Genomic DNA, 288358 nt, shown 5'->3' with positions numbered 1-288358 from the left:
CCTCCTGGGCCTAGCCCATGATGTGCGCCTGGCGGGACACTTGGGCCAAGACAAAACCTATCATCGCTTAGTCACCCACTTCTATTGGCCCAAGATGCGAGCTAATGTCGAGGCCCACTGTAAGTCATGTCCCACGTGCCAGGCCAGCGGAAAAAGTGGCGGGAAGCGCAAGGCGCCACTACAACCCTTCCTCGTCGTTCGTACCCCCTTCGAGTGGGTGGGGATAGACATCCTGGGACCTCTAGATCCAAGGACCGCCCAGAGTCACCGGTTCATCCTCGTACTGGTGGACCATGCCACACGCTACCCCGAGGCCATCCCCCTCCGAACCGTGACGGCCCCCGTGGTGGGACGAGCCTTGATGGGGATATTCTCCCACGTGGGGTTCCCTCGCGAGGTCGTGAGTGATCGCAGCACTAACTTTATCTCGAAGTACATGAAGTCCTTATGGCAGCATTGTGGGGTATTGTACAAATTCACCACCCCGTACCATCCCCAGGGCAATGGTCTAGTAGAACGGTTTAACCGGACCCTGAAGGGGATGATCATGGGCCTCGAGGAACCCCTCCGTCGCAGGTGGGAAGTCCTCCTTCCCTGCCTCCTGTTCGCCTACCGGGAAGTCCCCCAGAAATCCCTGGGGTTCAGCCCATTCGAATTGCTCTACGGACACCCCGTCCGGGGACCCCTGAGCCTGGTCAAGGAGGGCTGGGAGACCGCCCCCCGAGGCCCCCCCCAAGATGTATTCCGATACATCCTGGCGCTCCGCAACCAGACTCGGAAATTCCGAGAGCTCGCCGAAGCAAATCTCGAGACTAGCCAGGAGGAGATGAAGCGCTGGTATGACCAGAATGCCACTCTGGTTGAGTTCCAGCCGGGCCAACAGGTCTGGGTGATGGCCCCGGTGAAACCCTGCGCCCTCCAAGACAAATGGACTGGACCCTTCAAGGTCATAGAGCGGAAGAGTCAAGTCACTTATTTAGTTGACGTCCAGTCCCCTCGGAACCCCCTCCGGGTCCTCCACGTGAACCGCCTCAAACCTCACTTCGTGAGGACGGAATTGAGTTTGCTCCTGGCCACCGACGATGGGGCCGAGGAGGACACCGAGCCCCTCCCGGACCTCCTGTCTGCTAAGGAAAAAGATGGCTCTATAGAAGGAGTGAGACTTTCCTCCTCCCTCACACCCCAACAATACGACGATTGCTGCCAGCTATTGGGGCAATTTGCAGACCTCTTCTCCCTCACCCCCATGGTCACCGACTGGTGTGTCCACGATGTGGATACCGGAGACAGCCCGCCAGTACGGCACAGAGCCTACCGTGTCCCTGACAGGGTCCGGACCTGCATCCAGGCCAAGGTAGCCAAAATGCTAGCCCTAGGGGTGGTCGAACCCTCTGACAGTCCATGGGCCAGCCCCGTGGTGCTGCTTCCGACAGCAGCGGCCCCTGGGGTCGCCCCCGAACTAAGGTTCTATGTGGACTACCGGGGACTCAACGCGGTCACCTGAGCCGACGCTCACCCCATTCCCCGCGCCGACAAGCTCATTGACCGCCTTGGGGCTGCTCACTACCTCAGCACCTTCGACTTGACCTGCAGGTACTGGCAAATAGCGCTTACAGAGGGAGCCAAGGAGCGGTCCGCCTTCTCCACCCCAGACGGGCACTATCGCTTCCGAGTCATGCCCTTTGGAATGAAAAATGCCCCGGCCACCTTCCAGCGGCTGGTCAACAGGGTCCTGGCCGGGCTGGAAGAGTTCAGCGCCGCGTACCTAGACGACATTGCGGTGTTCAGCTCCCAATGAACCGAACACCTCCAGCACCTCCGACAGGTGCTGGTGGCCCTGCGCCAAGTGGGCCTAACCGTCAAAGCCAGCAAATGCCAAATTGGACAAGGTTCAGTGGTTTACCTGGGACACCAGGTCGGGAGCGGGCTGGTCGCCCCCCTTCAGCCCAAGATCGACGCCATCCTGGCCTGGGAACCCCCTGCGACTCAGACAGAAGTTCGGGCCTTCTTAGGCCTCACCGGCTACTACCGAAGATTCATTAAAAACTATGGCAGCATAGTAGTCCCCCTCACAGAGCTAACCTCCAAGAAACAGCCGAATAGAGTACAATGGACCCCCCCCCTGCCAAGAGGCGTTTGACGCCCTAAAAACCGCCATGTGTACTGCCCCCGTGCTCCAAGCCCCCGACTACTCCAAGGAATTTGTCGTCCAGACGGACGCTTCGGAGTACGGCATCGGGGACGTCCTCTCACAATTCAACGAGAAGGGCCTAGACCAGCCCGTAGCCTTCATTAGCCGGAGGCTACTACCCCGTGAACGACGGTGGAGCACTATTGAAAGAGAGGCCTTCACAGTAGTTGTTCGGAACCCACTTCCGAGTCCAAACAGATCATCGATCCTTACGGTGGCTGATGCAAATGAGAGGAGAGAACCCCAAACTGCTGCGATGGTCGATCTCCCTCCAGGGGATGGACTTCACCGTAGAGCATCGCCCAGGTACTGACCACGCCAACGCTGACGGCCTGTCCCGATTCTTCCGCCTCAGCGAGGAGAACCCCCAAGAGGATGGGTAGTTCTCCCCGACTTTCAGCTGGGGGGGACACGTGTGGGGCCCGGCCTCATGGCGTGGGCCTCCATGACCATTGGCACCCCCAACCTAACTCATGCACCACCCCCAATCCCTGGTTATAGCCTCCCGGCCTCCCCACCCCGTAGCCACCGAAGACCCCCGGCCACCATGTCCCAATGTTCGGATGGCCGGCCCGGGGCCCCAGCGAAACCTAGACCTTAAACGCGCCATGCCCGGCCGAGGGAGAGGGAACCCCTCAAGCACGACAGGGAGGAGGAGTCTCTGTCACACCTCTGACCTCCTCTCAATAGATGGTTTTGATCGCCCTCCGGGCCCCCAGGGAGCTGGCTTCCCACATGCTGGGTGTCTGGAGTCCCTCCCGGCCCAACTTGAAAGGATCAAAGAGCCGAGAGGCAGGAAATCCCCACACACCGGCCCCAGACTCCAAGACCCCCCTCTGTGAGGACGCCGGACTTCAAAGAGAAGAAGGCGTATAACAGGGGGTGCTGAGGGGACTGGGGTAGGGAAGACCTGGAACTACGAGAGCCCTGCGGACCTGGTCGCGGCTCAACGAAACCAGAAAGCAGGACGCTACCTGATCCTTGGAAACCATCGGAGCCCTGCTGACGTCGTCACGGCTCCCGAGAACCCTAAGAACACCGGAGCCCTGCTGAGAGACTCACGGCTCCCCCCGACCCTAAGACCATCGGAGCCCTGCTGAGAGACTCGCGGCTCCCACCAACTCAAGACCGGCTGAGCCTGCCGAGTGAATCGCGGCTCCCTGAAGATCACCCGATCGACAGTTCCTTCCCACCAGAGCCCTGCAGACGTGGTCGCGGCTCGAGAATACACTGGTCCGGCTGGACCCGAGACTGTACCGTGTCTCCCAGCTCGAGGATTGAGAGCTGTGCGAAGGATACTCGGCGTTGACTCTGAACCTAGGACTGTCCCGCTACCCCAACCCCCCTGTGAAGGAATTACCAAGCTTGTTGTATCGACCAAAGACTACCTTGCGGATCATAAAGATCCAAAGAATCTTAGATAAAGATCTCCGTCTACTGAAACCTACTGTGTGGTGTCCCTTTGTCAAGTAGTGCAAGCTCAGCGCGTGCGATCCTAAAGTACGAGACCCCTTCCTGAAAGGGCCTCCCCGCTGGTGCTCGGCCTGGTTCTGGGAGAGGTGGGTCACGGGGTGGTCAGGAACGTGTTCTGTAACCCCCCTGGGATCGCCCCTTCCAACACACACAATGCTCACCCTGCACACTCACACACTGTTCACCTTGCACACTCACTGACTGCTCACCCTGCACAACCACACACTGCTCAACCTGCACACCCATGCATTGCTCACCCTGTACACCCACATACTGCTCAACCTGCACACTCACACTTTGCTCACCTTGCACACTCACACACTGCTCACCCTGCATTTTCACACTGCTTGCCCTGGACACCCACACACTGTTCACCCTGCATACTCACACACTACTCACCCTGCAACACCCACACACTGTTCACCCTGCATACTCACAGACTACTTGTGAGAAGTTGGCCTGATGAATGATGTCACTAGTTCTAGTGTACACCTTATATCAGTCCAAACAACCCTTATGGTGATTGGTTGTAAAGTCAACCTTATAGACCAGCTATCCTAGTGGTAGCATGGACAAGAGCAGTCTTAGGCTAAACTCTGAATGGCATGTGAAGCCAGCTGTGATACCATATATAATCCCTTGAATACCAAATGAAAGAACACCACAACATATACATATATAAAATAAAGTGTATTTATTCTAGTCAAACCCTCAACACTCTTTATGAGATTAGAGGTAAGTACAACACAGTCTTATTTAAGCATACATTAAGTCACACAGGTAAGTAATACAGTTAGGCCCTAGGGGCCACGCAAACCATATACTAAAGAAGTGGTATAAGGACCACTGTCACGGAAATAGGATAGGCCTAGGCCTAGGGAATCGCTGGGGCTGCACTACACTAGCAACAGTTAGGAAGTGGGAGGCCCACGGGATTCAGGTGCAGAGTGGAAACACTCACGCGTAATGCGTAAAAGTCGATAGAATTACTAGCAGTTAGAAATTAACAGTTTAAGGACACTTCTGAAGCAGCTAGAGAGTCGAGACTCGGAAACTAGACCCTAGGATAGTCACTACCCTTGTGAGCACCGAAGTACCCAAGTTACCTAGCCCACGGGCTGTGGGTGCATAGGTGTGAACTTGCGTCGGGTTTCGTCGTGGACTTCTATGGATGCCTGAAGGAAAGTTGCTGACAGGCAGTCAGTGAAGAGTGTCCGGTGGATCCCAAGGCTGGGATCAAGAAGAGAGGATACCTGCAAGCAGAAGGGACAGAGTAAAGGTCACTAGCCAGTGACCACGTGGAACCAGGAAGGAACCAGGCGATGTCGTGAAGATTGCAGGTGAAAGGTGAAGCTTGTCGCTGCAGCCACGGGTACCAGGAGGCGTCGAGGACGACCAGGACCAGGAGGCGAGCTGTCCCACGAAGGCTCTTGCTGTCGGCGGCGTCGAAGTCGAACTAGGACTCACCAGGCCTTGGCAAGCGGAACCCACGAAGAACGGAGGACTTGCTTCTAGTGCAGACCAGGAAGGTCTGGGGTGCTTCTCTTTTGCAAAGAAGTGGGAGCCAGTCTGGAAGAGCCAAACCAGCAGTGAAGATTTCAGGGTGCGTCGTCACAAAGGCCACTAGCCAATGGGCAAGCAACCGGACAGACGCGGCAAGCAGGAAAATGCAGAAGGGCCCCACGCAGGACTCGTGGAGTGTGGGGGGCTGATCTTCGGTGCAGATGGTGCTTGGGGTTGGGGCTTCTCAATCCCCGGTGCACAACTTCGAGGGTGCCTCAGAAGCTGCGCTGGAAGATACTCGCCACTTTTCCCAGGTAGCCGGTCCCACGTCTCTCGTCGCCTCCACGGATCTCAGCTCGGCTGTGGATGTGGATCAGGGTCGGAGAAGTCTGGAAGTCAAGGCTCTGGTCGGGCTCAGCAGTCAGTCCCTCGTAGAACTTCAGCAAAGCAAAGGGTAGTCTCTTGATGGTGCCTGTTTGCACAGGGTAGCCACTCCTTGGCCACAAGGGAGATTCTTCAGTCTTCTTCTTTCGTCGAATGTCGAAGGTCCAGAGTCTCTGTTCAAGTTGCAGGTTCAGGATAATCTAATCTCCTGGGGCCCAGCTACCACTCTTATACTAATCTGGGGGGCTGGGTTACCTGCTAGGTCACGCCTTATGGGTGGGACCTGGGAGGGGGGTGGTTACACCCCCTTCCCTTTGTCCAGTTTCGCGCCAGGACTGGGGCTGGAGTGCCCCAGCACCGGTTTGAACTGGACTATGCACGGGACACCTTGTGTGCCCCAGGCATGTCTCATTCTTTTCATCCCTCCCTGCCCCAATACACTCAGGCCTGTCTGGGGTGGTGCTCGCACCTCTCAAGGCAGGAAACCTATTGTCCAAGCCTCCCTTGCCGGGATCACTCCCAGCAGCAGGAGGTCAGACTTGTGTCTGTGGCAGCAGCATCCATCTTGTGATGCTGGGGCTCTGGTTAACTTTAACCGGGTAAGTAGGTTACAACATGTCTTCTCCCTCTAGAAGGGAGGGATAATATCCTCATCCCCAGAAATGGGATGGGGGTATTATTTCAAAGTGTTAGACACCTTACACGACATGTTTTGATAAAGCCAAACCATAGTTACCATAACCGTTTAAGATTATAAGGCACTTTAAGAGTATATGGTAGGCTATATCATAGAACAGCTATAAGGACATGGTTCCGAAAGCTGCAGACAGGCTCGGCTCATGCTAGAGCACCATCTCACATGTTACCAAGCACTCTGCCTCCAGGATTGTTAAGGCCTGCCATAGGAGTGGCTGATAGGTACACATGTGTCTATATGTAAGTTAGGTATAGGAATACTACACCTAAGCAAGGAGTGATTACACGACCTTGCCCCAGCTGAGTGATCAGCCAGTTGTGTCATAATGGAAGGCCAGGCCAGGGGTGGCATAATACATGCTGCAGCCCCTGGTAGGCCTAGGGTACACCTATGCCCTGGGTACCTAAGGTACACTGTACAGGGGCCAATAAGGTGATCCTATCCAAATGGGTTATGCACCTAAAGTACATAGTATCAATTTAGAGAGAGAACAGCAGGGCTGTGGGTCTGATTAGCAGGCCCACAGCCACATCTAAGTCGAAAACCAGTAAAGCAAAAGCAAAAAGTGGGGGTGAACATAGAAATCAGACCCTACTCTCCTACACAACCCCCCAGCCAAACTTAGGGACATTAAACTAACCTTGACCAGTTGAGTCTTCATGTTCTAAGTGGAAATATCTGGAGAGTCCATCTGCATTGGCATGGTCAGTCCCAGGTCTATGTTCCACTGTGAAGTCCATCCCCTGTAGGGAAATGGACCACCTAAGAAGTTTGGGATTTTCACCCTTCATCTGATTTAGCCACAAGAGGGGCTTATGGTCTGTCTGAATCTTGAAGTGAGTGCCAAACAAGTATGGCCTCAGCTTCTTCAGGGCCCAAACCACAGCAAAGGCCTCCCTCTCAATAGCTGACCAACGTTTCTCTCTAGGGGTCAGCCTTCTACTTATAAAAGCAATGGGCTGGTCTTGACCATCTATATTAAGTTGTGAAAGAACAGCTCCCACACCTAACTCAGAAGCATCTGTCTGGACAATGAACTCTTTGGAGTAGTCTGGACTTTTCAGAATAGGTGCACTGCACATGGCCTGCTTCAGGTCATCAAATGCTTTTTGACAGCTTACTGTCCACTAAACTTTCGTAGTACCCAGTCAGGCCCAAGAAAGCTCTGACCTGAATCTGGGTAGTTGGAGGAGTCCAGTCCTTTATGGTCTGGATCTTGCTCTCCAGTGGTTGAACCTGACCCCCACCAACTAGGTGGCCCAGGTATACAACCTTGCTCTGCCCTACCTGGCACTTAGTGGCCTTGATAGTGAGGCCTGCCTTTTGCAGGGCCTCTAAAACATTCCTCAGGTGGACCAGGTGATCCTCCCAGATGGAGCTAAAGACAGCAATATCATCAAGATAAGCTGCACAATAATCATCCAACCCAGTAAGGACTTGATTCACCAACCTTTGGAAAGTGGCAGGTGCATTCTTCAAACCAAAGGGCATTACCACAAATTGATAATGTCCTCCTGGGGTCGAGAAAGCAGTTTTGGCCTTTGCATTCTCAGCTAGTCTGATTTGCCAGTAGCCTGCTGTCAGGTCAAATGTGCTCAAAAACTTAGCAGCTGCCAGTCTGTCAATGAGCTCATCTGCCCTAGGTATTGGGTGGGCATCTGTCCTAGTGACAGAATTTAGACCTCTGTAATCCACGCAAAACCTTATCTCTCTCTTACCATCTTGGGTGTGAGGTTTTGGCACAAGGACTACAGGACTAGCCCAAGGGCTCTCTGAAGGTTCAATGACTCCCAGCTCCAACAACTTTTGTACCTCAACTTTTATGCAGTCCCTGACATGGTCAGGTTGCCTGTAGATTTTACTCTTCACAGGCAGACTGTCACCAGTTTCCACCTCATGGGTGCACCAGTTTGTCTGACTTGGGGTCAGAGAGAACATATGTCTGTAGGATTGCAGAACCTGCCTGCAGTCCTGTTGCTGATGGACAGTGAGGCTGTCAGAACAGACCACACCATCAACTGAGCCATCATCAGGGTTCTGAGTCAACAGGTCTGGGAGAGGGTCACTCTCTTCCTCCTGCCCCTCATCTGTAGCCATGAGTAAGCCCATGTCTGCCCTGTCAACATATGCCTTTAATCTGTTGACATGAAGCACCCTGTGGGGGCTTCTGGGAGTCCCAAGGTCCACCAAGTAGGTGACTTCTCCCTTTTTCTCAACAATAGTGTGGGGTCCAGACCATTTGTCTTGGAGTGCTGCTGGGGCCACTGGCTCCAACACCCACACTTTCTGCCCTGGCTGGTAAACAGTCAGCACAGCCTTTTGGTCATGCCAAGCTTTTTGGAGTTCTTGGCTTGCCTCAAGGTTTTTAGAAGCCTTCTTCATATACTCTGCCATCCTGGAGCGGAGACCAAGTACTTAATCCACTATATCAAGTTTGGGTTGTCTGAGAGGTCTCTCCCATCCTTCCCTTACCAAACATAGTGGTCCTCTTACAGGATGCCCAAACAAAAGCTCAAAAGGGCTGTAGCCAACCCCCTTTTGTGGAACCTCTCTGTAAGCAAACAGAAGGCAGGGTAAAAGGATGTCCCATCTTCGCCTAAGCTTGTCTGGTAAACCTTTTATCATTCCCTTTAGGGTCTTGTTGAATCTCTCAACAAGCCCATTGCACTGTGGGTGATAGGGTGTGGTGAACTTGTAGTTCACACCACACTCCTTCCACATTGCAGTCAAGTATCCTGACATGAAGTTGGCACCTCTGTCAGAAATGACCTCCTTTGGAAAGCCCACTCTGGAGAATACTCCAAGCAGGGCCCTTGCCACAACAGGAACTGTTGTGGTCCTCAGGGGAATAGCTTCTGGATACCTGGTGGCATGGTCCACTATCACCAGTATGAATCTGTGCCCAGATGCTGTTTGTGGGTCCATTGGTCCTACAATATCTATGCCCACTCTTTCAAAGGGAACCCCCACCACAGGTAGTGGTATGAGGGGGGCCTTTGTGGTGCCACCTGATTTGCCACTGGCTTGGCAGGTGACATAGGAGCGACAAAACTCCTTGGTATCTTCTGACATATGGGGCCAGTGAAAGTGAGGGACAAGCCTGTCCCAAGTCTTGTTCTGGCCTAAGTGTCCTGCAAGGGGAATATCATGGGCCAAGGTAAGAAGGAAGCCTCTGAACTTCAGTGGTATGACCAACCTCCTGGATGCACCAGGCTTGGGGTCTCTAGCCTCTGAATACAGTAGCCCTTCATCCCAATACACTCTATGGGTACCTTGAGCATTCCCTACAGCCTCAGCAGCAGCCTGCTGTCTGAGGGGTTCAAGAGAGGGGCAGTCTAATTGAGCCTGCCTCAGATCTGCCCTTGAAGGCCCCCCTGTCCCAAGAAACTCAACCTGATCAGGTTCAAGTTCTTCCAGGACAGTTCCTTCAGGGCTCTCAGAATCATCCTCCTGGGAGGGCTGATTCACCACCTGAGGCAGGGGGGAAGGCATAGCCTTAACCCTACTGCTCTTTCTCTTGGGTTGTGACTGGTCCATTGTTTCAGGATCCAGCACTTGTTCAGTGGTGCACTTTTTGGCCTGTGACCTGGTCCGAGCAAGGACATGTGCATCTATCCCCAGCATTTCTGCATGGGTCCTATACTCCACTTCAGACCAAACTGAAGTTTCAAGATCATTGCCCAGTAAACACTCTACAGGAAGGTCTGAACTAACAACAACTTTCTTGAGGCCAGTTACCCCTCCCCAGGAGAAGTTAACAATAGCCACACTATGGGAGGTAGTGGCATTGCTAGCGTTGGTCACTAGGTAATTCTCACCTAGTATGATCTGTCCAGGGTCCACAAAGGCAGGTGTCACCATTGTGACACTAGCCCCAGTGTCCCTCTAGGCCTGAGCCATTCTTTGGTTGATAAAAGGAGTCTGTCTGTACTTGCCCAGGTTACTAGGGCCTACAGTAGAGGACAAAGCTAAGTCCCCATCACAGATCAGAACAACCTGAGTAGGTATCCTGACTAGGCCAGAATCCTCCTCAGTTCCCAGGTTTAACCCTACTACACCCTTTGGTGGGAACCACCACTTATAGCTGGACTAGGGGGTACAGTTGCCTTAGGGGCAATGGTGGCTGGGGGCTTATCCTTTTTGGTGCACTCACTAAACCAATGTGAGTTGGACTTACAATAGTTGCACCATGGTTTCTTTTGGCCATCTTTCTTTTTATCCTTTTTGGGACCACCCTCCCCCTGAGCCTTTTGGGGGCCTGGTGAAGACTTCTGGTCTTTTTGTTTCTGATCATTACCCTTCTGGTCTGCCTTTTTCTGATCACCGCCCTGGTTCTGGTTTTTCTGCTTAACTCTAGTCCTGACCCATCTATCTGCCTTCTTTCCCAATTCTTGGGGAGAAGTCAGATCAGAATCAATCAGGTGTTGATGCAGTAGCTGGTTTTGACAGTTGTTAAGGATTTGTTCTCTCATGATCAAATTATACAATCCTGTATAGTCCTTAACCTTACTTCCCACTAGCCAGCCTTCCAGAGCCTTAGTGGCACAATCTACAAAGTCAGTCCAGTCCTGAGTCTGTGTCTTCTGGGTATCCCTGAACAACAACCTGTATTGTTCAGTGGTTAGGCCAAACCCATCAATTAGAGCACTCTTCAGGACAGTGTAATTGTCTGCATCCTCATCACTAACTGTGAGGAGCTTGTCTCTACCTTTCTCAGAGAAGGAGAGCCACAAGATAGCTGCCCACTGACTTTGGGGTACCTGCTGTACTTTGCAAGCTCTCTCCAAAGCAGTTATCCATTTGTGGATGTCATCCCCACACTTGTAGGGAGGGACAATCTTGCTCAGGTTTCTATTATCATAGTGCCTGTCTCTATCCTTAGGGATATTGCTGCCACCAGTGGGTTCTGACCCACTTAACTTTTGCTCTCTAGCCAGAGCAAGCTTCTCCTTGGCAAGGGCAAGTTCTTCCCTCTGAATCCTCAGATTCGCTTCCCTCATTCTGGCTTCATGCTCCTTTCTCTCAGGGGAAGTCATTCCCCTGTGAGAGGAAGCATTAGAGATGCTAGAGACATGGGAGTGGATGGATTCCCTTGAAGGGGATCTGTCTCTCCTGCTTCTCTGGGTAAGCCCACTTGGGGGTCTGTATGGGGGGACCCCATGCAAACTCCCATGTAAGCTTAGGTTAGCCTGGCTAAGTCTTCCTACTTGGCCCTGGCTGTCTACCTCTTCATCTGAAGTCCCATCTGTCTCATCTGTGGTGGGTAGACCCTCCTTTGTACCTAGGGTACTGGCCTGTGAGGCCCTAAAACTATCATACTCCTCTAGGAGTTGTACTAGCTGAAGGAGGGTAGGGTTTGCACCCTGTTTTAACTTTCTGGAGGTACACAATTGTCTCATCTCCTGAAAAGTTAGGGTATCATATCTAGAGGGGGTTTTCTTCAGACCTGCCCCTCCTGAGAGAGCATCTACTTGATCTCCTCCCAGAGACATGATCTAGTGAGGGTGTGGTGTGTGCACCTACCTACACTAGTTGTTTCTACTAAACCGCTCTGGTAGTTGTAGTCAGGGTGTGTTACTCCCTTCAACCTACAACCACTAAGTCCAGTAGGACTTAAGTATTATAATCTATGTTATATGTACCTAAACAATATCTGTGTGATCTTTCAATTTAGTATCTCAAGATTACAATGGTATTACAACAGCAAGCTCAGATCCCAACCGCTGCTCACCAATGTGAGAAGTTGGCCTGATGTATGATGTCACTAGTTCTAGTGTACACCTTATATCAGTCCAAACAACCCTTATGGTGATTGGTTGTAAAGTCAACCTTATAGACCAGCTATCCTAGTGGTAGCATGGACAAGAGCAGTCGTAGGCTAAACTCTGAATGGCATGTGAAGCCAGCTGTGATACCATATATAATCCCTTGAATACCAAATGAAAGGACACCACAACAAATATATATATAAAATAAAGTGTATTTATTCTAGTCAAACCCTCAGCACTCTTTATGAGATTAGAGGTAAGTACTACACAGTCTTATTTAAGCATACATTAAGTCACACAGGTAAGTAATACAGTTAGGCCCTAGGGGCCACGCAAACCATATACTAAAGAAGTGGTATAAGGACCACTGTCACGGAAATAGGATAGGCCTAGGCCTAGGGAATCGCTGGGGCTGCACTACACTAGCAACAGTTAGGAAGTGGGAGGCCCACGGGATTCAGGTGCAGAGTGGAAACACTCACGCGTAATGCGTAAAAGTCGATAGAATTACTAGCAGTTAGAAATTAACAGTTTAAGGACACTTCTGAAGCAGCTAGAGAGTCGAGACTCGGAAACTAGACCCTAGGATAGTCACTACCCTTGTGAGCACCGAAGTACCCAAGTTACCTAGCCCACGGGCTGTGGGTGCATAGGTGTGAACTTGCGTCGGGTTTCGTCGTGGACTTCTATGGATGCCTGAAGGAAAGTTGCTGACAGGCAGTCAGTGAAGAGTGTCCGGTGGATCCCAAGGCTGGGATCAAGAAGAGAGGATACCTGCAAGCAGAAGGGACAGAGTAAAGGTCACTAGCCAGTGACCACGTGGAACCAGGAAGGAACCAGGCAATGTCGTGAAGATTGCAGGTGAAAGGTGAAGCTTGTCGCTGCAGCCACGGGTACCAGGAGGCGTCGAGGATGACCAGGACCAGGAGGCGAGCTGTCCCACGAAGGCTCTTGCTGTCGGCGGCGTCGAAGTCGAACTTGGACTCACCAGGCCTTGGCAAGCGGAACCCACGAAGAACGGAGGACTTGCTTCTAGTGCAGACCAGGAAGGTCTGGGGTGCTTCTCTTTTGCAAAGAAGCGGGAGCCAGTCTGGAGGAGCCAAACCAGCAGTGAAGATTTCAGGGTGCGTCGTCACAAAGGCCACTAGCCAACGGGCAAGCAACCGGACAGACGCGGCAAGCAGGAAAATGCAGAAGGGCCCCACGCAGGACTCGTGGAGTGTGGGGGGCTGATCTTCGGTGCAGATGGTGCTTGGGGTTGGGGCTTCTCAATCCCCGGTGCACAACTTCGAGGGTGCCTCAGAAGCTGCGCTGGAAGATACTCGCCACTTTTCCCAGGTAGCCGGTCCCACGTCTCTCGTCGCCTCCACGGATCTCAGCTCGGCTGTGGATGTGGATCAGGGTCGGAGAAGTCTGGAAGTCAAGGCTCTGGTCGGGCTCTGCAGTCGGTCCCTCGTAGAACTTCAGCAAAGGAAAGGATAGTCTCTTGATGGTGCCTGTTTGCACAGGGTAGCCACTCCTTGGCCACAAGGGAGATTCTTCAGTCTTCTTCTTTCGTCGAATTTCGAAGGTCCAGAGTTTCTGTTCAAGTTGCAGGTTCAGGATAATCTAATCTCCTGGGGCCCAGCTACCACTCTTATACTAATCTGGGGGGCTGGGTTACCTGCTAGGTCACGCCTTATGGGTGGGACCTGGGAGGGGGGTGGTTACACCCCCTTCCCTTTGTCCAGTTTCGCGCCAGGACTGGGGCTGGAGTGCCCCAGCACCGGTTTGAACTGGACTATGCACGGGACACCTTGTGTGCCCCAGGCATGTCTCATTCTTTTCATCCCTCCCTGCCCCAATACACTAAGGCCTGTCTGGGGTGGTGCTCGCATCTCCCAAGGCAGGAAACCTATTGTCCAAGCCTCCCTTGCCGGGATCACTCCCAGCAGCAGGAGGTCAGACTCGTGTCTGTGGCAGCAGCATCCATCTTGTGATGCTGGGGCTCTGGTTAACTTTAACCGGGTAAGTAGGTTACAACATGTCTTCTCCCTCTAGAAGGGAGGGATAATATCCTCATCTCCAGAAATGGGATGGGGGTATTATTCCAAAGTGTTAGACACCTTACACGACATGTTTTGATAAAGTCAAACCATAGTTACCATAACCGTTTAAGATTATAAGGCACTTTAAGAGTATATGGTAGGCTATATCATAGAACAGCTATAAGGACATGGTTCCGAAAGCTGCAGACAAGCTCAGCTCATGCTAGAGCACCATCTCACATGTTACCAAGCACTCTGCCTCCAGGATTGTTAAGGCCTGCCATAGGAGTGGCTGATAGGTACACATGTGTGTATTTGTAAGTTAGGTAAGTTAGGTATAGGAATACTACACCTAAGCAACGACCTTGCCCCAGCTAAGTGATCAGCCAGTTGTGTCATAATGGAATGCCAGGCCAGGGGTGGCATAATACATGCTGCAGCCCCTGGTAGGCCTGGGGTACACCTATGCCCTGGGTACCTAAGGTACACTGTACAGGGGCCAATAAGGTGATCCTATCCAAATGGGTTATGCACCTAAAGTACATAGTATCGATTTAGAGAGAGAACAGCAGGGCTGTGGGTCTGATTAGCAGGCCCACAGCCACATCTAAATCGAAAACCAGTAAAGCAAAAGCAAAAAGTGGGGGTGAACATAGAAAGCAGACCCTACTCTCCTACACTACTCACCCTGCAACACCCACACACTGCCCACCCTGCATACTCACACACTGCTCACCCTGTATGATCACACACTGCTCACCCTGCATAATCACACACTGCTGGCCCTGGACACCCACAAACTGCTCATCCTGCACACTCACACACTTGTCACACTCACACACTGCATACCCTGCACACCCACACATTGCTCACCCTGCATACTCACAGATTGCTCATCCTCCACACTCACACACTGCTCACCATGAACACTCACAGATTGCTCATCCTCCACACTCACACACTGCTCACCCTGCATACTCACACACTGCTGGCCCTGCACACTCACACACTGCTCTCCCTGCACACTCACACACTGTTCACCCTGCATACTCACAAACTGCTCACCCTGCACACTTACACCCTGCTCACCCAACACACTCACACACTGCTCACCTTGCACACCCACACACTGCTCACCCTGCACACCCACACACTGCTCACACTCACACACTGCTCACCTGCACACCCACACACTGCTCACCCTACATATCAACACACTGCTCACCCTGTACACTCACACACTGCTGGCCCTGGACACACGCACAGTGCTCACCCTGCACACCCACACACTGCTCACCCTGCACTCTCAACCACTGCTCACTCTTTAACACACTGCTCGCCCTGGACACCCACACACTGCTCACCCTGCACACTCACACACTGCTCACCGTGCACACCCACACACTGCTCACCCTGCCCACCCACAAAATGCTCACCCTGCACACCCACACATTGCTCACCCTGCACACTCACACACTACACACCCTGCACACTCACACTGCTGGCCCTGGACACCCACACACTGCTCACCCTGCAAACTCACACACTGGTCAACCTGCACACCCACACACTGCTCACCCTGCTCACCCACACTCTACTCACCCTGCACACCCACAGACTGCTCACCCTGCACACCCACACACTGCTTACCCTGCACACTCACACTGCTGGCCCTGGACACCCACACACTGCTCACCCTGCATACTCACACACTACTCACCCTGCACACCCCCAATTTGCTCACCCTGTGTTAGAAATGAGGGGACTCTGGTTGGAGCAGGCAAGTACCAGCGACAAGCAGGGACCCTTTACTTCTAATCAGGGCGAAGGATGACTCCTTAGAATAACCCCTGCTCACCCTCTAGGTACGTGGCGCGAGCAGTCAAGGCTAAACCTCAGGGCGTACACGGTTAAGCATTTGCAATTATACCCAAGCAAACTCTTTGCATGCACTACAAACGGACACCAAGCAGGTTGTATACAAAAATAAGGCTTTTATATTTTTTCAGCAGATTTAGTACAAGACCCAGTAACGGTGAAACAGTGGGGCCACGATCTCTATGATACGGAAATTTCTCTTTATACGGAATGTTCTTATGCGGGCAACAAGGTGCACTGTGGGCCTCAGCGTACTTCGCGCTGAGGCGGCAACCGGGAGGCACGGGTCAGACGGCAGGGAAAACAGAACGTTGCGGACCCTGGATCCGATGCGAGCTCGCGGTCGAGTTTGTAAGTACAGTACCTTTGTTTCTTTTCGTGAAGGCGGTTGCGGGACACTCAGCGGCTCTTTCAGAAGGGCGAGGCGGCGTCCGGGGCTTCCACGCTTCACGAGGGGGGTCTGGTCCTTCAGGCTCACAGCAAGAGCGGGATGTTACATGTTGGCAAATGAGCAAAGCGGGGCAGCCGGGCACGCTTTCTACGTCCGGGCCGTCCGAGGCTTGAAGATGCTCACAACACTGATTCCGGCGGGAGGGGTGAAGGTGCGCAGCGGGCCTCCGGCGAGCGAGGTGACGGGGGCAGCCCAGCACTGCATAGGGAGAGCGGCTCAGATCGAGCAGGGCTCTTCCCAAGGCAGGGGCGGCTAAGCAGTCCGGTCACGGCTCAAGGAGGGGCTGGGGGGCACGAGAGTCACGGCTCAGGCCAGGGAAGGAACACCACAGTCCAGCGGTAGGCGAGTGAAGGTCAGGATGAGCCCAATGGTCCTGGGGCTCAGCTCAGGGGCAAGCTCACTTCCAAGCCCTTGGAGATCGTTTTGAAAAGCACAAGTTTCTTGAAAATAAAAATAAAGCAAAGTCTCTAGCAAAAGGTTCCTCTTCTCTCCTTTGGCAGCAAGGTCACCACTGCAGGCCAGTCCCCCAGGACAGGGACAGTCTTCCTCCTTACAGCTTTCCTGGCGCGTCCTCCTCAGGCAGAGATTCTTCTTGGTTCAAAGCGGATCTGATTTCTTAGGAGCAGGGCTCCTACATTTATACTACATTTCTTTTGTTCTCCCAGGCCAGGGGGGCCCTTGCCTAGTTCAGTCCAGTTCTGGAGCACTTTGTTGACGTGATGCAGGCTTCTTCTTTCAGAGTGCAGGGCAGAGTCATCAGACGCTCCACAGGGGGCGGAGCCGGCATTGTGGTGGCAGAGCACAGTCCTATTCAGAGTCCAGGTGTACTCCTCCCACCCATCTACCTGTCAATCTTTCTATTCACCACCAGGCTACCTAGCCCTGCCCATCTGGGTTTCCCCAGCCCTGTCACTCACACAAGCCAGACAGCAGATACACATCACACAGAGGCGGGCTGAAATAGTTAGGCAAGCAAAGGCCAACTTTCTAAAAGTGGCATTTGCAAACGCAGAGTATTAAAATAAACCTCACGAAAAGATGTACCTTATTATTCTGAGTTCAGGCATACTAAACTCGATCTTCTACCATGTTCCCTGGGCATGTTAGGATCATAGGATGAAACAATCTTAACAGCTCATTCTGGCCTATGAGAACAGGGTAGCCTTACAATAGTGAAAAACGAAAATGGCTGTAATTCACTATTAGGACATGCCACACACATCAGGGCTTGTCCTACCTTATGCTTACAACGCACCCTGCCCTTGGGCCTACCATAAGGGTGACTAACATGAAGTTAAGGGAAGGTTTAGGGACTGGCAAGTGTGTGCACTTGCCAGTCAGCATGTCAGTACCAGACTGCACGCAGGTTCTGCGATGGCAGACCTAGACATATGTTAGAATTGGGAATCTCGAGTTGGCACAGGTATGCACTTGCGACAAGTAGGGACTGTCAATTCTAAGTCAGGATAAGGGGATCACCCTTTCAAATAACCCCTGCTCACCCTTTAGGTAGTGTGGCGCAAGCAGTCAAGACTATTCTCAGGGTGTCATAGGTTAAGCATTTGTGAACACATACAGTAATACAATGACACACCACAAATGGACACCAGCCAAGGTTATATCAAAAATAGTTGTCTTTATATAAGGCTTAGCACAAGACCAGAATAACGATTAGAAATGACCACAGTATTATTTCAAAGTTCAATGTTCTTGTAAAAAGGCTTAAAATGCAAAAATAGGCTTCTTTTACTCAATTCTTTTCAGGCTTTGTACGGTTCGTACCTGGGTGTGCGGCTCGTCCGCATTAAAAACAAGGAAAGTACGAGTCAAACAATCGGTGCGGACTCCGGGGTCCGTGACGCGCACGCTGCGGTGCGAACAGAACAAAGTACCTTAAGTTCGTGGGGTCCGCGACGGACAGTGCGGGACAAGTCGATGGGTCCGGGTCGTAGTTCGGCAGCGTATTCAGGTGCAGGTCGGATCACGGCGTCGGGACGCGGCGTTGGTACGCAACCTTCAGGGATACGTGCGGATGGCCCGGATCAGCTTGCAGAGTCCGTGGCGTTCGGCGTTCGAGCCGTACCTTCGGTGCAGATGGGCGGCGAAACTTCTCGGCGCAGTACAGCGTACAGGGAGGATCAGCGTACTGCGGCTTCTCGGTTCTGAGTACGGCACGGTGCAGTACGTTAGCAGCGTACGGACCGTACCTGCGGGACGATGGAACTTGGGTCCGGCGTACAGGGTTCGCCAGCCAGTGATGTACGTCTCGAATCGGCGGGGAAGGTAGGTACAATGCGGCCGGGAGGGATACGGCGCGTACTAACGCTTTTGGATCAGCGTAGACGCACGGTGCCGGGCGGCAAAGACACGGCTTCGCGAAGGATGGTGTACGAGGTGTACTGGGGCCAAATCCAACGGGAAACAAGCACAGATCGTCCAGGCAACTCAATTTTTGAAGGCAGATGAGTCCAATGGTCCTGGGACTCAGTTCAGGGGGCAAGCTCTTCCTCCAAGCCCTTGGAGATAGTTGAAAAACAAAGTGCAAAGTTTCTTTCAGTCTTTTACTCTCCTTTCTCAGCAAGGCACCAACTGCAGGCCAATCCCCCAGGTCAGGGAAAGTTACTCCTCCTTCAGCTTCTTCCAGGTCCTTCTAGTCAGGCAGAGTTTCTTCGTGGTTCAATCAGGATCTGATTTCTTAGGAGCAGGGCTCCTACATTTATAGCACAATTCTTTTGTTCTTTGTCGCCAGGGGGCCTGGGACTGGCTCAGTCCAGTTTTGGATCACTTTGTTGTGGTGACTCTGCTCTTTCCTTTCAGCAGCAGGGCAGAGACATCAGTCGCTCCACAGGGGGCGGAGCCGGCATTGTGGTGGCAGAGCACAGATCTATTCAGAGTCAAAGGTGCACTCCTCCCACCCATCCTGGTGTAATCTCTCTACCCACCACCTGGCAGTCAGCCTGTCTCCTGGAATTCCCCAGCCCTTCTCCTTTACTGTTACTAGGCAGAACACACACACACAGCAGAGGCGGACTGAAATGGCCAGGTCAGTAAATACTAACTTTCTAAAAGTAGTATTTACAAACACAGGATATTAAAATAAACTTTACTAAAAGAAGTATTTTATTATTCTGAGCTCAGGCATACTAAACTTGACTTTCTACCATGCTCTCGGAGTCCACTGGGATTACAGCGTGTAGTAATTCCAGCAGCCCATTCTGACCTATGGAGAGCAGGTAGCCTTCAATAGTGAAAAACGAAAATGGCTGTAATTCACTATTAGGACATGCCACACACCTCAGGGCATGTCCTACCTTATCCTTACAATGCACCCTGCCCTAGGGCCTACCATAGGGGTGACTAATATGAAGGTAAGGGAAGGTTTAGGGACTGGCAAGTGGGGACACTTGCCCAGTCAGCATGACAGTACCAGACTGCATGCAGGTTCTGCAATGGCAGACCTTAGATACATTTTACCAGGCTGCTTCTGTGGGTGGCACAACCAGTGCTGGAAGCCCACTAGCAGCATTTGGATATAGAAGCCCTTGGCACCCCTGGTGCACTCTACTAGGGACTGATAGTAAACCAAATAGCCAAACATGGAAGTCAATTCACATAATACATTTTACCATAGGGAGAGCATATGCACCTTAGCACTGATCAGCAGTGGTAAGGAGCCCAGAGTCATAAAACAGCCAACACCAGGTCAGGAAAACTACAGGAGGAAGGCAAAAAGTTTAGGGATGACCCTGCAAAAAGGGCCAAGTCCAACAACATATTTTACCAGGCCGCTTCTGTGGGTGGCACAACCAGTGCTGCAAGCCCACCAGCGGTATTTGTATTTACATGCCCTGGCACTCCTGGTGCACTTTACTGGGGTCTGACAGTAAACCAAATAAGTTAATCATGGAATCCAACCAACATATACATTTTACAATGGGGAGAGCATATGCACTTTAGCACTGATCAGCAGTGGTAAAGTGCCCAGAGTCACAAAACAGCCAACAACAGGTCAGAAAAAATATAGGAGGAAGGCAAAAAGTTTAGGGGTGACCCTGCAAAAAGGTCCAAGTCCAACACCCTGCATACTCACACACTGCTCACCCTGCATGCTCACACACTGCTGGCCCTGGACACCCACACACTGCTCACCCTGCACACTCACACACTGCTCACCCTGCACACTCACACATTGCTCACCCTGCACTCTCAAGCACTGCTCACTCTTTAACATACTGAAGGCCCTGGACACCCAAACACTGCTCACCCTGCACACTCACACACCGCTCTCCCTCCACAACAACACACTGTTCACCCCGCACACCCAAACACTGCTCACCCTGCACACCTACACATTGCTCACCCTGCACAGCAACACATTGCTCACCATGCACACTCACATACTGCTCACCCTGCACACTCACACTGCTGGCCCCGGGCTCCACACACTGCTCATTCTGCATACTCACACAGTACTCACCCTGCACACCCACACACTGGTCATCCTGCATACTCACACACTGCTCACCCTGCATGCTCACACACTGCTCACCCTGCATATTCACACATTGGTGCCCTGGACACCCACACACTGCTCACCCTGCACACTCACCCACTTCTCACACTCACACAGTGCTCACCGTGCACACCCACACACTGTTCACCCTGCATACTCACACACTGCTCACCCTCCACAACCACACAGTGTTCACCCTGCACACCCACACACTGCTCACCCTGCACACCTAATCATTTCTCACCCTGCACATCCACACATTGCTCACCCTGCAAACTCACATACTGCTCACCCACACACTCACACTGCTGGCGCCAGGCTCCACACACAGCTCACCCTGCATACTCACACAGTACTCACCCTGCACACCCACACACTGGTCATCCTGCATACTCACACACTGCTCACCCTGCATGCTCACACACTGCTCACCCTGCACACTCACCCACTTCTCACACTCACACAGTGCTCACCCTGCACACCCACACACTGTTCACCCTGCATACTCACACACTGCTCACCCTGCACACTCACACCCTGCTCACCCTGCACACTCACACACTGCTAACACTGTACACTCACACACTGCTCACCTAGCATACCCTCACACTGCTGACTATGCACACCCACACACTGCTCACACTCACACACTGCTCACGCTGCACACCCACACACTGCTCACCCTGTACACTCACACACTGCTGGCCCTGGACACACGCACACTGCTCAGCCTGCGCACCGACACACTGGTCACCCTGCACTCTCAAGCACTGCTCACTCTTTAACACACTGCCGGCCCCGGACACTCACACACTGCTCACCCTACACACTCACACACTGCTCACCCTGCACACCCACACACTGCTCATCCTGCTCACCTACACTCTACTCACCCTGCACACCCATAGACTGCTCACCCTGCACACTCACACTGCTGGCCCTGGACACCCACACACTGCTCACCCTGCATACTCACACACTACTCACCCTGCACACCCCCAATTTGCTCACCCTGCATACTCACACACTGCTCACCCTGCATGCTCACACACTGCTCACCCTGCAAACAAACACACTGCTCGCCCGGCACACTCACACACTGCTCACCCTGCAAACACACACACTGCTCGCCCTGCACACTCACACACTGCTCACCCTGCAAACACACACACTGCTCGCCCTGCACACTCACACACTGCTCACCCTGCACACTCACACACTACTCTCCCTGTACACTCACACTGTTCACACTACATACTCACACACTGCTCACCCTGCACACTCACACATTCCTCACCCTGCACTCTCAAGCACTGCTCACTCTTAAACGTACTGCTGGCCCTGGATACCCATACACTGCTCACCCTGCACACCCACACAATGCTCACCCTGCACTCTCAAGCACTGCTCACTCTTTAACAGACTGTTGACCCTGCACACTCACATACTGCTCATCCTGCAAACTCACACTGCTGGCCATGGGCTCCACACACTGCTCACCCTGGATACTCACAAACTACTCACCCTGCACACCCACACACTGGTGATCCTGCATACTCACACACTGCTCACCCTGCATGCTCACACACTGCTCACCCTGCATATTCACACACTGTTGGCCCTGGACACCCACACACTGCTCACCCTGCACATTCACCCACTTCTTACACTCACACAGTGCTCATTCTGCACACCCACACACTGTTCACCCTGCATACTCACACTCTGCTCACCCTGCACACTCACAAACTGTTCACCCTGCATACTCACACACTGCTCACCCTGCACACTCACATTCTGCTCACCCTGCACACTCACACACTGCTCATGCTGCATACCCACACTCTGCTCACCCTGCACACCCACAGACTGCTCACCCTGCACACCCACACATATCTCACCCTGCACACTCACGCACTGCTCACACTGCACTCTCACACTGCTGGCCCTGGACACACACTCACTGCTCACCCTGTATATGCACACACTGCTCACACTCACACACCGCTCACCCTGCACACCCACACACTGCTCACCGTGCTCACCCACACTCTGCTCACCCTGCACACCCATTGCCCAGCCGGCACACTCACACACTGCTCACCCTGCACACTCACACTGCAGGCCCTGGACACCCACAATCTGCTCACCCTGCATACTCACACATTGTTCACCCTGCATGCTCACACACTGCTCACACTGCACACTCACACTGCTGGCCCTGGACACACACTCACTGCTCACCCTGTATGCTCACACACTGCTCACACTCACACACTGCTCACCCTGCACACTCACACACTGCTCACCCTGCATATCAACACACTGCTCACCCTGTACACTCACACACTGCTGGCACTGGACACATGCACACTGCTCAGCCTGCACATCCACACACTGGTCAACCTACACTCTCAATCACTGCTCACTCTTTAATACACTGCTGGCCCTGGACACTCACACGCTGCTCAGCCTGTACACTCACACACTGCTCACTCTGCACACCCACACACTGCTCATCCTGCTCACCCACACTCTGCTCACCCTGCACACCCACAGACTGCTCACCCTGCAAACCCACACATTGCTCACCCTGCACACACACACACTGCTCACACTGCATACTCACACTGCTGGCCCTGGACACACACTCACTGTTCACCCTGCATACTCACACACTACTCACCCTGCACACCCACGATCTGCTCACCCTGCATCCTCACACACTGCTCACCCTGCATGCTCACACACTGCTGGCCCTGGACTCCCACACAAAGCTCATCCTGCACAACCACACACTGCTCACCCTGCACACCCACACACTGCTCACCCTGCACATCCACACACTGCTCACCCTGCACACTCACACTGCTGGTCCTGGACACCCACACACTGCTCACCGTGCTCACCCACACTCTGCTCACCCTGCACACCCAAAGACTGCTCACCCTGCACACCCACACATTGCTCACCCTGCACACTCACACACTGCTCACCCTGCACACTCACATTGCTGGCCCTGTACACCCACACACTGCTCACCCTGCATGCTCACACACTACTCACCCTGCACACCCACACACTGGTGATCCTGCATACTCATACACTGCTCACCCTGCATGCTCACACACTGCTCACCCTGCATATTCACACACTGTTGGCCCTGGACAGCCACACACTGCTCACCCTGCACATTCACCCACTTCTCACACTCACACAGTGCTCATTCTGCACACCCACACACTGCTCACCCTGCATACTCACACTCTGCTCACCCTGCACACTCACAGAATGTTCACCCTGCATACGCACACACTGTTCACCCTGCACACTCACACCCTGCTCACACTGCACACTCACACACTGCTCATGCTGCACACCCATACTCTGCTCACCCTGCACACCCACAGACTGCTCACCCTGCACACCCACACATTTCTCACCCTGCACACTCACGCACTGCTCACACTGCACTCTCATACTGCTGGCCCTGGACACACACTCACTGCTCACCCTGTATATGCACACACTGCTCACACTCACACACTGCTCACCCTGCACACCCACAGACTGCTCACCCTGCACACCCACACATTGCCCACCCTACACACTCACACACTGCTCACCCTGCACACTCACACTGCAGGCCCTGGACAGCCACAATCTGCTCACCCTGCATACTCACACATTGTTCACCCTGCATGCTCACACACTGCTCACACTGCACACTCACACTGCTGGCCCTGGACACACACTCACTGCTCACCTTGTATACTCACACACTGCTCACACTCACACACTGCTCACCCTGCACACTCACACATGGCTCACCCTGCATATCAACACACTGCTCACCCTGTACACTCACACACTGCTGGCACTGGACACACGCACACTGCTCAGCCTGCACATCCACACACTGGTCAACCTACACTCTCAATCACTGCTCACTCTTTAATACACTGCTGGCCCGGAACACTCACATGCTGCTCAGCCTGCACACTCACACACGGCTCACTCTGCACACCCACACACTGCTCATCCTGCTCACCCACACTCTGCTCACCCTGCAAACCCACAGACTGCTCACCCTGCACACCCACACATTGCTCACCCTGCACACACACACACACTGCTCACACTGCATACTCACACTGCTGGCCCTGGACACACACTCACTGTTCACCCTGCATACTCACACACTACTCACCCTGCACACCCACGATCTGCTCACCCTGTATCCTCCCACGCTGCTCACCCTGCATGCTCACACACTGCTGGCCCTGGACTCCCACACACAGCTCATCCTGCACAACCACACACTGCTCACCCTGCACACCCACACACTGCTCACCCTGCACATCCCCACACACTGCTCACCCTGCACACTCACACTGCTGGTCCTGGACACGCACACACTGCTCACCCTGCATGCTCACACACTACTCACCCTGCACACCCACACACTGGTGATCCTGCATACTCATACACTGCTCACCCTGCATGCTCACACACTGCTCACCCTGCATATTCACACACTGTGGGCCCTGGACACCCACACACTGCTCACCCTGCACATTCACCCACTTCTCACACTCACACAGTGCTCATTCTGCACACCCACACACTGCTCACCCTGCATACTCACACTCTGCTCACCCTGCACACTCACAAACTGTTCACCCTGCATACTCACACACTGTTCACCCTGCACACTCACACCCTGCTCACACTGCACACTCACACACTGCTCATGCTGCACACTCACACTCTGCTCACCCGGCACACTCACACTGCTGGTCCTGGACACCCACACACTACTCACCCTGCTCACCCACACTCTGCTCACCCTGCACACCCACAGACTGCTCACCCTGCACACCCACACATTGCTCACACTGCATACTCACACACTGCTCACCCTGCTCACTCACACTGCTGGCCTTGGACACCCACACACTGCTCACCCTGCACACTCACACACTGCTCACCCTGCACACTCACACACTGCTCGCCCTGCACACTCACACACTGCTCAACCTGTACACTCACACACTGCTGACCTGCATATGAACACACTGATCACCCCGCACACTCACACATGGCTGGACCTGGACACCCACACACTGCTCACCCTGCACAGCCACACACTGCTCTCCCTGCACTCTCAAGTCCTTCTCACTCTATAACATATTGCTATCCCTGGACACCCACACACTGCTCACCCTGCTCACTCACACGCTGCTGGCCCTGGACACCCACACACTGCTCACCCTGCACACTCACACACTGCTCACCCTGCACAACTACACACTGCTCACCCTGCACATCCACACTCTGCTCACCCTGCACACCCACACTCTGCTCACCCTGCACACCCACACACTGCTCTCCCTGCACACCCACACACTGTTCACACTGCACACCCACACACTGCTCACCCTGCATACTCACACACTGCTCACCCTACACACTGCGCAACCTGCACATCCACACTCTGCTCACCCTGCACACCCACACTCTGCTCACCCTGCACACCCACACACTGCTCATCCTGCACACCCACACACTGGTCACAAGGCACACTCACTCACTGCTCACCCTGCAGACTCACACATTGCTCACCCTGCACACTCACACCCTGCACACCCACACTCTGCTCACGCAGCACACCCACACAATGCTCACCCTGCACACCCAAACACTGTGGGTATTCAGTGTGAGCAGTGTGTGGCTGTCCAGGGCCAGGACTGCTCACACTCAAATACTGCTTACCCTGCACATCCACACATTACTCACCCTGCATACTCACAGAATGCTCATCCTCCACACTCACACACTGCTCACCCTGCATACTCACACACTGCTGGCCCTGCACACTCACACACTGCTCACCCTGCACACTCACACACTGCTCACCATGCACACTCACAGATTGCTCATCCTCCACACTCACACACTGCTCACCCTGCATACTCACACACTGCTGGCCCTGCACACTCACACACTGCTCTCCCTGCACACTCACACACTGTTCACCCTGCATACTCACAAACTGCTCACCCTGCACACTTACACCCTGCTCACTCTGCACACTCACACACTGCTCACCTTGCACACCCACACACTGCTCACCCTGCAAACCCACACACTGCTCACACTCACACACTGCTCACCCTGCACACCCACACACTGCTCACCCTACATATCAACACACTGCTCACCCTGTACACTCACGCACTGCTGGCCCTGGACACATGCACAGTGCTCACCCTGCACACCCACACACTGCTCACCCTGCACTCTCAACCACTGCTCACTCTTTAACACACTGCTGGCCCTGGACACCCACACGCTGCTCGCCCTGCACACTCACACACTGCTCACCCTGCACACCCACACACTGCTCACACTGCTCACCCACACTCTGCTAACCCTGCCCACCCACAAAATGCTCACCCTGCACACCCACACATTGCTCACCCTACACACTCACACACTGCACACCCTGCACACTCACACTGCTGGCCCTGGACACCAACACACTGCTCACCCTGCAAACTCACACACTGCTCACCCTGCACACCCACACACTGCTCACCCTGCTCACCCACACTCTACTCACCCTGCACACCCACAGACTGCTCACCCTGCACACCCACACACTGCTCACCCTGCACACTCACACTGCTGGCCCTGGACACCCACACACGGCTCACCCTGCACACTCACACTGCTGGCCCTGGGCACACACACAATGCTCACCCTGCTCACCCACACTCTGCTCACCCTACACACCCACACATTGCTCACACTGCATACTCACACACTGCTCACCCTGCTCACTCACACTGCTGGCCCTGGACACCCACACACTGCTCACACTGCATACTCACACACTACTCACCCTGCACACCCACAATCTGCTCACCCTGCATACTCACACACTGCTCACCCTGCATGCTCACACTCAGCTGGCTCTGGACACCCACACACTGCTCACCCTGCACACTCACATACTGCTCACCCTGCACACTCACACACTGCTCACCCTGCACACTCACACACTGCTCAACCTGTACACTCACACACTGCTGACCTGCATATGAACACACTGATCACCCTGCACACTCACACATGGCTGGCCCTTGACACCCACACACTGCTCACCCTGCACAGCCACGCACTGCTCACCCTGCACTCTCAAGTACTGCTCACTCTATAACATACTGCTGTCCCTGGACACCCACACACTGCTCACCCTGCTCACTCACACACTGCTCACCCTGCACACTCACACACTGCTGGCCCAGGACACCCACACACTGCTCACACTGCACACTCACACACAGCTCACCCTGCACAACCACACACTGCTCACCCTGCACATCCACACTCTGCTCACCCTGCATACCCACACACTGCACACCCTGCACACCCACACACTGTTCACACTGCACACCCACACACTGCTCACCCTGCATACTCACACACTGCTCACCCTGCACACTGCGCACCCTGCATACTCACACACTACTAGCCCCGGACACCCACACACTGTTCACCCTACACCCCCACACACTGCTCACCCTGCACACTCACACATTGCTCACCCTCCACACCCACACACTGCTCACCCTGCACACCAACAATCTGCTCACCCTGCACACCCACACACTGCTCATCCTGCACACCCACACACTGGTCACGAGGCACACTCACTCACTGCTCACCCTGCAGACTCACACATTGCTCACCCTGCACACTCACACCCTGCACACCCACACTCTGCTCATGCAGCACACCCACACAATGCTCACCCTGCACACTCACACACTGTGGGTATGCAGTGTGAGCAGTGTGTGCGTGTCCAGGGCCAGGACTGCTCACACTCAAATACTGCTTACCCTGCACACCCACACATTGCTCACCCTGCATACTCACACACGGCTCAACCTGCACACTCACAAACTGCTCACCCTGTATACTCACACACTGTTGGCCCTGGACAACCACACACTGCTCACCCTGCACACTCACACACTGCTCACCATGCACACTCACAGATTGCTCATCCTCCACACTCTCACACTGCTTACCCTGCACACTCACACACTGCTCTCCCTGCACACTCACACACTGTTCACCCTGCATACTCACAAACTGCTCACCTTGCACACTTACACCCTGCTCACCCTGCAAACTCACACACTGCTCACCTTGCACATCCACACACTGCTCACCCTGCACACCCACACACTGCTCACACTCACACACTGCTCACCCTGCACACCCACTGTTGGACTTGGCCCTTTTTCCTGAATTTTTTTGTTTTTATTTCTCCCAAGATGGCTGCCACAGGCCCCTACTACTGCAGAGTGGTCTTCATTAGTAGCACCCTAGCTGCCAGGAGCTGGCTGGAACCCCACAACAATGTTGCGACACCAGCCTGTTTTTTTTTGTCCCATAGGTAGAATGGGGAAGCTCCTGGAATGTGCTGGAACCATCTAGAAGGGAGGTGTGGTTTTTACTTTTGCCGCCTTGGCTAGAGGTCACCTGACCTAGGGCTACTTAAGTGAGGGAGGGAACTTTTTCGAGTTAGTTGGCCAGTGGGGTAAAGCAGAGCTGGAGAATCCACGCAGGAGTTTTAGGCGGTAGGGCCTAGCCAGGGACTTATGCCTCTGAGAGTGACAGGATTTAGGTGCTGCCTCTTAAGTGAGTGAGGGATCCTGTAAAGTCCACTGATCTTGCCCAACAGTAGGAGGACCCAGGCAACCTCTGCCCCGCCTGACTAGGAAGGACCTAGTCGCCAACTCAATCCCTACCCCCCAGGAACAGAACCCCCCAAGGGCGCCAGAGACATCTGCGCCATCAAGACTTCATATAGCAACTGATTGCAGAAACTGAATGCTGAACGCTCATGACACGACCGCATGCTGAAACTGAATGCTGAGACTTCGTGTCAAAACCTTAACACGGAAACCATATGCCAAGCTGATTGTGGAATTGCTGGGAATCGACCAGGTATTAGCGCTGTGACCCCTGCGCTCCCTGACCTGGCCTGAGATCCCCTGCAGCAAGCCCCGTCGAGCGCGGAACTCTCCGCTTAATTTGACCCCCCCCGGGGGCGTGGCTGAGCCGAGCCACAAGATGGCCGCTGTGTAACGGGGCTCTGCCGGCCGAACCCACAATCCGTTCACCCATCCGACTGCTGCTTCCTTCCCTGTGTTGCAGAGGGGCGGCGGGAACTGCCTGAGTGCTGAGGACCCGGCGACAGTTTTCGCAGCCGCAATCGGTGGCGGCGTTCTGACCCTGTGGCCCTCGTCGCATCGGCGGCCTGCGCACATCGCGCTGGGCGGCCGCACAACCAACGCGAGTCCCCGGTCGCAGGGCCGAGGCTCTGGCGGGCGCGGCGGCGCCGCCGCAAGACACAACAGGGGCGGGACTGGGCCGCCGCGTGCTGCCGGAGTGGTACGGCGGGACCCCTGGCAGGCTGCCAACTGGCCAACTTGAATCGGAGGAGGAGAAAAGTGGCAGAGAGCATTGCAGGCAGTCGAGGCCTGGAACGTGGGAGGGCGCCCTGGCCTGCTGATCCGGCAGACTCTCCGACCAGCACGGGGAGCGGGGTATGCTGAGCCCCTGAGGTGGAAGCCAGATCCTTCCTGAATGTAGGTGGCGCATGGTGGCACAATCACACTCGTAGCCCTCCTGGGGAGTGTCGGACTGAGTGAGGAGGTGGAGGCGCGGCGCTCTACAGCGGGGGGCCGGAGAAACGTGACCGTGGATGGTGCCCTGATGCTGCAGGACCACCGTGTACATGCCTAGTGAGGCGGCGCCAACACACGCCAGTGGACAGGGCGCGCTGGTGACCTGGTGAGCCTGACCGTTGCGGGGCGGTCTATACCCACAGCAGGGACTGCGGTGGCGGCCCGAGGTGGACGTGGCTCGGGGATCTGCAGGACCTGCGGACCTGATACTCAGTCGACTCTTCGGAGTCCCCCCCCGGAGCCCCCACCGTGTCCCCCAAAGTATAATGGGGAAGCCGGATGCCAAGCAGCCGAAGCTGCATTTCGAGCGACGCGATGCCCGGAACATAGAGGTGGAGACGACATCCCAGACGGTGGTCCCCGAAACACAGATGGACCCCACACAAGAGGACAACATAAAGAGTATGTTTCGTGATCTCAAAGGCTGCCTCAAGGAAATAGACAACAAATTGGATTCCATGGCTCTGCGCATAGACGGCATCTCTCACAAAGTCGACCAACATGAGGACTGACGGCGGCGGAGGCGCGGATCGCTGAGTGTGAGGAGGGCCACAGTGATACCCGGGAAAAACTGTTGCGCATGGATAAGGTCCTGGAAGTAATACATGGACGTAACGAAGATTTGGAAGCCCGCTCCCGCAGGAATAACATACGAATTATTGGAATTGCGGAATCCACAAATATTGGAAATATGGAGCAGTTCGTAGAGGGCATGTTCCGTGACTTGTTTGGTGCGGACCTGTCGGCCATGTTTTTGGTCGAGCGTGCACACCGTACGCTGGGCCCGCGCCCGGTGCCGCGTGCGCCGCCGCGCCCGATACTTGCCCGAGTCCTCAATTACAGGGACAGGGACACCATACTGAGGCTCTCCCGGGAAAAAGGCGCACTAACCTTCCAAAACATGGCTATCTCCTTATACCCTGACTTTACACAAGCTGTGCAGTCTGCGAGGAGAGAATTCATGCCGGCCAAAAAGATCTTTCAAAAAATGGGGACCAAGTACGCCATGTTATACCCTGCCAAACTGAAGATCCAGGTTAAGGGGAAGCCGCTGATGTTCACGGAGGCGAAAGAGGCGCTGAAATTTGCACGACAAACAGAGCGGTCACACCGGGAGCCACGTGATGGCCGAGGGACCCCCCCGGCAAGCCAGCAGAGTGACAACGAGTAAAATATTATACTTATTTGAGGGCCGTGATTGTCTGCGACGCCATGCGAAGCCCTAAGGCCTTGTTGTTAAGTATGCACCATCTCTTTCTTGATACTGTCTTGGGGCTTGGGGTGGGTAAGGGGCACAATGCTGGGCCATCGGAGGAAGTTGGACACGGGGCAGAGACTGGTTTTGACTTTTGGCTGAGTACCGATAATGTGCTGGGCAAGGCGGGGGGCATGTCCTGCTGCAATTAGGTATATTGACATTACGGAAGGCAGGAAATGTTCGGCCACCCTGTCACTTCAAGACAGGGGAGGGTGCCGGCGACCCCATGCCCCCGAAGGGATGATTCCCGAGATATTGCTTGAGGAGGGTTGTTGTTTGTTTTGTTCGGGGGGGGGTGATGGATCTCAACCTGATTGGGGGGTTGGAGTGGGAGGAGGGAGGGTACGTTCTTTGTTGTTTTGTGTTAATGTACTGCAGTACTCTTGCACACAACTGATTGATAGGACATCACTGTTTCCGACCGTCTCTAAGTTGATGCTGGGGGTGGGCCATGGTGCACTGGGGCTCCCACCACATGCCCCACTTGCTGATCTAAAGGTAGACATACAGCCGCGTAGGATACGTGTATATATATCCCTCTGTCCGCGCTGTGCTGCCTGACATGGAACATTCGCGGTTTAAATGACCACCGCAAGATCCGGCTGACGCACGCACACCTGACCAGACACCACATCGACATATGTCTCTTACAGGAGACCGACCTGTTGGGGGGGGCTGGGGAGCGTCTCAGACATGCCAGATGGGGTGAAGTCCACGCCTCTGGATACTCCAACTATTCCCGTGGGGTGGCCATATTGATTCGTAAGGGCCTACCGTGGCAAACATTGAAGGTACACATCGACCCCGAGGGGAGATATATATTACTGTTGGGGCGCTTATGTCACACACAGGTAATAGTTATCAACACTTATGGCCCTAACACGGACGACCCAGGTTTTTTCCGGCATGTTTGGCCAAAGCACAGACACTGGGCGAGGGGACATACATATGGGGCGGAGACTTCAATGCCGTGCTTTCACTGGAATTGGACAGGGAGGGGGCTGCTCGCACACACCACCCACAAACGGCCGGTCTCCTTCGGGGCCTGATGGAGGAATATAATTTACTGGATTCTTGGCGAATATTGCACCCTGCGGTGAGGGAGGGCACCTGTTTCACACCGCACAGAGGAGCCTGGTCCAGACTAGACTTTTGGCTATTGTCCCCGAATGTGCACGCCTGGGTGTCTGGGGTTCATCATAGGGCGCGCACCCTCTCAGACCAATCCCCGGTAGAGCTAGTGCTACAGGTCCCCAAACCATACATTCCACCCTTCACATGGAGACTGCCGGCGCACGCCTTGTTAGATCAGGTGTTCCGCGAAGATATACACCAGCACATCCTCGACTATTTCATAATTAACACTAACTCGGTGCCCTCGCTGGGCACCGTGTGGGACGCATTTAAGGTGGTTATAAGGGGCCACTGTATTGCGGGGCAAGCCCGAGTACTGAAGGATATTAGGAACACGCTCCAAGGGCTGGAGGAACATCTACACACCCTGGAGGTGCAATATTGCTCTAACCCTTCGGCGGCCACGCTAGCGGAGACACGCACCAAGCTTACGGAATATCAAACTGAGGCGGTGTTAGACGGACCGGGAGGGTCGGCCGAGGACAAGAGGAGAGGTCTCCGGGGAGAGCCGTCTCCAGCGATCGTACAGACAAATAACTTCCCCCCCACAGACAGATACCACACTAGGATAAGATTTAGCGTTCTTTATATGCACTTCTTAAGGTACGATGAAATGGTACAAGGAGGTCTGGACTCAGGGGTCCCCTCGATTAAGTCTCTCAAGATAGGAAAAGGGGGTAGCGGGACAGTCTGTTTACCAGTCTGGTAGTTCGGATGATATGGTGATTAGCTCACAATCCTCGAGCTTGGTGGTTTAGCTGGTACGGGCCGCGGCAGCGTCAGCAGGTCCCGGTGGAGATGGTCGATACACGGTCCGCGGCAGCGCCAGCAGGTCCCGGTGGAGATGGTCGAGGTACGGTCCGCGGCAGCGCCAGCAGGTCCCGGTGAAGGTGGTCGTTACAACGGTCCGCGGCAGCGCCAGCAGGTCCCGACGAGGATGGATGTTGCAGAAGGCCGCGGCAGCGCCAGCAGGCAGGACGATAGTTCGCAAGGTAGGGCTACGGCAGCGCCAGTAGTCCGTCAAGGCTGAGTTCTCTCGGTGTCTCTCGACTCCAGGATACAACTGCCTCCCTGCTCCGGAGCTGCCCCAGTTATAGGGCAGGCGCCCTTTGATGTCCGGACCCTCGCACTTGGAGGTCGGAGGGTCCGGGATGAAGGTGTCCAGACACCCAGCAGGGGGTGGAGCCAGCGCCTGGGGGAGCTGGAGGCGATCGGCACCTGGCGGGGGAGAGTCCTTGGCGCTTCGTTCTCTCATTGACCTGCCAAGTGGTCCGCTCACCTCCTGGGTGGAGGGTGGTGCCGGGATGTCAGGGCCGGCCAGGCCCAGGGTTAGGGTCGGATGAAGGCCACGCGGCCTCGTGGCGCAGGGCCCAAGATGGCGGCTTGACCCGGCCGGGGGAGCCGGTGGTGGCTTGGGTCCGTGATACATGGAGGTCCGAGGGCAGGAATTCCGTCGGGAGACGGGGTGCGGGTGATTCTCGTGGGTCACGCCTGGTGGGCCTGGGCTGGGGCCCTGTTATGCGGGGAGGGAGCCAGCCCTTCGGGTGGCCTGTCCAACATGCGTCCCCCCCAGCTGAAGGCGGGGAGAGTCACCCATCTCCTTGGGGACTTTCCTCGTCGAGGCGGAAAAAGCGTGACAGGCCATCCGCGTTGGCGTGGTCTTGGCCCGGTCGGTGCTCCACGGTGAAGTCCATTCCCTGCAGGGATATGGACCAGCGCAATAGTTTTGGGTTCTCCCCCCGCATCTGCATCAGCCACTGCAGGGGTCGATGGTCGGTTTGTACCCGGAAGTGGGTACCGAAGAGATAGGGCCGGAGTTTTTTGAGGGCCCACACCACTGCGAAGGCCTCCCTCTCGATTGTGCTCCAGCGCTGTTCTCGGGCCAGGAGACGTCGGCTGATGAAGGCCACCGGCTGGTCATGACCTTCGGGGTTCACTTGAGAAAGAACCGCCCCGATGCCGTGGTCGGAGGCGTCTGTCTGTACCACGAATTCCCGACTGTAATCGGGGGCCTGGAGTACAGGGGCGGTGCACAGGGCGGCCTTCAGCTTCTCGAAGGCCGCTTGACAATCGGGGGTCCAGTTAATCCGCTTCGGTAGGTTTTTGGACGTGAGACCCGTGAGGGGCCCCACAATGCTGCCGTAGTCCCTCACGAACCGCCGATAGTAGCCGGTGAGCCCCAAGAAGGCTCGGACCTCGGTCTGGGTGACGGGGGGCTGCCAGGACTGGATGGCAGCTATTTTAAGTTGCAGCGGGGCCACCAGCCCGCTTCCCACCTGGTGTCCAAGGTAGGTCACGGACCCTTGACCAATTTGGCATTTGCCGGCCTTAATCGTGAGGCCGGCCCGCTGGAGGGCCTGTAGGACCTCTTGGAGGTGGAGGAGGTGGTCGGACCAGTGGCGGCTGTATACAGCGATATCGTCCAGGTAGGCCGCGCTGAACTCTTCGAGCCCCGCCAAGACCTGGTTCACCAGACGTTGAAACGTGGCGGGGGCGTTCTTCATGCCGAAGGGCATGACCTTGAAGTGGTAGTGGCCATCGGGGGTAGAGAAGGCAGATCGTTCCTGAGCCCGGGGTGTGAGGCCGATCTGCCAGTAGCCCGCTGTTAGGTCGAAGATACTGAGGTAGCGGGCGGCCCCCAGCCGGTCGATCAGTTCGTCCGCCCGGGGGATAGGATGAGCGTCGGTCCGGGTGACAGCGTTTAAGCCCCGGTAGTCGACGCAGAATCTCAGTTCAGGTGTGGTGCCGGGGGCAGCGGCTTTGGGTACCAATACAACCGGGCTGGCCCAGGGACTGTCCGAGGGCTCGATGACCCCGATCGTGAGCATTCTGGCTACTTCCTCTTGTATGCAAGCCCGTACCCGATCAGGTACGCGATAGGCCCGGTGTCGGATAGGGGGACTGTCCCCGGTGTCCACGTCGTGCAAGCACCAAGGGGTGACCCCGGGGGTGAGGGAGAACAGTGTAGCGAACCGCAGCAGGAGGTCCCGGCAGCCCTGGCGTTGCTCTGGGGTGAGGGCATCGGAGAGCCGGACCCCGTCTACGGAACCGTCGTTCTCCTGAGCCTTCAGTAGATCCGGGAGGGGTTCGGAGTCTTCCTCTGCCCCACTGTCCGTAGCCATCAGGAGGCTAAGTTCTGAGCGCCCAAAGTGTGGTTTGAGTCTGTTGGTGTGGAGGACCCGAAGGGGGTTCCGGGGGGGTCCCCATGTCGATGAGGTAAGTGACGGGGCTTTTGCGCTCGACCACTTTGAAGGGCCCCGTCCACTTATCTTGCAAGGCACATGGTTCGGTGGGGGACATCACCCACACTTGTTGACCAGGTTCGAACTCGACGGAGGAGGCATTGCGATCATACCACCTCTTCATGTCTTCCTGGCTGGCCTCGAGGTTCGCCTTGGCCATCTCCCTGAAGCGCCGAGTCTGGTTGCGTAGGGCCAGGAGGTACCTGAAGACGTCTGGAGGGGTCTTTAGGGGGGCCATCTCCCAACCTTCTTTGACTAGGCTGAGGGGCCCCCGCACAGGGTGCCCGTACAGGAGTTCGAAAGGGCTAAAACCGAGGGATTTCTGGGGAACTTCCCGGTAGGCGAAGAGGAGGCACGGGAGTAGTACATCCCACTGGCGACGGAGGGGCTCTTCCAATCCCCCAATCATCCCCTTGAGAGTGCGGTTGAATCGCTCCACTAGTCCATTCCCTTGGGGGTGATAGGGGGTCGTGAATCTGTAGGTGACCCCGCACTGTTGCCAGAGGGACTTCATGTATTTGGAGATGAAGTTCGTCCCTCGGTCGCTGACGACTTCTCGTGGGAAGCCCACCCGGGAGAAGATCCCCATTAGGGCCCGGCCAACCACTGGAGCGGTCACAGTTCGTAGGGGCACCGCCTCGGGGTAGCGGGTGGCGTGGTCCACCAGTACTAGGATGAACCTGTGTCCTTGCGCCGTGCGGGGGTCCAGGGGCCCCACAATGTCTATCCCTACCCTCTCGAACGGGGTAGTGACCACTGGGAAGGGTTGTAGAGGGGCTTTCAGCTTACGACCACTCTTCCCGCTGGCTTGGCACGTGGGGCAGGACCGGCAGTGGTTCAGGACGTCGTTCCTCATCTTCGGCCAGAAAAAGTGGGTTACTAGGCGACTGTAAGTTTTGTCCTGGCCCAGGTGTCCAGCCAGGGGTACATCGTGGGCCAGGTTGAGCAGAAAGTCTCTGAAGCGGAGAGGTACCACTAGTACTCGACCGGCCCCTAGCTCCGCGATTCTTTGTTCGCTGTATAGCAGGTCGTTATCCCAGTAGACCCAGTGAGTTCCGGTGGAGTCCCCTGCGCTCTGGGCGCTGGCTTGTCGGCGGAGTCCCTCGAGGGAGGGGCAGGTCTTTTGCTCCTGGCGGAACTGTTCCTGGGTGGGCCCCCCTTCTTGACGCCATTGAGCCAGGCCGGGTAAGTCCTGGGGTTGCGTGTCCCCTTCGATCGTTGGTTCCGGGGGGTTGGCCTCGTCGTTGTCTTCTACTGGGGCGACCGGGGGCGGAGGTGCTGGCCATTCCGGTTCTTCGGATCGGGGGACGGCACGGGCGGCCATGGACCGGGTGGTTACGCAGGCCCAGTCCGGGAGGCCCAGCATCCCCAGGTGCTCTCTTCTCTCGACGGTGGCCCACGGGGAACTCTCAAGGTCATTCCCCAGGAGGCAGTCCACGGGGGCATCATCCCGGACCGTCACCTTCAACAGGCCGGAGACCCCTCCCCATTCGAAGGGGACGCAGGCCATTTGACACAGACTTTCGGAGTTGTCGGCTGAGCGGACGGGGCAGAGAATGTTCGGCAGGATCTGCTCGGGCTTCACCAGGTGACAGCGGACGGCCGTCACACTGGCGCCTGTGTCACGTAAGGCCTCGGCCCGATGCCCATTAATGGTCACCCACTGTCCGTATTTCCTGGTGTTGGCGGGTAGGGGAGCCCGCGGGACCATGTCTTTTCCCCCTAGACACGCTAGAACCATGGCGGCCGGTTCCCACTCTTGCTGGGCCGGCTCATACTCTTCCTGTTCCTCTGATAGTCGTTCTTCCCCCAGGGCGGCGGCAGCCACCTGGCGGGGCTTGGGTGTTTGGTTCTGCGGGCAGCTCGGGTCATTGGCGTAGTGGCCGACTCGCTGGCATCGGTGGCACGTGACGTTGGCTCGGAACCCAGGACGCATCGGGGGGTTGCCCCGGCCGGTCGGGGGCGGGTTGCTGGTCACGGTTGTTGCCGGGGGGCTGTCTCTCCCTCGCCCCTGGCCTCCTCCTCCTCGGGGACGGTGCTGGCCTTGGTTGCTTCGGTTTTGCTCGTGTGGTCCTCTCCGGCCCACTCGGGTGCTTTCCCATCGATCAGCCTCAGCGGCGAGCTGCCGGGGGTCAGTCAGTTTACTGTCGAGGAGGTGCTGCCTGAGCTCGACGAAACAGTTGTTCGACAGGTGTTCCCATACCATAAGGTTAAAGAGTTGTTCGTAGGTTGTTACCTGGCTCCCCTTGATCCAACCCTCGAAGGCTCGGCTGAAATAGTTGACATACTCCACCCAAGTTGTACCCGGGATCCGGGTGCAATCTCTGAACCTCTGGCGGTACATCTCGGGTGTGAGGCCGTAGCGGGTGAGGAGGGCAGCCTTCATGTGGTCGTAGGACGACATTTGGTGATCTGGGAGCTGCAGCAGGGCATCGCGGCCTTCGTTGACGAACCTCCCCCATAGTCCGGCTCCCCAATCACTCCGGTCGATCCGGTGGGAGGTCATGGCGATCTCGTAGGCTTTGAACCACTGTTGTATGTCGTCTTCTCGAACATACTCTCGGACAACATCCTTGGGGATGTGGACTTTTTTCTCGGTTGCTCCCGGGGTGTGCGGTCGCTCAGGCATCCCCGGTTCTTTATTCTGTTTCCGAAGTTCTATTTCCGCCAGTTTGCGCTCGTGTTCGAGTGTTATTTTTTTTTCCTCAAGCTCTCTCTGTCTTTGCTTTTCTTCTCGCTCTTCTCGGAGCCGCAGATGCTCTAGATTCATTTTCTGCTCGGCTAACTTGAGTTCACCGTCCATCTTGAGTCGTGCCATTTCCAATTCGTGTAGTCTGGTTCTTTCTCTTTCCTGGATCTCCTCCTGCGAGAGGCCCGTTCCCCGCTCCTCGGGAGCCGTGGCGTTCCCCTCTGGTGCGACACTGTTTTGGTCGGAGGGTCCGGCGATCCCAGTTTCTGTCCACGACTCAAGGGCGTGCTTCAAATCATCTTTGGTACTCAGGCCGGTGGTAGCAATGCCTAGTTCCATGCAGAATTGTTTAAGTTCGCGGTGGCTATATTCTTCCAACTTATCCATTTGGAACTTTTCAGTGGAACCGCTATCTTTGGCTGACATCGTGGTTTTGTCGTGGGGTGAGCTACTCTCTGTACGATTACGCGTTGATTCGGATCGCGCCGCTGGCCACCAATGTTAGACGGACCGGGAGGGTCGGCCGAGGACAAGAGGAGAGGTCTCCGGGGAGAGCCGTCTCCAGCGATCGTACAGACAAATAACTTCCCCCCCACAGACAGATACCACACTAGGATAAGATTTAGCGTTCTTTATATGCACTTCTTAAGGTACGATGAAATGGTACAAGGAGGTCTGGACTCAGGGGTCCCCTCGATTAAGTCTCTCAAGATAGGAAAAGGGGGTAGCGGGACAGTCTGTTTACCAGTCTGGTAGTTCGGATGATATGGTGATTAGCTCACAATCCTCGAGCTTGGTGGTTTAGCTGGTACGGGCCGCGGCAGCGTCAGCAGGTCCCGGTGGAGATGGTCGATACACGGTCCGCGGCAGCGCCAGCAGGTCCCGGTGGAGATGGTCGAGGTACGGTCCGCGGCAGCGCCAGCAGGTCCCGGTGAAGGTGGTCGTTACAACGGTCCGCGGCAGCGCCAGCAGGTCCCGACGAGGATGGATGTTGCAGAAGGCCGCGGCAGCGCCAGCAGGCAGGACGATAGTTCGCAAGGTAGGGCTACGGCAGCGCCAGTAGTCCGTCAAGGCTGAGTTCTCTCGGTGTCTCTCGACTCCAGGATACAACTGCCTCCCTGCTCCGGAGCTGCCCCAGTTATAGGGCAGGCGCCCTTTGATGTCCGGACCCTCGCACTTGGAGGTCGGAGGGTCCGGGATGAAGGTGTCCAGACACCCAGCAGGGGGTGGAGCCAGCGCCTGGGGGAGCTGGAGGCGATCGGCACCTGGCGGGGGAGAGTCCTTGGCGCTTCGTTCTCTCATTGACCTGCCAAGTGGTCCGCTCACCTCCTGGGTGGAGGGTGGTGCCGGGATGTCGGGGCCGGCCAGGCCCAGGGTTAGGGTCGGATGAAGGCCACGCGGCCTCGTGGCGCAGGGCCCAAGATGGCGGCTTGACCCGGCCGGGGGAGCCGGTGGTGGCTTGGGTCCGTGATACATGGAGGTCCGAGGGCAGGAATTCCGTCGGGAGACGGGGTGCGGGTGATTCTCGTGGGTCACGCCTGGTGGGCCTGGGCTGGGGCCCTGTTATGCGGGGAGGGAGCCAGCCCTTCGGGTGGCCTGTCCAACAGGCGGATAGGGAGCTTAAATTTTTGCATAAGCACGCGGTGGCCCGCCGGTATGGTGAAGGGGACCGCCCGGGCAGAACACTTGCCAATTTGTTATGGTCACAAATAAATTCCTCTTATATCTCCTCAGTCGAAACTGCACAGGGTAGCCTTGCACACACGCCCCCGGAAATTTTGGGTACGTTTCGGACATTCTATAAAGACTTATACAGATCTCAGGGAGTTCCTACATCGGAAGAATTGTCCGATTACCTTGACACGATACAATTGATCTGGTTTGATGCGCACCAAAAAGGCTATTTCGATCTCCCCTTTACGGTAGAAGATGTCAAGCAAGCAATAGGGTCCCTAACGGCCGGAAAAGCGCCAGGACCAGATGGCCTACCAGCGCAATTCTATAAGGAATATGCTGACCTCCTAGCCCCCAGACTGTTGGCCGTCTATGCGGAGGCGGTGGAGGCGGGATTACTCCCGGCGTCCATGAGGGAGGCAATCGTCATTACTCTTTTAAAGCCAGACAAGAATGCCCAGAAATGCGACTCCTATAGGCCACTGTCCCTAATCAACACAGATGCGAAAATATTCGCCAAAATGCTTGCCACGCGGCTGCAGCCAGCACTGCCCCTTATGATACGCCCAGATCAGTCGGGATTCGTTCCGGGCCGCTCCACGTCTCACAACCTCCGAACCCTATTTGGGGTACTGCACTATTTGGCCCCGCATGTAAAAGCCGCTGCGGTGCTGCTGGACGCCACGAAAGCGTTCCATTCCCTGGAATGGGGATTCCTGTTTCCGCTACTGCAGCGAATGGGGATAAGTGAGTCCTTTATTCGCTATATCAGGTTGCTCTACACTACCATCTCGGCCCGAGTACGGGTAAACGGGCTTATCTCTGAGCCCTTTGCCATTGGCAGAGGCACGCGGCAGGGTTGCCCTCTGTCGCCCCTACTCTTTGCGATCGCCACTGAGCCACTGGCAGCACGGATCAGACAGCACCACACGGCCAGGGGCATCGGGTTCTCGTCCTGGGCACTAACCATCTCTATGTACGCTGATGACATCACTCTGTACATGGTTGATCCACATGAAAATCTCTCCCCCATGACGAGAGAGTTGATACACTATGGCACGCTATCGGGGGTAACTATTAATTGGGAGAAATCGGTCATTTTGCCCCTGACGACTGGGACGCGCCGCTTTACTCCGGACTGCCCGTTGGGGTGGGCGAGCGGACCAGTGCGCTACCTGGGGATATGGATTAGCACTGATATGCAGGAATTGTGGACTGAAAATTATGGGCGAGCGCTGGGATGGGTCGAGGAAAAGGTGAGCCGTTGGAAGAACTTGCCCCTTTCTCTAGCTGGGCGAATAGCTGTGGCCAAAATGGTCATATTGCCCAAACTGCTGTATCTATTTGCCAACATCCCACTGCCCCTGACCGCACATTTTCTGAAACAAATGCGCTCGCAGATGATAGAACTGGCGTGGGGCGGGGGGCAGCCGAGGGTGGCCTGGGAGACCCTTACTCTCCCACAACGACAAGGCGGAATGACGGCTCCAGACTTCACGTTATATGCCTACTGCGCACAAGCGGAGTTTTTGCGCTACTGGGTACACCCTTTCAGCTGCATGTGGCGATAGAGATAGATAGGGTGGCCCCGCTTCCGCTAAGCACGGCCCTGTACGCACCCCACAAGAGAAGATGCAAAGACGTTGACACTGTGCACGCCCTTAAGTGGGCCTGGGACGGGCTGCGTCGTCGAGCCAAGTTGGACCTTCTCTTTACCAAATCGATACCCCTGCGCGGAAATCCCATGTGGCCCCCACTGCAAAACATGAAAACCGGGGAACGAGCAATGACACACGGCCTTAATACTGGGGGGACCTCTTCCCGAATGATACCTTCCTCACGCCAGCACAGATGTGTGGTACGGAGGCCCCGACGATGCTCGACACACTGCTATATCATCAGCTTCGCCACACATGTCAAAAGCTGTTTCCTACTTTTCCGGCGCCGCCACCAGATCTGCTGGCCCTTGAGAACGTGATCCGGGTGGAATCGGGGCGTAAACTAGTGTCCCGCTTGTATGGCAGCATGCAGAGTAATCACCCAATAGTGGTCCCAGCGGCGCGACATCTGTGGAATACGGAACTAGGCATCGAACTAACTGACGATCATTGGGATATGTGCTGTAAACTACTTGAGACTCTTTCCCCTAACTATAGACTCCGGCTGATACATTGTAAATACATACATATGGTATATCGTACTCTGAGCCGGCTCCATCGTATGGGCGTGAGGGACGCGGACAATTGCTGGCGTTGTAGTGCGCCCGGCGCCGCATTCTTACATATGGCGTGGGAGTGTCCCGTGTTGGCCGCCTTCTGGACTAGGGTAATGGAGCTGGTGTGTGCGATCACTGGCCTACTGATCCCATGCACTCCGCAGACTACATTACTGGGGATCTTACATATGGTCAAGCCTAAACACCGTAAACTGCCGGCCATACTGATTCTGCTTGCAAAAAGACAGGTTGCGATGCACTGGGGAGCGCCTACATCACCTACTATTAGGGACTGGATCAAGAGCGTGGTCTACTGCCAGACACAACTTGCTTTATATTGGGAGCTCTTACCAGTGCGCTCGCGGCCGAAGGACATATGGGAACCATTCACGCACTGGTTGGCTCAAACTACGATTCAGGCATTGTAAAGAAGTATTGTACACTGATAATAGCCGGGGCAGGACGGGAGCTGGAGAGATCGTGGGGTGTCGAGGTCATCATGTGTGAGGGGCGTGGGTTACGGGGTGGGGGGGGCCGTGCAAGACTTACCGAGCACTAACGGGTTGGCACCTGGTCCTCCTATTTCTATTGTTGTATTGGTGGGGGACTGTGTTGTCACTACACTATTTGATTCATACTGCAGAGACTTGTATTTGTTCTGTTGTTGAAAATGCAAATAAAAAGAATTAAAAAAAAAAAATTGACCCCCCTGGCGCAGGGGCTAGAGCGCGCTCACCGCCGAGGCCCCGAAGCCTGAAGTGTGCCCCCTCATCGTGTCGAGGCTGGCGGAGAAGCCCGGGGCCCCGTCGCTGCCGTCGCAGCTGCTGGAGGAGGTGCGTGAGGCCGTGGCCTGCCCCCGTCGCTGAAGAATCGACTGCGGAGTCCGGAGCTGGGTTGGACGCCTCAAGACGTCGAGATCAAGGTAAGCCGGGAGGCTTGGGGACGGACCCCGGTGCGCCCCCTACAGACCGGGAGGAGCACCGCACCCTGAGACCCTGGTTCCCCTCCGTGGGAGTTCCCCCGTTCACCCCGGACTGTGACACCCCTCCGAGGGATTGCCCATTCCTACAAGACTGTCGAGTAGCGTTGTGCCCCGTGAACGGCACCGGAGTACGGGAGGCTTGCTCATTACATGTATCGTTGTGCTCCGTGAACTGCCCAGAAGTGCCGGATGCTGGTATATTACGAGCGGCGCTGTGGTTGTAGGCTCTGCTCATAAGTGCTTCAGTCTGATAAATTACGAGTCGCGCTATGTTCGCAGGCTCAGCTCTGAAGTGTTCAATGCTTAGATGTTACGAGTAGCGCTACGTTCGCAGGCTCTGCTCCGAAGTGTTCAATGCTTAGATGTTACGAGTAGCGCTATGTTCGCAGCCTCTTCTCCGAAGTGTTCAATGCTTAGATATTACGAGTAGCGTTATGATCGTAGGCTCTACTCAGAAGTGTCCAATGCTTAATTATTACGAGTAGCGTTATGATCGTAGGCTTTACTCAGAAGTGTCCACTGCTTAGTTATTACGAGTAGTGCTGTGTTCGTAGGCTTTGTCCAAAGGTGCACCAGGCCAGATTGACGTGTATAGCGTGGAAATCATCCACTGAGGCGCGAAGGGTACCAGGGGTAGCGGTAAGCCCGCGAAGTCTGACCTGAGTCCCTGCTTGCCCCCAGGTGTGGCGCTACAATCCCCAGTCCTTACAACCAAGGTTAGGATATACAAAGGTGGCCTAGGGCCTCTGGGGAAAGTGCTGGTGAATATTATGGTTGGTGGGTGCAACAAATGCTAATCGCTAATGAACTGCATTGACATCTAATGAATTGCATTTACCGTTAATGAACTGCATTGACATCTAATGAATTGCATTTACCATTAATGAATTGCACTTACATATAATGAACTGCATTTACATCTGATGAACTGCATTTACCGTTAATGAACTGCATTGACATCTAATGAATTGCATTTACCGTTAATGAATTGCACTTACATATAATGAACTGCATTTACATCTGATGAATTGCATTTACATATACTGAACTGTCTTTATGCCTATCTGCTTGGATAAACTTGAGTTATTGCATAAACCCTACAGTGTGGCGTCCCTTATTGTGTGCGTTCCCTGCTTCAGAGGTTGTGTGTGTTGTGTGGTCGCTTTACACAGAAGCCTTTGGGTGCCCAGCCGCTCGAGTCACGTTACCCCCTTAGGGCTTGGTGACCCCAGGTCTTACATTGGTGGCAGCGGTGGGATAAGGACCTGTGACCATACAGCACCCTTCCATGAAGCAGAGGGCGCAACAATTAAACGCCTATTGTATTGAAGCTCTGCAACTGTTATTACTGCACTGATTGCATTCCACTGTCCAGACTGAGGGTGTAAAATCCTGGTTAGCTGGTAACTGTCATCCATATCCTAGAGTTTTTCTTCCTTACTATCTAGGTCCTCACCTGTCACGATGGAGTTCCGGTTAGCCGACCTCGAGGGGTACACTGTAAGGCAACTGAGGGAATTTGGGCAGGGGATGGGGGTGCCTGGGGTGCGGAGGGCCAAAGGACCGGAACTCCGTACCGCCTTAAGGGCATGGGTAGAGGCCCACCCAGATGGGAGAGAGGATGAGGGACAGGAGGCGCCAGATGCACCTCAGGAGGAGAGCGCCCAGGAAGTACTAGACATACTCAATGTGGATATGTCCGAAAATGTGCCCCCAGGGAGATGTTCTGGGGCCAGTAGTAGGACAGGGTCTAGTGGGAGCGCGTCTCCAAAGGAGTATGAGGACAGGAGGGAGGAGAGGCAGTTAAAGTGGGAGATGGCCAAGTTGGAACAAGAGAGAGAAAGGGAATTGGCCAAGTTGGAACAAGAGAGAGAAAACAAGAGATGGGCAATGGAAGAAAAGAAGATGGCGCACGAGCTTCAGCTGAAGGAGTTGGAGCTGCGCGCTATCCAGTTAAAGGCGTCCAATAACGACAATGGTGGCAGCGTACCAAAAGATCCCCAGGAGTTAAAATTCTATTTATCCAAGGGTGTTATGGCCAGGGTGTCTGAGGAGGCATTGGGGAGTGACCCTGAAGGGGGTGGTGCAGGGATCTTCCAACCCAGCGAGGTGGGAGAGGTGGCGAATAGCCCAGCTAGGTCCCCGGGAAGAGAGAGGGTTGTAGGGCCTCACGACCTATCCATAGGAAGGAGTGAGACGGGGAGGTGTCCCGAGGTGCCCCAACCGCAGTCTCAGGGCCTGGAGAGTTCCGTAAGGGAGCCCCAGGTTGGGAGCCTAGGCTGTCCTGATGTGCCGCCCGGTGAGGGAGAGCCCCTAGTGTCAGGAGGACCCGGGGCGACTGTAATCAGAGCTCCTGAGGTTCTGGGGTCGGCCCAGTCGCAGGGTTTAGATCCTGGGCTGGGATGCCAGGTTCAGGGGTTGCCTGACCTGGCGGGTGGGGCATCTGTTACCAGTGTCCCCCCAGAAGTGTCTTCCAGGGGTACTTCTCCTGTTGGGAGGGTGCGGAACTCTGGGAGGGGGTGCAGGGAAGACTCACCCCTGGCACCGTGCAGCCTAAGGGTTTAGACCCTAGGCTGGGGAACCAGTTGAGGGGGCAAGGCCCTGGACTGGGGAGAGAATGGTGGTCTGAGGGTGCCTCGCATGGGAGTAGGGTGAGGAACCCCAGAAGGAGAGGTAGGGGGAGGAGAGCCTCGCCCCTGATGGCTGGTCAGCCTGAGGGTGCGGACCCCAGGTGGAAGGACCAGTGGCAGTTTGGGACTGCAAGGAGGAGGAGGGGAGTGGTCAACGGGCACTACAGGCCTGGGGCTACTGCCCCCCACTCTGCGAGACCACAAGGGCCAGAGACATCTGGATGGCCCAGGGGCCGGTCCTGGCCACAACCAGCTGGGGAGCCCCAGTGGGGTGGCTTCGTTGGTCCAGGGAGGTTTGAGAGGGAACCCTCGGGTTCCAGAGTAGAGGAGAACCTGTGGATACTCCTGCAGTTGCGGGCCTGCATCCACCTTTTCTCGCCCCAAGCAGGGAAGCCCATCAAGGCATTGATCGGTCTACCCTGGCTTTCGGCTGGGGGGACGTGTGTTGGACTTGGCCTTTTTTCCTGAATTTTTTTGGGTTTTTTTCTCCCAAGATGGCTGCCACAGGCCCCTGCTACTGCAGAGTGGTCTTCATTAGTAGCACCCTAGCTGCCAGGAGCTGGCTGGAACCCCACAACAATGTTGCGACACCAGCCCGCCTTTTTTTGTCCCATAGGTAGAATGGGGAAGCTCCTGGAATGTGCTGGAACCTTCTAGAAGGGAGGTGTGGTTTTTACTTTTGCCGCCTTGGCTAGAGGTCACCTGACCTAGGGCTACTTAAGTGAGGGAGGGAACTTTTTCAAGTTAGTTGGCCAGTGGGGTAAAGCAGAGCTGGAGAATCCACGCAGGAGTTTTAGGCGGTAGGGCCTAGCCAGGGACTTATGCCTCTGAGAGTGACAGGATTTAGGTGCTGCCTCTTAAGTGAGTGAGGGATCCTGTAAAGCCCACTGATCTTGCCCAGCAGTAGGAGGACCCAGGGAACCTCTGCCCAGCCTGACTAGGAAGGACCTAGTCGCCAACTCAATCCCTACCCCCCAGGAACAGAACCCCCCAAGGGCGCCAGAGACATCTGCGCCATCAAGACTTCATATAGCAACTGATTGCAGAAACTGAATGCTGAACCCTCATGACACGACTGCATGCTGAAACTGAATGCTGAGACTTCGTGTCAAAACCTGAACACGGAAACCATATGCCAAGCTGATTGTGGAATTGCTGGGGATCGACCAGGTATTAGCGCTGTGACCCCTGCGCTCCCTGACCTGGCCTGGGATCCCCTGCAGCAAGCCCCGTCGAGCGCGGAACTCTCCGCTTAATTTGACCTCCCCCGGCGCGGGGGCTAGAGCGCGCTCACCGCCGAGGCCCGGAAGCCTGAAGTGTGCCCCTTCATCGTGTCGAGGCCCGCGGAGAAGCCCGGGGCCCGTCGCTGCCGTCGCAGCTGCTGGAGGAGGTGCGTGAGGCCATGGCCTGCCCCCGTCGCGGAAGAATCGACTGCGGAGTCCGGAGCTGGGTTGGACGCCTCAAGACGTCGAGATCAAGGTAAGCCGGGAGGCTTGGGGACGGACCCCGGTGTGCCCCCTACAGACCGGGAGCAGCACTGCACCCTGAGACCCTGGTTCCCCTCCGTGGGAGTTCCCCCGTTCACCCCGGACTGTGACACCCCTCCGAGGGATTGCCCCTTCCTACAAGACTGTCTAGTAGCGTTGTGCCCCGCGAACGGCACTGGAGTACAGGAGGCTTGCTCATTACGAGTATCGTTGTGCTCCGTGAACTGCCCAGAAGTGCCGGATGCTGGTATATTACGAGCGGCGCTGTGGTTGTAGGCTCTGCTCATAAGTGCTTCAGTCTGATAAATTACGAGTCGCGCTATGTTCGCAGGCTCAGCTCTGAAGTGTTCAATGCTTAGATGTTACGAATAGCGCTATGTTCGCAGGCTCTACTCCGAAGTGTTCAATGCTTAGATGTTACGAGTAGCGCTATGTTCGCAGGCTCTGCTCCGAAGTGTTCAATGCTTAGATATTACGAGTAGCGTTATGATCGTAGGCTCTACTCAGAAGTGTCCAATGCTTAATTATTACGAGTAGCGTTATGATCGTAGGCTCTACTCAGAAGTGTCCACTGCTTAGTTATTACGAGTAGTGCTGTGTTCGTAGGCTTTGTCCAAAGGTGTACCCGGCCAGATTGACGCGTATAGCGCGGAAATCGTCCACTGAGGCACGAAGGGTACCAGGGGTAGTGGTAAGCCCGCGAAGTCTGACCTGAGTCCATGCTTGCCCCCAGGTGTGGCGCTACAATCCCCAGTCCTTACAACCAAGGTTAGGATATACAAAGGTGGCCTAGGGCCTCTAGGGAAAGTGCTGGTGAATATTATGGTTGGTGGGTGCAACAAATGCTAATCGCTAATGAACTGCATTGACATCTAATGAATTGCATTTACCGTTAATGAACTGCATTGACATCTAATGAATTGCATTTACGGTTAATGAATTGCACTGACATATAATGAACTGCATTTACATCTGATGAATTGCATTTACCGTTAATGAACTGCATTGACATCTAATGAATTGCATTTACCGTTAATGAATTGCACTTACATATAATTAACTGCATTTACATCTGATGAATTGCATTTACATATACTGAACTGTCTTTATGCCTATCTGCTTGGATAAACTTGAGTTATTGCATAAACCCTACAGTGTGGCGTCCCTTATTGTGTGCGTTCCCTGCTTCAGAGGTTGCGTGTGTTGTGTGGTCACTTTACACAGAAGCCTTTGGGTGCCCAGCCGCTCGAGTCACGTTACCCCCTTAGGGCTTGGTGACCCCAGGTCTTACACCCACACACTGCTCACCCTACATATCAACACACTGCTCACCCTGTACACTCACACACTACTGGCCCTGGATACACGCACAGTGCTCACCCTGCACACCCACACACTGCTCACCCTGCACTCTCAACCACTGCTCACTCTTTAACACACTGCTGGCCCTGGATACCCACACACTGCTCACTCTGCACACTCACACACTGCTCACCCTGCACACCCACACACTGCTCACCCTGCTCACCCACACTCTGCTAACCCTGCCCACCCACAAAATGCTCACCCTGCACACCCACACATTGCTCACCCTGCACACTCATACACTGCACACCCTGCACACTCACACTGCTGGCCCTGGACACCCACACACTGCTCTCCCTGCAAACTCACACACTGGTCAACCTGCACACCCACACACTGCTCACCCTGCTCACCCACACTCTACTCACCCTGCACACCCATGGACTGCTCACCCTGCACACCCACACACTGCTCACCCTGCACACTCACACTGCTGGCCCTGGAAACCCACACACTGCTCACCCTGCATACTCACACACTACTCACCCTGCACACCCCCAATTTGCTCACCCTGTGTTAGAAATGAGGGGACTCTGGTTGGCGCAGGCAAGTACCAGCGACAAGCAGGGACCCTTTACTTCTAGTCAGGGCGAAGGATGACTCCTTAGAATAACCCCTGCTCACCCTCTAGGTACGAGGCGCGAGCAGTCAAGGCTAAACCTCAGGGCGTACACGGTTAAGCATTTGCAATTATACCCAAGCAAACTCTTTGCATGCACCACAAACGGACACCAAGCAGGTTGTATACAAAAATAAGGCTTTTATATTTTTTCAGCAGATTTAGTACAAGACCCAGTAACGGTGAAACAGTGGGGCCACGATCTCCATGATACGGAATGTTCTTATGCAGGCAACAAGGTGCACTGTGGGCCTCAGAGTACTTCGCGCTGAGGCGGCAGCCGGGAGGCACGTGTCAGACGGCAGGGAAAACAGAACGTTGCGGACCCTGGATCCGATGCGAGCTCGCGGTCGAGTTCGTAAGTACAGTACCTTTGTTTCTTTTCATGAAGTCGGTTGCGGGACACCCAGCGGCTCTTTCAGAAGGGCGAGGCGGCGTCCGGGGCTTCCACGCTTCACGAGGGGGGTCTGGTCCTTCAGGCTCACAGCAAGAGCGGGGTGTTACAGGTTGGCAAGTGAGCAAAGCGGGGCAGCCGGGCACGCTTTCTATGTCTGGGCCGTCCGAGGCTTGAAGATGCTCACAACACCGATTCCGGCGGGAGGGGTGAAGGTGCGCAGCGGGCCTCTGGCGAGCAAGGTGACAGGGGCAGCCCAGCACGGCATAGGGAGAGCGGCTCAGATCGAGTGAGGCTCTTCCCAAGGCAGGGGCGGCTAAGCAGTCCGGTCACGGCTCAAGGAGGGGCTGGGGGGCACGAGAGTCACGGCTCAGGCGAGGCAAGGAACACCACAGTCCAGCGGTAGGCGAGTGAAGGTCAGGATGAGCCCAATGGTCCTGGGGCTCAGTTCAGGGGGCAAGCTCACTTCCAAGCCCTTGGAGATCGTTTTGAAAAGCACAAGTTTCTTGAAAATAAAAATAAAGCAAAGTCTCTAGCAAAAGGTTCCTCTTCTCTCCTTTGGCAGCAAAGTCACCACTGCAGGCCAGTCCCCCAGGACAGGGACAGTCTTCCTCCTTACAGCTTTCCTGGCGCCTCCTCCTCAGGCAGAGATTCTCTTGGTTCAAAGCGGATCTGATTTCTTAGGAGCAGGGCTCCTACATTTATACTACATTTCATTTGTTCTCCCAGGCCCTGGGGGCCCTTGCCTAGTTCAGTCCAGTTCTGGAGCACTTTGTTGACGTGATGCAGGCTTCTTCTTTCAGAGTGCAGGGCAGAGTCATCAGACGCTCCACAGGGGGCGGAGCTGGCAGTGTGGTGGCAGAGCACAGTCCTATTCAGAGTCCAGGTGTACTCCTCCCACCCATCTACCTGTCAATCTTTCTATTCACCACCAGGCTACCTAGCCCTGCCCATCTGGGTTTCCCCAGCCCTGTCACTCACACAAGCCAGACAGCAGATACACATCACACAGAGGCGGGCTGAAATAGTTAGGCAAGCAAAGGCCAACTTTCTAAAAGTGGCATTTGCAAATGCAGAATATTAAAATAAACCTCACAAAAAGATGTACCTTATTATTCGGAGTTCGGGCATACTAAACTCGATCTTCTACCATGTTCCCTGGGCATGTTAGGATCATAGGATGTAACAATCTTAACTGCCCATTCTGGCCTATGAGAACAGGGTAGCCTTACAATAGTGAAAAACGAAAATGGCTGTAATTCACTATTGGGAGATGCCACACACATCAGGGCTTGTCCTACCTTATGCTTACAATGCACCCTGCCCTTGGGCCTACCATAGGGGTGACTAACATGAAGTTAAGGGAAGGTTTAGGGACTGGCAAGTGTGTGCAATTGCCAGTCAGCATGTCAGTACCAGACTGCACGCAGGTTCTGCGATGGCAGACCTAGACATATTTTACCAGGCCGCTTCTGTGGGTGGCACAACCAGTGCTGCAAGCCTACCAGCGGTATTTGTATTTACATGCCCTGGCACTCCTGGTGCACTTTACTGTGGTCTGACAGTAAACCAAATAAGCCAATCATGGAATCCAACCAACATATACATTTTACAATGGGGAGAGCATATGCACTTTAGCACTGATCAGCAGTGGTAAAGTGCCCAGAGTCACAAAACAGCCAACAACAGGTCAGAAAAAATGTAGGAGGAAGACAAAAAGTTTAGGGATGACCCTGCTAAAAGGGCCAAGTCCAACACCCTGCATACTCACACACTGCTCACCCTGCATGCTCACACACTGCTGGCCCTGGACACCCACACACTGCTCACCCTGCACACTCACACACTGCTCACCCTGCACACTCACACATTGCTCACCCTGCACTCTCAAGCACTGCTCACTCTTTAACATGCTGAAGGCCCTGGACACCCAAACACTGCTCACCCTGCACACTCACACACCGCTCTCCCTCCACAACCACACACTGTTCACAGCGCACACCCAAACACTGCTCACCCTGCACACCTACACATTGCTCACCCTGCACAGCCACACATTGCTCACCATGCACACTCACATACTGCTCACCCTGCACACTCACACTGCTGGCCCCGGGCTCCACACACTGCTCACCCTGCATACTCACACAGTACTCACCCTGCACACCCACACACTGGTCATCCTGCATACTCACACACTGCTCACCCTGCATGCTCACACACTGCTCACCCTGCATATTCATACACTGGTGCCCTGGACACCCACACACTGCTCACCCTGCATACTCACCTACTTCTCACACTCACACAGTGCTCACCGTGCACACCCACACACTGTTCACCCTGCATACTCACACACTGCTCACCCTCCACAACCACACACTGTTCACCCTGCACACCCACAAACTGCTCACCCTGCACACCTAATCATTGCTCACCCTGCACATCCACACATTGCTCACCCTGCACACTCACATACTGCTCACCCGCACACTCACACTGCTGGCCCCGGGCTCCACACACAGCTCACCCTGCATACTCACACAGTACTCACCCTGCACACCCACACACTGGTCATCCTGCACACTCACACACTGTTCACCCTGCATACTCACACACTGCTCACCCTGCACACTCACACCCTGCTCACCCTGCACACTCACACACTGCTCACACTGTACACTCACACACTGCTCACCTAGCGTACCCTCACACTGCTCACCCTGCACACCCACACACGGCTCACACTCACATACTGCTCACCCTGCACACCCACACACTGCTCACCCTGTACACTCACACACTGCTGGCCCTGGACACACGCACACTGCTCAGCCTGCGCACCGACACACTGGTCACCCTGCACTCTCAAGCACTGCTCACCCTTTAACATACTGCAGGCCCGGACACTCACACGCTGCTCACCCTGCACACTCACACACTGCTCACCCTGCACACCCACACACTGCTCACCCTGCTCACCCACACTCTACTCACCCTGCACACCCACAGACTGCTCACCCTGCACACCCACACATTGCTCACTGTTGGACTTGGCCCTTTTTGCAGGGTCATCCCTAAACTTTTTGCCTTCCTCCTGCATTTTTTCTGACCTGTTGTTGGCTGTTTTATGACTCTGGGCACTTTACCACTGCTGTTCAGTGCTAAAGTGCATATGCTCTTCCCTATGTAAAATGTATATGTTGGTTGGATTCCATGATTGGCTTATTTGGTTTGCTATCAGACCCCAGTAAAGTGCACCAGGAGTGCCAGGGCGTGTAAATACAAATGCCGCTGGTGGGCTTGCAGCACTGGTTGTGCCACCCACAGAAGCGGCCTGGTAAAATGTGTCTAGGTCTGCCATTGCAGAACCTGCGTGCAGTCTGGTACTGACATGCTGACTGGGCAAGTGCACCACTTGCCAGTCCCTAAACCTTCCCTTAACTTCATGTTAGACACCCCTATGGTAGGCCCAAGGGCAGGGTGCATTGTAGCATAAGGTATGACAAGCCCTGATGTGTGTGGCATGTCCTAATAGTGAATTACAGCCATTTTTGTTTTTCAGTATTGTAAGGCTACCCTGTTCTCATAGGCCAGAATGGGCTGTTAAGATTGTTACATCCTATGATCCTAACAGACCCAGGGAACATGGTAGAAAATCGAGTTTAGTATGCCTGCACTCAGAATAATAAGGTACATCTTTTAGTAAGGTTTATTTTAATATTCTGCGTTTGCAAATGCCACTTTTAGAAAGTTGGCCTTTGCTTGCCTAACCATTTCAGCCCGCCTCTGCGTGATGTGTATCTGCTGTCTGGCTTGTGTGAGTGACAGGGCTGGGGAAACCCAGATGGGCAGGGCTAGGTAGCCTGGTGGTTAATAGGAAGATTGACATATAGATGGGTGGGAGGAGTAAACCTGGACTCTGAATAGGGCTGTGCTCTGCTACCACAATGCTGGATCCGCCCCCTGTGGAGCGTCTGATAGCTCTGCCCTGCACTGTTGGACAGGCCACATGAAGGGCTCGCTCCCTCCCCGCATGACAGGGCCCGAGCCCCGGCCCCCCAGGTGTTACCCACAGAAGCAACCCGCACCCCGTCCCAAGACGGGATTCCTGCCCCCGGACATCTCTGTATCATGGGGCCGAACCACTACCGGCTCCCTCGCCCGGCCCGGCCGCCATCTTGGACACTGCACCACGAGGCCGCATGGCCTCAGCTCGACCCTAACCCTGGGCCTGGCCAGGCCCCGACATCCCGGCACCACCATCCACCCAGGAGGTGAACGGACCACTTGGCAGGTCAATGGGAGAAAGAAGTGTCGATGGCTCTCCCCCGCCAGGTGCCGATCGCCCCCAGCTCCCCCGGGCACTGGCTCCACCCCCCTGCTGGGTGTCTGGACTCCCTCATCCCGGACCTCCCGACCTCCAAGTGCGAGGGTCCGGACATCAAAGGGCGCCAGACCTATAACTGGGGCAGCTCCAGAGCAGGAAGGGAGTTGTATCCTGGAGTCGAGAGACACCGTGAAGAACTCATCCTTGATGGACTACTGGCGCTGCCGTAGTCCTGCCTTGTGAACTATCATCCTGCCTGCTGGCGCTGCCGCAACCTTCTGCATCCTTCATCCTCGTCGGGACCTGCTGGCGCTGCCGCGGACCGTTGTAACTACCATCCTCGTCGGGACCTGCTGGCGCTGCCGCGGACCGTTGTAACTACCATCCTCGTCGGGACCTGCTGGCGCTGCCGCGGACCGTTGTAACTACCATCCTCGCCGGGACCTGCTGGCGCTGCCGCGGACCGTTGTAACTACCACCTTCACCGGGACCTGCTGGCGCTGCCGCGGTCCGTCCATCTCGAACGCCGAGCTCGAGGATTGTGAGCTATCCATCATACCATCGCATCTACCTGATTGGTAACAAGACTATCCCGCTACCCCCTTTCCCAACCAAGAGACTAGAATCGAGGGGACCCCTGAGTCCTGACCTCCTTGTACCATTCTATCGTACCTGAAGATTGCTTATAAAGAACGTTAACCCCTTCAGCGCTGCGGGAATTCCCCCGCGGTGCTGAAGGATTCGAGCGCGGGCGGGCCCATGACGGAACGGTTCCGTCATGAGCACAGCGCAACCGATGCTCATGACGGAACCGTTCCGTCATGGGCATGGAAGGGGTTAAACCTTATCATTGTGTGGTGTACCTCTGTGGGGGGGAAGTTATTCGTCTGTACGAGCGCTGGAGACGGCTCTCCCCGGAGACCTCTCCCTTTGTCCTCGGCCAACCCTCCCGGTCCGTCTAACATTGGTGGCCAGCGGCGCGATCCGAATCAACGCGTAATCGTACAGAGAGTAACTCACCCCACGACGAAACCACAATGACAACCAAAGAGAGCGGATCCACCGAGAAATTCCAAATGGAGAAATTGGAAGAGTACAGCCATCGTGAGTTGAAACAATTCTGCATTGAACTAGGCATTGCTACCACCGGTCTGAGTACTAAAGACGATTTCAAGCACGCCATTGAGTCGTGGGCAGAAACCGGGGCCGCCAGACCCCCGGACCAAAACATTGCAGCATCAGAGAGGAACACCACGGCTCCCGAGGAGCGAAGAACGGGCCTCTCGCAGGAAGAGATCCAAGAGAGAGAGAGAAAAACAGACTACATGAGTTAGAAATGGCACGGCTCAAAATGGACGGTGAACTAAAATTAGCCGAACAAAAACTGAACCTAGAACATCTGCGGCTCCGAGAAGAACGGGAAGAAAAACAGAGGCAGAGAGAGCTCGAAGAAAAGAGATTAGCGTACGAGCACGAGCGCAAACTGGCAGAAATAGACCTACGGAAGCAGAACAAAGAACTGGAGGTGCCCGAGCAACCGCGCACCCCAGGAGCGACAGAAAAGAAAGTCCACATCCCCAAGGATGTCGTTCGAGAGTATGTCCGAGAGGACGACATACAACAGTGGTTCAAGGCCTACGAGATCGCCATGACCTCCCACCGGATCGATCGAAGTGACTGGGGAGCCGGTCTATGGGGGAGGTTCGTCAATGAAGGACGCGATGCCCTGTTACAGCTCCCAGATCATCTGATGTCATCCTATGATCACATGAAGGCTGCCCTCCTCACCCGATATGGGCTCACACCCGAAATGTACCGCCAGAGGTTCCGAGACTGCACCCGGATCCCGGGTACAACTTGGGTGGAATATGTCAACTATTTCAGCCGAGCCTTCGAGGGTTGGATCAAGGGAAGCCACGTAACGACCTACGAGCAACTTTTTAATCTCATGGTGTGGGAGCACCTGTCTAACAACTGCTTCGTCGAGCTCAGGCAGCACCTCCTCGACAGTAAATTGACTGACCCACGGCAACTCGCCGCCGAAGCTGACCGGTGGGAAAGCACCCGAGTAGGCCGGAGAGGGCCGCACGAACAGAACCGGAACAATCAAGGTCAGCACCGTCCCCGAGGAGGAGGAGGAGGTCAGGGACGAGGAAGAGACACCGTCCCGGCCGCTCCCGCTGCCAGCACCCCGCCCCCGGCCAGCCGGGGCAACCCCCCGATGCGCCCGGGGTTCCGAGCCAATGTCACGTGTCACCGATGCCAGCGAGTCGGCCACTACGCCAATGACCCGAACTGTCCACAGAACCAAACTCCGAGACCCCGCCAGGTAGCTGCCGCCGCCCTGGAGGGAGAACAAATCTCCGAAGAACAGGAAGAATGCGAACAGGAACGACAAGAGTGGGAACCGGCCGCCATGGTTCTAGCGTGCCTAGGGGGAAGAGACATGGTCCCGCGGGCTCCCCTACCCGCCAACACCAGAAAATATAGTCAGTGGGTGAACATTAATGGACGCCGGGCCGAAGCACTACGTGACACGGGGGCCAGTGTGACGGCCGTCCGCTGTCACCTGGTAAAACCAGAGCAGATCCTGCCGAACATTCTCTGCCCCGTCCGTTCAGCCGACAACTCGGAGAGTCTATGTCGGATGGCCTGCGTCCCCTTTGAATGGGGAGGAGTCTCCGGCATGTTGAAGGTGACGGTCCGAGATGATGCCCCCGTGGACTGTCTCCTGGGGAATGATCTTGAGAGTTCCCCGTGGGCCGCCGTAGAAAGAAGAGAGCACCTGGGGATGTTGGGCCTCCCGGACTGGGCGTACGTAACCACCCGGTCCATGGCTGCCCGGGCCATCCCCCAATCAGAAGAACCAGAATGGCCAGCACCTCCTCCCCCGATCGCTCCAGTAGAGGACACCGACCATACCGACCCCCCAGAGCAAACCCCCGAAGGGCTCGCTCAGCCCCAGGACCTTCCCGACCTGGCTCAGTGGCATCAAGAAGGGGGGCCCACCCAGGAACAGTTCCGTCAAGAACAGAAGACCTGTCCCTCCCTCGAGGGACTCCGCCAGCAAGCCCTCGCCCAGAGCGCAGGGGACACCACCGGAGCCCATTGGATCTATTGGGACAACGACCTATTGTACAGTGAACAGAGAATCGCAGAGTTAGGGGCCAGTCGAGTGCTGGTGGTGCCCCTCGGTTTTAGAGACTTCCTGTTAAATTTGGCCCACGATGTCCCTCTGGCTGGACACCTGGGCCAGGACAAAACCTACAGTCGCCTGGTGACCCACTTTTTCTGGCCAAAGATGAGAAACGACATCCTCAACCACTGCCGGTCCTGCCCCACGTGCCAGGCCAGCGGGAAGAGCGGCCGCAAACTCAAAGCACCTCTGCAACCCTTCCCAGTTGTCACCACCCCGTTCGAGAGGGTGGGAATAGACATTGTGGGGCCCCTGGACCCCCGTACCGCACAAGGACATCGGTTCATCCTGGTACTGGTGGACCACGCCACCCGCTACCCCGAGGCTGTGCCCCTGCGAACTGTAACAGCCCCGGTGGTCGGCCGGGCCTTAATGGGGATCTTCTCCCGGGTGGGCTTCCCCCGAGAAGTCGTCAGTGACAGAGGCACAAACTTTATTTCGAAATATATGAAGTCCCTCTGGCAACAGTGCGGGGTCACCTACCGATTCACGACCCCCTATCACCCTCAAGGAAACGGACTAGTCGAGCGGTTCAACCGCACGCTCAAGGGAATGATTGGGGGGTTGGAAGAGCCCCTCCGTCGCCAGTGGGATGTGCTACTTCCGTGCCTCCTCTTCGCATATCGAGAAGTCCCCCAGAAGTCCCTCGGCTTTAGCCCTTTCGAACTCTTGTACGGGCACCCTGTGCGAGGGCCCCTCAGCCTAGTCAAAGAAGGTTGGGAGATGGCCCCCCTAAAGACCCCTCCAGACGTCTTCAAGTACCTCCTGACCCTACGCAATCAGACCAGGCGATTCAGAGAAAAGGCGAAAGCGAACCTTGAGGCCAGTCAGGAGGACATGAAAAAATGGTACGATCAAAATGCCTCCTCCATCGAATTCGAACCTGGCCAACAAGTGTGGGTGATGTCCCCCACCGAGCCATGTGCCTTGCAGGACAAGTGGACGGGGCCCTTCAAAGTGGTCGAGCGCAAGAGCCCCGTCACCTATCTCATCGATGTGGAATCTCCACGGAACCCCCTCCGGGTCCTCCACACCAACAGACTCAAACCCCACTTTGTGCGCTCGGAGCTCAGCCTCCTGATGGCTACAGACAGTGGAGCGGAAGAAGACTCCGAGCCTCTCCCTGATCTCCTGAAGACTCGTGAGAAAGATGGTTCCGTGGACGGGGTCCGACTCTCAGATGCCCTCACCCCGGAACAGCGCCAAGGCTGCCGGGACCTCCTGCGGCAGTTTGCGACCTTGTTTTCCCTCACCCCAGGGGTCACCCCCTGGTGCTTGCACGACGTGGACACTGGGGACAGTCCCCCTATCAGACACCGGGCGTACCGCGTACCAGATCGGGTACGGGCCTGCATCCAAGAGGAGGTATCAAAGATGCTCACGCTCGGGGTCATCGAGCCCTCGGACAGCCCCTGGGCCAGCCCGGTCGTGCTGGTCCCCAAAGCTGCTGCCCCCGGCACCACTCCTGAGCTCCGATTCTGCGTCGACTATCGGGGCTTGAATGCTGTCACCAGAACCGACGCTCATCCCATCCCCCGAGCGGATGAACTGATCGACCGCATGGGGGCTGCCCGCTACCTCAGCATCTTCGACCTGACAGCGGGCTACTGGCAGATCGGTCTCACACCCCGGGCCCAAGAACGATCCGCCTTTTCTACCCCCGATGGCCACTACCACTTCAAAGTCATGCCATTCGGCATGAAGAATGCCCCAGCTACTTTTCAGCGACTAGTGAACCAGGTCTTGGCGGGACTCGAGGAGTTCAGCGCCGCCTACCTGGACGATATCGCTGTGTACAGCCGCCACTGGTCCGACCACCTCCACCACCTCCGAGAGGTCCTGCAGGCCCTCCAACGAGCCGGCCTTACAATCAAGGCCGGCAAGTGCCAAATTGGTCAGGGGTCCGTGACCTATCTCGGACACCAGGTGGGAAGCGGTCTGGTGGCCCCTCTACAACTCAAGATCGCTGCCTTCCAGTCCTGGCAGCCTCCAGTCACGCAGACCGAGGTCCGAGCCTTCTTGGGGCTCACCGGCTACTACCGGCGGTTCGTGAGGGACTATGGCAGCATTGTGGGGCCCCTCACGGGACTCACATCCAAAAACCACCCGAAGAAGGTCAACTGGACCCCAGACTGTCAAGCGGCCTTCGAGAAGCTGAAAGCCGCCATGTGCACTGCCCCTGTGCTCCAGGCCCCCGACTACAGTCGGGAATTCATCGTACAAACAGATGCCTCCGACCATGGCATCGGGGCGGTCCTCTCCCAGTTGAACTCCGAGGGACTTGACCAACCAGTGGCCTTCATCAGCAGATGCCTCCTGGCCCGAGGACAGCGCTGGAGCACCATCGAGAGGGAGGCCTTCGCAGTGGTGTGGGCCCTCAAAAAGCTCCGGCCCTATCTCTTCGGTACCCACTTCCGGGTGCAAACAGATCATCGGCCCCTGCAGTGGCTAATGCAGATGCGGGGGGAAAACCCCAAACTATTGCGTTGGTCCATCTCCCTGCAGGGGATGGACTTCACTGTGGAACACCGACCGGGCCAAGACCACGCCAACGCGGATGGCCTGTCACGCTTTTTCCGCCTCGACGAGGAGAGTCCCCAAGAGGATGGGTGACTCTCCCCGCCTTCAGCTGGGGGGGACGCATGTTGGACAGGCCACATGAAGGGCTCGCTCCCTCCCCGCATGACAGGGCCCGAGCCCCGGCCCCCCAGGTGTTACCCACAGAAGCAACCCGCACCCCGTCCCAAGACGGGATTCCTGCCCCCGGACATCTCTGTATCATGGGGCCGAACCACTACCGGCTCCCTCGCCCGGCCCGGCCGCCATCTTGGACACTGCACCACGAGGCCGCATGGCCTCAGCTCGACCCTAACCCTGGGCCTGGCCAGGCCCCAACATCCCGGCACCACCATCCACCCAGGAGGTGAACGGACCACTTGGCAGGTCAATGGGAGAAAGAAGTGTCGATGGCTCTCCCCCGCCAGGTGCCGATCGCCCCCAGCTCCCCCGGGCACTGGCTCCACCCCCCTGCTGGGTGTCTGGACTCCCTCATCCCGGACCTCCCGACCTCCAAGTGCGAGGGTCCGGACATCAAAGGGCGCCAGACCTATAACTGGGGCAGCTCCAGAGCAGGAAGGGAGTTGTATCCTGGAGTCGAGAGACACCGTGAAGAACTCATCCTTGACGGACTACTGGCGCTGCCGTAGTCCTGCCTTGTGAACTATCATCCTGCCTGCTGGCGCTGCCGCAACCTTCTGCATCCTTCATCCTCGTCGGGACCTGCTGGCGCTGCCGCGGACCGTTGTAACTACCATCCTCGTCGAGACCTGCTGGCGCTGCCGCGGACCGTTGTAACTACCATCCTCGTCGGGACCTGCTGGCGCTGCCGCGGACCGTTGTAACTACCATCCTCGCCGGGACCTGCTGGCGCTGCCGCGGACCGTTGTAACTACCACCTTCACCGGGACCTGCTGGCGCTGCCGCGGTCCGTCCATCTCGAACGCCGAGCTCGAGGATTGTGAGCTATCCATCATACCATCGCATCTACCTGATTGGTAACAAGACTATCCCGCTACCCCCTTTCCCAACCAAGAGACTAGAATCGAGGGGACCCCTGAGTCCTGACCTCCTTGTACCATTCTATCGTACCTAAAGATTGCTTATAAAGAACGTTAAACCTTATCATTGTATGGTGTACCTCTGTGGGGGGGAAGTTATTCGTCTGTACGAGCGCTGGAGACGGCTCTCCCCGGAGACCTCTCCCTTTGTCCTCGGCCGACCCTCCCGGTCCGTCTAACATGCACCCTGAAAGAAGAAGCCTGCATCGCATCAACTAAGTGCTCCAGAACTGGACTGAACTAGGCAAGGGCCCCCCTGGCCTGAGAGAACAAAGGATTTGTGGAATAAATGTAGGAGCCCTGCTCCTAAGAAACTAGATCCTGTCCTGCCAAGAAGAAACCTCTGTCCGACCTGAAGGAACTGGAAAAGCTGCATGGACGAGTACTGTCCCTGACCTGGGGGATTGGCCTGCAGTGGTTGCCTTGCTTCTGAAGAAGATGAAGAAAAGACTCAAGAAACTTTTATTTTGACTTGTGCTGAGAGATCTCCAAGGGCTAGTGAGTGAGCTTGCCCCCTGAACGAAGTCCCAGGACCAGTGGACTTCACCGCCGTGAGATCGCCTTGGAAAACGGACCGTTTTCCCCGCATCTTCGACTCGAACTGCTGTGTACGTCTTGCTGATCGCAGCGTACCCCCTGCAAGCTGGTATCCTGCTGTCAGGCCCGAACAAAACGTCTGAGGCCCCTCTACAAGCTGTAGCTCGCACCGCAAAGGAAGGTATCGTCCGGCCTGAGCAACGCGACTAACAGGCCCATACGAGCCGTAGCTCGCACCGTAACGGAAGGACTGCGAACCGTACTTGCTACTATCCCCTACGAACCGTACTGCCGTACACTCTTTTCCCCTGCTTTGGAAAGGCTGCGGCGCGTACGGTAGTGGTGTACGTCTCCCCTGTGCGGAGCGTACTGTTCGCTTGTATCCAGTGCTTCGAATCAAGATTGCCGATCTCATGGTACGGCACGAACGCCGCGACGAACTTTGAACGCACCGTACCTACGCACCGTCCCCTGAAGCCCTGCACGCCCAAGGTCTAACGTACCGTAGTACGCATCGCACCAGGAGGACAACGCACCATACATCGCGCTTGATGTCAGCGCAGCATCCGTGACGAACTCACCAAAAGTAAAGGTACTGTGCCTGTTCGCAACGTAGGGTGTACGCTTCATCCCGAAGCGCCTACAGTGCGTGTGAGACCCGTTCCCAAGCAGTTTTTACCGCGTACGAAGCGTACGGACAGGAACGAAGCGTACAGAACTTTAATACTACGCTAAAACCAAGAACTCTTCGTTTAATAAGTATTGTGGGCCGTTTAAACGTTATCTGGTCTTGTGCTAAGCCTAAACTATATGATATAAAGTATTATTTTTCTATATCCCAGTGTGGAGTCCATTTGTGGGGTTGTCACTGAGTTACTGTGTGTGTGTTCACAAATGCTTAACCTGAACGCTCTGAGATAGGCCTTGTCTGCTCACACCAAGCTACCTAGAGGGTGAGCAGGGGTTATTGTTATAGTGTACCCCCCTACCCTGACTAGAGGAAAGGTTCCCTGCTTGACACAAGTACCTATCTGTGCCAACCAGAGAACCCAGATTCTAACATTGGTGGCAGCGGTGGGATTTTCGAATTTGCATTTGTAGTTTGTATACAGTAAATCATTGATTGCCACATAGTGAGTGCAGACCAGTAACACAGCCACAATACTATTGACTTTCGATTTTGCCAAGAATCTCCACTTTTGAGAAACCATGCCTGGTTCACTCACTGCAGGAAGGGCAGCCTCTATAGTCTCTGGAATGGACGATGTAGATTGGGGAGAAGGCGCACTTGAGAGCTACACAAATGAGGCTTTGAAAGGTTTTTGCTCCAAGTTCAGAATTTCCCAAACTGGATTGAAAAACAAGGCCCAACTTATAAAGGCGCTGAGGGCCTGGTATGAGTCAAGGGCACCAGAGAATATGGTGGAAGTGGTTCCACCAGAAAGCGTCCATGAGTTTTCCAGAGGCCTGTTGCCAGAAGAGTTGGCAGACAGGGCAGCTACCAGGGCACATGAAGTGGAGATGGCCAAGCTGAATGGGCAGATGGATATGGACAAACAAAGATTGGCCATGGAAGAAAAGAAAATGCAAATGGAGCATGACTTGATAATGAGGAAGTTTGATATGGAGCTCGAGAGGCTTGAGGCCATGAGTGTCTCAGCCCAGCAACAAGAAAGGTGTGTAGCTCAGAGATTGAGCTTTGCTGAGTGGGAGGAGGAATCCAGCTCAGATGGTGGGAGCAATATTGAATTTTTTAGTGCTGAAAGAGTAGTACACACACCCAGAGACTTGGCACCTGACTTGAAGGAGGGGGTTAACATACACCAGGGGGTTCAAGGACATGAGGTAGCTCCAGTAGTGCGCAGTGTCCCTGAGAGGAATAGGGCAACTGGTGCAGGGGTTCATGGTCCTAGTGGTGGGAAGGACACTCTACTGACTCTAGATGAGAGGTGCAGGGAGAGGGGTTCCCCCATAATTGAAGTGTTGGTATGTGAGTGTGAAGACCGCCACGAAGAGTGTGGGTTGTGTGACAGAGACAGTCAGATACTGTCTTGCCAGTCTCAGGGGAGGGGTGTGGAGTACGTGTGTGAGGCACTGGATGGTGAGGTGAAGGATAGTTTGGTTAACCCTGCTAGGGGGCTGTGTGATCCAATTGTGGGAGAGCATATTGTAAGTCCCTGTTTTCCAGAGCTATGCCAACACCTGTGGGAGAGTGAGTTCTCTGACCGCAGGGAGCTCACATTGGAGGCAGACCTTTTGGTGGAGTCCAGAGGGTCTGGAAAGGCATTGGGGAGTGATCCCAAGAGGAGTGGTTCAGGTATCTTCACACCCAGTGTGGTGGAAGTGGCTCAGAGTAGCCCAACTAGGTCCTGTAGTAGTGAGAGGGGTGTAGGGCCTCACGTCCTGTCTTTAAGGGGAAGGAGTGAGAATGGGTTATGGGGAGTGCTGAAAGAGTAGTACACACACCCAGAGACTTGGCACCTGACTTGAAGGAGGGGGTTAACATACATCAGGAGGTTCAAGGACATGAGGTAGCTCCAGTAGTACGCAGTGTCCCTGAGAGGAATAGGGCAACTGGTGCAGGGGTTCATGGTCCTAGTGGTGGGAGGGACACTCTACTGACTCTAGATGAGAGGTGCAGGGAGAGGGGTTCCCCCATAATTGAAGTCCTGGTATGTGAGTGTGAAGACCGCCACAAAGAGTGTGGGTTGTGTGACAGAGACAGTCAGATACTGTCTTGCCAGTCTCAGAGGAGGGGTGTGGAGTACGTGTGTGAGGCACTGGATGGTGAGGTGAAGGATAGTTTGGTTAACCCTGCTAGGGGGCTGTGTGATCTAATTGTGGGAGAGCATATTGTAAGTCCCTGTTTTCCAGAGCTATGCCAACACCTGTGGGAGAATGAGTTCTCTGACCGCAGGGAGCTCACATTGGAGGCAGAACTTTTGGTGGAGTCCGGAGGGTCTGGAAAGGCATTGGGGAGTGATCCCAAGAGGAGTGGTTCAGGTATCTTCACACCCAGTGTGGTGGAAGTGGCTCAGAGTAGCCCAACTAGGTCCTGTAGTAGTGAGAGGGGTGTAGTGAGAATGGGTTATGTCCCGGTAGTGCCCAACCTCAGTCTCAGAACTTGGATGGTTCTTTAAGGGAACACCAGGTGCGGAGCCTAGTCTGTTCTGAGGGGCTGCCAGTTGTGCGGGATCCCCTAGTGTCTGGTGAATGGGGAGTGTCTGTAAGCAGGCCTCCCTCAGTTCTGGTGTCTGGCAGTACCGCTCCAGTTTGGAGGGTGCAGAAGTCCAGAGTGAGGGGTGAGAGGGAGAAAGAGTCCCCAGTGGAAGAACCAGTGGGTCAGGGGCCAGCCAGAAGGGCTGCGGCACCAGTGAATGACCATGGTGACACCACTTCTGTCCTGGGGGATCTTCGTGCACTGTCAGATGGACAGGGGTCGGAAGATCTGCGCCAGGCAGACTGTCACACGACACATGAGTTATGTGTCACCCTCAGGGGGGCATGCGTGCTCCCCGGGAAGTCCTGGTGCGCCAGGCGAGCGTTCAACAACATGGGTTGGTCCCAGGGTTGGGAAGCCAGGTTCAGGTGTTATCTGACCTGGAGGGTGGGACAACTGTAATCTGTGTCCTGACCCATGGTGCTTCTAGGGGTACCACTCCAGTTGGAAGTGTGCAGTACTCTGGAAGGGGGTGCAGAGGGAGAGTCCTCGCCTCTGACCCCGGTGCAGCCTGAGGGTTTAGACCCTAGGTTGGAGGGCCGGGTTCAGGGTATCCCCCCTGACCTGGACACCCAGTTGCAGGATAGAACCCCTGAACTGGTGGGCGAATTGCACAGGACACCTGCCACAGGTGCTCTGGCAATTCTGGAAGGGAGTACCACTCCAAGTGGGAGGGTTCAGAGCCCCAAGGAGGAGGACCGGTGTTAGACGGACCGGGAGGGTCGGCCGAGGACAAGGGGAGAGGTCTCCGGGGAGAGCCATCTCCAGCGATCGTACAGACGAGTAACTTCCCCCCCACAGATGTACACCACACAAGGATAAGGTTTAACGTTCTTTATAAGCAATCTTTAGGTACGATAGAAGGGTACAAGGAGGTCAGGACTCAGGGGTCCCCTCGATTCTAGTCTCTTGGTTGGGAAAGGGGGTAGCGGGACAGTCTTGTTACCAAACTGGTAGATGCGATGATATGATGGATAGCTCACAATCCTCGAGCTCGGTGTTCTAGCTGGACGGGCCGCGGCAGCGCCAGCGGGTCCCGGTGAAGGTGGTCGTTACACGGTCCGCGGCAGCGCCAGCAGGTCCCGATGAAGGTGGTGGTTACAACGGTCCGCGGCAGCGCCAGCAGGTCCCAACGAAGGTGGTAGTTACAACGGTCCGCGGCAGCGCCAGCAGGTCCCAATGAAGGTGGTAGTTACAACGGTCCGCGGCAGCGCCAGCAGGTCCCGACGAGGATGGAGGATGCAGAAAGCCGCGGCAGCGCCAGCAGGCAGGATGATAGTTCACAAGGCAGGGCTACGGCAGCGCCGGTAGTCCGTCAAGGATGAGTTCTTCTCGGTGTCTCTCGACTCCAGGATACAACTGCCTTCCTGCTCTGGAGCTGCCCCAGTTATAGGTCTGGCGCCCTTTGATGTCCGGACCCTCGCACTTGGAGGTCGGGAGGTCCGGGATGAGGGAGTCCAGACACCCAGCAGGGGGGTGGAGCCAGCGCCCGGAGGAGCTGGGGGGCGATCGGCACCTGGCGGGGGAGAGCCATCGACACTTCTTTCTCCCATCGACCTGCCAAGTGGTCCGTTCACCTCCTGGGTGGATGGTGGTGCCGGGATGTCGGGGCCTGGCCAGGCCCAGGGTTAGGGTCGAGCTGAGGCCACGCGGCCTCGTGGTGCAGTGTCCAAGATGGCGGCCGGGCCGGGCGAGGGAGCCGGTAGTGGTTCGGCCCCATGATACAGAGAGGTCCGGGGGCAGGAGTCCCGTCTGGGGACGGGGTGCGGGTTGTTTCTGTGGGTAACACCTGGAGGGCCGGGGCTCGGGCCCTGTCATGCGGGGAGGGAGCAAGCCCTTCACGTGGCCTGTCCAACATGCGTCCCCCCCCAGCTGAAGGCGGGGAGAGTCACCCATCCTCTTGGGGACTCTCCTCGTCGAGGCGGAAAAAGCGTGACAGGCCATCTGCGTTGGCGTGGTCTTGGCCCGGTCGATGTTCCACAGTGAAGTCCATCCCCTGCAGGGAGATGGACCAACGCAATAGTTTGGGGTTTTCCCCCCGCATCTGCATTAGCCACTGCAGGGGTCGATGATCTGTTTGCACCCGGAAGTGGGTACCGAAGAGATAGGGCCGGAGCTTTTTGAGGGCCCACACCACTGCGAAGGCCTCCCTCTCGATGGTGCTCCAGCGCTGTTCTCGGGCCAGGAGGCGTCTGCTGATGAAGGCCACCGGTTGGTCAAGTCCCTCGAAGTTCAGCTGGGAGAGGACCGCCCCGATGCCATGGTCGGAGGCATCTGTTTGTACGATGAATTCCCGACTGTAGTCGGGGGCCTGGAGCACAGGGGCAGTGCACATGGAGGCTTTCAGCTTCTCGAAGGCCGCTTGACAGTCTGGGGTCCAGTTGACCTTCTTCGGGTGGTTTTTGGATGTGAGTCCCGTGAGGGGCCCCACAATGCTGCCATAGTCCCTCACGAACCACCGGTAGTAGCCGGTGAGCCCCAAGAAGGCTCGGACCTCGGTCTGCGTGACTGGAGGCTGCCAGGACTGGAAGGCAGCGATTTTGAGTTGCAGAGGGGCCACCCGACCGCTTCCCACCTGGTGTCCGAGATAGGTCACGGACCCCTGACCAATTTGGCACTTGCTGGCCTTGATTGTGAGGCCGGCCCGTTGGAGGGCCTGCAGGACCTCTCGGAGGTGGTGGAGGTGGTCGGACCAGTGGCGGCTGTACACAGCGATATCGTCCAGGTAGGCGGCGCTGAACTCCTCGAGCCCCGCCAAGACCTGGTTCACCAGTCGCTGAAAGGTAGCTGGGGCATTCTTCATGCCGAAGGGCATGACTTTGAAGTGGTAGTGGCCATCGGGGGTAGAAAAAGCGGATCGTTCTTGGGCCCGGGGTGTGAGACCGATCTGCCAGTAGCCCGCTGTCAGGTCGAAGATGCTGAGGTAGCGGGCAGCCCCCATGCGGTCGATCAGTTCATCCGCTCGGGGGATGGGATGAGCGTCGGTTCTGGTGACAGCATTCAAGCCCCAATAGTCGACGCAGAATCGGAACTCAGGAGTGGTGCCGGGGGCAGCAGCTTTGGGGACCAGCACGACCGGGCTGGCCCAGGGGCTGTCCGAGGGCTCGATGACCCCGAGCGTGAGCATCTTTGATACCTCCTCTTGGATGCAGGCCCGTACCCGATCTGGTACGCGGTACGCCCGGTGTCTTATAGGGGGACTGTCCCCAGTGTCCACGTCGTGCAAGCACCAGGGGGTGACCCCTGGGGTGAGGGAAAACAAGGTAGCAAACTGCAGCAGGAGGTCCCGGCAGCCTTGGCGCTGTTCCGGGGTGAGGGCATCGGAGAGCCGGACCCCGTCCACGGAACCATCTTTCTCACGAGTCTTCAGGAGATCAGGGAGAGGCTCGGAGTCTTCTTCCGCTCCACTGTCTGTAGCCATCAGGAGGCTGAGCTCCGAGCGCACAAAGTGGGGTTTGAGTCTGTTGGTGTGGAGGACCCGGAGGGGGTTCCGTGGAGATTCCATATCGATGAGATAGGTGACAGGGCTCTTGCGTTCGACCACTTTGAAGGGCCCCGTCCACTTGTCCTGCAAGGCACATGGTTCGGTGGGGGACATCACCCACACTTGTTGGCCAGGTTCGAATTCGATGGAGGAGGCATTTTGTTCGTACCATTTTTTCATGTCCTCCTGACTGGCCTCAAGGTTCGCTTTCGCCATTTCTCTGAATCGCCTGGTCTGATTGCGTAGGGTCAGGAGGTACTTGAAGACGTCTGGAGGGGTCTTTAGGGGGGCCATCTCCCAACCTTCTTTGACTAGGCTGAGGGGCCCTCGCACAGGGTGCCCGTACAAGAGTTCGAAAGGGCTAAAGCCGAGGGACTTCTGGGGAACTTCTCGATAGGCGAAGAGGAGGCACGGAAGTAGTACATCCCACTGGCGACGGAGGGGCTCTTCCAATCCCCCAATCATTCCCTTGAGCGTGCGGTTGAACTGCTCGACTAGTCCATTTCCCTGAGGGTGATAGGGGGTCGTGAATCGGTAGGTGACCCCGCACTGTTGCCAGAGGGACTTCATATACTTCGAAATAAAGTTTGGGCCTCTGTCGCTGACGACTTCTCGGGGGAAGCCCACCCGGGAGAAGATCCCCATTAAGGCCCGGCCGACCACCGGGGCTGTTACAGTTCGCAGGGGCACAGCCTCGGGGTAGCGGGTGGCGTGGTCCACCAGTACCAGGATGAACCGATGTCCTTGTGCTGTACGGGGGTCCAGGGGCCCCACAATGTCTATTCCCACCCTCTCCAACGGGGTGGTGACAACTGGGAAGGGTTGCAGAGGTGCTTTGAGTATTCGGCCGCTCTTCCCGCTGGCCTGACACGTGGGGCAGGACCGGCAGTGGTTGAGTACGTCGTTTCTCATCTTTGGCCAGAAAAAGTGGGTCACCAGGCGACTGTAGGTTTTGTCCTGGCCCAGGTGTCCAGCCAGAGGGACATCGTGGGCCAAATTTAACAGGAAGTCTCTAAAACGGAGGGGCACCACCAGCACTCGACTGGCCCCTAACTCCGCGATTCTCTGTTCACTGTACAATAGGTCGTTGTCCCAATAGATCCAATGGGCTCCGGTGGTGTCCCCTGCGCTCTGGGCGAGGGCTTGCTGGCGGAGTCCCTCGAGGGAAGGACAGGTCTTCTGTTCTTGACGGAACTGTTCCTGGGTGGGCCCCCCTTCTTGACGCCATTGAGCCAGGTTGGGAAGGTCCTTGGGCTGAGCGAGCCCTTCGGGGGTTTGCTCTGGGGGGTCGGTATGGTCGGTGTCCTCTACTGGAGCGATCGGGGGAGGAGGTGCTGGCCATTCGGGTTCTTCTGGTCAGGGGATGGCACGGGCGGCCATGGACCGGGTGGTTACGCACGCCCAGTCCGGGAGGCCCAACATCCCCAGGTGCTCTCTGCTTTCTACGGCGGCCCACGGGGAACTCTCAAGATCATTCCCCAGGAGACAGTCCACGGGGGCATCATCTCGGACCGTCACCTTCAACATGCCGGAGACTCCTCCCCATTCGAAGGGGACGCAGGCCATCCGACATAGACTCTCCGAATTGTCGGCTGAACGGACGGGGCAGAGAATGTTCGGCAGGATCTGCTCTGGTTTTACCAGGTGACAGCGGACGGCCGTCACACTGGCCCCCGTGTCACGTAGTGCTTCGGCCCAGCGTCCATTAATGTTCACCCACTGACTATATTTTCTGGTGTTGGCGGGTAGGGGAGCCTGCGGGACCATGTCTCTTCCCCCTAGGCACGCTAGAACCATGGCGGCCGGTTCCCACTCGTGTTGTTCCTGCTCGTATTCTTCCTGTTCTTCGGAGATTTGTTCTGCCCCCAGGGCGGCGGCCGCTACCTGGCGGGGTCTCGGAGTTTGGTTCTGTGGACAGTTAGGGTCATTGGCGTAGTGGCCGACTCGCTGGCATCGGTGACACGTGACATTGGCTCGGAACCCCGGGCGCATCGGGGGGTTGCCCCGGCTGGCCGGGGGCGGGGTGCTGGCAGCGGGAGCGGCCGGGACGGTGTCTCTTCCTCGTCCCTGGCCTCCTCCTCCTCCTCGGGGACGGTGCTGACCTTGGTTGCTCCGGTTCTGTTCGTGCGGCCCTCTCTGGCCCACTCGGGTGCTTTCCCACCGGTCAGCTTCGGCGGCGAGTTGCCGTGGGTCAGTCAATTTACTGTCGAGGAGGTGCTGCCTGAGCTCGACGAAGCAGTTGTTAGAGAGGTGCTCCCACACATGAGATTAAAAAGTTGCTCGTAGGTCGTTACGTGGCTTCCCTTGATCCAACCCTCGAAGGCTCGGCTGAAATAGTTGACATATTCCACCCAAGTTGTACCCGGGATCCGGGTGCAGTCTCGGAACCTCTGCCGGTACATTTCGGGTGTGAGCCCATATCGGGTGAGGAGGGCAGCCTTCATGTGGTCATAGGATGACATCAGATGGTCTGGGAGCTGTAACAGGGCATCGCGGCCTTCATTGACGAACCTCCCCCATAGTCCGGCTCCCCAGTCACTTCGATCGATCCGGTGGGAGGTCATGGCGATCTCGTAGGCCTTGAACCACTGTTGTATGTCGTCCTCTCGGACATACTCTCGAACGACATCCTTGGGGATGTGGACCTTCTTTTCTGTCGCTCCCGGGGTGCGCGGTCGCTCGGGCACCTCCAGTTCTTTGCTCTGCTTCGGTAGGTCTATTTCTGCCAGTTTGCGCTCGTGTTCGTACGCTAATCTCTTTTCTTCGAGCTCTCTCTGCCTCTGTTTTTCTTCCCGTTCTTCTCGGAGCCGCAGATGTTCAAGGTTCAGTTTTTGTTCGGCTAATTTTAGTTCACCGTCCATTTTGAGCCGTGCCATTTCTAGCTCATGTAGTCTGCTTTTTTCTCTCTCTTGGATCTCTTCCTGCGAGAGACCCGTTCTTCGCTCCTCGGGAGCCGTGGTGTTCCTCTCTGATGCTGCAATGTTTTGGTCCGGGGATCTCCCGGCCTCGGTTTCTGCCCACGACTCAATGGCGTGCTTGAAATCGTCTTTGGTGCTCAGGCCGGTGGTAGCAATGCCTAGTTCAATGCAGAATTGTTTCAATTCACGATGGTTGTACTCTTCCAATTTCTCCATCTGGAATTTCTCGGTGGATCCGCTCTCTTTGGTTGACATTGTGGTTTCGTCGTGGGGTGAGCTACTCTCTGTACGATTACGCGTTGATTCGGATCGCGCCGCTGGCCACCAATGTTAGACGGACCGGGAGGGTCGGCCGAGGACAAGGGGAGAGGTCTCCGGGGAGAGCCGTCTCCAGCGATCGTACAGACGAGTAACTTCCCCCCCACAGATGTACACCACACAAGGATAAGGTTTAACGTTCTTTATAAGCAATCTTTAGGTACGATAGAAGGGTACAAGGAGGTCAAGACTCAGGGGTCCCCTCGATCCTAGTCTCTTGGTTGGGAAAGGGGGTAGCGGGACAGTCTTGTTACCAAACTGGTAGATGCGATGATATGATGGATAGCTCACAATCCTCGAGCTCGGTGTTCTAGCTGGACGGGCCGCGGCAGCGCCAGCAGGTCCCGGTGAAGGTGGTCGTTACACGGTCCGCGGCAGCGCCAGCAGGTCCCGATGAAGGTGGTGGTTACAACGGTCCGCGGCAGCGCCAGCAGGTCCCAACGAAGGTGGTAGTTACAACGGTCCGCGGCAGCGCCAGCAGGTCCCAATGAAGGTGGTAGTTACAACGGTCCGCGGCAGCGCCAGCAGGTCCCGACGAGGATGGAGGATGCAGAAAGCCGCGGCAGCGCCAGCAGGCAGGATGATAGTTCACAAGGCAGGGCTACGGCAGCGCCGGTAGTCCGTCAAGGATGAGTTCTTCTCGGTGTCTCTCGACTCCAGGATACAACTGCCTTCCTGCTCTGGAGCTGCCCCAGTTATAGGTCTGGCGCCCTTTGATGTCCGGACCCTCGCACTTGGAGGTCGGGAGGTCCGGGATGAGGGAGTCCAGACACCCAGCAGGGGGGTGGAGCCAGCACCCGGGGGAGCTGGGGGGCGATCGGCACCTGGCGGGGGAGAGCCATCGACACTTCTTTCTCCCATCGACCTGCCAAGTGGTCCGTTCACCTCCTGGGTGGATGGTGGTGCCGGGATGTCGGGGCCTGGCCAGGCCCAGGGTTAGGGTCGAGCTGAGGCCACGCGGCCTCGTGGTGCAGTGTCCAAGATGGCGGCCGGGCCGGGCGAGGGAGCCGGTAGTGGTTCGGCCCCATGATACAGAGAGGTCCGGGGGCAGGAGTCCCGTCTGGGGACGGGGTGCGGGTTGTTTCTGTGGGTAACACCTGGAGGGCTGGGGCTCGGGCCCTGTCATGCGGGGAGGGAGCAAGCCCTTCACGTGGCCTGTCCAACAACCGGGTGTGGGAGAGGCCACCCCAGTCTTTGATCCAGCCGCCAGGTACAGGCCTGGGGCTTGTGGGTCAGTGCCAGGATGTTGTTAGAATTGGGAATCTCTAGTTGGCACAGGTATGCACTTGCGACAAGTAGGGACTCTCAATTCTAAGTCAGGATAAGGGGATCACCCTTTCAAATAACCCCTGCTCACCCTTTAGGTAGTGTGGCGCAAGCAGTCAAGACTATTCTCAGGGCGTCATAGGTTAAGCATTTGTGAACACATACAGTAATACAATGACACACCACAATTGGACACCAGTCAAGGTTGTATCAAAAATAGGTTTCTTTATATAAGGCTTAGCACAAGACCAGAATAACGTTTAGAAATTACCACAGTATTATTTCAAAGTTCACTGTTCTTGTAAAAAGGCTTAACATGCAAAAATAGGCTTCTTTTAGTCAATTCTGCTTCTTTTCAGGCTTTGTACGGTTCGTACCTGGGTGTACGACTCGTCCACATTAAAATCAAGGAAAGTACGAGTCAAACAATCGGTGCGGACTCCGGGGTCTGTAACGCGCACGCTGCGGTGCGAACAGAACAAAGTACCTTAAGTTCGTGGGGTCCGCGACGGACAGTGCGGGACAAGTTGATGGGTCCGGGTCGTAGTTCGGCAGCGTATTCAGGTGCAGGTCGGGTCGCGGCGTCGGGACGCGGCGTTGGTACACGGCCTTCAGGGATACGTGCGGATGGCCCGGATCAGCTTGCAGAGTCCGTGGCGTTCGGCGTTCGAGCCGTACCTTCGGTGCGGATAGGCGGCGACACTTCTCGGTGCCGTACAGCGTACGGGGAGGATCAGCGTACTGCGGCTTCTCGGCTCTGAGCACGGCACGGAGCAGTACGTTAGCAGCGTACGTACCGTACCCGCAGGACGATGGAACTTGGGTCCGGCGTACAGGGTTCGGCAGCTAGTGATGTACATCTCGAATCGGTGGGGAAGGTTAGGTGCGATGCGGCCGGGAGGGATACGGCGCGTACTAACGCTTTTGGATCAGCGTAGACGCACGGTGCCGGGCGGCAAAGACACGGCTTCGCGGCGGATGGTGTACGAGGCGTACTGGGGCCAAATCCAGCGGGAAACAAGCACAGATCGTCCAGGCAACTCAATTTTTGAAGGCAGATGAGTCCAATGGTCCTGGGACTCAGTTCAGGGGGCAAGCTCTTCTTCCAAGCCCTTGGAGATAGTTGAAAAACAAAGTGCAAAGTCTCTTTCAGTCTTTTCCTCTCCTTTCTCAGCAAGGCACCAACTGCAGGCCAATCCCCCAGGTCAGGGAAAGTTACTCCTCCTTCAGCTTCTTCCAGGTCCTTCTAGTCAGGCAGAGTTCCTTCGTGGTTCAATCAGGATCTGATTTCTTAGGATCAGGGCTCCTACATTTATACCAAGTTTCTTTTGTCTTTACAGGCCAGGGGGGCCTTTGCATAATCCCAGTCCAGTTCTTTTCAGTGAGGAGCACTTTGTTGTTGGGACTCTGGCTTCTTCTTTCAGCAGGCAGGGCAGAGACATCAGACGCTCTCCAGGGGGTGGAGCCAGCATTGTGGAGGCAGAGCACTGCCCTACTTAGAGTCAAGGTGCACTCTTCCCACCCATCCTGGTGTAATCTCTCTATTCACCACCTGGCAGCCCCAGCCTGTCTCCTGGAACTTCCCAGCCCTGTCACTCAAGCTACACACAAAGAAGATAGCCCTCCCCTCCAGAGGCGGACTGAAATGGTTAGGCACGCAAAGGCTAACTTCTAAAAGTAGCATTTACAAACCCAGGATTTTAAAATAACCTTTACTAAAAGATGTATTTTATTATTCTGAGTTCAGGCATACTAAACATGAATTTCTACCATGCTTCCTGAGCCTGCTAGGATTATAGAGTGTTATAACCTAGCAGCTCATGCTGGCCTATGGAGAGCAGGTAGCCTTACAATAGTGAAAAACGAAAATGGCTGTAATTCCCTATTAGGACATGCCACACACCTCAGGGCATGTCCTACCTTATCCTTACAATGCACCCTGCCCTAGGGCCTACCTTAGGGGTGACTAACATGAAGGTAAGGGAAGGTTTAGGGACTGGCAAGTGGGGACACTTGCCCAGTCAGCATGACAGTACCAGGCTGCATGCAGGTTCTGCAATGGCAGACCTTAGACACATTTTACCCCGCTGCTTCTGTGGGTGGCACAACCGGTGCTGCAAGCCCACTAGCAGCATTTGGATATACAAGCCCTTGGCACCCCTGGTGCACTCCACTAGGGACTGATAGTAAACCAAATAAGCCAAACATGGAAGTCAATTCACATAATACATTTTCCCATAGGGAGAGCATATGCACCTTAGCACTGGTCAGCAGTGGTAAGGTGCCCAGAGTCATAAAACAGCCAACACCAGGTCAGAAAAAATACAGGAGGAAGGCAAAAAGTTTAGGGATGACCCTGCAAAAAGGGCCAAGTCCAACACAACCCCCTTCCAGCCAAAACGCAGGGTAGACCAATCACCACCGTGATGGTCTTCCCTGCTTGGGGCGATAGAACAAGGACCTCGCCCGCAACTGCAAGGGCAGACTCCAGTTCTATGCCAATCTGAACCTATTGGAATCCCTCTGTCCATACTCTCAGGGCCCACCAAGCCAATCCCTGGGGAACCCTTCTCCTCACCTGTGGACACCACCTGTGCAGCACCTAACCTTAACTGGCCCACAGGTGTGTCCCAACAGACAGACAGCAAAATGCTACAGTGGCCACTGACAGTAGTCAAAGGATGAGACCCAGGCGTATGCCTCTCAGGGCTCTCAAACCTCGGTGGTGCCAGGGAGCGGGGGGCAGTAGCCCCAGGTGCTTGGCACCCTTTGTCCATTCTCCCTCCTGTCAGGTCCGGTATGACATCCTAGCACTGACCCACCAGCCCCAGGTCTGTACCCGGCAGCTGGACCAAAGACTGGGGTGGCCTCTCCCACCCCTGGTCCTCCCTCTTGGGGCTCTGTACCCTCCCACCTGGAGTGGTACCCCCTTCCAGAATTGCCAGGGCACCTGGGGCAGGTGTCCTGCGCAATTCGCCCACCAGTTCAGGGGTTCTATCCTGCAACTGGGCGTCCAGGTCAGGGGGTCACCCTGAACCTGTCCCTCCAACCTAGGGTCTAAACCCTCCAGTTGAGCCGGGGTCAGAGGCGAGGACTCCCTCCCTCTGCACCCCCTTCCAGAGTACTGCCCACTCCCAACTGGCGGGGTACCCCTAGAAGCAACATGGGTCAGGACACTGATTACAGTTGTCCCACCCTCCAGGTCAGACAACACCTGAACCTGGCTTCCCAACCCTGGGACCAACCCATGCAGTTGAACGCTTGCCTGGTGCACCAGGACTTCCTGGGGAGCACGCATGCCCCCCCCCCTGAGGGTGACACATAACTCATGTGTCGTGTGACAATCTACCTGGCGCTGATCTCCCGACCCCTGTCCATCTGACAGTGCCTGAAGATCCCCCAGGACAGAAGTGGTGTCACCATGGTCATTCACTGGTGACGCAGCCCTTCTGGCCGGCCCCTGACCCACTGGTTTTTCCACTGGGGACTCTTTCCCCCTCTCACCCCTCAATCTGGACCTCTGCACCCTCCCAACTGGAGCGGTACTGCCAGACACTAGAACTGAGGGAGGCCTGTTTACAGACACTCCCTGTTCACCAGACACTAGGGGATCCCGCACAACGGGCAGCCCCTCAGGACAGACTAGGCTTCCCACCTGGTGTTCCCTCAAAGAACCATCCAAGCTCTGAGACTGAGGTTGGGCACTACCGGGACATAACCCATTCTCACTCCTTCCCCTTAAAGACAGGACGTGAGGCCCTACACCCCTCTCACTACTACAGGACCTAGCTGGGCTACTCTGAGCCACTTCCACCACACTGGGTTTGAAGATTCCTGAACCACTCCTCTCGGGATCAGTCCCCAAGGCCTTTCCAGACCCTCTGGACTCCACCAAAAGGTCTGCCTCCAATGTGAGCCCTCTGCGGTCAGAGAACTCACCCTCACACAGGTGTTGGCATAGCTCTGGAAAACAGGGACTTACAATATGCTCTCCCACAATTGGATCACACAGCCCCCTAGCAGGGTTAACCAAACTATCCTTCACCTTACCATCCCGTGCCTCGCACACGTACTCCACACCACTCTCCTGAGACTGGCTAGACAGTATCTGACTGTCTCTGTCACACAACCCACACTCTTCTGGGCGGTCTTCACACTCACCCACCAGGACTTCAATTTTGGGGGAACCCCTCTCCCTGTACCTCTCAGCTAGAGTCAGTAGAGTGTCCCTCCCTCCACTAGGACTATGAACCTCTGCACCAGTTACCCTATTCCCTTCAGGGATACTGCGCACTACTGGAGCTACCTCATGCCCTTGAACCTCCTGGTGTATGTTAACCCCCTCCTTCAAGTCAGGCGCCACATCTCTGGGTGTGCGTACTACTCTCTCAGCACTAGAAAATTCAATATTGCTGCCACCAGAGGGAGAGTTGTCTAAACTCTTGGCCTCGAGATCCAACTCCCTCATTCTTACTTCATGTTCCATGGCCAGCCTTTGTCTTTCCATTTCCATTCGCAGTTTTGCCATCTCCACTTCATGTGCTCTTGCAGCATTCCTGTCGGCCCTCTCCTCTGGCGACAGGCCTCTGCCAGGCTTAGAAGCACCTTCTGGGGGTATCACCTCCAGCACATTCTCTGGGAACTTGGATTCGTACCAGGCCCTCAGCGCCTTTGTATACTGCTCCTTGTTTTTCAATCCAGTTTGGTTAATTCTGTACTTGGAGAGGTATCCTTTCAAGACTTTATTTGTGCACTTCAGCAGTGCCCTCTACTCCCAATCTATGTCATCAACCCCAGAGAATATAGAGGACGCCCCGCCTCCATTGACTGAGCTAGGCATGGTTTCTTAAAGTGGAGATTCTTCAGCAAAACAAAAATCAATACTGTGTGGCTGCGTTATCGGTCTGAACTCACTACGTGGCGTTCACTCAATCACTGTACATGAATCACAAATGCAAATTCAAATCCTCACCGCTGACCACCAATGTTAGAATTGGGAATCTCTAGTTGGCACAGGTATGCACTTGCGACAAGCAGGGACTCTCAATTCTAAGTCAGGATAAGGGGATCACCCTTTCAAATAATCCCTGCTCACCCTTTAGGTAGTGTGGCGCAAGCAGTCAAGACTATTCTCAGGGCGTCATAGGTTAAGCATTTGTAAACACATACAGTAATACAATGACACACCACAAATGGACACCAGTCAAGGTTGTATCAAAAATAGGTTTCTTTATATAAGGCTTAGCACAAGACCAGAATAACGTTTAGAAATGACCACAGTATTATTTCAAAGTTCACTGTTCTTGTAAAAAGGCTTAAAATGCAAAAATAGGCTTCTTTTAGTCAATTCTGCTTCTTTTCAGGCTTTATACGGTTCGTACCTGGGTGTACGACTCGTCCGCATTAAAATCAAGGAAAGTACGAGTCAAACAATCGGTGCGGACTCCGGGGTCCGTAACGCGCACGCTGCGGTGCGAACAGAACAAAGTACCTTAAGTTCGTGGGGTCCGCGACTGACAGTGCGGGACAAGTTGATGGGTCCGGGTCGTAGTTCGGCAGCGTATTCAGGTGCAGGTTGGGTCGCGCCGTCGGGACGCGCCATTGGTACGCGGCCTTCAGGGATATGTGCGGATGCCCCGGATCAGTTTGCAGAGTCCGTGGCGTTCGGCGTTCGAGCCGTACCTCCGGTGCGGATAGACGGCGACACATCTCGGCGCCGTACAGCGTACGGGGAGGATCAGCGTACTGCGGCTTCTTGGCTCTGAGCACGGCACGGAGCAGTACGTTAGCAGCGTACGGACCGTACCTGTGGGACGATGGAACTTGCGTCCGGCGTACAGGATTCGGCAGCCAGTGATGTACGTCTCGAATCGGCGAGGAAGGTTAGGTGCGATGCGGCCGGGAGGGATACGGCGCGTACTAACGCTTTTGGATCAGCGTAGACGGACGGTGCCGGGCGGCAAAGACACGGCTTCACGGCGGATGGTGTACGAGGCGTACTGGGGCCAAATCCAGCGGGAAACAAGCACAGATCGTCCAGGCAACTCAATTTTTGAAGGCAGATGAGTCCAATGGTCCTGGGACTCAGTTCAGGGGGCAAGCTCTTCTTCCAAGCCCTTGGAGATAGTTGAAAAACAAAGTGCAAAGTCTCTTTCAGTCCTTTCCTCTCCTTTCTCAGCAAGGCACCAACTGCAGGCCAATCCCCCAGGTCAGGGAAAGTTACTCCTCCTTCAGCTTCTTCCAGGTCCTTCTAGTCAGGCAGAGTTCCTTCGTGGTTCAATCAGGATCTGATTTCTTAGGAACAGGGCTCCTACATTTATACCAAGTTTCTTTTGTCTTTACAGGCCAGGGGGGCCTTTGCATAATCCCAGTCCAGTTCTTTTCAGTGAGGAGCACTTTGTTGTTGGGACTCTGGCTTCTTCTTTCAGCAGGCAGGGCAGAGACATCAGACGCTCTCCAGGGGGTGGAGCCAGCATTGTGGAGGCAGAGCACTGCCCTATTCAGAGTCAAGGTGCACTCCTCCCACCCATCCACTAGGGCCTACCTTAGGGGTGACTAACATGAAGGTAAGGGAAGGTTTAGGGACTGGCAAGTGGGGACACTTGCCCAGTCAGCATGACAGTACCAGACTGCATGCAGGTTCTGCAATGGCAGACCTTAGACACATTTTACCCCGCTGTTTCTGTGGGTGGCACAACCGGTGCTGCAAGCCCACTAGCAGCATTTGGATATACAAGCCCTTGGCACCCCTGGTGCACTCTACTAGGGACTGATAGTAAACCAGATAAGCCAAACATGGAAGTCAATTCACATAATACATTTTCCCATAGGGAGAGCATATGCACCTTAGCACTGGTCAGCAGTGGTAAGGTGCCCAGAGTCCTAAAACAGCCAACACCAGGTCAGAAAAAATACAGGAGGAAGGCAAAAAGTTTAGGGATGACCCTGCAAAAAGGGCCAAGTCCAACAGATGTCATACCTGACCTGACAGGAGGGAGAATGGACAAAAGTTGCCAAGCACTTGGGGCTACTGCCCCCCGCTCCCTAGCGCCACAGAGGTTTGAGAGCCCTGAGAGGCATAAGGCCTGGGTCTCATCCCTGACTACTGTCAGTGGCCACTGTGGCATTTTGCTGTCTGTCTGTTGGGACACACATGTGAGCAAGTTAAGGTTAGGTGCTGCACAGGTGGTGTCCACAGGTGAGGAGAAGGGTTCCCCATGGATTGGCTTGGTGGGCCCTGAGAGTATGGACAGAGGGATTCCAATAGGTTCAGATTGGTGTAGAACTGGAGTCTGCCCCTGCGGTTGCGGGCCAGGTCCTTGTTCGATCGCCCCAAGCAGGGAAGCCCATCACGGTGGTGATTGGTCTGCCCTGCGTTTTGGCTGGAAGGGGGTAGTGTTGGACTTGGCCCTTTTTTGCAGGGTCATCCCTAAACTTTTTGCCTTCCTCCTGCATTTTTTCTGACCTGTTGTTGGCTGTTTTATGGCACTTTACCACTGCTGATCAGTGCTAAAGTGCATATGCTCTCCCCATTGTAAATTGCTATGTTGGTTGGATTCCATAATTGGCTTATTTGGTTTACTGCCAGACGCCAGTAAAGTGCACCAGGAGTGCCAGGGTGTGTAAATACAAATGCCGCTGGTGGGCTTGCAGCACTGGTTGTGCCACCCACAGAAGCAGCCTGGTAAAATGTGTCTAGGTCTGCCATCGCAGAACCTGCGTGCAGTCTGGTAATGACATGCTGACTGGCAAGTACACACACTTGCCAGTCCCTAAACCTTCCCTTAACTTCATGTTAGTCACCCCTATGGTAGGCCCAAGGGCAGGGTGTGTTGTAAGCATAACGTAGGACAAGCCCTGATGTTGTGGCATGTCCTAATAGTGAATTACAGCCATCTTCGTTTTTCACTATTGTAAGGCTACCCTGTTCTCATAGGCCAGAATGGGCTGTTGAGATTGTTACATCCTATGATCCTAATTGACCCAGGGAACATGGTAGAAAATCGAGTTTAGTATGCCTGAACTCGGAATAATAAGGTACATCTTTTGGTAAGGTTTATTTTAATATTCTGCGTTTGCAAATGCCACTTTTAGAAATGTGGCCTTTGCTTGCCTAACCATTTCAGCCCGCCTCTGCGTGATGTGTATCTGCTGTCTGGCTTGCGTGAGTGACAGGGCTGGCGGAACCCAGATGGGCAGGGCTAGGTAGCCTGGTGGTGAATAGAAAGATTGACAGGTAGATGGGTGGGAGGAGTACACCTGGACTCTGAATAGGACAGTGCTCTGCCACCACAATGCCGGCTCCGCCCCCTGTGGAGCGTCTGATCACCCTGCCCTGCACTCTGAAAGAAGAAGTCTGCATCACGTCAACAAAGTGCTCCAGAACCGGACTGAACTAGGCAAGGGCCCCCCTGGCCTGGGAGAACAAAAGAAATGCAGTATAAATGTAGGAGCCCTGCTCCTAAGAAACCAGATCCGCTTTTGACCCAAGAAGAATCTCTGCCTGAGGAGGAGGCACCGGGAAAGCTGTAAGGAGGAAGACTGTCCCTATCCTGGGGGACTGGCCTGCAGTGGTGACCTTGCTGCCAAAGGATAGAAGAGGAACCATTTGCTGAAGTCTTTGCTTTATTTTTAATTTCAAGACTTGTGCTTTTCAAAACGATCTCCAAGGGCTTGGAAGCGAGCTTGCCCCCTGAACTGAGCCCCAGGACCATTGGGCTCAACCTGACCTTCACTCGCCCGCCGCTGGACTGTGGTGTTCCTTCCCTCGCCGGAGTCGTGACTCTTGTGCCCCCCAGCCCCTCCTTGAGCCGTGACGTGACTGCTTAGCCGCCCCTCCCTTGGGAAGAGCCTCGCTCAATCTGAGCCGCTCCCCCGACGCCATGCTGGGCTGCCCCGTCACCTCGCTCGCCGGAGGCTCGCTGCGCACCTTCACCCCTCCCGCCGGAATCGGCGTGTGAGCATCTCCAAGCCTCGGACGGCCCGGACGTAGACTGCGTGCCCGGCTGCCCCGCTTTGTTCACTTGCCACCTGTAAACACCCCCGCTCTTGCCGTGAGCCTGAAGGATCAGACCCCCCTCGTGAAGTGTGGGAGCCCCGGACGCCGCCTCCCCTTCTGACGAAGAGCCGCTGAAATCCCGCACCCGCCTTCACGTCAAGAACCAAGGTACTGTACTTACGAACTCGACCGCGATCTCGCATCGGATCCAGGGTCTGCAACGTTCTGATTTCCCTGTCGTCTGCCGCCTGCTTCCCGGTTGCTGCCTCAGCGCGAAGTGCGCACAGGCCCGCAGTCACCTTTGTGCCCGCATAAGAACTTTCCACATAAAGAGAACTTGTTCCGTATTGTGGCCCCACCGTTTCATCGTTACTGGGCCTTGTACCGAATCTGCTGAAACTATATAAAAGCCTTATTTTCGTATACAACCTGATTGGTGTCCGTTTGTGGTGCATGCAAGGGGTTTACTGTACATATAATTGCAATTGCTTAACCGTGTACGCCTGAGATTTAGCCTGGACTGCTCGCGCCACGCACCTAGAGGGTGAGTAGGGGTTATTCTGAGGAGTCATCCTTCGCCCTGACTAGAAGTAAAGGGTCCCTGCTTGTCGCTGGCACTTGCCAGCGCCAACCAGAGTCCCCTCATTTCTAACACCCTGTATACTCACACACTGCTGGCCCTGGACACCCACACACTGCTCACCCTGCACACTCACACACTGCTCACCCTGCACACTCACACACTGCTTGCCCTGCACACTCACACACTGCTCACCTTGCACACTCACACACTGCTCACCTGCATACTCACACACTGATCGACCTGCACACTCACACATGGCTGGCCCTGGACACCCACACACTGCTCACCCTGCACACCCACACACTGCTTACCCTGCACTCTCAAGCACCGCTCACTCTAACACACTGCTGGCCCTGGACACCCACACACTGCTAACCCTGCACACCCACACACTACTCACCCTGCACACCCACACACTGCTTACCCTGCATTCTCAACCACTGCTCACTCTTTAACACACTGCTGGCCATGGACACTCACACACTGCTCACCCTGCACACTCAAACACTGCTCACCCTGCACACCCACACACTGCTCACCCTGTTCACCCACACTCTGCTAACCCTGCCCACCCACAAAATGCTCACCCTGCACACCCACACATTGCTCACCCTGCACACTCACACATTGCACACCCTGCACACTTACACCGCTGACCCTGGACACCCACACACTGCTCACCCTGCGAACTCACACACTACCCACCCTGCACACCCACAATCTGCTCACCCTCCAAACTCACACTGCTCACACTGCTCACCCTGCACACTCACATACTGCTCCCCCTGCACACCCACACACTGCACACCCTGCATACGCACACACAGCTTACCCTGCACACTCGCACACTGCTTACCCTGCATACTCACACTGCTCACACTGCATACTTACACACTGCTGGCCCTGGGCACCCACACACTGCTCACCTTGCACACTCACACACTGCTCACTCTCAAATTCTGCTTACCCTGCTGTTGGAAGGCGACCCCGGGGGAGTCGGAGAGACCACCCAGGGGGGCCCCCACACTGTACGATGTAGCCGAGCGCTGCTGAGAAGCCTCCTAGGAGAGGTCCTTCTCCTATACCGTACCAGCACAGTAACGCCACCACACAGGACTCGAGGATGTTTATCACGATGAGCAATTCTTTATCAGCATTTAAGAAGTTACGGTTATCGATATATACAAGGGGGGATCGAGGGATCCGCAAGAGTCTCAAAGTCTTTGGTAGGGACGGGGTAGCGGGACAGTCTTTGGTAGCAGCTGGGTACGAGGGTACCTTAGGCCCAGTTCTTGTTCCTCAAGCTGGAGGGACTCCGTGTCCCGGAGTGGTCGAGCCGCGACAGCGTCAGCAGGGCTCTGGTGATCAGTTCGTGGAGCTTGAGCCGTGACTAGGTCAGCAAGGCTCTTAAGGTGGTTCAGTTCAGCTCGAGCCGCGACAACGTCAGCAGGGCTCTGGGGGAGGCTTCAGCGAGGTTGGGCCGCGACAGCGTCAGCAGGGCCCCGATGTTCCGTGAGGTTCCTAGTCTCAATAAGGTGGAGCCGCGACGCAGTCAGCTGGGCTCGTGGTATAGGGTCAAGCAAGAGTTCTTCTCCGTAGGGTCAGCCGCGATTCCATCAGCAGGGCTCTTGACTCCGGGATACAACTGTTGTTCCATTGCGGGGTTGCCCCAGATATAGGTCTGGAGCCCTTTGATGTCCGGACCCTTGCGCCTGGGGGGGGCGGAGAGGCCGGGCTGGGAGAGGCCAGACGCCCAGCGGGAGAGGCGCCAGGCCCGGAGAGGCCGGAGGACGATCGCACCTAGGTGTGGAGGGACGGTGGGGGTCCCATCGAAACATTCCTCCTCCGGGAGAGGTGAAGTGGCCATGCGGTGCCCCCTGGCCAGATCTTGGTGCCTCGATGTCGGGGCTTCGCTGGGGCCGAGGCCGGGGGGAGCCGGGTCGCGTGGGCTGGTGCGTGGAGCAAGCATGGGGGAACCCCGAAGAGATGAGGGGTTCCTGTGCGGCCTGGGAAAGGGGGCCGCTGAGGCGGGTGTAGGCAAACGGGTACAATCCAAGGGGGACCTCGAAGGGAGGAGGGGTCCCTGGCAGTCTGAAAGGGCGGCCCGTGTAGGCCGGTGCGGGGGACGAGCACCATCCAAGAGGGTTAACACCACGCCACGAGGCCGGGTCCAACACCTGCACACCCACATATTGCTCACCCTGCATACTCACACACTGCTCAACCTGCACACTCACACACTGCTCACCCTGCATACTCACACACTGCTGGCCCTGGACAACCACACACTGCTCACCCTGTACACTCACACACTGCTCACCCTGCACACTTACAGATTGCTCATCCTCCACACTCACACACTGCTTACCCTGCACACTCACACACTGCTTTCCCTGCACACTCACACACTGTTCACCCTGCATACTCACACCTTGCTCACCCTGCACACTCACACACTGCTCACATTGCACACTCACACACTGCTCACCTTGCACACCCACACACTGCTCACCCTCTACACCCACACACTGCTCACACTCACACACTGCTCGCCCTGCACACCCACACACTGCTCACCCTGCATATCAACACACTGCTCACCCTGTACACTCACACACAGCTGGCCCTGGACACACACACACACTGCTCACCCTGCACACCCACACACTGCTCACCCTGCACTCTCAACCACTACTCACTCTTTAACACACTGCTGGCCCTGGACACCCACACACTGCTCACCCTGCGCACACACACACTGCTCACCCTGCACATCCATACACTGCTCACCCTGCTCACCCACACTCTGCTAACCCTGCCCACCCACAACATGCTCACCCTGCAAACCCACACATTTCTCACCCTGCACACTCACACACTGCACACCCTGCACACTCACACTGCTGGCCGTGGACACCCACACGCTGCTCACCCTGCAAACTCACAAATTACCCACCCTGCACACCCACAATCTGCTCACCCTGCATACTCACACACTGCTCACCCTGCATGCTCACACACTGCTGACCCTGGACACCCACACACTGCTCACCCTGCACACTCATGCACTGCTCACCCTGCATACTCACACACTGCTCACCCTGCACACTCACACACTGCTCACCCTGCACACCCACACACTGCTCACCCTGCACTCTCAAGCACCACTCACTCTAACACACTGCTGGCCCTCGACACCCACACAATGCTAACCCTGGACACCCACACACTGCTCACCCTGCACACCCACCACTGCTCACCCTGCACACTCAAACACTCCTTACCCTGCACACTCACACAATGCTCTCCCTGCACACACTGTTCACCCTGCTTACTCACACACGGCTCACCCTGCACACTCACACATTACTCACCCTGCACTCTCAAGCACTGCTCACCCGTTAACACACTGCTGGCCCTGGACACCCACACACTGCACTCCCTGCATACCCGCACATTGCTCACCCTGCACTCTCAAACACTGCTCACTCTTTAAGAGACTGCTGGCTCTGGACACCCACAAACTGCTCACCCTGCACACTCACACACTGCTCACCCTGCACAACCACACACGTCTGGCCCAGGACACACGCACACTGCTCACCCTGCACACCCACACACTGCTCACCCTACACTCTCAACCACTGCTCACTCTTTAACACACTGCTGGCCCTGGACACCCACACACTGCTCACCCTGCACACTCACAGACTGCTCACCCTGCACACCCACACACTGCTCACCCTGTTCATCCACACTCTGCTAAATCTGCCCACCCACAAAATGCTCACCCTGCACACCCACACATTGCTCACCCTCCACACTCACACACTGCACACCCTGCACACTCGCACTGCTGGCCCTGGACACCCACTCGCTGCTCACCCTGAAAAACTCACAAACTGACCACCCTGCACACCCACAATCTGCTCACCCTGCATACTCACACACTGCTCACCCTGCATGCTCACACACTGCTGGCCCTGCACTCACACACTGCTCTCCCTGCACACTCACACACTGCTCACCCTGCACACTCGCACACTGCTCACCTGCATACACACACACTCATCAACCTGCACACTGACACATGGCTGGCCCTGGACACCCACACACTGCTCACCCTGCACACCCACACACTGCTCACCCTGCGCATTCAAGCATCACTCACTCTAACACACTGCTGGCCCTGGACACCCACACACTGCTAACCCTGCACACCCACACACTGCTCACCCTGCACACCCACCACTGCTCACCCTGCACACTCACACACTGCTTACCCTGCACACTCACACACTGTTCACCCAGCTTACTCACACACTGCTCACCCTGCACACTCACACATTGCTCACCCTGCACTCTCAAGCACTGCTCACTTGTTAACACACTGTTGGCCCTGGACACCCACACACTGCACTTCCTGAATACCCACACACTGCTCACCCTGCACACTCACACACTGCTCACCCTGCACAACCACACACTGCTCACCCTGTACGACTACACATTGCTCAATTTACACACCCACACATTGCTCACCCTGCACACTCACACACTGCTCACCCTGTACACTCACACTGCTGGCCCTGGACACCACACATTGCTCACTCTGCATACTCACATACTGCTTACCCTGCATGCTCACACACAGCTCACCCTGCATATTCACACACTGCTGGCCCTGGACACCCACACACTGCTCACCCTGCACACTCACACACTTCTCACACTCACACAATGCTCACCCTGTACACCCACACACTGCTCACCCTGCATACTCACACACTGCTTGTTAGACAGACCGGGAGGGTCGGCCGAGGACAAGGGGAGAGGTCTCCGGGGAGAGCCGTCTCCAGCGATCGTACAGATGAATAACTTCCCCCACACAGATATACACCACAGAAGGATAATATTTAGCGTTCTTTATAGGTGATTTCTTAAGGTACGATGAAATGGTACAAGGAGGTCTGGACTCAGGGGTCCCCTCGATTCGAGTCTCTTGGTTTGGGGAAAGGGGGTAGCGGGACAGTCTGGTTACCAGTCTGGTAGCTGAGATGGTATGGTGGATAGCTCACAATCCTCGAGCTCGGTGTTCTAGCTTGGACGGGCCGCGGCAGCGCCAGCAGGTCCCGGTGAAGATGGTCGTTACACGGTCCGCGGCAGCGCCAGCAGGTCCCGGTGAAGATGGTCGTTACACGGTCCGCGGCAGCGCCAGCAGGTCCCGATGAAGGTGGTCGTTACAACGGTCCGCGGCAGCGCCAGCAGGTCCCGACGAGGATGGATGTTGCAGAAGGCCGCGGCAGCGCCAGCAGGCAGGACGATAGTTCACAAGGCAGGGCTACGGCAGCGCCAGTAGTCCGTCAAGGATGAGTTCTCTCGGTGTCTCTCGACTCCAGGATACAACTGCCTTCCTGCTCTGGAGCTGCCCTAGTTATAGGTCTGGCGCCCTTTGATGTCCGGACCCTCGCACTTGGAGGTCGGGGGGTCCGGAATGAGGGAGTCCAGACACCCAGCAGGGGGTGGAGCCAGCGCCTGGGGGAGCTGGAGGGTGATCGGCACCTGGCAGGGGAGAGCCCTCAACGCTTCTTTCTCCCATTGACCTGCCAAGTGGTCCGTTCACCTCCTGGGTGGATGGTGGTGCCGGGATGTCGGGGCCGGCCAGGCCCAGGGTTAGGGTCGGGCTGAGGCCGCGCGGCCTCGTGGCGCAGTGTCCAAGATGGCGGCTGATCCGGCCGGGGGAGCCGGTAGTGGTTCGGCCCCATGATACATGGATGTCCGGGGGCAGGAGTTCCGTTGGGAGACGGGGTGCGGGTTGCCCTTGGGGGTAACACCTGGGAGTCCGGGGTTTGGGCCCTGTCGTGCGGGGAGGGAGCAAGCCCTTCATGTGGCCTGTCCAACATGCGTCCCCCCCAGCTGAAGGCGGGGAGAGTCACCCATCCTCTTGGGGACTCTCCTCGTCGAGGCGGAAAAAGCGTGACAGGCCATCTGCGTTGGCGTGGTCTTGGCCCGGTCGATGTTCCACAGTGAAGTCCATTCCCTGCAGGGAGATGGACCAGCGCAATAGTTTTGGGTTTTCCCCCCGCATCTGCATTAGCCACTGCAGGGGTCGATGATCGGTTTGCACCCGGAAGTGGGTACCGAAGAGATAGGGCCGGAGCTTTTTGAGGGCCCACACCACTGCGAAGGCCTCCCTCTCGATTGTGCTCCAGCGCTGTTCTCGGGCCAGGAGGCGTCTGCTGATGAAGGCCACCGGCTGGTCAAGACCCTCGGGGTTCAGCTGGGAAAGAACCGCCCCGATGCCGTGGTCGGAGGCGTCCGTTTGTACAATGAATTCCCGACTGTAATCGGGGGCCTGGAGCACAGGGGCGGTGCACAGGGCGGCCTTCAGCTTCTCGAAGGCCGCTTGACAGTCGGGGGTCCAGTTAATCTTCTTCGGGTGGTTTTTGGACGTGAGACCCGAGAGGGGCCCCACAATGCTGCCATAGTCCCTCACGAACCGCCGGTAGTAGCCGGTGAGTCCCAAGAAGGCTCGGACCTCGGTCTGCGTGACGGGGGGTTGCCAGGACTGGATGGCAGCAATTTTGAGTTGCAGAGGGGCCACCAGACCGCTTCCCACCTGGTGTCCGAGGTAGGTCACGGACCCTTGACCAATTTGGCACTTGCCGGCCTTAATCGTGAGGCCGGCCCGCTGGAGGGCCTGCAGGACCTCTTGGAGGTGGTGGAGGTGGTCGGACCAGTGGCGGCTGTACACAGCGATATCGTCCAGGTAGGCGGCGCTGAACTCTTCGAGCCCCGCCAAGACCTGGTTCACTAGACGTTGAAAAGTAGCTGGGGCATTCTTCATGCCGAAGGGCATGACCTTGAAGTGGTAGTGGCCATCGGGGGTAGAAAAGGCGGACCGATCCTGGGCCCGGGGTGTGAGACCGATCTGCCAGTAGCCCGCTGTGAGGTCGAAGATGCTGAGGTAGCGGGCGGCCCCCAGGCGGTCGATCAATTCATCCGCTCGGGGGATAGGATGAGCGTCGGTCCGGGTGACAGCGTTCAAGCCCCGATAGTCGACGCAGAATCGGAGTTCAGGAGTGGTGCCGGGGGCAGCGGCTTTGGGGACCAGCACGACCGGGCTGGCCCAGGGGCTGTCCGAGGGTTCGATGACCCCGAGCGTGAGCATCTTGGATACTTCCGCTTGGATGCAGGCCCGCACCCGATCTGGTACGCGGTAGGCCCGGTGCCGGATAGGGGGACTGTCCCCGGTGTCCACGTCGTGCAAGCACCAAGGGGTGATCCCTGGGGTGAGGGAAAACAGTGTAGCAAACTGCAGCAGGAGGTCCCGGCAGCCCTGGCGTTGCTCTGGGGTGAGGGCATCGGAGAGCCGGACCCCGTCCACGGAACCGTCGTTCTCCTGGGTCTTCAGGAGATCAGGGAGGGGCTCGGAGTCTTCTTCCGCCCCACTGTCTGTAGCCATCAGGAGGCTGAGTTCCGAGCGCACAAAGTGGGGTTTGAGTCTGTTGGTGTGGAGGACCCGGAGGGGGTTCCGGGGGGACTCCATGTCGATGAGGTAGGTGACGGGGCTCTTGCGTTCGACCACTTTGAAGGGCCCCGTCCACTTATCTTGCAAGGCACATGGTTCGGTGGGGGACATCACCCACACTTGTTGACCAGGTTCGAATTCGACGGAGGAGGCATTCTGATCGTACCATTTTTTCATGTCCTCCTGACTGGCCTCGAGGTTCGCTTTTGCCATTTCCCTGAAGCGCCGGGTCTGATTGCGTAGTGCCAGGAGGTACTTGAAGACGTCTGGGGGGGTCTTTAGGGGGGCCATCTCCCAACCTTCTTTGACTAGGCTGAGGGGCCCTCGCACAGGGTGCCCGTACAGGAGTTCGAAAGGGCTAAAGCCGAGGGACTTCTGGGGAACTTCTCGATAGGCGAAGAGGAGGCACGGGAGTAGTACATCCCACTGGCGACGGAGGGGCTCTTCCAATCCCCCAATCATTCCCTTGAGGGTGCGGTTGAATCGCTCAACTAGTCCGTTCCCTTGAGGGTGATAGGGGGTCGTGAATCGGTAGGTGACCCCGCACTGTTGCCAGAGGGACTTCATATATTTCGAGATAAAGTTTGTGCCTCGGTCGCTGACGACTTCTCGGGGGAAGCCCACCCGGGAGAAGATCCCCATTAGGGCCCGGCCGACCACCGGAGCTGTTACAGTTCGCAGGGGCACAGCCTCGGGGTAGCGGGTGGCGTGGTCCACCAGTACCAGGATGAACCGATGTCCTTGTGCTGTGTGGGGGTCCAGGGGCCCCACAATGTCTATTCCTACCCTCTCGAACGGGGTGGTGACCACTGGGAAGGGTTGCAGAGGGGCTTTGAGCTTACGGCCGCTCTTCCCGCTGGCCTGGCACGTGGGGCAGGACCGGCAGTGGTTGAGGACGTCGTTCCGCATCTTCGGCCAGAAAAAGTGGGTCACCAGGCGACTGTAGGTTTTGTCCTGGCCCAGGTGTCCAGCCAGGGGAACATCGTGGGCCAAAGTTAGTAGGAAGTCTCTGAAACGGAGGGGCACCACCAGCACTCGACTGGCCCCTAACTCCGCGATTCTTTGTTCACTGTATAGCAGGTCGTTATCCCAATAGACCCAATGGGTTCCGGTGGAGTCCCCTGCGCTCTGGGCGCTGGCTTGCTGGCGGAGTCCCTCGAGGGAGGGGCAGGTCTTCTGTTCCTGGCAAAACTGTTCCTGGGTGGGCCCCCCTTCTTGACGCCACTGAGCCAGGCCGGGAAGGTCCTGGGGCTGGGCGACCCCTTCGGGCGTTGGCTCTGGGGGGTCGGTATAGCCGTTGTCCTCTACTGGAGCGACCGGGGGAGGAGGTGCTGGCCATTCTGGTTCTTCTGGTCGGGGGACGGCACGGGCGGCCATGGACCGGGTGGTTACGCAGGCCCAGTCCGGGAGGCCCAGCATCCCCAGGTGCTCTCTTCTCTCGACGGCAGCCCACGGGGAACTCTCAAGGTCATTCCCCAGGAGACAGTCCACGGGGGCATCATCCCGGACCGTCACCTTCAACATGCCGGAGACCCCTCCCCATTCGAAGGGGACGCAGGCCATCCGACACAGACTTTCGGAATTGTCGGCTGAGCGGACGGGGCAGAGAATGTTCGGCAGGATCTGCTCTGGTTTCACCAGGTGACAGCGGACGGCCGTCACACTGGCCCCTGTGTCACGTAGGGCTTCGGCCCGGCGCCCATTAATGTTCACCCACTGGCCATATTTCCGGGTGTTGGCGGGTAGGGGAGCCCGCGGGACCATGTCTTTTCCCCCTAGGCACGCTAGAACCATGGCGGCCGGTTCCCACTCTTGTTGTGCCTGCTCATATTCTTCCTGTTCCTCGGAGATTTGTTCTCCCCCCAGGGCGGCGGCAGCTACCTGGCGGGGCTTTGGCGTTTGGTTCTGCGGGCAGCTCGGGTCATTGGCGTAGTGGCCGACTCGCTGGCATCGGTGACACGTGACGTTGGCTCGGAACCCCGGGCGCATCGGGGGGTTGCCCCGGCCGGCCGGGGGCAGGGTGCTGGCCGCGGGAGTGGCCGGGATGGTGTCTCTCCCTCGCCCCTGGCCTCCTCCTCCTCCTCGGGGACGGTGCTGACCTTGGTGGTTTCGGTTTTGCTCGTGTGGCCCTCTCCGGCCCACTCGGGTGCTTTCCCACCGGTCAGCTTCGGCGGCGAGTTGCCGTGGGTCAGTCAATTTACTGTCGAGGAGGTGCTGCCTGAGCTCGACGAAGCAGTTGTTAGACAGGTGCTCCCACACCATAAGATTAAAGAGTTGCTCGTAGGTCGTTACGTGGCTTCCCTTGATCCAACCCTCGAAGGCTCGGCTGAAATAGTTGACGTATTCCACCCAAGTTGTACCCGGGATCCGGGTGCAGTCTCGGAACCTCTGGCGGTACATTTCGGGTGTGAGCCCATATCGGGTGAGGAGGGCAGCCTTCATGTGGTCATAGGATGCCATCTGATGATCTGGGAGCTGTAGTAGGGCATCGCGGCCTTCGTTGACGAACCTCCCCCATAGGCCGGCTCCCCAGTCACTCCGATCGATCCGGTGGGAGGTCATGGCGATCTCGTAGGCTTTGAACCACTGTTGTATGTCGTCCTCTCGGACATACTCTCGGACAACATCCTTGGGGATGTGGACTTTCTTCTCGGTTGCTCCCGGGGTGTGCGGTCGCTCAGGCACCCCCGGTTCTTTATTCTGTTTCCGAAGTTCTATTTCCGCCAGTTTGCGCTCGTGTTCGAATGTTAGTCTTTTTTCTTCGAGCTCTCTCTGCCTCTGTTTTTCTTCCCGTTCTTCTCGGAGCCGCAGATGTTCTAGATTTAGTTTTTGCTCGGCTGACTTTAGTTCACCGTCCATCTTGAGTCGTGCCATTTCCAACTCATGTAATCTGGTTCTTTCTCTTTCTTGAATCTCTCCCTGCGAGAGGCCCGTTCCTCGCTCCTCGGGAGCTGTGGCGTTCCCCTCTGGTGCTACACCGTTTTGGTCGGGGGATCCGGCGACCCCGGTTTCCGCCCACGACTCAAGGGCGTGCTTCAAATCGTCTTTGGTACTCAGGCCGGTGGTAGCAATGCCTAGTTCCATGCAGAATTGTTTAAGTTCGCGATGGCTATACTCTTCCAATTTATCCATCTGGAATTTCTCGGTGGAACCGCTCTCTTTGGTTGACATCGTGGTTTTGTCGTGGGGTGAGCTACTCTCTGTACGATTACGCGTTGATTCGGATCGCGCCGCTGGCCACCAATGTTAGACGGACCGGGAGGGTCGGCCGAGGACAAGGGGAGAGGTCTCCGGGGAGAGCCGTCTCCAGCGATCGTACAGATGAATAACTTCCCCCCCACAGATATACACCACACAAGGATAAGATTTAGCGTTCTTTATAGGTGATTTCTTAAGGTACGATGAAATGGTACAAGGAGGTCTGGACTCAGGGGTCCCCTCGATTCGAGTCTCTTGGTTTGGGGAAAGGGGGTAGCGGGACAGTCTGGTTACCAGTCTGGTAGCTGAGATGGTATGGTGGATAGCTCACAATCCTCGAGCTCGGTGTTCTAGCTTGGACGGGCCGCGGCAGCGCCAGCAGGTCCTGGTGAAGATGGTCGTTACACGGTCCGCGGCAGCGCCAGCAGGTCCCGGTGAAGATGGTCGTTACACGGTCCGCGGCAGCGCCAGCAGGTCCCGATGAAGGTGGTCGTTACAACGGTCCGCGGCAGCGCCAGCAGGTCCCGACGAGGATGGATGTTGCAGAAGGCCGCGGCAGCGCCAGCAGGCAGGACGATAGTTCACAAGGCAGGGCTACGGCAGCGCCAGTAGTCCGTCAAGGATGAGTTCTCTCGGTGTCTCTCGACTCCAGGATACAACTGCCTTCCTGCTCTGGAGCTGCCCTAGTTATAGGTCTGGCGCCCTTTGATGTCCGGACCCTCGCACTTGGAGGTCGGGGGGTCCGGGATGAGGGAGTCCAGACACCCAGCAGGGGGTGGAGCCAGCGCCTGGGGGAGCTGGAGGGTGATCGGCACCTGGCGGGGGAGAGCCCTCGACACTTCTTTCTCCCATTGACCTGCCAAGTGGTCCGTTCACCTCCTGGGTGGATGGTGGTGCCGGGATGTCGGGGCCGGCCAGGCCCAGGGTTAGGGTCGGGCTGAGGCCGCGCGGCCTCGTGGCGCAGTGTCCAAGATGGCGGCTGATCCGGCCGGGGGAGCCGGTAGTGGTTCGGCCCCATGATACATGGATGTCCGGGGGCAGGAGTTCCGTTGGGAGACGGGGAGCGGGTTGCCCTTGGGGGTAACACCTGGGAGTCCGGGGTTTGGGCCCTGTCGTGCGGGTAGGGAGCAAGCCCTTCATGTGGCCTGTCCAACACTGCTCACCCAGCAAACTCACACACTACTCACCTTGCATACTCACACACTGCTCACCCTGCACACTCACAAACTGCTTACCCTGCATACTCACAGGCTGCTGACACTGGACCCCCACACACTGCTCACCCTGCACACTCACACACTGCTCACCCTGCACACTCACACATTGCTCACCCTGCACACCCACACACTGCTCACCCTGCATACCCACACTCTGCTCACCCTGCATACTCACAGACTGCTCACCCTGCACACCCATACATTGCTCACCCTGCACACTCACATACTGCTCACCATACACACTCACTGCTGCCCGTTGACACCCACACACTGCTCACCCTGCACACTCACACACTGCTCACCCTGCACGCTCACACACTGCTCACCCAAACACTGCTCACCCTGCATATGCACACACTGCTTACCCTGCATACTCACACTGGTCACCCTGCATATTCACACACTGCTGGCCCTGGGCACCCACACACTGCTCACCTTGCACACTCACACACTGCTCACACTCACATACTGCTCACCCTGCACACCCACACACTGTGCACCCTGCATACTCACACACTGCTCAGCTTGCACACTCACACACTGTTCACCCTGCATACTCACACACTGCTGGCCCTGGACAACCACAAACTACTCACCCTGCACACTCACACACTGCTCACCCTGCATACTCAGAGATTGCTCACCCTCCACTCTCACACACTGCTTACCATGCACACTCACACATTGCTCTCCCTGCACACTCACACACTGTTCACCCTGCATACTCACACACTGCTCACCCTGCATAATCACACACTGCTCACCCTGCTCACTCACACCCTGCTCACCCTGCACACTCACACACTGCTCACCTTGCACACCAACACACTGCTCACCCTGCACACCCACACACTGCTCACACTCACACACTGCTCACCCTGCATACTCTCAGATTGCTCACCCTCCACACTCACACACTGCTGGCCCTGGACACTCACACACTGCTCACCCTTCACACTCACACCCTGCTCACCCTGCACACCCACACACTGCTCACCCTGCTCACCCACCCTCTTCTCACTCTGCTCACCCACAGACTGCTCAAGCTGCACACCCACAAAATGCTCACCCTGCACACTCATATACTGCTAACCCTGCACACTCACACTGCTGGCCCTGGACACCCACACACTGCTCACCCTGCATACTCACACACTACTCACCCTGCAAACCCACAATCTGCTCACCCTGCATACTCACACACTGCTCACCCTGCATGCTCACACACTGCTGGCCCTGGACACACACACACTGCTCACCCTGCACACTCACACACTGTTGACCCTGCACACTCACACACTGCTCGCCCTGCACACTCACACACTGCTCACCCTGCACACTCACACACTGCTCATCTGCATATGAACACACTTATCACCCTGCACACTCACACATAGCTGGCTCTAGACACCCACACACTGCTCACCCTGCTCACCCACACACAGCTCACCCTGCACTCTCAAGCACTGCTAACTCTATAACACACTGCTGGCCCTGGACACCCACACACTGCTCACCCTGCTCACTCACACACTGCTCACCCTGCACACTCACACACTGCTGGCCCTGGACACCCACACACTGCTCACCCTGCACACTCACACACAGCTCACCCTGCACAACCACACACTGCTCACCCTGCACACCCATACACTGCTCACCCTGCACATCCACACACTGCTCAACCTGCACACTCAGACACTGCACACCCTGCACACTCACACTGCTGATCCTGGACACCCACACACTGCTCACTGTGCATGCTCACACAATTCTCACCCTGCATGCTCACACACAGCTCACCCTGCATACTTACACGCTGCTGGCCCTGGAAACCCACACAATGCTCTCCCTGCTCATGCACACACTGTTCACCCTGCATACTCACACACTGCTCACCCTGCATACTCACACACTGCTCACTCTGCTCACGCATACCCTGCTCACCCTGCATACACACACACTGCTCACGCTGCACACTCACACACTGCTCACCTTGCACACCCACACACTGCTCACCCTGCACACCCACACACTGCTCACACTCACACAATGCTCACCCTGCATACTCACAGATTGCTCACCCTCCACACTCACACACTGCTGGCCCTGGACACTCACACACTGCTCAACCTGCACACTCACACACTGCTCACCCTGCACACCCACACACTGCTCACCCTGCTCACCCACCCTCTGCTCACTCTGCTCACCCACAGACTGCTCACCCTGCACACCCACACATTGCTCACCCTGCACACTCATTTACTGCTAACCCTGCACACTCACACTGCTGCCCTGGACACCCACACACTGCTCACCCTGCATACTCACACACTACTCACCCTGCACACCCACAATCTGCTCACCCTGCATACTCACACACTGCTCCACCTGCATGCTCACACATTGCTGGCCCTGGACACACACACACTGCTCACCCTGCACACTCACACACTGCTCACCCTGCACACTCACACACTGCTCACCCTGCACACTCACACACTGTTTACCTGCATATGAACACACTTATCACCCTGCACACTCACACATAGCTGGCTCTGGACACCCACACACTGCTCACCCTGCTCACCCACACACGGCTCACCTTGCACTCTCAAGCACTCCTCACTCTATAACACACTGCTGGCCCTGAACACCCACACACTGCTCACCCTGCTCACTCACACACTGCTCACCCCGCACACTCACACACTGCTGGCCCTGGACACCCACACACTGCTCACCCTGCACACCCACACACAGCTCACCCTGCACAACCACACACTGCTCACCCTGCACACCCATGCACCGCTCACCCTGCACATCCACACACTGCTCACCCTGCACACTCACACACTGCTCACCCTGCACACTCACACTGCTGGCCCTGGACACCCACACACTGCTCACTGTGCATACTCACACACTACTCACCCTGCATGCTCACACACAGCTCACCCTGCATACTCACACACTGCGGGCCCTGGACACCCACACAATGCTCTCCTTGCACACGCACACACTTCTCACGCTCACATACTGTTCACCCTGGACACCCACACACTGCTCATTTGCATACTCACACACTGCTCACCCTGCATACTCATACACTGCTCACCCTGCACACAAACACACTGCTGTAGGAGAGTAGGGTCTGCAATCCTATGATCACCCAGATTTTTTTGCTTTTGCTTCATTGGTTTACGACTTTCTCCGGCTGTGGGCCTGCCAATCAGACCCACAGCCTAGCTGTTCTCTCTCGAAATTAACACACATGTACGTTAGGTGCATCCACTAATTGGAACTGGGCCGCCTTGTCAGTCCCTGTCTCAGCATACCACAGGTATCCAGGGCATCGGTGTACCCAGGGCCTACCAAGGGCTGAAGCATGTATTATGCCACCCCTGGAATGGCCGCCCAAATCTGACACAACTGGCTGCACGACAGCTGGGGCCACGTGGTGTAATCACCCGTTGCTGTAGGTGTAGTATTCCTACACCTAAACCCTAACATGGACACATGGGTTCCTATCAGTCACTCCTATGGCAGGCCTTATCAATCCTGAAGGCAGAGTGCAGGGGATCATGTGGGACGGTGCTCTGGCGCGAGCTGAGCCCGTCGACGGCTTGTGGAACCAAGTCCTAATAGCCGTTCCATGGTGACGCGGGCCAACTACTTTTAATGCCTTATAATCCTAGCGGTTATTTGCTAACTTTGGCCTCGCATCACCTACACATGTCGAGTAAGGTGTCATACGAATGGGAATACGAACCCCTCGCCAGTCCGGGTGACGGGGTTGGCATTCCCCCCCTTTTAGAGGGACACGACATGGAAGTAACCTTGAACCCCGGTTAAAGTTGACTCAAGCCTCAGCATCACAAAATGGATGCTGCCACCAGACACAAGTCTGACCTCCCGCTGCTGGGGGACCTTCCAGCAAAGGGAGCTTGGACAAAGGGTTTCCTGTCGAGGGCGGTGTTAGCACCGTCCCAGACAGGGTTTGTGTATCCCAGGTGGGCAGGGCTGAAAGGAAGGTGACTACAAGTGGCACCCCGGTGCTCACTGTGCATAGCCCGGCTCAAACCAGTTTCGGGGGCACACCGGCCCCTGAGCTGGCGCGAGGCCGGACAAAGGATAGGGGTGTAACCACCCCCCTCCTGGCTCCACCCATAGGTAGAACCTAGTCACGGGCCAGCCCCTTTTCTTAGAATAAAGGTAGGAGCGAGTCCCCTTCCCAAATTGGATAATCAGATAATCGGATACCTCCGAATCACGAACCACTTTCCACGAAAGGAACTCTTGACTATTTCTGAAGACTCTCCCTTGTGGCTAAGGAGTAGCCACCCTGCACCAGCAGGCACCACCTAAGCGCTTGCGGTTTGCTGTAAGTCTCTCCTACGGATCAAGACTGCCCAGCTCGACGAGACCCGAGTTCCCTGCCATCTCTGACCTTTTACCTCCCTCATCAGCTCAGCTGAGAGTCGTAGGTGTGACGAGACCTGCGGGACCGGCTATCTTCAGGACCTGCACGACGCTTATCTAGCACGCCCACCGAGGGACCCTCGAGTGAGTGCACCTAGGGTTTGAGAAACCCTAAACCCTGAGCAGCTCCAGCATCGAAGTCTGTCTCCCCAGCATCCACGAGATCTGCGTGGGGGGCCCTTCCGCTCCTTGCTGTTCACCGCGTTGTCCGACCACTTGCCGACCGGCTTGTGGCCCGCTTCACGACGCACCACGTTTTGTTTCATCACTAGTCTGGTTGCTCCAGACTGGCTCTTGCTCCCCTTCAACAGAGGAGTACCCCGGACCCTCCTGGTCCACTCCCGACGCCATCTTGACTCCCCCGCTTGGGTGGCCACTGCCAAGATCCGCTGCCCCTTCCTGGGCCCAGCATCATCGACAGTAGACACCTTCGTGGGACAGCTCGCCCTCCATCCTGGTCGCCACCGCGCCTCCTGGTCCAAGGAACAGCCGAGTCCGACGTCACCCACTCACCTGGTCGAGGTGACTTCCGCCGGTACCCTCCTGGTACCCACACGATCGCTGGCTAGCGGTTGAGAACTGAGTCCCCTCTGCTTTCAGGTTTCCTTCACCACCGATCCAGGCTTGGATCGCTCTGAACATCGTCACTGGTCGCCTGCCAGCAACTTCTTCTTTCAGGCTCCTGAGACTACACGAGGACTCCCGACATCTTGACGAACTTCACGCAGCCGCAGCCTCCGGGCTAGGTAACTCGAGCATCTCGGTGCTCCATCGCAGGTTCGCTCTACAAGTGTCCAGTTCCTTTTTCGTTTAGTCCCACTGATCGGATCACTCCGGGATCAGTATCTCCAGACTCTAACCATTCGCATTTCACTGTTAGTGTAGGTGGTTTCTCGTGCCCCTCGGGCATTTGTGTAAATTGTGCAACTGAAGTATTTTCCTAAGAGTTTTGTAGTGTGCTTAGCTCCCTGACTCATAAAGAGCCAGGGTAGTCCTGTTATAAATAAATATCCTTTTATTTTCATAACAACTTGTGTGGTGTCCTTTCACTTGGTGTTCAAGGGGTATATGTGATGGTAAACAGCTGGCTTAACACGCCCTCTAGAGTTTAGCCTAAGACTGCTCGTATCCACGCTACTAGGATAGCTGGTCTAAAAGGTTGACTTACAACCAATCATCAATAAGGGTCGTTTGGAATGATACACAGTGATCACTAGAATAGTGAGCACTACATATCAGGCCAACTTCTCACATTGGTGAGCAGCGGTTGGGATTTGAGCTTGCTGTTGTTTTACCACACACGTATCCTAAGAATATCGCAGTGAAAGATCACATAAGTACCCAGGTACATATAACTTAACTTAGAATACTCCGAGTTCTACTGAACCGGCTGTTGTAGTGTAACAGGGCTTAGCACACCCTGACTACAACTCCTAGCAAGGGATCAGTAGGTAAACCCATAGTGTAGGTAGGTGCAACACTTACACCTCACTAGAAAAGCATGTCGATCCACGGAGAGTCTTCGCAGACTCCCTTAGTGGTCAGTGACCCTCCACAGGTCGTGTCACGATATGCAACTCTTAGCTTCAAGGAGATGCGACAACTGTGTGCCTCCAGGAAGCTAAACCAGGGTTCTAACCCTACCATCGCAATACTGATAGGTCTCTTAGAGGCGTACGATGCTAGGAGGTCCTCTAACACAGGTCCCCCCAGTGCAGATGGGAACATGCCGCCCTTAGAGGGAACCCTCGGTGACCCGGACCTCGACCCTCACACAGAGGAGGAGGACGAGGACGAGTTATCGGGAGACGAGGCAGACAAAGGTCCAGCGGTAGTCGGCAGGCTTACAAGGACCAACTTAAGCAGGCATGAGAATGGAACTGGGGGAGCCCCGGGCCCACGCTCAAGCAGGCTTAACCTTGGGAACGGACGAGCTAGGTCTCTCTCCAGAGGCTCTGGCAGATCGGTTCATACACATGTCTCTCAGGCATCCTCTCAGAGAGGAATGACTTCCCCTCAGAGGAGGGAGCATGAAGCGAAGATGCGGGAGGTCAATCTGAGGATCGAGCGGGAAGAACTTGCCCTCGCCAAAGAAAGACTTGCCTTGGCCCGAGAACAGAAATTAAGTGGGTTAGATCCCACTGGTGGCAGCATTCTCCTTAGAGAGAAAGACAGGGGTATAGACACTAGACACTTGAGTAAAATCGTGCCCCCCTTTAAACAAGGGGACGACATCCACAAGTGGATAACTGCCTTGGAGAGGGCCTGCACTGTCCAGTGCGTCCCCCCAAGTCAGTGGGCAGCTATACTGTGGCTTTCCTTTGAAGGTAAAGGAAGGGACAAGCTCCTCACTACAAGAGCTGAGGATGCTAACAACTACCAGGTCCTGAAGAACACACTGATTGATGGGTTCGGCTTAACCACGGAACAGTACCGGGTGCTGTTCCGGGACACCCAGAAAATTCAGTCTCAGGATTGGGCTGACTTTGTCGATTGTGCCACTAAGGCTTTGGAAGGCTGGTTGCTGGGTAGCAATGTTACTGATTACACAGGATTGTACAATCTTATCATGCGAGAACAGATTTTAAACAACTGTCAGAACCAATTGTTGCATCAGCACCTTGTCGACTCGGATCTGACCTCTCCCCAAGAATTGGGAAAGAAGGCGGACAGATGGGTCAGAACAAGGGTCAAGCAGAACCAGAATCAGAACCAGGGTGGTCAGAAGAAAGCAGACCAGAAGGGTAACAAGAACGAACAAAATGACCAGAAGTCTTCGACAGGTCCCCAACAAACCAAAGAGGGTGGGGGTCAGGCTTCGCAGAAGAAGAAGACTCAAGAAGGCCAGTCAAAAAGGTGGTGCCAATACTGTAAAAGTAAGACTCACTGGTTTAGTGAGTGCACCAAGAAGGGAGGGCAAACTCCTGCCACTGCAGCCCCTAAGGCACCTGCACCCCCTAGTACAGTCAGCAGTGGTAGTGCGCCTCCCAAGGCATTAGTTGGGTTAACCTTGGGAACCGAGGGGAGTGACGACTTAGTCGGCACGCTCACTCAGGCCGTCCTTGTCTGTACAGGGGATATGGATATGTCCCCTGACGCCAGTCCCAATACTTTGGGCAAATACAGACAGACACCTTTGATAAATGGAAGAGTGGCTCAGGCCTACAGGGACACGTGTGCCAGTGTCACCATGGTGACGCCTAACTTCGTGGACCCTGGACAGATCATGCTAGGTACCAGTTACCTAGTGACCAATGCCAGCAACGTCACTACCAATCACAGTATGGCAGTTGTTGATTTCTCCTGGGGAGGGGTAAGTGGCCCGAAAAAGGTTGTGGTTAGTTCAGACCTCCCCGTAGAATGTCTGTTGGGCAATGATTTGGAAACGTCACAATGGTCAGAGGTGGAGCAGAGGACTCACATGGAGATGTTAGGCTTGCCAGCACATGTCCTTGCTGTGACCAGGTCACAGGCCAAAAGATGCCCCACTGAACAGGTGCTGGATCCTGGAAGAACGGACCAGGCACCTTCCAAGAAGAGGAGCAGTAAGGGTAAGGCTTCGCCTTCCCCCTTGCCCCAGGTCGTGGATCAAGTCTCCGAGGAGGCTGACCTTAAAGAACTGAGGGAAACTGAGCCGCAAGAGCTTGAACCTGGTCAGGTTGAGTTTCTGGGCTCAGGGGGACCCTCCAGGGAAGACCTGGGGAAGGCACAGTTAGACTGCCCCTCCCTTGAACCCCTCAGACAGCAGGCCGCTGCTGAGGCTGCAGGGAACGCCACAGGTACCCACAAAGTGTACTGGGACGATGGACTCCTGTACTCCGAGGCAAGAGACCCCAAACCTGGTGCGACCAGGAGGTTGGTCATCCCATTGTCTCTGAGAGGTTTCCTTCTCACCTTGGCCCACGAGATTCCCCTTGCAGGTCACTTAGGCCAGAATAAGACTTGGGACAGACTTGTTCCACACTTTCACTGGCCCCACATGTCCGAAGATACGAAGGAGTTTTGCCGCTCCTGTGTCACTTGCCAAGCCAGTGGTAAGTCAGGTGGCACGACAAAGGCCCCCCTCATACCACTGCCAGTGGTGGGGGTACCCTTTGAACGAGTGGGGATCGACATTGTCGGACCAATGGAACCCCAGACAGCATCAGGGCACAAGTTCATACTGGTGGTGGTGGACCACGCCACCAGGTATCCTGAAGCTATTCCCCTTAGGACCACTACAGCACCTGTGGTGGCACGGGCCCTACTTGGAGTGTTCTCCAGAGTGGGCTTCCCTAAGGAGGTCGTCTCAGACAGAGGTGCAAACTTCATGTCGGGATATCTGACTGCTATGTGGAAGGAATGTGGTGTCAACTACAAGTTCACCACACCCTATCACCCACAATGCAATGGGCTGGTTGAGAGATTCAACCGGACCCTAAAAGGGATGATTCACGGACTACCTGAAAAGCTTCGGCGGAGATGGGATGTCCTGATACCCTGCCTCTTGTTCGCCTACAGAGAGGTCCCACAGAAGGGGGTTGGCTACAGCCCTTTCGAGCTTCTGTTCGGACATCCTGTAAGGGGACCCCTTTGTTTGGTAAAGGAAGGATGGGAGAGACCTCTCAGAAAGCCGGCATCAAACATTGTGGACTATGTGCTCGGTCTCCGCTCGCGGATGGCGGAGTACATGGAAAAGGCGTCTAAAAACCTGGAGGCGAGCCAAGAATTACAGAAAGCTTGGCACGACCAAAAGGCTGTCCTGACTGTGTACCAGCCTGGACAGAAGGTGTGGGTGCTGGAGCCAGTGGCCCCAGCAGCACTCAAAGACAAATGGTCTGGGCCCCACACGATCATTGAGCAAAAGGGAGAGGTCACCTACTTGGTAGACCTGGGAACTCCTCGGAGCCCCCACAGGGTGCTCCATGTAAACAGGCTCAAGGCATATGTCGACAGGGAGGGCATGGGCTTGCTCATGGCCACAGATGAGGGACAGGAGGAGGAGAGTGACCCTCTCCCAGACCTGCTCTCTCAGAACCCTGACGATGGATCAGTAGATGGTGTTGTCTTTTGTGGCAGCCTCGCTGGACATCAACAAGAGGATTGTAAACAGGTTCTTCAATCCTTTCGACATATGTTCTCTCTGACACCCAGTCAGACCAAGTGGTGTACCCATGAGGTCGACACTGGGGACAGTCTGCCCGTCAAGAGTAAAATCTATCGGCAACCTGATCATGTCAGAGACTGCATCAAGACAGAGGTGCAGAAAATGTTGGAGCTGGGAGTCATTGAACCCTCGGACAGCCCCTGGGCTAGTCCCGTAGTGCTCGTGCCGAAACCTCACACCCAGGGCGGTAAGAAAGAGATGAGGTTCTGCGTGGACTACAGAGGTCTCAATGCAGTCACTAAGACTGACGCCCACCCGATACCAAGAGCAGACGAACTTATCGACCGGTTGGCCTCGGCCAGCTACTTAAGTACGTTTGACCTGACAGCTGGGTATTGGCAAATCAGGTTAGCTGAGGAGGCCAAGCCCAAAACAGCATTTTCTACCCCGGGTGGGCACTATCAGTTCGTGGTAATGCCCTTTGGGTTGAAAAATGCACCTGCCACCTTCCAAAGGCTGGTGAATCGAGTTCTCACTGGGTTGGACGACTTCTGTGCGGCGTATCTGGACGATATCGCTGTCTTTAGCTCCACCTGGGAGGATCACCTGGTCCACCTGAGGAAAGTGTTAGAGGCCCTGCAGAAGGCAGGCCTCACTATCAAGGCCACCAAGTGCCAGATAGGGCAGACACAGGTTGTATACCTGGGCCACCTTGTAGGTGGAGGCCAGGTTCAACCATTGGAGAGCAAAATACAGGCCATCCAGGACTGGGCTCCTCCAACCACCCAGACTCAGGTTCGAGCTTTCTTGGGCCTGACTGGTTATTACCGGAAATTTGTCAGAAATTATGGATCCATTGTGACCCCGCTAAACGACCTGACAAGTAAAAAGATGCCAAAAAAAGTTCAGTGGACAGCAAGCTGTCAGAAGGCATTCGATGACCTAAAGCAGGCCATGTGCACAGCACCTATCCTAAAGAGTCCAGACTACTCCAAACCATTCATTGTCCAAACAGACGCTTCGGAGCTGGGTGTGGGAGCTGTTCTATCGCAACTGAATTTTGATGGTCATGACCAGCCCATAGCTTTTATTAGCAGGAGGCTGACCCCCAGAGAGAAGAATTGGTCAGCTATTGAGAGGGAGGCCTTTGCTGTGGTTTGGGCCCTGAAGAAGTTGAGGCCATACTTGTTTGGCACTCACTTCAAGATTCAGACCGACCATAAGCCCCTCTTGTGGCTAAATCAAATGAAGGGTGAAAACCCCAAACTACTTAGGTGGTCCATTTCCCTACAGGAGATGGACTTCACAGTGGAGCATAGACCTGGCACTGATCATGGCAATGCAGATGGGCTCTCCAGGTATTTCCACTTAGAGCAAGAAGACTCACCTGGTCAAGGTTAGCTTATTGTCCCAAAGTTTGGGGGGGGTCATGTAGGAGAGTAGGGTCTGCAATCCTATGATCACCCAGATTTTTTTGCTTTTGCTTCATTGGTTTACGACTTTCTCCGGCTGTGGGCCTGCCAATCAGACCCACAGCCTAGCTGTTCTCTCTCGAAATTAACACACATGTACGTTAGGTGCATCCACTAATTGGAACTGGGCCGCCTTGTCAGTCCCTGTCTCAGCATACCACAGGTATCCAGGGCATCGGTGTACCCAGGGCCTACCAGGGGCTGAAGCATGTATTATGCCACCCCTGGAATGGCCGCCCAAATCTGACACAACTGGCTGCACGACAGCTGGGGCCACGTGGTGTAATCACCCGTTGCTGTAGGTGTAGTATTCCTACACCTAAACCCTAACATGGACACATGGGTTCCTATCAGTCACTCCTATGGCAGGCCTTATCAATCCTGAAGGCAGAGTGCAGGGGATCATGTGGGACGGTGCTCTGGCGCGAGCTGAGCCCGTCGACGGCTTGTGGAACCAAGTCCTAATAGCCGTTCCATGGTGACGCGGGCCAACTACTTTTAATGCCTTATAATCCTAGCGGTTATTTGCTAACTTTGGCCTCGCATCACCTACACATGTCGAGTAAGGTGTCATACGAATGGGAATACGAACCCCTCGCCAGTCCGGGTGACGGGGTTGGCATTCCCCCCCTTTTAGAGGGACACGACATGGAAGTAACCTTGAACCCCGGTTAAAGTTGACTCAAGCCTCAGCATCACAAAATGGATGCTGCCACCAGACACAAGTCTGACCTCCCGCTGCTGGGGGACCTTCCAGCAAAGGGAGCTTGGACAAAGGGTTTCCTGTCGAGGGCGGTGTTAGCACCGTCCCAGACAGGGTTTGTGTATCCCAGGTGGGCAGGGCTGAAAGGAAGGTGACTACAAGTGGCACCCCGGTGCTCACTGTGCATAGCCCGGCTCAAACCAGTTTCGGGGGCACACCGGCCCCTGAGCTGGCGCGAGGCCGGACAAAGGATAGGGGTGTAACCACCCCCCTCCTGGCTCCACCCATAGGTAGAACCTAGTCACGGGCCAGCCCCTTTTCTTAGAATAAAGGTAGGAGCGAGTCCCCTTCCCAAATTGGATAATCAGATAATCGGATACCTCCGAATCACGAACCACTTTCCACGAAAGGAACTCTTGACTATTTCTGAAGACTCTCCCTTGTGGCTAAGGAGTAGCCACCCTGCACCAGCAGGCACCACCTAAGCGCTTGCGGTTTGCTGTAAGTCTCTCCTACGGATCAAGACTGCCCAGCTCGACGAGACCCGAGTTCCCTGCCATCTCTGACCTTTTACCTCCCTCATCAGCTCAGCTGAGAGTCGTAGGTGTGACGAGACCTGCGGGACCGGCTATCTTCAGGACCTGCACGACGCTTATCTAGCACGCCCACCGAGGGACCCTCGAGTGAGTGCACCTAGGGTTTGAGAAACCCTAAACCCTGAGCAGCTCCAGCATCGAAGTCTGTCTCCCCAGCATCCACGAGATCTGCGTGGGGGGCCCTTCCGCTCCTTGCTGTTCACCGCGTTTGTGGCCCGCTTCACGACGCACCACGTTTTGTTTCATCACTAGTCTGGTTGCTCCAGACTGGCTCTTGCTCCCCTTCAACAGAGGAGTACCCCGGACCCTCCTGGTCCACTCCCGACGCCATCTTGACTCCCCCGCTTGGGTGGCCACTGCCAAGATCCGCTGCCCCTTCCTGGGCCCAGCATCATCGACAGTAGACACCTTCATGGGACAGCTCGCCCTCCATCCTGGTCGCCACCGCGCCTCCTGGTCCAAGGAACAGCCGAGTCCGACGTCACCCACTCACCTGGTCGAGGTGACTTCCGCCGGTACCCTCCTGGTACCCACACGATCGCTGGCTAGCGGTTGAGAACTGAGTCCCCTCTGCTTTCAGGTTTCCTTCACCACCGATCCAGGCTTGGATCGCTCTGAACATCGTCACTGGTCGCCTGCCAGCAACTTCTTCTTTCAGGCTCCTGAGACTACACGAGGACTCCCGACATCTTGACGAACTTCACGCAGCCGCAGCCTCCGGGCTAGGTAACTCGAGCATCTCGGTGCTCCATCGCAGGTTCGCTCTACAAGTGTCCAGTTCCTTTTTCGTTTAGTCCCACTGATCAGATCACTCCGGGATCAGTATCTCCAGACTCTAACCATTCGCATTTCACTGTTAGTGTAGGTAGTTTCTCGTGCCCCTCGGGCATTTGTGTAAATTGTGCAACTGAAGTATTTTCCTAAGAGTTTTGTAGTGTGCTTAGCTCCCTGACTCATAAAGAGCCAGGGTAGTCCTGTTATAAATAAATATCCTTTTATTTTCATAACAACTTGTGTGGTGTCCTTTCACTTGGTGTTCAAGGGGTATATGTGATGGTAAACAGCTGGCTTAACACGCCCTCTAGAGTTTAGCCTAAGACTGCTCGTATCCACGCTACTAGGATAGCTGGTCTAAAAGGTTGACTTACAACCAATCATCAATAAGGGTCGTTTGGAATGATACACAGTGATCACTAGAATAGTGAGCACTACATATCAGGCCAACTTCTCACAACTGCTCACCCTGCCTACTCACACTGCTCACCCTGCACACCTACACTCTGCTCACCATGCACTCCCACACACTGCTCACCCTGTATACTCACACACTGCTCACCCTGCATACTCACACACTGCTCACCCTGCATTATCACACACTGATCACCTTGCACACCCACACTCTGCTCACCATGCACACCCACACACTGCTCACACTGCACACCCACACACTGTTCACACTGCACACCAACACACTGCTCACCCTTCATACTCACACACTGCTCACCCTGCACACTCACACTCTGCACACACTGCATTCTCACACACTACTGGCCCTGGACACCCACACACTGCTCAACCTGCACACTCACACACTGCTCACCCTGCACACACACACACACATTGCTCACCCTGCACACCCACACTCTGCTCACCCTGCTCACCAACACTCTGTTCACACTGCACACCAACACACTGCTCACCCTTCATACTCACACACTGCTCACCCTGCACACTCACACTCTGCGCACACTGCATTCTCACACAATACTGGCCCTGGACATCCACACACTGCTCACCCTGCACACTCACACACCGCTCACCCTGCACACACACACATTGCTCACCCTGCACACCCACACTCTGCTCACCCTGCTCACCAACACTCTGTTCACACTGCACACCCACATGCTGCTCACCCTTCATACTCACACACTGCTCACCCTGCCCACTCACACACTGCGCATACTGCATACACACACAATACTGGCCCTGGACATCCACACACTGCTCACCCTGCACACTCACACACTGCTCACCCTGCCTTCTCACACACTGCTCACCCTGCACACCCACAATCTGCTCACCATGCACACCCACGCACTGCTCACCCTGCACACCCACACTCTGTTCACACTGCACACCCATACACTGCTCACCCTTCATACTCACACACTGCTCACTCTGCTCACTCACACCCTGCTCACCCTGCATACACACACACTGCTCACGCTGCACACTCACACACTGCTCACCTTGCACACCCACACACTGCTCACCCTGCACACCCACACACTGCTCACACTCACACAATGCTCACCCTGCATACTCACAGATTGCTCACCCTCCACACTCACACACTGCTGGCCCTGGACACTCACACACTGCTCAACCTGCACACTCACACACTGCTCACCCTGCACATCCACACACTGCTCACCCTGCTCACCCACCCTCTGCTCACTCTGCTCACCCACACACTGCTCACCCTGCACACCCACTCATTGCTCACCCTGCACACTCATTTACTGCTAACCCTGCACACTCACACTGCTGCCCTGGACACCCACACACTGCTCACCCTGCATACTCACACACTACTCACCCAGCACACCCACAATCTGCTCACCCTGCATACTCACACACTGCTCCACCTGCATGCTCACACATTGCTGGCCCTAGACACACACACACTGCTCACCCTGCACACTCACACACTGCTCACCCTGCACACTCATACACTGCTCACCCTGCACACACACACACTGCTCACCCTGCACACTCACACACTGTTTACCTGCATATAAACACACTTATCATCCTGCACACTCACACATAGCTGGCTCTGGACACCCACACACTGCTCACCCTGCTCACCCACACACGGCTCACCCTGCACTCTCAAGCACTCCTCACTCTATAACACACTGCTGGCCCTGGACACCCACACACTGCTCACCCTGCTCACTCACACACTGCACACCCTGCACACTCACACACTGCTGGCCCTGGACTCCCACACACTGCTCACCCTGCACACTCACACACAGCTCACCCTGCACAACCACACACTGCTCACCCTGCACACCCATGCACCGCTCACCCTGCACATCCACACACTGCTCACCCTGCAAACTCACACACTGCTCACCCTGCACACTCACTGCTGGCCCTGGACACCCACACACTGCTCACTGTGTATACTCACACACTACTCACCCTGCATGCTCACACACAGCTCACCCTGCATACTCACACACTGCGGGCCCTGGACACCCACACAATGCTCTCCTTGCACATGCACACACTTCTCACACTCACACACTGTTCACCCTGGACACCCACACACTGCTCACCCTGCATACTCACACACTGCTCACCCTGCATACTCACACACTGCTCACCCTGCACACAAACACACTGCTCACCCTGCCTACTCACACTGCTCACCCTGCACACCTACACTCTGCTCACCATGCACTCCCACACACTGCTCACCCTGCACACCCACACACTGTTCACACTGCACACCCACACACTGCTCACAATGTATACTCACACACTGCTCACCCTGCATACTCACACACTGCTCACCCTGCATTATCACACACTGATCACCTTGCACACCCACACTCTGCTCACCATGCACACCCACACACTGCTCACGCTGCACACCCACACACTGTTCACACTGCACACCAACACACTGCTCACCCTTCATACTCACACACTGCTCACCCTGCACACTCACACTCTGCGCACACTGCATTCTCACACACTACTGGCCCTGGACACCCACACACTGCTCAACCTGCACACTCACACACTGCTCACCCTGCACATACACACACATTGCTCACCCTGCACACCCACACTCTGCTCACCCTGCTCACCAACACTCTGTTCACACTGCTCACCCTTCATACTCACACACTGCTCACCCTGCCCACTCACAAACTGCGCACACTGCATACTCACACAATACTGGCCCTGGACATCCACACACTGCTCACCCTGCACACTCACACACTGCTCACCCTGCATTCTCACACACTGCTCACCCTGCACACCCAAAATCTGCTCACCATGCACACCCACGCACTGCTCACCCTGCACACCCACACTCTGGTCACACTGCACACCCACACACTGCTCACCCTTCATACTCACACACTGCTCACCCTGCCCACTCACACACTGCGCACACTGGATACTCACACAATACTGGCCCTGGACATCCACATACTGCTCACCCTGCACACTCACACACTGCTCACCCTGCACACACACACATTGCTCACCCTGCACACCCACACTCTGCTCACCCTGCTCACCAACACTCTGTTCACACTGCACACCCACACACTGCTCACCCTTCATACTCACACACTGCTCACCCTGCCCACTCACACACTGCACATACTGCATACTCACACAATACTGGCCCTGGACATCCAACCCACACTGCTCACCCTGCACACTCACACACTGCTCACCCTGCATTCTCACACACTGTTCACCCTGCACACCCACAATCTGCTCACCATGCACACCCACGCACTGCTCACCCTGCACACCCACACTCTGTTCACACTGCACACCCATACACTGCTCACCCTTCATACTCACACACTGCTCCCCCTGCACACCCACACACTAAGCACACTGCACACTCACACACTACTGGCCCAGGACACCCACACACTGCTCACCCTGCACACTCACACACTGCTCACCCTGCACGCTCACACATTGCTCACCCTGCACACCCACACTCTGCTCACCCTGCACACCAACACTCTGCTCACCCTGCACACCCTGCACACCCACACACTGTTCATTCTGCACACCCACACACTGCTCATGCGGCAAACTCACACACTGCTCACCCTGCACACTCACACATTGCTCACCTTGTACACTCACACGCTGCACACTCACACTCTGCTCACCCTGCACACCCACACAATGCTCACCCTGCACACTCACACACTGTTCACCTTGCACACTCACTGACTGCTCACCCTGCACAACCACACACTGCTCACCTTGCACACCCACACACTGCTCACCCTGTACACCCACATACTGCTCAACCTGCACACTCACACTTTGCTCACCTTGCACACTCACACACTGCTCACCCTGCACCCTCACACTGCTTGCCCTGGACACTCACAAATGGTTCACCATGCATACTCACACACTACTCACCCTGCAACACCCACACACTGCCCACCCTACATACTCACACACTGCTCACCCTGTATGCTCACACACTGCTCACCCTGCATACTCACACACTGCTGGCCCTGGACACCCACAAACTGCTCATCCTGCACACTCACACACTTGTCACACTCACACACTGCATACCCTGCACACCCACACACTGCTCACCCTGCATACTAACACTGCTCACCCTGCACACTCACACACTGCTCACCCTGTACACTCACAGTCTGCTCCCCTGCACACCCACAGACTGCTCATCCTGCACACCCATACATTGCTCACACTGCACACTCACACACTGCTCACCCTGCACACTCACACACTGCTCTCCCTACACACTCACACACTGTTCACACTACATACTCACACACTGCTCACCCTGCACACTCACACATTCCTCACCCTGCACTCTCAAGCACTGCTCACTCTTAAACATACTGCTGGCCCTGGATACCCATACACTGCTCACCCTGCACACCCACACACTGCTCACCCTGCACTCTCAAGCACTGCTCACTCTTTAACAGACTTGTTGGACAGGCCACACGAAGGGCTTGCTCCCTCCCCGCATGACAGGGCCCAAGCCCTGGCCCACCAGGCGGGACCCACGAGAATCACCCGCACCCCGTCCCCCGACAGAACTCCTGCCCTCGGACCTCCATGTATCACGGGCCCGTGATACATGGAGGTCCGAGGGCCCCGACATCCCGGCACCACCATCCACCCAGGAGGTGAGCGGACCACTTGGCAGGTCAATGGGGGAACGAAGCGCCAAGGACTCTCCCCCGCCAGGTGACGATCGCCTCCAGCTCCCCCAGGCACCGGCTCCACCCCCCCCGCTGGGTGTCTGGACACCTTCATCCCGGACCCTCCGACCTCCAAGTGCGAGGGTCCGGACATCAAAGGGCACCTGCCCTATAACTGGAGCAGCTCCGGAGCAGGAAGGCAGTTGTATCCTGGAGTCGAGAGACACCGAGAGAACTCAGCCTTGACGGACTACTGGCACTGCCGTAGCCCTATCTTGTGAACTATCGACCTGCCTGCTGGCGCTGCCGCGGCCTTCTGCAACATCCATCCTCGTCGGGACCTGCTGGCGCTGCCGCGGCGCGTTGTAAACGACCATCTTCACCGGGACCTGCTGGCGCTGCCGCGGACCGTACCTCGACCATCTTCACTGGGACCTGCTGGCGCTGCCGCGGACCGTGTATCGACCATCTTCACTGGGACCTGCTGGCGCTGCCGCGGCCCGTACCAGCTAGACCACCAAGCTCGAGGATTGTGAGCTACCCACCATACCACCTCAACTACCAGACTGGTAACCAGACTATCCCGCTACCCCCTTTTCCCATCTTGAGAGACTTGAATCGAGGGGACCCCTGAGTCCAGACCTCCTTGTACCTTTTCATCGTACTTTAAGAAGTGCTTATAAAGAACGCTAACTCATCTCCTTGTGTGGTATCTGTCTGTGGGGGGGGGAAGTTATTTGTCTGTACGATCGCTGGAGACGGCTCTCCCCGGAGACCTCTCCCCTTGTCCTCGGCCGACCCTCCCGGTCCGTCTAACATTGGTGGCCAGCGGCGCGATCCGAATCAACGCGTAATCGTACAGAGAGTAGCTCACCCCACGACAAAACCACGATGTCAGCCAAAGATAGCGGTTCCACTGAAAAGTTCCAAATGGATAAGTTGGAAGAATATAGCCACCGCGAACTTAAACAATTATGCATGGAACTAGGCATTGCTACCACCGGCCTGAGTACCAAAGATGATTTGAAGCGCGCCCTTGAGTCGTGGGCAGAAACTGGGATCACCGGATCCTCCGACCAAAACAGTGTCGCACCAGAGGGGAATGCCACGGCTCCCGAGGAGCGGGGAACGGGCCTCTCGCAGGAGGAGATCCAGGAAAGAGAAAGGACCAGACTACACGAGTTGGAAATGGCACGACTCAAGATGGACGGTGAACTAAAGTTAGCCGAGCCGAAACTAAATCTAGAGTATCTGCGGCTCCGAGAGGAACGAGAAGAAAAACAGAGACAGAGAGAGCTTGAGGAAAAAAGAATAACACTCGAACACGAGCGCAAACTGGCGGAAATAGAACTTCGGAAACAGAATAAAGAACCGGGGGTGCCTGAGCGACCGCACACCCCAGGGGCAACCGAGAAAAAAGTCCACATCCCAAAGGATGTTGTCCGAGAGTATGTCCGAGAAGACGACATACAGCAATGGTTCAAAGCCTACGAGATCGCCATGACCTCCCACCGGATCGACCGGAGTGATTGGGGAGCTGGACTATGGGGGAGGTTCGTCAACGAAGGTCGCGATGCCCTGTTGCAGCTCCCAGATCACCAAATGTCGTCCTACGACCACATGAAGGCTGCCCTCCTCACCCGCTACGGCCTCACACCCGAGATGTACCACCAGAGGTTCAGAGATTGCACCCGGATCCCGGGTACAACTTGGGTGGAGTACGTAAACTATTTCAGCCGAGCCTTCGAGGGTTGGATCAAGGGGAGCCATGTAACGACCTACGAACAACTCTTTAACCTTATGGTATGGGAACACCTGTCGAACAACTGCTTCGTCGAGCTCAGGCAGCACCTCCTCGACAGTAAATTGACCGACCCCCGGCAGCTCGCCGCTGAAGCTGACCGATGGGAGAGCACCCGAGTGGGCCGGAGGGGACCGCACGAGCAGAACCGAAGCAACCAAGGCCAGCACCGTCCTCGGGGAGGAGGAGGAGGCCAGGGGCGAGGGAGAGACACCCTCCCGGCAACACCCGTGGCCAGCACCCCGCCCCCGGCCGGCCGGGGAAACCCCCCGATGCGTCCAGGGTTCCGAGCCAATGTCACGTGCCACCGATGCCAGCGAGTCGGCCATTACGCCAATGACCCGAGCTGCCCGCAGAACCAAACACCCAAGCCCCGCCAGGTAGCTGCCGCCGCCCTGGGGGAAGAACGACTATCAGAGGAACAGGAAGAGTATGAGCCGGCCCAGCAAGAGTGGGAACCGGCCGCCATGGTTCTAGCGTGCCTAGGGGGAAAAGACATAGTCCCGCGGGCTCCCCTACCCGCCAACACCAGGAAATACGGTCAGTGGGTGACCATTAATGGGCATCGGGCCGAGGCCTTACGTGACACAGGCGCCAGTGTGACGGCCGTCCGCTGTCACCTGGTGAAACCCGAGCAGATCCTGCCGAACATTCTCTGCCCCGTCCGCTCAGCCGACAATTCCGAAAGTCTGTGTCAAATGGCCTGCGTCCCCTTCGAATGGGGAGGGGTCTCCGGCCTGTTGAAAGTGACGGTCCGGGATGATGCCCCCGTGGACTGCCTCCTGGGGAATGACCTTGAGAGTTCCCCGTGGGCCACCGTCGAGAGAAGAGAGCACCTGGGGATGCTGGGCCTCCCGGACTGGGCCTGCGTAACCACCCGGTCCATGGCCGCCCGTGCCGTTCCCCGACCAGAAGAACCGGAATGGCCAGCACCTCCGCCCCCGGTCGCCCCAGTAGAAGACGACGACGAGGCCAACCCCCAGGAACCAACGACCGAAGGGGACGCGCAACCCCAGGACGTCCCCGGCCTGGCTCAGTGGCGTCAAGAAGGGGGGCCCACCCAAGAACAGTTCCGCCAGGAGCAAAAGACCTGCCCCTCCCTCGAGGGACTCCGCCAACAAGCCAGCGCCCAGAGCGCAGGGGACTCCACCGGAACTCACTGGGTCTACTGGGAGAACGACCTGCTATACAGCGAACAGAGAATCGCAGAGCTAGGGGCCGGTCGAGTACTGGTGGTACCTCTCCGCTTCAGAGACTTCCTGCTCAACCTGGCCCACGATGTCCCCCTGGCTGGACACCTGGGCCAAGACAAAACTTACAGTCGCCTAGTGACCCACTTTTTCTGGCCGAAGATGCGGAACGACGTCCTGAACCACTGCCGGTCCTGCCCCACGTGCCAGGCCAGCGGGAAGAGTGGCCGTAAGCTGAAGGCCCCTCTACAACCCTTCCCAGTGGTCACCACCCCGTTCGAGAGGGTAGGAATAGACATTGTGGGGCCCCTGGACCCCCGCACGGCACAAGGACATAGGTTCATCCTGGTACTGGTGGATCACGCCACCCGCTACCCCGAGGCGGTGCCTCTACGAACTGTAACAGCTCCGGTGGTTGGCCGGGCCCTAATGGGGATCTTCTCCCGGGTGGGCTTCCCCCGAGAAGTCGTCAGCGACCGAGGCACGAACTTCATCTCCAAATACATGAAGTCCCTCTGGCAACAGTGCGGGGTCACCTACCGATTCACGACCCCCTATCACCCCCAAGGGAACGGACTAGTGGAGCGATTCAACCGCACTCTCAAGGGGATGATTGGGGGATTGGAAGAGCCCCTCCGTCGCCAGTGGGATGTACTACTCCCGTGCCTCCTCTTCGCCTACCGAGAAGTTCCCCAGAAGTCCCTCGGTTTTAGCCCTTTCGAACTCCTGTACGGGCACCCTGTGCGAGGGCCCCTCAGCCTAGTCAAAGAAGGTTGGGAGATGGCCCCCCTAAAGACCCCTCCAGACGTCTTCAAGTACCTCCTGGCCCTACGTAATCAGACCCGGCGCTTCAGGGAGATGGCCAAGGCGAACCTCGAGGCCAGCCAGGAAGACATGAAGAGATGGTATGATCACAATGCCTCCTCCGTCGAGTTCGAACCTGGACAACAAGTGTGGGTGATGTCCCCCACCGAACCATGTGCCTTGCAAGATAAGTGGACGGGGCCCTTCAAGGTGGTCGAGCGCAAAAGCCCCGTCACTTACCTCATCGACATGGGGACCCCCCGGAACCCCCTTCGGGTCCTCCACACCAACAGACTCAAACCACACTTTGTGCGCTCAGAACTCAGCCTCCTGATGGCTACAGACAGTGGAGCAGAGGAGGACTCCGAAACCCTCCCGGATCTCCTGAAGACTCAGGAGAACGACGGTTCCGTGGACGGGGTCCGGCTCTCCGATGCCCTCACCCCAGAGCAACGCCAGGACTGCCGGGACCTCCTGCTGCGGTTCGCTTCACTGTTCTCCCTCACTCCCGGGGTCACCCCTTGGTGCTTGCACGACGTGGACACCGGGGACAGTCCCCCTATCCGACACCGGGCCTACCGCGTACCAGATCGGGTACGGGCCTGCATACAAGAGGAAGTGGCCAAAATGCTCACGATCCGGGTCATCGAGCCCTCGGACAGTCCCTGGGCCAGCCCGGTTGTATTGGTCCCCAAAGCCGCTGCCCCCGGCACCACACCTGAACTGAGATTCTGCGTCGACTACCGGGGCTTGAACGCTGTCACCCGAACCGACGCTCATCCTATCCCCAGAGCGGATGAATTGATCGACCGGCTGGGGGCCGCCCGCTACCTCAGTATCTTCGACCTAACAGCGGGCTACTGGCAGATCGGTCTCACACCCCGGGCTCAAGAACGATCCGCCTTCTCTACCCCCGATGGCCACTACCACTTCAAGGTCATGCCCTTCGGCATGAAGAACGCCCCGCTACATTTCAACGTCTTGTGAACCAGGTCTTGGCGGGGCTCGAAGAGTTCAGCGCTGCCTACCTGGACGATATCGCTGTATACAGCCGCCACTGGTCCGACCACCTCCTCCACCTCCAGGAGGTCCTACAGGCCCTCCAGCGGGCCGGCCTCACGATTAAGGCCGGCAAATGCCAAATTGGTCAAGGGTCCGTGACCTACCTGGGGCACCAGGTGGGGAGCGGCCTGGTGGCCCCACTGCAACTGAAGATTGCTGCCATCCAGTCCTGGCAGCCCCCCGTCACCCAGACCGAAGTCCGAGCCTTCTTGGGGCTCACCGGCTACTACCGGCGGTTCGTGAGGGACTACGGCAGCATTGTGGGGCCCCTCACGGGTCTCACGTCCAAGAACCAACCGAAGCGGATTACCTGGACCCCCGATTGTCAAGCGGCCTTCGAAAAGCTGAAGGCCGCCCTGTGCACCGCCCCTGTGCTCCAGGCCCCCGATTACAGTCGGGAATTCGTAGTACAGACAGACGCCTCCGACCACGGCATCGGAGCGGTTCTTTCCCAAGTGAACCCCGAGGGTCATGACCAGCCGGTGGCCTTCATCAGCCGACGTCTCCTGGCCCGAGAACAGCGCTGGAGCACAATCGAGAGGGAGGCCTTCGCAGTGGTGTGGGCCCTCAAAAAGCTCCGGCCCTATCTCTTCGGTACCCACTTCCGGGTACAAACCGACCATAGACCCCTGCAGTGGCTGATGCAGATGCGGGGGGAAAACCCAAAACTATTGCGCTGGTCCATCTCCCTGCAGGGAATGGACTTCACCGTGGAGCACCGACCGGGCCAAGACCACGCCAACGCAGATGGCCTGTCCCGCTTCTTCCGCCTCGACGAGGAGAGTCCCCAAGTAGATGGGTGACTCTCCCCGCCTTCAGCTGGGGGGGACGCATGTTGGACAGGCCACACGAAGGGCTTGCTCCCTCCCCGCATGACAGGGCCCAAGCCCCGGCCCACCAGGCGGGACCCACGAGAATCACCCGTACCCCGTCCCCCGACGGAACTCCTGCCCTCGGACCTCCATGTATCACAGGCCCAAGCCACCACCGGCTCCCTCGGCCGGGTCAAGCCGCCATCTTGGGCCCTACGCCACGAGGCCGCGTGGCCTCCCCCCGACCCTAACCCTGGGCCTGGCCGGCCCCGACATCCCGGCACCACCATCCACCCAGGAGGTGAGCGGACCACTTGGCAGGTCAATGGGGGAACGAAGCGCCAAGGACTCTCCCCCGCCAGGTGACGATCGCCTCCAGCTCCCCCAGGCACCGGCTCCACCCCCCCGCTGGGTGTCTGGACACCTTCATCCCGGACCCTCCGACCTCCAAGTGCGAGGGTCCGGACATCAAAGGGCACCTGCCCTATAACTGGAGCAGCTCCGGCGCAGGAAGGCAGTTGTATCCTGGAGTCGAGAGACACCGAGAGAACTCAGCCTTGACGGACTACTGGCGCTGCCGTAGCCCTATCTTGTGAACTATCGACCTGCCTGCTGGCGCTGCCGCGGCCTTCTGCAACATCCATCCTCGTCGGGACCTGCTGGCGCTGCCGCGGCCCGTTGTAAACGACCATCTTCACCGGGACCTGCTGGCGCTGCCGCGGACCGTACCTCGACCATCTTCACTGGGACCTGCTGGCGCTGCCGCGGACCGTGTATCGACCATCTTCACTGGGACCTGCTGGCGCTGCCGCGGCCCGTTCCAGCTAGACCACCAAGCTCGAGGATTGTGAGCTACCCACCATACCACCTCAACTACCAGACTGGTAACCAGACTATCCCGCTACCCCCTTTTCCCATCTTGAGAGACTTGAATCGAGGGGACCCCTGAGTCCAGACCTCCTTGTACCTTTTCATCGTACCTTAAGAAGTGCTTATAAAGAACGCTAACTCATCTCCTTGTGTGGTATCTGTCTGTGGGGGGGGAAGTTATTTGTCTGTACGATCGCTGGAGACGGCTCTCCCCGGAGACCTCTCCCCTTGTCCTCGGCCGACCCTACCGGTCCGTCTAACAAGACTGTTGGCCCTGCACACTCACATACTGCTCATCCTGCACACTCACACTGCTGGCCCTGGGCTCCACACACTGCTCACCCTGGATACTCACATACTACTCACCCTGCACACCCACACACTGCTCACCCTGCATGCTCACACACTGCTCATCCTACATGCTCACACACTGCTCACCCTGCATATTCACACACTGTTGGCCCTGGACACCCACACACTGCTCACCCTGCACATTCACCCACTTCTCACACTCACACAGTGCTCAGTCTGCACACCCACACACTGCTCACCCTGTATACTCACACTCTACTCACCCTGCACACTCACAAACTGTTACCCCTGCATACTCACACACTGCTCACCCTGCACACTCACACCCTGCTCACCCTGCACACTCACACACTCCTCATGCTGCACACGCACACTCTGCTCACCCTGCACACCCACAGACTGCTCACCCTGCACACCCACACATTGCTCACCCTGCACACTCACGCACTGCTCACACTGCACACTGCTGGCCCTGGACACACACTCACTGCTCACCCTGTATACGCACACACTGCTCACACTCACACACTGCTCACCCTGCACACCCACACACTGCTCACCATGCTCACCCACACTCTGCTCACCCTGCACACCCACAGACTGCTCACCCTGCACACCCACACATTGCTCACCCTGCACACTCACACACTGCTCACCCTGCACACTCACACTGCAGGTCCTGGACACCCACACACTGCTCACCCTGCATACTCACACACTACTCACCCTGCACACCCACAATCTGCTCACCCTGCATGCTCACACATTGTTCACCCTGCATGCTCACACACTGCTCACACTGCAAACTCACACTGCTGGCCCTGGACACACACTCATTGCTCACCCTGTATACTTACACACTGCTCACACTCACATACTGCTCACCCTGCACACTCACACACTGCTCACCCTGCATATCAACACACTGCTCACCAAGTACACTCACACACTGCTGGCACTGGACACACGCACACTGCTCAGCCTGCACATCCACACACTGATCAACCTGCACTCTCAATCACTGCTCACTCTTTAATACACTGCTGGCCCTGGACACTCACACACTGCTCAGCCTGCACACTCACACACTGCTCACCCTGCACACCCACACACTGCTCATCCTGCTCACCCACACTCTGCTCACCCTGCACACCCACAGACTGCTCACCCTGCACACCCACACATTGCTCACCCTGCACACACACACACTGCTCACACTGCACACTCACACTGCTGGCCCTAGAAACACACTCACTGCTCACCCTGCATACTCACACACTACTCACCCTGCACACCCACGATCTGCTTACCCTGCATCCTCACACACTGCTCACCCTGCATGCTCACACACTGCTGGCCCTGGACTTCCACACACAGCTCATCCTGCACAACCACACACTGCTCACCCTGCACACCCACACACTGCTCACCCTGCACATTCACACACTGCTCACCCTGCACACTCACACTGCTGGCCCTGGACACCCACACACTCCTCACCGTGCTCACCCACACTCTGCTCACCCTGCACACCCACAGACTGCTCACCCTGCACACCCACACATTGCTCACCCTGCACACTCACACGCTGCACACTCACACTCTGCTCACCCTGCACACCCACACAATGCTCACCCTGCACACTCACACACTGCTCACCCTGTACATCCACATACTGCTCAACCTGCACACTCACACTTTGCTCACCTTGCACACGCACACACTGCTCACCCTGCGCTCTCACACTGCTTGCCCTGGACACCCACAAACTGTTCACCCTGCATACTCACACACTACTCACCCTGCAACACCCACACACTGCCCGCCCTGCATACTCACACACTGCTCACCCTGTATGCTCACAGACTGCTCACCCTGCATACTCACACACTGCTGGCCCTGGACACCCACAAACTGCTCATCCTGCACACTCAAACACTTGTCACACTCACACACTGCATACCCTGCACACCCACACAATGCTCACCCTGCATACTCACACACTGCTCACCCTGCACACTCACACACTGCTCACCCTGTACACTCACAGTCTGCTCCCCTGCACACCCACAGACTGCTCATCCTGCACACCCATACATTGCTCACAATGCACACTCACACACTGCTCACCCTGCACACTCACACACTGCTCTCCCTGCACACTCACACACTGTTCACACTACATACTCACACACTGCTCACCCTGCACACTCACACATTCCTCACCCTGCACTCTCAAGCACTGCTCACTCTTAAACATACTGCTGGCCCTGGATACCCATACACTGCTCACCCTGCACACCCACACACTGCTCACCCTGCACTCTCAAGCACTGCTCACTCTTTAACAGACTGTTGGCCCTGCACACTCACATACTGCTCATCCTGCACACTCACACTGCTGGCCCTGGGCTCCACACACTGCTCACCCTGGATACTCACACACTACTCACCCTGCACACCCACACACTGCTCACCCTGCATGCTCACACACTGCTCACCCTGCATGCTCACACACTGCTCACCCTGCATATTCACACACTGTTGGCCCTGGACACCCACACACTGCTCACCCTGCACATTCATCCACTTTTCACACTCACACAGTGCTCATTCTGCACACCCACACACTGCTCACCCTGTATACTCACACTCTGCTCACCCTGCACACTCACAAACTGTTCACCCTGCATACTCACACACTGCTCACCCTGCACTCTCACACCCTGCTCACCCTGCACACTCACACACTGCTCATGCTGCACACCCACACTCTGCTCACCCTGCACACCCACAGACTGCTCACCCTGCACACTCACTCACTGCTCACACTGCACACTCACACTGCTGGCCCTGGACACACACTCACTGCTCACCCTGTATACGCACACACTGCTCACACTCACACACTGCTCACCCTGCACACCCACATACTGCTCACCGTGCTCACCCACACTCTGCTCACCCTGCACACCCACAGACTGCTCACCCTGCACACCCACACATTGCTCACCCTGCACACTCACACACTGCTCACCCTGCAAACTCAAACTGGAGGCCCTGGACACCCACACACTGCTCACCCTGCATACTCACACACTACTCACCCTGCACACCCACAATCTGCTCACCCTGCATGCTCACACATTGTTCACCCTGCATGCTCACACACTGCTCACACTGCACACTCACACTGCTGGCCCTGGACACACACTCACTGCTCACCCTGTATACTCACACACTGCTCACACTCACATACTGCTCACCCTGCACACTCACACACTGCTCACCCTGCATATCAACACACTGCTCACCCTGTACACTCACACACTGCTGGCACTGGACACACGCACACTGCTCAGCCTGCACATCCACACACTGGTCAACCTGCACTCTCAATCACTGCTCACTCTTTAATACACTGCTGGCCCTGGACTCTCACACACTGCTCAGCCTGCACACTCACACACTGCTCACCCTGCACACCCACACACTGCTCATCCTGCTCACCCACACTCTGCTCACCCTGCACACCCACAGACTGCTCACCCTGCACACCCACACATTGCTCACCCTGCACACTCACACACTGCTCACCCTGCACACTCACATTGCTGGCCCTGGACACCCACACACTGCTCACCCTGCATACTCACACACTACTCACCCTGCACACCCACACACTGGTGATCCTGCATACTCACACACTGCTCACCCTGCATGCTCACACACTGCTCACTAGGGGTGGGCGGAATTTGCGAAATTAACTTTCACAAATTATCGCAAAAATGTTTAAAATTATCGCAAACAAGCGGAAATATCGCGAAGATGCGGAAGTTTTTTTTCGGCATCGCAAATGGCTAAAAACAATACAACATCTCATGGAGAACGCGACCGGATCAAGAAAACTTGTCGGCGAACGCAGGGATTCAGGTAAGGTGATCGCGCGCGCGTGAGAATGTATTATTTTACAGCGCGAGCAAGAAACAAATTATCGCCAAGCTGCGGAAACCGGAATTTTTGACATTTTCGCGCTCTCCGCGGAACGCGAAAATGTCAAATTATCGCAATTTCCGCGAACGGAACGAAATTTTCGCCCAGGCCTACTGCTCACCCTGCATATTCACACACTGTTGGCCCTGGACACCCACACACTGCTCACCGTGCTCACCCACACTCTGCTCACCCTGCACACCCACAGATCGCTCACCCTGCACACCCACACATTGCTCACCCTGCACACTCACACGCTGCACACTCACACTCTGCTCACCCTGCACACCCACACAATGCTCACCCTGCACACTCACACACTGTTCACCTTGCACACTCACTGACTGCTCACCCTGCACACCCACACACTGCTCACCCTGCATGCTCACACACTGCTCACCCTGCATGCTCACACACTGCTCACCCTGCATATTCACACACTGTTGGCCCTGGACACCCACACACTGCTCACCCTGCACATTCACCCACTTCTCACACTCACACAGTGCTCATTCTGCACACCCACACACTGCTCACCCTGTATACTCACACTCTGCTCACCCTGCACACTCACAAACTGTTCACCCTGCATACTCACACACTGCTCACCTTGCACTCTCACACCCTGCTCACCCTGCACACTCACACACTGCTCATGCTGCACACCCACACTCTGCTCACCCTGCACACCCACAGACTGCTCACCCTGCACACCCACACATTGCTCACCCTGCACACTCACGCACTGCTCACACTGCACACTCACACTGCTGGCCCTGGACACACACTCACTGCTCACCCTGTATACGCACACACTGCTCACACTCACACACTGCTAACCCTGCACACCCACATACTGCTCACCGTGCTCACCCACACTCTGCTCACCCTGCACACCCACAGACTGCTCACCCTGCACACCCACACATTGCTCACCCTGCACACTCACACACTGCTCACCCTGCACACTCACACTGCAAGCCCTGGACACCCACACACTGCTCACCATGCATACTCACACTACTCACCCTGCACACCCACAATCTGCTAACCCTGCATGCTCACACATTGTTCACCCTGCATGCTCACACACTGCTCACACTGCACACTCACACTGCTGGCCCTGGACACACACTCACTGCTCACCCTGTATACTCACACACTGCTCACACTCACATACTGCTCACCCTGCACACCCACACACTGCTCAACCTGCATATCAACACACTGCTCACCCTGTACTCTTACTGTTGGAAGGGGCGATCCCAGGGGGGTCACAGAACATGTTCCTGACCACCCCTTGACCCACCTCTCCCAGAACCAGGCCGAGCACCGGCGGGGAGGCCCTTTCAGGAAGGGGTCTCGTACTTTAGGATCGCACGCGCTGAACTTGCACTACTTGACAAAGGGACACCACACAGTAGGTTTCAGTAGACGGAGATCTTTATCTAAGATTCTTTGGATCTTTATGATCCACAAGGTAGTCTTTGGTCGATACAACAAGCTTGGTAATTCCTTCACAGGGGGGTTGGGGTAGCGGGACAGTTCTAGGTTCAGAGTCATTGCCGAGTATCCTTCGCACAGCTCTCAATCCTCGAGCCGGGGGACACGGTACAGTCTCGGGTCCAGCCGGAACAGTGTATTCTTGAGCCGCGACCACGCCCGCCGGGCTCTGGCGGGAAGGAACTGTCGATCGGGTGATCTTCGGGGAGCCGCGATTCACTCGGCAGGCTCAGCCGGTCTTGAGTTGGTGGGAGCCGCGAGTCTCTCAGCAGGGCTCCGATGATCTTAGGGTCTGGGGGAGCCGCGAGTCTCTCAGCAGGGCTCCGGTGTTCTTAGTGTTCTCGAGAGCCGCGACGACGTCAGCAGGGCTCAGATGGTTTCCAAGGATCAGGTAGCGTCCTTCTTCCTGGTTTCATCGAGCCGCGACCAGGTCCGCAGGGCTCTCTTAGTTCCAGGTCTTCTCCACCCCAGTCCCCTCAGCACCCCCTGTTATATGCCTTCTTCTCTTTGAAGTCCGGCGTCCTCACAGAGAGGGGTCTTGGCGTCTGGGGGCGGTGTGTTGGGATTTCCTGCCGCTCGGCTCTTGGATCCTTTCAAGGTGGGCCGGGAGGGACTCCAGACACCCAGCATGCGGGGAGCCAGCTCCCTGGGGGCCCGGAGGGAGATCGAAACCCTCTATTGAGAGGAGGTCAGAGGTGTGACAGAGACTACTCCTCCCTGTCTTGCTTGGGGGGTTCCCTCTCCCTCGGCCGGGCATGGCACGTTTAAGGTCTAGGTTTCGCTGGGGCCCCGGGCCGGCCATTGGAACATCGGGACATGGTGGCCGGGGGTCTTCGGTGGCTACGGGGTGGGGAGGCCAGGCGGCTATAACCAGGGATCAGGGGTGGTGCATGAGTTGGGTTGGAGTGCTAATGGTCATGGAGGCCCACGCCACGAGGCCAGGCCCCACACGTGTCCCCCCCAGCTGAAAGTCGGGGAGAACTACCCATCCTCTTGGGGGTTCTCCTCGCTGAGGCGGAAGAATCGGGACAAGCCATCAGCGTTGGCGTGGTCAGTACCTGGGCGATGCTCTACGGTGAAGTCCATCCCCTGGAGGGAGATCGACCATCGCAGCAGTGTGGGGTTCTCTCCTCTCATTTGCATCAGCCACCGTAAGGGTCGATGATCTGTTTGGACTCAGAAGTGGGTTCCGAACAAGTAAGGCCGTAGTTTCTTTAGTGCCCAGACTACTGTGAAGGCCTCTCTTTCAATGGTGCTCCACCGTCGTTCCCGGGGTAGTAGCCTCCGGCTAATGAAGGCTACGGGCTGGTCTAGGCCCTTCTCGTTGAATTGTGAGAGGACGGCCCCGATGCCGTGCTCCGAAGCGTCCGTCTGGACTACAAATTCCTTGGAGTAGTCAGGGGCTTGGAGCACGGGGGCAGTACACATGGCGGTTTTTAGGGCGTCGAACGCCTCTTGGCAGGGGGGGGGGTCCATTGTACTCTATTCGGCTGTTTCTTGGAGGTTAGCTCTGTGAGGGGGCCTACTATGCTGCCATAGTTTTTTAATGAATCTCCGGTAGTAGCCAGTGAGGCCTAAGAAGGCCCGAACTTCTGTCTGGGTCGCAGGAGGTTCCCAGGCCAAGATGGCGTCGATCTTGGGCTGAAGGGGGGGCGACCTGCCCGCTCCCGACCTGGTGTCCCAGGTAAAACACTGAACCTTGTCCAATTTGGCATTTGCTGGTTTGACAGTTAGGCCCGCTTGGCACAGGGCCATCAGCACCTGTCGGAGGTGCTGGAGGTGTTCGGTCCATTGGGAGCTGAACACCGCAATGTCGTCTAGGTATGCGGCGCTGAACTCTTCCAGCCCGGCCAAGACCCTGTTGACCAGCCGCTGGAAGGTGGCCGGGGCATTTTTCATTCCAAAGGGCATGACTCGGAAGCGATAGTGCCCATCTGGGGTGGAGAAGGCGGACCGCTCCTTGGCTCCCTCAGTGAGCGCAATTTGCCAGTACCTGCAGGTCAAGTCGAAGGTGCTGAGGTAGTGAGCAGCCCCAAGGCGGTCAATGAGCTCGTCGGCGCGGGGAATAGTGTGAGCGTCGGCTCGGGTGACCGCGTTGAGCCCCCGGTAGTCCACACAGAACCTTAGTTCGGGGGCGACCCCAGGGGCTGCTGCTTTCGGAACCAGTACCACGGGGCTGGACCATGGACTGTCGGAGGGTTCGACCACCCCTAGGGCTAGCATCTTGGCTACCTCGGCCTGGATGCAGGTCCGGACCCTGTCAGGGACCCGGTAGGCTCTGTGCCGTACTGGCGGGCTGTCTCCGGTATCCACGTCGTGGACACACCAGTCGGTGACCCTGGGGGTGAGGGAGAAGAGGTCTGCAAATTGCCCCAATAGCTGGCGGCAATCGTCGTATTGTTGGGGGGTGAGGGAGGAGGAAAGTCTCACTCCTTCTATAGAGCCATCTTTTTCCTTAGCGCACAGGAGGTATGGGAGGGGCTCGGTGTCCTCCGCGGCCCCATCGTCGGTGGCCAGGAGCAAACTCAACTCCGTCCTCACGAAGTGAGGTTTGAGGCGGTTCACGTGGAGGACCCGTAGGGGGTTCCGAGGGGACTGGACGTCAACTAAATAAGTGACTTGACTCTTCCGCTCTATGACCTTGAAGGGTCCAGTCCATTTGTCTTGGAGAGCGCAGGGTTTCACCGGGACCATCACCCAGACCTGTTGGCCCGGCTGGAACTCGACCAGAGTGGCATTCTGGTCATACCAGCGCTTCATCTCCTCCTGGCTAGTCTCGAGATTTGCTTCGGCGAGCTCTCGGAATTTCCGAGTCTGTTTGCGGAGCGCCAGGATGTATAGGAATACATCTTGGGGGGGCCCTCGGGGGCGGTCTCCCAGCCCTCCTTGACCAGGCTCAGGGGTCCCCGGACGGGGTGCCCATAGAGCAATTCGGATGGGCTGAACCCCAGGGATTTTTGGGGGACTTCCTGGTAGGCGAACAGGAGGCAGGGGAGGAGGACGTCCCACCTGCGACGGAGGGGCTCCTCGAGGCCCATGATCATCCCCTTCAGGGTCCGGTTAAACTGTTCCACTAGACCATTGCCTTGGGGATGGTACGGGCTGGTGAATTTGTACGATACCCCACATTGCTGCCATAAGGACTTCATGTACTTCAAGATAAAGTTAGTGCCGCGATCACTCACAACCTCGCGAGGGAACCCCATGCGGAAAAATATCCCCATCAAGGCTCGTCTCACCACGGGGGCGGTCACGGTTCGGAGGGGGATGGCCTCGGGGTAGCGGGTGGCATGGTCCACCAGTACGAGGATGAACCGGTGGCCCTGGGCGGTCCTTAGATCTAGAGGTCCCACGATGTCTATCCCCACCCGCTCGAAGGGGGTACTAACGACGGGGAAGGGTTGTAGTGGCGCCTTGCGCTTTCCGCCACTTTTTCCGCTGGCCTGGCATGTGGGACATGACTTACAGTGGGCCTCAACATTAGCTCGCATCTTGGGCCAATAGAAGTGGGTGACTAAGCGATGATAGGTTTTGTCTTGGCCCAAGTGTCCTGCCAGGGGCACATCGTGGGCTAGGCCCAGGAGGAAGTCTCGGAAGTGCAGGGGTACCACCAGTACCCGGGCCGATCCTAGCTCGGCAGACTTTTGCTCACTGTACAGGAGGTCGCTTTCCCAATGCACCCAATGGGTTCCGGACCTGTCGCCCGCCGCCTGGGCTTCGGCCTGCTGCCGGAGTCCGATCAGGGAAGGGCAGGCGGCTTGTTCTCTGCAGAACTCCTCTCGGGAGGGGCCCCCCTCGAAGCGCCATTGCGCCAACTCGGGCAGGTCACCTAGCTCCGTCATTTGCTCGGGGTTCCGATCTAATGGTCCGTTATCGGGGACGGGTTCCCCTTCTGGGGGGAGGTCACTGGGCTCGGGTAGCCCGTACCGTCCCTCGGGGATGGCGACTGGGTTCAGGGTTGGGGCCTCACCTCCCTCGAGGGGAGGCGATCGGGCTGACATGGAGCGCGTGGTGGCGCACACCCATTCGGGTAGGCCCATCATTCCTAGGTGGGCCCTTCGTTCCACCTGTCCACACAGGGAGCTCTCGAGATCGTTGCCCAGGAGGCAGTCCACTGGCTGGGAGGTTCGGACGGCCACTTTCAATTTACCGGTTACTCCCCCCCATTCGAAGGGTACCAGGGCCATCCTTCAGAGGCTCTCGGAATTGTCCGAGGATATAACCAAGCAGAAGATGTCGGGTAGTATCTGGTCTTCGGCGACCAGGTGGCAGTGGACCGCTGTGACACTCGCCCCGGTGTCGCAGAGGGCCTCGACTCGGTGACCGTTGACTGTCACCTGCTGTCGGTATTTCTTGGTGTTGGCGGGTTAGGGAGTTCCGGGAACCATTTCTCGGTCTCCTGGGGAGACCAGGGCCATGGCTGCAGGCTCCCACTCCTCGGTGTCCTCCATCTCCTCCCCTAGGGCCACGGTGGCCATCTGTCGCGCTGGGGGAGCGGTCGCTGCGGCCCGTTGGGACATGGGACATTGGGGGTCACTGGCGTAGTGACCAGTCTGTTGGCATCTGTAACAGGTGATCTTGACTCGGGGTCCCTGCCTCCCCGGGGGCCCCGTGCTGGCTGGAGGTGGTGCTGGAAAGTGCGGGGGTTGGTTTCTGGGGGGACTATGCTGGGGGCCTGCCTGGAATTCCCTCTGTCTTCCCTGGTTCCCCCCACTCCTCTGGCGGGGAGGTCCCTGACTGTGGCGGCCGTAGTCTCCCACGGGGCCCCGGGGGGCCCGGGTGTTCACCCAGCGGTCAGCTTCAACAGCCAGTTTCCGAGGATCTGTGAGCTTGCTGTCGAGGAGGTGCTGGCGTAACTCTACAAAGCAATTGGCGGACAAATGTTCCCAAGCGATTAGGTCGAACATCTCCTCAAAGGTGGAGACCTTGCTGCCCTTGATCCACCCGTCCAAGGCTCTTCTGTAAAAGTTTACGTACTCCACCCACGTAGTACCGGGTATCTTCTTGCAGTCTCGGAACCGTTGCCGGTACATTTCGGGGGTGAGTCCATATCTCGCTATTAAGGCCTCTTTCATGTGGCTGTAGGAATTTAGCACGGTGGAAGGCAGGTCCAGCAGGGTGTCTCTCCCCTCACTCAGGAACCGGCCCCACAAGCCAGCCCCCCAATCCTTCTGTGGAACTCGGTGGGAGGTCATGGCGACCTCGTAGGCCTTGAACCATTGCTGGATGTCGTTGTTTTTGTAATATTCTTTCACCACATCCTTGGGGATGTGTACCTTTGGTTCCATTGGGGGAGAGGTCTCTTGATTCCCCGAGGGGCTAGTTTCCTTATGTGAGAAGTTGGCCTGGTATATGCTGTTCACTAGTTCTAGTGACCACCTTGTACCATGCCAAGCAACCCTTATGGTGTGGTTGTAAGTCAACCTTTTTGGACTAGCTGCCCTAGTGGTAGCGTAGGCTAAGCAGTCTTTGAGGCTAAACTCGTGAAGCGTGTTAAGCCAGCTGTTTTACCAAATGCAACCCCCTTTTATACCAATGAAAGGACACCACACAGATATATATTCAAAATATATATGTATTTATTTATCAAAGTAACCCCTAGTCTCTTTATGAGCACAGGAGCACAAATCGTCAAACAAGATTATCACAGAATACACAGAAGTTGCACTTTATATGGATAGGCCCTGGTGGCCACTCAAACCATATACTAAAATAGTGGTATAAGTACCACGAACAGAAAAGGGAAAAGGCCTAGGGCCTCTAGAATCGCTGGGCCTACAAGGAGCTAACGTCAGTTAGTGACCAGGAGGTCCACGGGTGGCGTGTGCAGAGCAAATAGTCACACGCGTGCTCCCATAGGTTTCAATGGGTGCGTAAAAAGTACAAAGTTACTGCAAAGAGGATCTTCCGGATGGACTAGGAACTCAAGATTTGGAACACAGGCACTAGAGATGTAATACTACACTTGGGCACAGGTGTGCCAGCTTTACCTCACCCACAGGAAGCGGGTGCATAGGCCTCGAAGTGCGTCGGGTTGCTTCTATCTGTTCCGTGGAGCTTGAAGACAAAGATGCTGCAGGCGGTCGGTCCGGGAGAGATGCAGTGGATCCAAGAGTGGATCGGAGATGTTGAAGACCTGTAAGCAGAGGGGACAGTGTTCACAGTCACTAGCCAGTGACCAGCGTGGCACCAGGTGGGTACCAGGCGATGTCGGGTGCAAACAGGTGATGAGGGGTAGCTTGTCTCCGCAGCCACGTGGTCCCTGAAGGTCGACGACGTCCAGGAGTCGGCTCACGAGCTGTCCCACGCAGGCTCTCGCTGTCGGCGGTGTCGGCGACTTGATCGAAGCAAACAAGCCTTGGCAAAAGCAATTGCAGGAGGATTCGGAAATCAGCTGTTGGTTCTGACCAGCAAGGTCAGAGGGATTGCTCCTTTGGAGGGGAGCAAGGGCCAGTCTGGAGCAACCAGACCAGCGGTGTTTGTCGTAGATTTCGTCGCCAAGATGGCCACTAGCCAGCGGGCCAGCAACCGGTTAGGCGCGTCGAGTGGCAAAATGCAGAAGGGCCCCACGCAGATCGTGGAGATGCTGGAGGGCTCCCCTTTGGTGCAGATGCTGCTCGAGGGTTGGGCTTCTCAGGACCCAAAGCACAACTTGGAGGGAGCCTCGGTTGTTGCACTGGTCAGCTTGTCGTAGTCGTTCCAAGATGGCTGGCTCCACGTGTCTCGGTGCCTCCACGGGTCTCCTCTTTTCAGGGACTGTGGATCGGGCGGTGAGAGGTCTGGAGGTCCAGGTCTTGTCAGTCTCTGGGCTCGGGCTCCGGCGGGAGGCGGCGGCAAAGCAGACGTTGATGCGCTGGATGGTGCTTGCGTTAGCAAGGTGGTCACTCCCTGACCACAGGGGAGATTTTCTTCAGTCTTCTGTGCAGCAGAATGTCGAAGTTCCCGTCTTCTTCTTAGTTTCAAGTTGATTCCAGGATGTCTGAAGTCTTAGGACACAGCTCCTACCTTTATTCGGATTCTAGGGGCCGGACTACCTGCTAGGTCCCTCCCTAAGGGTGGGACCAGGAAGGGGGGTGGTTACACCCCCAATCCTTTGTCCAGCTCGCCCCAGGCCCGGGACTGGTGTGCCCCAGGACCGGTTTGAACTGGCATATGCACCGAGGCTCCTTGTGAGCCACAGGCATGTCTGGTTTCTTTCAAGCCCTACCTGACCAATACACAAAATCCTGTCTGGGGTGGTGCACGCACCTCCCCTGGCAGGAAACCCTTTGTCCACACCTCCCAAGCTGGAAGGACTCCCAGCAGCAGGAGGGCAGACTTGTGTCTGTGGTGGCAGCATCCATTTTGTGGAGCTGAGGCTATGTCTGATTTTACCCGGGTTTCAGGTACTGTACATGTCGTGTCCCTCTAGAAGGGTGGAATGCTAACCCCGTCGCCAGAATTGGCGAGGGGTTAGTATTCCAATTCGTATGACACCTTACTCGACATGTTTTGATAAAGCCAAACCAAAGATAGCATTTAACCGCGAGGTTCATAATACACTTAAGAGTATATGGTATGACGATATCTGGAAACAGTAGAAGGAAGTTGTTCCGACCACTGCAGACAGGCTCAGCTCATGCCAGAGCACCATCTCACATGGAACCAAGCACTCTGCCTTCAGGATTGTTAAGGCCTGCCATAGGAGTGACTTATAGGTTACCAGGTGTCCCATTTAAGGTTAGGTATAGGTATACTACACCTAAGTAAGAGGTGATTACACCAACTTACCCCAGCTGAGTGATCAGCCAGTTGTGTCAGATTGTTAGGCCAAGCCTGGGGTGGCATAATACATGCTGCAGCCCCTGGCAGGCCTTGGGTACACCAATGCCCTGGGTACCTAGTGTACACTGGTACAGGGGCTGACAGGGTGATCCACTTCCAATTGGTTATGCACCTAGGGTGCATAGTTTTAATTTAGTAGAGAGAACAGCAGGCTGGGGGTCTGATTGGCAGGCCCACAGCCTCAATATGTCAAAAACCAGTGAAGCAAAAAGCAAAAATTTGGGGTGACCATAGGATAGCAGACCCTACTCTCCTACACAACCCCCCCCCAAACGCTGGGACATTAAACTAGCCTTGACCAGTCTCGTCTTCATGTCCTAAGTGGAAGTACCTGGAGAGACCATCTGCATTCCCATGGTCAGTACCTGGCCGGTGCTCCACTGTAAAGTCCATCCCCTGTAGGGAAATGGACCACCTAAGCAGTTTGGGGTTTTCACCCTTCATCTGATTTAGCCACAAGAGGGGCTTATGGTCGGTCTGAATCTTGAAGTGAGTGCCAAACAAGTATGGCCTCAGCTTCTTCAGGGCCCACACCACAGCAAAGGCCTCCCTCTCAATAGCTGACCAATTCTTCTCTCTGGGGGTCAACCTTCTGCTAATAAAAGCAATGGGTTGGTCTTGACCATCTACATTAAGTTGTGACAGCACAGCTCCCACACCCAACTCAGAAGCATCTGTTTGGACAATAAACTCTTTGGAGTAGTCAGGACTTTTCAGGATAGGTGCAGAGCACATGGCCTCCTTCAGGTCATCAAATGCCTTTTGACAGCTTACTGTCCACTGAACCTTTTTGGGCATCTTCTTGGATGTCAGATCATTAAGAGGAGTCACAATGGACCCATAGTTCTTAACAAACTTCCTGTAATACCCAGTCAAGCCCAAGAAAGCTCGAACTTGAGTCTGGGTGGTTGGAGGGGACCAATCCTTGATGGACTGTATCTTACTCTCCAGTGGTTGAACTTGGCCCCCACCTACAAGGTGGCCCAAATACACAACCTTACTCTGCCCTATCTGGCACTTAGTAGCCTTGATAGTGAGGCCTGCCCTTTGCAGAGCCTCAAGAGCCTTCTTCAGGTGGATCAGGTGATCCTCCCAGGTGGAACTAAAGACAGCAATGTCATCAAGATATGCTGCGCAAAAGTCATCCAACCCAGTAAGGACTTGGTTCACCAGCCTTTGGAAGGTGGCAGGTGCATTCTTCAGACCAAAGGGCATCACCACAAACTGATAATGCCCACCTGGGGTTGAGAATGCTGTTTTGGCCTTAGACTCCTCAGCTAACCTGATTTGCCAATAGCCAGCTGTCAAGTCAAATGTGCTCAAAAACTTTGCAGAAGCTAGTTTGTCTATGAGCTCATCTGCCCTTGGAATAGGGTGTGCCTCTGTCCTGGTGACAGCATTGAGTCCTCTGTAGTCCACACAGAACCTCATCTCTCTCTTGCCATCTTTGGTGTGAGGTTTGGGGACCAGAACCACTGGGCTAGCCCAGGGGCTCTCTGAGGGTTCAATGACACCTAATTCCAGCATTTTATGTACCTCAGCCTTTATACAGTCCCTGACGTGGTCAGGTTGTCTGTAAAGTTTGTTCTTTACAGGCAGACTGTCACCAGTGTCCACAACATGGGTACACCAGTCAGTTTGACTAGGTATCAAGGAAAACATATGTGAAAATGATTGTAGAACCTGTCTACATTCAGTCTGCTGATGGGCAGTGAGGTTGCCTCCAAGGGTCACTCCTTCAACTGAGCCATCTTCAGGGTTCTGAGACAACAGGTCTGGGAGAGGGTCACTCTCTTCCTCCTGTCCCTCATCTGTAGCCATGAGCAAGCCCATGTCTGCCCTGTCAACATATGCTTTAAGCCTGTTAACATGGAGTACCCTGTGGGGACTCCTGGGAGTTCCTAGGTCCACCAAGTAGGTGACCTCTCCCTTCTTTTCCAGGATTGTATGGGGTCCAGACCATTTGTCTTGGAGTGCTGCTGGGGCCACTGGCTCCAACACCCATACCTTCTGTCCTGGCTGATACTCAACCAAGACAGCCTTTTGGTCATGCCAAGCTTTCTGTAAGGCCTGGCTTGCCTCAAGGTTTTTAGATGCCTTCTCCATATACTCAGCCATCCTGGAGCGGAGACCAAGTACATAGTCCACTATGTCTAGCTTAGGCTTTTTGAGAGGTAACTCCCATCCTTCCTTCACCAAACACAGTGGGCCTCTCACAGGGTGCCCAAACAACAATTCAAAGGGGCTGTAGCCAACTCCTTTTTGTGGGACCTCTCTGTAAGCAAACAGAAGGCAGGGTAGAAGGATATCCCATCTTCGCCTGAGCTTTTCAGGTAATCCTTTGATCATACCCTTTAGGGTCTTGTTGAATCTCTCAACAAGCCCATTGCATTGTGGGTGATAAGGGGTGGTGAACTTGTAGTTGACACCACATTCCTTCCACATAGCTGTCAAGTATCCTGACATAAAGTTGGTACCTCTGTCAGATACTACCTCCTTAGGAAACCCCACTCTGGAGAATACTCCCAGCAGGGCCCTGGCCACAACAGGAGCTGTAGTGGTCCTAAGGGGAATTGCCTCTGGATACCTGGTGGCATGATCCACTACCACCAGTATAAATCTGTGCCCAGATGCAGTGGGAGGATCCATGGGACCCACTATGTCTATTCCCACTCTTTCAAAGGGGACCCCCACCACAGGTAGTGGTATTAGGGGGGCCTTTGTTGTGCCACCTGATTTGCCACTGGCTTGGCAGGTAACACAGGAGCGACAAAACTCCTTTGTATCTTCATTCATATGAGGCCAGTGAAAGTGAGGGACAAGCCTGTCCCAAGTCTTGTTCTGGCCTAAGTGTCCTGCTAAAGGAATATCATGGGCCAAGGTAAGAAGGAAGCCCCTAAATTGCAGAGGTATAACCAACCTCCTGGTTGCACCAGGCTTGGGGTCTCTAGCCTCTGAATAAAGGAGCCCTTCATCCCAATACACTTTATGGGTACCTTGAGCATTCCCAGCAGCCTCAGCAGCAGCCAGCTGTCTGAGGGGTTCAAGAGAGGGACAGGATAACTGAGCCTGCCTCAAGTCAGCCCTTGAAGGTCCCCCTGTCCCCAGAAACTCAACCTGATCAGGTTCAAGCTCTTCAGGGACAGTTCCTTCAGGGTCCTCTAGATCAGCTTCCTGGGAAGGCTGATCATCACTCTGAGGCAGGGGGGAAGGCACAGCCTTGACCCTCCTGTTCTTCTTCTTGGTAGGTGCTTGGTCCATTGTTCCAGGATCCAAGACCTGTGGTTCAGTGAGGCACTTTTTGGCCTGTGACCTGGTCACAGCAAGGACATGTGATGATATACCTAACATCTCTGCATGAGTCCTGTACTCCACTTCTGACCATAGAGAACTCTCTAGGTCATTGCCCAACAAACATTCTACTGGGAGGTCTGCACTAACCACAACCCTTTTGAGGCCAGTTACCCCTCCCCATGAGAAGTTAACAACTGCCACACTGTGTGAAGTAGTGGCATTGCTGGCATTGGTCACCAGGTAGTTCTCACCTGGTATGTACTGTCCAGGGTCCACAAAGCCTGGTGTCACCATAGTGACACTGGCACATGTGTCCCTGTAGGCTTGAGCCACTTTGTCATTAATTAAAGGAGTCTGTCTGTACTTGCCCAGGTTACTGGGGCTCACCGTCAGGGACAAATCAATGTCCCCATCACAGATCAAGACTGCCTGTGTCAGGGTTCTGTCTAAGTCAGAATCTCCTTCAGTTCCCATAGTGATTCCCACTACACCCTTTGTCTGGGGACCAACACTGCTAACAGTAGTACTGGGAGCAGGTGCCTTAGGGGCAACAGTGTTGGGGGCTCCACCCTTTTTGCAATCACTAGTCCAGTGAGTTGTATTTTTACAATGATTGCACCAGGGTTTCTTCTGACCTTCTTTCTTCTTCTTGGACTGTTGGGACCCACCCTCCTTAGCAGTAGTTTGGGGCCCTGTTGAAGACTTCTGGTCTTTAGGTTTCTGATCTCCACCCTTTTGGTCTGTTTTCTTCTGATCACCCCCTTGGCCCTGGTTCTGGTTCTTTTGCTTAACCCTGGTTCTGACCCATTTGTCTGCCTTCTTTCCCAATTCTTGGGGAGAGGTCAGATCAGAGTCAACCAAGTGTTGATGCAGTTGCTGGTTTTGACAGTTATTTAAAATCTGTTCTCTCATCATCAAATTATACAATCCTGTAAAATCAGATACCTTACTTCCCAGCAACCAACCCTCCAAAGCCTTAGTGGCACATTCAATGTATTCAGACCAGTCCTGAGTCTGTGTCTTTTGGGTGTCTCTGAACATTAACCTGTACTGTTCAGTGGTTAAGCCTAACCCATCTACCAGAACACTCTTCAGGACTCTGTAGTTTCTGACATCCTCTTCTCTAACAGTGAGGAGTCTGTCTCTGCCTCTTCCTTCAAAGGAGAGCCAGAGGATTGCTGCCCACTGGTCTTCAGGAACCTGCTGTACTTTGCAGGCTCTCTCAAGAGCAGTTATCCATTTGTGGATGTCATCCCCACTTTTGTAGGGGGGCACAACCTTAGACAGGTTCCTATTGTCAAAGACCCTATCTTTGTCCTTAGGGACAATGCTGCCACCAGTGGGTATAGACCCACTCTCTCTAGGTTGCCTAGCCTTGTTCAGTTTTTCTTCCATCAGGGCTACTTCTAGCTCCTGCTTCCTGATCCTCAGCTGGGCTTCCTGCATTCTGGCCTCATGTTCCCTCCTCTGAGGGGTGGTCATCCTTCTCCTGGAGTGACCTTGAGAGCCTCTAGAGCCATGGGAAGCATTGGAGTCACCTGAGCGATTCCTTTGCCTTCCCAGCCCTGTGTTAAGTCCACTGGGGAGATCCAGTGGGTTGAACCCACTGTCAGTCCCCAATAGCCTTGGTTTAGCTGGGCCAAGTATAACACTTGGCACTGGGCTAGTTCTCCCTTCATCCTCACTACTGTCAGTATCCTTTTCACTCTCATCCTCTGTGGTAGGCATCCCATCTAAGGGGTGACTATTGGGAAGGGGTACTTCAGTGGCATCTTTAGAAGGGGGGCCTCCTGTTCCTGTCCCTAAGGGGGCTAACTGGGAAGCTTTCTTGAGTGCTCTCTGATTCTCATCATTCTGTAAGAGCTCTCTGAGCTCAGCAGAGTTTGGGTTCTTGGGCTGTTTAAGGCCTCTAAGAGTTGCCAAATGCCTGAGCTCATTCTGATTAAGGGTAGCAAAGCTGGATGGTGCCCTCTGGGGGTCACTCTCAACAGAGATGGGTACAGTGGACCCCTCTGCCCCGGCCATTGCTCTTAAGTGTGGGTGGATGTGTTGCAATCTACCTACACTTGGGTTTACCTACTAAACCTATCTAGTAGTTGTAGTCAGGGTGTGCTACTCCCTTTGCTCTACAACAACTAAGTTCAGTAGAACTTATGTATATCTAATCTTGTTTTATATGTACCTACAGGTACCTATGTGATCTTTCAATTGGTAACCAAGAGATTACAATGGTAAAACACAGCAAGCTCAAATCCAACCGCTGCTCACCAATGTGAGAAGTTGGCCTGGTATATGCTGTTCACTAGTTCTAGTGACCACCTTGTACCATGCCAAGCAACCCTTATGGTGTGGTTGTAAGTCAACCTTTTTGGACTAGCTGCCCTAGTGGTAGCGTAGGCTAAGCAGTCTTTGAGGCTAAACTCGTGAAGCGTGTTAAGCCAGCTGTTTTACCAAATGCAACCCCCTTTTATACCAATGAAAGGACACCACACAGATATATATTCAAAATATATATGTATTTATTTATCAAAGTAACCCCTAGTCTCTTTATGAGCACAGGAGCACAAATCGTCAAACAAGATTATCACAGAATACACAGAAGTTGCACTTTATATGGATAGGCCCTGGTGGCCACTCAAACCATATACTAAAATAGTGGTATAAGTACCACGAACAGAAAAGGGAAAAGGCCTAGGGCCTCTAGAATCGCTGGGCCTACAAGGAGCTAACGTCAGTTAGTGACCAGGAGGTCCACGGGTGGCGTGTGCAGAGCAAATAGTCACACGCGTGCTCCCATAGGTTTCAATGGGTGCGTAAAAAGTACAAAGTTACTGCAAAGAGGATCTTCCGGATGGACTAGGAACTCAAGATTTGGAACACAGGCACTAGAGATGTAATACTACACTTGGGCACAGGTGTGCCAGCTTTACCTCACCCACAGGAAGCGGGTGCATAGGCCTCGAAGTGCGTCGGGTTGCTTCTATCTGTTCCGTGGAGCTTGAAGACAAAGATGCTGCAGGCGGTCGGTCCGGGAGAGATGCAGTGGATCCAAGAGTGGATCGGAGATGTTGAAGACCTGTAAGCAGAGGGGACAGTGTTCACAGTCACTAGCCAGTGACCAGCGTGGCACCAGGTGGGTACCAGGCGATGTCGGGTGCAAACAGGTGATGAGGGGTAGCTTGTCTCCGCAGCCACGTGGTCCCTGAAGGTCGACGACGTCCAGGAGTCGGCTCACGAGCTGTCCCACGCAGGCTCTCGCTGTCGGCGGTGTCGGCGACTTGATCGAAGCAAACAAGCCTTGGCAAAAGCAATTGCAGGAGGATTCGGAAATCAGCTGTTGGTTCTGACCAGCAAGGTCAGAGGGATTGCTCCTTTGGAGGGGAGCAAGGGCCAGTCTGGAGCAACCAGACCAGCGGTGTTTGTCGTAGATTTCGTCGCCAAGATGGCCACTAGCCAGCGGGCCAGCAACCGGTTAGGCGCGTCGAGTGGCAAAATGCAGAAGGGCCCCACGCAGATCGTGGAGATGCTGGAGGGCTCACCTTTGGTGCAGATGCTGCTCGAGGGTTGGGCTTCTCAGGACCCAAAGCACAACTTGGAGGGAGCCTCGGTTGTTGCACTGGTCAGCTTGTCGTAGTCGTTCCAAGATGGCTGGCTCCACGTGTCTCGGTGCCTCCACGGGTCTCCTCTTTTCAGGGACTGTGGATCGGGCGGTGAGAGGTCTGGAGGTCCAGGTCTTGTCAGTCTCTGGGCTCGGGCTCCGGCGGGAGGCGGCGGCAAAGCAGACGTTGATGCGCTGGATGGTGCTTGCGTTAGCAAGGTGGTCACTCCCTGACCACAGGGGAGATTTTCTTCAGTCTTCTGTGCAGCAGAATGTCGAAGTTCCCGTCTTCTTCTTAGTTTCAAGTTGATTCCAGGATGTCTGAAGTCTTAGGACACAGCTCCTACCTTTATTCGGATTCTAGGGGCCGGACTACCTGCTAGGTCCCTCCCTAAGGGTGGGACCAGGAAGGGGGGTGGTTACACCCCCAATCCTTTGTCCAGCTCGCCCCAGGCCCGGGACTGGTGTGCCCCAGGACCGGTTTGAACTGGCATATGCACCGAGGCTCCTTGTGAGCCACAGGCATGTCTGGTTTCTTTCAAGCCCTACCTGACCAATACACAAAATCCTGTCTGGGGTGGTGCACGCACCTCCCCTGGCAGGAAACCCTTTGTCCACACCTCCCAAGCTGGAAGGACTCCCAGCAGCAGGAGGGCAGACTTGTGTCTGTGGTGGCAGCATCCATTTTGTGGAGCTGAGGCTATGTCTGATTTTACCCGGGTTTCAGGTACTGTACATGTCGTGTCCCTCTAGAAGGGTGGAATGCTAACCCCGTCGCCAGAATTGGCGAGGGGTTAGTATTCCAATTCGTATGACACCTTACTCGACATGTTTTGATAAAGCCAAACCAAAGATAGCATTTAACCGCGAGGTTCATAATACACTTAAGAGTATATGGTATGACGATATCTGGAAACAGTAGAAGGAAGTTGTTCCGACCACTGCAGACAGGCTCAGCTCATGCCAGAGCACCATCTCACATGGAACCAAGCACTCTGCCTTCAGGATTGTTAAGGCCTGCCATAGGAGTGACTTATAGGTTACCAGGTGTCCCATTTAAGGTTAGGTATAGGTATACTACACCTAAGTAAGAGGTGATTACACCAACTTACCCCAGCTGAGTGATCAGCCAGTTGTGTCAGATTGTTAGGCCAAGCCTGGGGTGGCATAATACATGCTGCAGCCCCTGGCAGGCCTTGGGTACACCAATGCCCTGGGTACCTAGTGTACACTGGTACAGGGGCTGACAGGGTGATCCACTTCCAATTGGTTATGCACCTAGGGTGCATAGTTTTAATTTAGTAGAGAGAACAGCAGGCTGGGGGTCTGATTGGCAGGCCCACAGCCTCAATATGTCAAAAACCAGTGAAGCAAAAAGCAAAAATTTGGGGTGACCATAGGATAGCAGACCCTACTCTCCTACACCTTATTCTTGGCTTTGAGTTCGATCTCTTTTAGGCTGCGCTCGTGTTCCAGTTGAAGTTTTCTTTCTTCGTGTTCTCGCTGGCGTTTCTTTTCCTCTAGTTCCCCTTGTAGGCGTAACTGTTCTACAGCTAACTTTTTTTCGGCCAATTTTAGCTCTCCCTCTATCTTAAGTTTGGCCAGTTCTAGTTCGTGGCTGCGGCCCCTTTTCCGGTCCGCTAGTTCCTCCGGGGAAAGGCCCCCCTCTGGGGCGTTGCTCCTCACCGGGGTGCTTCGGAGTTCGTTCGGCAGTTCCCCCTCTCGAGCGTCTCCTTCGGTTTGGGAAGGGGAAGCTCCGGACTCTATCCAGGCTTTCAATGCTTTCTGGAAATCTTCTTTTGTGCTTAATCCGGTGGTAGTGATTCTAAGGTCTTTGCAAAACTGTTTTAATTCTCAGTGCGTATCCTCTTCCAACCGGTCCTCTCGGAACGTAGGGCTCGCGTTGATTCCTGTGGTACTCATGGCGGTTCCTTCTTCCATCTTTGTTCGGTAGTGCGTCAGCCGTTTACTGTACGATCTCTAGGTGTCGGCTCGGATCCCGTCGCCTGCCACCAATTGTTGGAAGGGGCGATCACAGGGGGGTCAAAGAACACGTTCCTGACCACCCCATGACCCACCTCTCCCAGAACCAGGCCGAGCACCGGCGGGGAGGCCCTTTCAGGAAGGGGTCTCGTACTTTAGGATCACACGCGCTGAACTTGCACTACTTCACAAAGGGACACCACACAGTAGGTTTCAGTAGATCTTTATATAAGATTCTTTGGATCTTTATGATCCGCAAGGAAGTCTTTGGTCGATACAACAAGCTTGGTAATGCCTTCACAGGGGGGTTGGGGTAATGGGACAGTTCTAGGTTCAGAGTCAATGCCGAGTATCCTTTGCACAGCTGACACGGTACAGTCTCGGGTCCAGCCGGACCAGTGTATTCTCGAGCCGCGACCACGTCCGCCGGGCTCTGGCGGGAAGGAACTGTCGATCGGGTGATCTTCGGGGAGCCGCGATTCACTCGGCAGGCTCAGCCGGTCTTGAGTTGGTGGGAGCCGCGAGTCTCTCAGCAGGGCTCCGATGGTCTTAGGGTCTGGGGGAGCCGCGAGTCTCTCAGCAGGGCTCCGGTGTTCTTAGTGTTCTCGGGAGCTGCGACGACGTCAGCAGGGCTCAGATGGTTTCCAAGGATCAGGTAGCGTCCTTCTTTCTGGTTTCGTCGAGCCGCAACCAGGTCCGCAGGGCTCTCTTAGTTCCAGGTCTTCTCCACCCCAGTTCCCTCAGCACCCCCTGTTATACGCCTTCTTCTCTTTGAAGTCCGGAGTCCTCACAGAGAGGGGTCTTGGCGTCTGGGGGCGGTGTGTTGGGATTTCCTGCCGCTCTGCTCTTTGATCCTTTCAAGTTGGGCCGGGAGGGACTCCAGACACCCAGCATGCGGGGAGCCAGCTCCCTGGGGGCCCGGAGGGCGATCGAAACCCTCTATTGAGAGGAGGTCAGAGGTGTGACAGAGACTACTCCTCCCTGTCTTGCTTGGGGGGTTCCCTCTCCCTCGGCCGGGCATGGCGAGTTTAAAGTCTAGGTTACGCTGGGGCCCCGGGCCGGCCATCGGAACATCGGGACATGGTGGCCGGGGGTCTTTGGTGGCTACGGGGTGGGGAGGCCGGGCGGCTATAACCAGGGATCAGGGGTGGTGCATGAGTTGGGTTGGGGTGCTAATGGTCATGGAGGCCCACGCCACGAGGCTGGGCCCCACACGCACACACTGGTGGCACTGGACACACGCACACAGCTCAGCCTTCACACCCACACACTGGACAATCTGCACTCTCAATCACTGCTCACTCTTTAATACACTGCTGGACATTCACACACTGCTCAACCTGCAGACTCACACACTGCTCACCCTGCACACCCACACACTGCTCATCCTGCTCACCCACACTCTGCTCACCCTGCACACCCACAGACTGCTCAAACTGCACACCCACACATTGCTCACCCTGCAAATGCACACACTGCTCACACTGCACACTCACACTGCTGGCCCTGGACACACACTCACTGCACACCCTGCATACTCACACACTACTCACCCTGCACACCCACAATCTGCTCACCCTGCATAATCACACACTGCTCACCCTGCATGCTCACACACTGCTGGCCCTGTCCTCCCACACACAGCTCACCCTGCACAACCACACACTGCTTACCCTGCACACCCACACACTGCTCACCCTGCACAGCCACACACTGCTCACCCTGCACACTCACACTGTCGGCCCTGGACACCCACACACTGCTCACCATGCTCACCCACTGTTAGAAGGCGACCTCAGAGGGGCCCGGAGGGGGCCCTGACTGCCCTGAGACCCACCCTTGAAGTATCGTAGCCGGGCACTGGCGGGAGACTCCTCAGGGGAGGAACCTCGCTTCTAGGATCGTACACTTGGCACCACACGACAGAGAGACACCACACGAGGAGTTCTTAAGAGCAAATCTTTATCAGATCGAGTAGTAGGATCTTTATGATCAGCAAGGCAAAATATATACAAGTAGAGCGCGGGCTCACAAGGTCTTGGAGGGGGGGTTAGGAGGTAGCGGGACAGCCTTTGGGGTTAGGAATCAAATGCAGGAGCGTACCCGGCGCACAGCTCACAATCCTCGAGCTGGGGGATACGCTTGTCGTCTTGGGGTCCGGCGGGACCACGAGAGTCTGTGGGAGCTGCGAGTCACTCAGCAGGGCTCAAGCACAAGTTCGGAGTTCTTACGATCTTCAGGGAGCTGCGAGTCACTCAGCAGGGCTCAAGCACAAGTTCGGAGGTCTTACGATCTTCAGGGAGCCGCGAGTCACTCAGCAGGGCTCAAGCACAAGTTCGGAGGTCTTACGATCTTCAGGGAGCCGCGAGTCACTCAGCAGGGCTCAAGCACAAGTTCGGAGGTCTTACGATCTTCAGGGAGCCGCGAGTCACTCAGCAGGGCTCAAGCACAAGTTCGGAGGTCTTACGATCTTCAGGGAGCCGTGAGTCACTCAGCAGGGCTCAAGCACAAGTTCGGAGGTCTTACGATCTTCAGGGAGCCGCGAGTCACTCAGCAGGGCTCAGATGTTTCCAAGGCGAATCTGCCGGACAGTCCCAGAGCACCCCTTGTTATAGGGCGACTCCTCTTTGATGTCCGGAGTCTGTGCAGGCAGGGGTCTTGTCACCTGGGGGTCGCTTGTTGGGGTTTCCTGCCATTGTCCTTTGATCCTTCCAGGGCCGGGTCGGGAGGAGTCCCAGACACCCAGCAGGCGTGGAGCCAGCCCTCGGGGAGGCCGGCAGGTCGATCGAAACCCACCTTCCCAGGGAAGCGCCGAGGTGTGATAGAAACTGCTCCTCCCTCTCTCATCCCAGGGGGAGCGCGATGTTCTCCAGCCGGAGTGGCGCCTCTGGGCCAGGGTCGTGCTGGGGCTGGGCGGCCATCTTGTTGCATGAAGTGGGCACGCGGGCCCGGTGTGGCCGAAAGGAGGAAGGCCACGGACGGGAAGTCCGGGTTGGGTGCGTGTGAGTTCTGGTGGGAAGAATCGGCTAGGCCGTGGGTTTGGGGGCTGGTGTGAGGGGCAGGGGTCAGGTCTAGCTATGTTACGAGGGCCGGGTCTAACACGCGTCCCCCCCAGCTGAAAGCCGGAGAGAACTACCCATCCTCTTGGGGGTTCTCTTCGCTGAGGCGGAAGAACCGGGAGAGGCCATCGGCGTTGGCGTGGTCAGTCCCAGGGCGGTGTTCCACGGTGAAATCCATCCCCTGAAGGGAGATTGACCACCGCAGTAGCTTGGGGTTTTCTCCTCGCATCTGCATGAGCCATCGCAAGGGGCGATGGTCGGTTTGGACCTTGAAATGGGTGCCGAACAGGTAAGGGCATAGTTTCTTGAGGGCCCAGACTACGGCGAATGCCTCGCGCTCGATGGTGCTCCATCTCTGTTCCCTGGGCAATAGCCTTCGGCTGAGGAAGGCTACGGGCTGGTCGAGGCCTTGGTCATTTACCTGGGAGAGGACTGCCCCGATGCCATGCTCGGAGGCATCAGTTTGTACTACAAACTCTTTGGAGTAGTCGGGGGCCTGGAGGACGGGGGCAGTACACATGGCTGCTTTCAGGGCCTCGAACGCCTCTTGGCAGGCAGGGGACCACTGTACCTTCTTGGGCTGCTTTTTGGACGTGAGTCCCGTGAGGGGACCGACCAGGCTGTCGTAATTCCGGATGAATCTCCGGTAGTAGCCCGTGAGGCCCAGAAAGGCTCGGACCTCCGTTTGGGTCGTGGGGGGTTCCCAGGCTAGGATGGCGTCGATTTTAGGCTGTAGGGGGGCGACCTGTCCGCTTCCGACCTGGTGCCCCAGGTAGGTTACCGAACCTTGCCCAATCTGGCACTTGCTGGCTTTCACGGTGAGGCCTGCCTGGTGCAGGGCGGTCAGCACCCTCCGGAGGTGCTGGAGGTGCTCACTCCATTCGGAGCTAAAAACTGCGATATCGTCGAGATATGCCGCACTGAATTTTTCCAGTCGCTGGAAGGTGGCCGGGGCATTTTTCATCCCGAAGGGCATCACGCGAAAGCGATAGTGCCCATCCGGGGTGGAGAAGGCGGACCGCTCCTTGGCTCCCTCTGTGAGCGCAATTTGCCAGTAGCCGCAGGTGAGGTCGAAGGTGCTGAGGAACCGAGCAGCCCCGAGCCGGTCAATGAGCTCGTCGGCTCGGGGAATGGGGTGGGCATCGGCTCGGGTGACTTCATTGAGTCCCCGGTAGTCCACGCAGAAGCGGAGTTCCGGTGCGACCCCGGGGGCAGCTGCTTTTGGGACCAGGACCACGGGGCTGGCCCAGGGGCTGTCTGAGGGTTCGATCACGCCTAGGGTCAACATTTTCGAGACTTCGGCTTGGATACAGGACCGGACCCGATCAGGGACCCGGTAGGCCCGGTGTCTCACTGGCGGGCTGTCCCCGGTATCCACATCATGGACACACCAGTCGGTGACCTTAGGGACCAGGGAGAAGAGGTCCGAAAACTGCCCTAGGAGCTGGCGGCAATCCTCACGTTGCTGGGGAGTGAGAGACGGGGAGAGGTTCACTCCCTCTACGGAGCCGTCCTTCTCTTTGGTGCACAGGAGATCAGGGAGAGGATCTGACTCCTCCTCGGACCCGTCATCAGTGGCCAGTAGGAGGCTCAGCTCCGTCCGCACAAAGTGGGGCTTGAGGCGGTTCACGTGGAGGACCCGGAGGGGGTCCCGGGGGGACTGGACGTCCACCAAGTACGTGACCTGGCTCTTCCGCTCAACCACTTTGAAGGGCCCGGTCCATTTATCCTGGAGGGCGCAGGGTTTCACGGGGGCCATGACCCATACCTGCTGGCCCTTCTGAAACTCGACCAGAGTGGCGTTCTGGTCGTACCAGCGCTTCATCTCCTCCTGACTCGCCTCCAGGTTGGCCTCGGCCATCTCTCGGAACCTCCTAGTCTGATTTCGGAGGGTCAGGACGTAACGGAACACATCTCGGGGGGGGCCTCGGGGTGCCGCCTCCCAGCCTTCCTTGACCAGGCTGAGGGGCCCCCTGACGGGGTGCCCGTAGAGTAACTCAAAGGGGCTGAACCCCAAGGATTTCTGGGGAACTTCTCGGTATGCGAATAGGAGGCAGGGGAGCAGGATGTGCCACTTACGCTGGAGGGGCTCTTTCAGGCCCGCGATCATCCCCTTCAGAGTCCGGTTAAACCGCTCTACCAGGCCGTTTCCTTGGGGGTGGTACGGGGTGGTGAACTTATAGGACACCCCGCATTGTTGCCATAAGGACTTCATGTATCGGGAGATAAAGTTGGTACCGCGATCGCTCACGACCTCGCGGGGAAAACCCATGCAGGAGAAGATCTCCATCAACGCCCGGCCCACCACGGTGGCTGTGACGGTGCGCAGGGGGATGGCCTCAGGGTAACGGGTGGCATGGTCCACCAGGACAAGGATGAACCGGTGCCCTTGGGAAGTTGGGGGGTCCAGAGGTCCTACAATGTCGATCCCGACCCGCTCAAAAGGGGTACTGATGACAGGGAAGGGTTGGAGGGGAGCCTTGCGCTTTCCTCCGCTCTTCCCACTGGCCTGGCACATGGGGCAGGACTTGCAGTGGGCTTCTACGTCTGCTTTCATTCTGGGCCAGTAGAAGTGAGTCACGAGGCGACTGTACGTTTTGTCCTGACCCAAGTGGCCTGCGAGGGGGACGTCGTGGGCCAAACCCAGGAGGAGGTTTCGGAAGCGTAGGGGTACCACCAGCACCCGGCCGGACCCTAGCTCCACCGACTTCTGTTCGCTGTACAAAAGGTCATTCTCCCAATAGACCCGGTGCGTCCCCGTCTGGTCGCCGGCGGCCTGGGCCTCTGCCTGTTGCCGGGGCCCGACCAGGGAAGGACAGGTAGCCTGCTCTCGGCAGAACTCCTCTCGGGAGGGGCCCCCTTCGTGGTGCCACTGGGCTAATTCGGGCAGATCGCCTAACTCGGTGACTTGGGGGGAGTCGTAAGGCGGGGGTTCGTCACTGGCGATCGACTCTTCTGGTGGGGGAATGTGGGGACCCTCGGCCGGGACCATCCTATCTTCAGGGGTCAGGGCGTCGTCGACTTCCCTCAGGGGGGTCAGTCGAGCCGCCATGGATCGAGTGGTGGCGCACACCCACTCAGGGAGGCCCATCATCCCTAGGTGGGTCTTGCGCTCGACTTGTCTCCAGGGGGAACTTTCCAGGTCGTTCCCCAGGAGACAGTCGACGGGCTGGGAGGTTCTTACCGCGACCTTCAGTTTACCGACCACCCCTCCCCACTCAAAGGGCACCAGGGCTACCTTACATAGGCTTTCTGTGTTGTCGGCTGAAATGACAGGGCAAAATACGTTGGGGAGGACCTGGTCTTCGTGGACTAAATGGCTGAGGACACCAGTGATGCTGGCCCCGGTGTCACGGAGGGCTTCTACTTGTTGGCCATTGATCGTTACGAGCTGCCCAAATTTCTTTGTGTTAGGGGGCAGGAGGCTCCCGGGGACCATCTCTCTATCTCCTAAGGTTACTAGGGCCATAGCGGCGAGTTCCCACTCCTCGGCCTCCTCAACCTCCTCCCCCAGTGCTACATTGGCTATCTGTCTAGCGGGGGGTGCTGCCTGGGTGGTGCGTGGGGCCATGGGGCATTCAGGGTCGTTGGCGTAATGCCCGGGCTTCTGGCAACGAAAACAAGTGATGGTTACCCGGTGCCCCCGTCTCAGGGGGGGGCCGGATACAGCTGGTGGGGGTGCCGGGAAAGGTGGAGGTTGGGACTTCGGGGGACTAGCCTGGGACTCTCTCTGCCCTCCCTGGTTTCCCCCCCCCTCTCTGGCGGGGTGGTCCCTGACTGGCTCGGGGGTATTCTCCTACCGGGCCCCGGGAGACCCGGGTGTTGGTCCAGCGATCCGCCTCGACAGCCAGCTTTCTTGGGTCCGTGAGCTTGCTGTCGAGCTGATGCTGGCGTAGTTCCACAAAGCAGTTTGCAGCCAGGTGTTCCCACAACATAAGGTCGGTTAGTTCTTCCAGGGTGGTTACCTTGCAGCCCTTGATCTACCCATCGAAGGCGGGGCTGAAGAAATTCACATATTCCACCCAGGTGGTACCCGGGATCTTCCGGCAGTCCCGGAACCGCTGGCGGTACATCTCCGGGGTAAGGCCGTACCTCGTGAGGAGGGCCGCTTTCATGTGGTCATAAGAGGTCTGCATGGAGGTGGGTAGGTCGAGCAGGGTGTCTCTCCCTTCGCTCAGGAATCGTCCCCACAACCCAGCCCCCCAATCCTTCTGCGGGACCCGATGGGAGGTCATGGCGACCTCGTAGGCCCGGAACCACTGCTGAATGTCATCATTTTTGTAATATTCTTTGACCACATCCTTGGGGATGTGGACCTTCTGCTCCGCCGGGGTGGCCGCCTCCCGGTTCCCCGGGGGCCGCGCTTCTTCGCTTCTTGCTTTCAGTTCTATTTCCTTCAAGCTGCGTTCATGCTCCAGTTGAAGTCTCCTTCCCTCGTGTTCGCGTTGGAGTTTCTTCTCTTCTAGTTCTCCTTGTACTTGCAACTGTTCTACTGCTAGCTTTTTCTCGGCTAATTTTAACTCGCCCTCAATTTTGAGTTTGGCTAATTCGAGCTCGTGATGGCGACTTTTTTCTCTGTCTGCGAGTTCCTCCGGGGATAGGCCCCCGTCTGGTACGAAGCCTTGCACCTGGTTGCTGTTGTGTTCTCCTCGGGAGGGTCCAGCTTCGTTGTGGGGCTCCCCTGCTCCTTCTGGGCGGGAGGCCCCAGAATCCACCCAAGCTTGCAGTGCCTTTTGCATATCTTCTTTGGTGTTGAGACCAGTGGTAGCGATTTTGAGTTCCTTACAGAATTGTTTTAGTTCTTTGTGATTGTACTCTTCCAGCTGTTCCACCTGGAACACGGCACTGGTGTCGTTTTCTGTGAGAACCACGGCGTTTCCTTCTGCCATCTTTGTCGGTAGTGCGTCAGCCGTTCACGGTACGATCTCTAGATGATGAGCCCGAATCCCGTCGCTTGCCACCAATGTTAGAAGGCGACCTCAGAGGGGCCCGGAGGGGGCCCTGACTGCCCTGAGACCCACCCTCGAAGTATCGTAGCCGGGCACTGGCAGGAGACTCCTCAGGGGAGGAACCTCGCTTCTAGGATCGTACACTCGGCACCACACGACAGAGAGACACCACACGAGGAGTTCTTAAGAGCAAATCTTTATCAGATCGAGTGGTAGGATCTTTATGATCAGCAAGGCAAAATATGTACAAGTAGAGCGCGGGCTCACAAGGTCTTGGAGGGGGGTTAGGAGGTAGCGGGACAGTCTTTGGGGTTAGGAATCAAATGCAGGAGCGTACCCGGCGCACAGCTCACAATCCTCGAGCTGGGGGATACGCTTGTCGTCGTGGGGTCCGGCGGGACCAAGAGAGTCTGTGGGAGCCGCGAGTCACTCGGCAGGCTCGAGTATAAGTTCGGAGGCCTTACGATCTTCAGGGAGCCGCGAGTCACTCAGCAGGGCTCAAGCACAAGTTCGGAGGTCTTACGATCTTCAGGGAGCCGCGAGTCACTCAGCAGGGCTCAAGCACAAGTTCGGAGGTCTTACGATCTTCAGGGAGCCGCGAGTCACTCAGCAGGGCTCAGGCACAAGGTCGGAGGTCTTACGATCTTCAGGGGAGCCGCGAGTCACTCAGCAGGGCTCAGGTATTCCAAGGCGAATCTGCCGGACAGTCCCAGAGCACCCCTTGTTATAGGGCGACTCCTCTTTGATGTCCGGAGTCTGTGCAGGCAGGGGTCTTGTCACCTGGGGGTCGCTTGTTGGGGGTTTCCTGCCATTGTCCTTTGATCCTTTCAGGGCCGGGTCGGGAGGAGCCCCAGACACCCAGCAGGCGTGGAGCCAGCCCTCGGGGAGGCCGGCGGGTCGATCGAAACCCACCTTCCCAGGGAAGCGCAGAGGTGTGATGGAAACTGCTCCTCCCTTTCTCATCCCAAGGGAAGCGCGATGTCCTCCAGCCGGAGTGGCGCTCTAGGCCAGGGTCGCGCTGGGGCCGGGCGGCCATCTTGGTGCATGAAGTGGACACGCTGGCCCGGGGTGGCTGAAGGAGGAAGGCCACGGACGGGGGAAGTCCGGGTCGGATGTGTGTGTTCTGGTGGGAAGGATCGGCTAGGCCGTGGGCTCGGGGCTGGTGTGAGGTGCAGGGGTCAGGTCTGACTATGTTACGAGGGCCGGGTCTAACAATTGCTCACCCTGCACACTCACATACTGCTCACACTGCACACTCACACTTCTGGCCCGGGCTCCACACAATGATCACCCTGAACACTCACACATGGCTGGCCCTGGACACCCACACACTGCTCACCCTGCACAGCCAAACACTGCTCACCCTGCACTCTCAAGCACTGCTGTCTCTGGACACCCACGCACTGCTCACCCTGCTCACTCACACACCTCTCACCCTGCACACTCACACACTGCTGACCCTGGACACCCACACACTGCTCACCCTGCACACTCACACACTGCTCACCTTGCACATCCACACTCTGCTCACCCTGCACACCCACACACTGCTCACCCTGCACATCCACACACTGTTCACACTGCACACCCACACACTGCTCACCCTGCATACTCACACACTGCTCACCCTGCACACTGTGCACCCTGCATACTCACACACTACTGCCCCTGGACACCCACACACTGCTCACCCTACACCCCCACACATTGCTCACCCAGCACACTCACACATTGCTCACCCTGCACAGCCACACTCTGCTCACCCTGCACACCAGCACTCTGCTCACCCTGCACACCCACACACTGCTCATCCTGCACACCCACACACTGGTCACAAGGCATAATCACTCACTGCTCACCTTGCAGACTCACACATTGCTCACCCTGCACACTCACACACTGCACACCCACACTCTACTCACGCAGCACACCCACACAATACTCACCCTACACACTCACTGACTGCTCACCCTGCACAACCAAACACTGCTCACCCTGCACACCCACACACTGCTCACCCGGTACACCCACATACTGCTTAACCTGCACACTCACAAACTGCTCACCCTGCACACTCACACACTGCTCACCCTGCACACTCACAATGCTTGCCCTGGACACCCACACACTGCTCACCCTGCATACTCACACACTACTCACCCTGCACACCAACACACTGCCCACCCTGCATACTCACACAAGGCTCACCCTGTATGCTCAAACACTTCTCACCCTGCACACTCACACACTGCTCACCTGCATATGAACACACTGATCACCCTGCACACTCACACATGGCTGGCCCTGGACACCCACACACTGCTCACCCTGCACACCCACACACTGCTCACCCTGCACTCTCAAGCACTGCTTACTCTATAACACACCGCTGGCCCTGATCACCCACACACTTCTCACTCTGCTCACGCACACACTGCTCACCCTGCACACTCACACACTGCTAGCCCTGGACACCCACACACTGCTCACCCTGCACATGCACACACTTCTCACACTCACACACTGTTCACCATGCACACCCACACACTGCTCACCCTGCATACTCACACACTACTCACCCTGCATACTCACACACTGCTGGCCCTGGACACCCACACACTGCTCACCCTGCACACGCACACACTTCTCACACTCACACACTGTTCACCGTGCACACCCACACACTGCTCACCCTGCATACTCACATGCTGCTCACCCTGCATACTCACACATGGCTCACCCTGCACACTCACACACAGCTCACCCTGCATACTCACATACTGCTGGCCCTGGACACCCACACACTGCTCACCCTGCACACGCACACATTTCTCACACTCACAAACTGCTCACCCTGCACAGCCACACACTGCTCACCCTGCATACTCACACACTGCTCACACTCACACACTGCTCACCCTACACACCCACACACTGCTCTCCCTGCATATCAACACACTGCTCACCCTGTACACTCACACACTGCTGGCCATGGACATATGCACAGTGCTCAGCCTGCACACCCACACACTTGCCAACCTGCACTCTCAAGCACTTCTCACTCTTTAACACACTGCTGGCCCTGGACACTCACACACTGCTCACCCTGCACACTCACACACTGCTCACCCTGCACACCCACACACTGCTCACCCTGCTCACCCACACTCTGCCCACCCTGCACACCCACAGACTGCTCACCCTGCACACCCACACATTGCTCACCCTGCACACTCACACACTGCTCACCCTGCACACTCACTGCTGGCCCTGAACACCCACACACACCTCACCCTGCATCATCACACACTACTCACCCTGCACACCCACAAACTGTCCACACTGCATACTCACACACTGCTCATCCTGTACACTCACACACTTCTCACACTTGCACACTGCATACCCTGCACACCCACACACTGCTCACCCTGCATACTCACACACTGCTCACCCTGCATACTCACAGACTGCTCACCCTGCACACCCACACTCTGCTCCCCTGCACAACCACAGACTGTTCACCCTGCACACCCATACATTGCTCAGCCTGCACACTCACACACTGCTTACCCTGCACACCCATACACTGCTGACCCTGCACTCTCAAGCACTGCTCACTCTTTAACAGACTGTTGGCCCTGGACACCCACACACTGCTCACCCTGCTCACTCACACACTGCTCACCCTGCACACACACACACTGCTGGCCATGGACACCCACAAACTGCTCACCCTGCACACTCACACACAGCTCACCCTGCACAACCACACACTGCTCACCCTGCACATCCATGCACTGCTCACCCTGCACATCCACACACTGCTCACCCTGCACACTCACACACTGCTCCCCCTGCACACTCACACTGCTGGCCCTGGGCACCCACACACTGCTCACTGTGCATACTCACACACTACTCACACTGCATGCTCACACACAGTTCAACCTGCATACTCACACACTGCGGGCCCTGGACACCCACACAATGCTCTCCCTGCACACGCACACACTTATCACACTCACACACTGCTCACCCTGGACACCCACACACTGCTCATCCTGCACACTCACACACTGCTCACCCTGCACACACACATTGCTAACCCTGCTCACCAACACTCTGTTCACACTGCACACCCACACACTGCTCACCCTTCATACTCACACACTACTGGCCATGGACATCCACACACTGCTCACACTGCACACTCACACACTGCTCACCCTGCATTCTCACACACTGCTCACCCTGCACACCCACAATCTGCTCACCATGCACACCCACACACTGCTCACCCTGCACACCCACACTCTGTTTACACTGCACACCCACACACTGCTCTCCCTGCATATCAACACACTGCTCACCCTGTACACTCACACACTGCTGGCCATGGACATATGCACAGTGCTCAGCCTGCACACCCACACACTTGCCAACCTGCACTCTCAAGCACTTCTCACTCTTTAACACACTGCTGGCCCTGGACACTCACACACTGCTCACCCTGCACACTCACACACTGCTCACCCTGCACACCCACACACTGCTCCCCCTGCTCACCCACACTCTGCCCACCCTGCACACCCACAGACTGCTCACCCTGCACACCCACACATTGCTCACCCTGCACACTCACACACTGCTCACCCTGCACACTCACTGCTGGCCCTGGACACCCACACACACCTCACCCTGCATCATCATACACTACTCACCCTGCACACCCACAAACTGTCCACACTGCATACTCACACACTGCTCATCCTGTACACTCACACACTTCTCACACTCACACACTGCATACCCTGCACACCCACACACTGCTCACCCTGCATACTCACACTGCTCACCCTGCATACTCACAGACTGCTCACCCTGCACACCCACACTCTGCTCCCCTGCACAACCACAGACTGTTCACCCTGCACACCCATACATTGCTCAGCCTGCACACTCACACACTGCTTACCCTGCACACCCATACACTGCTGACCCTGCACTCTCAAGCACTGCTCACTCTTTAACAGACTGTTGGCCCTGGACACCCACACACTGCTCACCCTGCTCACTCACGCACTGCCCACCCTGCACACTCACACACTGCTGGCCATGGACACCCACAAACTGCTCACCCTGCACACTCACACACAGCTCACCCTGCACAACCACACACTGCTCACCCTGCACATCCATGCACTGCTCACCCTGCACATCCACACACTGCTCACCCTGCACACTCACACACTGCTCACCCTGCACACTCACACTGCTGGCCCTGGACACCCACACACTGCTCACTGTGCATACTCACACACTACTCACACTGCATGCTCACACACAGCTCAACCTGCATACTCACACACTGCGGGCCCTGGACACCCACACAATGGTCTCCCTGCACACGCACACACTTATCACACTCACACACTGCTCACCCTGGACACCCACACACTGCTCATCCTGCACACTCACATACTGCTCACCCTGCACACACACACACTGCTCACCCTGCTCACCCACACTCTGCCCACCCTGCACACCCACAGACTGCTCACCCTGCACACCCACACATTGCTCACCCTGCACACTCACACACTGCTCACCCTGCACACTCACTGCTGGCCCTGAACACCCACACACACCTCACCCTGCATCATCACACACTACTCACCCTGCACACCCACAAACTGTCCACACTGCATACTCACACACTGCTCATCCTGTACACTCACACACTTCTCACACTCGCACACTGCATACCCTACACACCCACACACTGCTCACCCTGCATACTCACACACTGCTCACCCTGCATACTCACAGACTGCTCACCCTGCACACCCACACTCTGCTCCCCTGCACAACCACAGACTGTTCATCCTGCACACCCATACATTGCTCAGCCTGCACACTCACACACTGCTTACCCTGCACACCCATACACTGCTGACCCTGCACGCTCAAGCACTGCTCACTCTTTAACAGACTGTTGGCCCTGGACACCCACACACTGCTCACCCTGCTCACTCACACACTGCTCACCCTGCACACTCACACACTGCTGGCCATGGACACCCACAAACTGCTCACCCTGCACACTCACACACAGCTCACCCTGCACAACCACACACTGCTCACCCTGCACATCCATGCACTGCTCACCCTGCACATCCACACACTGCTCACCCTGCACACTCACACACTGCTCACCCTGCACACTCACACTGCTGGCCCTGGACACCCACACACTGCTCACTGTGCATACTCACACACTACTCACACTGCATGCTCACACACAGCTCAACCTGCATACTCACACACTGCGGGCCCTGGACACCCCACACAATGGTCTCCCTGCACACGCACACACTTATCACACTCACACACTGCTCACCCTGGACACCAACACACTGCTCATCCTGCACACTCACACACTGCTCACCCTGCACACACACACACTGCTCACCCTGCTCACCCACACTCTGCCCACCCTGCACACCCACAGACTGCTCACCCTGCACACCCACACATTGCTCACCCTGCACACTCACACACTGCTCACCCTGCACACTCACTGCTGGCCCTGAACACCCACACACACCTCACCCTGCATCATCACACACTACTCACCCTGCACACCCACAAACTGTCCACACTGCATACTCACACACTGCTCATCCTGTACACTCACACACTTCTCACACTCGCACACTGCATACCCTGCACACCCACACACTGCTCACACTGCATACTCACACACTGCTCACCCTGCATACTCACAGACTGCTCACCCTGCACACCCACACTCTGCTCCCCTGCACAACCACAGACTGTTCACCCTGCACACCCATACATTGCTCAGCCTGCACACTCACACACTGCTTACCCTGCACACCCATACACTGCTGACCCTGCACTCTCAAGCACTGCTCACTCTTTAACAGACTGTTGGCCCTGGACACCCACACACTGCTCACCCTGCTCACTCACACACTGCTCACCCTGCACACACACACACTGCTGGCCATGGACAACCACACACTGCTCACCCTGCACATCCATGCACTGCTCACCCTGCACATCCACACACTGCTCACCCTGCACACTCACACACTGCTCCCCCTGCACACTCACACTGCTGGCCCTGTACACCCACACACTGCTCACTGTGCATACTCACACACTACTCACACTGCATGCTCACACACAGCTCAACCTGCATACTCACACACTGTGGGCCCTGGACACCCACGCAATGCTCTCCCTGCACACGCACACACTTATCACACTCACACACTGCTCACCCTGGACACCCACACACTGCTCATCCTGCACACTCACACACTGCTCACCCTGCACACACACACATTGCTAACCCTGCTCACCAACACTCTGTTCACACTGCACACCCACACACTGCTCACCCTTCATACTCACACACTACTGGCCATGGACATCCACACACTGCTCACACTGCACACTCACACACTGCTCACCCTGCATTCTCACACACTGCTCACCCTGCACACCCACAATCTGCTCACCATGCACACCCACACACTGCTCACCCTGCACACCCACACTCTGTTTACACTGCACACCCACACACTGCTCTCCCTGCATATCAACACACTGCTCACCCTGTACACTCACACACTGCTGGCCATGGACATATGCACAGTGCTCAGCCTGCACACCCACACACTTGCCAACCTGCACTCTCAAGCACTTCTCACTCTTTAACACACTGCTGGCCCTGGACACTCACACACTGCTCACCCTGCACACCCACACACTGCTCACCCTGCTCACCCACACTCTGCCCACCCTGCACACCCACAGACTGCTCACCCTGCACACCCACACATTGCTCACCCTGCACACTCACACACTGCTCACCCTGCACACTCACACTGCAGGCCCTGGACATCCGCACACTGCTCACCCTGCATACTCACACACTACTCACCCTGCACACCCACAATCTGCTCACCCTGCATACTCACAAATTGTTCACCCTGCATGCTCACACACTGCTCACACTGCACACTGACACTGCTGGCCCTGGACACACACTCACTGCTCACCCTGTATACTCACACACTGCTCACACTCACACACTGCTCACCCTGCACACTCACACACTGCTCACCCTGCATATCAACACACTGCTCACCCTGTACACTCACACACTGCTGGCACTGGACACACGCACACTGCTCAGCCTGCACATCCACACACTGGTCTACCTGCACTCTCAATCACTGCTCACTCTTTAATACACTGCTGGCCCTGGACACTCACACACTGCTCAGCCTACACACTCACACACTGCTCACCCTGCACACCCACACACTGCTCATCCTGCTCGCCCACACTCTGCTCACCCTGCACACCCACAGACTGCTCACCCTGCACACCCACACATTGCTCACCCTGTACACACACACACTGCTCACACTGCACACTCACACTGCTGGCCCTGGACACACACTCACTGCTCACCCTGCATACTCACACACTACTCACCCTGCACACCCATGATCTGCTCACCCTGCATCCTCACACACCGCTCACCCTGCATGCTCACACACTGCTGGCCCTGGACTCCCACACACAGCTCAACCTGCACAACCACACCCTGCTCACCCTGCACACCCACACACTGCTCACCCTGCACACTCACAAAATGATTGCCCTGCACACTCCCACACTGCTCAAAATCCACACTCACACACTGCTCATCTGAATATGAACCCACTGATCACCCTGCACACTCACACATGGCTGGCCCTGGACACCCACACACTGTTCACCCTGCACACCCACACACTGATCACCCTGAACACTCACACACTGCTGGCCCTGGACACCCACACACTGATCACCCTGCACACTCACACACAGCTCACCCTGCACAACCACACACTGATCACCCCGCACACCCACACACTGCTCAACCTGCACATCCACACTCTCCTCACCCAGCACACTAACACTGCTCAACCTGCACATCCACACTCTCCTCACCCAGCACACTCATACACTACTCACCCTGCATGCTCACACACTGCTCACCCTGCATACTCACAAACTGCTCACCCTGGACACCCACACACTGCTCACCCTGCACACGCAAACACTTCTCACACTCACACACTGCTCACCCTGCACACCCACACACTGCTCACCCTGCATACTCACAAACTGCTCACCCTGCATACTCACACATGGCTCACCCTGCATACTCACACACTGCTCATGCTGCACACTCACACTGCTCACCATCCACACCCACACACTGGTCAACCTGCACTCTCAAGCACTGCTCACTCTTTAATACACTGCTGGCCCTGGACACTCACACACTGCTCACCCTGCACACTCACACACTGCTCACCCTGTACACCCACACACTGCTCATCCTGCTCACTCACACTCTGCTCACCCTGCACACCCACAGACTTCTCACTCTGCACACCCACACATTGCTCACCCTGCACACTCACACACTGCTCACCCAGCACACTCACACTGCTGGCCCTGGACACCCACTCACTGCTCACCCTGCATACTCACACACTACTCACCCTGCACACCCACAATCTGCTCACCCTGCATACTCAAACACTGCTCACCCTGCATGATCATACACTGCTGGCCCTGGACACCCACACACAGCTCACCCTGCACATCCACACACTGCTCACCCTGCACACACACTGCTCGCCCTGCACACTCACACACTTCTCACCCTGCACACTCACACACTGCTCACCTGCATATCAACACACTGATCACCCTGCACACTCACACATGGCTGGCCCTGGACACCCACACACTGCTCACCCTGCACACCCACACACTGCTCACCCTGCACTCTCAAGCACTGCTTACTCTATAACACACCGCTGGCCCTGAACACCCACACACTTCTCACTCTGCTCACTCACACACTGCTCACCCTGCACACTCACACACTGCTAGCCCTGGACACCCACACATGCTCACCCTGCACACTCACACACAGCTCACCCTGCACAACCACACACTTCTCACCCTCCACACCCATACACTGCTCAACCTGCACAGCCACACTCTCCTCAACCTGCACACTCACACTGCTGGCCCTGGGCACCCAAAGACTGCTCACCGTGCATACTCACACACTACTCAACCTGCATACTCATACACTGCTAGCCCTGGACACCCACGCACTGCTCACCCTCCACACGCACACACTTCTCACACTCACACACTGCTCACCATGCACACCCACACACTGCTCACCCTGCATACTCACACACGGCTCACCCTGCTCACTCACACACAGCTCACCCTGCATACTCACAAACTGCTGGCCCTGGACACCCACACACTGCTCACCCTGCACACGCACACATTTCTCACACTCACAAACTGCTCACCCTGCACACCCACACACTGCTCACCCTGCATACTCACACACTGCTCACACTCACACACTGCTCACCCTACACACCCACACACTGCTCTCCCTGCATATCAACACACTGCTCACCCTGTACACTCACACACTGCTGGCCATGGACATATGCACACTGCTCAGCCTGCACACCCACACACTGGTCAACCTGCACTCTCAAGCACTGCTCACTCTTTAACACACTGCTGGCCCTGGACACTCACACACTGCTCACCCTGCACACTCACACACTGCTCACCCTGCACACCCACACACTGCTCACCCTGCTCACCCACACACTGCTCACCCTGCATACCCACAGACTGTTCACCCTGCACACCCACACATTGCTCACCCTGCACACTCACACACTGCTCACCCTGCACACTCACTGCTGGCCCTGGACACCCACACACTCCTCACCCTGCATCATCACACACTACTCACCCTGCACACCCACACACTTCCCACACTGCATACTCACACACTGCTCATCCTGTACACTCACACAGTTCTCACACTAGCACACTGCTCACCCTGCACACCCACACACTGCTCACCCTGCATACTCACACACTGCTTACCCTGCATACTCACACACTGCTCACCCTGCACACCCACACTCTGCTCCACTGCACAACCACAGACTGTTCACCCTGCACACCCATACATTGCTCACCCTGCACACTCACACACTGTTCACCCTGCATGCTCACACATTGCTCACCCTTCAATCTCAAGCACTGCTCACTCTTTAACATTCTGCTGGCCCTGGATACTCACACACTGCTCACCCTGCACACCCACACTCTGCTCCACTGCACAACCACAGACTGTCCACCCTGCATACTCACACACGGCTCACCCTGCACACTCACACACAGCTCACCCTGCATACTCACAAACTGCTGGCCCTGGACACCCACACACTGCTCACCCTGCACACGCAGACATTTCTCACACTCACAAACTGCTCACCCTGCACACCCACACACTGCTTACCCTGCATACTCACACACTGCTCACACTCACACACTGCTCACCCTACACACCCACACACTGCTCTCCCTGCATATCATCACACTGCTCACCCTGTACAATCACACACTGCTGGCCATGGACATATGCACACTGCTCAGCCTGCACACCCACACACTGGTCAACCTGCACTCTCAAGCACTGCTCACTCTTTAACACACTGCTGGCCCTGGACACTCACACACTGCTCACCCTGCACACTCACACACTGCTCACCCTGCACACCCACACACTGCTCACCCTGCTCACCCACACTCTGCTCACCCTGCATACCCACAGACTGCTCACCCTGCACAACCACACATTGCTCACCCTGCACACTCACACACTGCTCACCCTGCACACTCACTGCTGGCCCTGGACACCCACACACACCTCACCCTGCATCATCACACACTACTCACCCTGCACACCCACAAACTGTCCACACTCCATACTCACACACTGCTCATCCTGTACACTCACACACTTCTCACACTCGCACACCGCATACCCTGCACACCCACACACTGCTCACCCTGCATACTCACACACTGGTCACTCGCCCGTGTAGGCCGGTGTGGGGAACGAGCACAATCCAAGAGGGTTAAGACCACGCCACGAGGCCGGGTCCAACACTGCTCACCCTGCACACCCACACACTGCTCACCCTGCATATCAACACACTGCTCACCCTCTACTCTCACACACTGCTGGCAAAGGACACACGCACACTGCTCAGCCTGCACACCCACACACTGGTCAACCTGCACTCTCAATCACTGCTCACTCTTTAATACACTGCTGGCCCTGGACACTCTCACACTGCTCATCCTGCACCCTCACATACTGCTCACCCTACACACCCACAGACTGCTCAACCTGCACACCCACACATTGCTCACCCTGCACACTCACACACTGCTCACACTGCACACTCACACTGCTGGCCCTGGACACACACTCACTGCACACCCTGCATACTCACACACTACTTACCCTGCACACCCACAATCTGCTCACCCTACATACTCACACACTGCTCACCCTGCATGCTCACACACTGCTGGCCCTGGACTCCCACACACAGCTCACCCTGCACAACCACACACTGCTCACCCTGCACACACACACACTGCTCACCCTGCACAGCCACACACTGCTCACCCTGCACACTCACACTGCTGGCCCTGGACACCCACACACTGCTCACCATGCTCACCCACACTCTGCTCACCCTGCACACCCACAGACTGCTCACCCTGCACACCCACATAATGCTCACCCTGCACACTCACACACTGCTCACCCTGCACACTCACACTGCAGGCCCTGGACACCCACACATGGCTCACCCTGCATACTCACACATTACTCACTCTGCACACCCACAATCTGCTCACCCTGCATACTCACAAATTGTTCACCCTGCATGCTCACACTGCACACTCACACTGCTGGCCCTAGACACACACTCACTGCTCACCCTGTATACTCACACACTGCTCACACTCACACACTGCTCACCCTGCACACCCACACACTGCTCACCCTGCATATCAACACACTGCTCACCCTGTACACTCACTGTTAGAATTGGGAATCTCTAGTTGGCACAGGTATGCACTTGCGACAAGCAGGGACTCTCAATTCTAAGTCAGGATAAGGGGATCACCCTTTCAAAAAATAACCCCTGCTCCCCCTTTAGGTAGTGTGGCGCAAGCAGTCAAGACTATTCTCAGGGCGTCATAGGTTAAGCATTTGTGAACACATACAGTAATACAATGACACACCACAAATGGACACCAGTCAAGGTTATATCAAAAATAGTTCTCTTAATATAAGGCTTAGCACAAGACCAGAATAACGATTAAAATGACCACAGTATTATTTTAAAGTTCAATGCTCTTGTAAAAAAGCTGAAAATGCAAAAATAGGCTTCTTTTACTCAATTCTGCTTTGTTGGACCCGGCCTCGTGGCATGGTCCTTACCCCCGTGGATTGTGCCCATTCGCCGCCCCGGCCTTCACGGGCCACCCTTCTGAACTGCACCGAGGCCCTTTCCCCTGAGCGGCACGAGGTCGCATACCCCTCGTGGCTCCGCCATCTTGTTGGCACCCACGTGACTCTGTGCACCAGCCAGCGCGACCCCGCTCAACCCGGCCTCGACCCCAGCGAAGCCCCGACATCGAGGCACCACGAACTCGCCAGGGGGTGCCGCAGGAACCATTCATCGCCCCCGGCGGAGGACAGTATCGATGGGACCCCCAACTGTCCTCCCCTCTCGAGGTGTGATCGCCCTGCAACTCCCTTGGGCCTGGCGCCTCTCCTGCTGGGCGTCTGGCCACCTCCACCCGGCCTCTCCGCCCCCACCGGGCACCTGGGTCCGGACATCAAAGGGCTCCAGACCTATATCTGGGGCGACCCCGCCACAGATCGGCAGTTGTATCCCGGAGTCGAGAGCCCTGCTGATTGAATCGCGGCTGACCCTACGGAGAAGAACTCTTGTCGGAACCATCACGAGCCATGCTGACTGCGTCGCGGCTCCTTCTTGTGAAAACTTTGAAGCCACCTGGAACATCGGAGCCCTGCTGACGCTGTCGCGGCCCAACCTCGCTGAAACCTCCCTCGAAGCCCTGCTGACGACGTCGCGGCTCGAGCTGAGCAGAAACCATCTTGAGAGCCCTGCTGATTGGATCGCGGCTCTCCACGAACTGTCCGCCAGAGCCCTGCTGACGCCGTCGCGGCTCGACCCCTCCGAGATCCGGAGGTCCTCCAGCTTGAGGATAAGAACTGGGCCCCAGGTACCCTCGTACCGCACTCCTGCCGAGGACTGTCCCGCTACCCCTACCCTTCCAAAGAGACACTGAGACTTTTGGTGGATCCCTCGATCCCTTCGTGTAAATATTGACCTCGTACCCTTTCTATTGCTGATAAAGAATTGCTTGTCTTGAGACAACCTCCTTGAGTCCTGTGTGGTGGTGTTACTGTGCTAGTACGTGATAGGAGAAGGATCTCTCAGGAGACTTCTCGGCAGCGCTCGGCTACTTCATACAGTGTGAGGGCCCCCCTTGGTGGTCTCGCCGACTCCTCTGGGTCCGCCTTCCAACATTTGGTGGCCAGCGACGGGATCCGAGCCGAACGCAGTACGTACCAGCCAGTACCCACTAGCTACCCATCCAAACGTACAGTAATCATGAGCAGCCAGGAAAACAACGCAACAATGGAGTTCCAGCCCGAACGGCTGGAAGAATATACGCACAAAGAGTTAAAACAGTTCTACAAAGGCATTGCAACCACCGGCCTAAGTACCAAAGAGGACATGCAGAAAGCTCTGAGGACATGGCTGGAGGCCGGGGCAGGCCCCCCCCAGGAAGAAGGTCCCTTACTGTAGGAGAGTAGGGTCTGCTTTCTATGTTCACCCCCACTTTTTGCTTTTGCTTTACTGGTTTTCGACTTAGATGTGGCTGTGGGCCTGCTAATCAGACCCACAGCCCTGCTGTTCTCTCTCTAAATTAATACTATCCTCTTTAGGTGCATAACCCATTTGGATAGGATCACCTTATTGGCCCCTGTACAGTGTACCCTAGGTACCCAGGGCATAGGTGTACCCTAGGCCTACCAGGGGCTGCAGCATGTATTATGCCACCCCTGGCCTGGCCTTCCATTTTGACACAACTGGCTGATCACTCAGCTGGGGCAAGGTCGTGTAATCACCCCTTGCTTAGGTGTAGTATTCCTATACCTAACTTACATATAGACACATGTGTACCTATCAGTCACTCCTATGGCAGGCCTTGACAATCCTGGAGGCAGAGTGCTTGGTAACATGTGAGATGGTGCTCTAGCATGAGCTGAGCCTGTCTGCAGCTTTCGGAACCTTGTCCTTATAGCTGTTCTATGATATAGCCTACCATATACTCTTAAAGTGCCTTATAAACTTAGACGGTTATGGTAACTATGGTTTGGCTTTATCAAAACATGTCGTGTAAGGTGTCTAACACTAGGGAATAATACCCCCATGCCATTTCTGGACAGGAGAATATTATTCCCCCCTTCTAGAGGGAAAGACATGTTAAAATCATACTTCAACTGTTAGCCTCTGACCAAAGCCTCAGCATCACAAAATGGATGCTGCTGCCACGACACAAGTCTGACCTCCTGCAGCTGGGAGTGATCCCAGCCAGGGAGGCCTGGACAATAGGTTTCCTGCTTGGGGAGGTGCTAGCACCTCCCCAGACAGCCTTTAGTGTATTGGGGCAGGGTGGGCTGAAAGGAATGAGACATGCCTGGGGCACACAAGGTGTTCCTTGCATAGTCCAGTTCAAACCGGCGCTGGGGCACTCCAGCCCCAGCTCTGGCGCGAAACTGGACAAAGGGAAGTGGGTGTAACCACCCCCTCCCAGGTCCCACCCATAAGGCGTGACCTAGCAGGTATCCCAGCCCCCCAGATTAGTATAAGAGTGGGAGTTGGGCCTCAAGACTTTAGATTATCCTGAACCTGCAAAACTGAACAGAAACTCTGGACCTTCGACATTCGACGAAAGAAGAAGACTGAAGAATCTCCCTTGTAGCCAAGGAGTGGCTACCCTGTGCAAACAGGCACCATCAAGAGACTACCCTTTGCTTTGCGACCGTTCTACGAGGAACCGACTGCAGAGCCCGACCAGAGCCTTGACTTCCAGACTTCTCCGACCCTCATCCACATCTGCAGCAGAGCTGAGATCCGTGGAGGCGACGAGCGACGTGGGACCGGCTACCTGGAAAAAGTGGCTAGTAACTTACAGCGCAGCTTCTGAGGTACCCTCGAATTTGTGCACCGGGGATTGAGAAGCCCCAACCCAAGCACCATCTGCACCGAAGATCAGCCCCCCACACTCCACGAGTCCTGCGTGGGGCCCTTCAGCATTTTCCTGCTTGCCGCGTCTGTCCGGTTGCTTGCCCGCTGGCTAGTGGCCTCTGTGACGGCGCACCCTGAAATCTTCTGCGCTGGTTTGGCTCCTCCAGACTGGCTCCCGCTTCTCTGCAAAGAAGAAGCACCCCAGACCTTCCTGGTCTGCACCAGAAGCAAGTCCTTTGTTCTTCGTGGGTTCCGCTTGCCAAGGCTTGGTGAGTCCTAGTCCAACTTCGACGCCGCCGACAGCAAGAGCCTTCGTGGGACAGCTCGCCTCCTGGTCCTGGTCGTCCTCGACGCTTCCTGGTCCTCCTGGCTGCAGCGACAAGCTTCACCTTCACCTGCAACTCTTCACGACATCGCCTGGTTCCTTCCTGGTTCCACGTGGTCACTGGCTAGTGACCTTGACTCTGTCCCTTCTGCTTGCAGGTTTCTTCTCTTCTTGATCCCAGCCTTGGGATCCACCGGACACTCTTCACTGACTGCCTGTCAGCATCTTTCTTCAGGCATCCATAGGAGTCGACGACGAAAACGACGCATCTTCACCCCTATGCACCCGCAGCCTGTGGGCTAGGTAACTTGGGTACTCCGGTGCTCATCAGGATAGTGACTATCCTAGTGTCTAGTTTTCAAGTCTCAACTTCCTAGCTACTCCGGAAGTGTCCTAAATCTACCGTTTTCTAAACTGTACTATTGCTATTGACTTTTACGCATTACGCGTGAGTGTTTCCACTCTGCACACGAATCCCGTGGGCCTCCCACTTCCTAACTAACGCTAGTATAGTGTAGCCCCAGCGATTCCCTAGGCCTAGGCCTACTCTATTTCCGTGACAGTGGTTCTTATACCACTTACTTAGTATATGGTTTGCGTGGCCCCTAGGGCCTAACTGTATTACTTACCTGTGTGACTTAATGTATGCATAAATAAGACTGTGTTGTGCTTACCTCTAATCTCATAAAGAGTGCTGAGGGTTTGCTTAGAATAAATACACTTTATTTTATATATATATCTGTTGTGGTGTCCTTTCATTTGGTATTCAAGGGATTATATATGGTATCACAGCTGGCTTCACATGCCATTCAGAGTTTAGCCTAAGACTGCTCTTGTCCATGCTACCACTAGGATAGCTGGTCTATAAGGTTGACTTTACAACCAATCACCATAAGGGTATTTGGACTGATATAAGGTGTACACTAGAACTAGTGACATCATACATCAGGCCAACTTCTCACATTGGTGAGCAGCGGTTGGGATCTGAGCTTGCTGTTGTAATACCATTGTAATCTTGAGATACTAAATTGAAAGATCACACAGATATTGTCTAGGTACATATAACATAGATTATTATACTTAAGTCCTACTGGACTTTGTAGTTGTAGGTTGAAGGGAGTAACACACCCTGACTACAACTACTAGAGAGGTTTAGTAGAAACAACTAGTGTAGGTAGGTGCACACACCACACCCTCACTAGATCATGTCTCTGAGAGTAGATCAAGTAGATGCTCTCTCAGGAGGATCAGGTCTGCAAAAGATCCCCTCTAGATATGATACCTTAACATTCCAGGAGATGAGACACTTGTGTACCTCCAGAGGAATAAAACAGGGTGCAAACCCTACCCTCCTTCAGTTAAGACAACTCCTAGAGGAGTATGATGCTCATAGGGCATCTCAGGCAGGTGCCCTAGGCACAGAGGAGGGTCTACCCACCACAGAGGAGTCAGATGGGGCTTCAGATGGAGAGGTAGACAGCCAGGGCCAAGTAGGAAGACTTAGCCAGGCTAACCTAAGTTTACATGGGAGTTTGCATGGGGTCCCCCCATACAGACCCACAAGTAGGCTTACAGAGAGAAACAGGAGGGACAGATCCCCTTCAAGGGAATCCATCCACTCCCATGTCTCTAGCATCTCTAATGCTTCCTCTCACAGGGGAATGACTTCACCTGAGAGAAAGGAGCATGCAGCCAGAATGAGGGAGGCTAATCTGAGGATTCAGAGGGAAGAACTTGCCCTTGCCAAAGAGAAGCTTGCTCTGGCTAGAGAACAAAAGTTAAGTGGGTTAGAACCCACTGGTGGCAGCAACATTCCTAGAGATAGAGACAGGCACTATGACAATAGAAACCTGAGCAAGATTGTCCCTCCCTACAAGTGTGGGGATGACATCCACAAATGGATAACTGCTTTGGAGAGAGCTTGCAAAGTACAGCAGGTACCCCAAAGTCAGTGGGCAGCTATCTTGTGGCTCTCCTTCTCTGAGAAAGGAAGAGACAAGCTCCTCACAGTTAGTGATGAGGATGCAGATAATTACACTGTCCTGAAGAGTGCACTGATTGATGGGTTTGGCCTAACCACTGAACAATACAGGTTGTTGTTCAGGGATACCCAGAAGACACAGACTCAGGACTGGACTGACTTTGTAGATTGTGCCACTAAGGCTCTGGAAGGCTGGCTAATGGGAAGTAAGGTTAAGGACTATACAGGATTGTATAATTTGATCATGAGAGAGCAAATACTTAACAACTGTCAAAACCAGCTATTGCATCAACACCTGATTGATTCTGATCTGACTTCTCCCCAAGAATTGGGAAAGAAGGCAGATAGATGGGTCAGGACTAGAGTTAAGCAGAAAAACCAGAACCAGGGCGGTGATCAGAAAAAGGCAGACCAGAAGGGTAATGAGCAGAAACAAAAAGACCAGAAGTCTTCACCAGGCCCCCAAAAGGCTCAGGGGGAGGGTGGTTCCAAAAAGGATAAGAAGAAAGATGGCCAAAAGAAACCATGGTGCAACTATTGTAAGTCCAACTCACATTGGTTTAGTGAGTGCACCAAAAAGGATAAGCCCCCAGCCACCATTGCCCCTAAGGCAACTGTACCCCCTAGTTCAGCTGTAAGTGGTGGTTCCCAGCAAAAGGGTGTAGTAGGGTTAACCCTGGGAACTGAGGAGGATTCTGGCCTAGTCAGAGTACCTACTCAGGCTGTTCTGATCTGTGATGGGGACTTAGCTTTGTCCTCTACTGTAGGCCCCAGTAACCTGGGCAAGTACAGACAGACACCTTTTATCAACCAAAGAATGGCTCAGGCCTACAGGGACACTGGAGCTAGTGTCACAATGGTGACACCTGCTTTTGTGGACCATGGACAGATCATACTAGGTGAGAATTACCTAGTGACCAACGCTAGCAATGCCACTACCTCCCATAGTGTGGCTATTGTTAACTTCTCCTGGGGAGGGGTAACTGGCCTCAAGAAAGTTGTTGTTAGTTCAGACCTTCCTGTAGAGTGTTTACTGGGCAATGATCTTGAAACTTCAGTTTGGTCTGAAGTGGAGTATAGGACCCATGCAGAAATGCTGGGGATAGATGCACATGTCCTTGCTGTGACCAGGTCACAGGCCAAAAAGTGCAACACTGAACAAGTGCTGGGTCCTGAAACTATGGACCAGTCACAACCCAAGAGAAAGAGCAGTAGGGTTAAGGCTGTGCCTTCCCCCCTGCCTCAGGTGGTGGATCAGCCCTCCCAGGAGGATGATTCTGAGAGCCCTGAAGGAACTGTCCTAGAAGAACTTGAACCTGATCAGGTTGAGTTTCTTGGGACAGGGGGACCTTCCAGGGCAGATCTGAGGCAGGCTCAATTAGACTGCCCCTCTCTTGAACCCCTCAGACAGCTGGCTGCTGCTGAGGCTGCAGGGAATGCTCAAGGTACCCATAGAGTGTATTGGGATGAAGGGCTGCTGTACTCAGAGGCTAGAGACCCCAAGCCTGGTGCATCCAGGAGGTTGGTCATACCACTGAAGTTCAGAGGCTTCCTTCTAATCTTGGCCCATGATATTCCCCTTGCAGGACATTTAGGCCAGAACAAGACTTGGGACAGGCTTGTCCCTCACTTTCACTGGCCCCATATGTCAGAAGATACTAAGGAGTTTTGTCGCTCCTGTGTCACCTGCCAAGCCAGTGGCAAATCAGGTGGCACCACAAAGGCCCCCCTCATACCACTACCTGTGGTGGGGGTCCCCTTTGAAAGAGTGGGCATAGATATTGTAGGACCAATGGACCCACAAACAGCATCTGGGCACAGATTCATACTGGTGATAGTGGACCATGCCACCAGGTACCCAGAAGCAATTCCCCTGAGGACCACAACAGCTCCTGTTGTGGCAAGGGCCCTGCTTGGAGTATTCTCCAGAGTGGGCTTTCCAAAGGAGGTCATTTCTGACAGAGGTACCAACTTTATGTCAGGATACTTGACTGCAATGTGGAAGGAGTGTGGTGTTAACTATAAGTTCACCACACCCTATCACCCACAGTGCAATGGGCTTGTTGAGAGATTCAACAAGACCCTAAAGGGAATGATAAAAGGATTACCAGACAAGCTTAGGCGAAGATGGGACATCCTTTTACCCTGCCTTCTGTTTGCTTACAGAGAGGTCCCACAAAAGGGGGTTGGCTACAGCCCTTTTGAGCTTTTGTTTGGGCATCCTGTAAGAGGACCCCTGTGTTTGGTGAAGGAAGGATGGGAGAGACCTCTCAGACAACCCAAACTAGACATAGTGGATTATGTACTTGGTCTCCGCTCCAGGATGGCAGAGTATATGAAGAAGGCTTCTAAAAACCTTGAGGCAAGCCAAGAACTCCAAAAAGCTTGGCATGACCAAAAGGCTGTACTGACTGTTTACCAGCCAGGACAGAAAGTGTGGGTGTTGGAGCCAGTGGCCCCAGCAGCACTCCAAGACAAATGGTCTGGACCCCACACTATTGTTGAGAAAAAGGGAGAAGTCACCTACTTGGTGGACCTTGGGACTCCCAGAAGCCCCCACAGGGTGCTTCATGTCAACAGATTGAAGGCATATGTTGACAGGGCAGACATGGGGCTACTCATGGCTACAGATGAGGGGCAGGAGGAAGAGAGTGACCCTCTCCCAGACCTGTTGACTCAGAACCCTGACGATGGCTCAGTTGATGGTGTGGTCTTTTCTGACAGCCTCACTGTCCATCAGCAACAGGACTGCAGACAGGTTCTGCAATCCTACAGACATATGTTCTCTCTGACCCCAAGTCAGACAAACTGGTGCACCCATGAGGTGGACACTGGTGACAGTCTGCCTGTGAAGAGTAAAATCTACAGGCAACCTGACCATGTCAGGGACTGCATAAAAGTTGAGGTACAAAAGATGTTGGAGCTGGGAGTCATTGAACCTTCAGAGAGCCCTTGGGCTAGTCCTGTAGTCCTTGTGCCAAAACCTCACACCCAAGATGGTAAGAGAGAGATGAGGTTTTGCGTGGATTACAGAGGCCTCAATGCTGTCACTAGGACAGATGCCCACCCAATACCTAGGGCAGATGAGCTCATTGACAGACTGGCAGCTGCTAAGTTTTTGAGCACATTTGACCTAACAGCAGGCTACTGGCAAATCAGACTAGCTGAGAGTGCAAAGGCCAAAACTGCTTTCTCGACCCCAGGAGGACATTATCAATTTGTGGTAATGCCCTTTGGTTTGAAGAATGCACCTGCCACTTTCCAAAGGCTGGTGAATCAAGTCCTTACTGGGTTGGATGATTATTGTGCAGCTTATCTTGATGATATTGCTGTCTTTAGCTCCACCTGGGAGGATCACCTGGTCCACCTGAGGAATGTTTTAGAGGCCCTGCAAAAGGCAGGCCTCACTATCAAGGCCACTAAGTGCCAGATAGGGCAGAGCAAGGTTGTATACCTGGGCCACCTAGTTGGTGGGGGTCAGGTTCAACCACTGGAGAGCAAGATCCAGACCATAAAGGACTGGGCTCCTCCAACTACCCAGACTCAGGTCAGAGCTTTCTTGGGCCTGACTGGGTACTACAGAAAGTTTGTTAAGAACTATGGGTCCATAGTGACACCACTTAATGACTTGACCTCCAAGAAGATGCCAAAGAAAGTTCAGTGGACAGTAAGCTGTCAAAAAGCATTTGATGACCTGAAGCAGGCCATGTGCAGTGCACCTATTCTGAAAAGTCCAGACTACTCCAAAGAGTTCATTGTCCAGACAGATGCTTCTGAGTTAGGTGTGGGAGCTGTTCTTTCACAACTGAATGTAGATGGTCAAGACCAGCCCATTGCTTTTATAAGTAGAAGGCTGACCCCTAGAGAGAAACGTTGGTCAGCTATTGAGAGGGAGGCCTTTGCTGTGGTTTGGGCCCTGAAGAAGCTGAGGCCATACTTGTTTGGCACTCACTTCAAGATTCAGACAGACCATAAGCCCCTCTTGTGGCTAAATCAGATGAAGGGTGAAAATCCCAAACTTCTTAGGTGGTCCATTTCCCTACAGGGGATGGACTTCACAGTGGAACATCGACCTGGGACTGACCATGCCAATGCAGATGGACTCTCCAGATATTTCCACTTAGAACATGAAGACTCAACTGGTCAAGGTTAGTTTAATGTCCCTAAGTTTGGGGGGGGTTGTGTAGGAGAGTAGGGTCTGCTTTCTATGTTCACCCCCACTTTTTGCTTTTGCTTTACTGGTTTTCGACTTAGATGTGGCTGTGGGCCTGCTAATCAGACCCACAGCCCTGCTGTTCTCTCTCTAAATTAATACTATCCTCTTTAGGTGCATAACCCATTTGGATAGGATCACCTTATTGGCCCCTGTACAGTGTACCCTAGGTACCCAGGGCATAGGTGTACCCTAGGTCTACCAGGGGCTGCAGCATGTATTATGCCACCCCTGGCCTGGCCTTCCATTTTGACACAACTGGCTGATCACTAAGCTGGGGCAAGGTCGTGTAATCACCCCTTGCTTAGGTGTAGTATTCCTATACCTAACTTACATATAGACACATGTGTACCTATCAGTCACTCCTATGGCAGGCCTTGACAATCCTGGAGGCAGAGTGCTTGGTAACATGTGAGATGGTGCTCTAGCATGAGCTGAGCCTGTCTGCAGCTTTCGGAACCTTGTCCTTATAGCTGTTCTATGATATAGCCTACCATATACTCTTAAAGTGCCTTATAAACTTAGACGGTTATGGTAACTATGGTTTGGCTTTATCAAAACATGTCGTGTAAGGTGTCTAACACTAGGGAATAATACCCCCATGCCATTTCTGGACAGGAGAATATTATTCCCCCCTTCTAGAGGGAAAGACATGTTAAAATCATACTTCAACTGTTAGCCTCTGACCAAAGCCTCAGCATCACAAAATGGATGCTGCTGCCACGACACAAGTCTGACCTCCTGCAGCTGGGAGTGATCCCAGCCAGGGAGGCCTGGACAATAGGTTTCCTGCTTGGGGAGGTGCTAGCACCTCCCCAGACAGCCTTTAGTGTATTGGGGCAGGGTGGGCTGAAAGGAATGAGACATGCCTGGGGCACACAAGGTGTTCCTTGCATAGTCCAGTTCAAACCGGCGCTGGGGCACTCCAGCCCCAGCTCGGGCGCGAAACTGGACAAAGGGAAGTGGGTGTAACCACCCCCTCCCAGGTCCCACCCATAAGGCGTGACCTAGCAGGTATCCCAGCCCCCCAGATTAGTATAAGAGTGGGAGTTGGGCCTCAAGACTTTAGATTATCCTGAACCTGCAAAACTGAACAGAAACTCTGGACCTTCGACATTCGACGAAAGAAGAAGACTGAAGAATCTCCCTTGTAGCCAAGGAGTGGCTACCCTGTGCAAACAGGCACCATCAAGAGACTACCCTTTGCTTTGCGACCGTTCTACGAGGAACCGACTGCAGAGCCCGACCAGAGCCTTGACTTCCAGACTTCTCCGACCCTCATCCACATCTGCAGCAGAGCTGAGATCCGTGGAGGACCGGCTACCTGGAAAAAGTGGCTAGTAACTTACAGCGCAGCTTCTGAGGTACCCTCGAATTTGTGCACCGGGGATTGAGAAGCCCCAACCCCAAGCACCATCTGCACCGAAGATCAGCCCCCCACACTCCACGAGTCCTGCGTGGGGCCCTTCAGCATTTTCCTGCTTGCCGCGTCTGTCCGGTTGCTTGCCCGCTGGCTAGTGGCCTCTGTGACGACGCACCCTGAAATCTTCTGCGCTGGTTTGGCTCCTCCAGACTGGCTCCCGCTTCTCTGCAAAGAAGAAGCACCCCAGACCTTCCAAGTCCTTTGTTCTTCGTGGGTTCCGCTTGCCAAGGCTTGGTGAGTCCTAGTCCAACTTCGACGCCGCCGACAGCAAGAGCCTTTGTGGGACAGCTCGCCTCCTGGTCCTGGTCGTCCTCGACGCTTCCTGGTCCTCCTGGCTGCAGCGACAAGCTTCACCTTCACCTGCAACTCTTCACGACATCGCCTGGTTCCTTCCTGGTTCCACGTGGTCACTGGCTAGTGACCTTGACTCTGTCCCTTCTGCTTGCAGGTTTCTTCTCTTCTTGATCCCAGCCTTGGGATCCACCGGACACTCTTCACTGACTGCCTGTCAGCATCTTTCTTCAGGCATCCATAGGAGTCGACGACGAAAACGACGCATCTTCACCCCTATGCACCCGCAGCCTGTGGGCTAGGTAACTTGGGTACTCCGGTGCTCATCAGGATAGTGACTATCCTAGTGTCTAGTTTTCAAGTCTCAACTTCCTAGCTACTCCGGAAGTGTCCTAAATCTACCGTTTTCTAAACTGTACTATTGCTATTGACTTTTACGCATTACGCGTGAGTGTTTCCACTCTGCACGCGAATCCCGTGGGCCTCCCACTTCCTAACTAACGCTAGTATAGTGTAGCCCCAGCGATTCCCTAGGCCTAGGCCTACTCTATTTCCGTGACAGTGGTTCTTATACCACTTACTTAGTATATGGTTTGCGTGGCCCCTAGGGCCTAACTGTATTACTTACCTGTGTGACTTAATGTATGCATAAATAAGACTGTGTTGTACTTACCTCTAATCTCATAAAGAGTGCTGAGGGTTTGCTTAGAATAAATACACTTTATTTTATATATATATCTGTTGTGGTGTCCTTTCATTTGGTATTCAAGGGATTATATATGGTATCACAGCTGGCTTCACATGCCATTCAGAGTTTAGCCTAAGACTGCTCTTGTCCATGCTACCACTAGGATAGCTGGTCTATAAGGTTGACTTTACAACCAATCACCATAAGGGTATTTGGACTGATATAAGGTGTACACTAGAACTAGTGACATCATACATCAGGCCAACTTCTCACACTTACCCCTGACTGAGACCTCATCAACCGCACGGACTCCGGCAACCGGAGGAAGAAAGAGCCTAGAAACCGGCCTCTCCGAAGAAGAAATACAAGAGCGGGAGAAAGTCCGGAACCACGAGCTAGAGCTCGCACGACTGCGGCTGGACGGCGAACTCCAGCTGGCGGAAAAGAAACTGGCCCTGGAACAGCTACGGCTTCAAGAGGAGATAGAGGAGAAGAGGCGACACCAGGAGTTGGAGGAAAAGAAACTGACCCTTGAGCACGAGCGCAGTCTCAAGGAGCTCGAAATCAAGGCCAAGAACGGAGGGACCAACGCCCCCAGTACTAGAGACACTCTACCGCCTGCCGAGACCAAGGTACATATCCCGAAAGAGGTCGTCAAGGAGTACTACAAGAATGACGACATCCAACAATGGTTCAAGGCCTACGAGGTGGCCATGACCTCTCATCGGGTGCCCCGAAAAGACTGGGGCGCGGGCCTGTGGGGGCGGTTCCTGAGTGAGGGTCGAGACACACTGCTCCAGCTGCCGGAGGAGGTGATGACCTCCTACGATCACATGAAGGAGGCTCTGCTCACCCGCTACGGGCTAACCGCAGAAATGTACCGCCAGCGGTTCAGAGACTGCAAGAAAATCCCGGGCACCACCTGGGTGGAATATGTGGACTTTTTCAGTCGGGCCCTCGAAGGGTGGATCAGAGGTAGCAAAGTAACCACCTACGGGCAGCTGGTCGACCTCATCGTGTGGGAACATCTCTCCAACAATTGCTTCGTGGAACTGAGACAGCACCTCCTCGACCGCAAAATGACCGACCCGCGAAAACTCGCCGTCGAGGCCGATCGATGGGTCAACTCCCGGGTCCCCCGGAACTCAATGGGGGAGTACCAGAGGAACCCCACCGGACCCCCCCGCCAACGCGGTGGAGGGGGAGGGCCGAACAGGAACTGAGACCCTCCCGCCGGGGCCCCCAGGAGTCCCCCTCGAGGGCCACCGCAGCAACAACTCTCCCCGAGCCTAGCCCGAAGGGGGGCGCCCCCGGTCAGATCCGGATCACGGCCACCAGTAACGTGCTACGGCTGCCAACAAACCGGACACTATGCCAGCGATCCGGTCTGCCCCCTGAACCGAAGGAACGGGGCCGGCGGGCCCCCGCCCCGACAGCTGGCGGCTGCCGCCCTGGGAGAAGGAGAAGAGGAAGAGGAGACCCTCGACCGAGGGACCACTGAATGGGAGCCGGCAGCCATGTCCCTGGTCTGCCTGGGTAGCCGAGAAACGGTACCCTGCACCCCCATCCCAAGCAACACCCAGAAGTACCGGCAGCAGGTCACGGTCAATGGACAACGGGCCGAAGCCCTTCGTGACACCGGCGCCAGTGTCACCGCTGTCCGCTGCCACCTGGTGACCCCCGAACAGATCCTACCGAATGTGCTGTGTCCCGTCCGGACGGCCGACAACAGCGAAAGCCTGTGCCAGATGGCCCTGGTCCCCTTCGAGTGGGGAGGGGTGACGGGCCTGCTGAAGGTGACGGTACGCGACGACGCCCCCGTCGACTGCCTCCTGGGGAACGACTTGGAGAGTTCCCCCTGGGCTCAAGTAGAGCGACGAGAGCACCTCCGCATGCTGGGACTATCTGACTGGGCCTGTGCCATCACCCGGTCCATGACCGCCCGGGCCCCCCGCTCATCCTCGGCCTCCGGGGCCGCCCAGCCCGAGGGGCTCGCACCACCTCCCGCCAGCAGCGAGGGGGAGGCGGACACCGACCCTGGACCTAGTGAATCCTCCCCCGAAGAGATGGCTTCCCCGTGCGCCCTACCAGAGCTGACACAATGGCGACACGAAGGGGGCCCCACCCGGGAGCAGTTCCAACAAGAGCAGCAGTCCTGCCCCACTCTCGAAGGGGTCCGCCAACAAGCGTCCGCCCAAACCAACGGGGACCAGACGGCACCCACTGGGTCTACTGGGCCGAGGGCCTGCTATACAGTGAGCAGAAAGTGGCAGAACTCGGGGCCAGCCGAGTGTTGGTGGTCCCCCTCCGCTTCCGGGAGTTCCTGCTCAACCTGGCACATGATGTGCCCCTCGCCGGACACTTGGGGCAAGACAAAACGTACAGCCGTTTGGTGACCCACTTCTACTGGCCTCGGATGCGGAGAGACGTGGACAACCACTGCCGGTCCTGCCAGACCTGCCAAGCCAGCGGGAAGACGGGGGGTCGGGTCAAGGCCACCCTCCAACCCTTTCCAGCCGTCAGCACCCCGTTCGAACGGGTCGGAATCGATATCGTGGGGCCCCTGGACCCCCAGACCGCCCTGGGCCACCGCTTCATCCTGGTCCTCGTGGACCACGCCACCAGGTTACCGGAGGCGGTCCCGCTAAGAACTGTAACGGCCCCCGTGGTAGGCCGGGCCCTAAGGGGGATCTTCTCCCGAGTGGGATTTCCCCGCGAAGTGGTGAGCGACAGAGGCACAAACTTTATTTCCAGATACATGCGGTCCCTGTGGCAGCAGTGTGGGGTCACATACAAGTTCACGACCCCCTATCACCCTCAGGGGAACGGACTGGTTGAGCGGTTCAACAGAACATGAAAGGGAATGATCCAGGGCCTAGAAGAGCCCCTCAGGCGGAGATGGGATGTCCTGCTGCCGTGCCTCCTGTTTGCCTATCGGGAGGTCCCGCAGAAGTCCCTGGGGTTCAGCCCGTTTGAACTATTGTACGGACACCCGGTCCGCGGACCGCTCAGCCTGGTCAAAGAGAGCTGGGAGACGAAGCCCCAAGGCACCCCTCCTGACGTCTACCGATACCTCCTGACCCTCCGAAACCAGACCCGCAAGTTCCGAGCCCTGGCCGAAGCCAACCTCGAGGCCAGCCAGGAGGACATGAAGCGGTGGTACGATCGGAACTCCTCTACCATAGAATTCGAGCCAGGTCAGAAGGTATGGGTCATGGCCCCGGTTGAACCCGGCGCCCTCCAGGATAAGTGGACCGGGCCCTTCAAGGTAGTGGAGAAGAAAAGTCCCGTCACCTACCTGGTCGACCTGGAGTCCCCCCGGAACCCCCTCCGGGTCCTACATGCTAACAGGCTAAAACCCCACTTTGCCCGGACCGAACTGAGCCTGCTACTGGCGACCGACGAGGGGGGCGAGGACGACTCCGAGCTCCTGCCCGACCTCTTGCAGTCCAACGTCCATGATGGAACAATCGAGGGTGTCCAACTTGCCTCTTCCCTGACTCCGGAACAGCGCAACGACTGCCAGCAACTGCTGCAGGACTACGCAGCCCTCTTCTCCCTCACCCCGGGGGTGACCCACTGGTGCGTCCACGACGTCGACACCGGGGAGCGCCCCCCCGTGCGACACAGAGCCTACCGGGTACCCGACCGAGTGCGGGCATGCATCCAGGCCGAAGTAACGAAGATGCTGGCCCTGGGGGTCATCGAACCCTCCGACAGCCCGTGGGCCAGTCCTGTCGTCCTGGTGCCAAAGGCCGCAGCTCCCGGCCACCCCCCGGAGTAGCGATTCTGCGTGGACTACCGAGCCCTGAATGCAGTGACCAAGACGGACGCCCACCCTATACCCAGGGCCGACGAACTCATTGACCGCTTAGGGGCCGCTCGCTACTTGAGCACGCTGGACCTCACCGCCGGGTACTGGCAGATCCAGCTCACCCCCGGCGCCCAAGAAAGGTCCGCCTTTTCGACCCCGGATGGGCATTACCACTTTCGGGTGATGCCCTTCGGAATGAAGAACGCCCCGGCCACTTTTCAAAGACTGGTGAACAAGGTTTTGGCCGGGCTTGAGGCCTTCAACGCGGCCTACCTAGATGACATTGCCGTGTACAGCAACCACTGGGCAGAGCACCTCCTTCACATTAAAGCCGTCCTGGCCGCCCTCCAGCGGGCCGGGCTCACAATCAAGGCCAGCAAATGCCAGATCGGCCACGGATCCGTGACCTATCTGGGCCATCAAGTGGGGAGCAGGCAGGTGGCCCCTCTCCAACCGAAAATAGATGCCATCCAGGACTGGGAACCCCCCACTACCCAGACCGCTGTCCGGGCCTTCCTGGGTCTCACCGGATACTACTGGCGGTTTATCCGGGACTATGGGAGCATTGTTGGCCCCCTCACAGAGCTAACGTCCAAAAAGCAGCCCAAGAAGGTGCACTGGACACCCCGCTGCCAAGCAGCCTTCGACACCCTAAAGACCGCAATGTGTACTGCCCCGGTGCTACAGGCCCCTGACTACAATAAGGAGTTCGTGGTGCAGACGGACGCCTCCGAGTATGGGATCGAGGCCGTCCTGTCCCAGGCCGATGAAAAGGGGCTCGACCGACCAGTGGCCTTCATCAGCCGACGGCTACTGCCCCGGGAGCAACGATGGAGCACCATCGAGCGCGAGGCCTTCACTGTGGTGTGGGCCCTTAAGAAACTCCGGCCCTACCTCTTCGGTACCCACTTCCGGGTCCAGACCGACCACCGGCCCCTGCGGTGGTTAATGCAAATGCGGGGCGAGAACCCCAAGCTGCTGCGGTGGTCCATCTCGCTACAAGGGATGGACTTTGACGTTGAACACCGGCCCGGCAATGACCACGCCAACGCTGACGGCCTGTCCCGCTTCTTCCGCCTTGACGAGGAGAATCCCCAAGGAGATGGGTGACTCTCCATGCCTTCGGCTGGGGGGGACGCCTGTTGGACCCGGCCTCGTGGCATGGTCCTTACCCCCGTGGATTGTGCCCGTTCCCCGCCCCGGCCTTCACGGGCCACCCTTCTGAACTGCACCGAGGCCCTTTCCCCTGAGCGGCACGAGGTCGCATACCCCTCGTGGCTCCGCCATCTTGTTGGCACCCACGTGACTCTGTGCACCAGCCAGCGCGACCCCGCTCAACCCGGCCTCGACCCCAGCGAAGCCCCGACATCGAGGCACCACGAACTGGCCAGGGGGTGCCGCAGGAACCATTCATCGCCCCCGGCGGAGGACAGTATCGATGGGACCCCCAACTGTCCTCCCCTCTCGAGGTGTGATCGCCCTGCAACTCCCTTGGGCCTGGCGCCTCTCCTGCTGGGCGTCTGGCCACCTCCACCCGGCCTCTCCGCCCCCACCGGGCGCCTGGGTCCGGACATCAAAGGGCTCCAGACCTATATCCGGGGCGACGCCGCCACAGATCGGCAGTTGTATCCCGGAGTCGAGAGCCCTGCTGATTGAATCGCGGCTGACCCTACGGAGAAGAACTCTTGTCGGAACCATCACGAGCCCTGCTGACTGCGTCGCGGCTCCTTCTTGTGAACACTTTGAAGCCACCTGGAACATCGGAGCCCTGCTGACGCTGTCGCGGCCCAACCTCGCTGAAACCTCCCTCGGAGCCCTGCTGACGACGTCGCGGCTCGAGCTGAGCAGAAACCATCTTGAGAGCCCTGCTGATTGGATCGCGGCTCTCCACGAACTGTCCGCCAGAGCCCTGCTGACGCCGTCGCGGCTCGACCCCTCCGAGATCTGGAGGTCCTCCAGCTTGAGGATAAGAACTGGGCCCCAGGTACCCTCGTACCGCACTCCTGCCGAGGACTGTCCCGCTACCCCTACCCTTCCAAAGAGACACTGAGACTTTTGGTGGATCCCTCGATCCCTTCGTGTAAATATTGACCTCGTACCCTTTCTATTGCTGATAAAGAATTGCTTGTCTTGAGACAACCTCCTTGAGTCCTGTGTGGTGGTGTTACTGTGCTAGTACGTGATAGGAGAAGGATCTCTCAGGAGACTTCTCGGCAGCGCTCAGCTACTTCATACAGTGTGAGGGCCCCCCTTGGTGGTCTCGCCGACTCCTCGGGGTCCGCCTTCCAACATGCTTCTTTTCAGGCTTTGTACGGTTCGTACCTGGGTGGGCGACTCGTCCGCATTAAAAACAAGGAAAGTACGAGTCAAAAAATCGGTGAGGACTCCGGGGTCCGTGACATGCACGCTGCGGTGCGAACAGAACAAAGTACCTTAAGTTCGTGGATTCCGCCACGGACAGTGCAGGACAAGTTGATGGGTCCGGGTCATAGTTCGGCAGCGTATTCAGATGCAGGTCCGGTCGCGGCGTCGGGACGCGGCGTTGGTACGGGACCTTCAGGGATACGTGCGGATGGCCCGGATCAGCTTGCAGAGTCCGTGGCGTTCGGCGTTCGAGCCGTACCTTCGGTGCGGATAGGCGGCGACACTTCTCAGCACCGTACAGCGTACTGGGAGGATCAGCGTACTGCGGCTTCTCGGCTCTGAGTACGGCACGGTGCAGTACGTTAGCAGCGTATGGACCATACCTGCGGGATGATGGAACTTGGGTCCGGCGTACAGGGTTCGGCAGCCAGTGATGTACATCTCGAATCGGCAGGGAAGGTTAGGTGCAATGCGGCCGGGAGGGATACGGCGCGTACTAACGCTTTTGGATCAGCGTAGACGCATGGTGCCGGGCGGCAAAGACACGGCTTCGCGGCGGATGGTGTACGAGGCGTACTGGGGCCAAATCCAGCGGGAAACAAGCACAGATCGTCCAGGCAACTCAATTTTTGAAGGCAGATGAGTCCAATGGTCCTGGGACTCAGTTCAGGGGGCAAGCTCTTCTTCCAAGCCCTTGGAGATAGTTGAAAAACAAAGTGCAAAGTCTCTTTCAGTCTTTTCCTCTCCTTTCTCAGCAAGGTACCAACTGCAGGCCAATCCCCCAGGTCAGGGAAAGTTACTCCTCCTTCAGCTTCTTCCAGGTCCCTCTAGTCAGGCAGAGTTCCTTTGTGGTTCAATCAGGATCTGATTTCTTAGGAGCAGGGCTCCTACATTTATACTAAGTTTCTTTTGTCTTTATTGGCCAGGGGGGCCTTTGCATAATCCCAGTCCAGTTCTTTTCAATGAGGAGCACTTTGTTGTTGGGACTCTGGCTTCTTCTTTCAGCAGGCAGGGCAGAGACATCAGATGCTCCCCAGAGGGTGGAGCCAGCATTGTGGAGGCAGAGCACTGCCCTATTCAGAGTCAAGGTGCACTCCTCCCACCCATCCTGGTGTAATCTTTCTATTCACCACCTGGCAGCCCCAGCCTGTCTCCCGGAACTTCCCAGCCCTGTCACTCAAGCAACACACAAAGAAGACAGCCCTCCCCTCCAGAGGCGGACTGAAATGGTTAGGCACGCAAAGGCTAACTTTCTAAAAGTAGCATTTGCAAACCCAGGATATTAAAATAACCTTTACTAAAAGATGTAATTTATTATTCTGAGTTCAGGCATACTAAACATGAATTTCTACCATGCTTCCTGAGCCTGCTGGGATTATAGAGTGTTATAATCTAGCAGCCCATTCTGGCCTATGGAGAGCAGGCAGCCTTACAATAGTGAAAAACGAAAATGGCTGTCATTCACTATTAGGACATGCCACACACCTCAGGGCATGTCCTACCTTATCCTTACAATGCACCCTGCCCTAGGGCCTACCATAGGGGTGACTAATATGAAGGTAAGGGAAGGTTTAGGGACTGGCAAGTGGGGACACTTGCCCAGTCAGCATGACAGTACCAGACTGCATGCAGGTTCTGCAATGGCAGACCTTAGACACATTTTACCCCGCTGCTTCTGTGGGTGGCACAACCAGTGCTGCAAGCCCACTAGCAGCATTTGGATATACAAGCCCTTGGCACCCCTGGTGCACTCTACTAGGGACTGATAGTAAACCAAATAAGCCAAACATGGAAGTCAAATCACATAATACATTTTACCATAGGGAGCACTTGCACTGTGGCACTGGATGGCAGTGGCACAGTGCCCTGAGCAGCTAACACCAGCACAAAAATACATTGAGGCACAGACAAAAATGGAAGGGTGACCCACGCCAATGGTGCCAGGTCTAACACGTGTGCCCTCCAGCTGAAATGTGGGGAGAACTACCCTACCCCAGGGAGTTCTCATCACTAAGGTGGAAAAATCTGGAAAGACCATCAGCGTTGGCGTGGTCTGTACCGGGGCGATGTTCCACCATGAAATCCATCCCCTGTAGGGAAATGGACCACCTCAACAACTTAGGATTCTCACCCCTCATCTGCATCAACCATCTGAGGGGCCTGTGGTCTGTTTGAACCCGGAAGTGAGACCCAAACAAGTAGGGTCTTAGCTTCTTCAATGCCCAGACCACAGCAAATGCTTCTCGCTCAATCGCACTCCACTTTTGTTCCCGGGGAAGTAACCTCCTACTAATAAAGACTACGGGTTGGTCAAAGCCCTCCTCAGTGATCTGTGAGAGAACAGCCCCTACACCATGCTCTGATGCATCTGTCTGCACAAGGAACTCTTTGGAGAAGTCAGGAGCCAAGAGCACGGGCGCCGTGCACATGGCAGTTTTCAGGGTGTCAAAGGCCTTCTGACAGGTGTCAGTCCATATCACTTTTCTGGGCTGCTTCTTCGAAGTCAGCTCTGTTAAGGGGGCAACGATGCTCCCATACCCCTTGACAAACCTCCTGTAGTACCCTGTGAGTCCTAAAAAGGCCCTCACCTCCATCTGGGTCTTTGGGGGCTCCCAAGCCAGGATGGTTTCGATCTTGGGTTGTAGGGGCGCCACCTGGCCGCTCCCTACTTGGTGTCCCAAGTACACCACGGAACCCTGCCCGATCTGACACTTGCTTGCCTTGATCGTGAGGCCTGCCTTGCGCAGCGCCATCAACACTTCCCAGAGATGTCGCAGGTGTTCTTCCCATGTGCCACTGTACACTGCGATGTCATCCAGGTATGCTGCGCTGAACTCGGACAGCCCAGCCAACACCTGGTTGACCAACCTCTGGAAGGTGGCAGGGGCATTCTTCATCCCAAATGGCATAACCCGGAACTGGAAATGCCCATCTGGTGTGGAGAATGCGGACCTCTCTTTGGCCCCATCAGTCAAGGCGATCTGCCAGTACCCAGACGTTAAATCAAACGTGCTGAGGAACCGTGCAGCCCCTAACCGATCGATGAGCTCATCAGCTCCGGGGATGGGGTGCGCGTCAGTCTTCGTGACCGAATTGAGTCCTCTGTAGTCCACACAGAACTGGAGTTCGGGTGTGGCACCCGGCGAGGCAGCCTTTGGGACCAAGACCACCGGGCTGGCCCAAGGACTGCTGGAGGACTCAACCGCCCCTAGAGCAAGCATCTTTGAGACCTCCTCTTTGATGCAGGCTCTGACCCTGTCAGTTACCCTGTAAGCCTTGTGCTTCACAGGTAAGCTGTCTCCTGTATCCACATCATGGACGCACCAATTTGTGATACCAGGAACCAGGGAGAACAGGTCAGGAAACTGCCCCAGCAGGTGGCGGCAGTCATCCTGTTGCTCAGGGGTCAGGGTGGGTGAGAGGTTAACTCCATCCACTGACCCGTCTCGCTCTGAGGGTACCAGGAGGTCAGGAAGAGGCTCCGACTCCTCCTCCGTCCCATCATCTGTGGCCAAGAGCATGCCCACTTCGGATCTCTCCAAGTGGGGCTTCAGTCGATTGACATGGAGGACCCTCAAGGGGTTCCTCGGAGACTGCAAGTCCACCAAGTAGGTGACAGAACTTTTGCGCTCCACAATCTCAAAGGGTCCTGTCCACTTGTCCTGGAGTGCACAGGACTCCACAGGGGCGAGGACCCACACCTTTTGACCAGGTTGAAGCTCAACCAGAGTGGCATTCTGGTCGTACCACCACTTCATTTCCTCCTGGCTGGCTTCCAGGTTTGCCTCAGCAAGTTGCCTGAAACGCCTAGTCTGGTTCCTGAAAGCCAGCATGTAACTGTATACATTCTGGGGAGGTTTCCTGGGAGATTGCTCCCAGCCTTCCTTGACCAGACTAAGAGGTCCTCGTACGGGGTGGCCATACAAAAGCTCAAAGGGACTGAACCCCAGAGACTTCTGTGGCACCTCATGGTACGCAAAGAGAAGGCATGGTAAGAGGACGTCCCACTTACGCCTCATGGGTTCCTCAAGACCCATAATCATGCCTTTTAGGGTTCGGTTGAAGCGCTCAACCAACCCGTTTCCTTGGGGATGGTAAGGGGTGGTGAACTTGTACGTCACACCACACTCTTGCCAAAGGGATCTCATATATTTCGATATGAAATTGGTCCCCCTGTCAGACACCACCTCTAGAGGGAATCCTACTTGTGAGAAAATTCCCATCAGTGCCCGTCCCACCACGGGGGCCGTCACTGTCCTCAGAGGGATGGCTTCAGGGTACCGGGTGGCATGGTCCACCAAGACCAGGATAAACCTGTTGCCCATGGCTGTCTTGGGGTCCAGTGGCCCCACAATGTCAATCCCCACTCGCTGGAATCGGGTACTGACCACAGGGAAAGGTTGGAGTGGAGCTCTCAGCTTCCTTCCACTCTTACTACTTGCCTGGCAAGTCTGGAATGTCCTGCAGTGAGTGTCAAAACTCCTGCGCATTTGAGGCCAATAAAAGTGGGTGACAAGCCTTTCGAAGGTCTTGTCCTGCCCCAAATGCCCTGCTAACGGAACGTCGTGAGCCAGCCCCAGTAGGAAGGCTCTGAACTTCTGGGATACCACCAGCGCACGGGCTGACCCAGGTTCAGCAACCTTAGGCTCTGAGTACAGGAGGTCGTTCTCCCAGTAGATCAAGTGAGTACCGGACTGATCACCATTGGCCTGGGCTGCAGCCTGCTGCCGCATACCCACTAGAGAGGGGCACTCCTCCTGCTCCCTGCAGAATTCCTCCCTGGTGGGGCCTCCTTCTTGCTGCCAATGGGTCAGCTCAAAAACCAAAGGAAATGATGGACCGAGCGTTGAACATTGCAAGCACTCACCCCCAGTCAACTGATCTGATCTAGGTTTAATCCATCACCGTTCTTTAGCCCACTCTGCCACCCCAGTTCAGACATGGCCATATGCAAATCAGTCTGACCCTGTGCCTCTTGGGAACAGTCCAGCCCGAACTGCCAAGCCATGTCTTCCCTGGACCGGAAACAAGCTTCCTAGGACCGGTTTCTGGCATTTCAGCCGTCTTCAGCCAGGCTTGCTTGAATCCAGTGGCAAAATGAGCAAGGGACTCATGTCTGAGCATGCCCTGCCAACTTATGGTCAGCTCAGGCAGGTCCCCCAGTTCGGCTATCTGTTCCCCGGTAGGCTCCAGGGCATCCCCCTCGAGGTCTGCTTCCTCCTGGGCCGTGGGAACTTCAGGAGCCGGATTCCCGTGCCTCCTGCACCCTCTCCCTAAGGCCAGTTCCTGGGCCTCTCATTCAGGCTCCAGGGTCCCTTCAACACCCCTACTGGCTGCCATCGACCGGGTGGTCACGCACGCCCAATCAGGTAAACCCACCATCCTCAGGTGAGTTGTCTTCTCCACCTTTTCCCAAGGGGAGCTCTCCAAATCGTTACCTAGGAGACAATCAACAGGCATGGCCTCTCTCACAGCCACTTGCAGAGTACCAGAGACCCCCCCACTCAAAGGGAACCTGAGCCATTGGACACTGACTCTCTGTGTTGTCGGCGTTGACAACACGGCAGAATGCGTGTGGGACAACCTGCTCTTGAGACACCAGGTGTTGCTTGACAGCAGTCACACTGGCTCCTGTATCTCTAAGAGCCCCCACCCTTCGACCATTTATGGTCACCAAACAATCCTTAGCACACGTCCTCGTATCACAAACTAAAAGTTATTTCATGTTTTCACATTTACTGTTCAAATCAGTTAGCAGAAGAAATAAATTAGTCTTCTCTTCTAGATGGTTCTTTATTCATTAGGTGTCTTCTGTGTGGTACATAACAGCCAGCCAACACGTGTTTCGTCGCAACAAGGGAATGTAGTCCCGCGACTTTTTCAAGGCTGTATTTACAAAAGAAATTGAAACCTATATTGTACATAACTTGAAAACATGTACTTGATGATAATGTCATAGCAACATGGTGGTGAGAGTCAAGAACCGACGTAAAGCGAGTGAACTAAGTAGTCCATTGCAATAACAGAACGTATGAACATTTGAACATATCACCACGATTCGTGAAATCATAATATAACCAAAAGTTTCTATGATTCTAATAACAGTGGAGAGAGCTGAAACATCGTGCTTAAGTGGGGAAAACACGCCGAAAAATAAAGCTAATCCTATTTGTGAATGGCAAACCCACGTGAAGATAGTCGTGGTGTGATGAAGCGGGTTTGATTCATTAAATTTAAGACTAAAAGGTGTGCGTCTCCATATGTGCTCATGTGAAGAGACGGTTTATGTGCCGTATATCGGTGAAAAAAAGAGGGTGAACGTAATACTAAAAAGCATCCGGTCATAGCTACCTATTCTTGGCTTAGTAGAAAATTTCTGGAAAGAATGAACATATCTATATTAAGATATAGTCCAAGAGACTTTAGGAAACCAGAACAATTATGGACAAGAGCAGTACTCATTATAGTAAAACACCTACTTATTAGGTGGTGATAATTCCAAACCACCTATGGTTTCTGCAGTAATGGCATCACTTTCTTCATTTAGTCAATGTTCCTTGATCAGGTTCAAATACTTCTCAGTACTGCAAAAATAAGTTACACTAATTACTTAACCTTAGTCTTAGATTATAAACTGTTTATGCTACTAGTGGTACGCGGTAATGTGCTGATGGGGCACGATGCTATGTGTAGTTTAAAGTTCAGAATTTGTCTATGGACAGGAATAATCAGATGTTTATTAAAGTATGACGTGCAACTATGATAAAATTTCCACCTGTCACATCTCGAGTATACGTGTTGCTAAAAATCACGAGCGCTTATAGGCTAAACATCCATTTGTGCAGGCTAGTGCCAAATCGAAAACGTCCCTTAATTTAGACCAGTTAGCGTTAACCACCCTTGTATGCTCATTTTCCTATTTCAATAATATCGCGTGATTTGTAAAATATAATCGGGTGTAACCACTTACAGACTACTAAAGATACGCAATACAGTCATGATGAACACTCTATCTGTCACCAAACTGAAGCGTCCCTGAATAAATGCCAGAAAGCGTAAACCGCCAGTGGATGCTACTCAGCCCTGTTATTTTAGCGTGACGCGACTTGTAAAAATAATCAGAAGTAAACACATAAGTCCCTTCTAAAGGAAAGTATTTGTTAACTATTCTATCCGTTACATGAGTAGACAGTCCTCATATACTCTGACTCGCATCGTGATCGAGCAGCGCTTACCTTATATGACTGAGAGTGGAACCGAAGTGACGCCCGTCTCTGGTTTCCCGGTTTGGAGTGTGTGCATGCGAGTGGTTTCTCTTGTGGCTATATTTCCGGTTTGGAGACGTGAAGCGTAATCACGTGACTAGTTCTATCTCGTGCCTACTCCCATGCCGTGATTAGAAGAAGGACTAAGGTGAACTTGCAAATACGGCGGCCATTTTGAAGCTAGTCCATTCTATCATAATGTTAGTGGTCTATGGTCATGTGTGGGCCAGTAAATAGTGCACCTGCTTAGTGTTTGGTGAAAGTCAAGAACTAATATCTATCATATTGGTCTCTCCAACTATTAGATTCAGCACAAAGTCTTTTAACGTAATAACGTAAAAAGAAAAACAGACAGTGCGAACTATAGGCATGTTGTAAAACATAAGTATCTTAATTATACATACAGTTAATAGACATCATGTATTAAACAACTGTGAGTTAACAAGAAAGTTGCAAATTGGAAAAACACTCTTTTCTTTTGTAGAGATGACATAAAAACATAAACCAATCTGTCATCTCTATTCCATTAGGATTGGAATTTCTATTTAGGCAATCACACGTGTTGTAGTATGTTATAGGTAGAGTAATCCTATAGACCATTGTGTATTTAGATCTAGGCAAAACGGAACTCTTGAGTTAGTCAGTATGTTGCAGTTACTAGAATTCGGATAAAGGAGGTCTCACCTTCCTAGAAAGTAGTGTAATTCATGGTCAATGTTAAGACCATGTTCCACACTGTGCATTTTTAAAATCCATTGTGCCTCTCTTTGTCTCAGTGTAAGTTCTCTGTTCCCTCCCCTTGGACTTCTTGGGACATGTTCTATTCCATAGAATTTAAATGTGCGGTTCATTGTTTGAGCAGGGCAAATAGACATGTGCGCCGCTAGTGGGTATCTCATGTCTCCCTGTTTTATTGCCCTGGTGTGTTCCCCTATGCGATCCCGCAAAGGTCTGATTGTGCTTCCAATGTAGTATTTTTCACATTTGCATTCTATTATGTATACTACAAATTTTGTTAGGCAATTGATGTTGGAGTTTATTTTGTATTTCCTTTCCCCTGGTCCCATGAATTCAGTCTTACGGTCATCTGCCCATTTGCACGAGCTGCAATGACCGCATGTGTAAAAGCCACATGAATATTGGCTAAACCAATTAGTTGTGGTGGTTGGTTTTGGGTAGCTTGGACTCAGTAGGTTCCTCAATGAGACCCCCTTCCTGTATGTTACGTTGGGTTTGTCTGTAATGAACTCCCTAAGAGTATTGTCTGCCTTTAGTAAGTGCCAATGTCTGTTAAGGCTCCTTTTTAGAACTGCCGACCAATTGTTGTAACCGGTAATCAGTCTGATTTTTTGATCGTTATCTTTCTGTTTGGGTTTGTCCCTCAGGGTTTCAAGTTGGGTTATTTTTTCTATTCTCTCTTCTGCTTTCTTCAGTAAAGACTTGCTGTAACCCCTCCTTTTGAATCTGGTTAGTATTCCTTTTTTCTGAGTCTGAAATTCATCATCCCTACTGCAATTACGTCTAGTTCTAGTCAGCTCTCCAAATGGGATTGAGCGTATTTGGTGAAAGGGATGTGCACTACTTGCATGTAAAAGGGAATTGCAAGCTGTTGCCTTACGGTACAGTCTACTTTCAATTTTACTGTTGTGTATGTACAGTTCCACATCTAGAAATGATATGTGCGTTTTGCTGTGTTCCATGGTGAATTTTATGTTGCATTCATTGTTGTTAAGAAATTCAAAGAAGCTTAGGAGTTTAGAATTTGTTCCTGTCCAGATCATAATACAGTCGTCTATGTAACGACCCCAAAATAGAATTGAGTCGTTCCATTTGGCACCCAATGCGCCCCAGATTCTCGTCTCCTCGTACCAACCCATAAACAGGTTGGCATACGAGGGAGAAAATCTGGAGCCCATTGCAACTCCCTGTGTTTGTCTAAACCATTGTTCTTTGAAAAGAAATACATTGTTGTCCAATATAAGTTCTATCATTTCAATTAGCATCTCTGTGTGGTTCCAAGAGCTTGCAGCCCTTCTGTTCAACATCCTCTTGACTGCCCTTATGCCAATGAGATGCTAATTGAAATGATAGAACTTATATTGGACAACAATGTATTTCTTTTCAAAGAACAATGGTTTAGACAAACACAGGGAGTTGCAATGGGCTCCAGATTTTCTCCCTCGTATGCCAACCTGTTTATGGGTTGGTACGAGGAGACGAGAATCTGGGGCGCATTGGGTGCCAAATGGAACGACTCAATTCTATTTTGGGGTCGTTACATAGACGACTGTATTATGATCTGGACAGGAACAAATTCTAAACTCCTAAGCTTCTTTGAATTTCTTAACAACAATGAATGCAACATAAAATTCACCATGGAACACAGCAAAATGCACATATCATTTCTAGATGTGGAACTGTACATACACAACAGTAAAATTGAAAGTAGACTGTACCGTAAGGCAACAGCTTGCAATTCCCTTTTACATGCAAGTAGTGCACATCCCTTTCACCAAATACGCTCAATCCCATTTGGAGAGCTGACTAGAACTAGACGTAATTGCAGTAGGGATGATGAATTTCAGACTCAGAAAAAAGGAATACTAACCAGATTCAAAAGGAGGGGTTACAGCAAGTCTTTACTGAAGAAAGCAGAAGAGAGAATAGAAAAAATAACCCAACTTGAAACCCTGAGGGACAAACCCAAACAGAAAGATAACGATCAAAAAATCAGACTGATTACCGGTTACAACAATTGGTCGGCAGTTCTAAAAAGGAGCCTTAACAGACATTGGCACTTACTAAAGGCAGACAATACTCTTAGGGAGTTCATTACAGACAAACCCAACGTAACATACAGGAAGGGGGTCTCATTGAGGAACCTACTGAGTCCAAGCTACCCAAAACCAACCACCACAACTAATTGGTTTAGCCAATATTCATGTGGCTTTTACACATGCGGTCATTGCAGCTCGTGCAAATGGGCGGATGACCGTAAGACTGAATTCATGGGACCAGGGAAAGGAAATACAAAATAAACTCCAACATCAATTGCCTAACAAAATTTGTAGTATACATAATAGAATGCAAATGTGAAAAATACTACATTGGAAGCACAATCAGACCTTTGCGGGATCGCATAGGGGAACACACCAGGGCAATAAAACAGGGAGACATGAGATACCCACTAGCGGCGCACATGTCTATTTGCCCTGCTCAAACAATGAACCGCACATTTAAATTCTATGGAATAGAACATGTCCCAAGAAGTCCAAGGGGAGGGAACAGAGAACTTACACTGAGACAAAGAGAGGCACAATGGATTTTAAAAATGCACAGTGTGAAACATGGTCTTAACATTGACCATGAATTACACTACTTTCTAGGAAGGTGAGACCTCCTTTATCCGAATTCTAGTAACTGCAACATACTGACTAACTCAAGAGTTCCGTTTTGCCTAGATCTAAATACACAATGGTCTATAGGATTACTCTACCTATAACATACTACAACACGTGTGATTGCCTAAATAGAAATTCCAATCCTAATGGAATAGAGATGACAGATTTGTTTATGTTTTTATGTCATCTCTACAAAAGAAAAGAGTGTTTTTCCAATTTGCAACTTTCTTGTTAACTCACAGTTGTTTAATACATGATGTCTATTAACTGTATGTATAATTAAGATACTTATGTTTTACAACATGCCTATAGTTCGCACTGTCTGTTTTTCTTTTTATGTTATTACGTTAAAAGACTTTGTGCTGAATCTAATAGTTGGAGAGACCAATATGATAGATATTAGTTCTTGACTTTCACCAAACACTAAGCAGGTGCACTATTTACTGGCCCACACATGACCATAGACCACTAACATTATGATAGAATGGACTAGCTTCAAAATGGCCGCCGTATTTGCAAGTTCACCTTAGTCCTTCTTCTAATCACGGCATGGGAGTAGGCACGAGATAGAACTAGTCACGTGATTACGCTTCACGTCTCCAAACCGGAAATATAGCCACAAGAGAAACCACTCGCATGCACACACTCCAAACCGGGAAACCAGAGACGGGCGTCACTTCGGTTCCACTCTCAGTCATATAAGGTAAGCGCTGCTCGATCACGATGCGAGTCAGAGTATATGAGGACTGTCTACTCATGTAACGGATAGAATAGTTAACAAATACTTTCCTTTAGAAGGGACTTATGTGTTTACTTCTGATTATTTTTACAAGTCGCATCACGCTAAAATAACAGGGCTGAGTAGCATCCACTGGCGGTTTACGCTTTCTGGCATTTATTCAGGGACGCTTCAGTTTGGTGACAGATAGAGTGTTCATCATGACTGTATTCCGTATCTTTAGTAGTCTGTAAGTGGTTACACCCGATTATATTTTACAAATCACGCGATATTATTGAAATAGGAAAATGAGCATACAAGGGTGGTTAACGCTAACTGGTCTAAATTAAGGGACGTTTTCGATTTGGCACTAGCCTGCACAAATGGATGTTTAGCCTATAAGCGCTCGTGATTGTTAGCAACACGTATACTCGAGATGTGACAGGTGGAAATTTTATCATAGTTGCATGTCATACTTTAATAAACATCTGATTATTCCTGTCCATAGACAAATTCTGAACTTTAAACTACACATAGCATCGTGCCCCATCAGCACATTATCGCGTACCACTAGTAGCATAAACAGTTTATAATCTAAGACTAAGGTTAAGTAATTAGTGTAACTTATTTTTGCAGTACTGAGAAGTATTTGAACCTGATCAAGGAACATTGACTAAATGAAGAAAGTGATGCCATTACTGCAGAAACCATAGGTGGTTTGGAATTATCACCACCTAATAAGTAGGTGTTTTACTATAATGAGTACTGCTCTTGTCCATAATTGTTCTGGTTTCCTAAAGTCTCTTGGACTATATCTTAATATAGATATGTTCATTCTTTCCAGAAATTTTCTACTAAGCCAAGAATAGGTAGCTATGACCGGATGCTTTTTAGTATTACGTTCACCCTCTTTTTTTCACCGATATACGGCACATAAACCGTCTCTTCACATGAGCACATATGGAGACGCACACCTTTTAGTCTTAAATTTAATGAATCAAACCCGCTTCATCACACCACGACTATCTTCACGTGGGTTTGCCATTCACAAATAGGATTAGCTTTATTTTTCGGCGTGTTTTCCCCACTTAAGCACGATGTTTCAGCTCTCTCCACTGTTATTAGAATCATAGAAACTTTTGGTTATATTATGATTTCACGAATCGTGGTGATATGTTCAAATGTTCATACGTTCTGTTATTGCAATGGACTACTTAGTTCACCCGCTTTACGTCGGTTCTTGACTCTCACCACCATGTTGCTATGACATTATCATCAAGTACATGTTTTCAAGTTATGTACAATATAGGTTTCAATTTCTTTTGTAAATACAGCCTTGAAAAAGTCGCGGGACTACATTCCCTTGTTGCGACGAAACACGTGTTGGCTGGCTGTTATGTACCACACAGAAGACACCTAATGAATAAAGAACCATCTAGAAGAGAAGACTAATTTATTTCTTCTGCTAACTGATTTGAACAGTAAATGTGAAAACATGAAATAACTTTTAGTTTGTGATACGAGGACGTGTGCTAAGGATTGTTTGCACAACTGTTTAGAGCAAAGGCTCTTAATTCTGGGAAGTCAGGCGGTACTTCCCACCTTATAGCACCGTCAAATTACTTAGCAAGAAACCAGATAACGTATGTGAAGTTTCCCTGTGGCGCCTTTACCTAAACCCAAAACCCCAGTGACAGCATTTCAGCATTTATGGTCACCCACTGCCCATACTTTTGAGTATTGGGGGGCAGTTGGGCCTCAGCGACCATCTCACTGTCTCCTAATGAGACTAGGGTCATCTGTACGGGAACCCCCGCCCCGTGGACATCTACCTCCCTCCCAAAGGCTACACTAGCCACCTGCTTGGGGGGTGGAGCACCAGAGGGTGCTGGTTTACCATACATGGGGCACTTGGGATCCATGGAATAGTGCCCCAGGTTGTTACACTTGTAACATCTGGGGGGCCCTCTTTGAACAGGGTTACCTGTCGGGGCCCCGGTCTGCTTCGGGGATGGGGGTGGCTGAGAACCTTTTCCTTGGTTCCCCTGGGAATTACTTTGGGGCCCTCTGTAGAACTCCCTCTGTTTACCCTTGTCCCCCCCACTCTTCTGCTGGGGACCCTGAACACCTTTGGCGGGGCCTCCCATGGGACCCTTGTGGACCCTGGTGCTGATCCAGCGGTCCGCCTCCTCAGCAAGCTTCCTAGGGTTAGTCAGCTTGCTATCGATCAGGTGCTGGCGTAGCTCAGGAAAACAATTATCAGACAAGTGCTCCCATGCAAATAAATCAAACAGCCCTTGGTAATCATTCACTTTGCTACCCTTCACCCAACCATCTAGCGCTCTGGAAAAAAAAGTCACATATTCTACATAAGTGGTACCAGGTTTCTTGGTGCAATCCCTAAACCTCTGCCTGTAAAATTCAGGAGTTAACCCATACCTTGTCATCAGAGCTTCCTTCATGTGTGGATAGGATGTGTTGACATCAGAGGGGAGATCCAGCAGTGTGTCCCGCCCCTCACTCAGGAACCTTCCCCACAACCCCGCTCCCCAATCTTTCTCAGGGACCCGGTGGGAGGACATGGCTACTTCATAGGCCCTGAACCATTGCCCAATATCATCCTGCTTATAATACTCTTTCACTACATCTTTAGGAATGTGCACCCTTGACTCTGTTAAATTGCTGCCACCAGAGGGAGAGCGGTCTAAACTCTTGGCCTTGAGATCCAACTCCCTTATTTTTACCTCATGCTCCATGGCCAGCCTTTGTCTTTCCATTTCCATTTGCAGTTTTGCCATCTCCACTTCGTGTGCTCGTGCAGCACTCCTGTCGGCCATCTCCTCTGGCGACAGGCCTCTGCTAGGCTCAGAAACACCTTCTGGGGGTATCACCTCCAGTGCATTCTCTGGGAACTTGGATTCGTACCAGGCCCTCAGCGCCTTTGTTTACTGTTCCTTGTTTTTCAATCCAGATTTGTTAATTCTGTACTTGGAGAGGTATCCTTTCAAGACTTCCTTTGTGCACTTCATCAGTGCCTCCTGCTCCCAATCTATGTCATCAACCCCAGAGAATATAGAGGACGCTCCGCCTCCATTGACTGAGCTAGGCATGGTTTCTTAAAGTGGAAATTCTTCAGCAAAACAAAAATCAATACTGTGTGGCTGCGTTATCGGTCGGAACTCACTACGTGGCGTTCACTCAATCACTGTACATGAATCACAAATGCAAATTCAAATCCTCACCGCTGACCACCAATGTTAGAATTGGGAATCTCTAGTTGGCGCAGGTATGCACTTGCGACAAGCAGGGACTCTCAATTCTAAGTCAGGATAAGGGGATCACCCTTTCAAATAACCCCTGCTCACCCTTTAGGTAGTGTGGCGCAAGCAGTCAAGACTATTCTCAGGGCATCATAGGTTAAGCATTTGTGAACACATACAGTAATACAATGACACACCACAAATGGACACCAGTCAAGGTTATATCAAAAATAGTTCTCTTTATATAAGGCTTAGCACAAGACCAGAATAACGATTAAAATGACCACAGTATTATTTTAAAGTTCAATGTTCTTGTAAAAAAGCTTAAAATGCAAAAATAGGCTTCTTTAACTCAATTCTGCTTCTTTTCAGGCTTTGTACGGTTCGTACCTGGGTGGGCGACTCGCCCGCATTAAAAACAAGGAAAGTACGAGTCAAACAATCGGTGCGGACTCCGGGGTCCGTGACATGCACGCTGCGGTGCGAACAGAAGAAAGTACCTTAAGTTCGTGGAGTCCGCGACGGACAGTGAGGGACAAGTTGATGGGTCCGGGTCGTAGTTCGGCAGCGTATTCAGATGCAGGTCCGGTCGTGGCGTCGGGACACGGCGTTGGTACGGGACCTTCAGGGATACGTGTGGATGGCCCGGATCAGCTTGCAGAGTCCGTGGCGTTCGGCGTTCGAGCCGTACCTTCGGTGCGGATAGGCGGCGACACTTCTCGGTGCCGTAGAGTGTACGGGGAGGATCAGCGTACTGCGGCTTCTCGGCTCTGAGTACGGCACGGTGCAGTACGTTAGCAGCGTGCTTGGGTCCGGCGTACGGGGTTCGGCAGCCAGTGATGTACGTCTCAAATCGGCGGGTAAGGTTAGGTGCAATGCGGCCGGGAGGGGTACGGCGCGTACTAACGCTTTTGGATCAGCGTAGACGCATGGTGCCGGGCGGCAAAGACACGGCTTCGCGGCGGATGGTGTACGAGGCGTACTGCAGCCAAATCCAGCGGGAAACAAGCACAGATCGTCCAGGCAACTCAATTTTTGAAGGCAGATGAGTCCAATGGTCCTGGGACTCAGTTCAGGGGGCAAGCTCTTCTTCCAAGCCCTTGGAGATAGTTGAAAAACAAAGTGCAAAGTCTCTTTCAGTCTTTTCCTCTCCTTTCTCAGCAAGGCACCAACCGCAGGCCAATCCCCAGGTCAGGGAAAGTTACTCCTCCTTCAGCTTATTCCAGGTCCTTCTAGTCAGGCAGAGTTCCTTCGTGGTTCAATCAGGATCTGATTTCTTAGGAGCAGGGCTCCTACATTTATACTAAGTTTCTTTTGTCTTTGCAGGCCAGGGGGGCCTTTGCATAATCCCAGTCCAGTTCTTTTCAGTGAGGAGCACTTTGTTGTTGGGACTCTGGCTTCTTCTTTCAGCAGGCAGGGCAGAGACATCAGACGCTCCCCAGGGGGTGGAGCCAGCATTGTGGAGGAAGAGCACTGCCCTATTCAGAGTCAAGGTGCAATCCTCCCACCCATCCTGGTGTAATCTTTCTGTTCACCACCTGGCAGCCCCAGCCTGTCTCCCGGAACTTCCCAGCCCTGCCACTCAAGCTACACACAAAGAAGACAGCCCTCCCCTCCAGAGGCGGACTGAAATGGTTAGGCACGCAAAGGCTAACTTTCTAAAAGTAGCATTTGCAAACCCAGGATATTAAAATAACCTTTACTAAAAGATGTAGTTTATTATTCTGAGTTCAGGCATACTAAACATGAATTTCTACCATGCTTCCTGAGCCTGCTAGGATTATAGAGTGTTATAATCTAGCAGCCCATTCTGGCCTATGGAGAGCAGGTAGCCTTACAATAGTGAAAAACGAAAATGGCTGTCATTCACTATTAGGACATGCCACACACCTCAGGGCATGTCCTACCTTATCCTTACAATGCACCCTGCCTTAGGGCCTACCATAGGGGTGACTAATATGAAGGTAAGGGAAGGTTTAGGGACTGGCAAGTGGGGACACTTGCCCAGTCAACATGACAGTACCAGACTGCATGCAGGTTCTGCAATGGCAGACCTTAGACACATTTTACCCCGCTGCTTCTGTGGGTGGCACAACCAGTGCTGCAAGCCCACTAGCAGCATTTGGATATACAAGCCCTTGGCACCCCTGGTGCACTCTACTAGGGACTGATAGTAAACCAAATAAGCCAAACATGGAAGTCAATTCACATAATACATTTTACCAAAGGGAGCACTTGCACTGTGGAACTGGATGGCAGTGGCACAGTGCCCTGAGCAGCTAACACCAGCACAAAAATACATTGAGGCACAGACAAAAATGGAAGGGTGACCCACGTCTGCATACTCACACACTGCTGGCCCTGGACTCCCACACACAGCTCACCCTGCACAACCACACACTGCTCACCCTGCACACCGTCACACTGCTCACCCTGCACATCCACACACTGCTCACCCTGCACACTCACACTGCTGGCCCTGGACACCCACACACTGCTCATCGTGCTCACCCACACTCTGCTCACCCTGCACACCCACACACTGCTCACCTTGCACATCCACACATTGCTCACCCTGCACACTCACACACTGCTCACCCTGCACACTCACATTGCTGGCCCTGGATACCCACACACTGCTCACCCTGCATACTCACACACTACTCACCCAGCACACCCACAATCTGTTCACCCTGCATACTCACTGTTAGAAATGAGGGGACTCTGGTTGGCGCAGGCAAGTACCAGCGACAAGCAGGGACCCTTTACTTCCAGTCAGGGCGAAGGATGACTCCTTAGAATAACCCCTGCTCACCCTCTAGGTGCGTGGCGCAAGCAGTCAAGGCTAAACTTCAGGGCGTACACGGTTAAGCACTTGCAATTATACACACAGTAAATTCCTTGCATGCACCACAAACGGACACCAATCAGGTTGTATACAAAAATAAGGCTTTTATATATTTTCAGCAGATTTAGTACAAGACCCAGTAACGGTGAAACGGTGGGCCCACAATTTCTATGAATACGGAAAGTTCTCTTTATACGGACAGTTCTTATGCAGGCAACAAGGTGAACTTTGGGCCTCAGCGCACTTCGCGCTGAGACGGCAACCGGGAAGCACGCGTCAGATGACATGGAAAACAGAACGTTGCGGACCCTGGATCCGATGCGAGCTCGCGGTCGAGTTCGTAAGTACAGTTTCTTGTCTCTTTTCGTGAAGGCGGGTGCGGGACTTCAGCGGCTCTTTTTAGAAGGGCGAGGCGGCGTCCGGGGCTCCCACACTTCACGAGGGGGGTCTGGTCCTTCAGGCTCACAGCAAGAGCGGGGTGTTACAGGTGACAAGTGAACAAAGTGGGGCAGCCGGGCACGCTGTCTACGTCCGGGCTGTCCGAGGCTTGAAGATGCTCACAATGCCGATTCCAGCTGGAGGGGTGAAGGTGCGCAGAGAGCCTCCGGCGAGCGAGGTGACGGAGCAACCCAGCACAGCATCGGGGGAGCGGCTCAGATCGAGCGAGGCTCTTCCCAAGGCAGGGGCGGCTAAGCAGTCGGGTCTCGGCTCAAGGAGGGGCTGGGGGGCACGAGAGTCACGGCTCCAGCGAGGGAAGGAACACCACAGTCCAGCGGTGGGCGAGTGAAGGTCAGGTTGAGCCCAATGGTCCTGGGGCTCAGTTCAGGGGGCAAGCTCGCTTCCAAGCCCTTGGAGATCGTTTTGAAAAGCACAAGTTTCTTGAAAGTAAAAATAAAGCAAAGTTTCTAGCAAAAGGTTCCTCTTCTCTCCTTTGGCAGCAAGGTCACCACTGCAGGCCAGTCCCCCAGGATAGGGACAGTCTTCCTCCTTACAGCTATCCTGGCGCCTCCTCCTCAGGCAGAGATTCTTCTTGGGTCAAAGCGGATCTGATTTCTTAGGAGCAGGGCTCCTACCTTTATACTGCATTTCTTTTGTTCTCCCAGGCCAAGGAGGCCCTTGCCTAGTTCAGTCCAGTTCTGGAGCACTTTGTTGACGCAATGCAGGTTTCTTCTTTCAGAGTGCAGGGCAGAGATCAGACGCTCCACAGGGGGCGGAGCCAGCATTGTGGTGGCAGAGCACAGTCCTATTCAGAGTCCAGGTGTACTCCTCCCACCCATCTACCTGTCAATCTTTCTATTCACCACCAGGCTACCTAGCCCTGCCCATCTGGGTTCCCCCAGCCCTGTCACTCACGCGAGCCAGACAGCAGATACACATCAAGCAGAGGCGGGCTGAAATGGTTAGGCAAGCAAAGGCCAACTTTCTAAAAGTGGCATTTGCAAACGCAGAATATTAAAATAAACCATACGAAAAGATGTACCTTATTATTCCGAGTTCAGGCATACTAAACTCGATTTTCTACAATGTTCCCTGGGTCGGTTAGGATCATAGGATGTAACAATCCTAACCGCCCATTCTGGCCTATGAGAACAGGGTAGCCTTACAATAGTGAACAACTGAAATGGCTGTAATTCACTATTAGGACATGTAACACATCAGGCTTGTCCTACCTTATGCTTACAATGCACCCTGCCCTTGGGCCTACCATAGGGGTGACTAACACGAAGTTAAGGGAAGGTTTAGGGACTGGCAAGTGTGTGCACTTGCCAGTCAGCATGTCAGTACCAGACTGCACGCAGGTTCTGCAATGGCAGACCCTAGACAAATTTTTACCAGGCCGCTTCTGTGGGTGGCACAACCAGTGCTGCAAGCCCACCAGCGGTATTCGTATTTACACGCCCTGGCACTCCTGGTGCACTTTACTGGGGTCTGACAGTAAACCAAATAAGCCAATCATGGAAACCAACCAGCATATACATTTTACATAGGGAGAGCATATGCACTTTAGCACTGAACAGCAGTGGTAAAGTGCCCAGAGTCATAAAACAGCCAACAACAGGTCAGAAAAAATGCAGGAGGAAGGCAAAAAATTGAGGGATGACCCTGCAAAAAGGGCCAAGTCCAACACTACCCCTGTGAGAAGTTGGCCTGATGTATGATGTCACTAGTTATAGTGTACACCTTATATCAGTCCAAATGCCCTTATGGTGATTGGTTGTAAAGTCAACCTTATAGACCAGCTATCCTAGTGGTAGCATGGACAAGAGCAGTCTTAGGCTAAACTCTGAATGGCATGTGAAGCCAGCTGTGATACCATATATAATCCCTTGAATACCAAATGAAAGGACACCACAACAGATATATATATAAAATAAAGTGTATTTATTCTAAGCAAACCCTCAGCACTCTTTATGAGATTAGAGGTAAGTACAACACAGTCTTATTTATGCATACATTAAGTCACACAGGTAAGTAATACAGTTAGGCCCTAGGGGCCACGCAAACCATATACTAAGTAAGTGGTATAAGAACCACTGTCACGGAAATAGAATAGGCCTAGGCCTAGGGAATCGCTGGGGCTACACTACACTAGCGTTAGTTAGGAAGTGGGAGGCCCACGGGATTCGTGTGCAGAGTGGAAACACTCACGCGTAATGCGTAAAAGTCAATAGCAATAGTACAGTTTAGAAAACGGTAGATTTAGGACACTTCCGGAGTAGCTAGGAAGTTGAGACTTGAAAACTAGACACTAGGATAGTCACTATCCTGATGAGCACTGGAGTACCCAAGTTACCTAGCCCACAGGCTGCGGGTGCATAGGGGTGAAGATGCGTCGTTTTCGTCGTCGACTCCTATGGGTGCCGGAAGAAAGATGCTGACAGGCAGTCAGGGAAGAGTGTCCGGTGGATCCCAAGGCTGGGATCAAGAAGAGAAGAAACCTGCAAGCAGAAGGGACAGAGTCAAGGTCACTAGCCAGTGACCACGTGGAACCAGGAAGGAACCAGGCGATGTCGTGAAGAGTTGCAGGTGAAGGTGAAGCTTGTCGCTGCAGCCAGGAGGACCAGGAAGCGTCGAGGACGACCAGGACCAGGAGGCGAGCTGTCCCACGAAGGCTCTTGCTGTCGGCGGCGTCGAAGTTGGACTAGGACTCACCAAGCCTTGGCAAGCGGAACCCACGAAGAACAAAGGACTTGCTTCTGGTGCAGACCAGGAAGGTCTGGGGTGCTTCTTCTTTGCAGAGAAGCGGGAGCCAGTCTGGAGGAGCCAAACCAGTGCAGAAGATTTCAGGGTGCGTCGTCACAGAGGCCACTAGCCAGCGGGCAAGCAACCGGACAGACGCGGCAAGCAGGAAAATGCTGAAGGGCCCCACGCAGGACTCGTGGAGTGTGGGGGGCTGATCTTCGGTGCAGATGGTGCTTGGGGTTGGGGCTTCTCAATCCCCGGTGCACAACTTCGAGGGTGCCTCAGAAGCTGCGCTGTAAGTTACTAGCCACTTTTCCCAGGTAGCCGGTCCCACGTCGCTCGTCGCCTCCACGGATCCCAGCTCTGCTGCAGATGTGGATGAGGGTCGGAGAAGTCTGGAAGTCAAGGCTCTGGTCGGGCTCTGCAGTCGGTTCCTCGTAGAACGGTCGCAAAGCAAAGGGTAGTCTCTTGATGGTGCCTGTTTGCACAGGGTAGCCACTCCTTGGCTACAAGGGAGATTCTTCAGTCTTCTTCTTTCGTCGAATGTCGAAGGTCCAGAGTTTCTGTTCAGTTTTGCAGGTTCAGGATAATCTAAAGTCTTGAGGCCCAACTCCCACTCTTATACTAATCTGGGGGGCTGGGATACCTGCTAGGTCACGCCTTATGGGTGGGACCTGGGAGGGGGTGGTTACACCCACTTCCCTTTGTCCAGTTTCGCGCCAGAGCTGGGGCTGGAGTGCCCCAGCGCCGGTTTGAACTGGACTATGCAAGGAACACCTTGTGTGCCCCAGGCATGTCTCATTCCTTTCAGCCCACCCTGCCCCAATACACTAAAGGCTGTCTGGGGAGGTGCTAGCACCTCCCCAAGCAGGAAACCTATTGTCCAGGCCTCCCTGGCTGGGATCACTCCCAGCTGCAGGAGGTCAGACTTGTGTCGTGGCAGCAGCATCCATTTTGTGATGCTGAGGCTTTGGTCAGAGGTTACACAGCAAAGTAGGATTTTAACATGTCTCTCCCTCTAGAAGGGAGGAATAATATCCTCATCACCAGAAATGGTATGGGGGTATTATTCCAAAGTGTTAGACACCTTACACGACATGTTTTGATACAGCCCAACCATAGTTACCATAACCGTTTAAGATTATAAGGCACTTTAAGAGTATATGGTAGGCTATATCATAGAACAGCTATAAGGACATGGTTCCGAAAGCTGCAGACAGGCTCAGCTCATGCTAGAGCACCATCTCACATGTTACCAAGCACTCTGCCTCCAGGATTGTTAAGGCCTGCCATAGGAGTGACTGATAGGTACACATGTGTCTATATATAAGGGTAGATATAGGCATACTATATCTAAGCAAGGGGTGATTACACGACCTTGCCCCAGCTGAGTGATCAGCCAGTTGTGTCTGATTGGAAGGCCAGACCAGGGGTGGCATAATACATGCTGCAGCCCCTGGGAGGCCTAGGGTACACCTCTGCCCTGGGTACCTAGGGTACACTGTACAGGGTCCAATAAGGTGATCCTTACCAATTGGTTATGTACCTAGGGTACATGGAGTCCATTTTACAGAGAGAGCAGACAGCCTGAGACCCTGAATGGCAGGATCTCAGGCCAACTAAGTCGAAAAACCAGCTAGACACTAGGCAAAAAGTTGGGGGTAACCATAGTCAGATATCCACCTTCCTACAACCCCCTTCTAGCCAAAACGCAGGGCAGACCAATCACCACCGTGATGGTCTTCCCTGCTTGGGGCGATAGAACAAGGACCTGGCCCGCAACTGCAGTGGCAGACTCCAGTTCTACGCCAATCTGAACCTATTGGAATCCCTCTCTCCATACTCTCAGGGTCCACCAAGCCAATACATGGGGAACTGTGGTGTCTATGCATCATTTCTCAGTGCACTTATTTTACATATAAATGTTAGAATGTTACATTGTACTTGCCAAAGTATTCTATGTTTTACATGTTTGGAATGTTTGGGTTAGAGGATGGAATTGCTTCTCTAGAAGTTGGAGCAGCCACCTTGAGCCCTCTTCACCTGTATCCTTGCCGATCCTTTTGGCTGCAATAAATCTACTGAAAGAGTGAAGACTCCTGGTCTATTTGAATTCCTACACAACTTTATTTAAGAGAACACTTCAGGAACCCTTCTCCTCACCTGTGAACACCAACTGTGCAGCACCTAACCTTGACTGGCTCACAGGTGTGTCCCAACAGACAGACAGCAAAATGCCACAGTGGCCACTGACAGTAGTCAGGGATGAGACCCAGGCCTTATGCCTCTCAGGGCTCTCAAACCTCTGTGACGTCAGGGAACGGGGGGCAGTAGCCCCAGGTGCTTGGCACCTTTTGTCCATTCTCCCTCCTGTCAGGTCAGGTATGACTTCCTGGTACTGAGCCACCAGCCCCAGGCCTGTACCAGGCGGCTGGACCAAAGATTGGGGTGGCCTCTCCCACACCCAGTCCTCCTCCTTGGGGCTCTGTACCCTCCCACTTGGAGTGGTACCCCCTTCCAGAATTGCCAGGGCACCTGTGGCAGGTGTCCTGCGCAACTCGCCCACCAGTTCAGGGGTTCTATCCTGTAACTGGGCGTCCAGGTCAGGGGGGACACCCTGAACTTGGCCCTTCAACTTAGGGTATAAACCCTTCAGTTGAGCCGGGGTCAGAGGCGAGGACTCCCTCCCTCTGCACCCCCTTCCAGATGGCTGTACCCTCCCACCTGGAGTGGTACACCAAGAAGACAGACTGGTAGGGACACTGATTACAGATGTCCCTCCCTCCAGGTCAGACAGCACCTGAACCTGGCTTCCCGACCCTGGGACCAACCCATGCGGTTGAACGCTCGCCTGGAGCACCAGGACTTCCCGGGGAGCACGCATGCCCCCCCTGAGGGTGACACATAACTCAGGTGTCGTGTGACAGTCTGCCTGGTGCAGATCTCCCGACCCCTGTCCATCTGACAGTGCACGAAGATCCCCCAGGACAGAAGTGGTGTCACCATGGTCATTCACTGGTGACGCAGCCCTTCTGGCTGGCCCCTGACTCACTGGTTCTTCCACTGAGGACTCTTTCCCCCTCTCACCCCTCAATCTGGACTTCGGCACCCTCCCAACTGGAGCGGTAATGCCAGACACCAGAACTGATGGAGGCCTGCTTACAGACACTCCCCGTTCACCAGACACTAGGGGGTCCCGCACAATGGGCGGCCCCTCAGGACAGACTAGGCTCCCCACCTGGTGTTCCCTTAATGAACCATCCAGGCTCTGAGACTGAGGTTTGGCACTACCGGGACATAACCCATTCTCACTCCTTCCCCTTAAAGACAGGACGTGAGGCCCTACACCCCTCTCACTACTACAGGACCTAGTTGGGCTACTCTGAGCCACTTCCACCACACTGGGTTTTAAGATACCTGAACCACTCATCTTGGGATCACTCCCCAATGCCTCTTCAGACCCTCTGGAATCCACCAAACGTCTGCCTCCAATTTGAGCTCCCTGGGGTCAGAGAACTCACTCTCCAACAGGTGTTGGCATAGCTCTGGAAAACAGGGACTTACAATATGCTCTCCTACAATTGGATCACACTGCCCCCTAGCAGGGTTTACCAAACTATTCTTCACCTCACCATCCAGTGCCACGCACACGTACTCCACACCACTCTCCTGAGGCTGGCAAGACAGTATCTGACTGTCTCTGCCACACAACCCACACTCTTCTGGGCGGTCTTCACACTCACATACCAGGACTTCAATTTTGGGGGAACCTCTCTCCCTGCACCTCTCATCTAGAGTCAGTAGAGTGTCCCTCCCACCACTAGGACCATAAACCCCTGCGCCAGTTACCCTATTCCTCTCAGGGACACTGCGCACTACTGGAGCTACCTCATGTCCTTGAACCTCCTGGTGTATGTTAACCCCCTCCTTCAAGTCAGGTGCCACATCTCTGGGTGTGTGTACTACTCTTTCAGTACTAGAAAATTCACTATTGCTGCCACCATCTGAGCTGGATTCCTCCTCCCACTCAGCAAAGCTCAATCTCTGAGCTACACACATTTCTTGTTGCTGGACTGAGACACTCGTGGTCTCAAGCCTCTCGATCTCTTAGTTAAGCTTCCTCATTATCAAGTCATGCTCCATTTGCATTTTCTTTTCTTCCAGAGCCAGCTTTTTGCTTTCCAGCTCCAGTTGCCCATTTAGTTTCACCATCTCTATCTCATGAGCTCTGGTTTCCTACCTGTCGGCCAACTCCTCTGGCGACAGGCCTCTGCCCAAGCTAGCGATTCTCTCTGCCCGCTCAATTTCCTCCACCTCATCAGAGTCTTTTCTTGACTCCATCCGGGCCCTCAGCGCCTTGCATAGGTCTACTTCGAGCTTGCATCCAACAGTGGGGACTTTGAATTTCCTGCAGAAGCCCTTCAGCTGGGCCTTGGTGTAGCTCTCTAATCTCTCTTCTTCCCATTCCATATCATCCATTCCAGAGACTATAGAGGCTGCCCTTCCTGCGGGGAGTGCCCCAGGCATGGTTTCTCAAAAATGGAGATTCTTGGCAAAACAAAAAAAATCAATAGTATTGTGGCTGCGTTACTGGTCTGCTCTCACTATGTGGTGATCAATGATCCACTGTATGCAAACTACAAACGCAAATCCGAAAATCCTCACCGCTGCCTCCAAAGTTAGAAATTAGGGGACTCTGGTTGGCGCAGGCAAGTACCAGCGACAAGCAGGGACCCTTTACTTCCAGTCAGGGCGAAGGATGACTCCTTAGAATAACCCCTGCTTACCCTCTAGGTGCGTGGCGCGAGCAGTCAAGGCTAAACTTCAGGGCGTACACGGTTAAGCACTTGCAATTGTACACACAGTAAATTCCTTGCATGCACCACAAACGGACACCAATCAGGTAGTATACAAAAATAAGGCTTTTATATATTTTCAGCAGATTTAGTACAAGACCCAGTAATGGTGAAACGGTGGGGCCACAATTTCTATGAATACGTAAAGTTCTCTTTATACGGACAGTTCTTATGCGGGCAACAAGGTGAACTGTGGGCCTCAGCGCACTTCGCGCTGAGACGGCAACCGGGAAGCACGCTGTTAGAAGGCGACCTCAGAGGGGCCCGGAGGGGGCACGGATTAGCCTGAGGTCAACCCTCAAGGTATCGTAGACGGGCACTGGTGGGAGACTCCTCAGGGGAGGAATCTCGTATCTAGGATCGTACACTCGGCACCACACGACAAAGGGACACCACACCGTGAGTTCTTAAGAACAAATCTTTATCAGATCTAAGTCGTAGGATCTTTATGATCAGCCAGGCAAATATATACAAGTAGAGCACGGGCTCACAGGGTCTCAGGGGGGGGTAGGAGGTAGTGGGACAGTCTTTGGGGGATATGGATCAAATGCAGGGGCGTACCCGGCGCACAGCTCACAATCCTCGAGCTGGGGGGTATGCTTGTCGTCGTCGGGGTCCGGCGGGACCAAGAGAGTCTGTGGGAGCCGCGAGTCACTCAGCAGGGCTCAAGCACAAGTCGGAGGTCTTACGATCTTCAGGGAGACGCGAGTCACTCAGCAGGGCTCAAGCACAAGTTCGGAGGTCTTACGATCTTCTAGGGGAGCCGCGAGTCACTCAGCAGGGCTCAAGCATAAGTAGGAGGTCTTACGATCTTCAGGGAGCCGCGAGTCACTCAGCAGGGCTCAGGTGTTTCCAAAGGCGAATCTGCTGGACAGTGCCAGAGCACCCCTTGTTATAGGACGACTCCTCTTTGATGTCCGGAGTCTGTGCAGGCAGGGGTCTTGTCACCTGGGGGTCGTTTGTCGGGGTTTCCTGCCATTGTCTTTTGATCCTTTCAGGGCCGGGTCGGGAGGAGTCCCAGGCACCCAGCAGGCGTGGAGCCAGCCCTCGGGGGGGGCCGGCGGGCCGATCGAAACCCACCTTCCCAGGGGAGCTCAGAGGTGCGATGGAAACTGCTCCTCCCTCTCTCATCCCAATGGGAGCGCGATGTCCCCCAGCCGGAGTGGCGCCTCTAGGCCAGGGTCGCGCTGGGGCCGGGCGGCCATCATGGTGCATGAAGTGGGCACGCGGGCCTGGCGTGGCCAAAAGGAGGAAGGCCACGGATGGGGAAGTCCGGGTCGGGTGTGTGTGTGTTCTGGTGGGAAGGATCGGCTAGGCCGTGGGCTCGGGGGCTGCATGAGGTGCATGGGTCAGGTTATGTGGTGCGGGGACAGGGATGGCTATGCTACGAGGCCGGGTCTAACACGCGTCCCCCCCAGCTGAAAGCCAGAGAGAACTACCCATCCTCTTGGGGGTTCTCTTCGCTGAGGCGGAAGAACCGGGAGAGGCCATCGGCGTTGGCGTGGTCAGTACCAGGGCGATGTTCCACGGTGAAATCCATCCCCTGGAGGGAGATTGACCACCGCAGTAGCTTGGGGTTTTCTCCTCGCATCTGCATGAGCCATCGCAAGGGGCGATGGTCGGTTTGGACCTTGAAATGGGTGCCGAACAGATAAGGGCGTAACTTCTTGAGGGCCCAGACTACGGCGAACGCCTCGCGCTCGATGGTGCTCCATCTCTGTTCTCTGGGCAACAGCCTTCGGCTGAGGAAGGCTACGGGCTGGTCTAGGCCTTGGTCATTCACCTGGGACAGGACGGCCCCAATTCCATGCTCGGAGGCGTCCGTTTGTACCACAAACTCCTTGGAGTAGTCGGTAGCCTGAAGGACGGGGGCTGTGCACATGGCCGTTTTTAGGGCATCAAACGCCTCTTGGCAGGCAGGGGTCCACTGCACTCTCTTGGGCTGTTTCTTGGACGTGAGTCCCGTGAGGGGACCGACTAGGCTGCCGTACCCCCGGATGAATCTCCGGTAGTAGCCTGTGAGGCCCAGAAAGGCTCAGACCTCCGTTTGGGTAGTGGGGGGTTCCCAGGCTAGGATGGAGTCGATTTTGGGCTGTAGAGGGGCAACCTGGCCGCTTCCGACCTGGTGGCCCAGGTAGGTTACCGAACCTTGCCCAATCTGGCACTTGCTGGCTTTCACGGTGAGGCCTGCCTGGCGCAGGGTGGTTAGCACCCTCCGGAGGTGCTGGAGGTGCTCACTCCATTCGGAACTGAAAACTGCGATATCGTCTAGATAGGCAGCGCTGAATTTTTCCAGCCCGGCCAGGACTCTATTTACCAGTCGCTGGAAGGTGGCCGGGGCATTTTTCATCCCGAAGGGCATCACGCGAAAGCGATAGTGCCCTTCCGGGGTGGAGAAGGTGGACCGCTCCTTGGCTCCTTCTGTGAGCGCAATTTGCCAGTACCCGCAGGTGAGATCGAAGGTGCTGAGGAACCGAGCAGCCCCGAGTCGGTCAATGAGCTCGTCGGCTCGGGGAATGGGGTGGGCATCGGCTCGGGTGACTTCATTGAGTCCCCGGTAGTCCACGCAGAAGCGGAGTTCTGGGGCGACACCGGGGGCAGCTGCTTTCGGGACCAGGACCACGGGGCTGGCCCAGGGACTGTCTGAGGGTTCGATCACCCCTAAGGTCAACATCTTCGAGACCTCGGCTCGAATGCAGGACCGGACCCGATCAGGGACTCGGTAGGCTCGGTGTTTCACCGGCGGGCTGTCTCCGGTATCCACGTCATGGACACACCAGTCGGTGACTTGGGGGACCAGGGAGAAAAGGTCGGAAAACTGCCCTAGGAGCTGGTGGCAATCCTCACGTTGCTGGGAAGTGAGGGATGGGGAGAGGTTCACTCCCTCTACGGAGCCGTCCTTCTCTTTGGTGCACAGGACATCAGGGAGGGGATCCGACTCCTCCTCGGCCCCGTCATCAGTGGCCAGCAGGAGGCTCAGCTCCGTCCGCACAAAGTGGGGCTTGAGGCGGTTCACGTGGAGGACCCGGAGGGGGTCCCGTGGTGACTGGACGTCCACCAAGTACGTGACCTGGCTCTTCGGCTCAATCACTTTGAAGGCCCGGTCCATTTATCCTGGAGGGCGCAGGGTTTCACGGGGGCCATGACCCATACCTGCTGGCCCGGCTGGAACTCGACCAGAGAGGCATTCTGGTCGTACCAGCGCTTCATCTCTTCCTGGCTCGCCTCCAGGTTGGCCTCGGCCATCTCTCGGAACTTCCTAGTCTGGTTTCGGAGGGTCAGGACGTATAGGAACACATCTCGGGGGTGGCCTCGGTGCGCCGCCTCCCACCCTTCCTTGACCAGGCTGAGGGGCCCCCTGACGGGGTGCCCGTAGAGTAACTCAAAGGGGCTGAACCCCAAGGATTTCTGGGGAACTTCTCGGTAGGCGAACAGGAGGCAGGGGAGCAGGACGTCCCACTTACGCCGGAGGGGCTCTTCCAGGCCCGCGATCATCCCTTTCAGAGTCCGGTTAAACTGCTCTACCAGGCCGTTTCCAGGACACTCCGCATTGTTTCCACAAGGACGTCATGTATCTGGAGATGAAGTTCGTACCGCGATCGCTCACGACCTCGCGGGGAAAACACATACGGGAAAAGATTCCCATCAACGCCCGGCCCACCACGGGGGCTGTGACGGTGCGCAGGGGTATGGCTTCAGGGTATCGGGTGGCATGATCCACCAGGACGAGGATAAAGCGGTGCCCTTGGGAGGTTGGGGGGTCCAGAGGCCCCACGATGTCGATCCCGACCCGTTCAAAAGGGGTACTGACGACAGGGAAGGGTTGGAGGGGAGCCTTGCGCTTTCCTACGCTCTTCCCACTGGCCTGGCACGTGGGACAGGACTTGCAGTGGGCTTCTACATCTGCTTTCATTCTGGGCCAGTAGAAGTGAGTCACGAGGCGAATGTAAGTTTTGTCCTGGCCCAAGTGGCCTGCGAGGGGAACGTCGTGGGCCAAGCCCAGGAGGAGGTCTCGGAAGCGTAGGGGTACCACCAGCACCCGGGTGGATCCTAGCTTCACCGACTTCTGCTCGCTGTACAAAAGGTCATTCTCCCAATACACCCGGTGCGTTCCAGTTTGGTCGCCCGCGGCCTGGGCCTCTGCCTGTTGCCGGGGCCCGACCAGGGAAGGACAGGTAGCCTGCTCTCGGCAGAACTCCTCTCGGGAGGGTCCCCCCTCGTGGCGCCACTGGGCCAATTCGGGCAGATCGCCTAACTCGGTGACCTGTGCGGAGTCGGAAGGTGGGGGTTCGTCACTGGCGACCGACCCTCCTTGTGGGGTATGTGGGGACCCTCGGCGGGGACCATCCTGTCTTCAGTGGTCGGGGCATCGTCGACTTCCCCAAGGGGGGTCAGTCGGGCTGCCATGGATCGGGTGGTGGCGCACACCCACTCAGGGAGACCCATCATCCCTAGGTGGGTCTTGCGCTCGACTTGTTTCCAGGGGGAACTTTCCAGGTCGTTCCCCAGGAGACAGTCGACTGGCTGGGAGGTTCTCACTGCGACTTTCAGTTTACCGACCACCCCTCCCCATTCAAAAGGCACCAGGGCTACCTTACACAGACTCTCCGTATTGTCAGCGGAAATGACCGGGCAAAAGACGTTGGGGAGGACCTGGTCTTCGTTGACCAAATGACTGAGGACACCGGTGATGCTGGCCCCGGTGTCACGAAGGGCCTCTACTTGGTGGCCATTGATCATTACGAGCTGCCCATATTTCTTCGTGTTGGAGGGCAGGAGGCTTCCAGGGACCATTTCTCTATCTCCTAAGGATACTAGGGCCATGGCTGCGGGTTCCCACTCTACGGTCTCCTCAACCTCCTCCCCCAGTGCTACATTGGCTATCTGTCTAGCGGGGGGTGCTGCCTGGGTGATGTGTGGGGCCATGGGGCATTCAGGGTCGTTGGCGTAATGCCCGGGCTTCTGACAACGGAAACAAGTGATGGTCACCCGGTGCCCCCGTCTCAGGGGGGGGCCGGAGACAGCTGGTGGGGGTGCCGGGAAAGGCGGAGGTTGGGTTTTCGGGGGACTGGACTGGGACTCTCTCTGCCCTCCCTGGTTCCCCCCCCTCTCTGGCGGGGTGGTCCCTGACTGGCTCGGGGGTACTCTCCTACAGGGCCCCGGGAGACCCGGGTGTTGGTCCAGCGATCCGCCTCGACAGCCAGCTTTCTCGGATCCTTGAGCTTGCTGTCGAGCAGATGCTGGCGCAGTTCCACAAAGCAGTTCGCAGCCAGGTGTTCCCACAACATAAGGTCGGTTAGTTCTTCTAGGGTGGTTACCTTGCTGCCCTTGATCCACCCATCGAAAGCGCGGCTGAAGAAGTTTACATACTCCACCCAGGTGGTGCCCGGGATCTTCCTGCAGTCCAGGAACCGCTGGCGGTACATCTCCGGGGTGAGGCCGTACCTTGTGAGGAGGGCCTCTTTCATGTGGTCGTAGGAGGTCTGCATGGAGGTTGGTAGGTCGAGCAGGGTGTCTCTCCCCTCGCTCAGGAATCGTCCCCACAACCCGGCCCCCCAATCCTTCTGCGGGATCCGATGGGAGGTCATGGCGACCTCGTAGGCCCTGAACCACTGTTGAATGTCATCGTTTTTGTAATATTCTTTGACCACATCCTTGGGGATGTGCACCTTCTGCTCCGCCGGGGATGCCGCCTCTTGGTTCCCCGGGGGCCGCGCTTCTTTGCTTTTTGCTTTTAGCTCCATTTCCTTCCAGCTGCGTTCGTGCTCCAGTTGAAGTCTCCTCCCTTTGTGTTCCTGTTGGAGTTTCTTCTCTTCTAGTTCTCCTTGCACCCGCATCTGTTCCACTGCTAGCTTTTTCTCGGCTAATTTCAACTCGCCCTCGATTTTGAGTTTGGCTAATTCGAGCTCGTGATGGCGACTTCTTTCTCTGTCTGCGAGTTCCTCCGGGGATAGGCCCCCGTCTGGTACGAAGCTTCGCACCTGGTTGCTGCTGCGTTCTCCTTGGGAGGGTCCAGCTCCGTCGTGGGGCTCCACCGCTCCTTCTGGGCGGGGGGCTCCAGAATCCACCCAAGCTTTCAGTGCCTTCTGCATATCTTCTTTGGTGTTGAGACCAGTGGTAGCGATTCTGAGTTCTTTGCAGAATTGCGTCAGTTCTCTGTGTGTGTACTCCTCCAGTTGTTCCGCCTGGAACATGGTACTGGTGTCGTTTTCTGTGAGAACCACGGCGTTTCCTTCTGCCATCTTTGTCGGTAGTGCGTCAACCGTTCACGGTACGATCTCGGGCCCGAATCCCGTCGCTTGCCACCAATGTTAGAAGGCGACCTCAGAGGGGCCCGGAGGGGGCACGGATTAGCCTGAGGTCAACCCTCAAGGTATCATAGCCGGGCACTGGCGGGAGACTCCTCAGGGGAGGAATCTCGTATCTAGGATCGTACACTCGGCACCACACGACAAAGGGACACCACACCGTGAGTTCTTAAGAACAAATCTTTATCAGATCGAAGTCGTAGGATCTTTATGATCAGCCAGGCAAATATATACAAGTAGAGCACGGGCTCACAGGGTCTCAGGGGTGGGGTAGGAGGTAGCGGGACAGTCTTTGGGGGATATGGATCAAATGCAGGGGCGTACCCGGCGCACAGCTCACAATACTCGAGCTGGGGGGTATGCTTGTCGTCGTCGGGGTCCGGCGGGACCAAGAGAGTCTGTGGGAGCCGCGAGTCACTCAGCAGGGCTCAAGCACAAGTCGGAGGTCTTACGATCTTCAGGGAGCCGCGAGTCACTCAGCAGGGCTCAAGCACAAGTTCGGAGGTCTTACGATCTTCTCGGGGAGCCGCGAGTCACTCAGCAGGGCTCAAGCATAAGTCGGAGGTCTTACGATCTTCAGGGAGCCGTGAGTCACTCAGCAGGGCTCAGGTGTTTCCAAAGGCGAATCTGCCGGATAGTCCCAGAGCACCCCTTGTTATAGGACGACTCCTCTTTGATGTCCGGAGTCTGTGCAGGCAGGGGTCTTGTCACCTGGGGGTCGCTTGTCGGGGTTTTCTGCCATTGTCTTTTGATCCTTTCAGGGCCGGGTCGGGAGGAGTCCCAGGCACCCAGCAGGCGTGGAGCCAGCCCTCGGAGGGGGCCGTGGGCCGATCGAAACCCACCTTCTCAGGGGAACTCAGAGGTGCGATGGAAACTGCTCCTCCCTCTCTCATCCCAATGGGAGCGCGATGTCCCCCAGCCGGAGTGGCGCCTCTAGGCCAGGGTCGCGCTGGGGCCGGGCGGCCATCATGGTGCATGAAGTGGGCACGCGGGCCCGGTGTGGCCGAAAGGAGGAAGGCCACGGACGGAGAAGTCCGGGTCGGGTGTGTGTGTGTTCTGGTGGGAAGGATCGGCTAGGCCGTGGGCTCGGGGGCTGCGTGAGGTGCATGGGTCAGGTTATGTGGTGCGGGGACAGGGATGGCTATGCTACGAGGCCGGGTCTAACACACGCATCAGACGACAGGGAAAACAGAACGTTGCGGACCCTGGATCCGATGCGACCTCGCGGTCGAGTTTGTAAGTACAGTACCTTGTCTCCTTTCGTGAAGGCGGGTGCGGGACTTCAGCGGCTCTTTTTAGAAGGGTGAGGCGGCGTCCGGGGCTCCCACACTTCACGAGGGGGGGTCTGGTCCTTCAGCCTCACAGCAAGAACGGGGTGTTACAGGTGGCAAGTGAACAAAGCGGGGCAGCCGGGCACGCTGTCTACGTCTGGGCCGTCCGAGGCTTGAAGATGATCACAACGCCGATTCCAGCGGGAGGGGTGAAGGTGAGCAGCGAGCCTTTGGAGAGCGAGGTGACGGGGGGGAGCCCAGCACGGCAACGGGGGAGCGGCTCAGATTGAGCGAGACTCTTCCCAAGGCAGGGGCGGCTAAGCAGTCGGGTCTCGGCTCAAGGAGGGGCTGGGGGGCACGAGAGTCACGGCTCCTACGAGGGAAGGAACACCACAGTCCAGCGGTGGGCGAGTGAAGGTCAGGTTGAGCCCAATGGTCCTGGGGCTCAGTTCAGGGGGCAAGCTCGCTTCCAAGCCCTTGGAGATCGTTTTGAAAAGCACAAGTTTCTTGAAAGTAAAAATAAAGCAAAGTCTCTAGCAAAAGGTTCCTCTTCTCTCCCTTGGCAGCAAGGTCACCACTGCAGGCCAGTCCCCCAGGAGAGGGACAGTCTTCCTCCTTACAGCTTTCCTGGCGCCTCCTCCTCAGGCAGAGATTCTTCTTGGGTCAAAGCGGATCTGATTTCTTAGGAGCAGGGCTCCTACCTTTATACTGCATTTCTTTTGTTCTCCCAGGTCAGGGGGGCCCTTGTCTAGTTCAGTCCAGTTCTAGAGCACTTTGTTGACGCGATGCAGGCTTCTTCTTTCAGAGTGCAGGGCAGAGTGATCAGACGCTTCACAGGGGGCGGAGCCGGCATTGTGGTGGCAGAGCACAGTCCTATTCAGAGTCCAGGTGTACTCTCCCACCCATCTACCTGTCAATCTTTCTATTCACCACCAGGCTACCTAGCCCTGCCCATCTGGGTTCCCCCAGCCCTGTCACTCACGCGAGCCAGACATCAGATACACATCACGCAGAGGCGGGCTGAAATAGTTAGGCAAGCAAAGGCCAACTTTCTAAAAGGGGCATTTGCAAACGCAGAATATTAAAATAAACCTTACGAAAAGATGTACCTTATTATTCCGAGTTCAGGCATACTAAACTCGATCTTCTACAATGTTCCCTGGGTAGGTTAGGATCATAGGATGTAACAATCCTAACCGCCCATTCTGGCCTATGAGAACAGGGTAGCCTTACAATAGTGAAAAACGAAAATGGCTGTAATTCACTATTAGGACATGCCACACACATCAGGGCTTGTCCTACCTTATGCCTACAATGCACCCTGCCCTTGGACCTACCACAGGGGTGACTAACATGAAGTTAAGGAAAGGTTTAGCGATTGGCAAGTGTGTGCACTTGCCAGTCAGCATGTCAGTACCAGACTGCACGCAGGTTCTGCAATGGCAGACCCTAGACAAATTTTTACCAGGCCGCTTCTGTGGGTGGCACAACCAGTGCTGCAAGCCCACCAGCCGTATTCGTATTTACACGCCCTGGCACTCCTGGTGTACTTTACTGGGGTCTGACAGTAAACCAAATAAGCCAATCATGGAATCCAACCAACATATACATTTTACATAGGGAGAGCATATGCACTTTAGCACTGAACAGCAGTGGTAAAGTGTCCAGAGTCATAAAACAGCCAACAGCAGGTCAGAAAAAATGCAGGAGGAAGGCAAAAAGTTGAGGGATGACCCTGCAAAAAGGGCCAAGTCCAACACTCACACATTGTTCACCCTGCATTCTCACACACTGCTGGCCCTGGACACCCACACACTGCTCACCCTGCACACTCACACACTCCTCACCCTGCACACTTACAACATGTTTGCCCTGCACACTCACACACTGCTCACCCTCCACACTCACACACTGCTCACCTGCATATGAACCCACTAATCACCCTGCACACTCACACATGGCTGGCCCTGGACACCCACATACTGTTCACCCTGCACACCCACACACTGCTCACCCTGCACACTCACACACTGCTGGCCCTGGACACCCACACACTGCTCACCCTGCACACTCACACACAGCTCACCCTGCACAACCAAACACTGCTCACCCCGCACACCCACACACTGCTAAACCTGCACAGCCACACTCTCCTCACCCAGCACACTCACACTGCTGGCCCTGGGCACCCACACACTGCTCACCGTGCATACTCACACACTACTCACCCTGCATGCTCACACACTGCTCACCCTGCACACGCACACACTTCTCACACTCACACACTGCTCACCCTGCACACCCACACACTGCTCACCCTGCATACTCACACACTGCTCACCCTGCATACTAACACATGGCTCACCATGCATACTCACACACTGCTCATGCTGCACACTCACACTGCTCAACATCCACACCCACACACTGCTTACACTCACACACTGCTCACCCTGCACACCCACACACTGGTCAACTTGCACTCTCAAGCACTGCTCACTCTTTAATACACTGTTGGCCCTGGACACTCACACACTGCTCACCCTGCACACTCACATTCTGCTCACCCTGCACACCCACACACTGCTCATCCTGCTCACTCACACTCTACTCACCCTGCACACCCACAGACTTCTCACTCTGCACACCCACACATTGCTCACCCTGCACACTCACACACTGCTCACCCAGCACACTCACACTGCTGGCCCTGGACACCCACTCACTGCTCACCCTGCATACTCACACACTACTCACCCTGCACACCCACAATCTGCTCACCCTGCATACTCACACACTGCTCACCCTGAATGCTCATACACTGCTGGCCCTGGACACCCACACACAGCTCACCCTGCACAACCATACACTGATCACCCTGTACATCCACACACTGCTCACCCTGCACATCCACATACTGCTCACCCTGCACACACACTGCTCGCCTTGCACACTCACACACTGCTCACCCTGCACACTCACACACTGCTCACCTGCATATGAACACACTGATCACCCTGCACACTCACATATGGCTGGCCCTGGACACCCACACACTGCTCACCCTGCACACCCACACACTGCTCACCCTGCACTCTCAAGCACTGCTTACTCTATAACACACAGCTGGCCCTGATCACCCACACACTGCTCACTCTGCTCACTCAAACACTGCTCACCCTGCACACTCACATACTGCTGGCCCTGGAAACCCACACACTGCACACACTGCACACTCATACACAGCTCATCCTGCACAACCACACACTGCTCACCCTGCATACCCACACACTGCTCAACCTGCACAGCCACACTCTCCTCACCCTGCACACTCACACTGCTGGCCCTGGGCACCCACAGACTGCTCACCGTGCATACTCACACACTACTCACCCTGCATACTCACACACTGCTGGCCCTGGACACCCACACACTGCTCACCCTGCACATGTACACACTTCTCACACTCACACACTGCTCACCGTGCACACCCACACACTGCTCACCCTGCATACTCACAAGCTGCTCACCCTGCATACTCACACACGGCTCACCCTGCAGACTCACACACTGCTCACCCTGCATACTCACACACTGCTGGGCCTGGACACCCACACACTGCTTACCCTGCACATCCACACTCTCCTCACCCTGCACACTCACACTGCTGGCCCTGGACACCCACACACTGCTCACTGTGCATACTCACACACTACTCACTCTGCATGCTCACAAACTGCTCACCCTGCATACTCACACACTGCTGGCCCTGGACACCCACACACTGCTCACCCTGCGCACGTACACATTTCTCACACTCACAAACTGCTCACCCTGCACACCCACACACTGCTGAACCCTGCATACTCACACACTGCTCACACTCACACACTGCTCACCCTAGACACCCACACACTGCTCACCCTGCATATCAACACACTGCTCACCCTGTACACTCACACACTGCTGGCCATGGACATATGTACACTGCTCAGCCTGCATACCCACACACTGGTCAACCTGCACTCTCAAGCACTGCTCACTCTTTAACACACTGCTGGCCCTGGACACTCAAACACTGTTCACCCTGCACACTCACACACTCCTCACCCGGCACACCCACACACTGCTCACCCAGCTCACCCACACTCTGCTAACCCTGAACACCCACAGACTGCTCACCCTGCACACCCACACATTGCTCACCCTGCACACTCACCCACTGCTCACCGTGCACACTCACTGCTGGCCCTGGACACCCACACTCTCCTCACTCTGCATCATCACACACTACTCACCCTGCACACCCACACACTGCATACTCACACATTGCTCATCCTGTACACTCACACACTTCTCACACTCGCACACCGCTCACCCTGCACACCCACACACTGCTCACCCTGCATACTCACACACTGCTGAACCTGGACCACCACACACTGCTCAGCCAGTACTCTCACACACTGCTCAACATGCACACTGTTAGACGGACCGGGAGGGTCGGCCGAGGACAAGGGGAGAGGTCTCCGGGGAGAGCCGTCTCCAGCGATCGTACAGACGAGTAACTTCCCCCCCACAGATGTACACCACACAAAGATAGGTTTTAGCGTTATTTATAAGCAATCTTTAGGTACGATAGAATGGTACAAGGAGGTCAGGACTCAGGGGTCCCCTCGATTCTAGTCTCTTGGTTGGGAAAGGGGGTAGCGGGACAGTCTTGTTACCAATCTGGTAGATGCGATGAAATGCTGGATAGCTCACAATCCTCGAGCTCGGTGTTCTAGTTGGACGGGCCGCGGCAGCGCCAGCAGGTCCCGGTGAAGGTGGTGGTTACAACAGTCCGCGGCAGCGTCAGCAGGTCCCAACGAAGGTGGTAGTTACAACGGTCCGCGGCAGCGCCAGCAGGTCCCAATGGAGGTGGTAGTTACAACGGTCCGCGGCAGCGCCAGCAGGTCCCGACGAGGATGGAGGATGCAGAAGGCCGCGGCAGCGCCAGCAGGCAGAGTGATAGTTCACAAGGCAGGGCTACGGCAGCGCCGGTAGTCCGTCAAGGATGAGTTCTTCTCGGTGTCTCTCGACTCCAGGATACAACTGCCTTCCTGCTCTGGAGCTGCCCCAGTTATAGGTCTGGCGCCCTTTGATGTCCGGACCCTCGCACTTGGAGGTCGGGAGGTCCGGGGTGAGGGAGTCCAGACACCCAGCAGGGGGGTGGAGCCAGCGCCCGGGGGAGCTGGGGGGCGATCGGCACCTGGCGGGGGAGAGCCATCGACACTTCTTTCTCCCATCGACCTGCCAAGTGGTCCGTTCACCTCCTGGGTGGATGGTGGTGCCGGGATGTCGGGGCCTGGCCAGGCCCAGGGTTAGGGTCGAGCTGAGGCCACGCGGCCTCGTGGTGCAGTGTCCAAGATGGCGGCTGGGCTGGGCGAGGGAGCCGGTAGTGGTTCGGCCCCATGATACAGAGATGTCCGGGGGCAGGAGTCCCGTCTGGAGACGGGGTGCGGGTTGTTTCGGTGGGTAACACCTGGAGGGCCGGGGCTCGGGCCCTGTCATGCGGGGAGGGAGCAAGCCCTTCATGTGGCCTGTCCAACATGCGTCCCCCCCAGCTGAAGGCGGGGAGAGTCACCCATCCTCTTGGGGACTCTCCTCGTCGAGGCGGAAAAAGCGTGACAGGCCATCTGCGTTGGCGTGGTCTTGGCCCGGTCGATGTTCCACAGTGAAGTCCATCCCCTGCAGGGAGATGGACCAACGCAATAGTTTGGGGTTTTCCCCCCACATCTGCATTAGCCACTGCAGGGGTCAATGATCTGTTTGCACCCGGAAGTGGGTACCGAAGAGATAGGGCCGGAGCTTTTTGAGGGCCCACACCACTGCGAAGGCCTCCCTCTCGATGGTGCTCCATCGCTGTTCTCGGGCCAGGAGGCGTCTGCTGATGTAGGCCACCGGTTGATCAAGTCCCTCGGAGTTCAGCTGGGAGAGGACCGCCCCGATGCCATGGTCGGAGGCATCTGTTTGTACGATGAATTCCCGACTGTAGTCGGGGGCCTGGAGCACAGGGGCGGTGCACATGGCGGCTTTCAGCTTCTCGAAGGCCGCTTGACAGTCTGGGGTCCAGTTGATCTTCTTCGGGTGGTTTTTGGATGTGAGTCCCGTGAGGGGCCCCACAATGCTGCCATAGTCCCTCACGAACCGCCGGTAGTAGCCGGTGAGCCCCAAGAAGGCTCGGACCTCGGTCTGCGTGACTGGGGGCTGCCAGGACTGGATGGCAGCGATTTTGAGTTGCAGAGGGGCCACCAGACCCCTTCCCACCTGGTGTCCGAGATAGGTCACGGACCCCTGACCAATTTGGCACTTGCTGGCCTTGATGGTGAGGCCGGCCCGTTGGAGGGCCTGCAGGACCTCTCGGAGGTGGTGGAGGTGGTCGGACCAGTGGCGGCTGTACACAGCGATATCTTCCAGGTAGGCGGCGCTGAACTCCTCGAGCCCCGCCAAGACCTGGTTCACCAGTCGCTGAAAAGTAGCTGGGGCATTCTTCATGCCGAAGGGCATGACTTTGAAGTGGTAGTGGCCATCGGGGGTAGAAAAGGCGGATCGTTCTTGGGCCCGGGGTGTGAGACCGATCTGCCAGTAGCCCGCTGTCAAGTCGAAGATGCTGAGGTAGCGGGCAGCCCCCATGCGGTCGATCAGTTCATCCGCTCGGGGGATGGGATGAGCGTCGGTTCTGGTAACAGCATTCAAGCCCCGATAGTCGACGCAGAATCGGAGCTCAGGAGTGGTGCCGGGGGCAGCAGCTTTGGGGACCAGCACGACCGGGCTGGCCCAGGGGCTGTCCGAGGGCTCGATGACCCCGAGCGTGAGCATCTTTGATACCTCCTCTTGGATGCAGGCCCGTACCCGATCTGGTACGCGGTACGCCCGGTGTCTGATAGGGGGACTGTCCCCAGTGTCCACGTCGTGCAAGCACCAGGGGGTGACCCCTGGGGTGAGGGAAAACAAGGTAGCAAACTGCAGCAGGAGGTCCCGGCAGCCTTGGCGCTGTTCCGGGGTGAGGGCATCGGAGAGCCGGACCCCGTCCACGGAACCATCTTTCTCACGAGTCTTCAGGAGATCAGGGAGAGGCTCGGAGTCTTCTTCTGCTCCACTGTCTGTAGCCATCAGGAGGCTGAGCTCCGAGCGCACAAAGTGGGGTTTGAGTCTGTTGGTGTGGAGGACCCGGAGGGGGTTCCGTGGAGATTCCATATCGATGATATAGGTGACGGGGCTCTTGCGTTCGACCACTTTGAAGGGCCCCGTCCACTTGTCCTGCAAGGCACATGGTTCGGTGGGGGACATCACCCATACTTGTTGGCCAGGTTCGAATTCGATGGAGGAGGCATATTGATCGTACCATTTTTTCATGTCCTCCTGACTGGCCTCAAGGTTCGCTTTCGCCATTTCTCTGAATCGCCTGGTCTGATTGCGTAGGGTCAGGAGGTACTTGAAGACGTCTGGAGGGGTCCTTAGGGGGGCCATCTCCCAACCTTCTTTGACTAGGCTGAGGGGCCCTCGCACAGGGTGCCCGTACAAGAGTTTGAAAGGGCTAAAGCCGAGGGACTTCTGGGGAACTTCTCGATAGGCGAAGAGGAGGCACGGAAGTAGTACATCCCACTGGCGACGGAGGGGTTCTTCCAACCCCCCAATCATTCCCTTGAGCGTGCGGTTGAACCGCTCGACTAGTCCGTTTCCTTGAGGGTGATAGGGGGTCGTGAATCGGTAGGTGACCCCGCACTGTTGCCTGAGGGACTTCATATACTTCGAAATAAAGTTTGTGCCTCTGTCGCTGACGACTTCTCGGGGGAAGCCCACCCGGGAGAAGATCCCCATTAAGGCCCGGCCGACCACCGGGGCTGTTACAGTTCACAGGGGCACAGCCTCGGGGTAGCGGGTGGCGTGGTCCACCAGTACCAGGATGAACCGATGTCCTTGTGCTGTACGGGGGTCCAGGGGCCCCACAATGTCTATTCCCACCCTCTCGAACGGGGTGGTGACAACTGGGAAGGGTTGAAGAGGTGCTTTGAGTTTGCGGCCGCTCTTCCCGCTGGCCTGGCACGTGGGGCAGGACCGGCAGTGGTTGAGGACGTCGTTTCTCATCTTTGGCCAGAAAAAGTGGGTCACCAGGCGACTGTAGGTTTTGTCCTGGCCCAGGTGTCCAGCCAGAGGGACATCGTGGGCCAAATTTAACAGGAAGTCTCTAAAAAGGAGGGGCACCACCAGCACTCGACTGGCCCCTAACTCCGCGATTCTCTGTTCACTGTACAATAGTTCGTTGTCCCAATAGATCCAATGGGCTCCGGTGGTGTCCCCTGCGCTCTGGGCGAGGGCTTGCTGGCGGCGTCCCTCGAGGGAGGGACAGGTCTTCTGTTCTTGACGGAACTGTTCCTGGGTGGGCCCCCCTTCTTGACGCCACTGAGCCAGGTTGGGAAGGTCCTGGGGCTGAGTGAGCCCTTCGGGGGTTTGCTCTGGGGGGTCGGTATGGTCGGTGTCCTCTACTGGAGCGATCGGGGGAGGAGGTGCTGGCCATTCTGGTTCTTCTGGTCGGGGGATGGCACGGGCGGCCATGGACCGGGTGGTTACGCACGCCCAGTCCGGGAGGCCCAACATCCCCAGGTGCTCTCTTCTTTCTATGGCGGCCCACGGGGAACTCTCAAGATCATTCCCCAGGAGACAGTCCACGGGGGCATCATCTCGGACCGTCACCTTCAACATGCCGGAGACTCCTCCCCATTCGAAGGGGACGCAGGCCATCCGACATAGACTTTCCGAATTGTCGGCTGAACGGACGGGGCAGAGAATGTTCGGCAGGATCTGCTCTGGTTTTACCAGGTGACAGCGGACGGCCGTCACACTGGCCCCCGTGTCACGTAGTGCTTCGGCCCGGCGTCCATTAATGTTCACCCACTGACTATATTTTCTGGTGTTGGCGGGTAGGGGAGCCCGCGGGACCAGGTCTCTTCCCCCTAGGCACGCTAGAACCATAGCGGCCGGTTCCCACTCTTGTTGTCCCTGCTCGTATTCTTCCTGTTCTTCGGAGATTTGTTCTCCCCCCAGGGCGGCGGCAGCTACCTGGCGGGGTCTCGGAGTTTGGTTCTGTGGACAGTTCGGGTCATTGGCGTAGTGGCTGATTCGCTGGCATCGGTGACACGTGACATTGGCTCGAAGCCCCGCGCGCATCGGGGGGTTGCCCCGGCTGGCCAGGGGCGGGGTGCTGGCAGCGGGAGCGGCCGGGACGGTGTCTCTTCCTCGTCCCTGGCCTCCTCCTCCTCCTCGGGGACGGTGCTGACCTTGGTTGTTCCGGTTCTGTTCGTGCGGCCCTCTCCGGCCCACTCGGGTGCTTTCCCACCGGTCAGCTTCGGCGGCGAGTTGCCGTGGGTCAGTCAATTTACTGTCGAGGAGGTGCTGCCTGAGCTCGACGAAGCAGTTGTTAGAGAGGTGCTCCCACACCATGAGATTAAAAAGTTGCTCGTAGGTCGTTAAGTGGCTTCCCTTGATCCAACCCTCGAAGGCTCGGCTGAAATAGTTGACATATTCCACTCAAGTTGTACCCGGGATCCGGGTGCAGTCTCGGAACCTCTGGCGGTACATTTCGGGTGTGAGCCCATATCGGGTGAGGAGGGCAGCCTTCATGTGGTCATAGGATGACATCAGGTGGTCTGGGAGCTGTAACAGGGCATCGCGGCCTTCATTGAAGAACCTCCCCCATAGACCGGCTCCCTAGTCACTTCGATCGATCCGGTGGGAGGTCATGGCGATCTCGTAGGCCTTGAACCACTGTTGTATGTCGTCTTCTCGGACATACTCTCGAACGACATCCTTGGGGATGTGGACTTTCTTTTCTGTCGCTCCCGGGGTGCGCGGTCGCTCGGGCACCTCCAGTTCTTTGTTCTGCTTCCGTAGGTCTATCTCTGCCAGTTTGCGCTCGTGTTCGTATGCTAATCTCTTTTCTTCGAGCTCTCTCTGCCTCTGTTTTTCTTCCCGTTCTTCTCGGAGCCGCAGATGCTCTAGGTTCAGTTTTTGTTCGGCTAATTTTAGTTCACCGTCCATTTTGAGCCGTGCCATTTCTAACTCATTTAGTCTGTTTTTTTCTCTCTCTTGGATCTCTTCCTGCGAGAGGCCCGTTCTTCGCTCTTCGGGAGCCGTGGTGTTCCTCTCTGATGCTGCAATGTTTTGGTCCGGGGATCTGGCGGCCCCGGTTTCTGCCCACGACTCAATGGCGTGCTTGAAATCGTCTTTGGTACTCAGGCCGGTGGTAGCAATGCCTAGTTCAATGCAGAATTGTTTCAATTCACGATGGCTGTACTCTTCCAATTTCTCCATCTGGAATTTCTCGGTGGATCCGCTCTCTTTGGTTGACATTGTGGTTTTGTCGTGGGGTGAGCTACTCTCTGTAAGGCAGGGCTACGGCAGCACCGGTAGTCCGTCAAGGATGAGTTCTTCTCGGTGTCTCTCGACTCCAGGATACAACTGCCTTCCTGCTCTGGAGCTGCCCCAGTTATAGGTCTGGCGCCCTTTGATGTCCGGACCCTCGCACTTGGAGGTCGGGAGGTCCGGGGTGAGGGAGTCCAGACACCCAGCAGGGGGGTGGAGCCACCGCCCGGGGGAGCTGGGGGGCGATCGGCACCTGGCGGGGGAGAGCCATCGACACTTCTTTCTCCCATCGACCTGCCAAGTGGTCCGTTCACCTCCTGGGTGGATGGTGGTGCCGGGATGTTGGGGCCTGGCCAGGCCCAGGGTTAGGGTCGAGCTGAGGCCACGCGGCCTCGTGGTGCAGTGTCCAAGATGGCGGCCGGGCCGGGCGAGGGAGCCGGTAGTGGTTCGGCCCCATGATACAGAGATGTCCGGGGGCAGGAGTCCCGTCTGGAGACGGGGTGTGGGTTGTTTCGGTGGGTAACACCTGGAGGGCCGGGGCTCGGGCCCTGTCATGCGGGGAGGGAGCAAGCCCTTCATGTGGCCTGTCCAACACACACTCACAGACTACTCACCCTGCACACTCACACACTGCTCACCCTGCACACCCCCAGACTGCTCACCCTGTACACCCACACTCTGCTCACCCTGCACACCCACATACTGCTCACCCTGCACACCCACATATTGCTCACCCTGCTTACTCATACACAGCTCACCCTGTACACTCAGATACTGCTCACCATGCACACTCACACTGCTGGCCCTGGACACCCACACACTGCTCTATCTGCATAGTTACACATTTCTCACCATTCACACTCACACACTGCTCACCCTGCATCCTCACACACTGCTCGCCCTGCATGCTCACACACTGCTCACTCTGCACACTCACACACTGCGCACCCTGCATGCTCACACACTGCTGGCCCTGTACACCTACACATTGCTCACCCTGCACACTCACACACTGCTCACCCTGCACACTCACACTGCTGGCCCTGGACACCCACACACTGCTCACCCTGCATACTCACACACTACTCACCATGCACATCCACACACTGCTCACCCTGCATACTCACACACTGCTCACCCTGCATGCTCACACACTGCTGTCTCTGGACACCCAAACACTGCTCTCCCTGCACACTCACACACTGCTCACCCTGCACACTCACATATTGCTCACCGTGCACACTCACACACTGCTTACCCTGCACACTCACACACTGCTCTCCCTGAACACTCACACACTGTTCACCCTGCATACTCACACACTCCTCACCCTGCACACTCACAAAATGTTTGCCCTGCACACTCACACACTGCTCACCCTCCACACTCACACACTGCTCACCACCATATGAACCCACTGATCACCCTGCACACTCACACATGGCTGGCCCTGGACACCCACACACTGTTCACCCTGCACACCCACACACTGCTCACCCTGCACACTCACACAATGCTGGCCCTGGACACCCACACACTGCTCAACCTGCACACTCACACACAGCTCACCCTGCACAACTACACACTGCTCACCCCGCACACCCACACACTGCTCAACCTGCACAGCCACACTCTCCTCACCCAGCACACTCACACTGCTGGCCCTGGGCACCCACACACTTCTCACCGTGCATACTCACACACTACTCACCCTGCATACTCACACACTGCTGGCCCTGGACACCCACACACTGCTCACCCTGCACATGTACACACTTCTCACACTCACACACTGCTCACCCTGCACACCCACACACTGCTCACCCTGCATACTCACAAGCTGCTCACCCTGCATACTCACACACGGCTCACCCTGCAGACTCACACACTGCTCACCCTGCATACTCACACACTGCTGGGCCTGGACACCCACACACTGCTTACCCTGCACATCCACACTCTCCTCACCCTGCACACTCACACTGTTGGCCCTGGACCCCCACACACTGCTCACCGTGCATACTCACACACTACTCACTCTGCATGCTCACACACTGCTCACCCTGCATACTCACACACTGCTGGCCCTGGACACCCACACACTGCTCACCCTGCGCATGTACACATTTCTCACACTCACAAACTGCTCACCCTGCACACCCACACACTGCTGAACCCTGCATACTCACACACTGCTCACACTCACACACTGGTCACCCTGCATATCAACACACTGCTCACCCTGTACACTCACACACTGCTGGCCATGGACATATGTACACTGCTCAGCCTGCATACCCACACACTGGTCAACCTGCACTCTCAAGCACTGCTCACTCTTTAACACACTGCTGGCCCTGGACACTCAAACACTGTTCACCCTGCACACTCACACACTCCTCACCCTGCACACCCACACACTGCTCACCCTGCTCACCCACACTCTGCTAACCCTGAACACCCACAGACTGCTCACCCTGCACACTCACACATTGCTCACCCTGCACACTCACCCACTGCTCACCGTGCACACTCACTGCTGGCCCTGGACACCCACACACTCCTCACTCTGCATCATCACACACTACTCACCCTGCACACCCACACACTGCATACTCACACATTGCTCATCCTGTACACTCACACAGTTCTCACACTCGCACAATGCTCACCCTGCATACTCACACACTGCTGAACCTGGACCACCACACACTGCTCAGCCAGTACTCTCACACACTGCTCAACATGCACACTCACAGACTACTCACCCTGCACACTCACACACTGCTCACCCTGCACACCCCCATACTGCTCACCCTGTACACCCACACTCTGCTCACCCTGCACACCCACATACTGCTCACCCTGCACACACCCACATATTGCTCACCCTGCACACTCACACACTGCTCACCCTGCTTGCTCATACACAGCTCACCCTGTACACTCACATACTGCTCACCATGCACCCTCACACTGCTGGCCCTGGACACCCACACACTGCTCTATCTGCATAGTTACACATTTCACACCATTCACACTCACACACTGCTCACCCTGCATCCTCACACACTGCTCTCCCTGCATGCTCACACACTGCTCACTCTGCACACTCACACACTGCGCACCCTGCATGCTCACACACTGCTGGCCCTGTACACCTACACATTGCTCACCCTGCACACTCACACACTGCTCACCCTGCACACTCACACTGCTGGCCCTGGACACCCACACACTGCTCACCCTGCATACTCACACACTACTCACCATGCACATCTACACACTGCTCACCCTGCATACTCACACACTGCTCACCCTGCATGCTCACACACTGCTGTCTCTGGACACACAAACACTGCTCTCCCTGCACACTCACACACTGCTCACCCTGCACACTCACATATTGCTCACCGTGCACACTCACACACTGCTTACCCTGCACACTCACACACTGCTCTCCCTGAACACTCACACACTGTTCACCCTGCATACTCACACACTCCTCACCCTGCACACTCACAAAATGTACGCCCTGCACACTCACACACTGCTCACCCTCCACACTCACACACTGCTCACCACTATATGAACCCACTGATCACCCTGCACACTCACACATGGCTGGCCCTGGACACCCACACACTGTTCACCCTGCACACCCACACACTGCTCACCCTGCACACTCACACAATGCTGGCCCTGGACACCCACACACTGCTCACCCTGCACACTCACACACAGCTCACCCTGCACAACTACACACTGCTCACCCCGCACACCCACACACTGCTCAACCTGCACAGCCACACTCTCCTCACCCAGCACACTCACACTGCTGGCCCTGGGCACCCACACACTGCTCACCGTGCATATTCACACACTACTCACCCTGCATGCTCACTCACTGCTCACCCTGCATACTCACAAACTACTCACCCTAGACACCCACACACTGCTCACCCTGCACACGCACACACTTCTCACACTCACACACTGCTCACCCTGCACACCCTGCACACCCACACACTGCTCACCCTGCATACTCACACACTGCTCACCCTGCATACTCACACATGGCTCACCCTGCATACTCACACACTGCTCATGCTGCACACTCACACTGCTCACCATCCACACCCACACACTGCTCACACTCACAAACTGCTCACCCTGCACACCCACACACTGGTCAACCTGCACTCTCAAGCACTGCTCACTCTTTAATACACTGCTGGCCCTGGACACTCACACACTGCTCACCCTGCACACTCACACACTGCTCACCCTGCACACCCACACACTGCTCATCCTGCTCACTCACACTCTGCTCACCCTGCACACCCACAGACTTCTCACTCTGCACACCCACACATTGCTCACCCTGCACACTCACACACTGCTCACCCAGCACACTCACACTGCTGGCTCTGGACACCCACTCACTGCTCACCCTGCAAGCTCACACACTACTCACCCTGCACACCCACAATCTGCTCACCCAGCATACTCACAAACTGCTCACCCTGCATGCTCATACACTGCTGGCCCTGGACACCCACACACAGCTCACCCTGCACAACCATACACTGATTACCCTGTACATCCACACACTGCTCACCCTGCACATCCACACACTGCTCACCCTGCACACACACTGCTCGCCCTGCACACTCACACACTGCTCGCCCTGCACACTCACACACTGCTCACCTGCATATGAACACACTGATCACCCTGCACACTCTCACATGGCCGGCCCTTTACACCCATACACTGCTCACCCTGCACACCCACACACTGCTCACCCTGCACTCTCAAGCACTGCTTACTCTATAAAATACTGCTGGCCCTGATCACCCACACACTGCTCACTCTGCTCACTCACACACTGCTCACACTGCACACTCACACACTGCTGGACCTGGACACCCACACACTGCTCACCCTGCAAAACCACACACTGCTCACCCTGCATACCCACACACTGCTCAACCTGCACAGCCACACTCTCCTCACCCTGCACACTCACACTGCTGGCCCTGGGCACCCACAGACTGCTCACCGTGCATACTCACACACTACTCACTCTGCATACTCACACACTGCTGGCCCTGGACACCCACACACTGCTCACCCTGCACACGCACACACTTCTCACACTCACACACTGCTCACCCTGCACACCCACACACTGCTCACCCAGCATACTCACATGCTGCTCACCCTGCATACTCACACATGGCTCACCCTGCACACTCACACACTGCTCATCCTGCATACTCACACACTGCTGGGCCTGGACACCCACACACTGCTCACCGTGCATACTCACACACTACTCACCCTGCATGCTCACACACTGCTCAGCCTGCATACTCACACACTGCTGGCCCTGGACACCCACACACTGCTCACCCTACACATGCACACACTTCTCACACTCACACCCTGCTCACCCTGCACACCCACACACTGCTCACCCTGCATACTCACACGCTGCTCACCCTGCATACTCACACACTGCTCACCCTGCAAATCCACACTCTCCTCACCCTGCACAATCACACTGCTGGCCCTGGACACCCACACACAGCTCACCATGCATACTCACACACTACTCACCCTGCATGCTCACACACTGCTCACCCTGCATACTCACACACTGCTGGCCCTGGACACGCACACACTGCTCACCCTGCGCACGCACACATTTCTCACACTCACAAACTGCTCACCCTGCACACCCACACACTGCTCACCCTAGACACCCGCACAATGCTCACCCTGCATATCAACACACTGCTCACCCTGTACACTCACACACTGCTGGCCATGGACATATGTACACTGCTCAGCCTGCACACCCACACACTGGTCAACCTGCACTCTCAAGCACTGCTCACTCTTTAACACACTGCTGGCCCTGGACACTCACACACTGTTCACCCTGCACACTCACACACTGCTCACCCTGCACACCCACACACTGCTCACCCTGCTCACCCACACTCTGCTCACCCTGAACACCCACAGACTGCTCACCCTGCACACCCACACATTGCTCACCCTGCCCACTCACACACTGCTCACCCTGCACACTCACTGCTGGCCCTGGACACCCACACACTCCTCACCCTGCATCATCACACACTACTCACCCTGCACACCCACACACTGCCCACACTGCATTCTCACACACTGCTCATCCTGTACACTCACACACTTCTCACACTCGCACACTGCTCAACCTGCACACCCACACACTGCTCACCCTGCATACTCACACACTGCTGACCCTGCATACTCACACACTGCTAAACCTGCACACCCACACTCTGCTCCACTGCACAACCATAGACTGTTCACCCTGCACACCCATACATTGCTCACCCTGCACACTCACACACTCTTCACCCTGCATGCTCACACATTGCTCACCCTTCACTCTCAAGCACTGCTCACTCTTTAACATACTGCTGGCCCTGCACACCCACACACTGCTCACCCTGCTCACCCACACTCTGCTCACCCTGCACACCCTCAGACTGCTCACCCTGCACACCCACACATTGCTCACCCTGCACACTCACACACTGCTCACCCTGCACACTCACTGCTGGCCCTGGACACCCACACACTCGTCACCCTGCATCATCACACACTATTCACCCTGCACACCCACACACTGCCCACACTGCATACTCACACACTGCTCATCCTGTACACTCACACACTTCTCACACTCGCACACTGCTCACCCTGCACACCCACACACTGCCCACCCTGCATACTCACACACTGCTCACCCTGCATACTCACACACTGCTCACCCTGCACACCCACACTCTGCTCCCCTGCACAACCACAGACTGTTCACCCTGCACACCCATACATTGCTCACCCTGCACACTCACACACTGTTCACCCTGCATGCTCACACATTGCTCACCCTTCACTCTCAAGCAATACTGCTGGCCCTGGATACCCACACACTGCTTATCCTGCACACCCATACACTGCTGACCCTGCACTCTCAAGCACTGCTCACTCTTTAACAGACTGTTGGCCCTGGACACCCAAACACTACTCATACTGCACACTCATACACTGCTCACCATCCACAACCACACACTGTTCACCCTGCACAGCCACACACTGCTCACCCTGCACACCTAAACATTGCTCACTCTGCACATCCACACATTGCTCACCATGCACACTCACATACTGCTCACCCTCCACACTCACACTGCTGGCACTGGGCTCCACACACTGCTCACCCTGCATACTCATACACTACTCACCCTGCACAACCACACACTGGTCATCCTGTATACTCACACACTGCTCACCCTGCATGGTCACACACTACTCACCCTGCATATTCACACACTGCTGGCCCTGGACACCCACACACTGCTCACCCTGCATACTCACCCACTTCTCACACTCACACAGTGCTCACCCTGCTTACCCACACACTGCTCACCCTGCATACTCACACTCTGCCCACCCTGTACACTCACACACTGCTCACCCTGCATACTCACACACTGCTGAACCTGGACCACCACACACTGCTCAGCCAGTACTCTCACACACTGCTCACCATGCACACTCACACACTACTCACCCGGCACACTCACACACTGCTCACCCTGCACACCCCCATACTGCTCACTCTGTACACCCACACTCTGCTCACCCTGCACACCCACATACTGCTCACCCTGCACACCCACATATTGCTCACCCTGCACACTCACACACTGCTCACCCTGCTTGCACATACACAGCTGGCCCTGGACACCCACACACTGCTCTATCTGCATAGTTACACATTTCTCACCAATCACACTCACACACTGCTCACCCTGCATACTCACACACTGCTCTCCCTGTATGCTCACACGCTGCTCACTCTGCACACTCACACACTGCACACCCTGCATGCTCACACACTGCTGGCCCTGTGCACCTGCACACTGCTCACCCTGCACACTCACACACTGCTCACCCTGCACACTCACACTGCTGGCCCTGGACACCCACACACTGCTCACCCTGCATACTCACACACTACTCACCATGCACATCCAAAAACTGCTCACCCTGCATACTCACACACTGCTCACCCTGCATGCTCACACACTGCTGTCTCTGGACACCCAAACACTGCTCACCCTGCACACTCACACATTTCTCACCCTGCACACTCACAGATTGCTCACCCTGCACACTCACACACTGCTTACCCTGCACACTCGCGCACTGCTCTCCCTGAACACTCACACACTGTTCACCCTGCATACTCACACATTGCTCACCCTGCACGCTCACACATTGCTCACCCTGCACTCTGAAGCACCGCTCACTCTTTAACACACTACTGGCCCTGGACACCCACACACTGCTCAACCTGCACACCCACACACTCCTCACCCTGCACACTCACAAAATGTTTGCCCTGCACACTCACACACTGCTCACCCTCCACACTCACACACTGCTCACCAGCATATGAACCCACTGATCACCCTGCACACTCACACACGGCTGGCCCTGGACACCCACACACTGTTCACCCTGCACACCCACACACTGCTCACCCTGCACACTCACACACTGCTGGCCCTCGACACCCACACACTGCTCACCCTGCACACTCACACACAGCTCACCCTGCACAACCACACACTGCTCACCCCGCACACCCACAAACTGCTCAACCTGCACAGCCACACTCTTCTCACCCAGCACACTCACACTGCTGGCCCTGGGCACCCACATACTGCTCACCGTGCATACTCACACACTACTCACCCTGCATGCTCACACACTGCTCACCCTGCATACTCACAAACTGCTCACTCTAGACACCCACACACTGCTCACCCTGCACACGCACACACTTCTCACACTCACACACTGCTCACCTTGCACACCCACACACTGCTCACCCTGCATACTCACACACTGCTCACCCTGCATACTCACACATGGCTCACCCTGCATACTCACACACTGCTCACCCTGCACACTCACACGCTGCTTACCCTGCACACCCACACACTAATCATCCTGCTCACTCACACTCAGCTCACCCTGCACACCCACAGACTTCTCACTCTGCACACCCACACATTGCTCACCCTGCACACTCACACACTGCTCACCCAGCACACTCACACTGCTGGCTCTGGACACCCACTCACTGCTCACCCTGCAAGCTCACACACTTCTCACCCTGCACACCCACAATCTGCTCACCCTGCATACTCACAAACTGCTCACCCTGCATGCTCATACACTGCTGGCCCTGGACACCCACACACAGCTCACCCTGCACAACCATACACTGATCACCCTGTACATCCACACACTGCTCACCCTGCACATCCACACACTGCTCACCCTGCACACACACTGCTCGCCCTGCGCACTCACACACTGCTCACCCTGCACACTCACACACTGCTCACCTGCATATGAACACACTGATCACCCTGCACACTCTCACATGGCCGGCCCTGGACACCCATACACTTCTCACCCTGCACACCCACACACTGCTCACCCTGCATTCTCAAGCACTGCTTACTCTATAACATACTGCTGGCCCTGATCACCCACACACTGCTCACTCTGCTCACTCACACACTGCTCACCCTGCACACTCACACACTGCTGGCCCTGGACACCCACACACTGCTCACCCTGCACAACCACACACTGCTCACCGTGCATACCCACACACTGCTCAACCTGCACAGCCACACTCTCCTCACCCTGCACACACACACTGCTGGCCCTGGGCACCCACAGATTGCTCACCGTGCATACTCACACACTACTCACTCTGCATACTCACACACTGCTGGCCCTGGACACCCACACACTGCTCACCCTGCACACGCACACACTTCTCACACTCACACACTGCTCACCCTGCACACCCACTGTTAGACCCGGCCCTCGTAACATAGCTAGACCTGACCCCTGCACCTCACACCAGCCCCCAAACTCACGGCCTAGCCGATTCTTCCCACCAGAACTCACACGCACCCAACCCGGACTTCCCGTCCGTGGCCTTCCTCCTTTCGGCCACACCGGGCCCGCGTGCCCACTTCATGCAACAAGATGGCCGCCCAGCCCCAGCGCGACCCTGGCCTAGAGGCGCCACTCCGGCTGGAGAACATCGCGCTCCCCCTGGGATGAGAGAGGGAGGAGCAGTTTCTATCACACCTCTGCGCTTCCTTGGGAAGGTGGGTTTCGATCGACCTGCCGGCCTCCCCGAGGGCTGGCTCCACGCCTGCTGGGTGTCCGGGACTCCTCCCGACCCGGCCCTGGAAGGATCAAAGGACAATGGCAGGAAACCCCAACAAGCGACCCCCAGGTGACAAGACCCCTGCCTGCACAGACTCCGGACATCAAAGAGGAGTCGCCCTATAACAAGGGGTGCTCTGGGACTATCCGGCAGATTCGCCTTGGGAACACCTGAGCCCTGCTGAGTGACTCGCGGCTCCCTGAAGATCGTAAGACCTCCGAACTTGTGCTTGAGCCCTGCTGAGTGACTCGCGGCTCCCTGAAGATCGTAAGACCTCCGAACTTGTGCTTGAGCCTTGCTGAGTGACTCGCGGCTCCCTGAAGATCGTAAGACCTCCGAACTTGTGCTTGAGCCCTGCTGAGTGACTCGCGGCTCCCTGAAGATCGTAAGACCTCCGAACTGATACTCGAGCCTGCCGAGTGACTCGCAGCTCCCACAGACTCTCTTGGTCCCGCCGGACCCCACGACGACAAGCGTATCCCCCAGCTCGAGGATTGTGAGCTGTGCGCCGGGTACGCTCCTGCATTTGATTCCTAACCCCAAAGACTGTCCCGCTACCTCCTAACCCCCCTCCAAGACCTTCTGAGCCCGCGCTCTACTTGTACATATTTTGCCTTGCTGATCATAAAGATCCTACCACTCGATCTGATAAAGATTTGCTCTTAAGAACTCCTCGTGTGGTGTCTCTCTGTCGTGTGGTGCCGAGTGTACGATCCTAGAAGCGAGGTTCCTCCCCTGAGGAGTCTCCTGCCAGTGCCCGGCTACGATACTTCGAGGGTGGGTCTCAGGGCAGTCAGGGCCCCCTCCGGGCCCCTCTGAGGTCGCCTTCTAACATTGGTGGCAAGCGACGGGATTCGGGCTCATCATCTAGAGATCGTACCGTGAACGGCTGACGCACTACCGACAAAGATGGCAGAAGGAAACGCCGTGGTTCTCACAGAAAACGACACCAGTGCCGTGTTCCAGGTGGAACAGCTGGAAGAGTACAATCACAAAGAACTAAAACAATTCTGTAAGGAACTCAAAATCGCTACCACTGGTCTCAACACCAAAGAAGATATGCAAAAGGCACTGCAAGCTTGGGTGGATTCTGGGGCCTCCCGCCCAGAAGGAGCAGGGGAGCCCCACAACGAAGCTGGACCCTCCCGAGGAGAACACAACAGCAACCAGGTGCAAGGCTTCGTACCAGACGGGGGCCGATCCCCGGAGGAACTCGCAGACAGAGAAAAAAGTCGCCATCACGAGCTCGAATTAGCCAAACTCAAAATTGAGGGCGAGTTAAAATTAGCCGAGAAAAAGCTAGCAGTAGAACAGTTGCAAGTACAAGGAGAACTAGAAGAGAAGAAACTCCAACGCGAACACGAGGGAAGGAGACTTCAACTGGAGCATGAACGCAGCTTGAAGGAAATAGAACTGAAAGCAAGAAGCGAAGAAGCGCGGCCCCCGGGGAACCGGGAGGCGGCCACCCCGGCGGAGCAGAAGGTCCACATCCCCAAGGATGTGGTCAAAGAATATTACAAAAATGATGACATTCAGCAGTGGTTCCGGGCCTACGAGGTCGCCATGACCTCCCATCGGGTCCCGCAGAAGGATTGGGGGGCTGGGTTGTGGGGACGATTCCTGAGCGAAGGGAGAGACACCCTGCTCGACCTACCCACCTCCATGCAGACCTCTTATGACCACATGAAAGCGGCCCTCCTCACGAGGTACGGCCTTACCCCGGAGATGTACCGCCAGCGGTTCCGGGACTGCCGGAAGATCCCGGGTACCACCTGGGTGGAATATGTGAATTTCTTCAGCCCCGCCTTCGATGGGTAGATCAAGGGCTGCAAGGTAACCACCCTGGAAGAACTAACCGACCTTATGTTGTGGGAACACCTGGCTGCAAACTGCTTTGTGGAACTACGCCAGCATCAGCTCGACAGCAAGCTCACGGACCCAAGAAAGCTGGCTGTCGAGGCGGATCGCTGGACCAACACCCGGGTCTCCCGGGGCCCGGTAGGAGAATACCCCCGAGCCAGTCAGGGACCACCCCGCCAGAGAGGGGGGGGGAAACCAGGGAGGGCAGAGAGAGTCCCAGGCTAGTCCCCCGAAGTCCCAACCTCCACCTTTCCCGGCACCCCCACCAGCTGTATCCGCCCCCCCCCCTGAGACGGGGGCACCGGGTAACCATCACTTGTTTTCGTTGCCAGAAGCCTGGGCATTACGCCAACGACCCTGAATGCCCCATGGCCCCACGCACCACCCAGGCAGCACCCCCCGCTAGACAGATAGCCAATGTAGCACTGGGGTAGGAGGTTGAGGAGGCCGAGGAGTGGGAACCCGCCGCTATGGCCCTAGTATCCTTAGGAGATAGAGAGATGGTCCCCGGGAGCCTCCTGGCCCCTAACACAAAGAAATATGGGCAGCTCGTAATGATCAATGGCCACCAAGTAGAAGCCCTCCGTGACACCGGGGCCAGCCTCACCGGTGTCCTCAGCCATTTAGTCCACGAAGACCAGGTCCTCCCCAACGTATTTTGCCCTGTCATTTCAGACGACAACACAGAGAGCCTATGTAAGGTAGCCCTGGTGCCTTTTGAGTGGGGAGGGGTGGTCGGTAAACTGAAGGTCGCGGTAAGAACCTCCCAGCCCGTCGACTGTCTCCTGGGGAACGACCTGGAAAGTTCCCCCTGGAGACAAGTCGAGCGCAAGACCCACCTAGGGATGATGGGCATCCCGGAGTGGGTGTGCGCCACCACTCCATCCATGGCGGCTCGACTGACCCCCCTGAGGGAAGTCGACGACGCCCCGACCCCTGAAAATAGGATGGTCCCGGCCGAGGGTCCCCACATTCCCCCACCAGAAGAGTCGATCGCCAGTGACGAACCCGCGCCTTCCGACTCCCCCCAAGTCACCGAGTTAGGCGATCTGCCCGAATTAGCCCAGTGGCACCACGAAGGGGGCCCCTCCCGAGAGGAGTTCTGCCGAGAGCAGGCTACCTGTCCTTCCCTGGTCGGGCCCCGGCAACAGGCAGAGGCCCAGGCCGCCGGCGACCAGACGGGGACGCACCGGGTGTATTGGGAGAATGACCTTTTGTACAGCGAACAGAAGTCGGTGGAGCTAGGGTCCGGCCGGGTGCTGGTGGTACCACTACGCTTCCGAAACCTCCTCCTGGGTTTGGCCCACGACGTCCCCCTCGCAGGCCACTTGGGCCAGGACAAAACGTACAGTCGCCTCGTGACTCACTTCTACTGGCCCCGAATGAAAGCAGACGTAGAAGCCCACTGCAAGTCCCGCCCCACGTGCCAGGCCAGTGGGAAGAGCGGAGGGAAGCGCAAGGCTCCCCTCCAACCCTTCCCTGTCGTCAGTACCCCTTTTGAGCGGGTCGGGATCGACATTGTAGGACCTCTGGACCCCCCAACTTCCCAAGGGCACCGGTTCATCCTCGTCCTGGTGGACCATGCCACCCGTTACCCTGAGGCCATCCCCCTGCGCACCGTCACAGCCCCCGTGGTGGGCCGGGCGTTGATGGGGATCTTCTCCCGCATGGGTTTTCCCCGCGAGGTCGTGAGCGATCGCGATACCAACTTTATCTCCCGATACATGAAGTCCTTATGGCAACAATGCGGGGTGTCCTATAAGTTCACCACCCCGTACCACCCCCAAGGAAACGGCCTGGTAGAGCGGTTTAACCGGACTCTGAAGGGGATGATCGCAGGCCTGGAAGAGCCCCTCCGGCGTAAGTGGGACATCCTGCTCCCCTGCCTTCTATTCGCATACCGAGAAGTTCCCCAGAAATCCTTGGGGTTCAGCCCCTTTGAGTTACTCTACGGGCACCCCGTCAGGGGGCCCGTCAGCCTGGTCAAGGAAGGCTGGGAGGCGGCGCCCCGAGGCCCCCCCGAGATGTGTTCCGTTACGTCCTGACCCTCCGAAATCAGACTAGGAGGTTCCGAGAGATGGCCGAGGCCAACCTGGAGGCGAGTCAGGAGGAGATGAAGCGCTGGTACGACCAGAACGCCACTCTGGTCGAGTTTCAGCCGGGCCAGCAGGTATGGGTCATGGCCCCCGTGAAACCCTGCGCCCTCCAGGATAAATGGACCGGGCCCTTCAAAGTGGTTGAGCGGAAGAGCCAGGTCACGTACTTGGTGGACGTCCAGTCCCCCCGGGACCCCCTCCGGGTCCTCCACGTGAACCGCCTCAAGCCCCACTTTGTGCGGACGGAGCTGAGCCTCCTACTGGCCACTGATGACGGGTCCGAGGAGGAGTCAGATCCTCTCCCTGATCTCCTGTGCAGCAAAGAGAAGGATGGCTCCGTAGAGGGAGTGAACCTCTCCCCGTCTCTCACTCCCCAGCAACGTGAGGATTGCCGCCAGCTCCTAGGGCAGTTTTCGGACCTCTTCTCCCTGGTCCCTAAGGTCACCGACTGGTGTGTCAACACTGCTCACCCTGCACACTCACACACAGCTCACCCTGCACAACCACACACTGCTCACTCTGCATACCCACACACTGCTCAACCTGCACAGCCACACTCTCCTCACCCTGCACACTCACACTGCTGGCCCTGGGCACCCACAGACTGCTCACCGTGCATACTCACACACTACTCACCCTGCATACTCACACACTGCTGGCCCTGGACACCCACACACTGCTCACCCTGCACACACACACACTTCTCACACTCACACACTGCTCACCCTGCACACCCACACACTGCTCACCCTGCATACTCACACGCTGCTCACCCTGCATACTCACACACGGCTCACCATGCACACTCACACACTGCTCACCCTGCATACTCACACACTGCTGGGCCTGGACACTCCCGCACTGCTCACCCTGCACATCCACACTCTCCTCACCCTGCACACTCACACTGCTGGCCCTGGACACCCACACACTGTTCACCATGCATACTCACACACTACTCACCCTGCATGCTCACACACTGCTCACCCTGCATACTCACACACTGCTGGCCCTGGATACCCACACACTGCTCACCCTGCGCACATACACATTTCTCACACTCACAAACTGCTCACCCTGCACACCCACACACTGCTCACCCTGCATACTCACACACTGCTCACACTCACACACTGCTCACCCTAGACACCCACACACTGCTCACCCTGCATATCAACACACTGCTCACCCTGTACACTCACACACTGCTGGCCATGGACATATGTACACTGCTCAGCCTGCACACCCACACACTGGTCAACCTGCACTCTCAAGCACTGCTCACTCTTTAACACACTGCTGGACCTGGACACTCACACACTGTTCACCCTGCACACTCACACGCAGCTCACCCTGCACACCCACACACTGCTCACCCTGCTCACCCACACTCTGCTCACCCTGAACACCCACAGACTGCTCACCCTGCACACCCACACATTGCTCACCCTGCACACTCACACACTGCTCACCCTGCACACTCACTGCTGGCCCTGGACACCCACACACTCCTCACCCTGCATCATCACACACTACTCACCCTGCACACCCACACACTTCCCACACTGCATACTCACACACTGCTCATCCTGTACACTCACACAGTTCTCACACTCGCACACTGCTCACCCTGCACACCCACACACTGCTCACCCTGCATACTCACACACTGCTCACACTGCTCACCCTGCATACTCACACACTGCTCACCCTGCACACCCACACTCTGCTCCACTGCACAACCACAGACTGTTCACCCTGCACACCCATACATTGCTCACCCTGCACACTCACACACTGTTCACCCTGCATGCTCACACATTGCTCACCCTTCAATCTCAAGCACTGCTCACTCTTTAACATTCTGCTGGCCCTGGATACCCACACACTGCTTATCCTGCACACCCATACACTGCTGACCCTGCACTCTCAAGCACTGCTCACTCTTTAACAGACTGTTGGCCCTGGACACCCAAACACTACTCACACTGCACACTCATACACTGCTCACCCTCCACAACCACACACTGTTCACCCTGCACAGCCACACACTGCTCACCCTGCACACCTAAACATTGCTCACTCTGCACATCCACACATTGCTCACCATGCACACTCACATACTGCTCACCCTGCACACTCACACTGCTGGCCAGGGGCTCCACACACTGCTCACCCTGCATACTCATACACTACTCACCCTGCACACCCACACACTGGTCATCCTGCATACTCACACACTGCTCACCCTGCATGCTCACACACTACTCACCCTGCATATTCACACACTGCTGGCCCTGGACACCCACACACTGCTCACCCTGCACACTCACTGACTTCTCACAATCACACAGTGCTCACCCTGCACACCCACACACTGCTCACTCTGCATACTCACACTCTGCTCACTCTGCTCACCCTGTACACTCACACACTGCTCACCCTGCATACTCACACACTGCTGAACCTGGACCACCACACACTGCTCAGCCAGTACTCTCACACACTGCTCATCATGCACACTCACACACTACTCACCCTGCACACTCACACACTGCTCACCCTGCACACCCCCATACTGCTCACCCTGTACACCCACTCTCTGCTCACCCTGCACACCCACATACTGCTCACCCTGCGCACCCACATATTGCTCACCCTGTACACTCACACACTGCTCACCCTGCTTGCTCATACACAGCTCACCCTGTACACTCACATACTGCTCACCATGCACACTCACACTGCTGGCCCTGGACACCCACACACTGCTCTATCTGCATAGTTACACATTTCTCACCATTCACACCCACACACTGCTCACCCTGCATACTCACACACTGCTCTCCCTGCATGCTCACACACTGCTCACTCTGCACACTCACACACTGCGCACCCTGCATGCTCACACACTGCTGGCCCTTTACACCTACACACTGCTCACCCTGCACACTCACACACTGCTCACCCTGCACACTTACACTGCTGGCTCTGGACACCCACACACTGCTCACCATGCATACTCACACACTACTCACCCTGCATGCTCACACACTGCTCAGCCTGCATACTCATACACTGCTGGCCCTGGACACCCACACACTGCTCACCCTGCACACGCACACACTGCTCACCCTGCTCACCCACACTCTGCTCACCCTGAACACCCACAGACTGCTCACCCTGCACACCCACACATTGCTCACCCTGCACACTCACACACTGCTCACCCTGCACACTCACTGCTGGCCCTGGACACCCACACACTCCTCACCCTGCATCATCACACACTACTCACCCTGCACACCCACACACTTCCCACACTGCATACTCACACACTGCTCATCCTGTACACTCACACAGTTCTCACACTCGCACACTGCTCACCCTGCACACCCACACACTGCTCACCCTGCATACTCACACACTGCTCACCCTGAATACTCACACACTGCTCACCCTGCACACCCACACTCTGCTCCACTGCACAACCACAGACTGTTCACCCTGCACACCCATACATTGCTCACCCTGCACACTCACACACTGTTCACCCTGCATGCTCACACATTGCTCACCCTTCAATCTCAAGCACTGCTCACTCTTTAACATTCTGCTGGCCCTGGATACCCACACACTGCTTATCCTGCACACCCATACACTGCTGACCCTGCACTCTCAAGCACTGCTCACTCTTTAACAGACTGTTGGCCCTGGACACCCAAACACTACTCACACTGCACACTCATACACTGCTCACCCTCCACAACCACACACTGTTCACCCTGCACAGCCACACACTGCTCACCCTGCACACCTAAACATTGCTCACTCTGCACATCCACACATTGCTCACCATGCACACTCACATACTGCTCACCCTGCACACTCACACTGCTGGCCAGGGGCTCCACACACTGCTCACCCTGCATACTCATACACTACTCACCCTGCACACCCACACACTGGTCATCCTGCATACTCACACACTGCTCACCCTGCATGCTCACACACTACTCACCCTGCATATTCACACACTGCTGGCCCTGGACACCCACACACTGCTCACCCTGCACACTCACCGACTTCTCACAATCACACAGTGCTCACCCTGCACACCCACACACTGCTCACTCTGCATACTCACACTCTGCTCACCCTGTACACTCACACACTGCTCACCCTGCATACTCACACACTGCTGAACCTGGACCACCACACACTGCTCAGCCAGTACTCTCACACACTGCTCACCATGCACACTCACACACTACTCACCCTGCAAACTCACACACTGCTCACCCTGCACACCCCCATACTGCTCACCCTGTACACCCACTCTCTGCTCACCCTGCACACCCACATACTGCTCACCCTGCGCACCCACATATTGCTCACCCTGTACACTCACACACTGCTCACCCTGCTTGCTCATACACAGCTCACCCTGTACACTCACATACTGCTCACCATGCACACTCACACTGCTGGCCCTGGACACCCACACACTGCTCTATCTGCATAGTTACACATTTCTCACCATTCACACCCACACACTGCTCACCCTGCATACTCACACACTGCTCTCCCTGCATGCTCACACACTGCGCACCCTGCATGCTCACACACTGCTGGCCCTTTACACCTACACACTGCTCACCCTGCACACTCACACACTGCTCACCCTGCACACTTACACTGCTGGCTCTGGACACCCACACACTGCTCACCATGCATACTCACACACTACTCACCCTGCATGCTCACACACTGCTCAGCCTGCATACTCACACACTGCTGGCCCTGGACATCCACACACTGCTCACCCTGCACACGCACACACTTCTCACACTCACACCCTGCTCACCCTGCACACCCACACACTGCTCACACTGCATACTCACACACTGCTCACCCTGCATACTCACACACTGCTCACCCTGCAAATCCACACTCTCCTCACCCTGCACACTCACACACTGCTGAACCTGGACCACCACACACTGCTCAGCCGGTACTCTCACACACTGCTCACCATGCACACTCACACACTACTCACCCTGCACACTCACATACTGCTCACCCTGCACACACCCATACTGCTCACTCTATACACCCACACTCTGCTCACCCTGCACACCCACATACTGCTCACCCTGCACACCCACATATTGCTCACCCTGCACACTCAGACACTGCTCACCCTGCTTGCACATACACAGCTCACCCTATACACTCACATACTGCTCACCATGCTTGCTCATACACAGCTCACCCTGTACACTCACATACTGCTCACCATGCACACTCACACTGCTGGCCCTGGACACCCACACACTGCTCTATCTGCATAGTTACACATTTCTCACCATTCACACCCACACACTGCTCACCCTGCATACTCACACACTGCTCTCCCTGCATGCTCACACACTGCTCACTCTGCACACTCACACACTGCGCACCCTGCATGCTCACACACTGCTGGCCCTTTACACCTACACACTGCTCACCCTGCACACTCACACACTGCTCACCCTGCACACTTACACTGCTGGCTCTGGACACCCACACACTGCTCACCATGCATACTCACACACTACTCACCCTGCATGCTCACACACTGCTCAGCCTGCATACTCATACACTGCTGGCCCTGGACACCCACACACTGCTCACCCTGCACACGCACACACTGCTCACCCTGCTCACCCACACTCTGCTCACCCTGAACACCCACAGACTGCTCACCCTGCACACCCACACATTGCTCACCCTGCACACTCACACACTGCTCACCCTGCACACTCACTGCTGGCCCTGGACACCCACACACTCCTCACCCTGCATCATCACACACTACTCACCCTGCACACCCACACACTTCCCACACTGCATACTCACACACTGCTCATCCTGTACACTCACACAGTTCTCACACTCGCACACTGCTCACCCTGCACACCCACACACTGCTCACCCTGCATACTCACACACTGCTCACCCTGCATACTCACACACTGCTCACCCTGCACACCCACACTCTGCTCCACTGCACAACCACAGACTGTTCACCCTGCACACCCATACATTGCTCACCCTGCACACTCACACACTGTTCACCCTGCATGCTCACACATTGCTCACCCTTCAATCTCAAGCACTGCTCACTCTTTAACATTCTGCTGGCCCTGGATACCCACACACTGCTTATCCTGCACACCCATACACTGCTGACCCTGCACTCTCAAGCACTGCTCACTCTTTAACAGACTGTTGGCCCTGGACACCCAAACACTACTCACACTGCACACTCATACACTGCTCACCCTCCACAACCACACACTGTTCACCCTGCACAGCCACACACTGCTCACCCTGCACACCTAAACATTGCTCACTCTGCACATCCACACATTGCTCACCATGCACACTCACATACTGCTCACCCTGCACACTCACACTGCTGGCCAGGGGCTCCACACACTGCTCACCCTGCATACTCATACACTACTCACCCTGCACACCCACACACTGGTCATCCTGCATACTCACACACTGCTCACCCTGCATGCTCACACACTACTCACCCTGCATATTCACACACTGCTGGCCCTGGACACCCACACACTGCTCACCCTGCACACTCACCGACTTCTCACAATCACACAGTGCTCACCCTGCACACCCACACACTGCTCACTCTGCATACTCACACTCTGCTCACCCTGTACACTCACACACTGCTCACCCTGCATACTCACACACTGCTGAACCTGGACCACCACACACTGCTCAGCCAGTACTCTCACACACTGCTCACCATGCACACTCACACACTACTCACCCTGCAAACTCACACACTGCTCACCCTGCACACCCCCATACTGCTCACCCTGTACACCCACTCTCTGCTCACCCTGCACACCCACATACTGCTCACCCTGCACACCCACATACTGCTCACCCTGCGCACCCACATATTGCTCACCCTGTACACTCACACACTGCTCACCCTGCTTGCTCATACACAGCTCACCCTGTACACTCACATACTGCTCACCATGCACACTCACACTGCTGGCCCTGGACACCCACACACTGCTCTATCTGCATAGTTACACATTTCTCACCATTCACACCCACACACTGCTCACCCTGCATACTCACACACTGCTCTCCCTGCATGCTCACACACTGCGCACCCTGCATGCTCACACACTGCTGGCCCTTTACACCTACACACTGCTCACCCTGCACACTCACACACTGCTCACCCTGCACACTTACACTGCTGGCTCTGGACACCCACACACTGCTCACCATGCATACTCACACACTACTCACCCTGCATGCTCACACACTGCTCAGCCTGCATACTCACACACTGCTGGCCCTGGACATCCACACACTGCTCACCCTGCACACGCACACACTTCTCACACTCACACCCTGCTCACCCTGCACACCCACACACTGCTCACACTGCATACTCACACACTGCTCACCCTGCATACTCACACACTGCTCACCTTGCAAATCCACACTCTCCTCACCCTGCACACTCACACACTGCTGAACCTGGACCACCACACACTGCTCAGCCGGTACTCTCACACACTGCTCACCATGCACACTCACACACTACTCACCCTGCACACTCACATACTGCTCACCCTGCACACACCCATACTGCTCACTCTATACACCCACACTCTGCTCACCCTGCACACCCACATACTGCTCACCCTGCACACCCACATATTGCTCACCCTGCACACTCAGACACTGCTCACCCTGCTTGCACATACACAGCTCACCCTATACACTCACATACTGCTCACCATGCACACTCACACTGCTGGACCTGGACACCCACACACTGCTCTATCTGCATAGTTACACATTTCTCACCAATCACACTCACACACTGCTCACCCTGCAAACTCACACACTGCTCTCCCTGCATGCTCACACACTGCTCACTCTGCACACTCACACACTGCGCACCCTGCATGCTCACACACTGCTGGCCCTGTACACCTGCAAACTGCTCACCCTGCATACTCACACACTACTCACCATGCACATCCACACACTGCTCACCCTGCATACTCACACACTGCTCACCCTGCATGCTCACACACTGCTGTCTCTGGACACCCAAACACTGCTCGCCCTGCACACTCACACACTGCTCACCCTGCACACTCACAGATTGCTCACCTTGCACACTCACACACTGATTACCCTGCACACTCGCGCACTGCTCTCCCTGAACACTCACACACTGTTCACCCTGCATACTCACACATTGCTCACCCTGCACGCTCACACATTGCTCACCCTGCACTCTGAAGCACCGCTCACTCTTTAACACACTGCTGGCCCTGGACACCCACACACTGCTCAACCTGCACACCCACACACTCCTCACCCTGCACAGTCACAAAATGTTTGCCCTGCACACTCACACACTGCTCACCCTCCACACTCACACACTGCTCACCAGCATATGAACCCACTGATCACCCTGCACACTCACACACGGCTGGCCCTGGACACCCACACACTGTTCACCCTGCACACCCACACACTGCTCACCCTGCACACTCACACACTGCTGGCCCTCGACACCCACACACTGCTCACCCTGCACACTCACACACAGCTCACCCTGCACAACCACACACTGCTCACCCCGCACACCCACAAACTGCTCAACCTGCACAGCCACACTCTTCTCACCCAGCACACTCACACTGCTGGCCCTGGGCACCCACACACTGCTCACCATGCATACTCACACACTACTCACCCTGCATGCTCACACACTGCTCACCCTGCATACTCACAAACTGCTCACTCTAGACACCCACACACTGCTCACCCTGCACACACACGCACTTCTCACTCTCACACACAGCTCACCCTGCACACCCACACACTGCTCACCCTGCATACTCACACACTGCTCACCCTGCATACTCACACATGGCTCACCCTGCATACTCATACACTGCTCATACTGCACACTCACACTGCTCACCATCCACACCCACACACTGCTCACACTCACACACTGCTCACCCTGCATACTCACACACTACTCACCCTGCACACCCACAATCTGCTCACCCTGCATACTCACACACTGCTCACCCTGCATGCTCATACACTGCTGGCCCTGGACACCCACACACAGCTCACCCTGCACAACCATACACTGATCACCCTGTAAATCCATACACTGCTCACCCTACACATCCACACACTGCTCACCCTGCACACACACTGCTCACCCTGCGCACTCACACACTGCTCACCCTGCACACTCACACACTGCTCACCTGCATATGAACACACTGATCACCCTGCACACTCACACATGGCTGGCCCTGGACACCCACACACTGCTCACCCTGCACACCCACACACTGCTCACCCTGCACTCTCAAGCACTGCTTACTCTATAACACACTGCTGGCCCTGATCACCCACACACTGCTCACTCTGCTCATTCACACACTGCTCACCCTGCACACTCACACACTGCTGGCCCTGGACACCCACACACTGCTCACCCTGCACACTCACACACAGCTCACCCTGCACAACCACAAACTGCTCACTCTGCATACCCACACACTGCTCAACCTGCACAGCCACACTCTCCTCACTCTGCACACTCACACTGCTGGCCCTGGGCACCCACAGACTGCTCACCGTGCATACTCACACACTACTCACCCTGCATACTCACACACTGCTGGCCCTGGACACCCACACACTGCTCACCCTGCACACGCACACACTTCTCACACTCACACACTGCTCACCCTGCATACCCACACACTGCTCACCCTGCATACTCACACGCTGCTCACCCTGCATACTCACACACGGCTCACCCTGCACACTCACACACTGCTCACCCTGCATACTCACACACTGCTGGGCCTGGACACTCACACACTGCTCACCCTGCACATCCACACTCTCCTCACCCTGCACACTCACACTGCTGGCCCTGGACACCCACACACTGCTCACCATGCATACTCACACACTACTCACCCTGCATGCTCACACACTGCTCACCCTGCATACTCACACACTGCTGGCCCTGGACACCCACACACTGCTCACCCTGTGCACATACACATTTCTCACACTCACAAACTGCTCACCCTGCACACCCACACACTGCTCACCCTGCATACTCACACACTGCTCACACTCACACACTGCTCACCCTAGACACCCACACACTGCTCACCCTGCATATCAACACACTGCTCACCCTGTACACTCACACACTGCTGGCCATGGACATATGTACACTGCTCAGCCTGCACACCCACACACTGGTCAACCTGCACTCTCAAGCACTGCTCACTCTTTAACACACTGCTGGACCTGGACACTCACACACTGTTCACCCTGCACACTCACACACTGCTCACCCTGCACACTCACTGCTGGCCCTGGACACCCACACACTCCTCACCCTGCATCATCACACACTACTCACCCTGCACACCCACACACTTCCCACACTGCATACTCACACACTGCTCATCCTGTACACTCACACAGTTCTCACACTCGCACACTGCTCACCCTGCACACCCACACACTGCTCACCCTGCATACTCACACACTGCTCACCCTGCATACTCACACACTGCTCACCCTGCACACCCACACTCTGCTCCACTGCACAACCACAGACTGTTCACCCTGCACACCCATACATTGCTCACCCTGCACACTCACACACTGTTCACCCTGGATGCTCACACATTGCTCACCCTTCAATCTCAAGCACTGCTCACTCTTTAGCATTCTGCTGGCTCTGGATACCCACACACTGCTTATCCTGCACACCCATACACTGCTGACCCTGCACTCTCAAGCACTGCTCACTCTTTAACAGACTGTTGGCCCTGGACACCCAAACACTACTCACACTGCACACTCATACACTGCTCACCCTCCACAACCACACACTGTTCACCCTGCACAGCCACACACTGCTCACCCTGCACACCTAAACATTGCTCACTCTGCACATCCACACATTGCTCACCATGCACACTCACATACTGCTCACCCTGCACACTCACACTGCTGGCCCTGGGCTCCACACACTGCTCACCCTGCATACTCATACACTACTCACCCTGCACACCCACACACTGGTCATCCTGCATACTCACACACTGCTCATCCTGCATGCTCACACACTACTCACCCTGCATATTCACATACTGCTGGCCCTGGACACCCACACACTGCTCACCCTGCACACTCACCCACTTCTCACACTCACACAGTGCTCACCCTGCACACCCACACACTGCTCACTCTTTATACTCACACTCTGCTCACCCTGTACACTCACACACTGCTCACCCTGCATACTCACACACTGCTGAACCTGGACCACCACACACTGCTCAGCGAGTACTCTCACACACTGCTCACCATGCACACTCACACACTACTCACCCTGCACACTCACACACTGCTCACCCTGCACATCCCCATACTGCTCACCCTGTACACCCACTCTCTGCTCACCCTGCACACCCACATACTGCTCACCCTGCGCACCCACATATTGCTCACCCTGTACACTCACACACTGCTCACCCTGCTTGCTCATACACAGCTCACCCTGTACACTCACATACTGCTCACCATGCACACTCACACTGCTGGCCCTGGACACCCACACACTGCTCTATCTGCATAGTTACACATTTCTCACCATTCACACCCACACACTGCTCACCCTGCATACTCACACACTGCTCTCCCTGCATGCTCACACACTGCTCACTCTGCACACTCACACACTGCGCACCCTGCACACTCACACACTGCTCACCCTTCACACTCACACTGCTGGCTCTGGACACCCACACACTGCTCACCCTGCATACTCACACACTACTCACCATGCACATCCACACACTGCTCACCCTGCATACTCACACACTGCTCACCCTGCATGCTCACACACTGCTGTCTCTGGACACCCACACACTGCTCGCCCTGCATACTCATACACTACTCACCCTGCACACCCACACACTGGTCATCCTGCATACTCACACATTGCTCACCCTGCACACTCACACACTGCTCACCCTGCACACTCAGAGATTGCTCACCCTGCACACTCACACACTGCTTACCCTGCACACTTGCACACTGCTCTCCCTGAACACTCACACACTGTTCACCCTGCATACTCACACATTGCTCACCCTGCATGCTCACACATTGCTCACCCTGCACTCTGAAGCACCACTCACTCTTTAACACACTGCTGGCCCTGGACACCCACACACTGCTCAACCTGCACACCCACACACTGCTCACCCTGCATTCTCAAGCACTGCTCACTCTTTAACAGACTGCTGGCCCTGGCCACCCACACACTGCTCACCCTGCACACTCACACAATGCTCACCCTGCACCCACACATTGCTCACCCTGCACACTCACACACTGCTCACCCTGCACACTCACACTGCTGGCCCTGGACACCACACACTGCTCACCCTGCATACTCACACACTACTCACTCTGCACACCCACACACTGCTCACCCTGCATACTCACAAACTGCTCACCCTGCATACTCGCACACTGATCACCCTGCACACTCACACTGCTGACCCTGGACGCCCACACACTGCTCACGCTTCTCACTCACTGTTAGACCTGGCACCATTGGCGTGAGTCTCCCTTCCATTTCTTTGCTGTGCCTCATATTTTTTTCTGGTGTAAGATGCTTAGGGCACTGTGCCACTGCTGTCCAGTGCCACAGTGTGAGTGCTCTCTATGGTAAATTGTTGTATGAATTAGTGATTCAATGATTGGGTATATTTGATTCACTGTCAGACCCTAGTACAGTGCACAAGAGGTGCCCGGGGCTTGTGAGTCAAATGCTGCTGGTGGGCTTGCAGCACTGGTTGTACCACCCACAGAAGCAGCCTGTAAATGTGTGTCTCCGGTCTGCCATCGCAGAGCTTGCGTGCAGTCTCGCACTGCCATGTCGACGGGGTAAGTGCACCCACTTACCAGTCCCTAAACCTTCCCTTTGCTTTATATCAGGCACCCCTATTGAATGCCCAAGGGTAGGGTGCACTGTAAGTATAAGGTAGGACAAGCCCTGATTTGTGTGGCATGTCCTAATAGTGAATTACAGCCATTTTCGTTTTTCACTATTGCAAGGCTACCTGTTCTCCACAGGCCAGAATGGGCAGTTTGATTATTACATCTTATAATCCTAACTGACTCAGGGAACATGGTAGAAATTTGAGTTTAGTATGCCTGAAGAATGATAAAAGGCATCTTTTAGTGAAGTTGATTTGAACATTCTTTGTTTGAAAATACCACTACTTACCCTGCACACTCATACACTGCTCACCCTCCACAACCACACACTGTTCACCCTGCACACCTACACATTGCTCACCCTGCACATCCACACTTTGCTCACCCTGCACACTCACATACCGCTCACCCTGCACACTCACACTGCTGGCCCTGGGCTCCACACACTGCTCACCCTGCATACTCACACACTACTCACCCTGCACACCCACACACTGGTCATCCTGCATACTCACACGCTGCTCACCCTGCATATTCACACACTGCTGGCCCTGGACACCCACACACTGCTCACCCTGCACACTTTTAGAAAGTAGGTATTTTCCTACTTAACTGTCCAAGCCTGCCTCTGCTAGGTTGTGTATTGCTTGTCTGGAGTTTGAGTGACAGAGGCTGGGGAAATTCCAGGAGACAGGGTGAGGCAGCCAGGGCTGAATAGAGAGATCTCCATGCAGATGGGTGGGAGGAGTTGCATCTGGGACCTGAATAGGGCTGTGCCTCCCCTCCACAATGCCGGCTCCACCCCCTGTGGAGCGTCTGATGACTCTGCCCTGCTCCCTGAAAGGAAAGAAGGAATCATGTCATCAGAGTGCTCCAGAACTGGTTTGGACTGGGCAAAGGCCCCTCTGCCCTCAGAGGACAAAGGATTTTGGGGTATAAGTATTGGGACCCTGATTCAAAAGAATTTAGATCACTTTTGGGAAGACAAGAAGAAACCTTTGCTGAGGAAGGAACCCGCGAAGACTGAAGGAGAGGTTATCCCCACCTGGTTGCTGTTTTGGTGAATTGGCCTGCAGTGGTTGTCTTACTGCCTAAGAGAGGGAGGAGAACTGTGTGTGTACCCTCATCAACTTGTGCAAAGATCTCCAAGGGCTTGGAAGAGAACTTGCCCCCTGACCGAAGTCTCAGGACCAGTAGAATTCACCAGCCTTTGTTGATTGCTTCTGGGAACGCTGTTTCAGTGGCTACAGAGGCAGGGAGCTGTGACCAACTCCGTCCTGACGCTATCACCGAGCCGTTGCCTGCACAGTGACTCGTGGAAACCGCGACGTGCAAAGCCTCGCTACACCAAATCGAACTGGTCTGACCGACACGATCACTGTTGCTGACTTTGAGTCCTGTGAACGCATCGGAGTTGGGCACCACTCGCACCCTTCGCGATGCACCGCCCGACTCGTACTGCTGTCTGGACTGATCGACACCAGCTCCCGCAATCCGGCTCTGTCGCCGCACCATCAGCTGCAAGCACCGCATTGCACCACCGTCTCGCCCTTCAACGTACGCCTCGGACCCACCGACTCCGTCAATGGGCCGTTGCCTGCACCGCATCGAGGGACAGCGCGTCCTGCAACGCTTCCTTTTCCACACCGCCACGAACGCCTCAAGTAAAAGGTACTGTGACTGAGTCTGTTGACATTTGAGTGGGCTCGGACCGACGCGGTCCGCTAGATTTGTTAGACTCTGTGTTATTTCATCAACGCTGTAGCCGGACAGGGCTACCGACTCGCACAGAACTTTGATCTAAGCATTTTGTAACAAGAACTCTTGATTTTTAATAGTATTGTGGATTATTTTTGTCGTTTATGGTCCTGTGGTAACTCTATATAAAAAATACTTATTTTTATAAATATACAACCTGTGAGGTGTCCATTCATAGTGTTGTGACTTGATGTGAGACCGGCCTCGTGGCGTGGGCCCTCCCGACCAGCAAAGTACACTACAACCACGCCGAACCTCGTGGACACGGCCTTCCGGCTCCCGTGGACCAACTTCCCGAGGGCCGACCAGATCCCCAACACGCATGCCCGGCCGAGGGAGAACGAAACCCCCCCCCCAAACCAGACCGAGAGGCGCCGACTCTGTCACACCTCTGGACTCTTTCCCGAGGGAGGTTTCGATCGGCCACCAGGCCCCCGGTGAGCGGGCGCCTCTCCTGCTGGGCGTCTGGGGTCCCTCCTGGACACATCTGAATAGATCATGGGGCTGAGCGACAGGAAACCCCGACACATCGCCCCCCAGGCACGAGACCCCTCTCCGCGAGGACTCCGGACTTCAAAGAGGAGGGGGAGTATAACAAGGGGTGCTGAAGGGACGAGGGCAGAGAAGACCTGGACTGACGAGAGCCTGCGGACCTGGTCGCGGCTCGATCGCTCACCGAACAGAAGAAACGCTATCCGAACTCTGAAACCAACTGAGCCCTGCTGACGCCGTCGCGGCTCCTCGAATTCTGAACCATCTGAGCCCTGCTGACGCCGTCGCGGCTCCCCGAACGCTGAACCATCTGAGCCCTGCTGACGCCGTCGCGGCTCCTTGAATTCTGAACCATCTGAGCCCTGCTGACGCCGTCGCGGCTCCCCGAACGCTGAACCATCTGAGCCCTGCTGACGACGTCGCGGCTCCCTGAACTACGACCCTCCGGTGCCTGCTGAGTGACTCGCGGCCCGCTCCTCCAAGAGAATCGGCAGAGATTGCAGAGAGAAGCAACATCCCCTCAGCTCGAGGATTGAGAGCTGTGCGCCGGATACCTCGCAGAGACACTGATTGAAAGACTGTCCCGCTACCCCTTTTCCCATCATCACAAGATCGCTGCCGCTTGTGGCATTAATTCTGCACCTGCCTGCCGGATCATAAAGATCCCTGACAACTACCGATAAAAGCTTATTGCCTTATAACGAACTACTGTGTGGTGTCCCTCTATCCGAAGAGAGAGTAAGCGCCGCGCGTGCGATCCTAGGTGCGAGACCCTTCCAGGAAGGGCCTCCCTGCTCTTGCTCGGCCTAATTCTGGGAAAGGTGGGCCTCAGGGTGGTCAGGAACCCATTCCGCAGCCTCCCCGGGGAACGCCTTCCAACATTTGGTGGCAGGCGACGGGATCCGAGCCAACACCTGGAGATCGTGCAGTAGACGGCTTACGCACCACCGAGAAGAATGGAAGGAGAAACTTCCCTAGGTGGCGCAGGCACCAACCCAAGCACGGCATTTCAAAAAGACCAGTTAGAATCGTATACGCACCGAGAACAAACAATTTTGCAAAGACTTTGGAATCGCTACCACCGGACTAAGCACGAAAGAGGACTTCCAGGGGGCATTAAAAACCTGGGTCGAGGCAGAAACTCCCCGGTCACAAGCAGAATGAGAGCACCCCAACGAACCACGAAGCAGCCCAGGGAGGAACGGCGCCACCGAGGGGGGCCTATCCCCAGAGGAACTAGCGGACCGAGAAAGAAGTCGCAACCACGAACTGGAACTAGCCAAGCTAAAAATCGAAGGAGAGATAAAACTGGCTGAGAAAAAACTGGCAGTAGAACAGTTACGCCTACACGGAGAACTAGAGGAAAAGAAACGACAGAGAGAACACGAAGAAAAGAAACTCCAACTTGAGCACGAACGTAGCCTGAAGGAGATCGAGCTCAAGGCCAAGCGGGCGGAGACCCGACCCTCGGAAACGCAACCCATCTCCTCCACCGTGGAACCGAAGGTCCACATCCCCAAGGATGTGGTGAAAGAATATTATAAAAACGCCGATATTCAGCAATGGTTCAAGGCCTACGAAGTCGCCATGACCTCCCACCGAGTCCCGCAGAAAGACTGGGGGGCTGGGCTGTGGGGCCGGTTCCTGAGCGAGGGGAGAGATACCCTGCTGGACCTGCCCTCCACCGTGATGAACTCCTACAGTCACATGAAAGAGGCCCTGGTAGCCAGATATGGGCTCACCCCTGAAATGTACCGGCAACGGTTTAGAGACTGCAAAAAGATACCCGGTACCACATGGGTGGAGTACGTGAACTTTTACAGCCGGGCCTTGGACGGATGGCTCAAGGGCAGCAAGGTCTCCACCTTTGAGGAGCTGTTCGACCTGATCGCATGGGAACACTTGGCCGCTAATTGCTTCGTAGAGCTGCGCCAGCACCTCCTGGACAGCAAACTCACAGACCCTTGGAAACTGGCCGTCGAGGCTGACCGGTGGGTGAACACCCGGACCTCCCGGGGCCCCGTGGGAGACTACGGTCGCCACCATCAGGGACCCCCCCGCCAGAGGGGCGGAGGGAACCAAGGCCGGCAAAGGGAGCTCCCGGGGGGATCCCCACTCAGCACTCGGACAATCTCCGCCCTTTCCAGCTCCGCCTCCGGCCAGCACCGGGCCCCCAGGGAGGCCGGGACCCCGAGGGAGAATCACATGTTTCCGCTGCCAGCAGACCGGACACTATGCCAGTGACCCTCAGTGTCCCCTGTACCAGCGAACCACCACCACAACCCCGCCGGCTCGACAGATGGCCTCTGTAGCCCTGGGGGAAGAGATGGAAGACTCCGAAGAATGGGAACCAGCCGCCATGGCCTTGGTCTCCCTAGGGGACCGGGAGATGGTCCCCGGCACGCCCCTGCCCGCCAACACGAAGAAGTACCGACAGCAGGTGACGGTCAACGGTCACCGCATCGAGGGGCTCCGGGACACGGGGGCGAGTGTGACGGCGGTCCACTGTCACCTGATTTCCGAGGATCAGATCCTGCCTGACGCCTTTTGCCCCGTCATCTCATCAGACAATTCCGAGAGCCTCTGCCGGATGGCCCTAGTCCCCTTCGAATGGGGGGGAGTCACCGGCAAGTTAAAAGTAGCGGTCCGAACCTCCCAGCCCGTGGACTGCCTCCTGGGCAACGACCTGGAGAACTCCCCGTGGGGACATGTGGAACGAAGGGCCCACCTAGAGATGATGGGCCTACCCGAGTGGGTATGCGCCACCACGCGCTCGATGACTCTCCGGGCGCCTTCCTCCGAGGGGGGAGAGACCATGCCCCTGAACACCGCCACCATCCCTGAGAGCCAGGATACACCACCAAAGGCCGACGACCCCCTTCTGGACGAACCAACCACTCCCGGCGAAGAATCCGGGCCTTCCGACCCTGCAACCCTGACCAAACTCGGGGACTTGCCAGAACTGGCCCCGTAGGGGGGCCCTCCCGTGAAGAGTTCTGCCAAGAACAATCCACCTGCCCGTCCCTCATTGGACCCCGACAACAGGCCGAGGCCCAAGCAGCAGGCGACCAGACTGGCACCCACTGGGTATACTGGGAGAACGGACTGCTGTACAGTGAACAGAAGTCGGCTGAGTTGGGATCGGCCCGAGTACTAGTAGTACCCCTACGCTTCCGAAGTCTCCTCCTGGGCCTGGCCCATGATGTACCCCTGGCCGGACACTTAGGCCAAGATAAGACATACTAGCGACTCGTCACCCACTTCTACTGGCCCAAGATGCGAGCAAATGTGGAGGCCCACTGCAAGTCCTGCCCCACGTGCCAGGCCAGCGGAAAGAGTGGGGGCAAGCGCAAGGCTCCGCTCCAACCCTTCCCCGTCGTCAGTACCCCTTTTGAGCGGGTAGGAATCGACATTGTCGGACCACTGGACCCTAAGACCGCCCAGGGCCACCGGTTCATCCTCGTCCTGGTGGACCATGCCACCCGTTACCCCGAAGCCATCCCTCTCCGCACCGTAACGGCCCCCGTGGTGGGCCGGGCCTTGATGGGGATCTTCTCCCGCATGGGATTCCCCCGCGAAGTCGTGAGTGACCGGGGGACGAACTTTATCTCCCGATATATGAAGTCCCTCTGGCAGCAGTGCGGAGTATCGTACAAATTCACCACCCCGTACCACCCCCAAGGAAACGGCCTAGTTGAGCGCTTTAACAAGACACTGAAAGGGATGATCATGGGCCTCGAGGAACCCCTACGCCGGAGGTGGGACGTCCTCCTCCCATGCCTCCTGTTCGCCTACCGGGAGGTCCCCCAAAAATCCCTGGGGTTCAGCCCATTCGAACTGTTATATGGACACCCCGTCCGAGGACCCCTGAGCCTGGTCAAGAAGGGGTGGGAAGCAACCCCCCCGGGGGACCCCTCCAGACGTGTTCCGATACATCCTGGCGCTCCGCAACCAGACCCAAAAATTCAGGGAACTCGCAGAAGCAAACCTCGAGGCCAGTCAAGAAGAGATGAAGCGCTGGTATGACCAGAATGCTACGCTGGTCGAGTTTCAGCCAGGCCAACAAGTCTGGGTCATGGCCGCGGTGAGACCCTGCGCTCTCCAGGATAAATGGACTGGACCCTTCAAGGTGATCGAGCGGAAGAGCCAAGTCACCTATCTTATCGATGTGCAGTCCCCGCGGAACCCCCTCCGGGTTCTCCACGTGAACCGCCTCAAGCCCCACTTTGTGCAGACCGAATTAAGTCTACTCCTGGCCACCGACGATGGGACCGAAGAAGACACCGAGCCCCTCCCAGACCCCCTGGGGGCGAAGGAAACCGATGGATCGGTGGAGGGAGTGAGACTGTCGACCGCCCTCACAGCCCAACAGACCGACGACTGCCGCCAGCTACTTGGGCAGTTCGCGGATCTCTTCTCCCTGACCCCCGGGGTCACCAGCTGGTGTGTCCACGACGTGGACACCGGAGACAGCCCGCCAGTGCGACATCGGGCCTACCGGGTCCCTGATCGGGTCCGGACCTGCATCCAGACCGAGGTGGCAAAGATGTTAGACCTTGGGGTGATTAAACCCTCCGACAGCCCCTGGGCCAGCCCGGTAGTCCTGGTTCCGAAGGCGACTACCCCGGGTGTTGCCCCCGAGCTGAGATTCTGCGTGGACTACCGAGGCCTCAATGCGGTCACCCGAGCAGACGCTCACCCTATCCCCCGTGCCGACGAACTCATTGACCGCCTTGGGGCCGCCTGCTACCTCAGCACCTTCGACCTGACCAGTGGGTACTGGCAGATTGCCCTCACCGAGGGAGCCAAGGAGCGCTCTGCCTTCTCCACCCCGGATGGGCACTACCGCTTTAGGGTGATGCCATTCGGAATGAAAAATGCCCCGGCCACCTTCCAGCGGCTGGTGAACAGGGTCCTGGCCGGACTAGAGGGGTTCAGCGCAGCATACCTTGACGACATAGCGGTCTTCAGCTCCCAATGGACCGAGCACCTCCAGCACCTCCGTCAAGTCCTGCTGGCTCTGCGCCGAGCCGGCCTCACCATCAAAGCTAGCAAATGTCAAATTGGGCACGGCTCCGTAACTTATCTGGGGCACCAGGTGGGGAGTGGGCAGGTCGCCCCCCTCCAGCCGAAGATCGACGCCATCTTGTCCTGGGAACCCCCTACAACCCAAACGGAAGTCCGAGCCTTCCTGGGCCTCACCGGCTACTACCGAAGGTTCATTAAAAACTATGGCAGCATCGCAGGCCCTCTCACAGAACTAACCTCCAAAAAACACCCAAAGAAAATACACTGGACTCCCGCCTGCCAGAAGGCGTTCGACACCCTAAAGGCCGCAATGTGCGCGGCTCCAGTACTCAAAGCACCCAACTACGCCCAGGAGTTTGTGGTCCAGACGGACGCCTCGGAACACGGCATCGGGGCAGTCCTCTCACAATACGACGACAAAGGCATAGATCAGCCCATAGCCTTCATCAACCGAAGGTTACTGCCCCGGGAACAGCGGTGGAGCACGTTCGCCGTAGTCTGGGCTCTCAAAAAGCTACGGCCGTACCTGTTCAGAACACACTTCCGAGTACAAACAGATCATCGACCCCTGCGGTGGTTAATGCAGATGCGAGGGGAAAACCCCAAGCTGCTACGCTGGTCCATCTCCCTCCAGGGGATGGATTTCACTGTGGAACATCGCCCCGGGACTGACCACGTCAACGCGGACGGCCTGTCCCGATTCTTCCGCTTCAGCGAGGAAAACTCCCAAGTGGATGGGTAGTTCTCCCCGCCTTTCAGCTGGGGGGGGCACATGTGAGACCGGCCTCGTGGCGTGGGCCCTCCCGACCAGCAAAGTACACTACAACCACGCCGAACCTCGTGGAAACGGCCTTCCGGCTCCCGTGGACCAACATCCCGAGGGCCGACCTGATCCCCAACACGCATGCCCGGCCGAGGGAGAACGAAACCCCCCCCCCAAACCAGACCGAGAGGCGCCGACTCTGTCACACCTCTGGACTCTTTCCCGAGGGAGGTTTCGATCGGCCACCAGGCCCCCGGTGAGCGGGCGCCTCTCCTGCTGGGCGTCTGGGGTCCCTCCCGGACACATCTGAATAGATCAAGGGACTGAGCGACAGGAAACCCCAACACATCGCCCCCCAGGCACGAGACCCCTCTCCGCGAGGACTCCGGACTTCAAAGAGGAGGGGGAGTATAACAAGGGGTGCTGAAGGGACGAGGGCAGAGAAGACCTGGACTGACAAGAGCCTGCAGACCTGGTCGCGGCTTGATCGCTCACCGAACAGAAGAAACGCTATCCGAACTCTGAAACCAACTGAGCCCTGCTGACGCCGTCACGGCTCCTCGAATTCTGAACCATCTGAGCCCTGCTGACGCCGTCGCGGCTCCCCGAACGCTGAACTATCTGAGCCCCGCTGACGCCGTCGCGGCTCCTTGAATTCTGAACCATCTGAGCCCTGCTGACGCCGTCGCGGCTCCCCGAACGCTGAACCATCTGAGCCCTGCTGACGACGTCGCGGCTCCCTGAACTACGACCCTCCGGTGCCTGCTGAGTGACTCGCGGCCCGCTCCTCCAAGAGAATCGGCAGAGATTGCCGAGAGAAGCAACATCCCCTCAGCTCGAGGATTGAGAGCTGTGCGCCGGATACCTCGCAGAGACACTGATTGAAAGACTGTCCCGCTACCCCTTTTCCCATCATCACAAGATCGCTGCCGCTTGCGGCATTAATTCTGCACCTGCCTGCCGGATCATAAAGATCCCTGACAACTACCGATAAAAGCTTATTGCCTTATAACGAACTACTGTGTGGTGTCCCTCTATCCAAAGAGAGAGTAAGCGCTGCACGTGCGATCCTAGGTGCGAGACCCTTCCAGGAAGGGCCTCCCTGCTCTTGCTCGGCCTAATTCTGGGAAAGGTGGGCCTCAGGGTGGTCAGGAACCCATTCCGCAGCCTCCCCGGGGAACGCCTTCCAACACTTGATTACTGCATGTGTTCATAAATGCTCTGAGATAAGCCCGTCTGCTCGTGCCAAGCTACCAAGGGGGGGGAGCAGGGGTTATTTTAGGAGTGTACCCCTTTACCCTGACTAGAGGAGAGGGTCCCTATTTGTCACAAGTGCATATCTGTGCCAAGTAGAGACCCCCAATTCTAACATTGGTGGTCAGCGGTGAGCATTCTGGACTTGCATTTGTGACTCCTATACAGTGATTGGTGAGCACTACTTAGTGAGTGCAGACCATAACGCAACCACGTACTTCTGATACTTGTTTTTGCCAGGGATCTCTATTTTTGCAAAGAAATGCCTGGTTCAACCACCATGGAAAGGGCAACATGCACTGCATCTGTTGACTGTGATTGGGAGGAAGAGAAAATAGAAAGCTACACCAACAAGCAGCTCAAGAGCTTCTGCAAAAAGTTAAAAATTTCTACGACCGGATTCTCCAGAAATGAGCAGTTCCAAAATGCGCTGAGGGCCTGGGTCGCGGCAAGGAAAGCTCCTGGAAATGAGGATGAGGATGCAGAGCAGCAGCTTGAAGGACCACTGGGTCCGGAAGGGAGGGGTGCAAGCTCTCCATTGGGTAGCAATGTTTCTGCCCGAGGCCTGTCCCCAGATGAGTTGGGAGACAGGAAAGAAAACAGGATGCATGAAATGGAAATGGCCAAGCTCAAATTGAATGGGCAACTGGAGTTAAAAAGTAAGAAATTGGCTCTAGAGGAAAAGAGATTGCAGTTTGAACATGTCAAGGTTTTGAGGGAGTTGGATTTAAAGGCCAGGAGCTTAGAGATTACTCCCTCTGGTGAAAGCACACCGTCAGTGCCTGCGGAGGGAAGAGTGTATATTCCCAAGGATGTGGTAAAATAGTTTTTTTTAAATGATGACATATGGCAGTGGTTCAAGGCCTATGAGGTAGCCATGTCCTCCCACCGGGTCCCAGAGAAGGATTGGAGAGCAGGGTTGTGGGGGAGGTTCCTTAGTGAAAGGCGGGACACACTGCTAGATTTACCCTCTGAAGTATATAATTCCTACAGCCACATGAAAGATGCCCTAATGTCCAGGTATGGTTTAACTCCTGAGTTGTATAGACAGAGGTTCAGGAGCTGTAGGAAGATAGAGAACAGTACCTGGATTGAATATGTCACTTTTTTTCTGCAGAGCATTGGATGGTTGGGTGAAGGGTAGCAAAGTTGATGATTTTCAGGGACTTCTTGATTTGATTACATGGGAGCACTTGTCAAGTAACTGTTTTCTTGAGCTACGCCAGCACCTGATTGATAGTAGGCTGACTAATCCTAGAAAGCTTGCTGAAGAGGCGGACTGCTGGGTCAGTACCAGGGTCCACAAGGGTCACGTGGGAGACTCAGCCTAGGGTGGGCAGGGTCCCCAGCAGAAGAGTGGGGGGGACAAGGGCAAACAGAGGGAGTTCCAAAGAAGGCCCCAATGTAATCCCCAAGGGAACCAAGGGAAAGGTTCTCAGTCTCCCCACCAGAAACCACCAGGGGCCCGACAGGCCAACCTGTTCCAAGGGGACCCCTGAAATGCTACAACTGTGGAGACCTGGGTCATTTTGCGAATGATCCCAAGTGTCGCCTGTTTGGAAAACCAGCACCCCCTGGTGCAGCCCCCCGGCAGATGGCTAGTGTAGCCCTGGGTGAGGAGATGGGTGCCCAAGGTGAGTGGGATCCCACAGAGATGTCCCTTGTCTCATTAGGAGACTGTGAGGTGGTCCCCAGGACCCAGCTGCCTGATAACACTAAAAAATACAGGCAGTGGGTGACCATCAATGGCCATAGAGTGGAGGCTCTTAGAGATACAGGAGCCAGTGTGACAGCTGTCAAGTGTCACCTCTTGTCTAAAGAGCAGGTTGTCCCTGGAACATTCTATCCTGTTGTTGCTGCTGACAACACAGAGAGTCACTGCAAAGTGTCTCAGATTCCCTTTGAGTGGGGCGGGAGTCTCTTGTACTCTTAAGGTAGCTGTGAGGCCCGCCATGCCTGTTGACTGTTTGTTAGGGAATGACTTGGAGAGCTCCCCTTGGGCGAAGGTGGAGCGAAGTGCTCATTTGGAAATGTTGGGTTTGCCTGACTGGGCTTGTGTAACTACCCGGTCATTAGCAGCGAGTAAATGTACTCAAGAGGACCTGGAGCCTGAGAGGGAGACCCAGGTACCTGCCGTCAAGAGAATAGGCAGTAGGGCGTGGGAAACCGGCCCCCGAAGTTCCCACGGTACAGGAGGGAGCAGACCTTGAGGGGGATGCCCTGCAACCTACAGGGGAACAGGTAGCTGAACTGGGGGGCCAGCCTGAGCTGACCCTTTGGCAGCAGGAAGGAGGACCCTCAGAGAGCAATTCTGCCAGGAGCAGAAAGAATGCCCTTTTCTTGTGGGTCTGCGGCAACAGGCTGCAGACCAGGCAGCAGATGATCAGTCGGGGTCACATTGGATATACTGGGAGAACGACCTCCTGTATTCAGAGCCTAAGGTTGCTGAGCCTGGGTCAGCCCATGTGCTGGTGATACCCCAGCGCTTCAGAGCGTTCCTACTGGGGCTGGCTCATGATGTTCCATTGGCAGGACATTTGGGGCCGGACAAGACCTTTGAGAGGCTTGTCACCCACTTTTATTGGCCCCAAATGCGCAGGAGTTCAGACACTCACTGCAGGACATGTCAGACTTGCCAGGCAAGTGGAAAGAGTGGGAGGAAGCAAAAGGCTCCTCTACAGCCCTTCCCTGTAGTCAGCACCCCCTTTGAACGGGTGGGTATTGACATTGTGGGGCCACTGGACCCCAAGACAGCCATGGGCAACAGGTTTATCTTGGTCTTGGTGGACAATGCCACCCGGTACCCGGAAGCCATACCTCTGAGGGCAGTGACGGCCCCCGTGGTGGGACGAGCATTGATGGGAATTTTCTCAAGAGTGGGATTCCCTCGAGAGGTGGTGTCTGACCGGGGAACCAACTTCATTTCTAAGTATATGAAGTCCCTGTGGCAGGAGTGTGGGATAACTTACAAGTTGACCACTCCTTACCACCCCCAAGGAAATGGGTTGGTTGAAAGGTTCAACTGACCCTTAAAGGCATGATAATGGGTCTTGAGGAACCTATGAGGCGCAAGTGGGTTGGCCTCTTACCATGCCTACTCTTTGCTTACCATGAGGTGCCACAGAAATCTCCAGGGTTCAGCCCCTTTGAGCTTCTATATGGACACCCAGTGTGAGAAGGTGGCCTGATATATGCTGTCCACTAGTTCTAGTGGGCACCTTGTATCAGTCCAAACAACCCCTTATGGTGATAGGTTAAAGACAACCTTTATTGAAAACTATCCTAGTGGTAGCTATGGAGAGCAGCCTTCAGGCTAAGTCTTGAAGGAATGTAAAGCAGCTTGTTTTACCATAATCTCTTGAATGATCAAATGAAAAGACAACCACACCAGGTATATATTAGGCCTGGGCAAAAATTTCGTTAAGTTCGCGGAAATTGCGATAATTTGACATTTTCGCGTTCTGCGGAGAGCGCGAAAATGTCAAAATTTCTGCTTTCCGCAGCTTGGCGATAATTTGTTTCTTGCTCGCGCTGTAAAATAATACATTCTCGCGCGCGATCGCCTTACCTGAATCCCTGCGTTCGCCGACAAGTTTTCTTGATCCTGTCGCGTTCTCCATGAGATGTTGGATTGTTTTTAGCCATTTGTGCTGTCTCGCGACAGTTCGCGCCCGCAGTGACGTCATGCGTTGCGCGATCACGTCTTTCTTCTCGCGATCATGCACCGCGAGACAACTCAAAACAAGATGGCCGCGCCCGCGAGCAACCACATAGGTAAGTTGGTGACCCGCAACCATGCAGAAAATCTCGCGAACATGCGGGAAAAAAAAATCCGCATCTTCGCGATATTTCTGCTTGTTTGCGATAATTTTAAACATTTTCGCGATAATTTGCGAAAGTGGATTTCGCAAATTCCGCCCACCCCTAGTATATATTCAAAATATATGTATTTAAGGTTAAACACACCCCTCTAGTCTCTTTATTAGACTAGAGTTTGAAGTACTAAAGTTACAAGTGATAAAGCATCAGTAAAAGTACAAATACACGTTTGGGCCCTAGGGGCGTACCAAACCATGTACTAAAAAAGTGGTATAAGAACCACGCCTGAGATAGGCACTAGGCCTATTGCCTCTAGAATCGCTGGGACCCCAAGGAACCACCCAAGGTAGTGACACAGGGGACCCACGGGAGCTGTATGCAGTGTGGAAACACAACTGCAGGTTCCTATTATCGTCTATGGGCAATGTCGCGGTTGGAATTTTAAAGATTAGGGGCACTTCTAATCGAGTCTGGACCAAACCCTTTTGGACTTACGAAGTTCTAGGGCTAGCACCCACGAGAGCACCGGAGTACTCGAGTTACCTCACCCAGGGAAGCCGGGTGCATAGGTGTCTTTTGGTGTCGGGTCGCGTCGTCGATTTCAATGGAAGCCTGCAAAGAACTGCTGCTGCCCTGAAGAGGAGAAGTGTCCGGAGAGATCCAAGCCTGGATCTAGGATGTAAGGAACCTGAAAGCAGAGGGGACAGAGTCTGGGTCACTTGCCAGTGACCTAGGGCAGGATGGACCAATGCCCACAGATGGCAGGTGCTTCAGGTGAGTTGATGGGTGTTTTGACTCTTCAGCCACGAGGTCCAGGAGGTGTTGACAAAGTCCATGAGCTGGAGTCGAGCTGCCCCACGAAGTTTGTCGAGTGCTGCGGTGTCGGCGACCAGAAAGGACCCAACAAGCCTTGGCCACGGCAAGTCACAGGAATGCAGAGAAAAGACTGCGGTGCAGACCAGAAAGGTCTGAGGGAATCACCCAGCAAGGGTAAGTCAGGGCACGTCTGGAACAACCAGGAAAGCCCAATCAGAAAAGGAGTCGCCTTTGTGGGGACCTGCTAGCCAATGGGCTAGTGATCACGAAGGAGCCTCGAGCGTTCGCACTTCAAGGTGGCCCACTGGTCACTCATGGAGTGGAGGCCAACAATCTTCAGTGTAGGAGGTGCTCAAGGCTGGGGCTACTTGGAGCCCAAAGCACAACTTCAAGGATGACCAGGAAGGAAGTGTTGCTGAAAAAGTTCACGGTGTCCAGGGGTCACAGTTTTATGTCACCTACGATAGCCACGGGCCTCAGCTTTGCTGTGGACTCAGGGTAGCCTCGGGAAAGTCTAGAAATCCACCTCTGGGGATACAGAGACTTCGGCATCCAGCGGGAGCTTCAGAAATGCAGACCGGTCAGTTGCTTCTTTGGTGCCTGCCAAGCAGGGGAGTCACTCCTTGACCCCAAGGGAGATTTCTTCCATCTTCTAGTCGTGATAGAAAGTCGAAGATCCAGGATATATGTTGCAGAGGTTCGTCCAGAGTAAACTAAAGTTCTAGGTACTGGATTCCTATACTTATACTAAGTTTAGGGGATGGAATAACTCTAAGGACCCACCTATGGGTGGGCCAGGAAAGAGGGGTGGCTACACCCATTTCCTTTGTCCAGTTTAGCACCAGAGCAGGGGCAGGTAGCCCCTGCAACCGGTTTGAACTGGAGTATGCACAGGGACACCAAATGTGCCCCCAGTGCAGGACTTCAAGCACCAGAGAGTGCTCCCACCCAGCCCCAATAGACATCATCCTGTCTGGGGAGGTGGAGACAGCTCCCCTCAACAGGAAACCTATTGTCCAGGCCTCCCCTGCTGAAGTTTCTGTCAGCAGCAGGAGGCCAGACCCGTGTCTGTGGCAGAGGCATCCATTTTGTGATGCCAGGGATCAGGAAAGTCCTACCGGGTTTAGCCAGTGTGAACATGTCTCTCCCTCTAGAAGGGTGGAATGCTACCCCCGCCGCCAGGACTGGCAGGGGGGTAGTATTCCAAAGCGTTTGACACCAAACACACATGTTTTGATGCAGCCATCCCAAAGCTAGCATTTACCGAGAGGTTATAATGCACTTAAGAGTATATGTGTAGGAGAGTAGGATCTGCACTTATGGTGCCCCCACTTTTTTTCTGATGTTAACACTGATTTCTGGCTATAGTCTGGTTGGGTCCCTGCTAAGCAGGGCCCCAGTCTCTCTGTTCTCTCTAAACAACCTGGAATGCATATTAGATGCACTAGTGATTGGATACTGTGGTACCTTATGAGTCCCTAGTATATGGCACATTAGGTACCAAGGGCATAGGTACTTTACAGGCCTACCAGGGGCTGAAGCATGTATTATGCCACCCCTGGGAAGCAGATCAAATCTGACACCACAGTCCTGCTACTGCAGCCTGGGTGAGGTAGTGTAAGCACTCCTCACTGAGGTATAGGTCCCCTATACCTCACCTTACACACACATATAAACCTACCAGTCACCCCTAAGGCAGGCCCTATCAATCCTGGGGGCAGGGTGCTTGGTTTCCATGTGAGGGGGTGCCTCTGCCTGAGCTGTTTGTGGATGCGTTTAAACCATATACTCTTAAGTGCATTATAACCTAGCGGTAAATGCTAACTTTGGGATGGCTGCATCAAAACATGTTGTGTTTGGTGTCAAACGCCTTGGAATCATACCCCCACGCCAGTAACTGGTGTGGGAGTATGATCCCACCCTTCTAGAGGGATAGACATGTACCCACTGTGGAAACACGGTAGAATCCTGAAGAGCCCTGGCATCACAAAATGGATGCCACCAGCACAGACACTGGGCCAGGATTCTTCTTGTAGAGCGTCGTCCAGGGATATCTGATTTGCAATGGCAAGGGTTCCCTATCTTATACTAAAAGAAAGGGAGGGACTAGCTCTATGACCACTTCTCTAGGAGGGTCAGGGGAGTGGGTGGCTACACCCACTTCCCTTTGTCCAGTTTCACGCCAGAGCAGGGGCTGGTAGCCCCTGAACCGGTTTGTGCTGGCATATGCACAGAGGAGCCTATTGCTCCCCCAGTGCAGGACTTCATAGCACTCTAGGAGTGCACCCACCCAGCCCCAATACACTAAATCCTGTCTGGAAGGTGGTTACACCTCCCTGTGACAGGATACCTATTGTTGGGCCTCCTCCACTGCGAGTTTCGGTCAGCAGCAGGAGGGAAGCCCAGTGTCTGTGCTGGTGGCATCCATTTTGTGATACCAGGGCTCTTCAGGATTCTACCGTGTTTCCACAGTGGGTACATGTCTATCCCTCTAGAAGGGTGGGATCATACTCGACATGTTTTGATGCAGCCATCCCAAAAGTTAGCATTTACCGCTAGGTTATAATGCACTTAAGAGTATATGGTTTAACCGCATCCACAAACAGCCACAGAGAATAGACTCTGAGGGCTGCAGAGGGGCCCTGCTCAGGCAGAGGCACCGCCTCACATGGAAACCAAGCACACTGCCATCAGGATTAATAGGGCCTGCCTTAGGGGTGACTGATAGGTTTATATGTGTGTGTAAGGTGAGGTATAGGGGACCTATATCTCAGTGAGGAGTGCTAACACTACCTCACCCAGGCTGCAGTAGCAGGCCTGGGGTGTCAGATTCAGTCTGCTTCCCAGGGGTGGAATAATACATGCTTCAGCTCCTGGTAGGACTGTGAAGTACCTATGCCCTTGGTACCTAAGGTACCATATACTAGGGGCTCATAAGGTACCACAGTATCCAATCACTAGTGCATCTAATATGCACTCCAGGTTGTTTAGAGAGAACAGAGAGACTGGGGCCCTGCTTAGCAGGGACCCAGCCAGACTATAGCCAGAAACCAGTGTTAAAATCAGAAAAAAAGTGTGGGCAACATAAGTGCAGATCCTACTCTCCTACACAACCCCCCTCCCCAAACGCAGGGACACTAAAGTAACCTTGAGCAGTTGAGTCTTCGTGTTCTAAGTGGAAATACCTTGAGAGTCTATCTGCATTGACATGTTGGGTCCCAGCTCTATGTTCCACTGTATAGTCCATCCCCTGTAGGGAAATGGACCACCTTAACAGTTCACCTTCCATCTGTTTAAGACATAGGAGGGGCTTGTGGTCAGTCTGAACTATGAAGTGAGTGCCAAACAAGTATGGCCTCAGCTTCTTCAGGGCCCACACCACAGCAAAGGCCTCCCTCTCTATAGCTGACCAATGTTTCTCTCTAGGGGTCAGCCTTCTGCTTATAAAAGCTACTGGCTGGTATTGACCTTCATCATTCAGTTGAGACAGTACAGCTCCCACACCCAGCTCAGAAGCATCTGTTTGGACAATGAACTTTTTGGTGTAGTCTGGACTCTGTAAGATGGGGGCAGTGCACATGGCCTGCTTTAGGTCATCAAATGCCTTTTGACAGCTAGCTGTCCACTTAACCTTTTTTGGCATTTTCTTGGAGGTAAGATCATTTAAGGGGGTCACTATAGATCCATATCCCTTAACAAACCTCCTATAGTACCCAGTCAGGCCTAAGAAGGCTCTCACCTGTGTCTGGGTGGTTGGAGCAACCCATTCCATGATGGTTTGGATTTTGCTCTGTAAAGGTTGAACCTGGCCTCCACCTACAAGGTGGCCCAGGTACACAACCTGACTCTGCCCTATCTGGCACTTAGTGGCCTTGATAGCGAGGCCTGCTTTTTGCAGGGCCTCCAAAACATTTCTGAGGTGGACCAGGTGATCCTGCCAGGTGGAACTAAAGACAGCAATATCATCCAGATAAGCTGAGCAATAAGTTTGCATACCTGTCAGAACTTTGTTCACCAACCTCTGAAAAGTGGCAGGTGCATTTTTCAAACCAAAGGGCATCACCACAAAGTGGTAGTGCCCACCAGGGGTTAAAAATGCTGTTTTGACCTTGGCATCATCAGCTAACTTGATTTGCCAGTAGCCAGCTGTTATGTCAAATGTACTCAGATATTTGGCTGAGGCCAAAGTATCAATGAGCTCATCTGCCCTGGAAATTGGATAGGCATCAGTCCTGGTGACTGCATTGAGGCCTCTGTAGTCTACACAAAACCTCATTTCTTTCTTACCACCCTGGGTATGAGGTTTAGGCACAAGGACCACTGACCAAGCCCAAGGGCTATCTGAAGGCTCAATTACACCTAGTTCCAACATTTTCTGGACTTCAGTCCTGATACAGTCCCTGACATGGTCAGGTTGCCTGTAGATTTTACTCTTGACAGGCAGACTGTCTCCAGTGTCCACCTCATGGGTGCACCAGGAAGTCTAACTAGGTCAGGCTAAACATATGTCTGAACTGCTGCAGAACTTGTCTGCATTCAGTTTGCTGATGGTCAGTGAGGCTGCTTGCCAAAGCAACACTATCTACTGACCCATCATCAGGGTTCTGTGAGAGCAGGTCAGGGAGAGGGTCACTCTCCTCCTGTTCCTCATCAGTTGCCATGAGCAAGCCCATGTCAGCCCTGTCAACATATGGTTTCAATCTGTTGACATGGAGCACCCTAAGGGGGCTCCTGGGAGTTCCAAGATTCACCAGATAGGTGACTTCTCCCTATTGCTCAACAATTGTATGGGGGCACTCCACTTGTCTTGGATAGCTGCTGGGGCCACAGGCTCCAACACCCACACTTTCTCCCCTGGCTGGTATACAGTCAGCACAGCCTTTTGGTCATGCCAAGTTTTTTGTAGTTCTTGGCTTTCCTCCAGGTTTTTGGTTGCCTTCTTCATGTACTCAGCCATCCTGGAGCGGAGACCAAGTACATAGTCCATCACATCCTGTTTGTGAGGTTTGAGAGGTAACTCCCAACCCTCCTTCACCAAACAAAAGGGACCTCTTACAGGATGCCCAAACAGAAGTTCAAAAGGGCTGTAGCCAACCCCCTTCTGTGTGACCTCCCTGTATGCAAACAGAAGGCAGGGAAGTAAAAGGTCCCATTTTCGCCTAAGCTTTTCTGGGAGGCCTTTAATCATTCCTCTATAGGGTTTTGTTGAACCTTTCAACTAACCCATTGCATTGTGGGTGATAGGGAGTAGTGAACTTGTAGTTTACACCACACTCCTTCCACATTGCTTTTAGATACCCTGACATGAAGTTTGTAGCTCTGTCAGATATAACCTCCTTAGGGAAACCCACTCTGGAGAAAACTCCAATGAGGGCTCTTGCCACCACAGGGGCTGTGGTGGTCCTGAGGGGAATTGCTTCTGGGTACCTGGTAGCATGATCCACTACCACCAGGATAAACCTGTGCCCAGATACTGTTGGAGGGTCAAGGGGACCAACAATGTCAATCCCTACCCTTTCAAAGGGTAACCCCACCACAGGTAATGGTATCAGGGGGGCCTTTGTTGTGCCACCTGACATGCCACTGGCTTGTCAGGTAACACAGGAGCGACAAAACTCCTTTGTGTCCTCTGACATGTGTGGCCAATGAAAATGTGGAACAAGCCTGTCCCAGGTCTTCTTTTGGCCCAAGTGTCCTGCTAAAGGGATGTCATGTGCTAGGGTCAAGAGGAACCCCCTAAACTTCTGAGGTATTACCAGCCTCCTGGTGGCTCCAGGGGTAGGATCTCTAGCCTCAGAATATAGGAGTCCCTCATCCCAATAAACTTTATGGGACCCACTAGCACTCGAAGCAGCCTCAGCAGCAGCCTGCTGTCTGAGGGGTTCAAGAGAGGGGCAGCACTGTTGCTCCTTACTCGGATCTTCCCTGGGGTGGAATCTGAGATCTGAGACCGAGGGGAAGGCACTGCCTTAACCCTACTGCTCCTCCTCTTGAGTAGCACCTGGTCCATACTTTCAGGATCCAGAGCTGGTTCAGTTTGATGAATTTTGGCTTGTGATCTGGTCAGAGCAAATACCTCTGCAGGTATGCCCAACATCTCAGCATGAATCCATAACTCTACTTCAGACCAGGCTGAAGTCTCTAGATCATTGCCCAATAGATATTCGACAGGAAGGTCTGCACTGACTACTACTTTCTTGAGGCCAGTTACCCCTCCCCAGGAGAAATTCACAACTGCCAGACTATGGTTGGTACTGACATTGCTTGCATTGGTAACCTGGTACATTTCACCCAGGATGATCTGCCCAGGGTCCACAAGAACCTATGCCACCATGGTGACACCAGCACCTGTGTCCCTGAATGCCAAAGCCTGTTTGCCATTTATTACAGGCTGCTGTTTGTATTTGCCCAGATTATTGGGGCTCACTAGGAAGGACATATCAATGTCTCCATCACAAACCAGCAATGCCTGAGTGGGTACTCTGACTAGGCCAGAGTCCACTTCAGAACCCAGGGTCAACCCTACCACACCCTTATTCTGAGTACCACCTCCACCAGTAGATGAACTGGGGGAACAGATGCCTTAGGGGCAGGAGTGGTGGTAGTTTGGTCTTTGGACTTGTTACAATCAGAAGTCCAGTGCCCTTTCTGTTTACAGAATTTGCACCAGGGCTTCTTTTGGCCTTATCCCTTTGTAGACTGTGAATCCCCACCAGATGCAGATTTTTGGGGCCCTTGTGAAGACTTCTGGTCTTTTGACTTATCCCCACCTTTCTCAGAGCCTTTAGGATCTTGCTTCTTGGTGTCACCCCCTTAGTTCTGGGTTTTCTGCCTCTTCCTGGTTCTGACCCATTTGTCTGCCTTCTTTCCCAATTCTTGGGGAGAGGTCAGATCAGAGCCCACCAGGTACTGATGCAACAACTGGTTTTGGCAATTATTAAGGATCTGTTCTCTCATCATAAGATTATACAATCCCTTAAAATCAGTAACTCTACTACCAACCAGCCAACCCTCCAGAGCCTTGGTTGCACAATCAACAGGTGTACTGTCCCCAGTGTCCACATCATGGACACACCAATCTGTGACACCGGGAACCAGGGAGAACAGATCATAAAACTGCCCCAGCAACTGGCGGCAGTTATTCTGTTGCTCAGGGGTAAGGGTGGAAGAGAGGTTGACACCATCCACTGACCCATCTTGCTCTTTCTCTGACAGGAGGTCAGGAAGGGGCTCGGTCTCCTCTTCTAATCCAGCATCTGTACCTAGGAGCATGCCCACCTGGGACCTCTCCAGGTGGGGCTTGAGCCGGTTGACATGCAGGACTCTCAAGGGGTTCCTGGGAGACCGCAAGTCCACCAAGTAGGTAACTGGACTTTTGCGCTCCACAGCCTCAAAGGGGCCGGTCCACTTATCCAGGAGCGCACAGGGTTCCACTGGGGCCATGACCCATACCTTCTGACCATGCTGAAGCTCAACCAGAGTGGCATTCTGGTCATACCACCGCTTCATCTCCCCCTGGCTGGCATCCAGATTCATCTCAGCGAGTTGCCTGAATCGCCTAGTCTGGTTCCTAAAGGCCAGCATGTAGCTATATACATCCTGGGGAGGTTTCCTGGGAGATTGCTCCCAGCCTTCTTTGACCAGTTTTAGAGGTCCTCTCACTGGGTGTAGGAGAGTAGGATCTGCTTCACATGGGTACCCCCAGTTTTTTCTGGTGTTTCACTGTATTTCGACCTTAGTCTGGCTGTGGCCCTGCTAATCAGGACCCCAGCCCAGCTGTTTCCTCTCTAAAATGGGTTCATGGACATTAGGTACATTTCTAATTGGATTCTGGAGTGCCTTATAAGCCCCTAGTATATGGTATACTATGTACCTAGGGCATAGGTACCTCAGAGGCCTACCAGGGGCTGACGCATGTATTATGCCACCCCTGGGAAGCACTCCAAAATGACACCACAGGTCTGCTACTGCAGCCTGGATAAGGTGGTGCTTGCACCCCTTACAGTGGTATACGCTACCTATATCACTACCATTGCACACATATATAAAACCTATAAGTCACTCCTATGGCAGGCCTTAACAATCCTGAAGGCAGAGTGCTTGGTTTTAATGTGAGATGGTGCCCCTGCATGAGCAGAGCCCCTCTGCAGTGTTCGGATGCTGTTTGTGGTGCAGCCTGACCATATACTCTTAAGTGCATTATAACCTCGCGGTAAATGCTAACTTTGGACTGGCTGCACGGAAACATGTTGTGTTTGGTGTCAAACGCTTTGGAATACAACCCCCTGCCAGTTCTCGCAGCGGGGGTAGCATTCCACCCTTCTAGAGGGAGAGACATGTTCACACTGGTCTAACCCAGTAGGACTTTCTACAGCCCTGGCATCACAAAATGGATGCCACTGCCACAGACACAGGTCTGGCCTCCTGCTGCTGACCGAAACTCTGGCAGGGGAGGCCTGGACAATAGGTTTCCTGTCCCAGGGAGGTGTAACCACCTCCCCAGACAGACAGATGTGTATTGGGGCTGGGCAGGAGCACTCTCTGGTGCTTTGAAGTCCTGCACTGGGGGCACACTTGGTGTCCCTGTGCATAGTCCAGTTCAAACCGGTTGCAGGGGCTACCTGCCCCTGCTCTGGCACGAAACTGGACAAAGGAAATGTGTGTAACCACCCCTCTTTCCAAACCCTCCCATAGGTGGGTCTGTGGAAATTTAGTTCGTATCTGAACATTATCTGCGCCATCTTGTCTTTCCCCAGCACCACACGCAAAAACACACGGCAGCCATTTTAGGCACCATGGCCTCTCTCCCTGCTCATTGTCGATCGCCAGCGCGTCCCTCTGGTGCTGCGAACATCCCCCCACGCGCTGACCACCCCCGCTCTCTCATACACGTGCCATAGACCCTGTCCTTCTGCGCGACCCTGCCATGGAACCACATCCCACGCCTGACCGACATCCCATACATGGTCATACATCTCTTTGATAACGCCCTTCCTCTGCGCCCGATTGTCCGGGCCGATCCCAGGCCATCACCTAGCCCTGCAGATCCAGTTTATTGCCCCTACTGTAAGGGAAACACCCCACATCAAAGGGATTACAGTAGATCAAGGCCCCCCACCCCCTGAGACCCGACCAGTCGCACACACCCCCGGGAATTGGCGGAATGTCCAGCTGTGTGATAGCCATCTCCTACTGTGGGTGGGGTGGGGACATCCACTGTTGATATGTGTGGGAACGAGCTTGAAGTAGGGATTCTGAGGATGTTCTTTCATGTATCAAAGCGATCTCAAGAATGTGCCATGTATGATAAACCTGCAATAAAGTCATAAACCTGTGTATAAGAGGCCAGGCCTCAGAGATGTGGTTAGAGCACCTCGTGACGATACCTTGCTGTCTGATCTGATGTGTTCTACTCCGACGGAATAAAACTTTGTTTTCCTGCCTTCCAGTCTCCGGCGCCTGCCTCTTTGTTGGTTAAATCTTCGAATGGTATAAGAGGCGATTACCGCCGGGCAATACTTGAAAGGTTATCGACTGCAACTGCCCCTACCCTTTAACAATTGGCGTCCCAAGCGTGGGGCCCATCAGCGACACGTGGATCCAGTGGGAGATATCCCGACGACAGAGTGAAAGACTGCAACGATCGGAAAGAGCTCCTGCCCGATAGACCCTCGTCTGGCAGCCGATCATCCGAACTTCACTGGTTCCGAACCGACCTCTCTCGAGTGATCTACGGTCCTGACTGGGAACCATCAGGAGTGCCGCGGCAAATACGGAGAGTAGAGAACGATCGGGCGCTGGAGGCGGAAGACGAGAAACTGTCCATACGGTCCGGGTAAGGTCGCGAAACACGACAAATTGCGAAACGATTGATTGATTGAAAATACTAGTATTGCTTATCGATTGTTCTCTTTGAGATATTCGCTGTCTACAAACGGGGAAGAGTAGAAATACTCTCTCTTCCTTTGCAGATAGTGAAGGGTAGGTAACGCAGACTTTTGTCCCCATTGTAACCCGTCGTGCCTATTTTTATCTCCCCACTGATTGATTGTCCGAACATTCATTGTTTTGAAGAATAGTGCTCTTTGAGATATTCTCTGTTTGCAAATAACGTAGAATAGAAATATTCTGTCTAGTCTTTGCAAATAGTGAAGGGTAGGTAACGCAGACTTTTGTCCCCATTGTAACTAGTCGTGCCTATTTTTATCTCCCCACTGATTGATTGTCCGAACACTGGTTGTTCAATATTGGTTCTTTGGAGGTATTCTCTGCTTACAAATAACGTGGAACAGAGATATTCTGTCTAGTCTTTGCAAGCAGTGAAAATATAGGTAGTGCAGACTTTTGTCCCCGTTGTAACCCGTCATGCCTATCTTCTCCCCACTGATTGGTAGTTGGTTCTGCCCGGACCGCTTATTAGAGGTGAACCATCCGGCTCCACTGGAAGGCACCCCTAATAAGGACATGTTCACTAAATATGGACTAGTCGCCGTAGCTTCTAGCAAACTATGGCATAAATATACAAAAAGGGACCCCGAGAGTCAGTGGCCACTGATGGGATCCTTCGATGATCATAAAATAGAAGCATTAGAAATAGCTCTACGTAGTAATAAAACAACGCCTACTATGCTTGACAGTATCGGCATGTGGCGCAAAGAAGCAATGCAACGGAAAAAGAGGGAAGAAGTAAAAGCAGAAAGGGAATTACGAAAGGCAGCTCACCTTGCCGCTAGAAAGTTAGAGGAAGAGATAAAGGAGAGAAAGGAAGCTAAACTAAAACAAGAGTCTGAAACATCAGGCCAGTGCCCTGTTAGGACCTCCTCTACGCTCTACCCTGAGTTACCTTCCAAGCAACGAGCGAATGACGAATTGCTATTAGGTCCCCTGATCATCTACATGTCCCCTCCATACGCCCCCTCCCAACCTGTAGTACAGCACCCACAACCCCCAAACGCAAGTGAAAGCAGTACCAGGGCCTCGGTCCTCACGGCCTCCGCGCCGGCCGAGCCTCTCGTACTGAACACAACGTTAGCAATAACGTTAGATGACCCTGAGATGAGAAAGAAAGATTCCGCCAGAATGAATCGAATCTAACCAAGGATGAACAAGCCGGAATCGATAAGGTAGTAAGGACACTAGTAGAATGAAAGGAAAGTGAGGAGTATGTAACAGACATGTATAACTCGTATGCCGACAACCGCAGACGACACTTTGTCGTACGACTTTGTTATCACACCGTGAATGCCTATGAGGATAGGTACCAAGATAGAGGTCCCGAAGGCTTAGCGACCTTGTATAGGAAGGTAGACATTGGGGAGGAAGGAGAGGGCGATGTGACGAACCTCATTACTCGTACACTCGAAGTCTTCCGGCATCTTAAAGAACACAGACAGACAACCAAAGCAGAGACCCCCATAGTGACTGAACCCCAGGCAGGGAAGGCTGATACCATGATGCCCATCAAAGAAGCCGCCCCCTACTGGGTCCCCCCACGAGGTCACGGAACACACGACGCCATCAACCACCAAGATGCGAAGGGAAGGGTTGTATATAACTGGGTTTACCAGCCATGGGACCGACAAGACATCTTGACCTTTAGAAAAACCCTACCCGACTTAAGAAAGAACCCGACGGCCTTCTACACCAAACTAGGTACGGCCTTAGGTTCAACCATAATGACCTTAGCGGATATCGATTTGTTTTTCGGGTTATGTCTGCCGGCTGATGTGTGGAAGCAAATCCGGAAAGTCGACCACGCTGAGCCGTTCGGATATACCTGGTGTGAGACCGGCCTCGTGGAGTGGGCCCTCCCGACCAGCAAAGTACACTACAACCACGCCGAACCTCGTGGACACAGCCTTCCGGCTCCCGTGGACCAACATCCCGAGGGCCGACCAGATCCCCAACACGCATGCCCGGCCGAGGGAGAACGAAACCCCCCCCCCCCCCCAAACCAGACCGAGAGGCGCCGACTCTGTCACACCTCGGGACTCTTTCCCGAGGGAGGTTTCGATCGGCCACCAGGCCCCCGGTGAGCGGGCGCCTCTCCTGCTGGGCGTCTGGGGTCCCTCCCGGACACATCTGAATAGATCAAGGGGCTGAGCGACAGGAAACCCCGACACATCGCCCCCCAGGCACGAGACCCCTCTCCGCGAGGACTCCGGACTTCAAAGAGGAGGGGGAGTATAACAAGGGGTGCTGAAGGGACGAGGGCAGAGAAGACCTGGACTGACGAGAGCCTGCGGACCTGGTCGCGGCTCGATCGCTCACCGAACAGAAGAAACGCTATCCGAACTCTGAAACCAACTGAGCCCTGCTGACGCCGTCGCGGCTCCTCGAATTCTGAACCATCTGAGCCCTGCTGACGCCGTCGCGGCTCCCCGAACGCTGAACCATCTGAGCCCTGCTGACGCCGTCGCGGCTCCTTGAATTCTGAACCATCTGAGCCCTGCTGACGCCGTCGCGGCTCCCCGAACGCTGAACCATCTGAGCCCTGCTGACGACGTCGCGGCTCCCTGAACTACGACCCTCCGGTGCCTGCTGAGTGACTCGCGGCCCGCTCCTCCAAGAGAATCGGCAGAGATTGCCGAGAGAAGCAACATCCCCTCAGCTCGAGGATTGAGAGCTGTGCGCCGGATACCTCGCAGAGACACTGATTGAAAGACTGTCCCGCTACCCCTTTTCCCATCATCACAAGATCGCTGCCGCTCATGGCATTAATTCTGCACCTGCCTGCCGGATCATAAAGATCCCTGACAACTACCGATAAAAGCTTATTGCCTTATAATGAACTACTGTGTGGTGTCCCTCTATCCGAAGAGAGAGTAAGCGCCGCGCGTGCGATCCTAGGTGCGAGACCCTTCCAGGAAGGGCCTCCCTGCTCTTGCTCGGCCTAATTCTGGGAAAGGTGGGCCTCAGGGTGGTCAGGAACCCATTCCGCAGCCTCCCCGGGGAACGCCTTCCAACATTTGGTGGCAGGCGACGGGATCCGAGCCAACACCTGGAGATCGTGCAGTAGACGGCTTACGCACCACCGAGAAGAATGGAAGGAGAATCTTCCCTAGGTGCCGCAGGCACCAACCCAAGCACGGCATTTCAAAAAGACCAGTTAGAATCGTATACACACCGAGAACTGAAACAATTTTGCAAAGACTTTGGAATCGCTACCACCGGACTAAGCACGAAAGAGGACTTCCAGGGGGCATTAAAAACCTGGGTCAAGGCAGAAACTCCACGGTCACAAGCAGAAGGAGAGTACCCCAACGAACCACGAAGCAGCCCGGGGAGGAACGGCGCCACCGAGGGGGGCCTATCCCCAGAGGAACTAGCGGACCGAGAAAGAAGTCGCAACCACGAACTGGAACTAGCCAAGCTAAAAATCGAAGGAGAGATAAAACTGGCTGGGAAAAAACTGGCAGTAGAACAGTTACGCCTACACGGAGAACTAGAGGAAAAGAAACGACAGAGAGAACACGAAGAAAAGAAACTCCAACTAGAGCACGAACGTAGCCTGAAGGAGATCGAGCTCAAGGCCAAGCGGGCGGAGACCCGACCCTCGGAAACGCAACCCATCTCCTCCACCGTGGAACCGAAGGTCCACATCCCCAAGGATGTGGTGAAAGAATATTATAAAAACGCCGATATTCAGCAATGGTTCAAGGCCTACGAAGTCGCCATGACCTCCCACCGAGTCCCGCAGAAAGACTGGGGGGCTGGGCTGTGGGGCCGGTTCCTGAGCGAGGGGAGAGATACCCTGCTGGACCTGCCCTCCACCGTGATGAACTCCTACAGTCACATGAAAGAGGCCCTGGTAGCCAGATATGGGCTCACCCCTGAAATGTACCGGCAACGGTTTAGAGACTGCAAAAAGATACCCGGTACCACATGGGTGGAGTACGTGAACTTTTACAGCCGGGCCTTGGATGGATGGATCAAGGGCAGAAAGGTCTCCACCTTTGAGGAGCTGTTCGACCTGATCGCATGGGAACACTTGGCCGCTAATTGCTTCGTAGAGCTGCGCCAGCACCTCCTGGACAGCAAACTCACAGACCCTCGGAAACTGGCCGTCGAGGCTGACCGGTGGGTGAACACCCGGACCTCCCGGGGCCCCGTGGGAGACTACGGTCGCCACCATCAGGGACCCCCCCGCCAGAGGGGCGGAGGGAACCAAGGCCGGCAAAGGGAGCTCCCGGGGGGATCCCCGCTCAGCCCTCCCAGAGGACAATCTCCGCCCTTTCAAGCTCCGCCTCCGGCCAGCACCGGGCCCCCAGGGAGGCCGGGACCCCGAGGGAGAATCACATGTTTCCGCTGCCAGCAGACCGGACACTATGCCAGTGACCCTCAGTGTCCCCTGTACCAGCGAACCACCACCACAACCCCGCCGGCTCGACAGATGGCCTCTGTAGCCCTGGGGGAAGAGATGGAAGACTCCGAAGAATGGGAACCAGCCGCCATGGCCTTGGTCTCCCTAGGGGACCGGGAGATGGTCCCCGGCACGCCCCTGCCCGCCAACACGAAGAAGTACCGACAGCAGGTGACGGTCAACGGTCACCGCATCGAGGGGCTCCGGGACACGGGGGCGAGTGTGACGGCGGTCCACTGTCACCTGATTTCCGAGGATCAGATCCTGCCTGACGCCTTTTGCCCCGTCATCTCATCAGACAATTCCGAGAGCCTCTGCCGGATGGCCCTAGTCCCCTTCGAATGGGGGGGAGTCACCGGCAAGTTAAAAGTAGCGGTCCGAACCTCCCAGCCCGTGGACTGCCTCCTGGGCAACGACCTGGAGAACTCCCCGTGGGGACAAGTGGAACGAAGGGCCCACCTCGAGATGATGGGCCTACCCGAGTGGGTATGCACCACCACGCGCTCGATGACTCTCCGGGCGCCTTCCTCCGAGGGGGGAGAGGCCATGCCCCTGAACACCGCCACCATCCCTGAGAGCCAGGATACACCACCAAAGGCCGACGACCCCCTTCTGGATGAACCAACCGCTCCCGGCGAAGAATCCGGGCCTTCCGACCCCGCAACCCTGACCAAACTCGGGGACTTGCCAGAACTGGCCCCGTGGCCCTGCGAAGGGGGCCCCTCCCGTGAAGAGTTCTGCCAAGAACAATCCACCTGCCCGTCCCTCATTGGACCCCGACAACAGGCCGAGGCCCAAGCAGCAGGCGACCAGACTGGCCCCCACTGGGTATACTGGGAGAACGGACTGCTGTACAGTGAACAGAAGTCGGCCGAGTTGGGATCGGCCCGAGTACTAGTAGTACCCCTACGCTTCCGAAGTCTCCTCCTGGGCCTGGCCCATGATGTACCCCTGGCCGGACACTTAGGCCAAGATAAGACATACCAGCGACTCGTCACCCACTTCTACTGGCCCAAGATGCGAGCAAATGTGGAGGCCCACTGCAAGTCCTGCCTCACGTGCCAGGCCAGCGGAAAGAGTGGGGGCAAGCGCAAGGCTCCGCTCCAACCCTTCCCCGTCGTCAGTACCCCTTTTGAGCGGGTAGGAATCGACATTGTCGGACCACTGGACCCTAAGACCGCCCAGGGCCACCGGTTCATCCTCGTCCTGGTGGACCATGCCACCCGTTACCCCGAAACCATCCCTCTCCGCATCGTAACGGCCCCCGTGGTGGGCCGGGCCTTGATGGGGAACTTCTCCCGCATGGGGTTCCCCCGCGAAGTCGTGAGTGACCGGGGGACGAACTTATCTCCCGATATATGAAGTCCCTCTGGCAGCAGTGCGGAGTATCGTACAAATTCACCACCCCGTACCACCCCCAAGGAAACGGCCTAGTCGAGCGCTTTAACAAGACACTGAAAGGGATGATCATGGGTCTCGGGGAACCCCTACGCCGGAGGTGGGACGTCCTCCTCCCATGCCTTCTGTTCGCCTACCGGGAGGTCCCCCAAAAATCCCTGGGGTTCAGCCCATTCGAACTGTTATATGGACACCCCGTCCGAGGACCCCTGAGCCTGGTCAAGGAGGGGTGGGAAGCAACCCCCTGGGGGACCCCTCCAGACGTGTTCCGATACATCCTGGCGCTCCGCAACCAGACCCGAAAATTCAGGGAACTCGCAGAAGCAAACCTCGAGGCCAGTCAAGAAGAGATGAAGCGCTGGTATGACCAGAATGCTACGCTGGTCGAGTTTCAGCCAGGCCAACAAGTCTGGGTCATGGCCCCGGTGAGACCCTGCGCTCTCCAGGATAAATGGACTGGACCCTTCAAGGTGATCGAGCGGAAGAGCCAAGTCACATATCTCATCGATGTGCAGTCCCCGTGGAACCCCCTCCGGGTTCTCCACGTCAAACTGCCTCAAGCCCCACTTTGTGCGGACCGAATTAAGTCTACTCCTGGCCACCGACGATGGGACCGAAGAAGACACCGAGCCCCTCCCAGACCCCCTGGGGGTGAAGGAAACCGATGGATCGGTGGAGGGAGTGAGACTGTCGACCGCCCTCACAGCCCAACAGACCGACGACTGCCGCCAGCTACTTGGGCAGTTCGCGGATCTCTTCTCCCTGACCCCCGGGGTCACCAGCTGGTGTGTCCACGACGTGGACACCGGAGACAGCCCGCCAGTGCGACATCAGGCCTACCGGGTCCCTGATCGGGTCCGGACCTGCATCCAGACCGAGGTGGCAAAGATGTTAGACCTTGGGGTGATTGAACCCTCCGACAGCCCCTGGGCCAGCCCGGTAGTCCTGGTTCCGAAGGCGACTACCCCGGGTGTTGCCCCCGAGCTGAGATTCTGCGTGGACTACCGAGGCCTCAATGCAGTCACCCGAGCAGACGCTCACCCTATCCCCCGTGCCGACGAACTCATTGACCGCCTTGGGGCCGCCTGCTACCTCAGCACCTTCGACCTGACCAGTGGGTACTGGCAGATTGCCCTCACCGAGGGAGCCAAGGAGCGCTCCGCCTTCTCCACCCCGGATGGGCACTACCGCTTTAGGGTGATGCCGTTCGGAATGAAAAATGCCCCGGCCACCTTCCAGCGGCTGGTGAACAGGGTCCTGGCCGGACTAGAGGGGTTCAGCGCAGCATACCTTGACGACATAGCGGTCTTCAGCTCCCAATGGACCGAGCACCTCCAGCAGCTCCGTCAAGTCCTGCTGGCTCTGCGCCGAGCCGGCCTCACCATCAAAGCTAGCAAATGTCAAATTGGGCACGGCTCCGTAACTTATCTGGGGCACCAGGTGGAGAGTGGGCAGGTCGCCCCCCTCCAGCCGAAGAGCGACGCCATCTTGTCCTGGGAACCCCCTACAACCCAAACGGAAGTCCGAGCCTTCCTGGGCCTCACCGGCTACTACCGAAGGTTCATTAAAAACTATGGCAGCATCGCAGGCCCTCTCACAGAACTAACCTCCAAAAAACACCCCAAAAAAATACACTGGACTCCCGCCTGCCAGAAGGCGTTCGACACCCTAAAGGCCGCAATGTGCGCGGCTCCAGTACTCAAAGCACCCGACTACGCCCAGGAGTTTGTGGTCCAGACGGACGCCTCGGAACACGGCATCGGGGCAGTCCTCTCACAATACGACGACAAAGGCATAGATCAGCCCATAGCCTTCATCAGCCGAAGGTTACTGCCCCGGGAACAGCGGTGGAGCACGATTGAACGTGAGACGTTCGCCGTAGTGTGGGCTCTCAAAAAGCTACGGCCCTACATGTTCGGAACACACTTCCGAGTGCAAACAGATCATCGACCCCTGCGGTGGTTGATGCAGATGCGAGGGGAAAACCCCAAGCTGCTACGCTGGTCCATCTCCCTCCAGGGGATGGATTTCACTGCGGAACATCGCCCCGGGACTGACCACGCCAACGCGGACGGCCTGTCCCGATTCTTCCGCTTCAGCGAGGAAAACTCCCAAGTGGATGGGTAGTTCTCCCCGCCTTTCAGCTGGGGGGGGCACGTGTGAGATCGGCCTCGTGGCGTGGGCCCTCCCGACCAGCAAAGTACACTACAACCACGCCGAACCTCGTGGACACGGCCTTCCGGCTCCCGTGGACCAACATCCCGAGGGCCGACCAGATCCCCAACACGCATGCCCGGCCGAGGGAGAACGAAACCCCCCCCCAAACCAGACCGAGAGGCGCCGACTCTGTCACACCTCAGGACTCTTTCCCGAGGGAGGTTTCGATCGGCCACCAGGCCCCCGGTGAGCGGGCGCCTCTCCTGCTGGGCGTCTGGGGTCCCTCCCGGACACATCTGAATAGATCAAGGGGCTGAGCGACAGGAAACCCCGTCACATCGCCCCCCAGGCACGAGACCCCTCTCCGCGAGGACTCCGGACTTCAAAGAGGAGGGGGAGTATAACAAGGGGTGCTGAAGGGATGAGGGCAGAGAAGACCTGGACTGACGAGAGCCTGCGGACCTGGTCGCGGCTCGATCGCTCACCGAACAGAAGAAACGCTATCCGAACTCTGAAACCAACTGAGCCCTGCTGACGCCGTCGCGGCACCTCGAATTCTGAACCATCTGAGCCCTGCTGACGCCGTCGCGGCTCCCCGAACGCTGAACCATCTGAGCCCTGCTGACGCCGTCGCGGCTCCTTGAATTCTGAACCATCTGAGCCCTGCTGACACCGTCGCGGCTCCCCGAACGCTGAACCATCTGAGCCCTGCTGACGACGTCGCGGCTCCCTGAACTACGACCCTCCGGGGCCTGCTGAGTGACTCGCGGCCCGCTCCTCCAAGAGAATCGGCAGAGATTGCCGAGAGAAGCAACATCCCCTCAGCTCGAGGATTGAGAGCTGTGCGCCGGATACCTCGCAGAGACACTGATTGAAAGACTGTCCCGCTACCCCTTTTCCCATCATCACAAGATCGCTGCCGCTTGTGGCATTAATTCTGCACCTGCCTGCCGGATCATAAAGATCCCTGACAACTACCGATAAAAGCTTATTGCCTTATAACGAACTACTGTGTGGTGTCCCTCTATCCTAAGAGAGAGTAAGCGCCGCGTGTGCGATCCTAGGTGCAAGACCCTTCCAGGAAGGGCCTCCCTGCTCTTGCTCGGCCTAATTCTGGGAAAGGTGGGCCTCAGGGTGGTCAGGAACCCATTCCGCAGCCTCCCCGGGGAACGCCTTCCAACACCTGGGTACAACTCGATACCATAGATAAGCAGCGAGAACCTGGACAAAAACCCCTAAAGCCATATTGGAGCTCCCAGACAAGATCGTGCAGAAATTGAAGACTCTAATCCCATAAAGAAAGGTAGACTGGTCAATAGTGACGGCTTGTCGCCAGAAACCCCAGGAGGATGTTTCTGAATACTTCTCTCGATTCGAGACAGTGTTTTCCGATTATAGTGGCCAGGACATGACCACTGCAACCGGACATCACCTCTTTGTCCAGAATTATGTGAAGGGTCTGTCACAAGAAGTCTCCCAGAAGCTACAGACCAGCGAGAGTAGTTGGGCAGCCTCCAAACCCGCTGCTATCCTCCAGATGGCCCAATACTACGAACATCAAAAGAATGAGAACGATAGGGCGTCCGAGGAAAAGAAAAAGGAATTGAAGGAGAGGGTAATGATAGCACAGTTGCAAGGGGTGACCATAGGAAGGGAGCCCCCTAAAGGAAATTACCAACCAACCGCCCCTAGAAAGCTACCCCCTAGAGACCATACACCTACACCTTACACTGGACGAAGAGACTTAGACGGGAACCAATGTGCGTTCTGTAGAGGGTTCGGACACTGGAAATCCCAGTGCCCGGTCCTTCTGGAGATGAACAAAAATAGAGACACCAGAGACATAGCATATGACCCCAGAAGTAGAGGACAGGGACGAGGGTACACGAACGACACCACCAACGACAGGCCAGGCAGACCAAACACCTTTGATCGCCCCCGACAGAACCAGTGCCAGCAGTCCGACTACGAAAACACCCATGACTTTGTATAGGACCGCCAGGGGCAATGGAGGGATCCAGTCGAACTCCGTGTTGACCAGCAAGGTCCTTACATCACTGCTAAGGTCCTGGGCACAAAGTCTCCATTTCTGGTAGATACTGGGGCGACACGTAGTGCGTTATCTAAACGACTGATTCCTAGGGCACCCTTGTCTGGCTCACACGTAACCTCAATAGGCTTCGATGGGACGCCCTCCACTAACCCCTTGTCAGCACCAATCTCCTTTGACTTAGAAGATAACACCACTGACACGACATTCCTGCTCTCCTCCAACACCCCCGATGCTATCATGGGACTTGATTTGCTAAAACATTTCCGAGCTACCATCAGATGTTCCCCAGACGGAGTGAGAGTCATCCTGCACGATAACCCGGATCTGTTCAGGTCTTGTCTCACACGACGTATGTTCTCCATAACCGATGCTGACTTGTCCCTACTCGACACGTTACCCTCACACCTGTGGGCAAAAACCGACTCGGACGTAGGACGCATGGTGATCGACCCCGTACACATAACTGTCCGACCGGACGTGGTGCTCCCAAAACTTCCACAGTATCGGATATCGCCCGAAGGCGAGAAGGCATTGGTGGAAATCATCCAGTCCCTAGTCGATGCAGGAGTGGTAGAAGAAGTAGTCAGTAATGTTTGCAACAGCCCTATCCTACCCATTGTAAAGAGGCAAGGTGAGGGAGATGATAAAGCATACCACTTCATTGTTGACTTGCGAGAGGTTAACAAAGTAGTCATACCTCAGTACCCCGTGGTCTCGGACATCACCACCATCCTCACCCTAATTCCGTCCACTGCCACCACCTTTACCGTAATTGATCTCAAGAACGCATTCTTTTCCATCCCCATCCACCCAGACAGCCGCTACCTGTTCGGCTTCACCTTAAAAGCCCGTTCGTACAGATTCTGGAGGGCACCCCAAGGCTACACTGAGAGCCCCAGCATTTATAGCCAAGCCCTCAAGAGACAACTAGATGCAGTCCAACTACCAGATGGAGTGGTGCTAATACAGTACGTTGATGATATTCTTTTGGCGGCCGACACCACTCCACTTGCAGTCACAGCCACCATTCACCTCCTCCACTTCCTTGCGGAGAACGGTCACAAGGTCTCCAGGAAGAAGTTACAATTCTGCCAACCCCAAGTGACATACCTAGGCCACCTCCTATCCAAAGACGGGAGGAAACTTACACCTGACCGAATTCAGACCATCTTAGAAACCCCCGTCCCCAAAACTCAGAAGCAAGTGCGGTCTCTGGTCGGACTTACCTCCTTCTGTCGACAGTGGTTACCAAACTTCAGCCTTATTGTAAAACCTCTGCTTTCCCTGCTAGCTAAAGACGCCCCCTTCCCCCTCCCCTGGACACCCGAATGCCAGTCCTCCTTCAAAGAATTGCGAAATGCCCTTTGTTCAGCACCAGTCCTAGGAACCCCAGACTACACTAAACCTTTCTCCCTCTACACCCACGAAAGGGAGGGATGCGCGTTGTCTGTCCTAACCCAGTCCATAGGTCCTAAACAACGCCCTTGTGCCTACTTCTCTGCCACTCTTGACCCTGTAGCCAGAGCTTTGCCCGCCTGCCTTCGAGCAGTAGCCGCCGCTACTGTCTCTATCCGGCAAAGTGAGGGGATCGTGCTCTCGAACCCCCTCACTGTGTTAGTACCCCATGCGGTTGACACCCTCCTGACCCAGACCAAGACTCAACACCTGACTAGCGCACGACTGACTGGTTATGAATTGACTCTGCTTGCACCCCACATCACGTTGAAACGATGCACCACTCTGAATCCAGCTACTCTGCTACCTCTCCCTGACACTGACCCCAATGCGTCCCCTATACATGACTGCGTGACCCTCACCGACGAACAGACTAAGAGTAGGGTTGACCTCCGAGATACTGCCTTCCCGGACCCTGACGGAGAACTGTGGGTAGATGGCTCATGCATCAAGCTCCCCGATGGCACCACCTCAGCTGCCTATGCAGTCACCACAGCCCGAACAGTTGTTGAGACAGCCCGCATCACACAGC

Source organism: Triturus cristatus, chromosome 1_1, assembly GCF_964204655.1.
Source record: "Triturus cristatus chromosome 1_1, aTriCri1.1, whole genome shotgun sequence".
Taxonomy (NCBI): Eukaryota; Metazoa; Chordata; class Amphibia; order Caudata; family Salamandridae; genus Triturus; species Triturus cristatus.
This window is presented reverse-complemented; position numbering follows the sequence as displayed.